A 256,484-nucleotide genomic window follows, 5' to 3' on the forward strand; every position below is an offset into this window, starting at 1 on the left:
TTTCACAACTAAGAAATTCCATGATTTTGAGGATGCATTAAAGGAGGTTAAGACTACTATTGCGGATCAAATAAATGATTTTTAATGGCTCCTGCTACTGAAAAGGAAGTGAGAGCAGCACTATTCATGATACATCCGGAAAAATCGCCAGGTCCATACGGGATGACATCTTTGTTTTTCCAAAAGGCCTGGACTACGGTTAAATTGGATCTAATGCATTTAATACTTTCGTTGCTACAAGAAGGAAGTTTTGATAAACGGTTGAATATGACGAATATTTCTCTTATCCCGAAAACGGAAAGATCAATAAGGATGACAAAATTGAGACCTATACACTACAAGAAAACACAACAACTCTTGACGGTATTTCCGACAGACAACATTCTGTCCGGAATTACTAACATCGTTACATCCGTTGGTAATATGTAACGAGAACACAACGGCATCTTGATGGCATATATATATATATATATCCGTTAGTAATATCTGTGGAAAATTTGTCAGTTTATTGTTACCGTTAACATAACTGTTTGTCTTTTTTTTTATTTAATTTTCGACAGAATACTAACGGCTTCTTGACGGAATATGTCCGTTACCTATATCTGTCGGGAAGCCGTCGATTATTTGTTACCGTTAATGTAGTAACCCTCGTTTAGGGTAAATGACCGTGCAAGGATTGATCAAAGAAAAATCAAGAAGGAATTGAGACAGAAAATGAAAACCATTAAGGATGGAAAATAAGAAGGATCAGGCGAGACAATATTAGTTTAGGTCGAGAAAAATTTGGAGTTGGTCGACGGAACCTTACCGCGATTGGGAGTGATCGACGGATCTCCATACTTTAAGGTAATCTATCGATCATCGGATGATTCAGTGAAGAATTCATCAAGCAAGCCAGAGTTTGGTCCGGACAAAATGTAATTTAATGCTGAACGGACAAAGGTTGATCAAGAAAATATTGATCCAGACGAAAGATGACTGAGAAAATCATATCCGACCGTACCGCGGTATGTAACCCGTCGGATAGACTGACCCTTGACCGAATGAGCGTCTCGTTGACCGTTGACCAAGCCGTTGACTGAGTGACTTGGAGCCGAAGTTTCTCTGGACACGTGTCATTGTCACGTCTGCATTACCGTACATGTCTGTCCGAACGGTTGACACGTGTACGTGCTAACTCGACCACCTGCAGCCTATAAATACTTGGAGTCTCGCGTCATTTTAAAGGGAGAGAGGAGGGAATCATCGAAACGCTGTCTAATCGTAGAAAAACCTATCGCAAGAAATCTGAGATTGAGAAATCCGTATGGAACAGCTTCGGTGATCGAAAAATAGTGGAGAACTGTCTGATCGAATGGATCCGAGAAATATGATCTGATGGCAAAGTCTGTTTTCTCCGAATCATTCCCATGATCTGGTTATTATCTTGAGACTATTTCTAAGGGTTGATTTTGAGTTGAGATAGAAGAATCAAGGTTGTGGTTATCAAGAGGTGTTGAATCAAGTTGAGGGAAATTGAGTTAAGTTAAGAACAAGATGGAGAAGCCGTGGAATGTCCAAGATCGCTGAAGCAAACCTTAAACCTTCAACCGAATCTCTGTGAGTCTCGAAGCATGTGATATGGCACATGATAGGTTTGGGTGTTTGGGTAGTTGTTTGTTTTGTTTGATTATTTAATTGCTAAGTCTCAGTGATGTGCTTAGGCGTATCATCGAGCAATTGCTTGATTGTGTGCGTTTAGGAGTGAGGTTGCATGTTAGATTCTCGTTTTATCCTTAGTTGATTAATTTGAATCTCTATGCAGGTTTGGTTGAATATTGTACTGAATTATGTCCGTGATCCTCGTGATCCGTACATAAAAGAGTACGGAAAGTTTATATGATATAAAAGAGTATTTTCATATAAAGTGTGTGTTTCACCTGATATTAGTCTTGTCTGGACTAACACAACTCGCGATCACGGTAAGAGTTGAAAAGCCTATATCGCGGTCGTGAGGGATGGTTCACACGGATGGTCCGACTAAGGGTCAAATGCATTTGGAACCTTTGTTGGATCGTCTATGTGAGCTGTCTATGTGACATTTCCGGATCGCATGTGGCTTGTCCGGCCATTGAGCGGTTAGAGGGCGTTACAGATAAAGTAGCCGTTTAAATTTTTTGTTTGTGACGGAATTCCGACAGATTTCCGACGGACGCTGTTAGAATTGCTTTTATAAACATGCATACCCACTCATTCTTAACAACACACTCATTCTAACACCATTCTTCCATTCTCTAAAAAAATAACGAAAAAGGGGTATGAGAGTTCATGGAATTGGCTTGCCCACAACCGGAGGCAAAAAAACCCGTAAATTGAAATGTCCATGTTCTATTTGCTGGAATGCCCATAATATTAGGATTGATTTAGTTTGGAATCACTTGTATCGTAATGGGTTTATGACGGGTTATAAGATTTCGTTTCTTCATGGAGAACGACCGGATTATGCTAGTACTAGCGAACCATATATTATAGATAGCGTAGAAGAATGTAGAACGGAAGTAGATTTTGTTGTAGGTACTGTTCAGATGGTTAATGATGCCTATAAGAAAAATATGCAGTCGACTGGTGTATATGAAGATAGAATAAAGGAACCTAACTTAGAATCCCAAAGGTTTTTTGAAATGCTAGACTCAGCTAAACAATCTCTATACAAAGGATGTAGAGATGGTCATTCGCCTTTATCATCTGCAAGTAGATTAATGACGATAAAGACAGACTAAAATTTGGTTGAGAATTGTGTGGATGCGATAATTCCTGAAGATAATATTTCACCAGCTTCATACTACGAGGTTCAGATGCTGGTAGCTGGTCTTAGTTTACCGTATCAGATTATAGGTGTGTGTGTCGATAATTGTATGTATACTGGACAGAAGACGAAAACCGGAGAAGATGTAAATGGTGTCGTAAACCACGATTTCAGGAAACATCTGGCAGAGTTCTAGTCCTTTATAAGCGAATATGGTATTTACCAATAACTGACAGGTTGAAGAGGTTATACCAATCAGAAAGTATGGTTGAGGCAATGAGATGACATGCATAGCATAGAAGAGATGGAGAGATCACGCATCCTTCAAATGCAGAAGCATAGAGACATTTTCAGTCAGTGTATCCGGATTTTGCGTACGAGCGATTTAACGTATACTTGGGATTATGTACAGACGGTTTCACCCCATTTGGGAAGCACGGAAGGCAATATTTGTTGTGGCCGGTAATCCTAACACCTTACAATCTGCCACCATCGTTGTGCATGTGCTGCGAGTTTCTATTCCTCTCAATTCTCGTTCCGGGTCCAGAGCATCCAAAGAGGTCACTTGATGTCTTCTTACAGCCATTGATCTATGAGTTACAAATGTTGTGGGAGCACGGTGTTGAAGCATATGATGTATCATATCAACAAAATTTTCAGATGCTTTCCGTACTAATGTGGACCATAAGGGATTTTTAAGCATATGGTATGTTATCTGGGTGGACAACGCATGGAAGATTATCGTGCCCGTATTGTCAAAATAACACAGATGCCTTCCAATTGAATCACGGACGGAAGACATGTTGGTTTGATTGTCATAGATATTCGAGAAGGGAAGTTTACAAGAATGAAGAGCCATGATTGTGATGTTGTTATGAAGCGACTTCTTCCATTTGCCTTTGCCCATCTTCTACCAGCAAACGTCCATGAACCAATTGCAGGTACATTTTAGTTTTAAATTGCAAATATATCATTATATATAGTAAAACCTCTATATATTAATAATATTGGGATTAAAATATTTTATTAATTTATATTGATATTAGTTTATTGAAAGTTTTGTTTTAATAGTTAAAATATTTTTATAAAATTCTGATTTAAGACATTTGATCTACATAAAATAAATATTTTGAAAGTTATATATTTTATAGTTTTAGACTTAAGAATTTAATATTTCTAAAAGAACTAATTTTTTTGACAATGAATAACAAAGATTATAGATTTCACATATACAAATGATATACATATTTTGAAATTTATAAGTAATGACATCCATTGTTTTATTTGAAAAACCTTTACGACTATTAAAACAAAATTATGCATATTCAAATCTATTATTTTATCATGTTTATTAATTTATCGAGTATTAATTTATAGAGGTTTAATTGTATCAACTATTTTAATATATATTAAATTTGCTTAAACATGCAGCAATTGGTGCTTTCTTTCGCTACTTATCAAAAAGATCACTAACTGTTGATGGTATCCAAATTTTGGAACAAAATATACCCATTCTTCTTTGCAATCTTGAGAAGATATTTCTACCGTCTTTTTTTGATGTTATGGAACATTTACCTATTCATCTACCGCGAGAAGCAGCACTAGGTGGTCTTGTCCAATATCGATGAATGTATCCTTTTGAACGGTACATGTTTCACCTCAAGAAGAAGGTTAAAAATTTAAGCAAAGTCGAGGGCTCTATTGTGGCATAAAGCATTAATGAAGAAGCCTCACACTTTGCGGAATATTACTTTCCGTCAGAAGTCGACGTCCTTCTCGTTATGACGATGGAGGCGAGCAACCATGTAAGTTATAATTAATTAATAACTCTATAATATGATATGAGAAATTCTCAAAACAAAAAGACAAATTTATAAAGAATTAGGGAATATGCACTAAATAACTTAAGACTAAAAAAAAATTAAGAAAATAATATTAACTAATCAATGTCTATTTGCTATATGGTTTTGTCGATTTTTGGCCCATATTACTCATGAGTTCTTCGTTCTCTCATTTTTCTTTCCTCTCGTCGGCGAGACGTCTCAAATCTCTCTTTTTCTCTCATTAGATTTCTCTGATTTTTGCTCGATCTCCTCTTTCCTTTTCTTTCTCTTCCTCTTGTTGGATTTCTTCACCACCATTTTTTTCTTATACTATATCACTATTTCTCTCCTTCGTCGGACATCACTCTGAGTCTCATTACTCCGACCCAACAGGCCACCACCACAACTGAATCTCACAACTATCATAATCATCATCACCATCAATACTAAATCTCACTAATTCTGACCCACCACCTTCATCAATATTTCCTGCCACCACCATCAAGCATGAACCACCATTATCAACACCAACACTACCGTTACCGCATCTTCCCTTCTTTCCCCAATTGCTCTAATTTCTCCACCTTCTTTATCTTCTCCGACATCGGGTCGAGCTTCTTCGACAATAACTCTATTTTATGTATCGCCGACAACAACTCTATTTGTTTATCTATAGAGGTGAGTATTTAGAATTTTTTTCTTCTAAGATTAATAATTGATTATAAAATTTCTTTAATTATCATATTATACAATAAGAGTAATTTCATAAATCTTTTTTAATTTTAAGGAAAAAATAATCTTTTTCTTTTCAAATTAGTAGTTTTAAATTAGAATTAGTAAATAATTTTTTAATTTCTATTTTTATTTAATATGATACATATAATTTCTTTATAATTATCTTCTTTACTTTTTAAAAATTATTTTTTATAAGATCTATATGTAGAGTTGCCTTATAATTTTTTTCTTAAATTTCTATTTTTATTAATAAGATACATTTAGTTTCCTTATATTTATCTTCTTTAGATTTTTATAATTGTTTATATAAGATATATACGTATAATTTCCTTATAATTTTTTTTCTAAAAAAATATTTTTTTTTGGATTTTACACGTTGATAAATTTGACATGTGCGTATAGTTTCCTTATTTTGTTTCTTAAATAACTAAAAAAAAATTTGTTTAACAAGTGTCAAAATCTGGCACGAACCTATAAGCTACTAACTTTAAAAACTATACTTTATATTATAAGATTATTTATACTATATATGATTTATTTAATGATAAAAGAATGGGGAGGAACAAAATTCGAAAAGACAAGAACACATGAGATTGTCTAATATATTTGGAAGACTAATTTTAAAATAAATATATTTTGATACCTTGATGGAAAATTGGCATAAACATGAAAAAAATCTGAACTTGAAATTAATCTTGAAATATATATTAACATCAAATAAATTGGAATTATTAGTATAAAATCAAATTTTTTGGAAACTAAGTCCATAAATAAATTAATTTGAGAACTGAGTTTAAAAAATAAAAATGAAACTTGCCATTCCCGACGGATATAAGATTTTCATCGGGTTTAAGGTTGGTGAACGCGGTTACACCTGGATTACGGTCCGTCGGGAATCCCTCGGCAAATTCCCAAGGGATTTGGGGTTTAGGGTATCAAATTTAGAAACTTTATAACTTAACGCATTGTAAAACACATTTTAGTACGTTTTTGATGTTACTAAGTGTTTGATGTTGTGAGTCTTCTAAACTTTTTTTTTTTATTTATGAGAATTTGTTTAAGGAAACATGTATAAAAGCTGAAAACTTAGACTAATGTTAGTGGTAAGTGAGTAACAAATAGATTTTTGAAACTATTTCTGAACTTTTTTTTAGGTTTTGTGTTAAAATCCCGTAATCCCTTGGTAATTCGTCGAGAATTTTGTTCAAAAATTCGATATCCGTCGGGAATAACCAGCGAAATTTTACCCAGGAACATTTCCCAAAATATTTTGGAAACCGCGGTTTATTTAATTTCGTTAATAACCGAGGGCTACCCAATGAGTATGTCTCTCGGGAATCCCACTATATATACAAAAACCCTCTTTTTTTGCCAACCCACTTTCTCTCACTATCTAACCCATATTTTTTTTCTCCGTTTATCTCAACTTCTCTCTTCGAATTTTCCTGATTTCATCACCATAACCACTCAACGATGTACGCTTTTCATCCATGGAGCTATCTATTTCATGTTTATATTAGATTTTTGGATTTGGAAGGTGTAGTTCTTAGGTTAGATGGTTAGATACGAGTTGAAATATAAAAATTAGAATTTGTGTTGAAATTTGTTAGATTAGTTTTTTTGTTATATTAGATTGTGTGATTGTTAGGTTAGATTAGGTGATGTTTTTGAGATTTTATCAACTTTTGAGAATTGGGTTAAACTGAAGTAAATATCGATGATGTTTTTGAGAATTTATCAATTTTTGAGAATTTGGTTAAAATTAAGCCCTAGAATCATTTATATTTGTTTATGTTTATATTGATTTGTTGAATTTCTGTATATTTTAAAGTCTTTTGATCAATCTACGTCTTTTATTTTGTTTCGGAATTTTATAGATTTTTTTGTTAAAGGATAAGATTAGGAGATTGTTGTTTAGTTTTTTTATTTTATAATTGTTAATTAGAGATTTTTGAAATTTATGATTTGTTAATTATATAAACTATTTTCATGGAACTACGGAGAATTTCAACGTCATACTAACCATTCCACCCAAAACCGAGTAGAACAAAATGATTCTTGGGCTTAGTCACAAACCCCCTCAACACATGTCTCGGAGTATCCCACATCCACTGCGCCTCCTATAATGTCCATTGAGGATTTTGTCTCTCAACCGGGACGAGAATGACTCCGCTGTCTCCATCCTCACTACATCTTATCTTTTTAAGAAAATTAAAATTAAACTTTTCTTCTAAAGACTACTAGAGATGGTGTGGCTCCGGATTAGTTAACGCTTATCGAGGACACCCACACAAACAAAAGGACCAAACAAATTCAAGACCAAGTAGTTAAGCAAGTAATCAAAGTTTGCTGGAAAAGGAAAGATGATATATCTTATCTCAACCTCTTCTCGATGATGATGGGCAACCCCCAAAAGTCCCGTTGGAATTCATGAACCAAATTTTTCTCGAGGTAATTATATATTTGATCTACATTATTACATTATTTTTATTTCTTTTAAATATTTATTTCTTACTAATTGTTCATAATTTTTAGGAAACTCCAAAGACCAAGGGTCGTATCTTTGGGTTAGGAAAACTCGGCAGAAGAACTCGTTCACATCCAACATAATCCCATATGTATAACCGTGATCCCGAACTCGAGCGAGCTCTTCAAGAGAAAGACGACAGTATCCAAGTTCTCGAGAAGTGGATGGAAGAAGAGAAACAAGCCAACAAGAAGAGAGACGAGGAGATTGCGACGAAAGACGCGAAAATGGCAAAGTTCATGAAAGACGTGTTGTCGAGGTTACCACTAAAATTCAAGTTCTTCAATCTACCCTTTTATTATCTCTCTAATTTTTAAGTTTTATGAACATGTCTTTTATTTGTTTTTATGAATATTTTGTTTTAATGTATTTTGGATTTTCAAGTTTAGAAATATTTGTTTTATTGTCTTTTGATTTTCAGGTTTAGGAAATCAAAAAGTATTAGTAAACATTTATAATTATGTTTAATTAAACAAAAAATTAAAAAAAATAAAATATTCAAATGTAAAATATTCATATTCCGTCGGGAATCCGTCAAAAATAACGAGATTTTTAATCGTTAATCTTCATCGTCAATCCGTCGGAGACCCCATCGATAATAGATCTGTCGGAAAAGCCTCAGGAATAATTCGTCAATTTCATGTCGGAATATCCGTCGGTTATTTTCCGATGACTTCGTGATGGAATTTTCCGATTGTCTACGACCCTTAGAAAGCCGTCGGAATATATCCTTTAGGAAGCCGTTAGGAAACACCGACAAATTCCTGACGGATTTGTGTTCCCGATGCTTTGGAACCGACGAACTTCACCTCTCCGTAATCCATCTTTCCGACGGTTTCCTGACAGATATGGCTGTCGGTTTACGGCTGTTTTCTTGTAGTGATAAGTCTTTGTAATGTTGGGTAAAAAGTTATTTCGAAGATACTTTGTCACAGGCTTAAGACGGTGTTACCAAATCTTATATCTGAGACACAATCGGCCTTTGTTGAAGGAAGATTGATATCAGATAATATTTTTATTGCGCAAGAGATGTTTCATGCTCTCCGAACAAATCCGTCTTGTAAAGGGAAATTCATGGCAATTAAAACAGATATGAGTAAGGCTTACGACATGAAAGAATGGGGGATTATATAGAAAATCTGTTAAGGAAAATGGGTTTTTGCAAAAAATAGATAACGTGGATGATGTCGTGTATAAAATCAGTACAATATAAGGTTTTACTTAATGGACAACCTAGAGGACTAATTTTACCTGAACGTGGTTTACGGCAAGGCGATCCACTTTCACCCTACTTATTTATTCTGTGCACAGAGGCGTTGATTGCAAATATTAGGAATGCGGGAATTTTGTGTTAAAATCCCGTAATCCCTTGGTAATTTGTCGGGAATTTCGATCAAAAATTCGATATCCGTTGGGAATCCCTCGGGAATAACCAGCAAAATTGTACCCGGGAACATTTCCCAAAATATTTTGGAAACTGCGGTTTATTTAATTCTATTAATATCCCGAGGGCTACCCGATGAGTGTGTCTGTCGGGAATCCCACTATATATACAAAACCCTCTTTTTTGCCGACTCACTTTCTCTCACTATCTAAACCCGATTTTTTTCTCCTTTTATCTCTACTTCTCTCTTCGAATTTTCCTGATTTCATCACCATAACCACTCAACGATATACGCTTTTCATCCATTGAGCTATCTATTTCATGTTTATATTATATTTTTGGATTTGGAAGGTGTAGTTCTTAGGTTAGATGGTTAGATACGAGTTGAAACATAAAAATTAGAATTTGTGTTGAAATTTGTTAGATTAGTTATTTGTTATATTAGAGTGCGTGATTGTTAGGTTCGATTAGGTGATGGTTTTGAGATCTTATCAACTTTTGAGAATTGGGTTAAACTTAAGTAAATATCGGTGATGTTTTTGAGATTTTATCAATTTTTGAGAATTGCGTTAAAAGTAAGCCCTAGAATCATTTAGATTTGTTTTTGTTTATATTGATTTGTTGAATTTCTGTTTATTTTAAAGTCTTTTGATCAATCTACGTCTTTTATTTTATTTTGGAATTTTATAGATTTTTTTGTTAAAGGATAAGATTAGGAGATTGTTGTTTAGTTTTTGATTTTATAATTGTTAATTAGAGATTTTTGGAATTTAAGATTTGTTAATTATATCAACTATTTTCAAGGAACTACGGAGAATTTCAACGTCATACTAACCATTCCACTTAAAACCGAGCAGAACAAAATGATTCTCAGAAACACCGACGAATTCGTCAGGAAATACCGACGAATTCCCAACAGATTTGTGTTCCTGACGCTCTGGAACCGACAAACTTCACCTCTCCTTAATCCATCGGAAAGACCTCTTTCCGACGGTTCCCTGACGTATATGGCCGTCGGTTTATGGGTGTTTTCTTGTAGTGATAAGTCTTTGTAATGTTGGGTACAAAGTTATTTCAAAGATACTTTGTCAGAGGCTTAAGACGGTGTTACCAAATCTTATATCTGAGACTCAATCGGCCTTTGTTGAAGGAAGATTGATCTCATATAACATTCTTATTGCGCAAGAGATGTTCCATGCTCTCCAAACAAATCCGTCTTGTAAAGGGAAATTCATGGCAATTAAAACATATATGAGTATGGCTTACGACATGATAGAATGGGATTTTATAGAAAACCTATTAAGGAAAATGGGTTTTTGCGAAAAATGGATAACGTGGATGATGTGGTGTATAAAATCAGTGCAATATAAGGTTTTACTTAATGGACAACCTAGAGGACTTATTTTACCTAAACGTAGTTTACGGCAAGGTGATCCACTTTCACCGTACTTATTTATTTTGTGCACAGAGGCGTTGATTGCAAATATTAGGAAAGTGGAGGAGATTAAGGCAACAACCGGTATCAAGGTGGCAACTCTGAGCCCTGCGGTCTCTCATTTGCCTTTTGCAGACGATCGTTTGTTCTTCTACAAGGCAAATGTACATCAATGTGGGGTGATTTTAGGAATCCTCCGACAATATGAAATGGTGTCGGGTCAATAAATTAATTTTGACAAATCATCTCTTCAGTTTGGTCATACCATTGGAGAAGATGTACAAAATGAGGTTAAAAACGTTCTATGTATTACATAACTTGGCGGTATGGGTTCATATCTTGGTCTACCGGAAAGTTTGGGTGGCTCTAAACGAAAACTTTTCTCCTTTGTAAGAGATAGGCTACAGAGTAGAATAAATGGATGGTCGTCTAAGTTTTTATCTAAGGGAGGGAGAGAGGTGATGATCAAATCGGTGGCAAAGTACTGCGTTACCGACCTATGTCATGTCCTATTTCAGACAACTTAAAACAATCACATCGAAACTAACAAGTGCAATAGCCAAGTTTTGATGGAGTTCAAATGGTCAAACAAGAGGGATGCATTGGCTCGCTTGGGACAAGATGTTTCATAGTAAAGCAAATGAAGGAATAGGATTCCGGAATGTGGATGACTATAATATAGCTTTATTAGCAAAGCAATTATGGCGTCTGATCACGGTTCCTAACTCTTTCTTTGCGAAGGTTTCTAAAGGAAGTACTATAGGAAGTCAGATCCAATAGATCCAATTAATTCATACTCTCCATCCTATGGTTGGAGAAGTATTGTCTTAGCTAGATCTCTGGTTAACAAAGGACTAATTAAAAGAGTTGGTTCTGGTGAGTCCATCTCAATATGGACTGACCCATGGATTCCAGCTCAATTCCTGAAACCAGCAAAAAGTAATGGTTCTCCTGCAGAATCCTTACTCCAAGTGAAAAGTCTTACCGATTCACGGAAAAATACCTGGATCATAGATAGTTTAAACGCTATAGTTGATCCAGAGGATGTAAAGCTAATTAATGTTATACCATTGGGAAAGCTGTCAAACCCAGATGTAATGGGATGACATTTTACAAAATCTGGTAAATATACGGCTAAGTCAGGGTATCATACAACTCACCTTGATACTCAGATGGATTCTATACAAAGTAGATGCGGGCAAATATTACACCACTTAGAGCATTCACGTGGAAGATAAAGTGTCCTCCCAAACGGCATTTTATGTGGCAGTCCCTCAACGGGTGTGTTTTGGTTACAACAAATCTTCGGAAACGTGGTATTAATTGTGATGTAGGTTGTGATAGGCGCGGGGATTCTGAAAAGACAATTAATCAAGTCCTATTTAAATGCCCGCCTGCACGCCAAACATGGGCTTTATCACAGATTCCAACGACACCCAAAGTTTTTCTTCAGGTTCACTCTATACAAATATGGATTATTTATTTTGGAGGATATCTACTCAGCCATGTTCCTTTGGATTCTTTGGTATCTATGGAAAGCTAGATATGATAAAATTTATAATAACATAGATATAAGTCCCCCAGAGACAGTGCGGATAGCAGAGAATGGGGAGCAAGCTTGGCAGTTAGCGCGGGTCGAAATCACAGATGACAATCTAGACTCGGTGGTGGCAAATAACCACTCACATTCTAGAGTTGACAGTATAGGGCAACACAAAAATGATTATCAGTATTTCGTAGATGTTTCTTGAAAAGAAAGTGATCGTTTTTCGAGAATAGGATGGTTTTGTACGAATCCAAACGATTCAAAACAAGATATGGGAGCTGCAAATCTTAGAAGAAGCTTAACCTCACTCCACGCAGAGGTCGAAGCATTAATTTGGGCGATGAGATGTATGATCGGCCAAGACATGAGAGAAGTAGCTTTCCTTACAGACTGCTCCGACCTGGTGAAGATGGTGTCTACCCCGCAAGAGTGGCCCGCGTTCGCAACATACCTAGAGACGATTCAAAGTGACAAGGAAGAGTTTGATTCTTTTTCATTATCTTTTGTTTCTCGCACTACAAATGTGAAAAGCGGATAAACTGGCACAAACTGTTCGTACTGTTCGTACAACTTATCACCTATGTAAACAACAATCTCCAACATTGGCTCATCTGAGTCAATCTAATAAAGCTGTTGACAAAAAAAAATAATGTGTTTTAAAAATTTGTATCTAATATAGCTAAAGCTCAATTAAAAAATTAACACATATATCTTATGTATTTACAATTGGACTATCATTGGAATTGAATTTACATTCAACAATTGAAAACTTCAATTATTCATAGATTTAACTAATAATTGTAAATCTTAATCAATTTATGAGTTACCCAATTTGAATTCAATAAAATTTAACAACTTTGACTAACCAAATTTGTCTTATATTTTTATCCAAATTTGGTCATAAGATTTCCAAATTATCCAAAAATGTATCTATCCTTTCTGAAATTTCCATTACCAATAAAAAAAAAAGTAGAAGATAAATCAAAACATTATACATTCTCTAATTAGCTAGATAAAAAGAAAAGGCATGGGATTGTAAAGAAAGGACACCATAAACAATTATTTCAAAGTATATCATAAATATAATTTCTAATATGTCCAAATGTAAATACACAACATACAATGAATATAAGGCCGGCAAAAAAGTTTGTGTCCCATTATAGTTAGACCAATATAGTAAAAATGATTTTGCTAAATTTTTAAAATGCACTTAACATATACATATATTTTGATAATCTGAATTGCAACAAAACATGTTAACCTATAAACTAATTTTTAGTTTACCTTTCTTTCTTTTTTCTGTTTTAGGTAGAATTCAATGTGAGTAGCCAAATATGTTTCAAAAAGAAAAATTGCTAGTGGGGTGAAATTTACATAGAACAAAATACACTTTAAAATGTCCATAAGTTGGAAATATATTGTAACCGCTACTTAAAAACTATCATAAAACCTATAAGTTGTGGTAGAACTTCTACATAGACCGATACGATTTTAGCTTAGCTAATCAAATCCTCACATTTCTTATCTTAGGTAACCTTTTAAAAGTGTTTGGCCCACATGCCTGTATAAAACGAACCGATTAGATAGTAACAACAATATATTCCAACAATTTATCGATCGCTTTTCCATTCTCCAAAATTTTATGCAGTAAAATATTTTTTTCAAACTGAATTCGATAATGTCACATCCCACCATAGAACAACTACATGCTTTCCATGCACAAGACAGAGAGATTTTCTCTAAACTAGTCCTAAAATTTTTAAGACCACCAGCTGAGTCACTTCTTGTCATGGCCACATGGCTTTGGCTTGAAGACTTTGGCTTCGGAAACATTTTCTCCATCATCACAATTTTTAGCGATCTACTAATTGTAGATCTCGCTAACGAGGCTGTCTTGTGCTTCCAGTGCCTTGAGTCCGACCAGCCCCCAAATGATGTCAATCAGATCCCTCTCACCGAGAGATTCATGAAAAAGGACATATCCCTTCAAATACTCCACAAACATCGATACACTGCCATTACAGGAATAAAAAACTTTTTAACCACTATTTGTTCTCGAATTTTCTCTGATATCCTTCAACGAGTTCTTCCGCCTTCATCATCCTCATTCATCACCAAAATCCGTCACCCTCTCATCATTCCCGGTTTCCCTCATCCGACTTTTGGGAGCATCAATGTATTGCCTGATGTCGTTGCCAGGGATAATCTTCTAAACACAAATTTATTTCTTTTTCCTCATGGTCTTTGGGGCTGGAACGCTACCTATGTCGCGACTGATAAAGAACGGACGGTATTTCTAACGTTTTCTCGTGGTTTTCCCGTGTCACAAGCTGAGGTGTATCATCTCTTCACCGAGATATATGGAGAAAATTGTGTTGAAAGCGTTTACATGCAAGAGGAAGGTGGTAGTTCCTCCAACGAAAACACCAATTGCAATGGTCAGCAACAACCACTATACGCGAAGATGGTCTTGGACTCGGTTGTTACCGTAGATCGTATACTCAACGGCGAGGAAAAAAAAAAGTATCGGATCAACGGAAAGCATATTTGGGCTCGTAAGTTCAAGAATAATAAAGACGGTCTTATTTAACTAAATAAAGCCATAAGGATTTAGTTTCCAGTCTTTCAATTTGCCGGTGTCAAATTCTCTATCTTATATTGTAGTCTAATAATAAGAAACCATATGTAATGTTTCGACGGTGGTGGGATTCTTTACTTTGACGGGATTATGTTTCACTTAAGTTTGAGGTTGGATGTCACTTTAGATATCCAATATATTTCACATTTCTTTTAAACAAGAGTTGGTACTCAATATTTTTATGCACTAGCACTGCCACATCTCTGTTGTTTTCTCAATATAAAATATAATTCACATATTTAAATAGCTTCTAACGAAATTTTGCTGATTTGGAGAAATTCCATGATAACTTAATTATGAAATTATATTCCGTCAATATCCCAAATTATATTCATGACAACCACCAACACCATGGTCGCTATTATCACCAGTGATGCTGCAACGACCACCACCGTCATTACCACCACCATGACCACAACCACAATCACCACTAATAAAGAGGTCAAATTTTTCATTACACTACCTTCCATGTTTAATTATTATATTTTTAATATTAGAATGCTAGTTTCTTAATTTATTTATCAGAAATGGTATTCTTGCACATCTTTTTCTTCTTTATAAAGAAAGATATTACAAAAAATTAGAAATTAAATTTATTGAATAAAACAAAAGATTTTCTCTCTTCTACTGTTTACATTTCATTTTAGTAGTAATTAAGACTAAATGAGCAAAAAATCCACGGATAATAAATTCAAAGATTTTCTCCCTTCTATTGTTTACCTTTCATTTTGATTTCGAAGAATAACAATTTTAAGTGATAAGTTTTTATTTTAGTTCGATAAGTATCCACTCTAATTGATATATATATATATATATATATATATATATATATATTTAATGTTTAATATTTTTTATGTTAAATGTAATTTCAAATTAGAAATAGTTTTGGAACTATATTGGTGTCTAATTCACCAATTCAATAGTTTTTGAGCTAAACTCTTGCATCAGTTCAGCAATCATGACCAAATCTTGATTTTGTAAACGTCGTAAAAATAATATCAATCCTTCAATCTATTTAATCTTAAATATGATGTCTTGTTGTCGAATTTAATGTGCTTGTATTCACGTCTCGTAATGATGTGATCGGGTCTTGGTAAAAGCTTTGTCCAAATTCAAGTAGTCAATTTCCACAACTAAATGTTATTTTTGATCATTTAGCCAATGTCACTTTGTGAGACTTCTGACGTTTCATGTTTCAGTCTGATGAATGAAAAGAAAATATAAACCATCATATCTACTAAAAACCAAGTAAGAAATTATAAACCCTGATTTCTACTAAAAATCTGGGTTTTCTATAAAATTTTTAATTTTGGAAGAAGAAAATAATTTAAACAAAAATCTATAGAACCTAGCTGGAGATTGAAAACGACGAGATTACATAGATAATCATACGGGGCAGTCTCAACAATGAGTTAGAAGTGAAATAGAAAGATATTTAAAATTAATTATGTCTCAACTCTAGAACAGCTAGCTTGAACATAGAAGACATGATGCCGTGAAAAAAAAAAGATCTAGAAGAAACAATGAGGTATTCATGTGTTTTTGTTTTTTCTTTGAATAAACTAGAAATTCATGTGTCACTATCATAAACTTTAAAATGTTGATGTGTATTATATATTTTAATTTGAATGGGTGTTTTTTAAAAATGGGGTGTCTTCTAACATAAAGTTGATGTGGCAGGTACATAACTTTTTTTTTTGGTCATCTGGTAAATATATATTGACAAAGCCATTAAAATGGCAATGAAACGTTACAACAAGTGAGGAAAGAAACAAGGAGAACAGAAAACTTCCAACCCTATAACTCCTACACTAAACCACCAACACCATAGATTGGGGTTCAATACAAAAATGCAGATTCACAAAAGAATTAGTAACCACGGACAGAAACTGCATTAACAAACAGAGGGGCAAATCCTTTCAGATTCGAAAACACTTGAAAGCCAAGCCGGAAAGCCAACAGCAACATAAGATTGTAACCGCAAGTCTTGGTTTCCAAAACCAACTTCCACTCCGGAATGGAACGCAAAAAACTCTTTATAGCTCCAGACTGAGCTTTAAAAGAAGGCCATGCCATTGGCCTAATGGCTGCCTCAACAAAACACTTCTCTTGGCAAGCAAAAACCACTGTCACCACTTTGTGATTGGCCATGCTTTCGATAGCCCAAAGCAGAACTTAGCTTAGCATCCTCATCACTTCTTATTCAAGAGAAAGCCCTGCGACTGTGAAAAAGAACCACTCTCAACTCATCTCTTAACACCCAGGCACCCCCTGCAATCTGATTTCTTTTTTACCATGAAGATCCCACATTACATTTGAACCAATTGCACGACGGTTTTTCCCAAACTTTCACCACCATTTGATAACCACTCTGTGCAGCCCTAGCCGAGGATTGGAGAAGCAAGGAACCACCATCGGGATCAACACATTGTGCCTCAAACCATTCAGTCACATCAGCTCTGATTTTTTCCACCGATTCCAAAGCTGTGAATCTCCTCCCTTCATAAATGAGACAGTTTCTGTTCTTCCAAATCCTCCAAATAATCCAAGGAAAACTTAATCTCAAAGCAATAGGCCAATCCTTGTTATTTCTATTACTTAGAAGGTGGAAAACATTGGAAAAAACAGAGCTGTTTGAGAAACCTAGCTGAGGAGACGGATAGTCAGATAAAGCCCAAACCTGTCTAGTTTGAGAGCACAAAAACAGAGAGTGGTTAATTGTATCACCAGCCTCTCCACAAATTTGACAGCTATCGTCCACTCTCATACCTCTGCAATTTAGAGCTTGAGCCACTGGTAAGGCTCCACTTAAAGCTTTCCAAAGAAAAATCTTTATTTTAGGGTCAGTTTGCAGAGACCACACTTCTTTTTTCAGGTCAAGCGTTGAAAGGAAGAACAGAAGCATCTTCAACCAGTTTAGCACTCCTTTCTTGGTCAGCAAGCCAATAAGCTGATTTAACCGAAAAATCACCGCTTTTGTTATGCTTCCAAACATAGTAATCCTCTTGAGCAAAGACAGGTTTGAGAGCCTTAATAATTGATATGTCTTGGTGAAAGAAATGCTCCTCAAGAGTAGCTGAATCCCAGAAACCACTACTTGGGATCAATTAAATCACAGACCTTTAAGCCAACATTAAAAAACTGATTCATCCTCAAAGGAGCCCGCAAATTAAATCATCATCCTCAAGCCAGAGATCAGTCCAAACAAAAATTGATGTACCATTACCCACCCTTCTGCTCAGCCCTTTTACCAAAAGCTCACGACCAAACAAAATACTTCTCCAAGCATAAGAAGGCCGTTGGCACAAAGTAGCATCAAGAAACTCAGACTCAGCAAAATACATGCTTTTCATGATTCTGGACAGGAGGCAAAAAGGCGACTGCAGCAGTCTCCAGGCTTGTTTAGCTAAAAGGGCTTGATTGAAAGTTTCAATATTTCGAAACCCCAATCCACCAAGATCTTTTGAGAGACATAATCTTTTCCAACTTTGCCAATGAATTTTCCTTGAGTACTCTTCTGCATTCCACCAAAACGAAGCCATTGCACTTTCCAAATTTTCACAAGTAGTTTTAGGGAGCTTAAAACAAGACATTGCGAAAACCGGCATAGCAAGTGCCACTGATTTTAAAAGCACTTCTTTTCCACCTTGGGAGAGGCATCGTGAGAACCAACCCGATAGCTTGGACTTTAGCCTATCCTTCAAATAATCAAGCATGTCAACTTTTGACCCCACTAAAACACTCGGGTAACCCAAGGTATGTCCCCGCGCCATCCTCAGTTGCAATTCCTAAGCACTTTTGAATACTCACTTTATCTGCAGCCCCTACCTTTGCTCCAAAAGTAATAGAAGACTTACTAAGGTTAATAGTCTGACCAGTCGCATTGCCATATGTTCTCAAAATATTCTGTAGGACCAGGCTCTGATCAAGAGAAGCTTTACAAAGGAAAAGAGAATCATCCACAAAAAGCAATTGATGGACAGCCGGCCCATCAGGGCTGAATTGAATGCCTTCTAACTTTTCTTCACTTTGAGCTTTGTTCAGTAAGTATGACAAACCTTCAGTACATAGCACAAAAAGAAAAGGTGATAAGGGATCACCTTGCCTTAATCCTCTCGGTGGAATGATCATACCAAAAGGGTTATCATTAATGAGCATTGAGTACTTCACTGTTGACACACAAGTCATAATCCAAGAAACCCATTTGATATCAAAATCTAACGCAATAAGTAACGATCTCAAATAGCACCATTCCACTCTGTCATATGCTTTTGACATGTCTGACTTAACCGCCATGAACTCAGAAGAAATCAGTGGATGAACCCTGAGACTATGAACCAATTCATGAGCCACTAAAATGTTGTCAGTGATAAGTCTTTCAGAGACGAATGCAGATTGCGTATCAGACACAATTAGAGGCAGGAAAGGCTGAACTCTCTTCACAATAATCTTGGAAATGATTTTGTAAAGGACCAAACACAAGCTAATTGGTCATAAGTTTGACATCTCAGTAGGATGATGAGTCTTTGGAATCAAACACAGATGCGTATAGTTCCATTCAGCTGGAAGCACACCTTCAACAAAAAACTTTTGGACTTCAGCAATAACTTGAGGACCAACGATACTCTAGTAATTCTGGAAAAACATTATAGACATCCCATCAGGACCTGGAGCTGTAGAAGGTTTAATAGAGAAAGTTGCCTCTTTTATTTCCTCATCACTAACTCTTTTAATAAGTTCAGCATTCATGAGATCAGAAACACGCAGTGCCATTCCAGCAAACCAATCATGAAAGCTAGCGGGAATTGAAGAAGTAAAGAGAGACTGAAAATAGGCAGCAGCCACCTCTCCTTTTGCTGCTTCAGACTCCTGCATGTTGCCATTGACATCCTTCAGTCTTTCAATTCGCTTCCTTTGTCTATTTTCTTTCACCGCAGCATGGAAGTATTTACACTACAAGAAAACAGCTGATTGCCGACTATGCATAACGACTATAGAAGTAGTCGCTTAATTTTGTGACTGTATAGCCACTATTTGGCGACTATTATACGACTATTTGTGATTAGTCGTTCATGAGTCGCCATTTAGCGACTATATAACCGAGTCGCTATCTCAATCGCCTTTTAGTCGGAAATCAGTAGCTATTTAAGTAACCTAAATCTATATACATAGATACCAAATTAAGATTTTGAAACTTATATCCTAACCCTAAATATAGACCCTAACCCTTAAATAAACCCCAATAACTAAATCAAACACTAGTTATAATTTTTTAAAACTTAATATCCCTATAATTAAAACTTATAATATATAACATTATCTATATATATACCTCCAAAAGTTAAATCACATAAACTACAAATATGAAATTTTTTATTCTGTATCTTAGAATTAATTAAGAAAGCATAAAAACTAATAATTAACCATTATATATTTTTACAAATAAAAACCATTTACTTATAAATTAAAGTTTCTAAACCATCAATACAATTATTATAAACTATAAAAATTAAACTTTATACTCTTAAAAATTAAAATTAAAATTAAAATTAAAATAGCGACTATTTGGCGACAAATTAGCGACTATAGTGAAAATTTTGGGTTTAATAAAAACCGCGAAACCAAACCCAAATTTTAAGCCCAATTCGGCATGCCCACTCGTTTTCCCTCTGAAGAAAACGCACAAAGGGAATCAGAAACCCTAATTTCATTCTCACTCTCTTCTCCTTCCTCAATCTCTTCCTCAATCTCTTCCTTAGTCTCAAATCGAATCTCTAATCAAATCCCTCATCGAAACCCTGATTTCGTTCTACAAATCGAATCTCTTCGTCAATCTCTTCCTCAAATCTCTTGCTCATTCTCAAATCGATCTAGCCATGCCTCTAGCTAACAACAAACGTCGAGGCCGCAAGAGATTATCCATTCCAAATGTGTCTCAGAGGCCAGTCGGTTCCAAACCCAACACATCGAAAAGAAAAAACCCTTTACCTCCTCAATACGAGTTCACGCCGGCGCCAGAGGAGCAGATTCCTCAGCCTGAGTCGCCCCTTGAGCAAGTCCAGCCAGTCCGCGTTTCCCCTCAACTGTCTACGTCAAGAGCTTCTCATTTCCGGGACTATCCACCGCCACAAAGGCTTTTCCAGAGCTCGGTGAATCAACCACGTGAAGACCATGGGTTGTCTGAACAAGAAGTCCAGCAGGAACAACCTCGACAGCAGGCACAGCCTCGACAGCAACCTTCTCGACAACAACCTTCTCGGGATCCTAGACAGCAACCTTCTCGACAACAGGAACCTCGACAACAACCTTCTCGGGATCCTAGACAGCAACCTCCTGAACAAGTGGATCCTCCAGGATCTCCACTTCATCACTCTCAGGCTCAGTCTCATCCATCATCTCAAGGGAATAATTTCCAGGATACTTTAGAACCAATGTTGCCGGAGCTACAGGAGGACACAATGAGGGATCTAAATGCCTTGCTTCTGGTGCCAAACCGCGAGAAGTTTACCACCGTCCTCTCTCCAACACCGCTGCCAACCCGATAGCTTGGACTTTAGCCTATCCTTCAAATAATCAAGCATGTCAACTTTTGACCCCACTAAAACACTCGGGTAACCCAAGGTATGTCCCCGCGCCATCCTCAGTTGCAATTCCTAAGCACTTTTGAATACTCACTTTATCTGCAGCCCCTACCTTTGCTCCAAAAGTAATAGAAGACTTACTAAGGTTAATAGTCTGACCAGTCGCATTGCCATATGTTCTCAAAATATTCTGTAGGACCAGGCTCTGATCAAGAGAAGCTTTACAAAGGAAAAGAGAATCATCCACAAAAAGCAATTGATGGACAGCCGGCCCATCAGGGCTGAATTGAATGCCTTCTAACTTTTCTTCACTTTGAGCTTTGTTCAGTAAGTATGACAAACCTTCAGTACATAGCACAAAAAGAAAAGGTGATAAGGGATCACCTTGCCTTAATCCTCTCGGTGGAATGATCATACCAAAAGGGTTATCATTAATGAGCATTGAGTACTTCACTGTTGACACACAAGTCATAATCCAAGAAACCCATTTGATATCAAAATCTAACGCAATAAGTAACGATCTCAAATAGCACCATTCCACTCTGTCATATGCTTTTGACATGTCTGACTTAACCGCCATGAACTCAGAAGAAATCAGTGGATGAACCCTGAGACTATGAACCAATTCATGAGCCACTAAAATGTTGTCAGTGATAAGTCTTTCAGAGACGAATGCAGATTGCGTATCAGACACAATTAGAGGCAGGAAAGGCTGAACTCTCTTCACAATAATCTTGGAAATGATTTTGTAAAGGACCAAACACAAGCTAATTGGTCATAAGTTTGACATCTCAGTAGGATGATGAGTCTTTGGAATCAAACACAGATGCGTATAGTTCCATTCAGCTGGAAGCACACCTTCAACAAAAAACTTTTGGACTTCAGCAATAACTTGAGGACCAACGATACTCTAGTAATTCTGGAAAAACATTATAGACATCCCATCAGGACCTGGAGCTGTAGAAGGTTTAATAGAGAAAGTTGCCTCTTTTATTTCCTCATCACTAACTGTTTTAATAAGTTCAGCATTCATGAGATCAGAAACACGCGGTGCCATTCCAGCAAACCAATCATGAAAGCTAGCGGGAATTGAAGAAGTAAAGAGAGACTGAAAATAGGCAGCAGCCACCTCTCCTTTTGCTGCTTCAGACTCCTGCATGTTGCCATTGACATCCTTCAGTCTTTCAATTCGCTTCCTTTGTCTATTTTCTTTCACCGCAGCATGGAAGTATTTAATTAGAGTTGCGATTTCCACTCCTTAACCATTTTTGCCTGCTTTTCTAGTTTCCAATAGGATTCCTCCTCTCTATAGGCCCTGGCCAAATCCCGTTTTAAAAGAAACAGTTTCTGGATATTAGGCCAACAATCAGATTGCTCTTTCTCTAGAGCCACCTCTAGTTGCTGAATCGTGTCCTGAGAATTCAAGGAGTTCTTTTTTTCCAAGCACTTAAAGCTTTCCTGCAAACTCTAAGTCTTTCTGCAACAGAGATATTAAAACCAGAATATCTAGGCATCCAAGCCTTTGCAATTGCATCACGCACCTCAGCCTTGTGCAAGAACCTCTTATCAAACCTAAACTACCCTTTGTAAGAGTCTTGAGAAGTCATCAGCTTGACAAGAACAGGTCTGTGGTCTGAACCTCTGATGTCCTAAAAACTTTGATTAGAAACCGGGAAGGTCTTAAACCAGTCATCCTTACCAAAAGCTTTGTCCAGTCGACATTGGATCCAATGATCACCTCTCCTGCCAGCCCAAGTGAACTTGTTTCATTACTAGGCATCTCAACCAGCCCACAAACTCTGATCATCTCAATAAAGTCTTTGGAATCATTGTCTGATCTTCTAGGTCCTCCCAGGTTTTCACCATTATGCATTAGCTCATTAAAATCACCCAAGACACATCATCTATCTCTTCTACCAACACCAATTCTGGAAAGCCTTTCCCAAACCACTGATCTCTTGCTTCTATCTGGATCTCCATATACACATGACACAAAAAAGTTGGCAGCTCCAAGTTGAACTTGAGCATCCAACAGATTTTTTATCAAAAAACTTAAAGTCTACCTTTACACTACTCTTCCAAAAGACAGCAAGACCGCCACATCTTCCAATCAGGTCCACTGTAAAAACTTGATCATACCCCAGCCATACTTGTAAATTTACCAAGACATTTCTCTTATGCATCGTTTCCATCAAGAACAATATCTCAGGGAAGTGTTTTTTACGCAACTCCTTGAGACGAGGAATTGTCAATTCATGAGACCGTTCCAATCCTTGACAATTCCAGCTTAATATGCTCATTGGGCATTAGACAAACCCCCCCCCCCTTTGGGTTCACCTCTTGAGGATTAAGCTTTGTCGATTTTACAGTGCTTGTACCCTCATCAACTGCTTTTCTTTTGTCTTTAAAACCCTTCTCAGCTCCCATACTAACATATACCCGCAGCTCTTGAAGATTTGGATCCAATGGTCTCGGCTTTCAGACATTTTTAGTAGGACGCTTCCTTTGTTTGTTCTTTGCCTTTTTCGGAACAATCCCGGAAGATCCTACCACAAAAGGGTTAGATCCATAAACCGTTGGATTGTTTTGAAAGGGCTGAGACAGAGCTAAAAAGCTACCAGATCCCTCCAAAGAAGAAGAAGACCCATGTCCCAAACTCCACAGACTATCAGCACTAGAACTGCTAGCCCCAACAACAACCAACGCATCCTTTTCCATCAAAACACCATCACAAGAGGGAGCAGAAGGAAAATCGTAACCAAAAACTAAACCTTTGCTTTTGTTGACATTTTGATGAAAAATAGGAGAAGGCTCCAGCCTCAGAATAGATTTTGCAGCCATAGGATCTTTCTCCACATCTCTAACAGAAAGTCTAACCTTGTCAGCTCTAAGCAATCTTTCTTCATCACTTGCTACTCGCATGTACTGCCTCATACCTTCAAGCACCTCCGCTAATTCTTTGTCTACCAGTAACCGGGTCAATACCAACTTGGTCTTCATTCAGAATCCCAAACAATGGATCTGATTCATTCAGCACCAGCAGCTTCTTTGGCTTTAAAACAGGAAGACCGGCCCTTCTAGCATCAGAAGAGTCTTGTCTTCTCTTAATAAGAACTGGGCAGAAATCTTTCTCATGAGTCATTCTCTGACACTCATAACATCTTTTCTGCACTCTTTCATACTCAAAAAACACGTTAGCTGTACCACCTTTAGGAGATTGACAACCTTTGATCTTTGTAGCGGCCTAGAGACATCGAAAACCACCTTAACCCTCACATAATCTTCTATTTGAGACTATGTAGTGTCAAAAGCAACTACACGCCCAATCGGTTCACCCAAAGCCGTAATCGCTTGCTCAGTGTAGTAATTTATTGGCAGGTTCCAAATCCGAATCCAAATCGGTGTAAACTGCAGATAATCATCGGGTGGATTTTCATACCATCTATCCACCACAGACCATTCATTGAAACTATGAATCCCTTTTTCTAGAACCTCTTCTAGATCGTGCTCAGAATTGAAAAAGAATTGAAATTTCTCCTTAGAGAGAGCAACTTCTCTAACCCTTCCCAACTTTTTCCATTTACGGGGAAGATTACGAACCAAATTCTTCATCGGTTGACATTCAGGATTTAGAGTCCGACCAACCAAGCTCAAAACGTTTTCTTTGCAGGAAGAAAAACTTGGCAAGTCAGGCAAATTAAATGGGACATCCTCCTCTTCTAGAGAAATCGCCATCAGAGCTTTGTCCATAGCTGAAGACATAGCTACCAAGGATAGGAAAAACCAGCAAACGAAAAACTGGGAGGTAATATAAACTTTAGGACCAACTTTTTGCCGCAAACGAGAAACATATCGAGAAAATTGAGTCGACTCGGGAAGAAAACCGTGAACCAGAGTCACAAAGACACGAGCTTTTAGAAAACAAACCCAATCATCTGTAGAACCTTCAGGGAGACCGAGAGACAAAACCAGCACCTGAGAATCTGAAAACTACACGGAGCTGCAGACCAAACAAAAGACGAAAACGAGCAACAGATCTAGAGCTTGTCTGAACAGAGCACACGACGCAACCCGCTTCTCGGGAAGAAATTGAGGACAGGAGAATCGAAGACTCAAGCTTATCGGGAAGAAACTCAACTCAAACACTAGAACCTTAAGAGAAACAAGACATAAACGGCTACACAAGAGCAAAACAGGTTGAAATCGTCGAAAGAGATAAAGTTTTAATCTGGTCAAAGCTCTTCTAACCTAATGAAAGACACTGGTTCAGAAAGAGAGTCTTAAGCCCAAAAGAGGGGAGCATTTTGTTTTTCTTCTTATAGCCAATCCCTTTCATCTATGGCAGGGTACAAAACTAATATATATTATTTATTTTAGGTTGCTTAGATTTTTTTTTAATAAGGTGTCAACTTCTAACAATAGTACAACACCAAAAAGCTGATGTGGCAGACTATAAAGATTTTGCTTTGTTTTTATTGTATTAACTAGATTTTAACCCGCGGTACACCGCGGGATGATTTAATTTTAAAGTTAGTATAAAAATATTTTATAAATTGTATATCCTTATAACATATTATTTATATTATAGTTTACAATTGTTATTAAGTAACGGTATACCACGAATCCACGAGACAATTATTAAAAAACTAAGGATTTAATCCGTATTAAAGCGGTATATAAATATTGATTCAAATTCGTCTGCCATATAAATCCTTTCCGCAATATAATCCGTTCTGTAATTTCTTAACCCGTCCCGTGATTTGTTTTTATTTTAAAATTTAATGATTATTTATTATATATAAAAGTTTACAAATCATATCACCCTCTAAGACCACGGGACATTGTACAACGGAACAATTTTTGGTTTTATACAATCTTTTCTAAATGAGACTGATTTAATATTTCTAATATTTGTGGTATTAAAAAAAAGGATTTAATCCGTATTAAAGCGGCGGATTAATGATATTTTAATCTTTTTATTATTGTTGATTCAAAAACCCGTCCCGCCAAACCCGTATGGCCAAAAAACTCATTTATTTTATTAATGTTCTTATTTATGATATGATTCTGAATCATTGTCTAAATATTTTAATCGATGTTGAACGTTGAACACATATTTCCGTCAATTAGATAATATATGTCCGTTTTTAAAATTTCGAATCACAGTATATGTAGAAAAAAAATTGATTTTTTTTTACTTTATGTATTATATGATGATTCAAAACAGTTAAAAACAAATCAAACAAAGATGATAGGAGAATCATAATTATAAATCTTAATCAGATCTTCTAAATATCTAAATTATTTAATATGGAATATCCGGTGTATGAGTTGGGTTAAATATAACCCGACCCAACAAATTTTTTGTGAAGGAATTTTAAAAACAGGTCGGGTATCCGATATACCCGAAAGCATTTTTACCCACCCGTCACCAAAGTGTTGCAAAAAATACTAGTATAGATTTAGATGATAAGTTTCATTCGGTTATGGCTATGATAAATAACAAACTGAGAAAACTGAACCATGATTTTTAGTATTCAGGTTAATTTTGGTTCTCTCAACTGAACTGATCAATAAGCTTTAATTTAGCATCAGGTACCCGATAATTTTGGTATTGTTCGGTAGACTAATCGGTTTTTCAAGTAGTTGGTTTCTTTTTAACCGGATTGTACCAAAATTAGACCGATTTTCACCAATACCCAAACCAAACGGAATAAAACAAAATTACCGAATCTAGCCAAAAATAACCGAATTAACAAGAATTTTTATTTAAAAAAATTGGTTATTTTCGATTTCCAAAAATTAACGAGAGTCTAACTGAACCAAATTTAGTTTTGGTTAATTTCGGTATTTCTCTAAAAAAAATTTCGGTTAACTGAACTAACCGATCCGAACCGACTCGAAAATCGAATTCCTAGAGTTAATTAATATTGTTGGGGGTTAACAGACTTCTCAGGTAGAACTTGAAGGCATGTTGAGTCATCACGAGCACAATGGGAGAAACTGTACCCACTAAGTATTGACCCTACGACTACCCTAACTGCACTCGAGTGTTTGATAGTAGGATTTTACTATCTCTCAATTACCCTAGAGTACTTATCATATCATTGTAGTACTTGATAGTAGGATTTTTTACTAGTTCTCAATTCCTTAAAGCATTATCATGTCATTGCAGTATTTAAGGTGTCAATCCAATCAGGTGTGAAGTTAACAATCAAGATGTGATCAAAGGTCACTAAGTCAAGCCAAGCAGAAATAGGTTTGGTTTTCTAACAGTCCTAAGAGGTCATGCAGGAAGCAAATAAACTGCTAAAAATCAAGTATGCTCGATCGCCAAGAACTAGTGCTAGTGAGGAGTGTGCGATCGAGTATTCAAGGCAGAAAAGGAGAAATATCAAAACTTAACAGCGGATATCAGAGCAGGTAAATAAGAAGATAAGTAAACAGAGAAATCAAATAGATAAGAAATTCCTAAGGATGGGGTAATCGAATAGAGTGGTCTCCTTAGCCTATTCAGATGGTTAACAAAACGCAATCAAACTATCCCTAGACAACAGGTTCAACAACAGATCAATTCACTACCGTTATAGAAATCCTTAGACAAAGCTAGTTCGAGACCGAATTCCCATTAGTAAAATCTAACTATGCATGCAATAAGATTCAACCTATTAAAGCCAATACACGCTTTAAACAACCAATCTCTTGGGATAAAGACAAATATCTCTAGAATTAGTGGATCATGCATTCCCTCAAACACTTTTTGAGTGCGGGAATGCCTGAGTTCGGAGTCCGGTTGATCAGACAGAAATAAGCAGTAAGCACAACTAATCCAAAAGGGATTCAATCAATTCTACACTTAACCATCTAAAAGACTAAGGATCCAACAAATTTTGTATTTCATCCTCAAGAATTCTAATCACTACTCAAACAATATACTAAAAGACATAAACTCGGATTTCATTGAAACTTGCATAGCTTAAAGAACAGAGAAAGCGAAACAGAAATGTAGAAGAAATCGAATGCAAAATCTCAATAACTTAGAAGAAATTTGAATTAGAAACTTGTAGAAAGAAAAAGTGTTTGCGGCTCAAACGTTGATAAAAAGCTAGATAAAAAATCGATGCCTCACGTAACACCCTTAGAGGTTTATTTATAGCAAAAACTAGGGAGCCCGAGAATCAAAAAAGGGAAAGTGATAAAAGAAGCGGTTTGTAAATCCACTCGACCGGCCCATCGAGTAAGTGGATCGAGTAGATGATGTGCCAAAATGGGCTCCACGATTCAATTTTGACTGTCGGTCATACGCAATTAATTCATAAATCATTATATAGAATTAATTATTATTAACTAAAATTTAAAAATATATATATATATATATATATATATATATAATCAAACTTTTAAATTGACTCAAATTATATGCTATTAAATAAAATATTATTAAAAATAACAAAATTTCACGGGACGGGGTTATAACAAAATTATATGTTTAATTTCACGGGACGGGGTTATATAGTGGGACGAGTTTGGATCGATATTAATACGGGACGGTATTAATATCATAGATGAAATCTTAAAATTAACAATCAAAATACAATTATACAATCTTAAACACTTGACAAAATAAACAATATTAAAAATACAATTTAAAATTTATTTTTTAGTTAAAAAATCGACCCGCAGTGTACCGCGGGATAAAATCTAGTGTTATTTATTTTCCAATGATTCCCAATTAATAGTATAGATTATTACTTTTATAATTTATAATATAATATAATATTCAACAGTTTTTATCTTATTTCTCCAATTTCTCTTATACTAGATTTTGTACCCGCGCATTGCGCGGGATTTTAATTTTTAAAATTTCTTTTACTAATAGTAAATTTGAGCATAAAATAATGTGAATATACCCAGTTTTATGAACATTATTTAGTGTAAAATACATCTATAATATCATGTTACTAGAACCGTTTGAGCAAAGCTTTTTTTACCCACTGAAGCAAGTGCATGGTGCCATAAGAGAATTCTCGACTAAGTTATCAATGTGCCTATTTTATCTAACTTCTTATGATTACACGACCAAACGGTTAATCCCAACTTTGAATCTAATAATCTGTTTAATAATGTGTGTCATGTATTTTTTAAAAAACTCATTCGTTTCACGCAATGCATGGGATCTCAAAGAATTTGACCTTATTCATGTGCATTATATTTCTAAGCTTTAGAAATTTATTTTCAAACACTTTTAACTACCAATTCTTTCGTCATCTTCTATGATGCAATTGTTGACTCTCGACATATACTTTCTTTTCACCTTCTATTGACTCATATATTATATATATTGGACTATAAATTAATTTTCAAGACAGATCATTAACTATTTTCTCCTTAATTACTATCTTTCAATACTCAAATTTTTGGGTTAAAAGCATTTGATTCAATTGATGAAATATCAATCTTGTTTTTCTTTTTGATCATGTTGTAAAGTTGTAGTTGCACTTGAGAATATGCTATACAAATTACATATCACTTTTTTAATGGCTTATATTTCATTTTCTGTATAGTTTGTGTAGAACTCATGAATAATGTGATTCATAAATTAGAGTTGAGTTTAGTAATCTTTTATTTTTCTTTAAGTAAAAATTTAATACTAAATAAAAATATGTAGTATATTTATTTAGAAACTAATGGTTCACTTTAAATTTTATTTTCTTGTTTAAAATCTTTTTTTTTTGTCATCTGTTTAAAATCTTACATATAGAATTACATAGATTTTTTTTATTCTACCATGTATTTAAAATTTACTTCTATTCTAAAACTCATTAACACATTTAAAGATTTGAAGTATGATCATTTGTAATTTTTATCTATTAAAAGTGGAAGTATATTATTACTACTAATAATATTTTTGTAGTTTTTTTTATTATTTTAACATCTCATTTATTTTACATAATTCGTTTTTTATTTATTTATTTATTTTTTATTAATTATAAGGAACATAAATATGCACTAAATGAATGTTTAAAGTGTATTTTAATGTAAAATAAACAGTATTGCTTAGGTGGATGCTTAGGTGGATAGGTTAGATGGAGAGATCTCCCATTATATATATATATATATTTTTTTTCTCTAAGTCTTATATTATTGCATCACTTTCCAAAAAGGTACAACAGTGGAAACATCCACCACATAACTTAAGAGTTGCTGAAATATTACAAACTTTGGATTATCAAACGAAAATTGATAATCTCTTAAGAAACTGCGAGAATTTAAAAGCACAAACTAAGACATTGAACTAATTCATAAGCAGAAGCTTAGAACAGCCAAAATGCTTAGTTTGTCAAAAGTTAACAGTTGTATTCTTGCACGTTAAGAGTTGTATTCTTGCGCAAAGATACTGCAAGAGCCAAAAAGCCTTTGCTTGAAACCTGCAATATATTCAAAAAGTGTGACAGAAATTGCAGAGTGTTTTAACGCTTCTTTGGAGGCATCTGATTCCCTCCTTTCTTATATTCTTGACCTTTGGAACTTTCTCCAACTTCGAATTGCTTAGAGATTGGTGAGATGGCTTCATTCACGGAGTGTGAAGAGCTGCTAGATCCATCTGATGAGTAACGCCTTGAAGGATACTGTGGAATTGGCTTGTCCAAGTGTCTCACATTTTGAAAACTTGATGATTGAAAATGTGGACAAGCAGCTTCTAATTCTTCAGTATTCAGTGATGGTCTATTAACTCTTGGTGGTGGTGTAACAGCTCTTGGATATTGAGAGATTGGAGCTGGAATTTTGTGATTGAGAGTTCATATCAGATCTATGAAACTCATCATTCAAACCATCTCTGCAATGACCAATTCTTTCTGATTCAGGAGCATTAACCCTGTTCACTGGAATTCTTGGAAGAAAAGGGCAAAACTCTCTATGGTGAGTCATTCTAAAACAGTTACTGCAAAGCCTTCTGAGTCTTTCATATTGAAATCTGATTATTGCAGTTTCTCCTGATCTAAAACTAAAACGACTAAAGAACCTAAGGCTGTCAGTGATTTCAAACCTGATCCTTACACGAATGAAAGATATCTGAGTCGATGTAGTTTCATTAAACTCTGTTTCAACAAACTCACCTAGCACTTCTGCAATAAGTCTAACGGTCATATTTGAGACATAGGGTAAAGGGATACCTCTAAACTGAACCCATAGGTCTATTGTTGTGAGAAAGTCAATATCTGGGATATCCTCCCACCTTTGCATCGCAACAAACCAGTTGTTGAACACCCATGGTTCCCTTCTTTGTATGGAGAGTAAGTCAACTTCTGATTGAAAGAGGAACTGAACATAAGTTAGTAAGAGAGAAAGGATTAAAGAAAACTAAATTATCTCATCGTAAACACTAGCCAACAAAAAGAAGTTGATTAGTTCAATGAGATAAAAGTAAAAACTTCAAGAAAAGGTAAGTCAAAGAAATAAAAAAGAAAACTTTCACCAAAGGAAATCAAATTTCCAAAAACAACTGATTAGTGGCAGCCCTCTCAGCGATAAATAATGATTCAAGCCACCTAGGATGACTACTGGCAACGTATGATTGCAATCTTGAACCTGTGAGCACACTATTAGCTATTTCAAAAGCAGGACGATTAGCAGCAGGATCTTCCATTAGAGAAAACCAATTCGGTTTGTCTTTTGTGAAACTTAATAGTTCAGCAATGTGTCCTGTAATAGCTGGCCAATCTTTGGGGTTGGTAAGAGCTTGAATGATTTCAAAAGAGGAAGCTCCAAAAGTGACATGCTGCAGGTTATGCCATGACATACTTTCTAAAGCCCAATGCCAGCTTTTAACTTTGGCTTCAAAGAGGGAATGTACCTGTGTGTATGCCCTGCGACTATGGAGCAAGACTATACCAGAGGAATCTCTCACCACCCAAGCTGCTCCAGATAAAGCTCTTTTGCGAGAAAAAGCATAACCAATGTTGCATTTTAACTCACCTGATATAGGAGGATTCCAACTATGATTTGGATTCGGTTTCTAAACTTCATCCAAATGTGATTCATTGTGATGAGCTACCCACCAATTATTTCCATCTTCAAAAGCTTTAGCCACAATTTTAGTGGTCCAATCACTTTGACCTTCAAACATTGTTTTGTTCCTGTTTTTCCATAAAATCCATAGAATCCAAGGATTGACAAATCTTATGTCTTGAGGAACAGTCTTGACTTGTGAGAACTGAACCAAATGATTGATATTGGTAAAGATTGAGTTTCCAAAACCATGCACCGGAAATGGTATATTAGACAAAGCCCAAACTTGTCTAGCCAGTGGGCATTGAAATAATATGTGGTTTACTGTTTCAGTGTCTTCATCACACATCAAGCAACCATCCTTTGCAAATATGCCTCTAGTTTTTAATCTTTCCTCTACTGCCAGAGGTCCTTTTAAAGCTTTCCAGATGAACACTTTGATTTTCGGAGCTGTTTGAATTTTCCATACTTGCATAAAGAGAGGACTTAAAGATGGCTCTGTTTCAGCTTCTTTGAAAAGATTATGATGCACTTTTCTGCTACTCAACTCATATCCTGATTTCACTGTGTATAGGCCATGTCTGGTTTTTGACCAACAAAAAGAGTCTTTCTGAGATACTGCAGGACGTTGACGAGAAATGATCTCAATCTCATCTAAAAGAAATAACTCTTTAAGTCTATCCCAATTCCAATTCCTAGTATCTGAATCTATCAGAATTTGAACTGTTAAGTTAATATTCAACAGAGAATGAAGAGCAAGAGCTCTCCTTGGCTTTTCATCAAAAATCCAGTTATCTATCCAGACATTAGTATTTGCACCATTGCCAATAACTCTTTTCAAACCTTCTTTTAGTAAACTTCGACCATGGAGAATGCTTCTCCAAGCATATGACGGTCTAGTTCCAAAAGGAGCATTTAGAAAATCTGAATTTTGAAAGTACCTGCTTTTGAAGACTTTAAAAAAACAGACTATCCTTGTCATGAAGCAATCTCCAAGCCTGCTTAGCCAATAAAGCCTGATTAAAGCTTTGTAGATCCCTGAAACCAATTCCTCCAAGCATTTTAGGCATTGCCAACTTAACCAATGGATTTTCCTTGTATCCTGAAGATTGTTCCACCAGAAATTCATCATAATACTTGTTAAGCTTTTACAGAGACTAATAGGTAGCTTGAAACATGTCATTGCGTATACAGGTAAAGCCATTGCTATTGATTTCAACAAGATTTCTTTTCCACCTTGTGATAGTGTTTTTGCAAACCAGCTTGACATTCTAGTCTGAAGCCTGTCTTTAATAAAGCCTAGAAGTTGTTGCTTGGATCCACTCAAACATTCTGGAAGGCCTAAATATTTTCATCTGCCTCCTTCAGTCTTAATACTAGATCTCATCTTGACCCAATTCTTGATTTCTGGATTAACATTGATTCCAAAAGTGATTGCTGACTTATCCAAATTTATCATTTGACCTGATAAACGTTCATATTTAGATAAGCATAGCAAGATCTCTTCACATTCTTCTTTATTAGCTTTACACATTAAGAGTGTATCATCAGCAAAGAGAATATGATTGATAGATGGACCTGCATTATTGAATTGGATTCCTTCAACTTTATTTTCTCTTTTTGCTTGCTCAAGGAGATGAATCAAAGCTTCTGTACACAACACAAAGAGAAAGGGAGATAGGGGATCTCCTTGACGAATGCCTCTTTCAGGTTTGATAAAGCCATAAGGAGTTCCATTTATCAAAACTGAGTAAGTGACTGAAGATACACAACCCATGATCCATGAAATCCACTTTGAATCAAAACCTTACGCAGTGAGAATTCCTTTAAGAAAAGTCCATTCTACTCTATCAAAAGCCTTAGACATATCTGTTTTAAAGACCATAAAATCCGTAGACATCTTCTCATTAGTTCTCAAACTATGCATTATTTCATGAGCAATCAGGATGTTATCAGAGACTAACCTCTTCTCCACGTAAGCTGATTGTGTTGATGAGACAATGAAAGGGAGTTGGGTTTTGAGTCGGCTAGAAAGGATTTTTGAGATAATTTTATATAGAATAGAACAAAGGCTTATTGGTCTAACCTCAGTCATCTTCGTAGGATTTGGAATCTTTGGAATGAGGCAAATATGAGTATGATTCCATTCTTCAGGGAGCACACCTGTTTTGAAGAAACCCTGTATTTCTGAAATAACCTGAGTCTTCACCAGAGACCAATATTTCTGAAAAAAGAGAGCTGTAAAACCGTCTGGACCAGGAGCACTTTCACTGTTTATTGAAAAAACTGCTCTGTAGATCTCTTGCTCTGTGACTTCTTTTGTCAATTCTGAATTCATTGAAATTGAAACTCTAGGCTGCAAGTCTCCTAAGTAGTCATTCACATTGCAAGGATTTGATGACTGAAAGAGCTTTTCAAAGAAACTTGAGGCTAGCTGACCTTTCTCTCTATTGAGAGAATGTTCTATTCCATTGTCATCCATTAGAACATTCAAGGCATTTCTAATTCTCTTGGATTTAACAGTTGCGTGAAAGAATTCTGTGTTTTTATCTCCATCCAGTAGCCATTTTTCTGAACTTTTTTTGTCTCCAGAAACTTTCTTCTTCATGAAAAGCAATACCTAATTGCTCCTTAAGCATCCTTATTCTCTCCCAACAAGGAAATTGAAGACTCATCTGATAGTCTAATTCTTTCCTTAATCTCTGAATTTTATTTTTAGCATTGTATTCAGAGGACTGTTTCCAATCATGAATAACTCTTCTACATTGAGCTATGCTAAAAATAGAAGAATGCTTACCTTTGGAAATTTCACTGTTCCAGGAACTGTGAATAGCATTCCAGAGCAAAGGATTATCAGCCATTCTTTTATCAAAACGAAACTGTCCTCTAAAGAGCTCTTGATCCTTAATAAATTTCACTAGAACAGGACGATGATCTGATCCAAGCTTTTCGAGAAACCATTGATGAGAATTGGGAAACATTGAAAACCAAGCTGAGTTTCCAAAACTTCTATCAAGCTTGCATTGAATCCATTGATAATTTCTTTTCCCTCCCCATGTAAAACTATTTCCAGTACTGCCTAATTCATGCATATCACAAGTATTCAACATGTCTTTAAAAGGTCTAAAAGAAGATAGCAATCTCAAAGGACCACCTAACTTATCTTTATTAGACAGCATATCATTGAAGTCTCCTATCATACACCAAGGCTCTTTTCTATTCATACCTAAAGCACTAATTCTGTCCCAAAGTAGAGAACGAAGATTCAACACTGGATTCCCATAGACACAAGATACAAGGGACGATTTGGTGAGAGTGAAAAATGGGCAAATAAATAAGGTCAGAGATAATCTGTTTGTCTACCTAGGAAGGACGATATAAATCATCAAAAATTAGGTCTGCAAATCAATCTATTTACGGAAAAACCATGAGGCGCGCGTATGCAAAAAAGTTGACTTCCGAAGCTTCAGCATTTAATGCACCGCAGGTGAAAGGACACTTATGCGGCGACAGAAGGAATGAATTGACGATGATGTGATGACTGCGCACGCATTTAATACTCATGTCGCCTGTTTGAAGTGAAGCAAACGGGCGGGAATTTAAAATTTTGAAGCCCTAACCTCGAAGCGTGGATGTTCAATAAATAGGGGAACAACGCCGGGCTATTTGGGTGTGCTACCGAGGAAAAAAAAAGCAAAAGAAAAAAAAGTGTAAGTCTCTACATCGGCAAGATAGATCAATAACAGAGATAGAGGTAGTGCTTCTTCATAAACAATTATAGAGTCAAATATTTTCCCAAGTTAGTAAGTCGGTTGTTATTGGTATATACAGGTGATTTACAAATGGAGGTGACAGACGAATCATATTCCGGTGAGGTTCGAGTTCAGCAAGGATGGTGGATGAAAGATGGAGGCGGTGTGTGGAGGTTCGTGGAGTTCTCGGACAGGCCATCCAAATACGTGCGGTTAAGGGAGGGTGCTGGCGTGGAGGCAACCAAAACGAAGGTTATGACGGATCTCAGCATTGACACGATGAAGGAGAAGATTGAGATGACGTACCAGATGCCGGAATGGATGGATGTTGATGGGATGGTGAAGCCAGTTCCGATACACATCGTCAGCGACGATGATATGGACATGTTCTTGGCGATCCGTGTGGATATCCATGATATGACACTGCTAGCAGTTCCAATGCCTCTAAACATGAGCCTCGAGATTGACGGCTTCAAAGTTGTTCCAGTTGTAACTGACCACAGCTTTGGGGAGGTGATGAGCAAGGATGAGGTAGCCAAGGAAATGGAGCGTAGAGCTGCAAAAGAGGTGATTGACGGCGTCATCTGTAGCCACCTACCACGGAATGACGGAGGAAGTAGCAGTGCACCCGGATGGATAGGGAGTACATACCTAGCACGAGGGTTCCCAACACTAACCGCAGCAGCTAGGCATTTCAGGTATACTGGAAATGAGCAAACCGTGAATAGGTCTCCAGTGAGTGTCCTACACCCATCTGAAAGTTCAGACGGTGAGGAGGCCAACCTCCGGGTGACGCGTTTGACTAGGAATCTGTTCAAAGAATTTGAAAAAGGTAAGCGAATTTAAATATAGTGCTCTATCATTCTAAGTAAATATCTATCTGTCCTAACAACCCATAAATTACCTAGAGGGCGAAGGAGACAGCTCAGAGCAGGCACATGGAAGTGAAAACACGGGTTCTACACCGGTACCTGGGACGGAGAATGTATCGCAACAGAAAGGAGGTATCGGGAACGGTTATCCCATGTAAATTTTTGTGCAGCGGATATTATTAATATGTAGAGCTATATATTTTAATGTTTTGCATAATCTATATTTGTAGGGGGTGATGCGATTTCTGAAACATCAAACCGCCAATCTGCAAGCAATCCAACTGAAGGCTTGTTCCGATATCTAAACATGCCAGATACGACCTTCGCTAGGGACGCAGCACCAGTAATCGATGATACAGACCCAGAAAGTAAGGGTTAAATAATTTTGTAGAGATCTATAAAAACATGTAGGTTACGTGCAACACAACATCTAGCAGACTAAATAGATATTTATATGGAATTTTTATGTTACATTTGCACTTAGGCGGGGATAGAACGAGGATGGTTGTGCTTGATGGGGACTACGAAGGAGATGAGCTCTTCATCGGACGGGTATTTAAGAACAGAGACGACTGCAGGGTGAAGATAGCAATCCATGCGATTAATCGAAGGTTTAGCTTCCGTAATGATAGGACCACCAATGACGTGGTCATAGTCCGGTGTGTGTCTGACGCGTGTCGCTGGAGGGTTTACGTGGTCCGCCTGGACGACACAGACTATTTCCAAATCCGAACGGCTGAACTAGAAAATACATGCCCAATTGAGGCAAGAAACATGTTTCAAAGGCAAGCCACCACTTCAGTCATATCCGAAATAATGAGATCAAGATACAGTGGTGTTGGGGTTGGTCCAAGCCCCATTGCACTCCGCCAGGCCTTGCGAGACGAGCATAGTGTGAATGTCTCGTATTGGAAGGCGTGGAGGGCGAGGGAGCTAGCAATGGATATGGCGAAGGGTTCGACAGCAGGGAGTTTCCGTCTACTTCCCACATACTTCCACATGCTAGAGCAAGCAAACACGGGGACTATAACAGAGCTACAGACAGAGGTTGATGTCAACGGGGATGAGAGGTTCAAGTATTGCTTTGTGGCGCTTGGGGCCAGTGTGAAGGGGTGGAGGTTCATGAGAAATGTACTGATAATAGATGGGGCTCATTTGCGAGGTTGTTATGCGGGCTGCCTTCTTACGGCTAGTGCGCAAGACGGTAACTTCCAAATTTTTCCCATCGCGTTCGCAATCGTGAACAGTGAAAATGACAAGGCGTGGGAATGGTTCTTAAGCTGCCTAAAAAAATTCATTCCGGACGATGAAACCCTGACTTTTGTCTCTGACCGTCACTCATCAATTCATAGCGGCATCGACAAGGTATGTCTACTTAATGAAATAACGCCCCAAAAAAATACTTATATCCTTATTTGCGTATGTACTTGACTATGTTTAATATCAGTAGTTACAATAATAAATAAAAATGTCTAATTTCAAAAACATCTACAGGTGTATCCCGCGGCCTCTCATGGTGCTTGTATCGTACATCTACAAAGAAACGTAGCGGCGAAGTTTAAGATACGCGTCCTAGCAGCCCTGATCTCAAAGGCAGCTAGAGCTTTCCGGAAAACTACATTCCACGAATACTTTGCGGAAATAGAGCGTGTATCTCCTGAATGCGCTGAGTACTTGATGTCAATTGGATTGCACCAGTGGACAAGGTCACACTGCGATGGCGATCGGTACAACATAATGACCTTCAACGTCGCGGAGTCACTCAATACCGTGCTAAAGGAGGCGAGAGAGATGCCTCTTGTGTCCATTCTCGAGTACATCAGAGGTACACTTACGTCATGGTTTACAAAGAGGCGGGATAAGGCAATGCGTCATGATAGTGCCCTAACGCCGAAAGTGGAGGAGATTGTTAACAAAAGTTACGTGAGATCAACAGCGTATGAAGTGCTACAAATCAGCAAGGATGTCTATGAAGTGAAAACTCCAACATGGTTATCTTATATTGTGGACCTCCAAAATAAATCTTGCACATGTGAAGAGTTCACTCTGCTCAAAATACCTTGCAGCCACGCTATAGCAGCTGCTGGACAGACAGACATCAAAGTTGAGGAGCTGGCTGCTCCCCACTACGGTACGTTTTTCTGGAGCTTAGCCTACAATGGCAGCATATATCCGGTGCCCGACATGAGCACTCTCCGCGACATACCAAATACAATTGCGACAAGGACAGTTCACCCTCCCCTGACCAAAAGGCCACCAGGTAGGCCAAAGCGTTCTAGATACCTATCAAGTGGAGAGTTTAAGGTAGTTAGTTGGTAGTAAGACGTATTATAGCAATGTACAAATTATGATACAGTGCTACAATTGACAGTTGTTGTGAATTAATATGCAGCTGACGAGGAAGAAGGCGAAACGGAGCTGTACCCGTTGCCGTGGGCCTGGGCATAACCGGGCGACTTGCAAGATGCCAATCTAAGGGTTCAAGAGGCCTATGTAAGGTAAACCATCCTAAGTTAACAAACATACTATTTGAATACTAATTAATCAAATAGCGAATAATAACCAAATATAAACGCTTATGCAGATATATGGAGCTGCATATTTTCAATGTGTAAAGTAGCTAGACGGATGTTTGCTTGAAGTATCGGGGTTTATGAGTCGGAAGCTTTTGTGTTTTGTTTATAAGATAGTGAAGTAGATCCCCTCCGTTTAAGTTGTATTAGTATGGGTGCGAACATGCCTTCCACCATTGTCTTCAAATTATGTTGAACTTCTCCTAACAAGGTGTAATGCGTCGATCGTTTGAGTCCGCACGCCTTGTAATGTAATATATTTATGAATTCAGTTATGATTCTCGTTTAAAAACCGACTTCATATATAACCTACCTACGGCAAACATAAATATAACTGGAGACCTTAAGTAATAGCAACGACGGCCTATATTTGATATCAGTGACAATCCACCCAATAAAATACCATTATACAAAATCGCATACAATTGTATATATATATTTGGAGGGCTATCCCAGTGGAAAGCAAACCTAATTTCGGAAATTAGGTTCGACAGACAACAACTAATCCCCACTGTGTGGGCCACATAAAGTCGAGGAGCCGCCATAAATACTAGCTACCCAACCAAGCCCCCAACCAAAAATACACAATCTAACCTAGATCTAGAAAAAATGATTAGCGAAACTTCTGGAAATTCTTCAAGCTTTACGAGAATGACACAGACCACCATGCCGCCGGACCAAGGGTTTCTCTGCGACTGCGGTAAACCAGCAACGATCCGGCAAGCGTGGACCGATGCAAACCCAGGGAGACGTTTCTACCGCTGCGGTGCCGCGTGGAGAAGCGTTTGCGACTTCTTCCAGTGGCGCGACCTCGAAAAACCACACGGCTGGCAGAAAACAGCTTTACTGGAGGCGCGGGATGTGATAAGAGGAAGAAGGAAACGATAAAGCTTCTTCAAGAAGCCGCAAAAGAGGAACCGAAAACCGAGGCAGACATTGCAAAAGAAGAGGGAGAAAGCTCGATAGAGAAGTTGGAGAAGGAAAACATAATCCTTAGGAGTGAACTTCAGGCAAGCCACCAAGCTGAACAAACGCTCCGCCACTTTGTTCTAATATCGTGGGTTGGGTTTATTTGTGTAGTGGCGACGGTCGTCCATGGATTAAGGTAAGACGAACAACAAACTCCGACATAAAGGCGGGGCAGATTGATGTACTTATGTCTATAGCTAGCGAAATTACTAAGTAGAGTTCTATTTCGCTGTATCTCCATCAAGTACAAGTATCGATGTATTTTAATCTGTAGGTAGCAAACCTATTGTGCATTGGTCTGTTTCTTCGTATCTACTTCAAGAACCATCGCTAATATAAATTAATTATCTGGCATATTTTGTAAAAAAATGTTCTAATTTTAGTGTAATGTATAAGATATCATGTGCAAATGGTTTTATAAATGCTACACATAAAGCCGAACTTGTCTATGCTGCGTAAAAAAGTAGAAGTGAAAACACATAATAGCATTTGACCAAAAAAAAAAGAAAACACATACCAGCATAAGTGCCCGAAAACAGAAAAAACCTCTAAAAGATAGTCACGCGAATAGAGGGCAACCAAAAAAATAGACAGTTATATAATCTAAAATATATGCCTACAAAAAAAATTGCATGTATACAAGCAAACATAGATGGATAATAACATACATAATGCTTTAAGATTGACAAATTAAATGGAAGCAATTATATAGTAATTAATATGTAGCTTAGGGGGTAAAGAGTACATGGATAGCATCCGCAACATTGAAAACTAATTAGCAGCAAAACCAAAAAACATCGCGAATAAGGGAAATGTCCAAAAACACACAGCGTTGATAGAGAACATAGTTGAAGATAAAAAGCAACAAAACAGACAGAAGAGTCGTCTACTTATTCAACAACGAGCTCACCGCAGCAGTGCTCATAAAGCTCAACCGCCAAGCTTTCAGCCCACGAACGGATAGCAGACTCGTTGACCTTGTACACCTTCTCCAACCCACCGAAGGCATGAGCCTCCATAAACAGAAGAGATAAGATCCCAGTATTGGAACGAACAGAAGCTTGGAAAACAGAGGTATCGCGGTGGAATGCCAACGGCTCCAATGAAAAAGATGACATCATGTCATTGAGACCAACTTTACGCACAAAGTAGGGAAACATCTCGCAGACGAAATCGAGCTGGGGTTTCAATCGGGAGCCACGGCAAGCATCAGCATTGGGATCAAAGACTGTGAGCACATGATTACGCAAGTTGACCATGACAGCAATCCATCGATTCTTATCGATATTAAACGGGAAGTACAAGAAATCAATGTCAGTGATGCACTCCCGACCATTAAACTTAGACCTGTCAATGACCGCTGCCAGAACTTCAGGGTCAAAATCAAACAATTCTTTCCGAGAAGTCTTCTTAAACTTTGCATAGAGAACAGCAAAGGAGCCAGGGAAGTTAGACCGCATAAACTCGGCTCTAGGATCAGAGGCAGGATCAACATTGTTGAAGAGAGAGTCTCTCAGGACAAGAACACAAGAATCCATGACCTACAGGTAGAGCAAATAAGTAATAAAGTATGAAAATAATAAGGGAAGGAGAAACAGACATTGGTGCAGACCTGGGGAGAGTCTGGTGGAATAATGATGGGTATGTTAAGAACATCTTTGTCTTTAAGGACTAAACCCTCGCCAACCGATAATTCCCTACACAACAAAATATATGAAATCATAACCATTAACAAATGAACATACATCCCCATATGCAGAGTTGAATGTTGAATTAGAATAATAGATACCCAAAAAAGTGAACATTTAAAACCAAGGAAAGGCATACTTACATAGTCGGAACCAGATGCGTGATTAGGAGTTTGAACTTATCAGAAGAAGGGTCAACCTCAGTAGCAGAATCGGGGAGTTGTTCAGAGAATTGCACAACAGTATCACCTCCGGATGACTACAAATATAATAGTTACAAATCTATGAAATTTGGACTAAATATAAAGAACATTATAAGGGAAAGAAAACAAACCTTCTCCCCGCTTGCAGCCGCAGAGGAGCCAGTTTCACCTTGGAAAGTTGGAGTAGTATCCTTGAAAAATAGAAAGGATTAAGAAAAGAATGACAAGGAAGCAATGGTGTAATTAAATAGCTTTAGGCAACATCCAGCTAACCTTTGGAGATGAGAGTTTAGCGGGTGCGTAAGGGTCAGAAAGCAGAGGATCAGGTTGAACCGGGTCCTGGTTTAGGTGGGAAACAGGATGGCCTCCTCCAGACCCAAGAGCGTCTACTACAGTGTTGAAAGTGTCTTTGGCAGCTAAGTATTCAGCGACAACAGAGAAAATGTTTTGTTTGAAACTTTGCTGGAGGCGCAACTCCATCTCTTTGATATCAATACAGAGGTTTGCGTAAATAGCGGATTGAGATTCTTTCAGACCAGCCCGAATTTGGGAAGATACAGCAGCAAGCAACTTAGAATTTGGGTCGACACTATCAAACTTGGCACGCTGGGACCGCATCTTCAGTTTCTTAAATGAAGAAGCCTCACCATTTGACATCTCTTTAGGCAACAACTTGGCATTACATTTGCGTTTCCCTTTCTTGACAACACGAGAAGGGGGCTGCGCAGGAGCAGCGAGACCTCTAAAACCACCTAAAAACATGTCACGCTTAAACACAACCCCTTCCTCCAACTGGTGAAGCATGAATTCAACACTGGGATCGCCAACTTCATCCGGCCAACTGCAATCCGCAAGACCCTCATCAACAACATCACCTTCCTCATTGGCAGGAATAATTGGAAGAACTTGGACCTAAGGGAAATTAGATGAAAAACAAGGTAAGATTAGATATAAATATGACTATATGGAGTGCTATAATATCAATTAAAGGTGTAAAGATATAAATAGATATGAACAGACCTCCCCTTGAGCATCTAAATCCCAGACCTTATCCAGCTTCAACGAAATAACAGGAAACACTTCTTCACCACCAGACTCAGGATCTGTCGCATCGCCAACAGCATCTAGGACATCTGGAACAGCCTCGACAAAAACAAGCTGTAGAGCATGGATAAAACCTTGGATAGCGACTGTTGCCTGCACCAATTGATTAACCGCCCTGGACTTGATGCATTGCATCGTCATGTCAAAGCTGTATCGACCCCAGGGATAGTTCAAAAAAACATCAAGGCTGCGAATCATCTCAACATGTTCTTTAGGAATTTTCATGTTAAACGACCGGCGGCATAAAAGACCATCAACGAGCAGAAGACATGCGTACTTAACCCTTAACTCACTGGTCAGCGCCCGCGGCCTCCGAAGCTTCGCCTGTAACATCTCCGCGGTGACAAACTCTTCGCCTCCAAATAGCGTGAACCAGTAAGGCGTAACACCAGGCGGACACTTGACCAGAGACTGATTAATCGGCGGAAGAGGCCTACAGTTTAGACCGGTTACAATTCCGAACTCCCTCAGGGAAAACCTAAACGGTTTCCCAGCGAAAACAACCCAGATCTCGTGCCGCTTGACCACATCCAACTGCCGCGTAAGCAGAAAATGAGTCAGTTTGCCAGAAAAGACGGGTTTAGCGTACATCTCAAGCAGTTTCCCAAAAAACGGACGGATTTGGTCAAGTTCTTCAGGCTGAAGAGCCCTCAGAACAACCCGAATGGTATTAAGCTTGAAATACTGATTGACCCTATCACCAGCAGGTTCTTCCAAATCAGCGAATATACGAGATGGTAGGCCACGGTTTTCCATATCTGACAAGCAAAAAAGATAGGGTTAGATATATGTTTGAAAACGGAAACAAATCTATATCAAAAAGATCCAGCCGTAAGTTGTTTTGTAGAGTGCGAATTGAAAAAAGGATGTCTAATAATAAATGTAGATCTGGAAGAGAAACCCAAACCAAAACCAAAACCCAAAGAGATATGCATGCGAGAATGGAAAATTTAGTGACAATAATTAACAAGAGAAAACCGAAAGAAAGAGGGCGAGTCGAAAACAAAAAATTTAGAAACAATTTCGGTAAAGAGAAGCAATTCTGATCTACCACCGACCGGACAAGACTGAGGACGGATGCGAGGACTTCCGATTAAAGCAAAGAATCCGACTAAAACTATTTTAACTGATGTGCGAAATTGAGAGCTACAGAGGATTTAGAAAAAGAAGAATGGAGAATAAAGAAGAAGGTTTATCGGTGCAATGAATAGTATTGCCCAGACAGATGACAGTAGAAATAGGGTTAGGGTGCGAGAAGGCGGGATATCGAAGGGTTGGACAGATAGACACCCAAACGTCCCGTCTCAAAAATAATAAAGTAACAAAAACATAATGCAATGTTTGAAAATAACACGCTATTCGACTGGGAATTTACGCAGCATTAATTCGTCTGACATAAATGAAGACTCATTTCCGAAGGCGCGTGGGGGTAAAGTCGGAGAGTTTGGTGGCAAAATATATATGTTGTTTGGGCCTTTAAACGATTAGCGAGAAATTTAATTTGGGCTTAGAATTCTATTTTACACCTAATTATCTCAAGATACAAACCATCTTTTTTTACCTTTGGTGATTTGCATATCAAGAAGGTTTTTGTCAGCCACCAAAAAGTTTATATCCAGTTGATCTTTCCAAAAGATTGCCAATCCTCCACTCATACCTTCTGGTTCGATCATATGAAATTTATCATAGCCTAGCCAAGAAAAAACTTTTAAAACAAAAGCGTCAGAATTTTTTGTCTCCATGAGGAATAGGATGTCTGGGAAATGATCCTTTTTATTCCCTTTAGATTACGAATTGTCCAGGGATTCCTCAACCCTTGACAATTCCAGCTTAAAATGTCTTATTGATACAACGGTGGCTCATCTGGAACCACCGTGGAGTTATCTGTCTTGAGACTTTTTGAAGCTTGAGATTCTTGTATCTGAGTTTTTCTCTTGAAGACTTTATTAAACTGCGGTTATTTTTCAGACATACTAACCTTCTTTGCTTCTGATAAGACTGATTTAGCTTGTTGAGTTTTTGAAATTGGAGCTTTCTGTTTTCGAGGATTCTTCTGTCTCAGACTTAAACCTGAGGAACCAGCATCAGAAGAACCTTCCTTTAAACCTTTGAAGAAATCAGAATCTTGAAAACCCGAAAAGGATTCATCATCATTAAGTTTTAGAAGTAGAAGTTGTTTTTGGGATGAAACTTCTTTCATGGCATCAGCTAATAACTTGGGAGAATTCTGATTTGAAATCGGATTTGCACTATCCGAAAGCAACAAACCTTTCTTCTTATCTTTGTTTTCAGGTGTAGGAGATGATACTGAAACATTATCTGACTTTAAGAACGGACACATATTCTTTTCATGTGTTAACCTTTGGCAATGAAAACAACGTTTTCGAATCCTCTCATAATCAAAACTGATTAAGACTATCTCCCATGTAGGAAGCTGCAGTTCTTTAGAGTTCCTTAGAGGATTGCGAACATCCAGAAGAACATTCACTCTCACATAATCTTGAGCTTGTGATTTTTCAAGATCAAAAAGGACTTGAATTACCTCTCCGGCACACTTTGCAATTTCTCTGATAGTTTCCTCTGTGTAATAGTTGACTGGAATGTTTTGGAGACGAATCCAGATTGACAAAAACATCAAGTAATCAGGTGGAGGTCTTTCTATCCATCTTTCCATTACTACACACCAATCATCTTGAGTCCAAACGCCTGTCTTTAAGATTTCAATTAAGTCACCTTCAGATTTGAAAATAAACTGAAACCTTTCTTGAGATAAAGCCACCCCATGAACCCTATTATTTAACCTCCAAATTCTGGGCATGTCTAAAATCCAGTTAGACATCCGTTGATTGGTAGGATTTAGAAATCGACCCATAATACTGCAGTGATTCTTCTCCGTAGAGCAGAACTTAGCTTGATTTGGGAGAATGAGAGGTTTATCATCTGAAATTGACATCTTTTGTATAGCTATGTTGAGATCCATGTCCATACTCAAGAAGAGAACACAAAGATACTTTGATTCACAGTGAACCTGAAGCCCTTTGTATAATCCTGTAAGCAATAAGAAGAGTACCAGACTTGACAGCAACTGAGCCGAAGAAAAACCAACTAGATTAGAACTGGAGTCAATTGCGAAAGGAGAGAACTTTGGAACAACACAATGGTTTGCCAATTGAAGATTAAGCCAATCTTCAAGAGAAAACCAACATCAGAATCCAGAAACTGTGATGATATATCCGAATAGAAAAGCTAGCACCAGACTGAAAACGAGGAAATCTCCGGTCTAAAGCTCCGCTCAGAAAGAGATCTTACTGAGGAAGAAGTTCTTATGCCTAAGTGGATTCGGGACGGCAAGAAAAAACAACAGCGATGAAATCGTCAAAAAACACCTAGTAAGAGAGAGAAGAGAGCTTTCCTCAACGGCTAGGAAAGAGTATTTTCAATATTTTTATTTATATCTCCCATTATATATATATAGATTTTATGAACAATTTTCATCCCAAACATGATATTTTCTCTAGTACATATTTGACCTCACTTGACCAAATTGGGCCCATGATTGAAAGTGAAGCCCATTTGTAAAAGAAATGTCAGTCATCACACAAAAACCCTAAAAATCATTTCTGTCTTCTCGAAGGTTTTTGAAATTTCTCTCTTCCATTTCCATCTGATGAATCTCTGACTGACGATGTCTTTGAGAACTCGAGCATCGTCCTGGCCTCGTCTTCTACTTCGCCGGAACCCTAGATCTTCATTTTCCCGTCAAATCTCTACTCTTGATTCCTCAACATCCACATTTCCCAGAAGAATCTCCGGTTACTCCTCCTCCTCCTTCCCCGTAAATCAAACGCCATGGATCTCATCTCAGAGGTACCGTTTCTTCTCCTCATTCACAATGTCACCATCGGAAGCTGATAGAGTAGTGAGAGATCTTATAGCGGAGGTTGAGAAAGAGAAGCAGCGTGAGAGAGAGGAGAGGCAAAGACAAGGACTTGATTACAAAGACATTGATGCCGAAGACGAAGAGGATTACTTAGGGATTGAGCCGTTTATCGAGAAGCTTAAGAAGCAGAATTTGAAAGATGATGGTGAATTAAACAGGCGTGAAGAGTCGTCTGATTCTGATAGTGAATATGATGAGATTGATTTGGATGAAGAAAGGAAGAAAGAAGATATCTTTAATAAGAAGTTTCAGAGGCATAAGGAGCTTCTTCAGACTCTTACCAAGTCAGGTATATGAACATTTTTTATGGCTTAGAAATGGTTTTTGATTGTTTGTGATTTGTTCTAAGTTGTTGTATGATTGTTTTTGGCAGAGACACTTGATGAGACGTTTAGGTGGATGAACAAATTAGACAAATTTGAGGAGAAGCATTTCAAGCTTAGACCTGAGTATAGGGTTATTGGTGAGCTGATGAATCGTTTGAAGGTAGCTGAAGGGAAAGAAAAGTTTGTTCTACAGCAGAAATTGAATAGAGCTATGAGGTTGGTTGAGTGGAAAGAGGCTTTTGATCCAAACAATCCTGCTAATTATGGAGTTATCGAACGTGATAATGTTCAAGGTGGTGGTGAGGAAAGAGAAGAGCGTCTTGTTGTTGATGGGTCTAAGGATGACAATGATGATGATGATGATGAAGAGGAGTTTGATGATATGAAAGAAAGGGACGATATTCTTTTGGAGAAGCTGAATGCAATTGACAAGAAACTTGAGCTTAAGCTTTCTGAGCTTGATCATACATTTGGAAAGAAGGGGAAACGGTTGGAAGAGGAGATTAGAGAACTGGCTGAAGACAGAAATGCTTTGACAGAGAAGAAAAGACAACCGTTATACAGAAAAGTAAGTGGATTCTCTATTTATTCACATCTCTCAGTTGTGCTGTTTTTTTGCGGTGCAAAAACTAAAAACCCCAAAACATATTAATGCAGTGAAATTAGTTGACATAAGTTTTGTCACGATCTGTGTTACATAGATTAAAAGTGTCTAGAAGTTTGAAATAAAGATGCTAGAGGTACAGTGAACAAATTTGCTTCTAACATTTTGGAACAGGAAGCAGACTCAATAGGTCAGACATGCTAAGCAATAGAGTTTGCTGGAGGCACCTTGATTTAGAAATTTTCATGAAAACCATTGTAGCTGTACTGCTGTACTGGCTCTTTCAAAGAAGTTCATAGCCAAAAAATTCATGTTTTGTGTTGCTTTAAAATGCTTTCTGTGCTAGTAACAATGCGGCATATCTATATTAAAATATGTTTGCATTTTTCCACGTTGTTACCTTAAATTTCTAATAAGTTTAACCATACATTCTATTAGATAATAACAATAATTAAGATATGGGATCAATATACTTTGATGTTGTCAGTGTCAAATACATATGAGTACTTAAGAAGGCCAGTAGTCTAATAGCTACATGCCTACATGAGTTTTAGTTTGCTTATACGTTAAGTTTTATGATACATTTTGTTTGGTATGTTCTGAAGTTTTCTTTTCTTTGACCATGGTGGATATGGCCATACATCTTTTCTCTCAATCCATTACTAAAATTATTAGCCTAGTTTTCTTATTATTCGTAATGCTGATCAGGTTATTTCTTATTTTTTGCAGGGGTATGATGTGCATGTGATAGATGTTAAAAAAGTTGCCAAGGTCACAAAGGTATAGTTGTATGACATTCTCTCTTTTGTATCTCTTAAGTCAATTGCTCGGCTATAATAAAAAGACATGTGTTTTTAGGGTGGCAGGGTTGAAAGGTACACTGCATTGATGGTTTGCGGAAATTATGAAGGTGTCATTGGGTATGCGAAAGCAAAAGCTGAGACTGGCCAATCTGCAATGCAGAAGGTAATCTCACATTACTATTTGTCATTTTGATGGAAGAAACAAGTTTGGTGGTGTCTTATAAAGATGGATACTACAGGTCTCGACACTACGTTCATTTGTGACTAATGGCAGGATCTAATTATAGCAAAGATAGGCAAATAAGTGATTCTGATAGAAAGCTAATTTGATTTGTTTGTACTGCTAAGCGTTGGGGACATGAGATGTTCTAAAAGCTTGAGTTTAGGTCAACTGAAATTTAATTTACGACTACCGTAGGTCCCCTCAAATTTCAGCTTTTATTGGCATAGAAATCTTAAAAACAGCTTTTAGTAGGTAAGGACGAGAATACATAGTATGCATCTTTTTGTAAAAATTTGATGTTCTTTTGTGCATAAAGGCTTTAATTCAACTAGATTGATGCCGTTCCCCAAATGCACCAATGAAAAGCTTCTGTTCAACTTTAGGTTGTTTGACAAGATTCTTTCCTATTGGTTTGTGCATGAATGTCTACATTTCTATATTGATTTTGATCTTTGAAATGGTCAAAGGAGACATAAAACATAGAATTTGTTGTAAACTAGCCTTGTTCTGTTATGATGCCTTTATATGCCTTTCTATAACCTTCTTTAGTTAGTTCTCATGGTCTCATTTCTAACAACCTACAAAACAGGCGTATGAGAAATGCTTTCAGAATCTTCATTACGTAGAGCGGCATGAGGAGCACACCATTGCACACGCAATACAGACTTCTTACAAGAAAACCAAGGTATCTATTTGAGTTTCCTTTTGACAGTATGATCTATTGATGCCACTTATCTGTTTAGATGTCTTTAATAAACTTGAATCTGCAACTAGTTATATCTATGGCCTGCACCAACAACGACGGGAATGAAAGCTGGGAGAGTTGTCAAAACAATCTTGCTCCTGGCAGGGTTCAAAAACATCAAATCAAAGGTGCATTATTGCTTCCTACTGATATAACATCGATTCTTGTTTTTTGTTGGAGTTAAAGTATGGTTGTGGTCCAAACTTTCAGGTGATTGGTTCAAGGAACTCATACAACACCGTTAAGGCAGTTTTGAAGGCTTTGAATGCGGTGAGTGGTCTGAGCTGATGAAAAAAAAGTCAATAAAAGGGGAATTTAGTGAAAACCTTACAATCCCTTTTTTCTTTTGTCAGGTCGAAACGCCAAAGGATGTTCAGGAGAAGTTTGGCCGGACAGTTGTTGAGAAATATCTGCTTTGAGATCTGCATTCACGCTATTGGTATGTATTTGCTGAGTTTTGGATGAAGTTTAATTTTTGACTGTAGATTAGTAGTGTATTTCTTACTCTACAGTTGAATCCATCCTTTTAAGATGTTGGGGAAAAATAAAATAGTTAAGAATACACTATCCTTTCACCAATGCTATTAGTTTTAGTTTTGGTTCTGGTTCCTCATATATGTCGGTTCTTCGTAATCTTGGTTGATCTTTTTAGGAACTCTTATTCAGTTTGGTTGTATTGGTACTCAAAATTTTAAAATCCCTTGAATCAATTGAGCTTAAATTCCGAAAGGTCTTGTAACATCGGAACAATAAGATATCCATTATTTGTTTTAGTCGGTCCTCTTTACTGTACATTCTATTGATGATCCTGTATTCTAGATCTTAATACTAGATCGTGTAGATTCAGTTAGGTTGGTTCATGTTCTATAGTTTGGTTGGTTTGTCCAAGGTAATGAGGAGACTTCGTCGATATTGTTGGGATTATTGATTTATTTGCCAGATTTTTAAGGAAGGTCTCAATTAAACCACTACACCAAATTTGTAAACTATAGACGGATTAGACGATGGATGTCATCGTCACAAGATACTTTCAGTGCATTAAACTAGCCTGTAGCGGCTGATTGGTCCCGAGATATTTTGGAACCATATAAATAATACGTGATAGTCTCGTATCCATTACTTTTTTCCATACCGAATTCGAAAATTTAAATTTCTAGCTACAAGTAAAATATCACCAAGAAATTGACAAAATAACTTTTGATCACTTTCTTTGGTAATCTTTGGGTAGGATGAAAAAAATACAAAATTAAGAAAGTAATGTAATACGAGGTAGGGCCTGGGCATCGATTCCGTTTGGGTCAAATCAGGTCTGTTCGAGCTGGTTGGGACAAATGTTACCGAATAAACCCAAAAAAAAAATTAGTTCGGATGTGCTATGGCCTCTTTGTTTCATCATTTGACATTTGCATCCAAATGATCCACATCTAATAAATGATTCATTTGGATGATGCATTTCAATGATGTTTATTTGATCAGTTGGTAGTTTATCTAAATGATGCATTTAAATGAATTTTTGTTTGTTTGATCATTTTGTAGTTCATCCACATTCTCGTCTAGACAAAAATGACAAAAATAGTCATGCTTTCATTTTAACAAATATCAACATCATTACCAAATATCAATACCAAACAAATCTCGAACATATCAATACCAAACAAATATCAAACATATCATATTTTTAATGGGAAAAATGTCGAAAAATTCGCCAACTTTTAAATTTGGGACGATTAAAGCATGAACTCTCGAAATGTCTCTTTAATCACAAAGTTTCTGTTGACCAGTCTAAAAATAACAAAGTTTGAGTTGACCTGGCCAAATTAGGCATCACGTTAAGTCTCCGTTAGAACGATTTTGACACTATTAACATGCCATCTACGGTCTCCGTTTAACCAAAACGATGACGTTTCTCTAAAACGAAAACGTCATCGTTTTACTCAGAGAATGAAAGTCAAAGGCCCCAAATCGAAAACCCCCAAATCGATTTCATTCAATCCCTAACGCTAGAAAAATTGAAAATCAAATTCTCTCTCGTGCTCTTGCCTATTGATTCCGATGGCGAAGACTCGTGGAGGTAATTGGAATCCTCGTCGGTCGCGGAGGCTGCTGGCTACGGTAGATGAAGAAGGTAGAGCAAACGATCAAGAACCCGAGACGATCGAGATCCCAGAAGAATCAGAGACAATTCCAGACCCGTCGAAGAGTGAGGCTGCGTTGATACCGTCGGAGAAGAGCACAGCTGAAGTCGCGAAGGAGACGGTTCCCCAACCTCAACAGAAACAAAAACAAAAGCGTGGAGAAAATTGGAGCCCTCGTCGGTCGCGGAGGCTGCTGGCAATGGTAGTGGAAGAAGGTAGAGCAAACGATCAAGAACCTGAGACGATCGAGATCCCAGAAGAATCAGAGACAATTCCAGACCCGTCGGAGAGTGAGGCTGCGTCTAAACCGTCGGAGAAGAGCACAGCTGAAGTCGCGAAGGAGACGGTTCCCCAACCTCAACAGAAACAAAAACAAAAGCGTGGAGAAAATTGGAGCCCTCGTCGGTCGCGGAGGCTGCTGGCAATGGTAGAGGAAGAAGGTAGAGTAAACGATCCAGAAGCTGAAAGGATTGAGATCCCAGAAGAGAGGGATATAATTCGAGACCCGTCAGAGAAGAGCCCAGTAGAAGCAGTCAATGAGACGGTTCCTCAACAGAAAGGGAAGAAAGGGAAAAAAAAAGAAGAAGCTATATTAATTTAATTATTGCTCTAAAATATATTTACAACTAAATAAATTATTATTTTAACATATAAAAACTAATTTTTACGTTTTTGGCTGGCAAACATGAATTCGTGCGTTTGGCAGGAAAAACATGATTTTGCGGTTTTGGCGGAATACATGAAATAATTAAATTTTTGGCCAAAATCAGGAATTTTATAGTTTTGGCAAGAAAATACGGTTTTGCGGTTTAGCAAAAAAAAACAAGTCCGCAATTTCCCGCCAAAACCTTGTTTTAGAATTTTGGCTGAAAAATACGATTTTACGGTTTTGGCGGAAAAACAATTCTGCAATTTCTCAGTTTTGGCGGGAAAGCATATTTCCCAATATTCTCTCCAAAATCGTGATTTTTATAGTTTTGGCAGGAAAAAATATTTTCAGAATTTTACGATTTTACAGTTTTGGTGGAATAGCGCATTTCCACAGTTTCACCGTTTTGGCAGGAAAAAAAACTCAATTCCACAATTTTACGATTTTGACATAAATAATAATCCATGATTTCATGATTTTTAGAGTTTGTTTTGGGTACGAATATGTAATTTTAAAAATATTAAATAAGAAATCTATAGAAAATTAACATTTTTAAGATATGTCTGTAAAAGCGGGTATATTTGTCATTTGTTTTTTACTGAAACCATCTCCATACAAATGGTCCAATCAAGTTCATTCAAATGAGTTTGACAATGGAGAAACAATGAGGGCCTAAATTTTGGTGCGGTTTAAGAGAAAATAATTGTTGCCGAATTTGAACCGAAATTTTAAAATTTTTAGTTTGTTCGGGTTTGGGTTCTAATTTATTTGGGGTACAAGCCCACAAAATTACAATTTTAATAAATTTGATTATCTATACTAGTATTTTTTAAGTACATTTTTAGCGGGTGGGGTAAAATGCATTTGAATACAATAGGTATCCGACCGTTTACAAATTTTGGTCATAAAAAGTTTGTTGAGTCGGGTTATATTTAACCCAACTCATACACCGGATATTCTATATTTAATATTTTAGATATTTAGAAGATTTGATTAAGATTTAGAATTATGATTCTCCTATCATCTTTGTTCAATTTGTTTTTAACTGTTTTGAATAATCATGTAATACATGAAATAAACAAAAATCATTTTTTTTTCTGCATATATTGTGATTCAAAATTTTAAAAACGGACATATATTATCTAATTGACGAAAAATATGTTCAACGTACCACATCGACTAAAATATTTAGACAATGATTCAGAATCATATCATAAACAAGATTAATAAAACAAATGAGTTTTTTAGCGGGAGGGTTTGGCGGGACAAGTTTTTGAATCAACAATAATTAAAAAATTAAAATATCATTAATCCGCCGCTTCAATACGGATTAAATCCTTAATTTTTTTTAAATACCACCAATATTAGACATATCAAATCAATCTTATTTAGAAAAGATTGTATAAAACCAAAAATTGTCTCGTGGTATAATGTTACTTAATAACAATGTAACTATAAAATATAAATGTCTTAGAGAATAATACAATTTGCAAACTTTTATATATAATAAATAATCGTTAAATTTTTAAAATTACTACTTTTATAAAACAAATCACGGGCAGAGGTTAAGAATTTACAGGACGGGTTATATTTTGGAACGGGGTTATATTGTGGACGAGTTTGAATCAATATTTATAAAAATTTTAAATATCATTAATATGCCGCTTTAATACAGATTAAATCCTGAGTTTATGAAAATATAAATCCTGAGTTCATCAAAAAAAAAAATATATAAATGTCTTAAGGAATGATACAATTTGTAAACTTTTATCTATGTTAAATAATCATTAAATTTTAAAATCACTACTTTTAGAAAACAAATCACGGGACGGGTTATGAAATTACGGGACGAGTTATATATATTTCCGAACGAGTTTATATGATGGACGGGTTTGAATAATATTTATAAAATTTTAAAATATCATTAATATGCCGCTTTAATAAGGGTTAAATCCACAGTTTATTAACAATTGTTCTGTGGACTCGTAGTATACCGTTACTTAATAACAATTGTAAACTATAAAAAATAAATCTAGTGATGCCGTCTCATGGTGGTTTCACCATAATCCGGTCCGATCATGTTTTAATCGATCTATAAACGATTAGGTAATTGAAACTAAAAATAAAGATTTGGTAATTCAATACCATAAATTATTTTTTCTTCCTTTTCGATAATTTTTTGCGATGTTTTTATCTTTCTACAGTTTAATTATTATCGTTATTGAACGATTATATATTTTCTATTGGGAAAAATGTCATTTAAATAATCGGTTTACCATTTTCGTTAGTTTAAAACATGAACTCTAGACCTAGTGATTTAAATCCTTAATTTTATGTTGATTTTTATTTTAATCATAAATTTTCGTTGACAAAGCTAATTGAAGCATTGTTAACTGGCTAAACGGATCAATAAGACGATATCATCGCATAACTTGCACCATCGCATAATTTTTCTTTTACACCAAGGTTTCTATCTTCCTCTTCAAAAACTATGCGATGACATCGTCTGATTGCTCCATTTAGCCGATTAACGATTACCTCAATTGGATTAGTTAACGAGAATTCGTGATTAAATTGAAAATCAACATAAAATTGAGGATTTAAATCACCAAATCCACATAAAATTGAAGATTTAAATCACTAGATCCATAATTTATGCTTTAAATCAACAAAAATGATAAACTGATGATTTAAATGATATTTTTCCCATTTTTTATTCAATCCACTCGATAAAACTAAAATAAGGTTAGGCCAATAATATTTCAAATTATTCTCGGCGTTATAAGATTCCATCCAATGTATTCTCGATGATGTAAGATTCCTAATGTCATCTATATTTATTATGTCATTTGATATTTTTGTTATCTAAAATCTCTATAGAAACTCCCTTATCTTTTAATGATACTAGGTGAGTACCCGTTCTACGAGCGGGCTTTCGTCTTTACTGATTTCTAATTATGTCTATAATTTAAGCAATATAAGTTTTGGTTTGAAAACGGGTTTGTCTTCACTAATTTAATTATGTATATGATTTAACTATTTAAGCAATATAAGTTTTGGTTAGAAAGCGGGCTTTCGTCTTCACTAATTTCTAATTATATCTATGATTTAAGCAATATAAGTTTTGGTTAGAAAGAAGTTTACTTCAACTCGAACTTCTTTTTTTCCTATTGGAACATGTTACATGTGGGGGAGAGAAACGAAAAGCCGACGGAAGGGTTGTCTTTTGACTTAGATCACACCAACTCCACCTTCACATGCACCTGCATCCGCATGCCCGCTCCAGCGATCCATTCAATCTCTAGCTTTCTAATGTGGTCAGGATGTAGTTTTTTGGGGTTTAAAACTAAAATATAGGACACATCAATTGAGTAGACCTAAAGTTTAGAACATACAACTGTTTAGATTTTCTATTGGCAAAACAGAAAATCTAAGTTATTTTTTTGAAAACGTATTTTATTGTCCTAAGGAAAATCGATCATGGCCAAAATTACAATTAGAGAGTTTTGATTGCCATTAGTGACGATGATCACTTAGCAAAATAGATGAAAGCTGAGAAGATTAGATGGGTTTTTATTAGACTTACAATTACACAATGGTAAAGAACTAAAAACTCAGTACACGTTAGAATCATTGCCAACTTCTGCTATTCTTTATTACGCTATGAAATTTCTCAAGTGCTAAATTACTGAAAAATCGCTTAACTATAGACTATTAGAAAGGAAAGAAACAACATTTAATCAATAAAAGAATTAATGAAAAGAAAAAGATCGGTAAAAATATATAGCATCAGATGGCGTGACTTGTACATAAACCTGCAAACAACGAATAAGGCACACCAAGACAGTGACAACCACAACTTGAACAACAATTTTAGGGTTAGAAGCTGAAAAACTGTCAAGTCTATTTCTAATCCAGTTTTAGCTTGAAAGTAGACACTGCTCAAACAATATCCTTTTTACCTTTTCAGCACTTGCCCGACAGATTCACAAAAAGGAGAACTCCACAAAAAGCTTAACAGTTACGATTTACGAAAGTAAGAGATTCCTAAGAAGGTTACCCTATGAAATGCCAAAATGTTCGATGTTATCAATGTAGGTAGAAAAGCATAAACTCTCAAAGCCATCCTCTTATGGAAGCGATCACAAAGCCTCCGGCAGTTAATAAAAGTTGTATAGCTTTCCCACCTGCCAAAAAATGTCATCATTTCAGCCAAGAAGATTACTCTTAACAATGTTTAATTGTGTTATAGAATTTACCTTCTCTCCCATGGCGTCTTGGTAACATTAGAAGAGTGTCACCAGACATTTTTGCAAATACTGTGCCGGTATTTGTATCAACTTAAAGAAATCGATAAAAATCTTACTAATTTTTGAAGATATGAACTCCTAGTTCTTGCTGTTTTTCCTTGTAACTGCTCAGACATTCATAGACGACATGAAGAACGTTAAGACATTTGTTTTTAAAAATCTTTACAAAGTTTAAAAATTTAACAGATCCAATAACTTACAGAGAAAAACAGCCACAAAAATAACTACTCCACGAGCCATTCAAACTTCTGGGCTACATGTGAGTGAGTTGAAAGAGTATTGTTAACAAGTAATCTAGGAATTGATCATTAGATTTCATCTTCCCTATTTGATACTATTTTCATACACAGATTGTTGGCTTCAAGTCCTCAAAAGCAGGTGTCACTATGAAATACAAAACCTAGCTGTAGCATAACACAAAGCAAAACTACATAAAGAATTAGAAGGAGATATTTGTTGTGCACAAATAATAACAGGAGGCGGAAATGTTTAACCCAAATTCGCTTATATACATTAGTCAAAACTTAATTATCAAACAAAACTGCTATATGTGAGCGTCCAAAAAACATTAATAGTAGCCAAAATTTTGTAAAATAACGTTGAGATGTTTGATAAATTGCTTTTGAAGCTAATATTAGGATATACAATAGCGGAAAAAAGTAGAATGAGAAGATATATATTTTTTTATAAAATCATTTGGGCGAAAACGGTTTGAACGTGGAACGAAGGTAAATGAAACAGAGAGTCGCCGAATCCGATTGAGATCGAGTACGAATGTCAAGCAAAAAAGAAAACAAATGCAGGATTAAATATAGAAGAGAAGAGACGGTACTGAAAATGCTTACGTTTCTAAACTTTGAATATGATAGAGAAGACGAAGAGGGAGGGACGCTTCTGCTTAAATTTTTTCACATGGATAATCGGGCCGTGGGTTCGTTTCGAACAACAATGTTATCATTTAACAGCCAGTATACAAATACAAGTATAGAACCATACCTCGATAATGCATGTAATAGAATCCCCTTCTTCAGAATTTCATGGATGCCGCTTCTGCAAAACAACCAAAATAATACGAACGCAATCACTAAAGAACCCAATAACACTGTTTTAAATTGAGTAACATTATTGACAAAACCAAAAGGGGACAAAAAGAGAAGAACCAGGGCAGAGCGTAGGCTTGAGGCGTCATAGTTTCACCCAATTCACCTAAACCCACTGTTAGAATCCTAAACTGAACATATTATTTGAACAATTAAAAACTGTAACAGATTAAGTATAAACATTGTCGAATTTTATTGTTTTCTACCTTATCGGCAATCAATGGCACCATATGTAACTATGGAAGTGGTGAAGACGAAGGCGGCGAACATACCTCGATTATTGATCTTCGACCTTGAGAAAGAGATTAAAGGAAGGGAGGACAATTTTTCGTTTTTTTCTTTTATTTTTTTTATCAAGAAAATTTTTAGTTTGGAAATCTAGCAAAACGCTTACACGGAAAATAAAGCGTCATCGAGCATCACCTAATAAATGAAGGATTTTTTTTTTTGACACTTGTCATTCACTCTGATGCTGACGTGTCATATAGCTCTTGTTCAAAAAATCGCTAGGCGTTAATCGCTAGGCGTTAATCGGTTAATCGGAGATTACACGGAAATTAATTGAAATTAGTTTTAGGGTTTTTATCGAGTTTTGTGGGTATATATGAATTATTTGCTGATAAAGAATATAAAGTCGGCTTGGTGTAGTGGTTTCAGCAGTCTAAATGCCTTTGTACGCCTGAGTTCGAGTCCCCAGATCTTGTTTTTTGCTCTCTTTTTAACCCTTCTTTTAATGAAGGGTAAAACAGATATTTTATCATCGTCTTCTTCACAGACCTTGACGACTTTCTAAACCTAATAATGGCGGCTGCCCGTTTTTTTATACATTTGCATCATTTTTAACTCATTTTTGTTCTTGTTTTTCTCCAAATATGATAGATCTGACATGTATCATAGAATATTTAACCATAAACTACAAAAAATTGTTGTTCTCCGATTAATTCTCCGATTTGGACAAATCCCGGCGGTTACCTACCGCCGAGCGCTTAACCGGCGCTTAGGCGGCCGCGGAGGCCGCATTTTCGAACAGGGCATATAGCTGGAGAGAGTTCAGCTACTTTTTTTTTTTTATGATTTCTTCATATTCTTATTCATATAAAGTTTTTGGTGGTTCACTAACATTCTCTTTTATGATTGATCTTCCCACCCCAAATCAAAAAACAAACTTTATGTAATTAGTTACGCACTTGTTGGGTAAATTATACATTTTTGTACCATTTTTGTATCTGACATCACATCATCTTTAGGCTTGGTAATTAGATGTAATCTCCTATGATTCTCGCACACATCTTGATTGTTTCTGGAAATGGAGATTTCAATGATATATATAGCAGAGCATCTTAGAGTCAGAGGGCACAACGTCATGGTGGTACTGATTCTCAAGGGTAGTAACCTAGATTTAAAGGTTTCAGCTTCCAAAGTTTGGGAGTAGAGTTCCTTAGTAACATGAGTAAGACAAATCAGCCAAGAAGAGAAGAAAAGAATCAGAAAAAAGTATGATGAGGTGAGAGAGGAGCATAGGAGATCACTTACGAAGCCGACTAAAGATGTGATTTTAGGTAATGCTCATTTCATTAAATGTCAAATCTGCTATCAGTTTCTTCAAGTGCCAAGCGGCAGACAAAAAGTGATTTGCGGCTCTTGCTCATGTTGGACGGATTTGACCTCAGCCAAGCCACTATGGGAACAACATCTGGATTCATCCGTCTGAGAATTTAGCAGTTCAAGACTTTTACTTTTTCCTTATTAGAATTTTCTTATGGTTTGCCCGACTCGTAATTCTTCAGCTTTATCTACTTAGTTTCTCTTGGTAGGCTTCCCGGTTGATTGAAACAGGAAAAGTCAAATTATACATTTTTTTACCCATTTTTGTATTTGACATCACATCATCTTTAGGCTTGGTAATTAGATGTAATCTCCTGTGATTCTCGCAGATCTATAAACGGAGCATAAAAATTGGTTTATTATAGTGATCGATCGGATTTTAATTTCACGAATCGAATCGGTTTAAGTCATATACATCTTGACTGCTTACGATCTCATATATTTTAATTTATATATATGATCTGTTTTTTACTGCTTACGAAAATGTTGTGGTGGCCTGTTGGTATCTTGTAATGCCATCTACCTTTTTATTTTTATTTTTCTTATAGTGATATTTCTTCATATTCTTATTCATATAAAGTTTTTGGTGGTTCGTTAACATTTTCTTTTATGTTTAATCTTCCCACCCCAAATCAAAAAACAAACTTTGTGTAATTTATATTTTTTTTTATCCATACACCTATATCTACTAAATCAATAGTCACTTTCAAATAATTGCAGCTTTCTCTATTTGCCGCATGTTATAGGTCTCAAATTCTTTACTTTTAGTTGTTTACATCAATTTACTTATTTATTTTTAAAACAAAATATTAACTTTTTTCCATGATTTTCTCTTTTTTATTTCTCATAACTAATTAAATTCACTAATAATCAAAAGTATACAAATTTTATTCATTTTTTCTTCCACTTTCCATTTACTTATTTATTTGAGATTTTTTTTTTCTCCCACAATTTTTTTTCTCTTAACTAATTAAATTCACTATTAATCAAAAGTAAAAAAAAAAAACATTTCCATTATCTGATTTGGGTCTAAAATAATGATTGTGATTTTAATCAAACAATGAATTTTTTTAAATCAATAAATCAAACAATTAAAAATTTGTTGGGCCTTAATACTAGTAATTCTAGATCTATACTTGTATTTTTGAAGTACATTTTTAGCAGGTGTGACAAAATGCATTTGGATACAATGGGTATCCGACCCGTTTACAAATTTTGTTCATAAAAAGTTTGTTGGGTCGTGTTATATTTAACTCAACTCATACACCGGATATTCCATATTTAATAATTTAGATATTTAGAATATTTGATTAAGATTTAAAATTATGATTCTCCTATCATCTTTGTTTGATTTGTTTTTAACTGGTTTGAATCATCATATAATACATACAATAAAATAAAAAAATCAATTTTTTTTGCATATACTGTGATTCGAAATTTTAAAAACGGACGTATATTATCCAATTGACAAAAAATGTGTGTTCAACATTCCACATCGACTAAAATATTTAGACAATGATTCAGAATCATATCATAAATAAAATCAACATTAATAAAATAAATGGGTTTTTTGGCCGGACGGGTTTGGCGGGACATGTTTTTGAATCAACAAGAATAAAAAAATATATCATTAATCCGCCACTTCAATACGGATTAAATCTTTTTTTTAATACCACTAATATTAGACATATCAAATCAGTCTCATTTAGAAAAGATAGTATAAAACCAAAAATTGTCTCGTGGTATAATGTTACTTAATAACAATTGTAACTATAAAATATAAATGTCTTAGAGAATAATACAATTTGCAAACTTTTATATATAATAAATAACCGTTAAATTTTTAAAAGTACTACTTTTATAAAACAAATCACGGGAGGGGTTAAGAATTTACAGGACTGATTATATTTTGGAACGGGGTTATATGGTAGACGAGTTTGAATCAATATTTATAAAATTTTAAAATATCATTAACATGCCGCTTTAATACAGATTAAATCCTGAGTTTATGAAAATATAAATATCTTAAAAAATGATACAATTTATAAACTTTTATATATGTTAAATAATCATTAAATTTTAAAATCACTACATTTAGAAAACAAATCACGGGACGGGTTATGAAATTACGGGACGAGTTATATTTCGGAACGGATTTATATAGGGATGGGTTTGAATAAATATTTATAAAATTTTAATATCATTAACATGCTGCTTTAATACGGATGAAATTTTTAGTTTATTAACAATTATCTTGTAGACTCATGGTATACTAATTGTAAACTAAAAAATATTTATTTTTAAAAAAATAAATTATTTCGTGGTGTAGGCGGGTGAAAATCTAGTTATGAAGTTAAAATAATAATGGTCGTGGGTCGTGACTCGTGACTAAAGTCAACAAATAGGAAAGTTCCATAAAGTTGCATCAGAAAAATCGGAGAAAATATGTGAAATTGCTACTCACCAGTCACCACTGGCCAGTTTCTCGTCTGGCTTTCTCTTTCTCGTCAGATTCTGAGACACAAAGTCGTTCTTCTTCTAAAATTACTTTCTTTCACTCTCTCTCAATGGTTTATACATCTTCTTCTTCTTCGAGCTCCTCTCGCAATTGGGTATATGATATCTTTCCCAGTTTCAGAGGCGAAGATGTCCGCAAAAACTTCGTCTGTCACTTTATAAAAGAGCTTGATCGGAAATTGATTACTGCATTCAAAGACAATCAAATCGAGAGAAGCCGATCGCTCGATCCTGAGCTTAAACAAGCGATTAGGGATTCACGAATAGCGGTGGTCGTGTTCTCTAAAAACTACGCTTCTTCGAGCTGGTGTCTTGACGAGTTGCTGGAGATCGTTAGATGCAAGAAAGAGTACGGTCAATTGGTGATTCCAATTTTTTACCGTTTGGATCCTTCACATGTGAGGAAACAGACCGGCGAATTTGGGAAGATCTTTGAGAAGACATGTCAACACAAAACAAAGCAAGTGCAAAATCGATGGAGCCGAGCTTTGAGTCATGTTTCCAATATCCTTGGTTATCATTCTGTGACCTGGTACGACATTTTTGAATCAGTTATTTGCGACTATTTGGAACTATTGTTTGATCTGTGAAATCATTTTTCTTGTTAGGGAAAATGAAGCAAAAATGATTGAAGAAATAACGAATGATGTTTTGGGTAAATTGAATATAACTCCATCAAAGGATTTTGATGACTTTGTTGGAATGGAAGGTCATATAGCAGAGATGAGTTCACGGTTGTGCTTAGAATCCGAGGAAGTTAGGATGGTAGGGATATGGGGTCCCTCTGGAATTGGCAAGACTACCATTGCGAGGGCTCTCTTTAATAGACTCGCTCGTCACTTCCGAGGTAGCATTTTCATAGACAGGTCTTTCTTGTGTAAGAGTACGAAAATTTATAGTAAAGCCAACCCGGATGACTATAACATGAGGTTGCATTTGCAAAGCAATTTCCTCCCTGAAATTTTAGGCCAAAAGCACATCAGAATAGATCACTTGGGTGCAGTGAGAGAGAGGCTAAAGCACCAGAAAGTTCTTATTCTTCTTGATGATTTGGATGATCAAGTAGTGTTAGATACCTTGGTTGGACAAACACAGTGGTTTGGACGTGGGAGCAGAATTATTGTGATTACGAAAAATAAGCATCTCCTTAGGGCCCACGGGATTTGTTCTTTTTACGAGGTAGGCCTACCATCCGATCAGCTAGCTCTAGAGATGTTCAGCCGGTATGCTTTCAGGCAAAACTGTCCTCTTCCTGGTTTTATTGAGTTCTCAGTTGAAGTTGCAAAACTTGTGGGCAATCTTCCTTTGGGTCTTAACATCTTGGGTTCGTACTTGCGAGGGAGGATCAAGGAAGATTGGATCCATAGACTGCATAGGCTGCGGAAAGGTCTGAACAAACAAATTGAGGAAGCACTAAGAGTTGAATACGAAGGGTTAGGTAGCAGGAAAGATAAGGCGATATTCCGTCACATCGCATGTCTATTCAATGAAGTGGAAATCAATGACATCAAACTGCTGCTCGAAGATAGTGACTTAGATGTTATTACTGGTCTTCACAACCTACTTGATAATTCCCTAATACACGAAAGACGGAAAACTGTGCAGATGCACTGTTTGGTACAAGAAATGGGGAAGGAAATGGTACGTATACAGTCAAAGAACCCTGCGAAACGGGAATTCCTCGTGGACTCAAAGGATATTTACGATGTACTTAATGGTAACGCTGTAAGTGCTCCTTTTAATCCTCTATGATGAAAGTCTTTGGTTTATAATTAACTTATAGTCGCTTGTTCAGATAAGAACTTTACATCTTCAATTTTATTTTCAGAATGCTGAAAAAGTTAAGGGTATATCATGGAATCTAGCAGATCTAGATGAGTTGCACATCCATAAGAGAGCTTTTGAAAGGATGAAAAATCTCGATTTTATAAGAATCTACGATGATTCATTGGCATTGCATATACAAGAAAAATTGCACTTCCCACAAGGGCTCGACTATTTACCCCCTAAACTAAGATTTCTTAGTTGGGACGGATACCCAATGAGATGTTTACCTTCTAACTTTCTTCCTGAACATTTGGTTGTGCTGAGAATGCGGAACAGCAAGCTAGAGAAGCTGTGGAACGGAGTTCATGTAAAATTTGATACTTATTGTTTATTAGTGGGAAAATTATGCATGCTATTATTTTAGTTTTGGGATGACAATCCTTTCACGTGATGTGTAACTTACTTTCTGTTTGTTCTGTGTTTCTTCTCTTCAGTTGCCTAGATTACTCGAGGATATGGATATGGAGGGGTCTAGTAACCTGACAGAACTCCCAGATCTATCATGGGCGCCCAATCTGACGACACTGAATCTCCGCAATTGTCCAAGTTTGGCGGAGATACCTTCATCTATCATGAATCTCCATTGCCTGAAGACATTGACTCTTGAAGATTGCACGAGTTTGGTGTCTCTTCCAGTCAACATCGACCTGATATCTCTCTATCGACTTGATCTCAGTGGATGCTCACGGTTTAGTAGATTTCCTGATATCTCGAGGAACATCTCATTTCTCATTCTAAACCAAACAGCGATCGAAGAAGTTCCTTGGTGGATCAATAAGTTTCCTAAGCTCATATGCATTGAAATGTGGGAATGCACAAAGTTAAAATATATATCCGGAAACATTTCTGAGCTGAAACTCCTTGAGAAAGCTGACTTTTCAAACTGCGAGGCACTTACCAAAGCTAGCTGGATTGGCCGTACAACTGTGGTAGCAATGGTGGCAGAAAATAATCACACTAAGTTACCAGTGCTCAATTTCATCAACTGCTTCAAGTTAGATCAAGAAACTCTCATTCAACAATCAGTTTTCAAGCACCTGATCTTGCCAGGTGAAAAAGTGCCTTCATATTTCACAAACCAAGCTACCGGAAACTCTCTAGTTATCCATTTACTTCAGAGCTCTTTCTCTCAAGAATTCTTAAGATTTAGAGTTTGTCTCGTGGTTGATGCTGACAAACCTAACCGCTCTGAGAATGGCTCTATTGCGTCTACCTGGGTAAGTTGTCACTTTACATGCAAAGATGGAAACTGTTATGGTTCGGCTGATTCTCGAATAGCCATTGACTTGCCACGTCAGATAGATAATCATTTGATTATATTCGACTGTCATTTCCCACTAAGCAAAGACAATGGTTCTCTAGTTAATCTGAATTACGATCAGGTGGATTTAGAGTTTCATTTCGCCAGTGACCCTTTGTGCAAAATAAAAGAATGTGGTATACGGCTTTCTGAGGTTTGTCCATCCCCGGAGTACCGACCGTGTAATCTAAATGTTCGTGCACATGTTTGGGAAGGCAATGAGAACAAAGCTGATAGTGATCTAGACAATGAGACTGAAAACGGTGAAGAGACAGAGAGAAGCAGGAAACGAATCAAGGTAACTAACCATTGGTAGCTGAACTTAGTAAATTCTTGGTATCTCTATTCACTTAATGTCTCAAGATTGAATCAAAACTGTTTTCCTACAATAAGATTACACTGGATTGTTCTTTTTTTGTAGATAACGTGAAGGATTAATCAAAAAAAGCCAAACTACAAGAAACGCAGGATACCACGTTTAACCTTCTGCTGCAAGTTTTGAGATTCCGTAAAGCCCTGGTGAGATTTTCGCTTCAGAATCCTCTGTCAACATTAAATGCATACTCTAGGCCATTTTAAGTTCACTTGTAAGTCAGAGCTTTTTGTCACTCTTAAGATTGGCAGTCATCTGTTAATTTATAACTGTCCTTTCGATATAAACAAAGACTATGATCACTTGGATATAGAGTTTAGTACTTGTGAGAGCTAAATAAAACGATGCGGTATATGTCCTCCCTTCTGATAACTGATGTTTGTAATCATATAATATTTGCAAATGTTTATGAAGCGGATTAAAGTAATTTCTTTGGAAGCCATACTGCCATATTGATTATAGTGACTGTCTCTCCACAGCCTGTCAAGAAGTTTTCAGGTAATCGAAAAATCTCGCAAACACATCTCATTATTTTATAATAAAACATCAATTGTGAGATTCTGCATATGAACATATGCTTAAAAGAATCTCTAAATGAAGTTTCCAGCACTATTATTAATGCAGACTGCAGTTCCAATATGGTTCTTGGCCTCCTCTCATTGTCCTCTTTTTCCTCTCTTGCTATGCTATTATCTTAATTAGGATCTTTGAGCAGATTGTTTTAAGTCTACTATATCACCAGTAGTTTTTGTTTGTTCAATTTTTACTCTATTATAATGTTCTTAAGTTATTTGTCTTCTCTTCTCTTTCTTAACCTGTTACATATTTCTGAGATTTTCACTAGAAGAAACGATCTGTTATTCTGAAAACGTTTTTGCCTTCACTATTGAACCAGTTGGACAACATACAGTCAGGTGGTTTTGTGCATTTCTCATTGCAGATGTGGGGGCTGTAGAAACTAAGCAAACACACGAGATCACTTCCAACTGATCTGTGTTAGTTAAAAATGTCCAAAAGCTTTAAATAAAGATGCTAGAGTTACAGTGAAATTCCTGAAGAAGTCTCAATATGTCAGATGATTTCCAGGCTTTCTAAGCAATAGAGTTTGCAGGAGGGACCTTGATTTATAATTTTTTTCGTAAAAGCCATTGTAGCTGTAATGCCATACCTGCTTTACTAAGAGAAGAGCAAAGACAAAAAGCTCAGGCTTGGTGTTGCTTTAAAACGCTTTTTGTGCTAGTACAATGCAGCATATTACATGAAGAGATGTTTGCATTTTCCCACGCTGTTACCTTAATTTTTTTAGTAAGTTCAACAACACATTCTATAAAGATTATAACAAAAAATAGGTGGTATATGGGTTCTTTATGCTTTGATGTTTTCAAATACATATGAATATTTAAGAAGGCCAGTAGTCTTATAGCTACATGAGTTTTATTCTGCTTATAAGTCAAGCTTCATGTTACATTTTGTTTGGAATGTTCTGAAGTTTTCTTTTCTTTTACCATGGTGGATATAGCCATACATGGTTTTCTCTCAATCTATTACTGAAATTATTAGCAAAAATTTCTTTTTATTCTTAATGCCGATTAGGTTATTTCTTACATTTTTTGCAGAGATATGATGTGCATGTGATTGATCTAAACAAAGTTGCTAAGGTCAGAAAGGTATAGTTGTCTGACATTCCTCTCTTTTGTATCTTTCAATTCAATTACTCGGCTATTAAATAAGACTTGTATTTTTAGGGTGGCATAGTAGAAAGGTACACTGCATTGATGGTATCATTAGGTATGCAAAAGCAAATGCTGTGACTGGCCAGTCTGCAATGCAGAAGGTAATCTCACATTACCATTTGACATTAGGATTTAATGAAAGAGATATATATGTGGTGTCTTCATAATATGGATACTACCGGTCTCGACACTTTGTGCACTTGTACATTTATGAAAGCATCTTGTTGTAGCAAAGATAGTCAATTAAGTGATTTTATACAATGGGGAGCTAATTTGATTTGTATAGTGCTAAGCGTTGAGGACATGAGACGTTCGAAAGCTTCAGTTTTACGTGAACTGAAAATTACTTTATGAGTACCATAGTTACACTAAAAAAATCAGCTTTCAAAACAACGTTATATTAGGTAAACACTAGAGTGCAACAGTACACATCTTCTAGTGAAGCATTTTCTGTTGTTTTTTTTGTGTATAATGTCTTGAATTCAACTACCTTGATACCAATCTCCAAATTACGATACCAATGAAAGCTTCTCTTCAAACCTTAGGTTGGTTGACAAGACTCTTTGGTATTGGTTTCTGTATGAATCTCTTTTCTTTATATCAGTTTTGATTCTTGACCTGGTCAAAGAACATGAAATTTAAAACTTGTGGTATTCCGGTCTTGTTCTGTTTCAATGCCTTCATATGTCTTTCTATATCAGGCTTTAGTTAGTTCTCATGATCTCATTTCTAACAACTGCAAAACAGGCGTACGGGAAATGTTTTCAGAATCTTCATTATGTAGAGCGTCATGAAGAGCACACTATTGCACACGCAATACAGACTTCTTACAAGAAAAAAAAAAGGTATTTGTTTGAGTTCCCTTCTGACAGTATGATCTATTGATGCCACTTATCCGACCTTAATAAACTTGAATCTGCAACTAGTTATATACATATGGCATGTACCAACAACAACGGGAAAGAAAGCTAAGAGAGTTGTCCAAACAATCTTTTGCTCCTAGCTGATTTCAAGAACATCAAATCAAAGGTGCATTTTTTTGCTTTATCCTGATAGAACATCGATTTTTGTTTTCCGTTGGAGTAAAAGTATGGTTGTGGTCCAAAATTTGCAGGCGATTGGTTCAAGGAATTCATACAAAACAGGTTAGGCAGTTTTGAAGTCCTTGAATGGGGTGAGTGGTCTGAGCTGATGACGAAAAGTCAATAAAAAGAGGACTATAGTTAAAACCTTATGATCTGAACCAATCTCATTCCCTCTTTGTCAGGTCGAAACCCCAACGGCTGGTCAATAGAAGTCAAGAAATATCTGCTGTGAAAGCTGCTGCGTTCATGCCTTATGGTATGTAGTGTTGAGTTTTGGATGAAAATCCAATGTTTGGTTTTAGATTAGTAGTGTGTTTCTTACATCACAATTCACAACCGAATTCATCCTTTACGGTCTTGGTGAAAAATAAAGTAGTTAAGAATACACTATGGCTTCACCAATTACACTTAGTTTTGGGTTATGGTTCTCGTGCTCTTTTTTTTTTTTGGTGTGAAGTTCTCGTGCTCTTGTTAGAAACGTTATTTGATCTGATTGTTTTTTTATTCCCTCCATTGATCTGATTGTATTGGCACTCAAAAGTTCTAAATTTCCTTGCATCCAATGAGATCCTAAAATTCCAAAACTTCTATCTTTGATGGTCAATTGTAGATCTCGATACTAGATTGTGTCGATTCTTTTTTTTTTTTGCCAATATTGTGTCGATTCTTTAGTGCCTTGTAATGTTACTGTTTGAAACGAAACTTTAGGAGTGTCAAACAGATCCAACCTAACCAGAAATAAACCAGGTGGATTAAAATATATATATATATAATGCTTTATTACAAGACCATTTGACGAATTCTTACAAGAATGTGTTATTTATTTTGTATTTTGTCGGTGATGATGTCGCAGTGAATACACGTACACACCATCCTTGTCGACTTCGAGATCTTTCCAAAATATCTTCCAGAAATTTCCAATTTAACTCCGTACGACCCAAAAAAAAGGAAACTGAACAAAGACAATGAGCAGCAGCGATGATCATGCCGGAGAATCTCGCCATCGCCGTAACCCGATCCGGTGGCTACTCGGCTTTGGTTTCTTCGTACAAGGAATTAGAGGATTCCCATGGCTCGGAGCCAATTTCTTCCTCACAGAACAGCTCCGTGTAAATCCTTCAGTGCTTCAGCTTCTTCAAAACTCAGCCAATCTTCCAATGGTCGCTAAACCAATCTACGGCGTTGTTTCAGACTCTGTCTACTTCTTTGGCCAACATCGAATCCCTTACATCGCTATTGGAGGTATCAGACCTATTCTTGATATTCTCTACATTGTTCCTTGTTTTCTCGAAATTGAGAAAATTTGTTTCTATGAAAATGGTTTATTCTTGTGGCTGTGGAATTGTGTGAATCAGAGTTGATTGAGAGATGATTTGTAAACTAATTAAGTCTTGTTCGTCTTAATCTTTGATTATCGTCTTGTGAAATTGTGAGTTAGTGCTTCTTATGGCAATGGAATTATGTGATTCTGAGTTTTTCTTACTACTTTATTTAGTCGTCTCATAGTGGATTTGATATTTTATGTTTCTTGGATCAATGAATTCTCGTTTAGTGTTAATCTTTGGTGTTTTTTTGAGTATTATTTAGAAAGATTCTTCTAACTTTTAGATTTTTTTTTTTGTTGCAGCCTTGTTACAAGCAATCTCATGGCTAGCAATAGCTTTCTTGTCAAGATCCAATGTATCAATCTTAGCTTTGTCGATATATCTTCTTCTTAGTAATCTCGGTGCTTCTTTAGTAGAAGTAGCGAATGATGCTATTGTTGCTGAGGCCGGAAAGCAAAAAACCTCAGAGACGCAATCCGGTGAGCTACCTTCGTTTGTTTGGATGGCTTCTTCTCTTGGTGGAATCTTGGGAAACCTTTTAGGTGGTATTGCTATTAAGACGTTTTCTGCTCAGTCAACGTTCCTCGTTTTTGGGATTTTGGCTCTTCTTCAGTTCTTGGTAACTATAAACATCCGAGAAAAGTCTCTTAATCTTCCGGAAAATCCATCACCAGCTGGTATTAGAAAACATCTCTCTGACCTTTCGCACGTGTTGAGGAAGCCCGAGATTTCTTTTTCCATAGCCTGGATCGCGTTATCAACCGCTGTAGTTCCTGTTCTGACTGGGACAATGTTCTTTTACCAAACAAAGTTTCTGAAAATCGATGCATCACTTCTAGGGATCTCCAAGGTGTTTGGTCAAATTGCAATGCTTTTATGGGGTTTTGCATACAATCGTTGGCTAAAATCTGTACAGCCGAGGAAATTGATGACAGCTATTCAGGTAACAATAGCTGTCTTTGTGATATCCGATCTCTTATTTGTGAGAGGCGTTTACCGGGATTTGGGAGTGTCAGACTCTGTATACGTACTCTTCTTTTCTGGATTCTTGGAAACTCTCTTTTACTTCAAGATTCTGCCGTTCACCGTCTTGATGGCCCGTCTCTGTCCTCCTGGATGTGAAGGGTCTCTCATGGCATTTGTCATGTCAGCCATTGCACTTGCATTCATAGTTAGCGGATATCTTGGAATCATTCTCGCATCATTTGTCGGTGTAACAGTGGATGATTTCTCGGGGTTTACTCGTGGACTCGCTATAGAAGCGTTCTGCGTTGGGATTCCGCTGATCTTAACTTCGTGGATATATGATGAAGCGGAAACAAAGGAGAAAAGTAAAAAGATAGAATGAGTTCATTCGGGTTAAAGTGTACTTTGTATATCTTTGTGACATTCTTGTGGTTTTAAGGTTTCGTAGTCTCTCATTGTCTCATGGCCGAACTGTCGACTGTATGGCTTTTTCTTTGATTTTGCTTCACATCGGCTAAAATCTTTCCATGGTAGAAAGTATGCTTTGTATATCTCTCATACTTTGTTTGGTGTAATTAGTGATTACTTGTTTATGTTCATTTCATACATTTCTTAACTGTTTTTTTTTTTTTTTTGCCGTCTAATAAACTTTATTGAAATCAAAAGGATAGTTCAACAAACCAAAGACAACAGAGCATGTAACCACAAACCAAAACAGAGCATCCCAAAAACAGAGTATTAAAATTATGAAAGATGCTCTAATAAATTCATCTTCTCTTTTCCTCTTCGATACGGGAATGGAGCCACAGCGGTCCACCTCGAGCTAAATAGGATCGTGTGCGACCCTCCCTTATGACACTCACGGCAATATCTCTGGCGACCGAATTCGCTTTGGTAGATGAAACTTTAAACACTATATGACCAAAGGAGGAGATTAACCTGTGTACCTTGTCCAGATAAGAATGATACCTTGGCCAGTTGGATGGATCAATAATGGCTTCAATAGCAGCACTGCAGTCTGACCACATTTCAATGTTATCCAAATGTAAATCTAAAAGACTCCTTAAAACCCAAAGCATCCCTCGTAATTCCGCTGCAATACGATTTGAAGCAGGAAGAAACATTTCTCTCGCATGAAAGACTGCATCTCCCTGATGATTTCTAACTATCCATGCTCCACCACACATATGTGAATCATTTAACCAAGACATATGGAGGTTACACTTAAGAAAATCAATCGGGGGTTTGACCCAATGACCTTCTCTTCGAAAGACCGGGACATTACTCATAGAAGTTTGCGGTTGTAACTCCTTAATCTTGTTCCACTCTTCCGCTTCTTCTATTGCGTGACTAACCAGAGCATTCAACTCACCCTGTTTCCCAGCATATAAAATTTCATTTCGGTGCTTCCAAATTCCCCACAAGATCCATGGAATCGCCATTCTAATCCTGAGAGACACACTCTCCTGTTTCATAACTTTTAACAAGAATGATATATTGTCATGGATAGAATCTGTGAAACCATGAGGAGGAAAAATGATGTTGACGATCTCCCAGACTTCACGAGCCGGCCAACAATTGAATAAAACATGACTGATTGATTCAATAGCGTCCTGACACATAGCACATTGAGGATCAGAGTTCATGCCATGGGCTTGTAGACACACCGATACAGCTAGTGCACCGGACAAAGCTCGCCATAAGAACATTTTGATTTTAGGAATAGTTTTGACCTCCCAAATCTTCGCTTTGAGTGCACGAGACTCTTGTTCATGATCAGAAATTAGAGCAGGCACATGTTTCAAGTGAGATATCAACCAGTTACCACTCTTCACCGTGTAGCAACCAGACCGATTATAAGACCATACGTAACTGTCCGATGAAGCTAAATTAGGAGGATACGACATTATTCTGACAACATCCGGTGGAAAGAACAGCTCCGATAATAAATGATGGTTCCAAGAGCCTTGGGGGGTTATAAGGTTTGAAACGCGTAAGTCTAAATCGAAAAGAGACTGTTTATTGAAGGGACGTCGCGGAGTATTATCAAAAATCCATTTGTCTATCCATACTCTCGTTGTTTGACCATTACCTATGTTCTTGATGAGACCTTTTGCAAGCAAATCACGACCGTGAATAATGCTACGCCAAGCATAAGACGGTCTGGCACCGATAGCAGCATCCATAAAATCATTCCGGTGATAATATCTTGCTTTATAAACTCGAGCCAATAAGGAATTTGGCTTTGTAAGAAGTCGCCAAGCCTGTTTTGCAAGTAAAGCTTGATTAAAATCACCAACATCTCGAAAGCCTAAACCACCTTCTTTCCTTGTTTTACACATCTTCTCCCAAGAGACCCAATGCATCTTCTTCTTTTCTTCACATGAATTCCACCAGAAGCTTGTCATTGCACTTGTAATTTGTTGACATTGATATTTTGTAAGTCTAAAGCAAGACATGGCGTACACTGGTAAAGCCATAGCAACTGATTTAAGGAGGACTTCCTTTCCTCCCAAAGATAAAGTCTTTGCATACCATCCAGTCAACCGGGTTTTAAGCTTTTTAGTAATGTAAGCCAGCAAATCACACTTAGAACCGCTAAAACACTCCGGAAGACCAAGATACATACCATCGCCACCCTCTTTAAAAATTCCAGCAAATGTCTCATAATCGGCTCCATCTTGTGACCAAAGATAATCGATGATTTTTGAAGATTAATCTCCTGTCCGGAAGCATCACCATAAAGTTTCAAACAATGAAGAATTTCAGCTCCTTCTTTGAAATTAGCCCGGCATAGAAAAAGACTATCGTCAGCAAATAGTCTTAGCGTTAGTCAAATTTAACTAAGTGCTAAGTTTTATCAATGTTGGATCTAATTCCCCCAAATCAAATTCAGCCAAAACTATTAATCTACGGATTTTTATATTTCTTTTTTTACTACACTTGTTTTATAGTGTTCAAGTAATAAAAAAATAGGTTAGTTAAAACCTTATATTTATATTTATAACTTTTTTATAACTTTAGTATACCTTTTGTAGATTTAACCTTGCCCATGACATATGACAAACATAATACACAAATTCTTTGTTAAGGTCGACTAATTTTAAGATTAAGTCAGTCAAATCAATGCAAAATTGAAGATTTACTTAGTCAACAATTAAATTAAAGATTTTTTTTTTTTCACTGAAAGATTATATATAATCAAAGAGTTTTACACATAAGCCGGCAAGAAACATAATTCTTCAAGAGACAAAGAGCCGGCGAGTTTAACTAAAACCCCTAGAAACAAGAGCCGACGAGTTTAACTAAAACCCCCAGAAACAAGAGCCGGCGAGTTTAACTAAAACCCCCAGAGACAAGAGCCGGCGAGTTTGACTAAAACCCCCAGAAACAGAGCCCCACAAAAGGGAAAACAAACAGAGGATTTAAAACAAAATCCAGCATACAGGAAAGCAACTGAAGATTCCATAGAAGCAACACTGAAACCTCTTGCACACAAATGACCGATAAGCATTTCCATAGAACCAGATGATGCCAAAGAAGAGCTACAAACAGGAGCCTTGAGCAGAACCCATCATTAGATTGCCTCCAAAACTGAAAGCCCGAGAAGGGAACAAAAGCAAGCCCACACAGCCATAACTATGGCAGAAACGAAACAGGTGCAGCAAGGAGAAGAGAAAACAGAACCAATCAAAACACCAACACCAAGGAACCAGAGGAAACGAACACGCAAAGGGTCCAAGGAAAACCTTGAAATCCGAATGGGGAAAACACCAAAGAGGAACCCTACTCCTTAACACGGACCTTCGTCGACCTAGACAGAAGCCATGATCTACAGACCAAAGACTAGTAACGCCACGCAAAGAAAAGGAGTAGAGAACGAACCCACCACATCGTCTTGAAACTAAACCCAAGTCACAAAAACTCAGGAAGAGATAGTAGATGCCTTTGTAGAGAGATACCTTCCGAAAGATGAACCCACAAAGCGAAACCTTAGCCAAACGACAACCTTCAGAAACTCTAGACGGAGTAAAAGAAAGGTAGAACCAGGAAACAAAATTGCAACCCAACAACATAGAGTAAAGCTAAAATCCTCAAAAGACCACACTATTCTAACCACATATCAAACTCAACCCCAAACTAAGCACATAAAACCTTAAAACAAAACCTGGACAAAACAAAGACCAAACGGCAGAAGCTGCTGCAACTCTTCAGAAGAAACAAACAACAATAATCTTCCAATGGCAAAAAGGCGAAACTCGGAGGAGAGAAAAAGGAGATCTGAGAATCGATTAAAAACTGAAGGCCATTGAAGTCGGATGGACCGTAACTCTTACCACACAGCAAACAGATCCAATCATTTCAGATCCGTCGGGACACGCTCTGCTCTCCACGCGCCGACACGAGCCTTCAAACCACGCTACCACAAACTTCCAACCCACACTGCCACAGATCTCACACCAAAAGGAAAGAAGAAACTATCCAGGCAAAACAAAAAGGAAGACACTACTCAAAGCTAAACAGACCCTTCACGGCAAAGACGGCAAGCCGCCGGTCACCGGAAGGGTTTCACAAATTCACCCTTTTTTCTCTCTCGAAAGCTTTTTTTTTTTTTTTCCCACTCCCACTTTGGTAAAAAAAAAAAAAAAAAGACTAGTCGAGGTGTTCTAAAATTTATTCCAAAAAGGCAAAAACCATTGGTTCAGTTTAAGGCTAAAGTCTTTAGAGCAACTTTAATGGAGGTTTCTTAGGGCATATGCAAATGTGCATCTTTGAAGTTTGATCTTAAGAGAGAAAAAATATTAAAATATGGTAAGAGCTTTAATTAAGATCTTTTGTAAAGTAAGTGATTATTGGTAGAACATGTTTAGATCATAGGAATTGATTTGAAATTGAAATAATGTAAGATCATTAATTTACAATTTTAAAAACTTTAAGAAATAACTTTTAAATTGCAAACTTAAAAAACTTATACTAAAATAGATTTGAAAATAAGAAGAAACACAAAATATAATATCAAATTTTTATGAAACAAAAAAGAACATTAAATATATAAATAAATAAAAACAAACAAACAAACATATTATTTAATTAAACCCTAGCATAGATTTCGGATCGAAGGATAAATGAAATGTTTTTTTCCTTTGCAAAAATTCGTAGTCAATGATGAAGCGCCACGTCACGCTAAAACTGGGCCAAGAACAGTTCTACAACAAGAACAGATCTACAACAGATCTACAACTATTCACAATATTTTCTATTTTTAAAAGCCTAAGAACACCCTAAGTGTTCTCCCTTTAAATATGGTCTTACAAGATACCTTAACATTAAAATATTTTTAAAAAATTGAAAAAGAGGAGAGAGAACAAGAGACATACCTTATATAAGGAATGTTTCTAAACATTTTAGAAACATTTTGTACATTTGTCTTTTTTTTAGTGGTCTATTTATTTTTATATTAAAATATTAATATTTAAAATATAAGAAACTCAAAACTTATTTCTAACCATTGTGGTTGCTCTTATCCCCTAAGAGAGATCTTCAGCTTATAAATAAATATTATAAAGAAAAAATCACAACATTCAGTAACATACGCAATCGATGATGTCACAGAAACCCGTGATGGCTGTTGTTTAGTAACGTAAAGCTAAAATAAGCTAAAATAAAAAAAGAAATTTTCACGTTTAACATGAAAAAAAGATTTGATCTCACCCTTTGGCAAAGTGAGATTCAATTCTCATGTTTTGACAGTTATTCCATTTTATGACGAAAATGCCCCTGACGAAAAACCAAATGGCACAGTTACGTTACGGTTTAGTTTCATATCGCGGTTTAGTTACTTTTTGTTTTGAATAAAAAAAAAAAAAAAATTCAAGAAAACGAAGAAGAACATTCATCATCTTCGTTCGACATCTCCGAGAGATTCGAGAGAGAAGTAGAAATCAGTTCGGAATTCATTCATCCATCTTCGTTTTCGACATCTCCGTTCGAATTGTCTGCTACTTGATTTGAGGCATTGCATTGAACTCAAAAAACCGGTGAAGAGAAAGTTCCAGTTTTTCCGGCGAAGGCGACCTGAGAAACATCTGGCGAGATACCAACCTTCGAGATGGCTGGGAATAAACCAAACGACGTAGTCTCTAGGAAGAAGCATACGCAGGAAGGCCCCGAGAAGGACAAGGTGGAACTCAGAGTATCCCCGAGGAGGAAACTCCCTCCGAGAAATCCGCCGGAGGAATTGGGTAAGTTCCGATATTATTCCGTTTGTAGTTTCTTTGGGTGTATCGGAATCTTAAAGCTTGTTTGATTAAAGGGATAGAAGTTGCCGGATTTTGCTATATCTGTAGTTTGAAAATTTGAGAAGTTGAATTGGAAATCTCTGTTTCCGCCAAAATTCAGATGTTGAGTATATAATGATGATAATTACTGTGTACGTACACGAATTCATACATCCGTACTTAATTGTATATCACTTGTAATTGCAGGCAGTACAAGCGTGGCTCCGACTGAAGATCTTATAGTTGAAGAGTTACCACCTAGACTCTTTGCCCTAGACCGGTACCCTGTCAAGACGAAGATGAACGCGTACTCCAAACCGGAGTACCTTTCTGACATAGCACAAGTTCTTAAGGGAAAAGAGGAGATGAAGTTTCTTCTCGAGTCTCCATTTGGGGACCTTTTTAGGATACCTGCTAACAAGTCTTCTTTCTCAGGTAAACTTGTTCTTGGACTAATATGTCGTCAGTTAGTGACGAGTAAAGTGAATGAGATGTGGATGGTCTTCGGCGGTCATCCAATAAAATTCGGATTAAGAGAATTTAGTCTGGTAACTGGTCTAGAATGTGGGACATATCCCAACAAGAAAGACGTGACGGATGTGCTAAAGGTTAAAGCTGGTAGTCAAAGTGTCTGGAAAACTCTGTTTGAGGAGAAGTTTGGGGAGAAGCCGAATCCAACAGTGCATGATTTGGTGGTCTGGCTGAAGGAGGAGGAAACCATGGATGGGTGGAAGCAGCTGGCCTTATCTCTTATAATCTTGGTAGATGGTGTGATAGGGTGCCATAATAACCCCATAAGGCCTTCTGAGTTCACTGTTGAGATGACGAAGGACGTGCAATTCTTCTGCAAATACCCTTGGGGAAGGGTGTCTTTTACCCGTACTTTGGAGAGGATAGCAAAATTCCAAACCCCTTCAGATGCTCAAAAACTGATAAGGTGTGTAAAGGATGGGTCTTATGCACTACATGGATTCCCATTAGCACTCCAGCTGTTTGCGTTCGAAACAATCCCATCCCTTGCTAAGCTAGTACCTGATGATGAACCTAACAGGACATTTACTCAGAGGTCTATCCATCATCTTGCCTCACTGCGGGCAATCAGGACATCCAGCATCTTGGAGTGTGAGGCTGCTGAAGAGGTATGTACAATTGTTTATGTACGTACATTATTTAAAAAGTAAGTGTACATTCTCTAAGTGGTTAACAAACTTATTGGTGTAGGTTGAGGTAACCTATCTTGTGAAACCAAAGGACAATATTTGTCCTCCATCCCTGTCATGGGATGATGAAGTTGAGGATCCAAGAGTTGCTTACATTGAGCGACTGTTGTTAGCTGGTCATGAGTGGAAGGAGGAAGAATGGGTTGGAGGTAATGCTGCATTTCCAAAGCAGGAGCGCCCACCACAACTTGGAGAGATACGTGAGTGTAAATGTTGTTTTTATACTTTCTGATTATTGTCCCTTGAAGACCAATCAATGATTAAACTGGTCTATCGTAGGTGTGAAGAAGAGGAAAAGAAATGTACCAGCCCCGAATGCACCTGCTTTGAAAAAACAGAAATCTGTTGTGGAAGAAGAAAATGAGGACACTGCTGAGGATTGTTCTGAAGATCCCCAGTTTGAGAAGTTTGTAGTTGAACTTAGGAGGTGTTTCAAGAGGCAGGAAGCACAAAATAAATAAATGCAAGAAGAGTTGAAGAAATTTGTCCGTAAGGAGATTCGTGCTGCCTTAGATCCAAAGGTCAAAAAGACAGAACCAACCAAAACTTCCCATGCTTCACAGGGCCCAAATAAATCGGTGGTTAAGGCACCGATGAGTGTGATGAAGGCATCTAAAAAGATGTCTACAAAGAAAGTCTTCAAGTCTGGAACAAGAAAGTCTTCAAGGCTGAAGAATATAATGACATCAGTTGCTGAGATTACTCAGCTTTCTGATGGTAACTCTTCCTCTGAGGAAGATGACCAGGTATGGCATGTACGTACATTTATATATAGTATTTTAAATGTACGTACATGAAGATTAATAACTGTAACTTGTCTGCTATGGTACAGGATGAAGCCAACAATGAAGGTGGTTTTTCTGTAAATGATGGAGGAGATTTTTCGAACAGAGACGAAGGTATGGTTGACACTGGAGTAGCTAACATTTCAGTTGGTGGACCTACACCTTCCCATCAGGTATGTCGTGTACAAATATTTTTTTCAATTATTTCCAGTTGTGTACGTACACATAGGCTTCATAAGTGTATGGTATACTATGTTTCAGGATGAAGGAGCACGTGATGGTGGTGAGTCTGTCCTTGTTGGTACACAGTCAGGGACCGAGGAAAAAGCTAGTGCTGACACAGAGATGGAAGAAATTCCATCTCCTGTACCTTCAACCTCTGTACAGGTATGTCTTGTGCTAATAGTCACATACTGTTTTCCATAAGTGTACCATTATCAATTATTTTCAGTTCTCCACGTACATATAGCTTAAAAAGTGTATGGTATACTATGTTTTAGGATAAAGGACCAATTGATGGTGGTGAGCCTGTCGTAGTTGGTACACAGCGAGGGACAGATGAAAAACCAACTGCTGACACAGAGATGGTAGAAAATCCATCATGTTTACCTGCAACATCTGGACAGGTATATGGTCTGCTAATAGTCAAATGTAGTTTTCCATATGTGTACTCACATAAAGCTTAAGACGTGTATGGTATATTTGTTTCAGGGAGAAGAACATGGTGCCGGTCTTGAGAGTGAAGCAAATGTTGGGGAGCAACCAGAAATTTCTGAGGATAATGATAGAGATACATCTTCTCAGGCTGAACACACCGAGGAACCCGGTGTAAGTGTACGTACATTTGTCTTTCTTATTTCCCGTGTACGTATAAGTAATGATTGTTTCAGACATCACAAAATAGAGTATATAGCCGATGAAGTTGATAACTACTGCCACAGGTTGATGCGGGAGATGTACCCAATGTAGTTGCAGAGAGTAAAGTGGATGACTCAGTACTTGAGGACACCCTAAGGGATCCCCCTTCACCATTTGCAGTAGTTAAGAATGTAAGCTAACTATATTTTTAAATAAAATAGTGTAGGCTTGTTTAAATTTATAATCTTCTATTATGAAGGTGTTACAGGAGTTGGCAACGAAAGCCTCCATGGATGTGGATGCAGCTAATGTAAAGGAGGTAAAAATCTCGTGTTTGGTTTAAAATTATACATAGTTATTAACATACGTACATAGGATTGTATGCGTACATTTAAATAATTCTGCACGTTAATTTGAAAAGGGAGTGTTGGAGCAGCAGGGGATTGTCGACGGGGTGGAAGAACAAGAGGATTCAAACCCAGGGTTAGATGAAGCAGACACGACAGTTGGTACACTAGAAAATATTGTGAGTATCTTCCCAGTAAATATTATCATTACATTTTGAAATTGTTTAATCATGCTGTTTACAATAATACTTCTTTACAGGATGAACCAAACAACGATGCTGCAGTCAAAGCAATAGCAGTTAAAATTCCTACGCCGGTTGTACCCAAAAAAGTGAAGAAGCAAATAATTGTTGAGATGGATGAAGCCCTTCCGGAAGGTTTTAAGGAAACAACAGTCCTCGTGGAGGATGTTCCTGGACGAGCTGAAGATTCAGAGGTGGTTATAGCGGCTGGAAATGTCCCTTACAACCCCTTGGAGAAGGTTGATGCTTCCAAATTAGAGCTCTTAACCAATGTCCTCCACGGTCCGAATGTGTAAGTATCGTGCATTATCAAAATTATCCCTTAATTGATACATTGGTTTTCTATAACAACCAGTCATACTATAATATTGGATATACAGGAAGCACACTCTTTTCGGGTATCGCAAAGTGGACAACGAGTTTTTCTCCATGCTTATAGCACAAGGACAGTGGGTGGATAATATGGTAAGTTGAAATAGTACATTTGTGTACATTTTTTAAATATGCCTGAATTGTACGTACACTGACTGCCTATGCTATTATCATTTCAGGTCTTGGAAATGCTCGCAATCTTGATGTGGCACAAGAACGGTCAACAAATGATAGCAAACCGATGCGTTGTTTTGGACTCCTTCCTGCTTTATAAGCTTACTAAGCGTGCTGTCAGCTTCAGGAATTGTATAAATAAGCTTGGGTTCAAATGGGGCGACCGGCTATACGACATGGCCAATGGAATACACATACACCGTGAACCTAGTCTTAGGTGGTTCAAGGATGTCGACGTGGTATATGCTCCGATGAACTGGAAAGGTGATCATTGGGTTGGGTTGGCAATCCACCTCAGAGCCCGGAATATAGTTGTCTATGACGCTCTCATAGAACACACGCGGGAGTCTGTTGCATGGTCAAAGATGCAGCCTGTCTGCGAGATGATGCCGTACCTAGTGAGAGCGATGTGCGCGGATGTATTGCCTGAGAAGTACTCAGTTGAACCTTTTGCCTATGAGAGAAATGTTATGGTCGCTCAAAACCCAAGTACAGGAGATTGCGGGCCTTACGCAATGAAGTTCTTGGAGTTGCTGGCGTTTGGTAACCCAATGTCAGACTTGGTGAATATTCAAGAAGCAGATATGGCCACCTACCGTCAGGTGTACGCAACAGAAATCTACGAGCACGGCAAGCGCGAGTGTGGTAATCGGCGTTTATTGTAATCATCCCTGGATGTTGAATTATTTTTATTTCCTAGTACTTATTTCCTTATTTCAACAACCTAATTAGAACAACGTAATTAATTATGGAGATCCTCAAAATATTTATGTAATCGTTATAACTATCTTCTCTAAACAATCTGCACATCGTACACTTATTCAAAAACCAACATGTGTACGTACATCTTATATAACGTACGTCTTTTACACAAAGTCGATTTTTCTCATAATAAGATATCTATTTCTTTACTTACATTGATTTGACAACCCTCCCTCACTGCATCATCACTTACGTAAGATTGCATTAACTACAACCATAACTTAACCAACTAACTTCATTGTTCTTTATTTAAGAGTAGGAATTGCATTGTTTTGAAACACCAAATTCCAAGAAATGTCTACACCAAATCTACCTGAAGATTTGCTAGCCAAGATAGCCAAAAAAATGGCTGACAAATGTTGGTGGTACCTCGGACCTCTGTTAAGATCAGGGCGTGGTGGAAGAAACATTGTCTACAGGCCGGATGTCTTGAAAGATGCTAATATTTATAGCATGTGCAGTGATCCCGATGACTTCCATGCGGCAGGCCATGATCCGAATGACATCAACGCTGAAGGTCGATATAGACCCTTTTTCAAAAGGTGTCTAGAGGCTGGTAACCCGATTGCTATTTACCATGAAGGACTGCGTCTAGTTACCCATGAGTCTGACATTAAGGGCGCCATTGTACTTTTACAGCGGAATGTACCAAGGCACGCCGATGCAACCCTGGCCTGCGCTATTCTGTGCATATGCGACGGGAATGCTCACATGGGTGGTGTGTACCTACGCCTGTTCGCAAACAACCATTACGCTTTGGAATCAGAAGAAACACGTGACATGTGTGAGGAACTCCTAGAAGAAATAAAAAATTATGGAATTAGGTTAAACAACACATACGGCGCAACCTTTTCGTACCCTGAGGAACGTGGTATTCAAACGCCTCCTTGCGCGATGCTGTGTTACATCAGATCTGGACCCTTCAAGAATGTGTGCAACGTATGTTACCTCTAGTGGTGTGCGAGAAGAATTAGTCAAATTCTCTAGGGATTTCTTACGTAATATTATCTGAATTTCTAAGTTTTTATGTTATAATATGTGGCCTTTGCAATTGTACTTTGCTTATCAGTAATGAATATCTTTTTATCTACATCCTTGCTTGTTTCTCATATACTACTCAATCTTATGAATGGTTACAAATAATTGTAATATTTTATATTAAATTGAGAAACAAGTTTCTTAATGTTAGATAATGGTGCCTTGTCTACACAGGCTAACGAATTATCAGTAAATACATACTGACCTGATTTAGCCATTGATAATGACCTCTATCTTTTCAAAAAAAAAAAAAGAAACGCAAATTAATGTACATATATACGTACACATCCCTGTAATTAATGTACACTGTCTTTTGTCAGATAAAACAAAATTGCAAAAGAAAGAGATTTGGTTTTTAATGCGTTTCCCCCAGATTTAGCCATATACATGAACTCAATCTTTTCCCCTAATTCGGCGACAGACATCAACTCAAACTTTTAGTCAGAGAACGTTATAATGGTAGACATACGTACACGGGTATACGTTACTGTGTACACGTATTTTAGTTGGTTTGAAACTAGAAATATGAGAAGCGACTTTCGAGATGGTAGTAAATGATGATGCAATGCTGATTGATTTTACCTGTAATAACCCATATCTACAAGTTTTGGAGTGGTTATTTAATGCATACTGTCAAGCTCTATTCATAGAATGACCTCTATCTTTTCGCATAAATCTCCTTACTTTACGTACACGGTTTGCAATTAATGTACACTTGCATTTGTCAGATAAGAGGAACTTTAAAATAATGACACTTTATTAATGCGTTCCCCCCCAAATGTAGCCATATACATGAACTCAATATTTAGGCCCTATATAAACGATATCACACACACTAATTTATTTGCTCACATTATTCTAAAACCTCCTTCTTTCATCAACTGCAAGATTATTTCTAAACCTCCTTTGTTAACAACATGGCTTTCCCCGCAACCCCTCCAACCGAGATGTACCTTGCAATACAATTGCCAAACCCGATTTCCGTCCTCATCAACTACATGCCCGTATCCCAGACTCCCATCGAGACCCTCCGCCACTTGGTCGAAGCAAGTGACGTAAACGCAATAGTGATGGACGACTTCATCACATGGCCTCACTTCGTGCAGCCGGAGTCTCCCTTCAGGGCCTACTTCAGTCTCTTGCTGGAAAGGGGTGCGATCCCGGCTATATACCTCGAAGGTGTCCGCCAGGCAAGGAGCTTCCTAACGGTGGCCCACGGCATTACACTACTCAACTCCGTCGCTCCATCTAACCCTCTCGCCTGCTTCGCGACCGGCTTATTCCTAACTTGTACTGGCAACCATGTCGACTTTCTTCCAGTCAGCGATATGTTCTGGGTGATGACACCCACATTAACGGCAGCTCACGCAGTGGGGGAGATGGTGATGTATCACATAAGCCAGCTTCACACCGAAGGTCCTCGGCTCTGGCAACGTTCATGGATGTATGTGCACACACCGGCATGTGTTGGCCTTTGCACGTACAGTTCCGGCTGCAGAGGGTGTTTCTTTTACTGGTACGCGAGGGAGATGTGTGTCTTCTATTAGATATGACTTTGATAATGACGGATGAGGCATACAATTTTCCGGCTCATGTGTATGCTTCGGGCTCTACTTTTTAGTTTATTGCTTCCGCATCTAATATATAGTTTGTCTTTCTTGAATGTATGTCCTTCTTCGGGCACTTAATTATGAATGAATGAAGTTTTTGTTGTTTGAGGACAACAATTATGATATATGTATGTTTTCGTGTACGAACACGGGTTTCGTACAATTTGCTGATTGAAGAACCAAAAAGCTAGTAAAACGTACACTGGCAAATTAATTGTAATTGTAGACACTGTACGTATAAAATGTACGTACAATTACCCAATAGTTTATTATACAAATTCAAGTAATTAGAAAACGACAACAAGTTTATGTAGTTTTACAATACTTAATATAAATCTTGTCTTTAATAATAAGAAGACTGGGGAAAACAAATCCCCCTATCTAAAAAACGACCTGCTTGATCTCTTCCACTTCCGGTGTGTCCGGATCGGCAAAGACCTTTGACACAGGACCATGACTCACAACCTTAGGATTAGCTCTGTCGGTTAAACGCCAGAAGACGAGTGCGACAACAACATTGCGCTGACCTAGACTCCGAAAGAAGGTTTGGAATTCCAACGCCTGTTCATTGTGTGCTTCGCATTCCAAAACTTCGTTGCTACATTAGATTAAAAGAAGAATCAAGTCAGCGTTTAGATTAAAAAGTGTAAGTGAATCAAATGTGAAAAGAACATTTACTATCTATCTTTGATCTTAAAAGGAAGCTTGAGACCGTAGAAGTCTCCGGTCAAGTGGCCAACCTCCAACAACGCTCCAATGACATCTACATCAAGGGCCAAAAAATAGAAATAAACTTCTAATTTCAAAAATGTGTAAATAAAACGTAACTTAAAAAACATCTCACCGACTAAAACTTTCTTATCAACTGTTTTCTCCAAAATGTAGTCGAATTGAGTGAAATCGTAAAACGATATTGGGTCCCTTCGTAAGGCGTTAGTAACGACGGTCCGATCCATAAACCATATGCCGTAGTCATGAGATGTTGCTCTCACTGGGTCAGCGACGTTACGGACCAAGAAAGTGGTCACAATTTTCCACTCATTTTCTTTGATTCGGTCTATGTAAAAAGGAGCAAGGCGACGATCAATGGTGGCCTCGATACGGGAACGGGATCCCTACAGAATATGATATATAACAGATTTATATAGAATTGAACCTAACGTATGATAAAAAAACACAAACACGGCACAGGGAAACTACCGAATTATCTGCCAAGATAAGGCCGAGTTCGAAGATGTTGGGCGCAACAAACTTCTTAAACACTCTCACGACAAATACACAAATTGTCCACCCAGTGATCTGAGGACACAATTCGGAGATGGTGTGATATCCGTCCATCACACGGTTAGCAAGAACAATCGAAAGACTTTGTGTTTGATTGATGTAACTGCCGAATGTGAAAGGGTTTTCGTTTGAAGGAACGTGGATAAAATTAAGGAGGAGATGTGGCTTAAATAAGGAAATTCCGTAACGGACGCGGTGGGTAGTGCGAAAGTGTTCCAACGGTTGAGATACAAATGTGTGTAACCGTTTGTAACCGTTTATTGCATGAAGATTATACGTACACAGACACAACAAACACGTACACTAACAAAAACGTACACTCAGAAAACGTACATAGTTATACGATGGCAAACATTAAACGTACGTACACCGTCACAACACTTTGGTACACACTGTCCACACATAAACGTACACTGTCTTCGCGGAGACATAAAGCTTATGAGGAGAACTAAATAGGATTTTTGCAAGTCTTCTTGTTATGACCTGCTTGTCTACATCGTGTGCACTGATTCGGAATAAGTCTTTCTGTCTCTTTTTCTGAAATGACAACAACAATAAGTTAATAATCAACGTATCTTATACTCAAAACATAATGTTTGAAAAATCTGTACACGTTTGAATGATAGCACTTACCCGGTTTTCACCTCTAGATGGAATCCTTTTGGTTGTTGGTCTTCCTGGTGGTCGTCTACAGTATGGAGGAATTAGTATCAAATCCGATATATGTTGTGGGATGACAACATCCTTCGGATCCGCGATAGGTAGAATCGGTTCTTGAAAAGAATCGGAAAACGTTTGAAGGTCATACCACCATCCTACAACAACCTTCGGATCTATTCCAAACTCGATTGCAGCTGCTAGACCGTGTTCACATGGGATTCTCAACTTTGTGTACCTAAGACACGTACACGTACACTCGTCCAGAACGACATGAAAATGCTCACCTGACTTGCTTGTAACTTGATAACTCCACGGTCCAGACATCTTCACCGCGAATTTCCCTGACGCAGGCAAATCTTGGAGAAAACGCTCATCAACCTCAGGCGTCACTAAAGACTTACACCTAGCCACTTTTTGCCTCCTCGCTGCGAACCATCGCATTAGGACCTCTCGAATGAACTCTATCATGTACACAATCGGATATGATTTGGCTCTTGTTAAGACATTATTCATAGACTCCGAATTGTTGCTAGACATGATATTGTAGCGTTCCCCTTTACAGTAAGCTCTTGTCCAATGCTCAAATCCAATTTCCTCTAAGTAATTTGCGCATGCAGCACTCTTAGCCCTTAACTGTTCGAAGTATTTTTCAAAATCTCTCACTCTGTAAGCTTTAGCAGCGCTGAAGAATAATCCAGATACACCATACTTACCATAATGGGTGGAGATATTTCGCTCAAGGTGTACTGCACATGCACCATGATGAGCTTTCGGATAAACCACACTGAGGCCTTTATATATTGAAGAATGTCTGTCCGATACAATCATTAAATCTTCACTATCTGGAACAATGTCAGCTAATTTATCAAAGAACCACACCCATGAAGCGTCAGTCTCACCATCCACAACACCAAACGCTATTGGAAATATTTGGAAGTTCCCGTCTTGGGCACATGCAATGAGGAGACATCCCTTGTAACGTCCTACTAGCTGCGTTCCATCTACGACAATTACCTTCCTCATATACTTCAGACCTTTTATAGAAGCCCCGAGAGATACAAAAACATACTTAAAGCGCTGCGTACCATCAGCTTCAGGTGTAGAGTGTAGGTGAGTTATCGTACCCGGATTAGCTAATTTAAGAAGATACAAATAGGTAGGCAAAAACCTGTAACTTTTTATATCATCCCCCCTTAGATTTTCCACTGCAACCTCTTTAGCTCTCCAAGCGGTAGAATATGAAATCCGAACATTGAGATCAATTAGGAGCAACTGTGGTAAATCGACAGCTCTCGGACCCCCTTGCGTAGAACTGTATCTGCTCTTCACTACCTCTCCGAGAAGCTTATAACTAGCATGTTTATTATAATTCTTACGAGTGTCGATGTCACACGTATGGGTGGTATCATACGATGTGATTTTGAAACATTCTGAATTCTTGACAACTTGAGCTGTCAAATGCCATGGACAAGTATCATCAACGCAGACCATCTCCAATCTTGTAGGACATGACCTACGTTGCTTGTAGCAAAAGCATTGTTTGATTGCGAGATAAGACATTGTTTGTTGTATGACTTTTCTGTTCTTAAAAACACTCCCGACATACAAAGTCTCACCTGTCGTACTCAGTTCGACTTGTGTCTCATCATCTCGTAAATTGGCTAAATCATCGAATACCGGAGCAGCATCATTATCGAGAATCTCCAACTCGCCACCATGTAATGTAGAAAAGTCATTATACACTTTGTAAGCCTCAGCTGCGGTAACTAACCGATTATCATTCAGTGTCCCACTTGCGGAAGCTCCAATACCACGGTCGATAGTGACTTCGTATATACCATTAATATTGGTATCCGTGTTACCTTCGCAGCCTGTATCTTGTACACACTCTGTAGTGTACGTACATTGGTACAAACCATGTTGACACGTACGTCTTGGAGTCACCGTTGGTGTACGGTCACCCGAATGAGAAATGTTATCTCCGCCAGGTGCAGTAACTAGCCGATTATCATTCAGTGTCCCACTTGGGGAATCTCCAATACCACGGTCGATAACATCATCCCCAGAGACATCGTCTATACCATTAATATTGGTATCGGTGTTACCTTCGCAGCCTGTATCTTGTACACATTCTGTTGTGTACGTACATTGGTACAAACCATGTTGACACGTACGTCTTGGAGTCACCGTTGGTGTACGGTCAACCGAGTTATCTCCCCCACGTACACGATGACTTGTGTACGTACACTCTGCCAATAGACGACTGAATTCCCCTGGATGTTGAACCGTTTGTTGAGTGAGAATGACGTCCTCCTCAACATTCCCTATTCCATATTCTTCAATAATTAAATCGTTCCACTTGTTGTAATCGTAATCTTCGCCACTGCCTTCACTACCGTCTATAGTAGGATCGAGGGTACTTCCCCCCATAGATCCATCATCACCCTGATAATCATCATACCCAGCACCATCTTCGTTGTCCTCCTCCTCTTCTTCATCCTCATCTGTTTTATCGTCTTCAACGTCGTCTTGCTCATCTACGGCCTCATTATTTCCATCTACATTTGAAGCCGCTACGATGGGATTTGGTGTCGTTGCACTCCCACACACACGGTAACTCTCACCATCGGTCCTAGGGACAGTATTCCCGAGTGCCTTGACGGTTGTAATGAAAGAGACAAACAAGGTGACACTAGGATCCCCACCACGAATCAAAAAGAATGTATCCAGGCTCATTTGATTGTCAATGTATACAGGAGGGCGTTTACTTTCTATCATCACTGACATCTTTCCCGGCATCCAGTAACTAATTATTGGATTGCATTCGGTGCACTTCAAACTGAAAACCTCACATAATGTACGTACAAATGCCGTGTACGTCATGTTTTGCCTAACATGTACACAACGACCAAACCAGCCTTCCCATGGTTCAAATTTCCATTCTTCTTCTTTGCATTTCCACTCACCCACCATAGTAAATACGGGAATATCCATTACCAACCTGCATCATAAATTCAGCAGAACCCCATTAAATGCAAATGAAAGCATGATTATATCTACAAAAAACAAAAAGAATTCCCAACTACACACTTATAAACATAAATCTATCCTCATTTAGCAATTTCAACTAAAAAAAGTGGAAATAAAAATATTCTGGGTTTTTATATAAAAACAATGTTGATCTTAGCACACAATCAAGACCCTAGTGTGTTAAAACAAAAAACTTCTTAACCAATTTCATTACTTACACGTTCAATGCTTGTCTTGGCTCCAAACTTTGTAAATCAAGAAGATCAAACCGATGCAGAATCACATTCGTTCAGAAAAATTTGTTTGTTTGATGGATCATGTTTGTCTCTTACAACTATTCACACATATAAACTAATATTAGAAAAAGTAATGATGACTTTTGCATTAATTGTGACATGAGTCATGTCTAAACTTTTTGGGCATTAAATACTGATGTCTCCTTGTGTTTTAATGTTATTAATCCCAACTTGTCACTGTACTCCCGCACAAATCAATTAAGAACGAAATATATTGCTTAACCGGAACAGTGTACGTAACTGAACCACTTAACTGAACCGTACAGTGAACAGTACATCGGTCCGTTGGTAGGGGTAAAATGGTCAGATTTTGGCTAAATTGTCAAAACTTGAAAGCCCATTCTCACTTTGCCAAAACATGAAATTAAAACTTGGTCAACTGCCCTTCCATGCAATTTGCCCAAATAAAAACTTATGACTTTACTTTTTATTGATAAAAAAAAACTTATGACCTTACTTTACTTACGACAATACCGTCTCTATCCTTAGTCTTTGCAATATCTCCGACTCGTGAATACCACAAACACCGCACAAAATTTTCTACCTGATTTTTCCAAAATTTGAAATATATTTTATTCCAGAAAATTTGACCATATTAGAAAAATAATTTATGCTTGAATGGCACGCTTTAAATTTTTCTTTTTACGGTACATAGCTTCACAATGTTACCAAAAGAGTTTGGCCACACGTCTAGATATAAGTACCAATAGAAAGTAAAGTAAAAAGACGCAGAATAGAACCAAAGAATGGAGATATGGTTATTCATCTTGGCCTCTCTCTCCGTATCTCTCCTTCTCCATCTCCTCCTCCGCCGCCGTAACTCCTCCTCCCCTCCGCTACCTCCTGACCCCAACTTCTTACCTTTCCTCGGAACCCTCCAGTGGCTCCGGGAAGGCTTAGGTGGCCTCGAATCTTATCTCCGCTCCGTCCACCACCGTCTAGGACCCATCGTTACCCTCCGCATCACTTCACGCCCCGCCATATTTGTTGCCGACCGTTCCCTTACTCACGAGGCTCTCGTCCTGAACGGCGCCGTCTATGCAGACCGTCCACCACCAGCTGTAGTCAGCAAGATAGTTGACAAACACAACATCAGCTCAGGGTCATACGGAGCAACGTGGCGGCTTCTCCGTCGAAACATCACCTCTGAGATTCTTCACCCCTCGCGTGTGCGATCTTACTCCAACGCCCGTCACTGGGTTCTTGAGATCCTCTTTGACCGGTTCCGTAACCACGGAAGTGAAGAACCGATCGTCCTCATCCACCATCTCCACTATGCAATGTTTGCGCTTCTTGTCCTCATGTGTTTCGGAGACAAGCTCGATGAGAAGCAAATCAAACAAGTGGAATTCATTCAGAGACTACAGCTCCTAAGCTTGTCCAGATTTAACATCTTCAACATTTGGCCTAAGTTCACCAAATTGATTCTACGAAAGAGATGGCAAGAATTTCTCCAGATTCGGAGACAGCAGCGGGACGTTTTGCTTCCGCTGATTCGTGCCCGGATGAAGATCGTGGAAGAGAGGCAGAGATCGGAGGAAGAAGACAACAAAGACTATGTGCAATCATATGTTGATACTCTTCTCGATCTAGAGCTTCCAGAAGAGAAGAGGAAGCTCAACGAGGACGACATCATGAACTTGTGCTCAGAGTTTCTCACTGCCGGGACTGACACAACGGCCACCGCGCTGCAATGGATCATGGCCAACCTCGTGAAATATCCAGAAATACAGGAGAGACTACACGAGGATATCAGAAGCGTAGTGGGGGAAGAAGCAAAGGAGGTGGAGGAAGAAGATGTGGAGAACATGCCGTATCTAAAGGCTGTGGTGTTGGAGGGACTACGGCGACACCCTCCCGGACACTTTTTGCTCCCGCATAGTGTCACGGAGGATACTGTATTGGGAGGGTACAAGGTACCGAAGAATGGGACGATCAACTTCATGGTTGCAGAAATAGGGAGGGATCCAGCGGAGTGGGAAGAACCAATGGCGTTTAAGCCAGAGAGGTTTATGGGAGAAGACGAAGCGGTGGACCTAACGGGAAGCAGAGGGATAAAGATGATGCCGTTTGGAGCAGGAAGGAGGATATGTCCGGGTATAGGGCTAGCTCTGTTGCATCTCGAGTACTATGTCGCCAATATGGTCAGCGAGTTCCAATGGAAAGAGGTCGAAGGTTACGAAGTTGACTTGACGGAGAAGCTTGAGTTTACCGTCGTCATGAAGCATCCGCTTAAGGCTTTTGCTGTTCCTAGGAGAAGTCAGGACTAGTCGTCCTCTGTTTCTTTTCTTCGGGTTAATATTCAAAATGTGTGAACTCTGTTTGGTGGAGACAACTATGGAACTAGATTTTTAGTATAGTATGTTGGAATAAATCATGCTGACCGTTTGTATTCAAGTTTATGTTGGCCACCTTAAAGTAAAACTAAAAAAAAAAAGTAAAACAGATATTTCTATTCTAAAATGCAACTTGCTAATGATGTTACGTGCTCTAGCCATAAAATCACATATTTGGTTTAATCTATATAGTAATAACCTAAGCTCCATGGAATCGGAAGCGGGTACGCGGAAGCGGAAGCGTTTGGAAGCGTAGAAGCGAGTTTTTAAAAATATTTAGGAATCGGGTACGTGTTGGAAGCGTATACATATATGTATTAATATATATATATCATAAAATACCAAACATAAAATCATTTAGAATAAATTAGATTATAATCATGATAATAATCATATAAGAATAAATTAGTTAAAAACGAAATTTCAAAACCTAAAAAAATAGGCGTTAAAGCAAAGAAGAAATTCTTTGAGTTTTTATAAACTTAGCATTATATATATATATATATATATATATATATATATATGTCAAATTTAATTGTATAGTGAATAATTCAAAATTTCATAGCTGAAATTATTCATAATAAAATATAGATAAAGAGATACGTAAATACCAACATCTAAACTCAACTAAAATTTGTAATTATTTTTAAATTCTTAGCATTTATTAAAAAAAATTTAGAAACATATATACACCAAAATTGAATTGTAGACCAAATTAGAGATACACTGTATATTCCCATCATTATGTAGATCGTAGAGTATGGCATATACAGTATCTCATTATTAAATATCGATTAAACACTATATTTTTAAAAATTAAAAGCCATGTGTAAATTTAGAAAACCTAATTGATCTTCTTCTTCGTTACTTTCCCTTGCACCGCCGTACAGTAGAGTTGCCTCTATGTTTTTCAGATTCAACCTCAAAACGCATAGATTTCCATGGAATATACTCAGATCTAAACTATCTACACAGATTCATGTGAAAAAAATTCAGACGCTTCCAGTTCAACTATTTGTGTGCTCCCAAACCTGAACCGTACGCTTCTCCTACGCTTCCAAATCCTGTTTTCTGGGAACCGCGATTCCGTTGCGCTTCCGAGCGATTTCGGGCGCTTTCGATTCCGTTTCCGGTTCCGAAGCGGGAATCGGAGCTCCGGTGAAGCTTCCGTGCAACGTAGGTAATAACAATCCTATGATTCGAACGAATGCATAATTTTTCGTTTAGTACTTTTTATAATTTACAAAAATATGTTTTAAAAAAATGCTTTTAGTATATCATAACTAGGATTCAGACCTCCACGATGTTGCGGGGGAAAATATTTCAAAAATCTTTAAAGAGAAACATACCAAACGAAAAATTGAATTGAGATAACTTAAAAAAAAAACAAAAATTTAACAAAAAATCAAGATATATTTTACAAAAAAATATGATAAAGAGACGAAACCCTCATAAGCAATTATTAAGATTTATATTATTATTGAAAAATATTATGGTGAAACGATGCAATCATAAACAAAAAAATATTAAACAAAGAGTTATAATGAGTAGACGTACTTTTTCAATTTTTTAAACAATTCTAAACATAATTATATAAATATATATTCAACAAAACATTATGATAAAATACGCAATACTTTAAATTGTGTTATGTTAAAGAGAGACAATCCTCGGAAAAAATTAACTAAATAAACACAATTGATAGTTATTTAAAAAATATATATATATATAACAAAATATATACATATGAATGCTAGATAGCAAAAAAATACAAATTTATATGAAAAAGTATCAAACAAAAAATAATAATAAATATATACAACTTTCTAAAAAATATATATATATATTGAATTAAAAAGACATGAAAGTTTAAATAGAAAAACTGTTCGTAAAAGACATAATTATTGGAACTAAAAATTTGTGATGAGAAAACACGAATAAAACATAGTGACATAATACAAGTCCAAATGAACAGATTTAACTTTAATTAATGCTCTCAAAAATCTTTTATAAAGGAAAAATGTTGCAAATGTTCATCAAATATTCCTAAAATTGTAATAATTTATCAAATAAACTAAATGTTGATTAGAAAAAAAAATTATTATGATTACTCAAAATATTTTGGCTTAGAAAATTGTTGGCATCTTCATTAAAATTTTATATTTAAGGTTGATTAAAGTTTCTATATTCTTATAATCATTCCAAAAAATTTTAGTTCGATCAAGAATTAGAGGAATTTCTCTAAATTTCAAATGATGTATGTTTAGAAATAGTTTGAAGAGTAAAGAATTTTGAGTGGTTTTGCAGATCAAATTATTTGGATTCATCATGAAACAAATAATTTGAGTAAAATAACAATAATTTTTGACAAATATTTCTATTTCTAAAGAGGACCAAATATATAGAGTTTAAAAGTCATGAATATTTAATAAATACTATATTGGAACGAAAAATTATGACAAATAAATGATGCAATATAATGAAGAGACATAACTTTAAATGAATAGATGCAACTATAAAGATACAACCGTAAAATAAAAGGTTTATTTGATGAACCGTTGTAACTTTTGAATAGATGCAACTTTCTAAAAACAAACCATAAAGTTTATATTATATAATTGAAAATTGAACAGATGCAACTTAAGAAAAAAACAACCATAAATTATATTTTATAGTTATTAAAAGATAAACCGTTGCAACTTTTGAACAAATGCAACTTTTGAACAAATGTAACTTTCTAAAAAAAAGAAAACCATAAAATTTATATTGTATAGTTAAAAATTGATCATATGCAATTTTTCACAACCGTAAAATGAAAAAGTTTATTTGACGAACCGTATCAACCTTTGAACATATGCAACTTTCTAAAAAAAAACCATAAATTTATATTTCATAGCTAAAAATTGAATAGATGCAGCTTTGTTTTAAAAAAACACAACCATAAATTGTATTTTATAGTTATTAAAAAAGACACTTAACTAAAAGTTGCGACGAAAAGACACAACTGTTCAAAAAATTTATAGTTAAAAACTGAATACAAGCAAATTTTATGAAAACACAACCACAAATTATATTTTGTAGCTATTAAGAAAATTAACGAAAAGTTGCGACGAAAAGACACAACTGTTCAGATTTTTTATAGTTAAAAACTGAACAGATACAATTTTTTTTTAAAATACAATCATAAATTATATTTTATAGTTATTAAAAAAATTAACGAAAAGTTGCGACAAAAATACACAACTGTTCAGATTTTGAAAAAGCATTTCTTGAGATTGTTATTATTATTAGATTTTAGTTTTGAGATTTTGTACTAGGGATTGGTACATAGGACCTTCAAAACTCTTGAGACTTATAGGAACCCTCTAATCCTTTTACAATATTTTGTGTTCCATACTTTTTTTGAAGATTCGCTATCCTAACACAATGATATATTTCTTAATTAGTTATTCATTGATAAAATTCTACAAATGACTAATCGAGTAGCTTTAGATGTCGAATAAATTTAACAAATACTAAATACAGTCAAATCGGGATATCATACCATAAGGTTAGAAAATTTGGAGACCAATTTATCTTTGATAGGCCAAGACATCAAACCGTTAAAAGCACATTCTTGGCAAGTGCAATATCCACCTAAGATACGTCATTTCTTGTGGCAAATCTTAAAGGGTTGTGTACCAGTTACGGAAAATTTGCGGAGAAGGGGAATTGATTGTGACACAGGTTGTGCCAGATGTGGCGAACCAGTGGAAACAATCAATCATACACTCTTTCAGTACCACCCGGCACGACAGGTTTGGGCACTTTCCCAGATTCCTACGGCAATGAGAATTTTTCCAACAGAATCTATTTTTGCGAATTTGGACCACTTATTTTGGAGAATACCTTCGGAATTTGATTCTTCAGCCTTTCCATGGATTATCTGGTATATTTGGAAAGCAAGGAATGAAAAAATCTCTGAAAATAATGATAAAGATCCGTTAGAGGTATTACGATTAGCGGAAAAAGAAGCACAATTGTGGCAGTCAGCCCAAATCGAGCTTCATCATGGAACTAATGGTACTGTGGAATTGGTAACTCGTTCTCGAGTGGGGGATGCTTCACTTGATTCGAATTATTCTGGATGACGTTGCTTTGTGGATGGATCGTGGAAAGAAAGTGATAAGTTCTCCGGTATAAGATGGTTCTGTACATCATCAAACAGAGAGCCGCCAACCATGGGAGCTGCCAACCTCCGTAGAAGTCTATCTCCATTGCATACAGAATTCGAGGCTCTTCTCTGGGCGATGAAGTGTATGATTGGTGCAGATAATCAAGAGGTAGCTTTCATTACAGACTGTTCTGATCTGGTGAAGAAGGTGTCTTCTCCAACCGAATGGCCGGCGTTTTCAGTGTACTTGGAGGAATTCCAGAGCGATAAGGAAGAATTCTCACCCTTCTCTTTATCTTTAATTTCTCATAATGCTAATGTAAAAGCGGATAATCTGGCATGAAAAATTCGTACAGAACCGCTTCATATCACATATGTAAACAACATTCCCCAGGAATGGCTCTTTTGAGCTCTAATTAATTTCGGATGACAAAAAAATAAAATAAGGGTTTTCATACATTTTAGAGAATCACCAAATTTTACGTGTCAATTATACATTTCTGCCAGGTTGTGCCATCCCCCCATATACATGAACCTAAAAGAGGAAGGATCTTGACTTAAAAATATTTTAATCGTCAATTGTGAAAATATATAGAACCATTTATAAATAAATTGTGGAATTTTCTTTAAAATATTTTCTTTTTTATTTGGTTAAAAGAAAACTAAAATTGTCAAGCAGAGTTAAGCTCAAAAAATTTAACTGGCAGCATATAAAATTTCCACTTTCTTTTTCTGTGTAATTTCAAGGAGAGTACAGCTCCTTACTTTCTTTTCTTATGGAAAATTTTCCAATGTTAAAAGGTGTAAAGGAAAACATATTGCTAAAGAGATGATGAATTGAAAAGAAAAAAAAAATTGAACAAAGCCATCATTACCAACTGCTTCGTGGTCTAGCCTATTATTGCCTTATGTGAAACAGCAGCTACGTACTTCTTTGCAAGTGTAGTATTTCATTCAAGATTTGTATCGCTGACTAGATTCTCCAATGTGTCAACAAATTTATCGGTATAACCGGTCAATAATCCATCACTAACAAAAACCTCCTTCAATTTGGAGTGGTTCCTCCTCACCAGATTCCCGATCTCGCTACCTTGGTCCATCACAGATGTGATCGCAACACTCAAGCTCTCCTTCGAGAACCATCCTGTTTCTTCTCTTTGCACTTCAACCGAAACCTCGAGTTCTTCGGTCATCAATCTTGTGTTGAGAACTTGATCAGCCAAAAATGGAAGCAAGACTATTTGGCAATCACCCATTAGAGATTCCCACATTGACCCGAATCCGCAATGGCTCACAAAACAGCCTACTGATGGATGAGCCAATATTAATGGTTGTTGCACCCATTCTCCCCAAACCACTCCACGATCTTTTACCCTCTCCTCGAACCCTTCTGGTAACGCTTCTTGAATCGTCTTTGCGCCTTTTGGTGGAGTTACCGCTACAAGAAACGGTAAACCTGTAAGTTCTATTCCTAAACAAAGTTCTTGGAATTGGTCTTTCTCTAGAGAGATTTGACTTCCCAATGCACAGAACACTACGTAGCCTTGTCCAAACCCGTTCAGCCAATGACTCCATCGATCTTCAAGTGGTTTACTTTTTTCTAGCACAGGAAGCATTGGACCTGTCAAGAAAACCTTTTTATGGTATTGACGCTCAATATACTCGCAGAATTTACCCTCGATTTCTTTACATGTCCGGATTGAAATGAAATCACAATTCATAAGACCTGTGATGAGCCTCTGAGAAAACCTCTTGTAGTAGACGGAGAAGGACAACAAGGCGTGAGCATCGTGTCTGCGGTACAACAACTTTGATGATGGATAACCAGGTGGAGGAACTCCTAGTTCACCGCCTGGGACAAAGTCATGAGCTATAGATGTAGCTGATATGATGTTGTACAACATACTCTTGACTCTATACTCTTTAGCCATTTCTGGAACCCATGAAGCAAGATCGAACAATATCAGGTCCGGTCTCAAGGCATGAACCGCGGCTTCTACCTGATCGCGTGTGAGATCTATAGCTGGGGGCAAGAACTTCCACAACGGCATAGGGATATCCGAGAAAGTCTCGGCTCCAGCCGGGAGACCATCAACATGAGGCATAGTAAGAGGGTGAAAGACGATGCTGTCTGGAAACAGATTGAGATGTTCAAGCTGCTTCTGAGCTTTCTTGGGGAGCAAGAAAGTGACTCTGTGACCTTTCTCAGCTAACTTGTTGGCTAAATGCAAGTATGGAGTCATATGACCAAAAGCGAACCATGGGAACATAAAGGCGTGAAACTTTTGGCCCATCTTTCGTTCCCAAAATATTCGAAACAAGATCAACACAAAAATATAAAGTGCCAAAAGAGGAAATTTCTGTTCTATTTCTAATCATGAGCAGTTTTGCTTAGAAGTAATTTTACTATGCTCTTCCCCTCCAATGGACATCCCTATATTTAGCTTGTGAAACTGTCTGAAGCGTACGCTTCGTGGATTAATTACTAATAGTGGATTAGTATTTTAAGTTAATATTAGCTGTGATATGTGGGTTACGTTAATTATTCGTGGTGATGGGGAAACTGCTGCGTTGCATGTGCCATGTTTGTTTAATTTACACATTAATGTAATGTTATGTCTTGACTTGACAAAATACATTACATTAAGCATCTTTGTTTTTCTCAAAGCATAAAGAACACAAAAATTTAAGCTTCTTGAGCAATAAGTGCACAACAATAAGAATAAAACTTTTGTTGTGTTTAAACTTTTAAGCATCTATGACTTTCTTCTTTTTGTTACTAGAAGTGTGTGAAGGGTGCTTTAGGTTATATATTAATTAGTGAGGGATTAGTATTTTGAGTGAATTATAAGTGGTTGATTGGTGCTTCAAGTTAATATAGTTTAAGTTAATGATTGCATGTGCCATGTGACTTGCGCAAAGTTATCTTTTGTCCTTTATAAGAGAGTCTTGTTTTACAATAATACAATTAATGTAAATTAAAGTAATGTCTTGAGAAGATACAATGGTACATATCATTGACTTATTCGAAACACAGCCGTAACGTAATCCTTTGTACGTAAGATATTTCATTCAAGATTTGTCTCGTTGACTAGATTCGCCAAAGTGTCAACAAACTTATCGGTGTAACCGGTTAATAATCCAGGACTACCCAAAGTTTCCTTCAATTTGGAATGGTTCCTTCTCACTTGGTTCCCTATCTCGCTATCTTTGTCCATCAAAGACATGATTGCACCACTCAAGTTTTCTTTTGAGAACCATCCTGTTTCTTCTCTTTGTACCTCAACGGAGACCTCGAGTTCTTCAGTCAATAATCTAGTGGTGAGAACTTGATCATTCAAAACTGGAATAAAGACTATTTGACAATCACTCATTAGAGATTCCCACATTGACCCGAATCCGCAGTGGCTCACAAAGCAGCCTACTGATGGATGAGCCAATATCAATGGTTGCCAGTATGGTTGTTGCACCCATTCTCCCCAAACCATTCCACGACCGGTCACCCTTTCCTCGAACCCTTCTGGTAACGCTTCTTGAATTGTCTTTGTGCCTTTTGGTGGCTTTACCGCGACAAGAAACGGTAAACCTGTAAGCTCTATTCCTAAACAGAGTTCTTGGAATTGGTTTTTCTCTAGAGTGGTTTGGCTTCCCAATGCACAGAACAGTACAGAGCCTTGTCTAAACCCACTCAGCCAGTGACTCCATTGATCTTCAAGTGGTTTACTCTTGTCTGGCTCAGGAAGCATTGGACCGGTTAAGAGAACCTTCTTCTCGTATTGACGCTCGATATAGTCACAGAATTTACCTTCGATTTCTTTGCATGTCCTAATCGAAATGAAATCGCAATTCATAAGACCTGTGGTGAGCCGATGATAAAACCTCTTGTAGAAGCCGGAGAAGGTCAGCAATGCGTGAGCATCGTGTTTGTGGTACAACGCCTTTGATGAAGGATAACCAGGTGGAGGAACTCCTAGTTCACCTCCTGGGACAAGGTCGTGAGCAATGGAGGTAGCTGACATCACGTTGTACAACATACTCTTGACTTTATGAGCTTTAGCCATTTCTGGAATCCATTGAGCTAAATCGAACAAGATCAGGTCTGGTCTCAAGGCAAGAATCGCGGCTTCAACCTGATCGCGTGTAAGATCCATGGCTATAGACAAAAACTTCACCAAAGAGATGGGGATATCCGAGGCTGTCTCGGCACCAGCAGGGAGGCCATCAACATGAGGTATAGTAAGAGGATGAAAGACAATACCATGTGGGAACAGATTCTGATGTCCCAATTGTTTCTGAGCTTTCTTAGGTAGCAAGAAAGTAACCCTATGACCTTTCTGTTGTGTATCGACGTTGTATCTCCGGGACGTAACGAACGTGAACTTGGATAGAGATTGAATCGCGCACGAGAGCACTTTCCTTAAAGAGTATTTCGACCCTTCTCGAGCCTTGGGTTACACGAAATCCCTTCTAGGATAAGACAATCAAAGTTCTCTCTTGTTCTAGGCTAAGACACAAGAGAAACAAATAGAGCTTTTTGTGTTTTGTTTTTGTGTTTTGCACTAAAGATTAAGACAATCTTTAGTCTCGTGAATCTCTCTTTTCTCCTCTTCTTCTCTTTCTTTGACACAAGAGAAACAAAGTTTATATATGGTTCAAAAGTTGTGACGTACGTTTGCAACCGTACGTTTAAATAATAACCATAAATTGAATAGTTGCAATGGTTAATTTAATAACCGTCGGTTTACACTTAAATTTATAACATTCCTCCCCCATTTAAGTGTAATCTTTGATTCACAAAATTAACAACACATAAACCAAACTCATGCATAAATGTAAATATCGTAACGATTGAATTTACATCTTAGTAATATTACACATTCCAAATGCTCGAGAATCAAGATGTCCTACGGATTGAATCCTTCAACTCATTTTGAGCACATGAAGATAATACACACACGAATTCACTCACTACTCTAAGTGTTTATCCTTGACACTATTATAAGCCATGTGTCCTTATCCTTTCATGAGTGTGTACAAAGCCAAGTCCGAGCTTCTTGAAGCGGCTACACTTCACACCCATATAGGTAGATCTTTTAATCTTGCACCTGCAAAATGCAATTTTTCAAAAGATCTATTAAGAAGAAAACTTCAACCTAACCTTTTCTTGCAGATCTAAGCACTTACTTTGGGATGATTTAAACTAGTGCTTCAATCTCTAAGTGTGGGCTTTCCGCATTGAATTCAGCCTCTAACGTTGTATTAGAGGGGAATTGGGTATCCCACCATTAGAGATTTCAAATGGACTTTAATCCCATCCCTTTAGCCGACTTGATCACCAAGTCTCTAGCTAGTCCTTTTGTCAAGTGATCCGCTAGATTTTGCTCAGACCGAATAAATCCTATAGTAATCACCCCATGAGTGATCAGCTCACGTATCCCGCTATGTCTCAAGCCTAGGTGTCGCGACTTACCGTTATACACTTGGCTATAAGCTTTAGCCAAAGTAGCTTTACTATCGCAATGGATAGAAATGGGTGACACCGGTTTCGGCCACAATGGAATCTCGGAGACTAAGTTTCTTAACCATTCCGCCTCTCTCCCTGCAGCCGCTAACGCTACAAATTCCGATTCCATAGTAGAATTTGTAATACAAGTTTGTTTCTTTGATGCCCATGAAATGGCACCTCCCCCAAGTAGGAACACCCAACCACTTGTAGAAGAATGATTTTCCTCGTTGGTGTTCCAACTTGCATCCGAATATCCTTCTAAGACCGAAGGAAATCCAAAATATGACAAACCATAATTTATGGTTCCTTTCAAGTACTTGAGCACCCGCCTTACAGCTTGCCAATGATGAGTACTAGGATTACTAGTATATCTACTCAACTTTCCTACCGCATAAGCTATATCCGGTCTAGTGCTAGTCATGGCATACATTAAGCAACCAATTACTCGTGAATACTCGAGTTGTGATACCGCTTGTCCCGTATTAGGCATAAGCTTCACGCTCGCATCCATGGGAGTGCTCACGGGAGAACAATTTTCATAATTGAACTTTTTAAGCACTTTCTCAATGTAATGTGATTGAGTTAAAGATATTCCTTTGTTCTCACGCTTGATTCGAATTCCAAGAATCACCTCCGCCTCCCCCATGTCTTTCATGGCAAAATTTGATGATAAGAACTCCTTTGTAAGTTCTACTTGTCTAAGGTTGGTACCAAAGATCAACATGTCATCAACATATAAACAAATGATCACTCCATTACCGGAATCATCAAATTTGCTATACAAACACTTGTCCGACTGATTTAATTTAAACCCATTTGACAAGACAGCCTCATCAAACCTTTGATGCCACTGTTTAGGTGCTTGCTTTAGACCATATAATGACTTTACCAACTTACACACCTTATGTTCATTACCAAGCATAACAAACCCTTCGGGTTGTTTCATATACACCTCTTCTTCCAAGACGCCATTTAAGAATGCCGTCTTGACATCCATTTGGTGGATCACAAGGTTATGAATGGATGCCAAACCAATTAATAACCTTATATAGGAGATCCTAACAACCGGAGCATATGTATCAAAATAATCAATGCCTTCCTTTTGTCTAAAACCTTGAACAACCAACCGAGCCTTAAATTTGTCGATCGTTCCATCGACTTTCATCTTCTTCTTGAAGATCCATTTGCATCCTAAAGGCTTGCAACCGGGTGGAAGATCCGTTAAGAACCACGTATTATTTCCCATGATGGAATCCATTTCATCATTTACGGCTTCTTTCCAAAAAATAACGTCATTAGACGTCATAGCCTCACTAAAAGTTCTAGGTTCATCATCAATATGATAACAATATGAGTATTGAAAACCAATCTCATCTCTTGACCCTTCAACTAAGTAAAGTTGAAAATCGGGACCGAAAGATTTTTCGATTCTCCCTCGTTTACTCTTACGAAGCGTAGGTGACTCGTTAGGAGGAACGAACATGTCGTCTCTTTTCTTTGTTCCACTTGAACTAGGAACTAAATCCTTTGGTCTAGGTATCGATGAAAAACGATTCTCATCAAATATTGCATCTCTTGACTCAATTACGGTGTGAACCGCTATAGAATCATTAGGTTCTATGACATAAAACCTATATGCCTTGGAATGCAAGGCATAACCAATGAAGATGCAATCAATACCTCTTTCTCCCAAAGTCTTAATCTTTGGTTGGGGTAATCTAACGATCGCCCTACAGCCCCAAACTCGCAGATAGTTCAAGTTTGGTTTCTTTTTATACCAAAGTTCATATGGAGTAACTTTGTTCCTTTTGTTGGGAACTCTATTTAATAAATAACAAGCCGTTAACATGGCTTCACCCCAAAATCCGTCACTTAATCCCGAGTAAGATAACATGGAATTAACCATTTCTTTTAGAACTCTATTTTTCCTCTCGGATATACCATTTTGTTGTGGCGTATACGGAGCCGTAGTCTCATGTATTATGCCCACAGACTGAAAATACGTAGGATCATAATACTCCCCACCTTTATCCGTGCGTAACTTCTTAACCAAGTCACTATGTTGTAATTCAACCTCGGTTTTATAAACCTTGAATTTATCTAAGGCCTCATCTTTAGCATGTAATAAATATACATAACAAAAACGAGAATAATCATCTATGAACGTGATGAAATATTTCTTGTTTCCTAAAGATGGTGTAGCATGTAAGTCACATAAGTCACTATGAATAAGTTCAAGCACCTTTGAATTTCTTTCAATGCTTTTAAAAGGTTGTCTAATTATCTTAGTCAACATGCATGTTCTACACTTCTCTATATTCACGTCAAAAGTAGGAATTAACCCTTCTTTAGACATATCAATCATTCTTTTATAATGCACGTGGCCTAATCTTGCATGCCATAAAGAAGTATCATTTTTGCTAGAACATGCCATGTAAATAGAATTGACAACTTTATTAATATTAAGCATAAACATGCCATTACAAAAGTATCCAAATCCAACAAAGATACCACACTTAGATAAGACATACTTATCTGACTCATACACTTGTTTAAATCCACACTTATTTAAAACACTACCGGAGACTAAGTTTTTCCTAATTCCGGGTACATGAATTACATCATTAAGATCAAGAGTTTTCCCGGAACTAAACTTTAACACCACTTTTCCACGACCTAGGATAGGAGCGGTTGACTCGTTGCCCATATAAAGTACAGATCCATCTTGAACCGGCTCGTACGTCTTGAACCAGCCACGATCCTTGCAAACATGTATTGTTGCACCCGAGTCAATCCACCATGCCACCTCATCATCCTGCACATAGAATGCCTCAGCTATTTTTGATACATAATACACTTTTGAGTATGAATCAAAAACAAAATTCTGACCTTGATGAGAGGATGGGCCTTGATCCTTAGACCCTTGCCCAAAACGGTTTTGTTGCGTTTTATTCTTATCCTTTGCTGCCCGACAATCACGTTTGAAGTGACCCGGCTTGTTACAAATCCAACAAACGCTCTTGAATTGTTTGTTAGATCCATCATTGGTGTTGTTAGTAAAGGGGCGCTTCTTCCCCTTGTTCTTTATTTTAGAACTCCCACTCTCCTCCATCATATTGATTGAAGAAGTTTCAGCCTCCTTATCTTTGGGTTTTCCACCCTCTTGCACCCTTAGAGATTCCTCTATGCGCAAATGGCTACCAAGTTGTACAAGAGACAACTCTTCCTTTTTGTGTTTTAACATGCGCCTAAAATCTTTCCACGAAGGCGGCAACTTGTCGATGATACACGACACCGAGATGGATTCATCCATCTTCATGTTGTGTTGAGCGAATTGGCCTAGGATGCGAAGTAATTCATTGTATTGCTCCATTACCGGCCTTGAATCGGACATCTTGTAATTATTAAAATCACTCACAAGGAACTTCTTACTAGAAGCATCCTCGGCCATGTACTTCGATTCCAACGCATCCCATAGTTCCTTTGCGGATTCGACATTTTGATAGACATCAAAGAGAGAATCAGACATACCGTTGAGAATGTGGCCACGACATATGTAGTCATCGTTTTCCCACTTAAGTTGCTTCCTTGTCTCCTCCACGGACTCGTTCTCACCATTCTCCGACACGGTGGGCATTGGCACACTTAGAACGTGAACCACATTGAGCGTTGTGAGGAGAAAGTGCATCTTCTTTTGCCATCTTCTAAAATCAACTCCTTCAAACTTATCCAATTTGCCAAACTTTGACGTCATCTCACGCACAGAAACATTAGCCATTGTTCACCGTAAATACTCTTTAAGATTGTTGTGTATCGACGTTGTATCTCCGGGACGTAACGAACGTGAACTTGGATAGAGATTGAATCGCGCACGAGAGCACTTTCCTTAAAGAGTATTTCGACCCTTCTCGAGCCTTGGGTTACACGAAATCCCTTCTAGGATAAGACAATCAAAGTTCTCTCTTGTTCTAGGCTAAGACACAAGAGAAACAAATAGAGCTTTTTGTGTTTTGTTTTTGTGTTTTGCACTAAAGATTAAGACAATCTTTAGTCTCGTGAATCTCTCTTTTCTCCTCTTCTTCTCTTTCTTTGACACAAGAGAAACAAAGTTTATATATGGTTCAAAAGTTGTGACGTACGTTTGCAACCGTACGTTTAAATAATAACCATAAATTGAATAGTTGCAATGGTTAATTTAATAACCGTCGGTTTACACTTAAATTTATAACACTTTCTCTGCTAACCTGTTGGCTAGATGCAAGTACGGAGTCATATGACCAAAAGCAAACCACGGGAACATAAAAGCGTGAATCTTTTGGCCCATTTTTTTCTTCAGTTTTCGAAACAAGCAGAATACAAAAAGAAAAGTAATCAAAGAGAGCCAAAAGAAGTAATTGTTGTTGTTTTTCAAATCATAATCATTTTTGCTTTATTCTTTACTTGTGTAGCGATTGAGATGCTCTTCTACTCCAAGGACATCCGTATATGAATAGACAAATATAACTTGGAGAATGTGCTTGTGAAAGTGTGTGAAGGCGTTTTAGGTTAATTATTAGTGAGGGATTAGTATATTTGACTTGAGTTTACTATTAGCGGTTGATTGGTTCTTTCGATTGGTTAGTGAGCAAGTCGTGGATTTGCATGTGCCATGTACCATGCATCATCTTTTTTTGTCCTTTTATAAAAGTTGTTTGATTTTACACATTAATGTAATGCACAAATACAATGGTGCGTGACAAAAGGTCGGAAGAAATCGATTTTATATTTACTAGGTTTGAGTTTATATTCACTCGGTTTTTGTTTGATTCGAATCAATTTTAATTTGTTCGTTTCTCACTCTCTCTTGTAAGCGGAAGGACCCTCTCGAATCCGAACATTCAAAGTGTTGAGCTGAATTACCAGACCAGTCAGGCCATAATACTGCCCAATCATCAAATTAAGATTCACAAAAAAAAAAAATCATAAAATTAATTTGTGCTTGAATAACACGTTAGCTCTGATAATAAATTGTTACACGAATTTAGCCACACACGTACTAGTATAAAAAGGAGGAAGAAGCAAAGAAAAACCAGTAAAGAGAACAAAAAGAAAATGGAGATATGGTTACTTATCTTGGGCTCTCTCTTCCTCTCTCTCCTTCTCAATCTCCTCCTCTTTCGCCGCCGTGACTCCTCCTCTCTTCCGTTACCACCTGACCCTAACTTCTTCCCTTTCCTTGGATCCCTTCAATGGCTCCGGAAAGGTTTAGATGGTTTCAACAACTATGTCCGCTCCGTCCATCAACGTCTCGGTCCTATCATCACCCTCCGCATCACTTCCCGCCCCGCCATCTTCGTCGCCGATGGTTCCCTTGCTCACCAGGCTCTCGTCTTGAACGGTGCCGTTTTCGCCGATCGTCCACCGGCGGCTCCAATAAGCAAGATTGTTTCGAGTAACCAACATACCATCAGCTCTTGTTTATATGGAGCTACGTGGCGGCTTCTTCGCCGGAATCTCACTTCTGAGATTCTTCACCCTTCGCGGGTGAGATCTTATTCTCACGCGCGGCGTTGGGTTCTTGAGATCCTTTTTGATCGATTTCGTAAGAACGGAAGTGAAGAACCGACCCTTGTTCTTGATCATCTCTACTATGCGATGTTTGCGCTTCTTGTTCTCATGTGTTTTGGAGATAAGCTTGATGAGAAGCAAATCAAAGAGGTGAAATATGTTCAGACACTACAGCGTCTTGGCTTTACGAGATTTAACATCCTCAATCTCTGGCCTAAGTTCACCAAATTGATTTTGCGAAAGAGATGGGAAGAGTTTTTCCAGATGCGGAGAGAGCTGCAGGACGTTTTGCTTCCGCTGATTCGTTCTCGGAGAAAGATCGTGGAAGAGAGGAAAAAGAGATCATTAGAGGAAGAAGACAACAAAGAGTATGTACAATCATATGTTGATACTCTGCTCGATGTGGAACTTCCAGATGAGAATAGGAAGCTGAACGAGGATGAAATTGTGAGTTTGTGCTCTGAGTTTCTAACTGGTGGGACTGATACAACGGCCACCGCGTTGCAATGGATCATGGCGAACCTTGTGAAGAATCAAGAACTCCAGGAGAGATTATACGAGGAGATCACAAGTGTAGTCGGGGAAGAAGCAAAGGAAGTGGAGGAAGAAGACGCGCAGAAGATGCCGTATCTAAAGGCAGTAGTGTTGGAGGGTCTCCGACGACACCCTCCGGGAAACACTGTGCTCCCGCACAGTGTCACGGAGGACACTGTCTTGGGAGGGTATAAAGTACCGAAGAAGGGGACGATTAACTTCTTGGTAGCAGAGATAGGGAGGGATCCAAAGGTGTGGGAGGAACCAATGGCGTTTAAGCCGGAGAGGTTTATGGGAGAAGAAGCGGTGGACCTAACCGGAAGTAGAGGGATAAAGATGATGCCGTTTGGAGCAGGAAGGAGGATATGTCCGGGGATAGGTCTAGCAATATTGCACCTTGAGTACTACGTCGCCAACATGGTCAGAGAGTTCCAATGGAAAGAGGTTGAAGGTCATGAAGTTGACTTGACGGAGAAGCTAGAGTTTACCGTAGTAATGAAGCATCCGCTTAGGGTTGTTGTTGTTCCTAGGCGAAGTCACTAGTGAAGCTGCATGTCTATTTACCGTAGTAATGAAGCATCCGACTTTTCTCCACCGATTTCGTATATTTCACTACTTCTTTTCTTCGGTTTATTATTCAAAATGTGTGCAATTGGTCAACTATTGAACTATACGTCGGAATAAATCGTACAAAACTTGTTAACCAGATGTATTAAACTGTCTGTTGGCCACCTTAATATACAAAAGTGTTCAAACCCATTGGGTTAAAAGATTGCTTTTTTTTTTGTAATGATTTTGTAATAGAGATTGTTACATAGGAACTTCTAAACTCTTAAGACTTAGGAACCCTCTAATCCTTTTTCTAATAATTTGGTGTTCCGTACATTTTCGAAGATTCGCTATCCTAACACAATGGTATATTTCTTAATCAGTACTTCATTGATAAAATTCTTCATATGACTAATCCAATAAATTTGGATTTCGAATAAATTTAACAAATACTAAATTCAATAAATTAGGATTTTTATACATTTTAGAGAATCACCGATGTTCATTTTTTGCCATAGTGTGCCATCCCATATACATGAAACAAAAAAAAAAAAGATGTTGACATGAACTATTTTAAGCACCAATAATGAAAATATAATAAACTGTTTTACGTTTATACGAATTTTAGTATTGATGCAATAGAGAACAAAAAACAGAAGTAATTTGTGAATTTTTTAAAAAAACTTTTTCTTCTTTTGATATAAAAAAGACAAAAAAAAGTACCAAGCATTTAAGCTCAAAATGTAATTCGCAGCTTATAAAATTTTCACTTTTTTTTTCTGATGAGAGCCAAAAGAAGAAATTGTTGTTGTGTTTCAAAGTATAATCATCTTTGCTTTTTGTTTCCTAATTTAAAAAAAGAGAAACAAATCGAGATGATCATCTCCTGCCAAGGACATCCATACATGTATAAATAAATATAACTTGGAGAATGTACTTGTGATAGTGTGTGAAGGTGTTTTAGGTTAATTATTAGTGAGGAATTAATTAGTATTATAAGTTAATTATTAGCGGTTGATCGGTTCTTTAGATTGGTTAGTGAGCAAGTAGTGGATTTGCATGTCCCACGTGTCATGAATTGTTTTTTTTTTGTTCTTATTAGAAAAGTTAATTATGATTTGACAACTTCAGAAGACATCGAGTTTTTATATAGTAGGTATGAGTTTATATTCACCCGGTTTTTATTTGATTCAAATCAATTTTAATTTGTTTGTTTCTCCCTCTCTTTTGTAAACGAAACGACCCTCTCGAATCCCAATATTCAAAGTGTTGATCTGAATTACCAGGCCAGTTTGGCCATATATAGTTGGTTTAAGCCCGAGCATCTTTAAAAATGTCAATGAAACATGACATGAGGAAAAGCATCGACGCAAATTAATTAGTTTGTACGTGTATAGTCAAGTTTCGTGAATGGTAATCATAGACTCATAGCTCCTATTTTCTTTATTATTCAAGATTTGTAGAGAAATCTTATTTAAGGTTAAACTTGATGTTGGATCCTGAATTTGATCTTGTAGTATTGTTCCCGTGCATTTGGAAATTGTGAGAAAATGTAACACATCAAAATTTATACCAAACCTCCAAATAGTTTGAATATAGTTTAAGAAAATTTAACACATCAATATGTATACTTTTGATATAAAATTTTCCAAATACTTTGTACATATTGTAGTTTCTGAAATTTTAAGCTGACAGTCTCTAATGTGTTTGTGTTAACGTGAGTAGCAGTGTTCGATTTTTTCTTCTTGTGTATACTTAAGGTTTTAATAAAAATGAGGTAGCATACGAGTTCAATCGGGAAACCTTGTTAATGAATTTAATGTCAAAGGGATAAAGAGAAAAAAAGAATGTTGTGTCTTATTCATATCAAAGAAAGAATATATATACATGTTACAAGAAATCCTAAACATACTTAAAGATATTAACATAAACTCTGGAAATTATACTATATTTACATATAACTCCTTAATACTCCCCCTCAAGTTGGAGCATGAAGATTATACATGCCCAACTTGCGCCGTAAATAAGCAAATTGTTGAGAACCCAAAGCCTTAGTAAAGATATCCGCTGGTTGTTCTGTAGTGGTCAGATGTGTAGTAACCAGTGAACCATCCTGAATTTTATCTCGGATAAAGTGACAATCCCTCTCAATATGCTTCGTCCGCTCATGAAAAACTGGATTGGCAGCAATATGTAAGGCTGTCTTATTGTCACAAAACAAACGCATCGCTTGCGGATGAGACACACCAAAACATCCTAAAAGCTCACGATCCATTTCAACTCTCGAGTAGTAAAACTCATCGCACGATATTCAGCCTCTGCTGAAGAAAACGACACCACATCTTGTTTCTTTATCTTCCAAACAACCGGAGAATCACTCAACATAACAACAAAGCCTATAACCGATCTCCCAGATAAGAAACATGTAGAAAAATCTGAATCACAATAAGCTGTCAATTGTAAATCAGAATCAACACTCAACACAATACCTTGACCCGGAAAACCTTTAAAATATCTGACAACCCGTATAACTGCAGCCCAATGTTTGGCACGAGGTTGTTGCATAAATTGAGCCAACATATGCACATTATATAAAAATTCTGGTCGGGTGAAAGTAAGATATACCAAACGCCCAACAAGCCTCCTATACCTCTCGATATCCTCATGAAACTCTCCTTCATCATCGGACAACTTATGGTTCTGCTCAAGCGGAGTAGACACTGGTTGACATCCCAACAACCCACATTCAGTTACAATATCCAAAAGCATACTTCCTTTGTGACAAGTAAAAGCTATCAGGAGACAGAGATACTTCAATGCCCAAAATATATTTCATAGTCCCCAAGTCCTTCATATGGAAGCATTCACTAAGGTATCCCTTAAACTCCTGAATACCTTTAACATCATTTCCCCCAATCAACAAATCATCAACATATACCAACAAAAAGACTTACATAGAACCACGCACCAAGGTAAACAGAAAGTAATCCGCTACTTGCTGTTCAAATCTATAGCCTTTGAGTGCTTTCGTAAGCTTAGCAAACCAACATCGTGGGGCTTGACGCATGCCATATAGAGATTTCTTCAGCGGACAAACTTTTGATTTATCTTGAGAAACGAATCCTGCAGGTAATCTCATATAAACCTCCTCCTCAAGATCCCCATGTAGAAACGCATTATGAACATCCATCTGATGCCTCCCATCCTTTGACAGCTGTAATTTTAAGAAATTCTCGGATAGTTGTAGTCTTCACGACCGGAGCAAATGTCTCATCAAAATCTAAACCTTCAACTTGTTTCTTACCCATGGCCACCAGACGAGCCTTGTAACGCTCAATTTCCCCATTCGACTTACTTGATAGTAAATATCCAATGACTGCCAATAGCTTTCTTTCCTGGTGGAAGATCAGTAATATCCCAAGTATCATTTGCTTCCAAAGCATTCACCTATCCAGACATCGCATTGCACCATTTCTTATCTTTAACGGCTTCCGAATATGACTTAGGAACCGAAATAGCAGTAATATCCGCAAGAAAAGCTTTTTGTGAAACAGAAAATCGGTCACAACTCACATAATTAGCAATTGGATAGAGAACCGTACTTGGAGAAGAGGACGCTGATTGAGTGGGTGCCGGTGAGAGTGTGGGTTGTTCAACGGAGCAACGTGTAGTATGTAGTACATAATCACTTAGATGAGCCGGAGGTTTTCTTTTCCGTTCGCTTTGTCTAACTTTAATCCCTCTACCAGTCAAATTATCTTCCCCTAATTGACTCTCCCTTTCCTCCAAAGCAGTATCTGAAGTCTTTTAATTACCTTTGGACCCCGTAATATGAACACCGGACGAGCTAGATGCTGGATCGATCGATCCCGGTGCCGGGATCGACCGTTAGTGGCTGATGTCTCTATAATTTTCTCCGGATCAATCGATCTGGGCTTGAGATCGATCGATCGCTCCTTCACTGGTTGCAGCTCGTCACATGTCAGTAGCCTGGGATCGATCGATCCACCTGCCGGATTAAGCATATATATATGAAAAGAGAAAACTAAAGAGTATGTGAAGGATACTCGAGGAGGCTGGATTGTAATGGACCGACGGGTTCATATACAAGTCATTAACCGCTGACGAGCAATAAGGGGAAGGATCGAGCTACAGACTGTGGTCTTCCATAAGTAGGCTTGAGTAGACATGATTTAAAAGAGGCTCGAGTATCCACAAGTTAAAGCTACTTAAAACTAAAAATGAAAGTAAAATATCTGAGCAAGACGAACGTATGTTTGTTTGATTGATAGACCTTCTGAATCTATGCTAAGTAATGGTTGTTGTTTATGTTTGGAACGTGAATACTGTATGTCCAGTGGACAGAGTTGATCTTTTTCGAGGTTAGTAAGTTTCATGAGTTGCGGTTGAAGTTTGTTCTTTGGTAAATTTTAGAGAAAAAAAAACGTTTTGGCATAACCGGATGAATAACATACCGTCCCATCCTTTGTGGCGGGACGGATGTCACATTTTTTTCCTAGGGTTCCGATTTGGGTTTCTTTATTTTATAACCCATGTGATTTTGTTGGTCCATTAGCCAAAGAATTCGTTCTGTGATTGAATATTATGAGAAAAAAAAAATTAAATAAAAAAAATTAACAATACTAACATGTAGAGTGTGTTCTAGGCTTCTACCTAGACGCATATTATTATTTTATTTTTAAATGACATTATTGATTTAAATATGAAAAGTCAAAACGATATTTATATAATTAACGTTACCAACGAACAGTTACCAAAGTTTCTCAATTGCGATAGCCCAACGAACAGTTACCAAAGTTTCTCAATCGGATTTTTGCCTTTCCGGCGGCTCCGCCGGATCTTCTTGTTTCCTTTGTCAATTTCTTTCCACATTAACTAAATTTTCCCTCGATGTCTCCTTTGCCATCAATTTCGTTTTTAGTGAAAAATTCCATAGATGTTTCCTTCCGTCAATCAGCCGCTTCTCTCATAATTATCAGATCCTGTCACTGGTGATTTCATTAAGTTTCACCGAACAATTGGGTAGAAAGATAAAGAGGTTATTTCGGCTTGTTCACGGTGTCTTCTCTCTTACGGAGTAAATTTTTCCAGCAAAAGCACGTCGATATTGGCGTCGTCATGTTGTTGGTGTCTGTCCGGTGCAGTCCATGCCCGGTGTTTGTCTTCCATCGGTAAATTCCAGCGGTGGTTGTGTTTTGCTATTTTCTCGTCGGGAAAAATGTCGATTTAAACCGAATTGGCCATGGAATAGGGGTCTGATAGTGATGCTATCTTTTTTTCTCCTATGAAAGTGCCATACGGTTCGTAAACACACAATGGTGGCTCATGTTGTCTAATAAAGAAAAAAATGCAAGAATAAGATTGAAGTGGAATTCCTATGGAGAAACAAATGCAATCAAAGGTCCATATTTTGAGGTATCCTCTATTTTTTTGAGGTATCCTCTGTATTTTTCTCTGTGGATGAAAGAAGGTGGCCATATCTTTATTGGAATGTTCGGAAGGAGAATTGGAAATGCTGATTTTGTGGGGAAGAGGAAGATAGTGTTGATTGTTTATATTGAAGTCAGGTTAAGGTTTATGATATTTTTAAAGACACTGATGCGGACTAATTGGCATCAGATAGTCGTACTTCCAAGACTAGTATCAAGTGTAATGGGTTTTACTTATACGATTCAGAATCTGCCTCAAGAAAAAGAAAGGCAAACGAATCGTACAAGAGCAAAAGGGTCGAATAAATATTACGAATATGTGTTTTCGTTAGCGAGTAAGGCGTTTTCGACCAGAACGCATCGTGAATCTTATTTTTTGTACTTTTTCCAGAAGATGGCGCACATAGTTGTTTGTGTAATAACTTAGGTTATGTAGTCTTGTATGACTCTAACATCATAACTTCGATATAATGGAATGAATTTAGTTGGAAAAAAAAAATAGAGGTGTTTAATTTCATTTAGGTTTAGTTCTGATTCTATAGTGCTTTCACTATTAATTAATTTGGAATTAAGTCGTGTTACATGCTTGACAAAAGTCATTGAAAACCCTATCTTTTAAAGGCCAAATACCCTTAAGGCCTAAATACCCTATCTATCTAAAATTTTAAGAAGCACTTAAAGCTCTGGCAAAACAATCAACGACGTAAAATCCAAAGAAAAAAAATAAATATTAATTTAAAATATACTATATGGTAGTAGATCACTGTTTTTTATTTTCCACTATTTTGCACTTTCATGTGTGTCCATTGTAGTGCCTATATAATTTTTTAAAGCTTGGAAAATATTTTGGTAAAATCTGTTAGTCATTACTATTTTTTATTTGTTGCTGATAAAATTAGGCATTTATTAAGTAATGGACGAAAACTTAAGAAGTGAACCCCTTCTTCAACAACGCATTACACCGGACTCTCGGAGGATATGATCCGGAGCTTGTAATCATGCAGGCACAATCGCATTGACTATACTCTTCATTCGGTAATGATTTCAAGCCATGGATACCATATTTGGTGTGAAGGAATGGTCGTAGACTCTTATTTCCATGTCGTTGCATTCAAAGAAGCCTAGAAAGAGAGCTTTATTTCAAGAAAACTAAGTCATGAATACCTCAAGAATTTTTTATATATAGCACAAAACATAGTGGTTGTTTTTCAAAATGACAGTTTAACCGAGTGTCAATAGCTTAATTGGAATAATATCCAAGAAAAAAACATATTAAATACTCTTGTTTCTGGTCTGAGTGGATGTACGGACCTACGTCCAGAACCTTTGTCATTAAAAAAAAAAGTATTAAAAATGACAATTTTAAAAAAACTTGATTAACTGGTTATAAACGAACAAAAAAAATTAAAGACCACAATACCATATTTGGTGTGAAAGGAATGGTCGTACACATCAACTGGATCATTACTCTTATTTCCATCTCATCCATATCATTGATAAGCCGATTCATGCAAGTATGATCTTGACTTAGAGCTCGGCCTCGGAGGCCTGTTACAACACTTGACTAATTTTAATCATAGAAATCATCTTAATGAATCTAATATCAATTTCCAACAAACTATAAATCTAGTTATACACATACCAAACTATAATACTTTCCAAATATCAATTATTACCAAACTATAATATTTTCAGTGCGTTTACCTGGCCTCTTTAAAGAAGGTACAGTAGTTTAGTCATATCATCATCCTCTTCAAGCTGAGTAGGTTTTACCCAAAACCAAATACCAAATGATGAAGCGGAAGCTTCTAGGGATAGAACTAGATCCGTTGATTCTGAGAATACCCAGAAACTAGGGTTTGAGAATCCTCCTCTCAGGGCTTTCGTACTCTCTTCCATGTTTTGGAAACAAGAGAAATGCCTGCTTGTGCTAAGGCTTATGTTGTGGTCATAACTTCTTCCAAGATTTTTAATAAGCTCGACTATTATATTCGTTTGTTAATATTTCGAAATCTATGCTATATGGGTTTATTAATATTGCATAGATTAAGTAAAGTTTGGGTTTAATTTTAATTTTAGTTACAAAGATTCCATATGTTTTTTTTAAGATTACATTTCTTTTATTTCGATATATCTTGTTTTCTTTTTTCTTTATTATAATATTTTAATATAGAAAGTAATTATGTATATTTACATTTTTCTTGTGATTATATATATATCATATTTCTTGCTACCCATGAGAATAAATCTGCCATTGCTTTTGGTAAAGGGCTGGGATCTACAGAAAAACACCGAATTACTCAGATTCTGGGAATTCATAAGACAGAAGGTTTTTGGAAGATATTTAGGCTTGCCTGAATTTGTGGGAAGGAATAAAACTTATGCTTTCTCATATCTTGCTCAAAGGATTGATCTGAAAGTGGATAGTTGGTATAACAAATTTCTATCACCTGCAGGGAAGGAAGTGCTACTCAAGTCAATCCTTACAGCCATTCCTACGTACAGTATGTCATGTTTCTTGCTACCCATGAGAATAATTAATCAAATTACAAGTGCGATAAGAAGATTTTGGTGGTCAAGTTCCAAAGACAAACATAAGATTCCATGGGTTGCTTGGAGGAAACTAAATGACCCTAAGAAATTAGGAGGTCTGGCCATAAGGGATTTAAAAGATTTCAACGTGGCTCTATTAGCAAAGTAGAGCTGGAGAATGCTAAATCCGCCTCATTCACTAATGGCTAGGGTTTTCAAGTCCAAGTACTATCCTATGCATACGCTTTTTGAGGCAAGAGTTAAGAAACAATCTAGCTACGCCTGGAAAAGTATCACACAAGGTACTAAACTTCTCTCATATGGATTTAGATATATGGTTGGGAATGGTAAAAATATTAATGTCTGGCATGATCATTGGTTATCTTTAGACCCACCTAGACCAGCTTCTGGTCCTGGAATGTGTATCTATCTTCATATGAGAGTTAGTGATTGGTTAATCTAGGGTAATTGGAATGTTAGTCTTCTTGAGCAACTTATTGACCCTCAAGATATTTCTCATATAAAGCATCTCAGACCTTCTATTACAAGGGCAAAAGACACTATCAATTGGCTGCATACCAAAGATGGAATGTACTCTATCAAATCAGAGTACAATTTACTGCGTAAGTTATCTCAAAGTTCTCTAAATTTTCCATCTATTAATTCAGCCACCCCTCAGCATATCTTTGCAAGTATACGGAAGCAAAATGTCCCAACAAAAATTAAACATTTCTGGTGGAGATCAGCTCACAATGGAAACAATGGCTAGAAAGCCACTATGTGAGAAAATAAAACCTAGAATGCCACCTATCTAATTTTAATTTCGTGAAAAAATTAATTTAAATCAAATAAATATGAAAAGACAAAAAACCCTTACCCTAATCTAATTATTACGTATACTTACCCTTACTTTTATCAATCCAATAACATAACTACTCTTCTTCTTCTTCTTCTTTCACGCCTCCTCTTATTTTTCTTCTCCTTCTTTACTTTTTCTGGGTTTTTTAGATCTTTCATTCTCTTTTTCTCCATCATCATCATCAATAAAACTCTAGATCTTTTCTTCTTCATGGATCTCTCTTCGCACTTCTTTATAGATCGGATCTCTCTTCATGCTTCTTCTCCATGGATTTCTGAGATTTAAAAATCATGGATCTCTCTTCAAGATTCTTCTCCATGGATTTCTCTTCGTGCTTTCGTCATTTGTAGTGCACAATCGTTTGGTGAGAGAAGACGGTCCACAAACTTCGACGAGGAAGGGTGATGGTGATAATCGGCGACAACGATAGTGAACAAAGCAAGAAGAGACAAATTATTGAGTGTGACGGCGCTAGAGTTTAGAATTAGGGTTTAGAATTACAAATTGCTTTGTTTCAGTAGAACCATTTGTACCAGTTGTCCATAACTATTTGTACCAGTTGTACCGATTTATAGTTATACCATTTGTACCAATTATACTATTATCTTTCATTTGTACCATTTGTACCAGTTCTCCTATTATCTCTCAGTTATACTATCTGTACCAGTTGTACTATTATCTCTTAGTTGTACTATCATCTCTTAGTTGTACCAATCGTCTGATATTTCATTAAGGGTAATTTGGGAATATCACATTTACAGTGGCATTCAGATTACAAAATGGCATGCCGGATTCATTTTCTCCATTGAGTGGCATACTAGCCTGGGACTCCTCACAATGCCTTGCCAACTGCAGAAAAATTTGAAGAAGAAAAGACTCCTTAATTAGTGATGATACATGTCAAAGATGTGGGGAGCATCCTGAAACATTGAATCACCTTCTTTTCCAATGTAGAATCAGTAAGGAGATTTGGGAGCATGCTCCAATTCCATTATACTCAGGTGCATTTCTTATTACAAACTCTTTTACTCAGAACATGGGTGTGTTAAATAGCCTAAATAAAAACTAACAAAAGGATGTGAGTTTATTCCCTTTTATTGGTTGGCGTATCTGGAAAATGAGAAATGAGTTGGTATTTAACAGTAAGAAATGGTCTATTCCAGATACCATAAATAAGGCTATCTTAGACCAACAACAATGAAAAGAAAGCTTAAAGCTAAAAGTGGAGAAGCCACGAGTAGATTCAGTTCATAGCCATCACATTGTTAAAGAAAGTTTAAAGCCATGCTCTGTTTTTAGAAATGTCATCAACATGGCTTGTGATTATTGTTGCTTCGTGGATGGTTCATGGATCTCTCTGGCTAACCGTACAGGTATTGGATGGGTACTCTACAACAAAAATGCAAAATTTGTTCTTAGAGGTATGGCATCTATTAGCCCGTTGGGTACTCCTATTGAAGTTGAAGCTGAAGCGTTAAGAATGGCCATGGTACATCTGAAGAGGTTAGGGTATCATCGTGTTACGTTCTGTGGCGATAATTCAGTCCTTTTCCAAAACATTAACGTCCTATCAGATACTCAACAACAACAGTGCTGGGAGTACTCCTCTATTTCGACACATCTCCAAGATATCCAGTACTTAGCACAATCTTATAATCAAGTTAGTTTCTTTAAAGTTCCTCGTGTTGTAAACAATGTTGCAGATCGGTTAGCTAAGTTTGCTAGGTTAAACAATTTGGGCCTTGTAATATCATGGAACGATGTATCTTAAGTTTGTTATAATGAAAAGTTGAAAATATATATATATATATATATATATATATATATATATATATGTATATGTGTATATATATATATATATCATTTTTAACTAATTAAAAATTAAATACAAGATCGAAAATCAAGAAACTAGTGGCTAAGTTTAGGGTTCAACAACATAGTAGTTAAGATACTAGCCATCGAAGATATTTACAACACTTGCTGATCACGCAACTTACGCACAGTGAGGGGATGAAATTCTGAACACGCAGCATTTAGGGAAATGACCCATGTGGATCCTGGCCATTTCCCTGATGAAGGCTTTGGGAAAATCAGCTATTTTTGCAACTTGGAGGTTATTGATAACAACAACAGTCTCCAGTCAATCCCAATCCAAAAGTTGGACAGAAGAACAACCAATCCTCAGTGCTACCACTTACAACATCAAGGATGTGAATATAGAAGATTGGAAGACCTATTTCTTCTAGTACTGGTGACCATGGTTTAGGCTCACTCGTTGAGAAGCGGTTCCCATGGCACTTGGCTTACCTTCTCTCTTTTTTATTTGTAGCTTTTTGTATTATCATTTATTTACTGTATAAATTTTTGTTGTAAAAAGATGGTTTATGATGAATGAATGGCTTTTACATAATCAATTATAGTATCTCATTAGTTTGCAATCGACAAATCCGATTTGTTAAATAGTTACTAAGAATAAAAACAATCTATTAAACCCAAAACCAATCACAATCACCTATTTTTATAAGGTAAAAGTAACATGTTTATTGTCCTGACACTATCTAGAGGGAAACAGTCTATCAAACATCCACTAGAAACAATTTGGACCAATTAATTAATCCACCAACGTTTCTTGATTAATTAATAACTTAATTTTCCAAACATCCATTCATTCCTAACTTAACATAACTTGTTTGTTTGGCTTATTAATGCCATTTTTAATTAGATTATTGAACCGGAACAACAAAATGGCGAACTAAAATTAAGTAATCGTAAACATAAATTTTCTTCTTGATATATACACACACTTAAATATATATATATATATATATATATATATATATATATATATATATATATATATATATATATATATATATATATAGTGTGTGTTTTTTCTTATATATGCCACACATATATATGTTATTTCTTATATTTGCTTATATTTTGCTTTTAATTTACTTATATTTTGCCTATTTATCATTACATTGTTTTCTTTTTTCTTTTCTTCAAGTTTTAATGACTATAACATATTAATAGACTTGTATTCAAAAATAATTTATCATTAAATGACTTTTAAAACTATTAGGGCGGTAAATGATAAACTATAATTTGAGGAATACTTGTAGAATGGGTAGAATTTTGGTGTAATAGAAATGATGTTACATCATTTGAACATGAGGAATTGGTGGAATAATAATTTAAGAATTGCTGGAATAGTAATTTTAGGAATTCGTTGCATTTTAAAATGTACTAGATCATAACCCGTGCTATAGTACGGATGTGAAATTTTTTTTATAAAATTAAAATATAAATTTTGTATTAAAAAGCAAATAACAGAATAAAGTCAAATTTATAAAATTTATTTCATAGCATGATTAATTTTATTTCTAAATAGTATTAAATGTTGTATTATATTACTTAGTTGGGAAAAATGTTTTCATAATATAAGAGGAGATAATATTTTAGTGTATATAGAAATGTTGAGAGTCTAAATAAAATTGTATGGTTTGTTTGTATGTTTAAATAATTTACTTAGAAAATTTAATAATTAACTTATGCAACATTTATTTATTTTTATTGTATTATTAGTTTGTGAGAGTTTATTTTTTGGGCCAATTTGGGTTGAATTTTAACAATAGGCCCAATCTTTAATTAAGTTGCTTTGGTTTGATTTTTAATAATAGCATAAATAATTTAAAGGAAACAGAAAATAATGTCTAAAAAAAACAATCTGTCGACGATGTCTTAAAAAAAACCATAATCAAGAATATGCTTCTGCTTCGATTTCGATTGCTGACAATGGAGGAGAAATCGGAATTATTATAATAAACATCACCCGACGATTTCTCTGTCAATTCTTCTTACTTCAGATGAAAGAATGATAAATCATGCAATTTCATTAGTCTCAAACAATTTCGGAATTGAAGAAGGAATTCAATTAGTTCATCGATTGTGTTCCGGAGCAGTGGAATTGGAAATTCGACTTAAAGGTACACCAAATTCTCAAATTTAATCGGATATCTTATACAAATCGATGAATTTAGTTCTTCAATTGATTAGTGATTGAATCGTTATGTTGTAAGAAATTCAACAAATTATACAGACAATTTTGAAATCGTCCAATGAAATAATGAATGGCTCTGCCAAATCTTTGTTTGATCTAATCTTATGACTGTATATTTGCATTGTTTTAGATATAGATTATAAACTATATGATTTGCAATCTTAAACTTTTATCAGATTCCGAAACTGATATCAAATTAGGATCAAGCTTTATAAAGTACATCTATAATCTGAATATAAAATGATCTGCAGGTTTTTGGTACAGACATGTATATGGAGTAAGAGTAAATCAATCTAATGAAGACAATCTAACCAAGAATTATCAGACGGCATGCAATTACCTCTGTTGAAACATGACTATAAAGGTTAGTACCCGATACATAACTCATTAAGCTTTTCAAAACATAACTCATTAAGCTTTTCAAAACATGTTGATTTGATGCATTTGATTAATAATAAAATAAATGTTCAATGAATTTAAAAATTAAGCAGATTTATAGAAAAGTTTATATAATATAAAAGTTTCTATCGAACTCTAAAGAATTAAACAAATTTGCAATGAGTTTGTTTCCAACTCTTATTCATGAAACTATTAATGACTTTTCTTCTGTGTTATCGTTTAAGCACTGCTATGATGTTCAAAACCTGCATATGATAGAAATAATAAAATTTAATTCCTAAATGCATAATTAGTTAGTTTTGAACTGCACAAAATCATTAGAATATCTAAAATACAAAAAGAAGTTATAATTAGTGGTGAAAGTTACCTGAATGAAAAGCTATCAAATCTTCTCTTTTCCAGTACTGGCCTACTATAGTAAATGTCGAGTTTAGAGTATTATCTTTATGTTAATAAATGAAATTCAATCCGTACTGTAGTACCAAATTCAATTAGATTTTGTAATAAATGAAATTCAATCCGTACTGTAATACCAAATTCAATTAGAGATTTGTTTGAGCTAATTACGGAATTTACCAATTATTCACATAATCAAATATGTTATGAACATATATTTGGTATATAATAATACCAAATTCAATCTGTGTGTGGAGTCTATATTTTCATTTTACAATCTCTATGAAAATATTGCGGCACAATCTATTATTTATTATTTTCAAAATGCTTGCAGAATCAAATTTTTAAATATTTAGAAGTGTCAAACCTTATTTAACTCATCTCATCATAAATCTTAAAATGCTGTCTGTTATAAGGATCATAACTTTCTACCATATAATACATTACATTTAACCCGCCGCCTACTATAAATATTTTAAACATATCTTTTTAGAAAATCAAATTATTGTATTTATAATTTTTTTTTATCTTTTTAATCTATTAAATATTTATGATATTCCTTAATATATTAAATTAAACTTTTTTAAAATATTCCAAATTAAAATCTTTAAAACCATTTTATCGTAGTATGTAAAATTATGAATTTTAAAAAAAATGATATGAAATTAAATATAAATATTCAAATAGTTATAAGGATCATAACTCATTTCAGCATATAATATATTATATTCAACCCGCCGCCTATTATAAATATTTGTTTCAAAAAATCAAATTAGAGTATTTATACTTCATAAATTTTTGATCTATTAAGTTTGATGATATTAAAAAAAAAAGAATATATTACTCAAATATGAATTTTTGACCCGTTAAATTTTGTTCTTTCATACATTGAATAATTTATATTCGTTTTTAAAAATTCAAATCTTGGTATATGCGGAAAAAAATTTACTTTTTGTTTATTATATAGATGATATACTGATTTATTTATTTATAGAAATAAAATCATTTAAAGATGAGATGTGGAGTATAATGATTAATAACAAATTAATATGGTAAGTTAGATATCAAATCTTATATGTTCATTTCGATTGGTCATTTTTTAAAAGAAATTAATAATAGATTTTCGTTTTTATAATTAAATTAAATTAATTAAATTGTATAAAATAGTATTTGACTTTTTTATCCTTAATGAGTTGAATTAATTTACTCTATAAAATTTTATTACTAATGGCATTCTTAAGTAATTTTTTACAAAAGAGAAGGTTAGTTAAGGGTATCTTATAAAGTGTACTCCCCAAATAATAGTATAGGATTCATTTGAGTGCTTGTTTTTTCTTATACAGGCAAGTTATAAATTATGTCAAAGGAAAACATGTAAACTCTTAATTGGGCTTCAATTGGAAAATATTGATTATGATTCAATATTGAGAGAGTGATGTTCAGATCTCATTATTGGGATACTTGTTGCTTGATGGAATAGAGTTTTCAGTGTAAATGGCCTTAACACAGACATTTTTGGTTGTTAACATTAACATATGTTGTAAAAGCATTCAATTAGCTGGAAGTGTCTTCGGTGTTTTTGTGAAAGTTATAAAAGCCATAAAGTTTGTCATGTTTTTTTTTTCTGTAAAATCATGATAATTTTGAGAGTTTGTTTCTCATTTTCAAAAAGTCTACTAGCGAATTATGGCTTATCAATTTCGGTACTTATGGATTAGGACTTTGAGATTACACGTGAGCGTGTGTTAAAAAATTGGCGGGATAGTTTCAACATGTATATGTGACTGTACTTATATTTCGGGTATATTCAAGTACTTGTTCGGATTTAGCTTCGGGTCATGTTGAGTTTGAATTTTTGGGGTTTAAAGTTTATGACCCGTGATAACATGGGATTTTCGCCCATATTTGTTATTGTTTATTTGTTTTGTTTTCTTATGTTTTAGGAAGTGTTTGGTGTGATTTCAAGGCTAAATAGGAGATCAAGTGTTTATGAAGTCAAGAAGGTTTTAGGAGTTTACAAGCAAAACGGACCAAAAGACAAGCAAAACCCGTTTCAGGACAGGTTCGAAGATCCAGAAGTTAGGCGTCCGTTGGAGACCTTCCCATGAAAAAAAATTGGAGATCTTAGACTCTATGGAAAGCTGGAAGAGTCAAGATTACAATGGAGGAAGAATCAACTCAATCCCAGCTGCAAAACAGAAGGTACAACCGATTGAAGTCAGCCTGTTAGAGACCAGTCGCAAAGCGTGCGATCGGTGGTGGAACCCTTGTTGCCACCGGTCACAATACCACGTGACCGGGCTGAGGCCTCTTGTGGAGCACGGTTATGGATCCTCGTGATCGGGCTAAGCCTCCTCGTCCCTGCACTTATCGAAACTAGGTAGTTTTGCCGATAAAACACTAAACCGACTTGTTACTTCCCGAGGCCTATAAATACAAGTTATTAACCCTAATTAGGGTGTGTCTTCGACCCTATCACCAGAAGCCTCCTAGAGAAACGACCAGAGAAGCCGTCGAAGCTCCCTCACCACCATTTGCCTCCATTGCCGCCGTTGATGCCGCCGATCATCACCAACCTTTCTCTTCATCTCTTTTCTCTGTTCTCTACTTGTTCAAGGAAGAAGAATCCTAAACTGGATTTCCAGAGAAGCTTTCTAAACCCTTTTTCTATACTCATACTCTTTTATACAATTTCTTATTCATATGATGTTGTGTTCTTTGAGTATGTGTGAGTAGTTTACTTGTTGGGTATAAGGGTTTCAAAGGGGATTCATGGATCTGTTTTCTAGGGTTTCTTAGATATATATTTAGGTCATCTTTGTTCTTCGTTCTAGGTTTGTTCTTAATGCATATTGCTTGAATAGCTAACTTGCAATTGATCTTAGGTACACTACAAGAAAAATGAGCATCGGTAACACACGAAAACTGCTACTAAAAGGATTTCGTAGCGAAACTACAAACGCTGTATAATGAGGAGCTACGGTAGACCCCCCCTACCGTAGCAGTTTTTACGCGCTATTGTAAATTGACCTATTATAGCGCTATTACTCAGCTATTTAATATTCTTAACTAGCGCTTTATTTTTGCTATTATGTTATTTTTAATAACAAATATTTCGTGCTGTGTAACTTGTAATGATAACACACTATATGTGCTGGTGGATATTATTAACTAGCGCTTCACTCGTGCTATTATGTTTGTTTTTATAGCAAACATTTTGTGATGTCTAACTTGTAATGATAACACATTATATGTGCCGGTGGATATTGTTTCGTGACATTTTGTTAATGCTTGTTAATGCTGCTGTAATGTATATTATTATGTGCTATATTTCAATTATTTGAAACCTATATTGCACAAAACATAGATTGCAAATTGATTCATAAATAAAATTAATATTATATAAAACATACATTTTACAAAGAATCATTCTATCAAATACCCAAAAGATACAAAGAAGGCTTGAATCACCAACCAAGTCATAAAGAAAAAAACACAAGTACATTTCTTCACCAAACCAAGTCATAAAGAAACCGAGGCAGCTCTAGTAGATCTCCAACTCATACCATTTAACAGCCAACGCCATTCCTTGTCTTCTTTTACAGTTGCTTCAAGCTATAATTAGTCAACTTAAAAAGTTGAGTGCATAACTTGCAGATTAAACAGTGCGATCATTCTAGACTAAGTGCATAACTTGCAGATTAAAATATAGAGTGTGCACATACCACAAAGATCGTTGATCTTCTTGGCGAGCTCTTTGATTTCTTTCTTCACTTTCTTTTACAGGTGCAGTAAGGCCCTTGAACACCGTGCAATGTATGATATGATCCATTAACAAGCTTTTTTCTCACTGTGATAAAATACATGGGATGCACTATAATAACCTGAGAATAAGGAAGCTGCAAAATATACAAACCTAAGAGATATCAAATAAGACAACTTTAAACTCCAATACCCACTCAGAGCTATCACTGTAGGGAATCAACCATTACCTCTTCATAATCAACAAGTTCAACACACACATCATAGATGTCTTTCCTGTTTGAAAATTTTCAAATAAGATAAGCTAAGCAATGTGGTCACGCAATCAAATCATACAATAGAAAACAACAGAAAAGGATTACTAGTTATGTAGTTCTGAAGTTTGTCAAGGATCAAAATGAGTTTAAATTCTCATTGAATCATAGACAAAAAACCAGATTGATGTAAATGCTTAATATATCTGAACAACAATCCTAAAATATCTTCCATATGCTCTGTTTTAAAACAGCTTCAAGACAATAAACCCATTGAGGCATTTAATCGAACAGGTGGTGGGCGATTGACTATAACATGAAACTCAATTAGTGACATAATTACTAGAGGAATAGCAAACACAAAACAAATAAAAAATACTCGAAGAAGCAAAACATTACCAGAATAAAGTTTACTCACAAAATTTAACTCTTAACACAAGCAGATCCGTTTCATGCTCTTAGAAGCTAAAACTTGTGATTCAAATTTCAATGTAAACCCTAAAAATCCAGAATTAACTCACCTGAGAACCAACATCAAAAGAGGCTCGCCAAGGTGGTGGTGAAACGTCTTCGATGTATCGCTGGTGGAGAAGAAGAAGTCGACTAGGTAATGAGAGAAAACCATTGCGTTGACAAATTGAGAGACTAATGTTAAACTCAGAAGAAACGAAACTTACAGTGGAGTGAGAAGCTAAAGCAGAGAGATTCTCGTAAATCGTAATGGAGGAGAGGAAAAAAGAATTGAGAATTGAGAATATGTGATGAAAACAAGAAGAAGAGAAGAAGTATGTGCTGAAAGGTGATGACCTAATCTGAATTAATTTTTTCCTGAGATCAGCCAAGAGAAGACCTAATCTGAATTAATTTTGTTCTGAATTTTGTTCTCAGTCGAGGCGATGAAAAGATGAAAGGATGAAGAGAGCAGACGCCAAAGCCTTTGTTGGGCGATGAACGGATGAGATTTCATTAAACAACAGCCGCCAAAGCCTTATGAAAGGATGAGATTTCGCCACGTCATGTATCCGAGTATTACTTATTGATTGGTTTAGGTAAATTGATCATGTATTAGATCCGATGAATGGCTGAGATCTCGCCACATCAGCAATCTGAGTGAAACATGATGATTGGCTAATTTTGTTTATAGACATAAAAATGTGTTTTAACTATTTATATAATTTTTTAAAAATTATATATTGAAGAATTAATATGTTTATGAGTTATTTACATGATTATATAATTTTTTCACAATTAAAAAAAATATATTTTGCAACGTTTTTAGAAATTTGAAGGTAACACATATGATTGCCTTAGAATACATGTACACTAATCTTCTTATTGTGTAAATCATATTGTTGAAACACATTAATGATGTTATAATTAATAAAATGAAAGAATTCATTTATGTTATAATAGTATACTTTATATCATTAATATTAGCTACTATTTAAAACCCTAAAACTAAACCCTAAACCCTAAATCCTAAACCCTAAACCCTAAACTATTTTTAAAAATGAATTTTATTTATGTTATTATTTGTTATAATTAAATATTATTACTATTTCAAACAAATATAATCCAAAAACCTAAACCATACATTTCATACCCTAAACCTTATACCCTAAACCCTAAACCCTATACCCTAAACGCTTTGAAATTATAATTTTGTTATTATTTATATAATTATTAATATTATAATTAAATATTTATGTTTTTTTGAGATATTTGGTTATATTTGTTTATATTTCATTTTTTTATAACTTTTTTTTTCCAAAATTCGAAAATCATTTAAAAAATCTTAAAAATCTTAAAAATCATTTAACTTGAAACCTAAAGTACATGCCTTAAAATAATTAATTCAATTTTTTCCAATTAAAATGTTTTAAGTATGTGTTTTTGTGTTTAATATATTTTTGCCAAGAGATAACATATAATTATTAACATGAGAAAACAAAGTCAAGTGCACGTAATAAAAGAAAACACAAAGTGTTCATTTATAAATCCGTATTTTTTTTATAAATACGTTATTTTTTATAAATACAGTATATTTTTATAAATAAAATAAACTCTAAATCGAAAATAAAAATCTATAATGAAAATAGAAATTATTTTAATTACCAACAAAATAGTCTTACACATGAAAATAAACAAAAAAATTGTCTTAAAGTTTCTAAACATAATAAACCTAATTGTGATACATAGGTCTCTGGTGGTGTCTTTGCCTTTGTCTGTGCATGTGATGATTTTGAAACGATTTTGGAACTAGCTGTCAAAGAATCATCAATCACTGTCCTCTGTCAACTACAACCACAAAAATAAATCATCAAGATCAGAGAACAGATCAGTGTTTTGAAATCATGACCAATATGTGATTTAAGAACTATAGTACAGTACCTAAGAGAAGATGTTCAATTAAATATGGACAGTACTGTCATGTATAATGTGAGATGACCCTAATCAAATTAGATTTAGCAACTCTTACTGGCCACTGTATACAAGGCAAGAAAAGTAAAACTCAAGTCGATAAGCAACAAGTTCAATGTGGAACCATGAGTATCAGTCTTTATAGCATACTTAAGGCTGCTAAAAAGTCCACTCCTTTCAATTGTTTTTAGAAGCTATTAGCACCAATGTTACATCGACTAGAGCTATGGACTGGTAACTTACGGGGACATGAGAGTCACAGGCGTTTCTCTTGGCGTCAGTTGCTGAGAAGACTGTGTATACAAGGACGAATGTGCCAATGATCTCAGCTCCAAGACCACTTCACTTGTTGCTTTATCTTCTTTATCTCTCTTGAATCATATACAAATGGAATGAGTTCACGCAAAGAAGCTAAAACTAATCTCAATTTTGTCAAAGATTATATAGCTTTATGGTCTCATCTCTCCACCTGATTGCAGTAAAAAAGGCATATACATATGTACTCTTATCATTTGCATATGTGATTTGTCAGACCGTTCTGCATAATAACCAAAATGAGATGAAACAAGGATGAAACTAGACTAAATGAGACAAGGATGAAACTAGACTAAATGAGATGTAAATACATGGTAAAAACTAGTGAAATATAGACATATCAATACTCAATGAGATTCTTATCTTGGAAGCCTAACACATGCTTTGTCAATATTACACCAATACGACCATAGCTCCACACCACCAATTATACAATTTGTGATAATAAGTTCAAAGGATCACACTCAAATAACTCACATGCATCAACACACTAGAAAGAAAGTAAAGAAACAAAGAGTAGTAACAACAAGAGAGGTATCAATTAATTGGCCATTGGTCAAAGTTGTTTATAAGAGAGATGTCATATTACTTATTTACTTACATCTGAGCACAAGAAAAGCTTCACAAAGTTCTGTGCAAGTTGCCAGAGAGTTTCTCCTTCTTGTGGTCTTAAAACAGCAAAAAAAAGGTTAGACTAGTTTAGCTTCCAGCTATTATCACCAACACAAATCCTATCCTGGAAAATGTTAATAAGTAGAGCATTCTTAGGCAAGAATCACTTGCAAGGACCTGTTCTCATTTGTATCGAATACTCACATCAGACACAAAATGTATAACAAAAAGTAAAGAAATAATATCTTACACAAGTAAAAGAACAAGGTAGGAACGGACAAGAAGTTAAGGAATCAAGATTCTGCAAACAAAAGAACGACATGGATTATCAGAATCATTACAACATAACTCATCTTTAATTGAACAGCTACAAAGCCGTAAATACCTTGTAGTTCTTGTACTGAACAGCTACAGAGCGGCAACTACAGATCCACAAATCCAACTACACATCAGAAAAAGAAACATGAGACATCAATAATCATGAGAGCAGTGGCAGCGACCGGTAAGGACTAGAGACAAGAGCTAGGAAACCAAATTAGCATATACGAGAGCAATAAACTTTTTCACACTAAGCATTATCTCAAGATACAGAAAAAATAGAGTCTAAACTCAGACAAAAAAATCAATCGAAAACACTGATTGAAAGTCAAACACCCAAGCTCACATAAGAAAGAAACACGATTCAAATCAACAAACAAAAATCCAAAACCCAATTACTTCAACGGAGTCGAAGAGAGATAGAGACGGAGAGAGACGGCAGCGGCGGAGAGATATGGCGACGGAGGAGAGAGACGGTGGCGGATCTGAGAAACAACAGCAGAGAAAGAAGGAGAAAGACAGAGACGGATAGTGGAGAATCGATGGAGATTGTGGTGTTGATAATCGAGACTTCTTCAATAGGAATCGAGAGTTCATGCAATGGGTATTCAGATTTCACAATGGAATCAAACACTTTGAGATTGAATTGAAATTTTGGAGAAAGCTTTTTTTTTTTTTGGAGCTAAGTGTAAAAGATAAGACTTTTACACTTGAGAAATCGAGACTTTTTTGGTTTGGAGTGGGGAACCCAATTGTTTTGCCTCCAAAATTATACATTTCCCCGCTATAATACTGAGTTAAGTTCCCGTTTAATGAAAACTATATCCTAGCATTAATATAGTGCTGCGAAATACTTGTCATCCGATTTTGGAACTTTTAGTAGCAGTTCGTAAATTAGCGCTACAAAGGACTGCTACGGAAGCTCATATTTCTTGTAGTGGTAGGTTTATGCATCACAAGTGTATAGATCCGCGTTCACTAGCCTAAATGTGAGTATAGTGTTAGCACACACCACTTAGTTATAGGGCCTTACGAACTAAAATCGAACTCGTTAATCATGCTGGCTAAATCTCGTCGTTGCATGCGTTAGTTTAGTAACGGAGTTGTTAGACTTAGATAGTCGTTTGATCATAAGCCAAACGGTTTTACATAAGTGTTTCGTAGTTCATGAACCGTTTAATAAGCATAGGTTTACTTTTGTTTAAAACCCTAGAATAACCCGATCCGTGATACCTTGAAACCCAACTTCTCGTTTATTGACATCTTTCATCGTTTAATTAGCTTTTATTTTCTGTTTAGTTCCGTGACAACCACCCGTAAACCAAACCCCTCTCTTTTGTTTGTCTTAGACATATTCTTTTCCATGAATTTGTACCGTACTTATAAGTCTCTGTGGGATCGATCCTTAAATACTACATCTGATTAACTGTGCACTTGCAGTATTTCGTGTAGTCTCTAAGGGAAAACTTTGAGACAAAATAAAACACGCTTCAACCCGTTCGGGTATTTTAAAATTCTGGGTTCGGGTTCGGGTCGGAGTTTTTGAGTCGGGTTCGGGTCGGTTCCTCCGGTTTGGATATTATGCCCATACCTAATTTTTGCTAAGGCTTGTGTTGTGGTCATAACCTCTTCCAAGTTTTGGAAACCAGAGAAATAAAAACTTATGCTATTGGAATATACAAAAATAATTGATCTAGTTTCATGAAATATGTTAATATTCCATCTCAATAGTAATAGCCATCTCATTAACTTATTTTTAAATTTTATTAATTTATGATAAAAATTTAGACTAAAAAATTTGTTGAAATATAAAAAATAATTCATATTAGTGTCAATTAATTTGTTCATTGATAAAGCCATAAAGGTCCCAATCAAAGCATAAATTGATAAATAAGAACATACAAACCAACACAAACCTTTTCTTTGGCATTTAAAAAAAAACATGTGGACGAGAAAATATCAAACTGAAAATAATTTTTGAGAACTTGAAAGATATTTAGATCAACTAATTTACAATTTTTAAATAGACATAATGATATGTAAATTTGAGTCGAAAGTGTTAACAAATATTCATGTGAAAAAACTACTTTGCAGAATCTCGAAACCGTCTTGTCGAAGTAAAATGTAGAATATTTAATTGATATCACATATTTATTTACTTATGGGATTATTATTGAATTGGGCATTTATTGGGTCAAAAATTTCAGATATAGGATTATTTGCCTGGACTTCAGTTTTAGGTATTTTTGAGATGCACGAAATTATGCATTTACCCTTGTCTTCTACATCTCTTCTTCCTCCTCTCCCCAAGCACAACCCACGTTTCTTTCCCCAAACCACAACCTTTTTTTCTGACGACAACCATCATCTCTTTCCCCAACCATAACCCTCTTTTCAATTAATCAAGTGTTGAATAAAGAAAATTAAACCCTAGATAGTATAGACTAAACCCAAGGGTTCTAATCTTAGATATTGATTATATCAAGTAAAAACTTCAATTTTCCTTCAAACGAATTAGCTCAAATTTTTGATGCTTTCAAATCGAATAAATCTTCAGTTCATCTCCAATTATTTTCCTAGTCAAAGGAAAATTGAAAACGACGACGACGGCAAAGAACGGCCAAGTAGGTAGATGATCGATTTGTCTCCTTCTTCTCCAACTACGCTATTTTTTTCAAGAACGTAAAAAAAAAATTAATAATGCCAGGAAAAATCAAAACCAGAGGAAAAAAAACAAAAAAATTAGAAAAAAGCATTTGTTTAGAGGAAAAGTGGAGAGATAGAGATTGGCACCTGCAAAGCTTGGGCAATCGTCTTTCTGAACCAGAGCTCGAAGATCTCTCCGGTCTTTAGAATCATGCTTATGAAGCACCCCTCGTAACCGTCGGGTAGAGGTTTTCATGGCCGGAAATGCTATTTCTCCATTCATCTTCAATTCTAGCAATTCATCTTCATCTCCATCTTCTATATTCTTTGGAGATCATTCTCTTTTGCCTAATTGAGTTGAAATTGATTTAATTTATAGTTTAGATTTTTGTTTTTTTGAGTTAGGTTGCTGCAGTTTTGAAGGGTAAAATCGTCCTTCCATGATAAAAGTAATGCCTAAAACGTGAGTCCCGACGATCTGTCCCAAATCTATAATTTCTGCTGGAATAAAGCCCAATCCGGTAATTGACTCTTTAATTATACATAATAATTAGAGGTGTCAAAATTGTTAACCCAACTCAACTTAACTCATTATCCAATGAGTTTAGAGTTAAATGGGTTCATGGGTTGAGTTGAGTCAACCCATGAACTCATTTTATTTGATGGGTTAGAAGGTTAAATGGGTTGACCCATTAACCTAATAATGTAATAAATAAATTAATAATTAAAATATAATAATAATAATAATCATCAACAATACTATTATTTGGCAGAAAAATCACGGATTTACGTTTTTGGCGGGAAAATTACAGATTTACGTTTTTGGCGGAAGATTTTTACATTCTCATTTTTGGTTAAAAATTATAAAAGAATTTGGCGGAAAATCACGGATTTACGTTTTTGGCGGGAAAATCACGGATTTACGTTTTTGGCGGGAAAATCACGAATTTATATATTGATGGAAAAATTGTGTATTCACATATTTGGCGGGAAAATTAAGGACTATATTCAATCGGTTTAGACGTTTTGGTTAGACTCAAATTGAAATCGGTTTAGAGATTTGAATTGGTTTGATTCAATTTAACAAAAATTGATGGGTTAAATGAGTAAACCATTGAAACCATTGACCCATTACAACCCAACTCATTTGATCCAGCAACCCATTTGACTCAATAACTCATTAGATCCATCAACTCATTTGAGTTAAAATTTTCAACTCATTAGAGTCCATGGATTGATTTGGATTGACCCATGAATCTTGACCCATTTTGACACTCCTAGTGATAATAATAAAACTTATAAGAAATTTTCAATAATAGTTTAATAAAGAAAACTATCAAAGATCTTTTTGGGATGAAGTATGTTTGAATTGAAAAAAGGGTGAACAAAATATTAAACCATAGAAGATTAGATATTACAAGATTTGGGAACGGAAACAACATAATTAATTATCTCTCTCTTCTGACACACAGAATTTTGACGAAAACGCCCCTACAACTGACACAATCTCTGTCGCAAGATAACATGTTTAAACGACAAGAGTTCAGAGCATTAAATGCTCGAAAATCTCTGTGGCAAGATCAGGAAAGATTGCGCCGGCGTTATGGGGAAGAGAAAGATTTTGAGAAAAGAAAATGATTACGGAGATACTTCTCGGTTTGTGGAAGTAGCAAGCATATGGGTTCATGTATTTATTACCGAACTAGCGCCGTTGCCAAGACCAGAACACAAAAGCACCATAAAAGTTCAGATAACAAGTTAATGTAACGAAGAACAGAGGAGAGATTGGAAGATTCCGGGAAGCATTAAATAGCATCATTAAATACGATAAGGTATAAAACTGTCGTCTACTAACAAATCTCATTCCTCATCGTAATTGTTAATGTGGTAAAAATCATGATACTCGGTGCTAACAAGGTTATTACTCCTTTTCCGTAGGTAAGTTATGGCTATGGTGGTGCGGTTGGTTAGAGGAGAATGGAGAAAAGACGATGAAGGCTGTTACGAACATGTATCCGCTTTGGAAGGTTTTACGATGGCGGTTTGGCTGAGGGAGACATATGGGTATAATAAAGTTGTTAATGCGGTAAAGGAAATATTGGCGCTTCGCGATACAGACGAAATCGAGCTAAGTTATCATTGGCCGCAGTGGATGATGGGTCCCGACTGGAAACGAGCAGACCTGATACACATCCTTAATGATGAAGATATGATGCAGTTCATGGCGATAAGGGCTGATCTTGAAGAGGTGCATCTGCGAGTTAAGGTGATAAGGGGAGGGCTGGAGACGAATGTTAATTCTTTCAAAAGCCATTTAGATCTGGGAGGATTGACATCAGAGGAGATATCTGATAAGTACTGGAATTCCGCGGAAACTAGGTCAGTTTGGGATAGTGCGTTGACCCGGTTGTTAACGCGACATGCAGGCGTGGACAAGCGTAGTACCAGCGAACTCCAGCAACAAGGAAACGAAACGATTGAAGGACCAAGAAGAATAAACCCGACTAGGGGGTAAGGATACAGGAGCCGTTAAACGCAACACCTATAAGAACAGCAGTACCCAGGCAGGCCGATAGCAGAGAGAAACGAAAAGCAACAGCAAGCGAGAAAGGCAAAGGACATGTTACCGATGCAGCAGAGTTACAAAAAACTCACGCTAATGGATTAGCATGTAAAGAAATGTTTGAGGCAGCTCAAACCTCTACAGAAACGGATTTTGAGGCTTTTAGAAGAAACTATGTCCCAGAAATGTGGCGGGATGTGTGTGCTACAGAGATGACTCTAGGAGGACAGCAAGGTGGGACAGTTATGGCCAACGAGGTAACCAAGACAGCGAGAGAATTGAATTTCGGGGTAACATTGTCACAACAAACCCCTGCTGAAGAAGAAAGCCTACGACTCACCCTTTCTGGCGCATCCATGGCAACAAACCAACGAACAATCTTAATGTTGTCGTCATCAGACTCGTCATTCGGCACACCGACTTCCCCTTCAACCAGTATTTCGTTCTCAACCGAGGAGCCAATGGATGCAGAGATAGGAAACGTATCTCCTACCGGCGTAATAGGTTAGTTATCTGAAAACTAGTATTGAATATGGATAAGATTCAAATGAAGAGATGGTGATTATATGCTATCATTTGCCAGGTCCACCAGCAATGGAGGACTATTACACAGAACCGGATGGACCATTGTGTTTGACTCCAAGAGTTCCCATAGCTGGGGGGATAACAGTAGGTACGCCGGTAATGGAAAAGGGATCTGGTTCAACTCAAGGGAAAGAGGTTCCGTAGGGAGACAGACAAATGGTGGTAAGAGAGACGCCAGTCCCGAAAGTGTTGTATGATCGGGATGCACCTCCGTATTTTGATGACCCGGGAGAAGAAGGTAAACAAGCGATAATAATATTGTTATTGGGCTAATATTTATATATCGTGATAAGTTTTTTTATAACACGCTAATGATGGTGTGTGGATAACATTGACAGATTACCTTCAACGAGCGCTTAAAGATGCTGATTATGAAGGGGATGACATTTTCATGGGAAGGTTGTTCAAAAACAAGGATGACTGCTGCACAAAACTAGCTATTCATGCAATCCGACAAAAGTTCCACTTTATACATGCTAAATCTTGTCCAACAATGGTGATAGCTGTTTGCGTCGGGACCACATACCCGTGGCGGGTTTATGCGACAAAATTAGAAGACAGTGAGCGGTTTGAAGTGAGGACGGCAATACTGCAGCACACCTGCAGCGTGGACGCCAGAGGCGACTTCCACAAGCAAGCATCAACAGCAGTTATAGGGAAGCTGATGAGGACACGGTACGTTGGGGTTGGAAGAGGACCTAGGCCTAATGAGTTGCGGAGAATGTTGAGGCAAGAATTCAGTCTCAATGTTTCTTACTGGAAAGCGTGGAGAGCAAGAGGGATTGCAATGGACAATGCTCTGGGCTCGGCTATGGGGAGTTTTGCATTAATCCAACCATACTTCAAACTTCTGATGGCAACAAATCCAAACTCTATTACTGCGCTAGAAACCGAGACAAATAACTTGGGAGTTACCAGGTTTAAGTATCTATTCTTTGCTCTACACGCATCAATCAAGGGGTATGCTTACATGAGAAAAGTTATTGTCATCGATGGAACTCACTTGAGAGGCAGGTATGGAGGTTATCTAGTAGCTTCAAGCGCCCAAGATGCGAATTTCCAAGTTTTTCCACTCGCATTTGGAATTGTTAATAGTGAAAACGACGAGGCGTGGACCTGGTTCATGACGAAGCTAACTGAAGTTGTCCCAGACGAACCAGACCTAGTGTTCGTCTCAGACAGGCACGCTTCCATCTATGCAAGTATTAGGAAGGTAAACATTGGTAGATAACATATTATTTACCACAATATCAGTCTCTTTAACGTATAAGAACTTTGTTTATATTTAATGAATAATTGTGAAAATGAAATGTTGAAACAAATACAGTAAAGGAAATATAAATGGATATGGGTTATCTGATAATAACATTTTTATTTAATATATGGGGGGTTACCAAATAAGAGAAAATAAAAAAATAAGAGATAACTAAATACATAAGTTTTTAATGCAAACTAGAAATGAGATATGCTAATGTTATCATGGCCCGTTAAATATGTTGCAGGTGTATCCAATGGCATCCCACGCGGCTTCTGTGGTTCATTTGAAAAGAAATATAATCGCAATCTTCAAAAACGAAGCCCTAGGAAGTATAGTGTCGAGCGCAGCCAGGGCCTACCGCCTATGTGATTTCAACAAAATCTTTGCGGAGATTCGAGCAATGAACGGGCCATGTGCTGACTACCTCACCGGAATAGGGTTTAAGCATTGGACCCGATCTCATTTTGTTGGGGAAAAATATAACGTGATGACAAGCAACATCGCAGTATCGTTAAACAATGTGTTGACAATGGCAAGAGACTATCCGGTGATCTCAATCCTCGAATCTTGGAGAACAACTTTGGTTACGTGGTTTGCTCTACGGAGGGAAGCAGCTCGTATGGAAGAAAACATATTGCCTCCAAAGGTAAATGATATGGTCATAGAGAACTTTGAAAAGGGGGCAGGATTTGGAGTGTTGAAAATAGGGGATGGGCTATATGAGGTGAGAGATATTGTGGACTGCGGGTACACCGTAAATCTTTGGGATCGAACATGCACCTGCAGACAGTTTCAGCTTCTTACTATACCATGTTCCCATGCAATAGCTGCCGCAATCAGAGAAGGGATAAGAGTTGACACCATGGTTGGAGTCCACCACACAATTCCACAACTACGGTCAGCATACAAAGAAATGATTATGCATGTCCCAGATATGGCAACACTAGCACCATCACCAAATGATATCGGAGGAGGGAAGCTAGCACCACCATATGTTAGACGGCCACCAGGGCGGCCAAGAAAAAGGAGACTCTTTTCTCGGGGAGAATTCAAGGTAACTTAATATTTATTTGCTATTTAAATAATGGTAAATATTTTGTTATCGGGATATCTAATATTTTCCTGATGAGTTATGTTTCAGAGGACGTCGGGTAAGCGCTGCACACGCTGCCGTTCACTGGGCCACAATCGAGCAACGTGCAGGGGACCAATGACGGTAACAAATTTAAATTATATTTTTAAACTAAAAAAACATAAGAAAACCTTGTTACCGAAAATTGTGATAACACACATGAGCCGTAGAAAGCAGGGGAAGCTAGTTTTTTGGGAAAGAAGAACGGATGGAAGACGTTGGGCAAACTAAAATAGCTCGACGGAATGTTAAATAAATAAAGCTGATGATGCCAGTAGAATGATTTTGATGTATATAATGCGGATTCTAGTGGCCTAATATGTATAATTATTGAAGAAAATACCAATCCGTCGGTTACTGTTTAATTATTTAATGAAGGCCAGTTAATGTTTAATTATCTAATAAATCTGTTGGCATTGTATGGGAAGTTGGGACTACGCGTAAGAAGAATGTTATCGAGCTATCATTGATAAAATGATAACATATTCATTACGAATTTGGTATAAAGAAAAATATATGGGAATCTAAAAAAACAACTTACATACGAAACAGATTAATGCGATAAGAGTTTGTTTAGACCATAGCCAACTGATTTAGAGGATAGGAAACAAATTAATGCAAGATCTATGGATTTTTGAGGGAATAGGTGGGTACAGATTCTCACCATCAATCAAGATAACACATTGGTTATATAACTTTGTGAGATACCCTTATATGAAGTCTAAAACAAATGATATTGTTAATATTACTGAGTTAACAAAATGTATAAACAGATAGACTACTAATAATAAATAATACAAATAATCTTTTAAAATAATGAACAAAGTAAGTTAGTTGTTAAGAAAGAAGTTATGTAGTAAACATATAACTAATTTGGATGTTTCTTTAGAGGTACAGAAATCGAATTTAACCTCTCTTGTTGAAACCGAGGGTTCCATTTCACCTCTCGTTATTAAAATCGATTTGGGGAAACTAACAAAATTAGGGTTACCTACCTCTCTCCAAGGACACTTCACAGTCTCTTCTTTTCTCACTATTGTTCAGCTTCCTCTCCGGTTCTTCTTCACTCGCTTCTGCTTCGTTTTGTTTCTCTCTGAAACAATCAAGTTATGAGTCAATTTTCTACTTCTGGTTCATCTCAACTCACTTCGAGAACTACTCGCAGAGGTGTTCCGAGTAGATGCTGGTGTGGTGACGAGATAACTACCTTCACTTCGAAGACAGATGAAAACCCGTATCAAAGATTCTACAGATGCGTTAGGGGCGTTCTGGTAATGAATTGGTTTTTTAAATTTATGAAAAAAAATTTTGCTCAGTAATTTAAGCTTTCGATTTGGGGCTTTTTTTAAGATAAAAAGGAAAAACACCTATTCATTTGGGTTGATGATGCTCTTCTAGAGGAGATTAGAATGGTTGAAAGCAAGCACAACCAACTCTTAGAAGACGTCAATGATTTAAAGAAGATGATCATGGAGAATGTAGAGCTTCAAAGTAAGATGGTGAAGGAGATGGAAATAGAGATGAACAAGATGAAGAATGAGATAATTGAGCAAAAGCTGAAGGTACCAAAGGAGAGTACGGAGAAGGCGAGCATGAAATCAGTTTGTGTACTCGTGGTTGTGGTAGTTTCAATGGCGTGGCTTTGTCGAAAGGTTCTGTGATCTGTTTTGTATGTGGATGTGTCTTGTTAAGTTAAGATTTAGACGCTAAAAGAATGAACAATCTAAAGTTATCGGTTAATCAGGAAGTTACTTGGATGTGCCTTGTTAAGATTTAGAACTTTTAAAGAATGAACAAATATAAAGTTAGTGTCTAAGCAAGAAGTTACGTGGGGAACATATTACATATTTAGATGTTTCTTTAGAAGTACAAGAATCGAATGAAACACAGATAAGAATGTTTTAAAGCAATCTGACTAACATGTTAGTTAACTATCATTAGTAATTTTATAGAACCTATAATTTGTTCTGTAATTAAACTAACATATATACGTAATTAATTAGGTATTTCAAAACTTCTTAAATAACAGAACGAATCACTTGTTCTGACTTCATCTCTTATTCATATAAATATAAGTAACAAATGGTTTACTCCGATAAAACATTCCTTTCTGTTAAATGTTATTTTTCGGAATAAACAAACACATATATGTAATTAATAGGTTATGTCTGTAACTAATACATTAACTATATTAGTTTATCGTTGTTGATAACAAAAAGGGCAAATTTAATAGAATTAAAGGGATAATAATAATGATCCGAAACGAAGTAAGTTCAATATAAAGGACAATAGAGAGTACTAACAAATATGGAATAGAACATGGGAAATATTATATGAAAAGAACATAGTACATACTAAAACAAAACAAGGGGAGAACTACGGGACACCAGCGAGAATGATAGCAGAGACAAGTTTTTTGGTTTCAGCTTCGATGAATTCGGGAAGAAATTCAGCACAATCATCCATACCACCGGCAGCATGCGCATGAATGAGAAAGATAGTCATCAAGCCGGCATCAACATGAGAGGTAACCTGCGGGATGCAAAGAGACCTTTCAACTGAAAATGGAGTAGGTAAGAGCTGGCTCATTATTGGATTAGATGCCGCCTGTCTGAAGAGAATAGGAAGCATTTTGGAGAGAGGCTCGATATCCGCCTTGATGCTAGCATCCGTACGCAAATGAACATTAGAATCGAGAACAGTAATCTTGGCGCAATTAAGATCAACAAATAAGGCAACCCAATGTTTTTTGTCAAAGTTGAATGGCAGATAAAGGTAGTCAACTTCAGTAAACAGCTCAGCACGGTCCAGCTCCCCAACACCAGAAACAGCATCAACCAAGGCTGTAGGAAACTAGAAATCTTGAGGAACAGGGGCTTTGGTGAACTTCGGATATAGGCGGCACAATTGAGAGATAAACTTGGTATCAAGCACATCAACACAAAGTTTTCCGCAATCCACCTCGTGTGTACGGAGAATGTGCTTGCTGAATTTTAACAGGGCGTCCATGACCTACAATAAAGGAATCCATTAAAATGATTATCGGATAACTACTCAAGTTAACCCGTAACTCAAGGACATCCTTGCTGCTAATAGAAACATCGGGGCCTAAAGAAATAGAGCTACAAAATCGGTACCAAATTATTAACAAATAAAGAAATTATCTATCTAACATAACAAATGCCAGTAAGAAAAAAAAAGATAAGAAAAACCTTATCGCTTTTAGTTTTTTCAAGGAACCGTTAAAACGCTCTTCAGGATCTAAACATCCACTAGTATTGGCGATGGGAGAAGGGTGTCCTACCAAAAGCTTCGTTTTCTTATCAAACTGAAACCGACCATCTAACTTGGTAGATCTCGTTCTAAGCCTTTTACTCCTTCCTCCATTGTTACCAACAACACTAGTCTGAGATGGAACATCTCCCTGCATAAGATAACAAAATGAAACTGCCATTTTGAAAATAATGCATGATTGGAAATGCAATAAAAGGAACAAACCTTCTCTGGGACCAAAACTTTGTTTGACTCACAAACAGAAATTGGGGCAACCACAAGAACAGGGGGATCCTGAAAAGCAAAAAGGAATCAAAATGCTAATGATGTAACCCTACTAAAGATAATGACTAAGAAATAGAAAATGAGGAAGAGATTTTTCAAACCTGAAGAGGGTCAATTGCCATCTCTGGAGCAGTTTCATTTCGGATACCCTATTAACCGATAACTGATAGATTAGAAAAAAATGACTTTTAAAAATGGGGTATATATGTCATTAGGAAAAAAGGGGACATTTAACCTGAGTAGGTTCACAATCCTTGGGTGCAATATATTTACTCCCTCCCACCTGCAGCAGATAACAAAAATATTAGTTAAATAATATTCACAAACTCCAGGACAGGATATAGTTGAATATTTAGACAGACCTCATAATGACATCCTATTAACCGATAAATAATTGATTAGTAAACTAAAAATATGTTTATGTAATAGATAATTATATAACAAGGTAAGAATAGTTAGAGGATTTTTAACAGACCTCTTCATCTCCTTCATTATCGCCTTCAGTTTGAGAATCCTATTAACAGATAATTAATTGATTAGTTTCCTAATAAAAGGTTAACTGGGTAAGATATGAGAGTCGAAAATGAGAGAGACATTATACCTCAATAGATTCCCTGTCTTTTAGAAGAGCATCTCCACTTGATTGTTTCTATACCCGATAAGAATAAAGTTATGAAATAAGTAATTATGTAACAATAGAAAATACTTACAGAGATTTTCAACAAACCTCTTCATCCCCTTTAGCTTCGGTTTGCGAGTCCCATTGACAGATAACTAATTGATTCGTTAACTAATCTAATGATTAATGGGTAAGATGTGAGAGTCGAAAAATAGTCATTATACCTGAATAAGTTCCCTGTCTTTTGGGAAGCATCTAAACATTGTAATTCCTATAACCGATAACAATAAGGTTATGTGCTAAATAATAATATAGCATGGTCAAATAGTAAGAGATTTTTATTACAGACCTCCTCCCCTTTATCTTCAATTAGGGAATCCTATTGATAGATAACTAGTTGGTTAGAAAACTAATAAAAGGTTTACTAGATAAGGTATGATATTTCATTTCTTAATAAAAGGATATTGTACCTGAATAGGTTTCCCGTGTTTTGGGGAAGCATCTCGACTTGATAATTCCTGTAACAGATAACATCAAAGTTATGTGCAAAATAATTTTATAACATGGTAAAATAGTTATGGATATTTATTACAGACCTCGTCACCTATAGCTTCAATTTGGGAATCCTATTGACAGATAACTAGTTGATTAGTAAATTAACTAAAGGATTGAGGGATAAGATATGATATGTCGTTTTAAAAAAGCAGGGATATTGTACCTGAATAAGTTCACTATCCTTGGGGGCAATATCTTCAATTGCTAACTCCTGTCCAGATAACAATAAAGTTATGGTTTTTGTAATCATATTACCTCCGAAAGAAGATTGGGGAATATTTTTAAAGACCTCTTCATCATCTCCTTCAGTGTGTGCTGCTTCCTTATCGGCAACATCTCCCATTTCCGTGTCCTGTAACAGGTAATTATTAGGTTATGAAAATATTATTAAAGTTACCTAGTAAACTTACTAGAGTGGAAAATTCGAAAACATCTTCATCGACTCTAGAAGAGTCGGAATTGACGCTAACACCGGACTAACAATGAAACCCAGCAACAATAAAAGTAAGAGAACTAAGCAATAATGATTAAAAAAAATTGAAAATTCTTCAAACCTCAGAAGAAACAACAGTGGCAGACTGACTGTCGACCTCCTGGATTGCCTGAAAGAAATATATAAATTAACTCGAATGACCTCACAACGTTAACAATAACATCTCAATGTTAACGGCTAACCTGTTGGTTTCCGACTGATGCGGTAATCTCTTCCAGTGCCTAAACCAAAGGAAAAAAATATAACGAAATTATGGTCACAATTTGAGTACTAACAACTAATAAATTGCCAAAAAATTTAAAACAAAAACAAAAAATAATATATAAAAAAAAAAATTTAAACGTTAACGTCTAACCCGCACATTATCCACCGGATCTCCGATCTCATGATCACCCTGCAACAGATAGGTATATGTTATAAAACATTATATCTAATATATATTGGCATTATATCCAGAAAAAATATAAATTACATACGGTAACAATAATATTAGAGACGTGAAGATGGCTATATTAAAAGACACTAACCTCCAAGTTATCATCATTGTTGTTTACCGCGGTATTACCATTGTTACCATCTTTGGTGGACACTTTGCTACCTTCCTTTAATGACTGCAGGGAGAATAATTTCGATAATAGTTAGGGGATAACATAGAAATTAACATTTTCGAATGATATAGGAAAACTACTAACCGGATTAGAAAATAAAATGTAAAGTCAGATCATATATAGGCAACATGGTAGGACAAATACGTTATTAGAGATACGAGGCAAAACAGATAACAATTAATTTAGCTACTAACCTGACAATTAACCAAACCGTTTTCTTCAACATCAACATGACTCGCTAGACCATCCGCTGACCTTGACCCACTGCAATCGCCAGATAAAAAGCGGTTATAATAAGAAGCTATCCCTTCAACAGAATTGTTGAGTCCCAATCCCTCGTCGGGCACTTGGGGGACGCGATGGGCAGCTTTGCCAATGCGAGAAGAACGACGACTCGGCGGATGGAAGGGAAAGAGAGTGTCAAAATCATCGTCTCCATCGGAAATGTGGAGAGGATTAGACTGGGGAACAGGAACCTTTTTTCCTTTCCTCTTCTCCACAGAAACTTCTTTACCATTCTCAGCAGGAACATCTTCCCCATTCTCCGCAGAAATCAAAGTATTTGCAATAAACCAATCAGAAACACCTTTAATGATCTTTTTGTACTGCGCATTCAATTTAGCATCTAACATCCGAGATAACGCGTTCATATCAACCAAACCAACAAATTCTTCCTCATTATGCACAGATTGTTGAGTCCTTCGAATCCCGGTTGGATTTTTTTGGATTCTGCCCTGCTTTGAAGATTTCCTGACACGACCACCTTTCAAACTTGCAGTTCTTTTTTGTTTTTTGGGGGCTACAACAACTTCAGATGGGATGCACCCACCAGGAAACATATCATTATTGAACTTGAATCCTTCCTCCACCAACTTTACCAAAGTGTCTACCTGCGGATCTACTTCGTCATCTGACCACGAAACATCTTCTGCAGGATCAAGAAGAACTCCGGGATGGATGATAGGATCAACGTGAGTCTGAAAAGTAAACAAAATCCTTAAACAATTATGAAGGGAAAACCGCAGTTAACAGATAAAACGATAAAATTATTTGAGTATCAGGTAAGAAAGAATTTATCAGGTATTAAAACGATTATCACCTGGCACTTCGTGTCTAAAACTTGGCGTCCCACGGGACTACCTGGCGAGGAGTCAGTTCAATAGTATCTTTATCAGACTCAGACCCGACTGTCTCCTCTGACATAGGACCTTCTTGAATAGCAGGAGCGGCTTGAAGAACAACAAGATGTAGGGCGTATAATAGGCCTTGCACAGCGACAGAAGTAGTTGCAAGCTTTTCAAGTTCTCTTTCTTTAATCGAATTCATCATCATCTCAAAAGTCAATCGACCCCACAGATAAGTGAGAAAAGAAGTCAGGTTTTCCGACATCTCAGCGTGCTCTTTAATAATTTTGGGATGATGGGATGTTGGCAGGAGATATCCATCAACAAGCGCAAGAACAGCATAACGAATACACAATGACGGATCATCAGTAACACGTTCCACAGTAACATCGGACTCCAGCCCAAATAATGTGCTATAAAACGGAATCTCTTTGCCAGCAGTCCCCTTCCTTTTTTTCTTCGGAACATCAGGATATCGCCCACAAGCAAGTCCGGTTACTAGATGAAACTCACGAAGAGAAAATCGAACTGGGGTACCAGCATAAACAACCCAGATCTCGTTGGTAATGGCTATGTCCAACTGGCGACCAAGCAGATAAAGACCGAAACTGGCCGACCAAGCTGGTTTGTTTGGGAAATCCAACAACCCGCCGAGTGGAGAATCTCGGATGAGATTGATTTCAGTAGCATCAAGCGAGTCGATAATACCATTAAGAATTTTCATCTTATTATACACATTAACCCTCTCCCCAAGCGGTTCTTCACCAGCGGCGATTAGACGGTGCGGGAGGTCAAGGTCCTCCATCTACAAAACCCAGAAAATTTTAGAATTTGATAAGAAAAAAATATGGAAGGGTCCATAAGAAATGAACAAAATCTCATTTTAATGAGATACTTACTTGGACGAATTAATCGAAAATGAAGCGCTTCAATCGGAAAATCGATTTGACTATCGGAGAGAAAAAAAAGTAAACCGCATAGAGAACAGAGGGAACGAACACTAAGAATACTAAGAGGCAAAAAAATGCAGTAGAAATAGACACACACAAACGCAACTCTTCGAACAATTTGAACCGTTCTCATGATTATTAATGCAACTGTTCCCAAAAGAAATCTCGGAAATCACATTTTTTCAAGAGATATGATATCTCTCTATTCTGACACACGCCTACTCGTTCCTCATGTCTCTCTCTTACAATCTGATAGGCGGGTAGGGGTTAACAGGTCATTATTTTGCTACAGAACCTTCCCAAACAGTGTAAAATTGTGTCAGTTAAATACGGAGTCGTCTATGGTCATCGATTGTAGATTCCCTTGAAAAAAAAAAACAAAAGTAATTATTAGTGGATATTTAAACTCCAAAAAAAAAAAAACAATAGTCCACCAAATCTTTTAAAATTTCTTGAGAGGAGTCACTATTACCATGTTGAGGAGATATAGGTTTTAGAACACCAAGAAAAATGTCCTCGAACATTAAGATGTCCGTTTGATATCGTGGAAGTCCTTGAACCCTACGACTAGTCTATGATGAATTTGTTTGTAGGGAGATACGCTTTTGACTCAACTCGAGTCCAATTGTGATAGAAAGAGTTCAACCCCTCTTAATTTGAAGATGAAAAATTTAGTATGAGTTATGAAAAATATTCTTTCGAGAAGGATATATTATCATGTATTATCATGTTTTTGAAACATATTGTGCAAAATCAGTTTTTATGCTGAATTTTTCTAGAAAATGGCTTGTTTTCTCTAATCTTTATTGAGCTCTGCTCCAAATTTTCTTTCCTAATTTATCGCTTTGTAGTATTTTTCGTTTTTCGTGTGAAAGTCATAAGATCTTTTCTATGAAATTTCATTTGTAAACATATGAAAATGGTTGTTTAGTAATATTCGGATAAAAATCATGTAAATTTTTAGAGAAAAGTACTTATCCACTAAGTAGTCGACATCTATCCAAATTTTAGACAATTTCTCAATTTCAAAATTTCCACAAAAACAATGGTTCAGTTTTGGGTCAACGTCTTCATGTTTCTTTCAAGGAAAGATCTTGAACTCATCAAAAGAAAATACAAAACAAAATTAATAATGATGAAAAGAATCCTAAATATCAGTAACATACGTAATTGATGATGTCACAAAAATCTATGGTAGCTGTTGTTCACTTGTTTGTACTCTAGTAATCTAAAGCTTAAAAGAAGCTAAAAGATCTTATGACTTTCACACGTAGAGCCCAAAACCCGTCCGAGCTAAGTAATGTCGTGACGTGTGAGATGCAACAAACATCGCACAAAATTGTTTTACCTGATTTTCACGAATTTCAAAATAGAGTTTTTTTTTTTTTTTTTTTTTTTTTTTTGACAGCCAAAATAGAGTTTTATTCCAAAAATTTAAAATAGATATGGACTGATTAAATCCTCTAATCATAGGGATATCCAGATTCAAATCTGGAATTGGAGCTGTAAAAGGCAAAAAATAATAATATATTAGAAACAAAATCAAATATTATGGTAAAATCAAATTTTATTATAATATTCTTAAATGAAAATCTGATATACTATCTTAATAATATTTAAAATTAAATTTCATATATCTTTCCTATGTATCACATGTTATTTAAAAAATTTATGGACAAATTACATATTTTATAAAAAATCAGAATAGATTTCGGATTGGATCCCCCAAATAATAATTCTACCTCTAGAAAATAATAATACTGCCTAATTATAAAATTAATTTATGCTTGACTAACACTCTCTGATAATAAATTGTTACACATAGGTTGACTAACAAAATCCTGTTACACGAATTTAGCCACACACGTGTATATAATAAACACGAATAAACGGAAGAAGAAGCAATGAAAACAGAACAAAAAAAAAAATGGAGATATGGTTACTTATCTTGGGCTCTCTCTTCCTCTCTCTCCTTCTCAATCTCCTCCTCTTTCGCCGCCGTGACTCCTCCTCTCTTCCCTTACCACCTGACCCTAACTTCTTCCCTTTCCTTGGAACTCTCCAATGGCTCCGGCAAGGTTTAGGTGGTCTCAACAACTATCTCCGCACCGTCCACCACCGTCTCGGTCCCATCATCACCCTCCGTATCACTTCCCGCCCCGCAATCTTCGTGGCCGATCGTTCCCTTGCTTATCAGGCTCTAGTCTTGAACGGCGCTGTTTTCGCCGATCGTCCACCCGCGGCTCCGATCAGCAAGATTGTTTCAAGTAACCAACATAACATCAGCTCTTCATCATATGGAGCCACGTGGCGGCTTCTTCGCCGGAATCTCACTTCTGAGATTCTTCACCCTTCGCGCGTGAGATCTTATTCTCACGCGCGGGGTTGGGTTCTTGGGATACTCTTTGATCGTTTTCGTAAGAACGGAGGTGAAGAACCGATCGTTGTGGTTGATCATCTTCACTATGCAATGTTTGCGCTTCTTGTTCTCATGTGTTTTGGAGATAAGCTTGATGAGAAGCAAATCAAACAGGTGGAATATGTTCAGAGACGACAGCTTCTTGGCTTCTCGAGATTTAACATCCTCAATCTTTGGCCTAAGTTAACCAAATTTATTTTTCGAAAGAGATGGGAAGAGTTTTTCCAGATGCGGAGAGAGCAGCATGATGTTTTGCTTCCGCTGATTCGTGCTCGGAGAAAGATTGTCGAAGAGAGGAAGAATAGATCATCGAAGGAGGCAGAAGACAACAAAGAGTATGTACAATCATATGTTGATACTTTGCTCGATCTGGAGCTTCCAGATGAGAAGAGGAAGTTGAATGAAGATGAGATTGTGAGTTTATGCTCTGAGTTTCTCAACGGCGGGACTGATACAACGGCCACCGCGTTGCAATGGATCATGGCGAACCTTGTGAAAAACCCGGAGATCCAGAGGAGGTTATACGAGGAGATCAAAAGCGTAGTTGGGGAAGAAGCAAAGGAAGTGGAGGAAGAAGACGCGCAGAAGATGCCGTATCTAAAGGCAGTGGTGATGGAGGGTCTTCGGAGGCATCCTCCGGGACACTTTGTGCTCCCGCATAGTGTCACGGAGGACACTGTCTTGGGAGGGTACAAAGTACCGAAGAAGGGGACGATTAACTTCATGGTGGCAGAGATAGGGAGGGATCCAAAGGTGTGGGAGGAACCAATGGCGTTTAAGCCAGAGAGGTTTATGGGAGAAGAAGAACCGGTGGACATTACCGGAAGTAGGGGGATAACGATGATGCCGTTTGGAGCGGGAAGAAGGATATGTCCGGGGATTGGGCTAGCGATGCTGCATCTCGAGTACTATGTGGCGAATATGGTGAGGGAGTTTGAGTGGAAGGAGGTCGAAGGTCATGAAGTTGACTTGACAGAGAAGCTCGAGTTCACCACCGTCATGAAACATCCGCTTAAGGCTCTTGCTGTTCCTAGGAGAAGTCACTAGTCTTCTACTTCTTTTCTTCGGTTTAGTATTCACCAAATACTAGGTTGTGTTTGAAGTTATGTGCATTTTGTTTGGTGAAGTCAACTATGGAACCAGAATTTTAGTAAGGGTAAATTGCATGTTATGGCAGTTGACCAAGTTTTAATTTCAAGTTTTGGCAAAGTGAGAATGGGCTTTCAAGTTTTGACATTTTGGCCAAAATCTGACCATTTTACCCCTACCGATGTACTGTTCACTGTACGGTTCAGTTAAGCGTACGGTTCAGTTAAGCGTACGGTTCAGTTAAGCGGTTCACTGTACGGTTCAGTTAAGCGGTTCAGTTACGTACACTGTTCCGGTTACGCAATATATTTCGTTCTTAATTGATTTGTGCGGGAGTACAGTGACAAGTTGGGATTAATAACATTAAAACACAATGAGACATCAGTATTTAATGCCCAAAAAGTTTAGACATGACTCATGTCACAATTAATGCAAAAGTCATCATTACTTTTTCTAATATTAGTTTATATGTGTGAATAGTTGTAAGAGACAAACATGATCCATCAAACAAACAAATTTTTCTGAACGAATGTGATTCTGCATCGGTTTGATCTTCTTGATTTACAAAGTTTGGAGCCAAGACAAGCATTGAACGTGTAAGTAATGAAATTGGTTAAGAAGTTTTTTGTTTTAACACACTAGGGTCTTGATTGTGTGCTAAGATCAACATTGTTTTTATATAAAACCCCAGAATATTTTTATTTCCACTTTTTTTAGTTGAAATTGCTAAATGAGGATAGATTTATGTTTATAAGTGTGTAGTTGGGAATTCTTTTTGTTTTTTGTAGATATAATCATGCTTTCATTTGCATTTAATGGGGTTCTGCTGAATTTATGATGCAGGTTGGTAATGGATATTCCCGTATTTACTATGGTGGGTGAGTGGAAATGCAAAGAAGAAGAATGGAAATTTGAACCATGGGAAGGCTGGTTTGGTCGTTGTGTACGTGTTAGGCAAAACATGACGTACACGGCATTTGTACGTACATTATGCGAGGTTTTCAGTTTGAAGTGCACCGAATGCAATCTAATAATTAGTTACTGGATGCCGGGAAAGATGTCAGTGATGATAGAAAGTAAACGCCCTCCTGTATACATTGACAATCAAATGAACCTGGATACATTCTTTTTGATTCGTGGTGGGGATCCTAGTGTCACCTTGTTTGTCTCTTTCATTACAACCGTCAAGGCACTCGGGAATACTGTCCCTAGGACCGATGGTGAGAGTTACCGTGTTTGTGGGAGTGCAACGACACCAAATCCCATCGTAGCGGCTTCATAATGAGGCCGTAGATGAGCAAGACGACGTTGAAGACGATAAAACAGATGAGGATGAAGAAGAGGAGGAGGACAACGAAGATGGTGCTGGGTATGATGATTATCAGGGTGATGATGGATCTATGGGGGGAAGTACCCTCGATCCTACTATAGACGGTAGTGAAGGCAGTTGCGAAGATTACGATTACAACAAGTGGAACGATTTAATTATTGAAGAATATGGAATAGGGAATGTTGAGGAGGACGTCATTCTCACTCAACAAACGGTTCAACATCCAGGGGAATTCAGTCGTCTATTGGCAGAGTGTACGTACACAAGTCATCGTGTACGTGGGGGAGATAACTCGGTTGACCGTACACCAACGGTGACTCCAAGACGTACGTGTCAACATGGTTTGTACCAATGTACGTACACAACAGAATGTGTACAAGATACAAGCTGCGAAGGTAACACCGATCCCAATATTAATGGTATAGACGATGTCTCTGGGGATGATGTTATCGACCGTGGTATTGGAGATTCCCCAAGTGGGACACTGAATGATAATCGGCTAGTTACTGTACCTGGCGGAGATAACATTTCTCATTCGGGTGACCGTACACCAACGGTGACTCCAAGACGTACGTGTCAACATGGTTTGTACCAATGTACGTACACAACAGAATGTGTACAAGATACAGGCTGCGAAGGTAACACCGATACCAATATTAATGGTATAGACGATGTCTCTGGGGATGATGTTATCGACCGTGGTATTGGAGATTCCCCAAGTGGGACACTGAATGATAATCGGCTAGTTACTGCACCTGGCGGAGATAACATTTCTCATTCGGGTGACCGTACACCAACGGTGACTCCAAGACGTACGTGTCAACATGGTTTGTACCAATTTACGTACACTACAGAGTGTGTACAAGATACAGGCTGCGAAGGTAACACGGATACCAATATTAATGGTATATACGAAGTCACTATCGACCGTGGTATTGGAGCTTCCGCAAATGGGACACTGAATGATAATCGGTTAGTTACCGCAGCTGAGGCTTACAAAGTGTATAATGACTTTTCTACATTACATGGTGGCGAGTTGGAGATTCTCGATAATGATGCTGCTCCGGTATTCGATGATTTAGCCAATTTACGAGATGATGAGACACAAGTCGAACTGAGTACGACAGGTGAGACTTTGTATGTCGGGAGTGTTTTTAAGAACAGAAAAGTCATACAACAAACAATGTCTTATCTCGCAATCAAACAATGCTTTTGCTACAAGCAACGTAGGTCATGTCCTACAAGATTGGAGATGGTCTGCGTTGATGATACTTGTCCATGGCATTTGACAGCTCAAGTTGTCAAGAATTCAGAATGTTTCAAAATCACATCGTATGATACCACCCATACGTGTGACATCGACACTCGTAAGAATTATAATAAACATGCTAGTTATAAGCTTCTCGGAGAGGTAGTGAAGAGCAGATACAGTTCTACGCAAGGGGGTCCGAGAGCTGTCGATTTACCACAGTTGCTCCTAAATGATCTCAATGTTCGGATTTCATATTCTACCGCTTGGAGAGCTAAAGAGGTTGCAGTGGAAAATGTAAGGGGGGATGATATAAAAAGTTACAGGTTTTTGCCTACCTATTTGTATCTTCTTAAATTAGCTAATCCGGGTACGATAACTCACCTACACTCTACACCTGAAGTTGATGGTACGCAGCGCTTTAAGTATGTTTTTGTATCTCTCGGGGCTTCTATAAAAGGTCTGAAGTATATGAGGAAGGTAATTGTCGTAGATGGAACGCAGCTAGTAGGACGTTACAAGGGATGTCTCCTCATTGCATGTGCCCAAGACGGGAACTTCCAAATATTTCCAATAGCGTTTGGTGTTGTGGATGGTGAGACTGACGCTTCATGGGTGTGGTTCTTTGATAAATTAGCTGACATTGTTCCATACAGTGAAGATTTAATGATTGTATCGGACAGACATTCTTCAATATATAAAGGCCTCAGTGTGGTTTATCCGAAAGCTCATCATGGTGCATGTGCAGTACACCTTGAGCGAAATATCTCCACCCATTATGGTAAGTATGGTGTATCTGGATTATTCTTCAGCGCTGCTAAAGCTTACAGAGTGAGAGATTTTGAAAAATACTTCGAACAGTTAAGGGCTAAGAGTGCTGCATGCGCAAATTACTTAGAGGAAATTGGATTTGAGCATTGGACAAGAGCTCACTGTAAAGGGGAACGCTACAATATCATGTCTAGCAACAATTCGGAGTCTATGAATAATGTCTTAACAAGAGCCAAATCATATCCGATTGTGTACATGATAGAGTTCATTCGAGAGGTCCTAATGCGATGGTTCGCAGCGAGGAGGCAAAAAGTGGCTAGGTGTAAGTCTTTAGTGACGCCTGAGGTTGATGAGCGTTTTCTCCAAGATTTGCCTGCGTTAGGGAAATTCGCGGTTAAGATGTCTGGACCGTGGAGTTATCAAGTTACAAGCAAGTCAGGTGAGCATTTTCATGTCGTTCTGGACGAGTGTACATGTACGTGTCTTAGGTACACAAAGTTGAGAATCCCATGTGAACACGGTCTAGCAGCTGCAATCGAGTTTGGAATAGATCCGAAGGTTGTTGTAGGATGGTGGTATGGACTTCAAACGTTTTCCGATTCTTTTCAAGAACCGATTCTACCTATCGCGGATCCGAAGGATGTTGTCATCCCACAACATATATCGGATTTGATACTAATTCCTCCATACTGTAGACGACCACCAGGAAGACCAACAACCAAAAGGATTCCATCTAGAGGTGAAAACCGGGTAAGTGCTATCATTCAAACGTGTACAGATTTTTCAAACATTATGTTTTGAGTATAAGATACGTAGATTATTAACTTATTGTTGTTGTCATTTCAGAAAAAGAGACAGAAAAGACTTATTCCGAATCAGTGCACACGATGTAGACAAGCAGGTCATAACAAGAAGACTTGCAAAAATCCTATTTAGTTCTCCTCATAAGCTTTATGTCTCCGCGAAGACAGTGTACGTTTATGTGTGGACAGTGTGTACCAAAGTGTTGTGACGGTGTACGTACGTTTAATGTTTGCCATCGTATAACTATGTACGTTTTCTGAGTGTACGTTTTTGTTAGTGTACGTGTTTGTTGTGTATGTGTACGTATAATCTTCATGCAATAAACGGTTACAAACGGTTACACACATTTGTATCTCAACCGTTGGAACACTTTCGCACTACCCACCGCGTCCGTTACGGAATTTCCTTATTTAAGCCACATCTCCTCCTCAATTTTATCCACGTTCCTTCAAACGAAAACCCTTTCACATTCGGCAGTTACATCAATCAAACACAAAGTCTTTCGATTGTTCTTGCTAACCGTGTGATGGACGGGTATCACACCATCTCCGAATTGTGTCCTCAGATCACTGGGTGGACAATTTGTGTATTTGTCGTGAGAGTGTTTAAGAAGTTTGTTGCGCCCAACATCTTCGAACTCGGCCTTATCTTGGCAGATAATTCGGTAGTTTCCCTGTGCCGTGTTTGTGTTTTTTTATCATACGTTAGGTTCAATTCTATATAAATCTGTTATATATCATATTCTGTAGGGATCCCGTTCCCGTATCGAGGCCACCATTGATCGTCGCCTTGCTCCTTTTTACATAGACCGAATCAAAGAAAATGAGTGGAAAATTGTGACCACTTTCTTGGTCCGTAACGTCGCTGACCCAGTGAGAGCAACATCTCATGACTACGGCATATGGTTTATGGATCGGACCGTCGTTACTAACGCCTTACGAAGGGACCCAATATCGTTTTACGATTTCACTCAATTCGACTACATTTTGGAGAAAACAGTTGATAAGAAAGTTTTAGTCGGTGAGATGTTTTTTAAGTTATGTTTTATTTACACATTTTTGAAATTAGAAGTTTGTTTCTATTTTTTGGCCCTTGATGTAGATGTCATTGGAGCGTTGTTGGAGGTTGGCCACTTGACCGGAGACTTCTACGGTCTCAAGCTTCCTTTCAAGATCAAAGATAGATAGTAAATGTTCTTTTCACATTTGATTCACTTACACTTTTTTAATCTAAACGCTGACTTGATTCTTATTTTAATCTAATGTAGCAACGAAGTTTTGGAATGCGAAGCACACAATGAACAGGCGTTGGAATTCCAAACCTTCTTTCGGAGTCTAGGTCAGCGCAATGTTGTTGTCGCACTCGTCTTCTGGCGTTTAACCGACAGAGCTAATCCTAAGGTTGTGAGTCATGGTCCTGTGTCAAAGGTCTTTGCCGATCCGGACACACCGGAAGTGGAAGAGATCAAGCAGGTCGTTTTTTAGATAGGGGGATTTGTTTTCCCCAGTCTTCTTATTATTAAAGACCAGATTTATATTAAGTATTGTAAAACTACATAAACTTGTTGTCGTTTTCTAATTACTTGAATTTGTATAATAAACTATTGGGTAATTGTACGTACATTTTATACGTACAATGTCTACAATTACAATTAATGTGCCAGTGTACGTTTTACTAGCTTATTGGTTCTTCAATCAGCAAATTGTACGAAACCCGTGTTCGTACACGAAAACATACATATATCATAATTGTTGTCCTCAAACAACAAAAACTTCATTCATTCATAATTAAGTGCCCGAAGAAGGACATACATTCAAGAAAGACAAACTATATATTAGATGCGGAAGCAATAAACTAAAAAGTAGAGCCCAAAGCATACACATGAGCCGGAAAATTGTATGCCTCATCCGTCATAATCAAAGTCATATCTAATAGAAGACACACATCTCCCTCGCGTACCAGTAAAAGAAACACCCTCCGCAGCCGGAACTGTACGTGCAAAGGCCAACACATGCCGGTGTGTGCACATACCTCCATGAACGTTGCCAGAGCCGAGGACCTTCGGTGTGAAGCTGGCTTATGTGATACATCACCATCTCCCCCACTGCGTGAGCTGCCGCTAATGTGGGTGTCATCGCCCAGAACATATCGCTGACTGGAAGAAAGTCGACATGGTTGCCAGTACAAGTTAGGAATAAGCCGGTCGCGAAGCAGGCGAGAGGGTTGGATGGAGCGACGGAGTTGAGTAGTGTAATGCCGTGGGCCACCGTTAGGAAGCTGCTTGCCTGGCGGACACCTTCGAGGTATATAGCCGGGATCGCACCCCTTTCCAGCAAGAGGCTGAAGTAGGCCCTGAAGGGAGACTCCGGCTGCACGAAGTGAGGCCATGTGATGAAGTCGTCCATCACTATTGCGTTTACGTCACTTGCTTCGACCAATTGGCGGAGGGTCTCGATGGGAGTCTGGGATACGGGCAGGTAGTTGATGAGGACGGAAATCGGGTTTGGCAATTGTATTGCAAGGTACATCTCGGTTGGAGGGGTTGCGGGGAAAGCCATGTTGTTAACAAAGGAGGTTTAGAAATAATCTTGCAGTTGATGAATGAAGGAGGTTTTAGAATAATGTGAGCAAATAAATTAGTGTGTGTGATATCGTTTATATAGGGACTAAATATTGAGTTCATGTATATGGCTACATTTGGGGGGGAACGCATTAATAAAGTGTCATTATTTTTAAAGTTCCTCTTATCTGACAAATGCAAGTGTACATTAATTGCAAACCGTGTACGTAAAGTAAGGAGATTTATGCGAAAAGATAGAGGTCATTCTATGAATAGAGCTTGACAGTATGCATTAAATAACTACTCCAAAACTTGTAGATATGGGTTATTACAGGTCAAATCAATCAGCATTGCATCATCATTTACTACCATCTCGAAAGTCGCTTCTCATATTTCTAGTTTTAAACCAACTAAAATACGTGTACACAGTAACGTATACCCGTGTACGTATGTCTACCCTTATTACGTTCTCTGACTAAAAGTTTGAGTTGATGTCTGTCGCCGAATTAGGGGAAAAGATTGAGTTCATGTATATGGCTAAATCTGGGGGAAACGCATTAAAAACCAAATCTCTTTCTTTTGCAATTTCGTTTTATCTGACAAAAGACAGTGTACATTAATTACATGGATGTGTACGTATATATGTACATAAATTTGCGTTTTTTTTTTTTTTTTTGAAAAGATAGAGGTCATTATCAATGGCTAAATCAGGTCAGTATGTATTTACTGATAATTTGTAAGCCTCTGTAGACAAGGCACCATTATCTAACATTAAGAAACTTGTTTCTCAATTTAATATAAAATATTACAATTATTTGTAACCATTCATAAGATTGAGTAGTATATGAGAAACAAGCAAGAATGTAGATAAAAAGATATTCATTACTGATAAGCAAAGTACAATTGCAAAGGCCACATATTATAACATAAAAACTTAGAAATTCAGATAATATTACGTAAGAAATCCCTAGAGAATTTGACTAATTCTTCTCGCACACCACCAGAGGTAACATACGTTGCACACATTCTTGAAGGGTCCAGATCTGATGTAACACAGCATCGCGCAAGGAGGCGTTTGAATACCACGTTCCTCAGGGTACGAAAATGTTGCGCCGTATGTGTTGTTTAACCTAATTCCATAATTTTTTATTTCTTCTAGGAGTTCCTCACACATGTCACGTGTTTCTTCTGATTCCAAAGGGTAATGGTTGTTTGCGAACAGGCGTAGGTACACACCACCCATGTGAGCATTCCCGTCGCATATGCACAGAATAGCGCAGGCCAGGGTTGCATCGGCGTGCCTTGGTACATTCCGCTGTAAAAGTACAATGGCGCCCTTAATGTCAGACTCATGGGTAACTCGACGCAGTCCTTCATGGTAAATAGCAATCGGGTTACCAGCCTCTAGACACCTTTTGAAAAAGGGTCTATATCGACCTTCAGCGTTGATGTCATTCGGATCATGGCCTGCCGCATGGAAGTCATCGGGATCACTGCACATGCTATAAATATTAGCATCTTTCAAGACATCCGGCCTGTAGACAATGTTTCTTCCACCACGCCCTGATCTTAACAGAGGTCCGAGGTACCACCAACATTTGTCAGCCATTTTTTTGGCTATCTTGGCTAGCAAATCTTCAGGTAGATTTGGTGTAGACATTTCTTGGAATTTGGTGTTTCAAAACAATGCAATTCCTACTCTTAAATAAAGAACAATGAAGTTAGTTGGTTAAGTTATGGTTGTAGTTAATGCAATCTTACGTAAGTGATGATGCAGTGAGGGAGGGTTGTCAAATCAATGTAAGTAAAGAAATATATATCTTATTATGAGAAAAATCGACTTTGTGTAAAAGACGTACGTTATATAAGATGTACGTACACATGTTGGTTTCTGAATAAGTGTACGATGTGCAGATTGTTTAAAGAAGATAGTTATAACGATTACATAAATATTTTGAGGATCTCCATAATTAATTACGTTGTTCTAATTAGGTTGTTGAAATAAGGAAATATGTATTAGGAAATAAAAATAATTCAACATCCAGGGATGATTACAATAAACGCCGATTACCACACTCGCGCTTGCCGTGCTCGTAGATTTCTGTTGCGTACACCTGACGGTAGTCGGCCATATCTGCTTCTTGAATATTCACCAAGTCTGACATTGGGTTACCAAACGCCAGCAACTCCAAGAACTTCATTGCGTAAGGTCCGCAATCTCCTGTACTTGGGTTTTGAGCAACCATAACATTTCTCTCATAGGCAAAAGGTTCAACTGAGTACTTCTCAGGCAATACATCCGCGCACATCGCTCTCACTAGGTACGGCATCATCTCGCAGATAGGCTGCATCTTTGACCATGCAACAGACTCCCGCGTGTGTTCTATGAGAGCGTCATAGACAACTATATTCCGGGCTCTGAGGTGGATTGCCAACCCAACCCAATGATCACCTTTCCAGTTCATCGGAGCATATACCACGTCGACATCCTTGAACCACCTAAGACTAGGTTCACGGTGTATGTGTATTCCATTGGCCATGTCGTATAGCCGGTCGCCCCATTTGAACCCAAGCTTATTTATACAATTCCTGAAGCTGACAGCACGCTTAGTAAGCTCATAAAGCAGGAAGGAGTCCAAAACAACGCATCGGTTTGCTATCATTTGTTGACCGTTCTTGTGCCACATCAAGATTGCGAGCATTTCCAAGACCTGAAATGATAATAGCATAGGCAGTCAGTGTACGTACAATTCAGGAATATTTAAAAAATGTACACAAATGTACTATTTCAACTTACCATATTATCCACCCACTGTCCTTGTGCTATAAGCATGGAGAAAAACTCGTTGTCCACTTTGCGATACCCGAAAAGAGTGTGCTTCCTGTATATCCAATATTATAGTATGACTGGTTGTTATAGAAAACCAATGTATCAATTAAGGGATAATTTTGATAATGCACGATACTTACACATTCGGACCGCGGAGGACATTGGTTAAGAGCTCTAATTTGGAAGCATCAACCTTCTCCAAGGGGTTGTTAGGGACATTTCCAGCCGCTATAACCACCTCTGAATCTTCAGCTCGTCCAGGAACATCCTCCACGAGGACTGTTGTTTCCTTAAAACCTTCCGGAAGGGCTTCATCCATCTCAACAATTATTTGCTTCTTCACTTTTTTGGGTACAACCGGCGTAGGAATTTTAAATGCTATTGCTTCGACTGCAGCATCGTTGTTTGGTTGATCCTGTAAAGAAGTATTATTGTAAACAGCATGATTAAACAATTTCAAAATGTAATGATAATATTTACTGAGAAGATACTCACAATATTTTCTAGTGTACCAACTGTCGTGTCTGCTTCATCTAACCCTGGGTTTGAATCCTCTTGTTCTTCCACCCCGTCGACAATCCCCTGCTGCTCCAACACTCCCTTTTCAAATTAACGTGCAGAATTATTTAAATGTACGCATACAATCCTATGTACGTATGTTAATAACTGTGTATAATTTTAAACCAAACACGAGATTTTTACCTCCTTTACATTAGCTGCATCCACATCCATGGAGGCTTTCGTTGCCAACTCCTGTAACACCTGCATAATAGAAGATTATAAATTTAAACAAGCCTACACTATTTTATTTAAAAATATAGTTAGCTTACTTTCTTAACTACTGCAAATGGTGAAGGGGGATCCCCTAGGGTGCCCTCAAGTACTGAGTCATCCACTTTACTCTCTACAACTACATTGGGTACATCTCCCGCATCAACCTGTGGCAGTAGTTATCAACTTCATCGGCTATATACTCTATTTTGTGATGTCTGAAACAATCATTACTTATACGTACACGGGAAATAAGAAAGACAAATGTACGTACACTTACACCGGGTTCCTCGGTGTGTTCAGCCTGAGAAGATGTATCTCTATCATTATCCTCAGAAAATTTCTGGTTGCTCCCCAACATTTGCTTCACTCTCAAGACCGGCACCATGTTCTTCTCCCTGAAACAAATATACCATACACGTCTTAAGCTTTATGTGAGTACACATATGGAAAACTACATTTGACTATTAGCAGACCATATACCTGTCCAGATGTTGCAGGTAAACCTGATGGATTTTCTTCCATCTCTGTGTCAGCAGTTGTCCCTCGCTGTGTACCAACTACGACAGGCTCACCACCATCAATTGGTCCTTTATCCTAAAACATAGTATACCATACACTTCTTAAGCTATATGTACGTGGAGAACTGAAAATAATTGATACGCGTACACTTATGGAAAACAGTATGTGACTATTAGCACAAGACATACCTGTACAGAGGTTGAAGGTATAGGAGATGGAAGAAATTCCATCTCTGTGTCAGCACTAGCTTTTTCCTCGGTCCCTGACTGTGTACCAACAAGGAGAGACTCACCACCATCACGTGCTCCTTCATCCTGAAACATAGTATACCATACACTTCTGAAGCCTATGTGTACGTACACAACTGGAAATAATTGAAAAAAATATTTGTACACGACATACCTGATGGGAAGGTGTAGGTCCACCAACTAAAATGTTAGCTACTCCAGTGTCAACCATATCTTCATCTCTGTTCGAAAAATCTCCTCCATCATTTGTAGTAAAACCAACTTCATTGTTGGCTTCATCCTGTACCATAGCAGACAAGTTACAGTTATTAATCTTAATGTACGTACATTTAAAATACTATATATAAATGTACGTACATGCCATACCTGGTCATCTTCCTGAGAGGAAGAGTTACCATCAGAAAGCTGAGGAATCTCCGCAACTGACGTCATTATATTCTTCAGCCTTGAAGACTTTCTTGTTCCAGACTTGAATACTTTCTTTGTAGACATCCTTTTAGATGCCTTCTTCACACTCATCGGTGCCTTAACCACCGATTTATTTGGGCCCTGTGAAGCATGGGAAGTTTTGGTTGGTTCTGTCTTTTTGACCTTTGGATCTAAGGCAGCACGTATCTCCTTACGGACAAATTTCTTCAAGTCTTCTTGCATTTATTTATTTTGTGCTTCCTGCCTCTTGAAACACCTCCTAAGTTCAACTACAAACTTCTCAAACTGGGGATCTTCAGAACAATCGTCAGCAGTGTCCTCATTTTCTTCTTCCACAACAGATTTCTGTTTTTTCAAAGCAGGTGCATTCGGGGCTGGTACATTTCTTTTCCTCTTCTTCACACCTACGATAGACCAGTTTAATCATTGATTGGTCTTCAAGGGACAATAATCAGAAAGTATAAAAACAACATTTACACTCACGTATCTCTCCAAGTTGTGGTGGGCGCTCCTGCTTTGGAAATGCAGCATTACCTCCAACCCATTCTTCCTCCTTCCACTCATGACCAGCTAACAACAGTCGCTCAATGTAAGCAACTCTTGGATCCTCAACTTCATCATCCCATGACAGGGATGGAGGACAAATATTGTCCTCTGGTTTCACAAGATAGGTTACCTCAACCTACACCAATAAGTTTGTTAACCACTTAGAGAATGTACACTTACTTTTTAAATAATGTACGTACATAAACAATTGTACATACCTCTTCAGCAGCCTCACACTCCAAGATGTTGGATGTCCTGATTGCCCGCAGTGAGGCAAGATGATGGATAGACCTCTGAGTAAATGTCCTGTTAGCTTCATCATCAGGTACTAGCTTAGCAAGGGACGGGATTGTTTCGAACGCAAACAGCTGGAGTGCTAATGGGAATCCATGTAGTGCATAAGACCCATCCTTTACACACCTTATCAGTTTTTGAGCATCTGAAGGGGTTTGGAATTTTGCTATCCTCTCCAAAGTACGGGTAAAAGATACCCTTCCCCAAGGGTATTTGCAGAAGAATTGCACGTCCTTCGTCATCTCAACAGTGAACTCAGAAGGCCTTATGGGGTTATTATGGCACCCTATCACACCATCTACCAAGATTATAAGAGATAAGGCCAGCTGCTTCCACCCATCCATGGTTTCCTCCTCCTTCAGCCAGACCACCAAATCATGCACTGTTGGATTCGGCTTCTCCCCAAACTTCTCCTCAAACAGAGTTTTCCAGACACTTTGACTCCCAGCTTTGACCTTTAGCACATCCGTCACGTCTTTCTTGTTGGGATATGTCCCACATTCTAGACCAGTTACCAGACTAAATTCTCTTAATCCGAATTTTATTGGATGACCGCCGAAGACCATCCACATCTCATTCACTTTACTCGTCACTAACTGACGACATATTAGTCCAAGAACAAGTTTACCTGAGAAGGAAGACTTGTTAGCAGGTATCCTAAAAAGGTCCCCAAATGGAGACTCGAGAAGAAACTTCATCTCCTCTTTTCCCTTAAGAACTTGTGCTATGTCAGAAAGGTATTCCGGTTTGGAGTACGCGTTCATCTTCGTCTTGACAGGGTACCGGTCTAGGGCAAAGAGTCTAGGTGGTAACTCTTCAACTATAAGATCTTCAGTCGGAGCCACGCTTGTACTGCCTGCAATTACAAGTGATATACAATTAAGTACGGATGTATGAATTCGTGTACGTACACAGTAATTATCATCATTATATACTCAACATCTGAATTTTGGCGGAAACAGAGATTTCCAATTCAACTTCTCAAATTTTCAAACTACAGATATAGCAAAATCCGGCAACTTCTATCCCTTTAATCAAACAAGCTTTAAGATTCCGATACACCCAAAGAAACTACAAACGGAATAATATCGGAACTTAGCCAATTCCTCCGGCGGATTTCTCGGAGGGAGTTTCCTCCTCGGGGATACTCTGAGTTCCACCTTGTCCTTCTCGGGGCCTTCCTGCGTATGCTTCTTCCTAGAGACTACGTCGTTTGGTTTATTCCCAGCCATCTCGAAGGTTGGTATCTCGCCGGATGTTTCTCAGGTCGCCTTCGCCGGAAAAACTGGAACTTTCTCTTCGCCGGTTTTTCGAGTTCAATGCAATGCCTCAAATCAAGTAGCAGACAATTCGAACGGAGATGTCGAAAACGAAGATGGATGATTGAATTCCGAACTGATTTCTACTTCTCTCTCGATTCTCTCGGAGATGTCGAACGAAGATGATGAATGTTCTTCTTCGTTTTCTTGAAATTTTTTTTTTTTTTTTCAAAACAAAAAGTAACTAAACCGCTAGAAACTAAACCGTAACGTAACTGTGCCGTTTGGTTTTTCGTCAAGGGCATTTTCGTCATAAAACGGAATAATTGCCAAAACATGAGAAATGAATCTCACTTTGCCAAAAGGTGAGATCAAATCTTTTTTTTATGTCAAACGTGAAAATTTCTTTTTTAGTAAAGTACATTTTGTACCATGGAATAAATGATAGAAACAACAATGCTTTTATATTCCTCTTTATATTAAAAGGAATCTTTTTATGCCGACTGTTTTTGTAAGGTGGATCTAGAAAAGTGGGATTTCTAGTGTATAGTGTGACTAGATGGTCAGTATGTGACTAGGTAGTCAGTATGTGATTTTTTCTTTTTCTTTTTGATGATGGGCGTACATTTGTTGAGAGAAATTGAAAGAGTAAAAGCATTTGTGATACAACATAAAGCAATCATCAACAAAACAAGATTAATCGAATGCATGCTCTAAAGCAAGGAATGGACATTGGAACCATAGTTTAAGAAGATTAGAGAGCCCGAGATTAGCTGGCCGAAATGAAGAAGCTTTGTTACAGAATTGCCGGTCTACATAACGGAGAATGACTTGAAATAGAGTGGAGGACTGATTGTGAAATAATGTTCCTTTCCTTCCATACCTCATAGAGTAATTTCACCAATCATTTGTATAACCAAAAGAGAAATGGTCTCATATAGCCCTAAATGAAGTTTTTGTGACAAAAATAGTATCTCCAAGTTTATTTGACAAAAATAGCACTTTTTAACCTTATTTTTGATTTTTAAGAATTAATTAAATTAATTAAGATAAGAAACATAAAATAGCACTGAAATTAAACACACCGACGGAGAGTTTACAATTGTGATTTCTGGTGAAGCTTCCGATCTCGGATTTTCAATTCCGGTGAAGATTATGATCATCTCCGATATTCAACCCCAATGAAGCTTCCGATCTCATAGCTTCAATCATGTCCTAAATCGATTACCATTTCTCTAATTTCTTCTTCTTCTTCTTCACAAATCGTGTTGAATGTGGAATCTGAATGTACCTCTAGGAATCGTGATGGACTATGTGGTTTGTGAGTGTAGCTCTAGATTCGTGAGTGTAGCTCTCGATTTTGTTGGTGTGGATATAGTTTGGTCCTCGATTTGATTAGCTTCTCTAAGATTTCAATTAAAGAAGAAGAGATTAAGCTTTCACGTGATGTAGCAGACGAGAATATTGGAGTTTGAGGTCCGGTGAAGAGACGGAGACCTAGAGAATGGATGGTTCCATCAACACCTACGGCAAGAGCTTATGGGTAAAACAATCACTCGTTACTTATTAGGTTAGATAGAATCTATGAAGCATTGATATGTTGCTTAATTGGGTTAGATAGATTCTTTTGTTGAAACAATTTTAACAAGTTGAATTTTGTGAAGTGTGAAGGTTTTTCAATTTTAGGAGCTGCTCTTGCTTGGAGAGCTGTTAAAGAATCTACCTATAGGATGGTAAATGAGACACCAATGACACAAGACAATCAACCTGCATTATCATCTTTCATGTCTAAAGAAAATGTAGAAAGATTAGCTCTTGGATTGTGTGAAATGCGTGGAACTGCTCTTAAAGTTGTGAAAATGTTGAGTATACATGATGAGAGTTGTTCCTGCTCTGATAAATATCAAATCCAAACCATTATCGTTTTGTGGAAGCTGAAGCTATGTGGAAATAGTTTTGAGATCAAAGAGATTGGTGAGAAGATATTTGTTAAGAGTAAGAGAAGTTCGTCTTCGTCATAGATTTCAATCGTCGGTTTCTTCGGCTTGTAGTTTGCAGGTTTTCTACAGGTAGAATCTGCAGCTAATGCTTTGTCAAAAGTTTGCTACAATTTTCCATCGTCATGCAACTTACAAATCCAAAGTTGGCTACATAGATGCTGATTTCAGAAATTTAGTTAGACCTTCCTAAACTTCAAGAACGTCTTCCTAAACATTATGAAATCTTTCCTAAATTTTTTAAAATGTGTTGTTGAGTCTCTTTATTTATGTGTTGTAATGTATCAAAGATTACTCCATCAGTGAGGGGTAATGTACATACAACTTACAAATCCGAAGTTGGCCACATAGAGGTTGTTTTCAGAAATTTAGGTAGACCTTCATAAACTTTAATGACGGCTTCCTAAACATTATGAAATCCTTCCTAAATTATTAAAAATGTGTTTTTGAACTTTTTATTTATGTTTTGTCAAAATGTATCACATATTACTCCATTAGTGATGGGTCATGTATCACAAACTCATCAATGTCCCAAGTTTAGGAAGGCCTACCGAAATCTCAAAGAGTTCTTCCTAAATTATTTCATGTTCATATACATTTATTTCTATGCTATCTTCAAATGAATAGCTTGGCTTATCGGTTACCTGCTCTAGTACAAAACCCAATGTCTTGGGTTCAATTCCATGTTAGGGTGTGTGTATACTTTTTCTGATGAAGGCCTTCCTGAAATTCGAGAAATCCTTCCTAAATATCTAGAGAAAGTATTTGATAAGCGTTTATATTTTTTTCTCTATCTTTGATAGGCGTTTATTCAGGAAGACCATCATGAATTACTATAATTCCTTCCCGAATTAGTCTAAATAAGTTTTTAGGGAAGTCTTCATGAATTTCCAATAGTTATATCACCAATATCATATTTAGGAAGACCTTCCCGAATTACTATAAGTCCTTCCCGAATCAGGAAGACCTTCCCAAATTACTAAATCCTTCCCAAATTACTATAAATCCTTAGTGAGCAATGAAACCAATATCACATTGTGAGAATCAATGAAACAAATCAATACAAAACACCAAAGTCAAAACCATAAAACTAAAAAGAAATCAACAAAGACGTATATCTCCATTCTAGAATGCAAACTAAAACAACTCTATCAAGCAAAGAGAACAGAAAATGACAACACAGAAACAAGTAAAAAATGTTTATTCATATCTTCATATCACAAACTTACATATATAGCAAACACAAATCCAACAAAAGCATGCCTAAACAACTTCGTTAAGCAAATAAAATGATATACAAAGCCAGCCACTTTAAGAACATGAAAGGGATTCATCTTTAAAAGCTAACAACTTTCAAAAACCCGATTGAATGAGACTAGTGATTTGCAATATGCATCATAATGTTCCGGTTTTGGATGAGACTAATGATTTGTTCCGCAGGTTTATGCAGAAGAAACGAGATGCGTTGTTCGATAGCAAGAAGATTGAGATCTATGAGGAGTTTGACACGGTTGCATATTGGAAACAGAAGGCGTTGAATCTGGAGAAAATGCTTGAGGCAAGTACTGAGAGAGAAAGGAGACTAATCGAGAATAGCTGAGTGAGGGTTGAGGAAGGGGAAACGTGATTGTGTTGAGTCGACGAGATTAGGTCGACTGGGTTGAGTCGAGGAATCATGGAGGCAGTGGTTCGAGATACCGGAGGAGATCGAATTTTCCGACGATCGGAGGCAGCTATGGAGAATCGGAGGCAAACGAGAATCGTCGGGTGAAAGAGATGAGAATTAGGTTTTTTGTATTTTCTATTTTTCAATTAATGGTTATTAAAAAGTATTGGGTGCTATTTCTGGAAATTATGAAATATGAAGCTATTTTTGGAAGAGAAAACTTTTCTGGGGGCATTTGTATAAATTGCCCTAACCAAAATATACCGAGGTTTATTAACTGCGAAAATACGACGACGTCTTGTCTGTCACAAGTAGCAGCAAGGCCCAGCAATAGTAAGAGCCTCTTTAGGTTTACCAAATTCAAACAATTTCATTCTCCCTCTTTACCGTTCCAAACTAACTTGAAATCAAATCCTCAAAATTGACACTGAGAATCTGAAATTTCAAAAAAAAAAAAAAAAATGGAGAAAAGGCTCCGGTCATCTCTCAAGACATCCGCCGAAGAATTCCTCTCCTCCGCCGTCAAATTAACCCTAAAATCCTCTAAACCCTCACTAAAAACCATCATCTACGCCGTCAAACCCTCCTCAGACCTCTCATCTTCTCTCCCACTCGCTCTTCTCAATTCCATCCTCCAAAACACAGAGTCCTTCCAAAAACTCGTCGAAGAAGATGATAACAATCCCTATGTCCCTTCTCCCTCCAATTCGCCTCCAACGAAACGCCACCGCGGTACCGGAACTTTACCCGATTCGGATTTGGATCAGCGTAAGCTTCAGATCCTTGCTTCTCTTCAGATTCTCTCTCATGTTGTTCATTTATGTCTTTTAAGTCCGAAGAAAGCGTTTTCTACTTCCGATTTACTTCCCGCTGCTCAAGTTTTGCATAATCATCTTAGACTTTTCGAGTCGGATTCGGTTTTGTGTCTTGAGATCGCTGGGATTTGTGAGTGTTGGTGGAAGGAAGGTTTAGTGGAAAGAGAATCTTTGATTTCTCAGTCGTTACCGTTTTTGCTTTCGAGGTCATTGACATTGAAGAAGAAAGTAGATGTTCATAGAGTTTATATGTTGAGAGAAGCTTTTACATTGTTTGATTTTGAGGATGAGAGTATTGAAGATTTGAGGATGTTGTTGATGCGATGTGTGGTTTCCCCGTTGTATGTGAAGACCGAAGATGGTCAGAGATTTGTTTCTTTCGCTTTCGGGCTTAGTCGACAGTTGATGAAAGCTGGCCTTGCTGTTGTTAAGGCTCAGATTCCTTTGGGGAGGAAATCTGTGCTTGAAGGCTTTGGTGGGATTTTGTTTAGAGCTTGGAAAGAAGTGGAGCAAGATTTGAAAGGTGAGATTGAAGATGGGTTTTTGCAGGGGATTATCGATAGTGCTATTCACGCCAGTTCGTGCGCCTTTGCTGCCTCGTTAAGGAGGGTTTTGGGAGGTTTTATCAGCCAGCGGACCACTCAAGGAGTTGAGAAGCTTCTCTTTAGCCTTGCTGAGCCTATGATATTTCGCTCATTGCAGGTTTGTTTCTTTACTGCTTTGCCTTCTTCTCAAAGATGAAACATAGGGATGATAAGCTAAGCCATTACCTACACATCTTTAGTTTTCTATCTGAAACTGTTTGCTTGGCTATTTTAGTCGACATTATTTGGACATTTGGTAGGAAGTAATTTCCCTGCTCTTATTTTCTTTCAGGTTGCAAATTCAAATGTTCGTTTAAATGCTTTACATTTGCTTCTGGATCTTTTCCCCATGGAGGATCCCGATGCAACAAAAGAAGCAAAAGATACCCTGCTTGACAAACAGTTCTACTTGTTGGAAAAATTGATGAGTGATGAATGCCCAGATGTGAGGTCTGTTGCTGTGGAAGGTCTCTGTCGAGTTTTCTATCTTTTCTGGGAAGTGATCCCATCAACAACAATTACCAAGGTCCTCACAAAAATTTTCGATGATATGTCACATGAATCGTGCAGTGAGGTTAGACTTTCAACGGTTAATGGTATAACTTATCTCCTCGCGAACCCACAATCCCATGGAATTCTTAAAGTGGTTCTGCCAAGACTGGGGCATTTGATGCTAGATAGTGTTACTTCAATACGTGTTGCAATGGTAGATCTACTGCTTCTTTTACGAGATGTTCGCGCTTTCCAGTTCAACACGGTAGGAGGAGTAGGCCTTCCATTTCCGGTTCTGATCCTCGATATTGTGTATTCACTTTTGTTGAGTTACTGGTTAAATAGTTTCCTTGTTATACGCAGGTAGTGAGCTTGGATGTGTTATTATCTGTGCTTGCCTCTGATCAGACTCATGTTGCTAAGGGAATCGCTCGACTGCTAATACCATCATACTTTCCATCAAGAAAGAGAGCTGAGGAGGCATGCCAGCGATGTAGAACACTCATAAACAGAAACCCAATGGCTGGTGCAAGGTTTTCCGAATTTTTGGTATCTTTAGGAGCAACCGTTCAATCTGTACTGCACCTCGTTGGGTTCTTCTTGAATTCAGTCTTGTCAGGTGATAAGCTAGACGAGAATCAGACTGAAGGCTTGCTTCGTGCTGCGTACCATCTCTGTAAAGATTTGGTTGCTGATTCTGGGTGTATGGCCTCCCTGAAAGAGTTGTTACCTGGAGAAAAAATGAAAAGCTTGCTTGCTTTTGCACCCACTGCACAGGCTGTGTCAGCTGTCTTTGATATTATTGCTATGGTCTCCCCTGATATTGTCTCTGAAGTCCTAGAAGATTGCATGAATTTAGCTGTAAATTGTGGTGGTTTACCTGGGGATGCAGGACGACAGACCGAGTTGAGATCTGTACACAAGTTACTCCTGTCTTCTAATGCCTTTTGTGACCTCATTGGAACTTTTACCAGTATCATGCGGAAGACTGCGTACCGTTGTCAAATCAATTTTGGCTACGAAGTAGAAAGAAAGAATGTGCATTCCATGAAGAGGAAAAAATCAAAGTCCTCTGGAAAATCTTCCGCAAGGTGGAAACATGTTAGCGGAAAAAATGCAATCAGTTTCGAGGAAGATTATTCGGTTTCTGTAGGAATAGCATGGCAGATAAAGGATTTACTCACTATCGAAGCTGCACGTAAAGCTATACTGGAGTCTGACATTGAAGAGCTACTCCTTGCCTTAAAAGTCGTCTCCCAGACTAGCATTCTGCAAGCCACTTGTTGCGAATACATGGACGTGTACCCAGTATTGGCATATACTTCTCTTGCTTTGCACATGGCCCTTCAGAATCTTAATACGGATACTCAGAAGAATGAAATGAGAATCGCTGAGGCAAGGACTTTTTGTTTTCCCTTTTGACTCCTTCTTTCTTCACACAGTCAGATTACTAATTATCAGGTTTCTCCATTTTCTAGCAGGATATCATGGACCGAACAATGGATCACATCCTAGGCTGTACAGATGAACTATTTCAGACAGGAGACAGTGGAACGTCAGGCATCACATCTCCAGAGGCTAACCTTAGCCAAAAACCCACTACAAGTAACGGCAGCCAACCAAAAAGAAGACATTCCATTGCTGGTGATGATGGTGAGTGGAGAGGCTGATCTCATTACACATGTCACCAACATAATGAAGTCTTCATACGTAGCTCTGCTTGTGGTATGTAACTTCCTGATATTCAAGTTTTCTGACATCGTTTTCATGCTTCATGCAGCTTCTGAGGGATCAAAGGAAGGAGGTGTGCTGAACAATGTCAAAATGCTAACTGTGATTCTCAAGTTTTTTGTTGAGTCTACAGATATGGGTCTAGCTTCCCACTTCCAAGCAAGGATGTTGAAGTTCACATCTGCATATCTAAAGTATGCCATCTCGATTTTCAATGACCATTCAACCGGTAAGTTACAATTTGAGGATGCAGATATGAAGGACATGATTCTGTGTACAAAAAGCTCCACCAGTTATGCTGGAAAATTCATAAACCTCGTGCTGAGACATGCAACCGAAGCTTCTCATCCTTTGTTTGAAGCTTTTGACCTTGCAAATGACCTGCTTGATCTCTTCACCATGGTTGAGATATCTCTAGGCTCAGCTTATGCATCAAGACTTGTGACCGCTTTAAACCCCTGGATACCAGATTTGGTTCTTGCACTAGGACCCTGTTTCATCAACAACGACAACTTGGACGAAGAAAGTTCATACACCAGCTCATTCAACCACATCAAACTCTGCGTTCCATCATGGCTTCTTACATGTGCGAAGATCGAACTACATGAAATTAACAAAGAAGATGAGACTGAGACCCCGGATTTCCCGGCATTAAAAAGACTGAGAAACACCATATTTACGTTGGTGAAAGGTAACACCAAGGTGATAGATGGAATTGGTTATGTTCTTTTGATGTGTTTGGCAGTGTGTATAGAGAAGAGGGATTACAGTACGGCTCTCGGGTTGCTACACTTTGTATGTGTGAAGTTGGTAGGTAGTGAAGATAGAGAGTGGAAAGAGCTGGACACAATGTTGGTCTCACTTCCAAGAATATACCCGATAATAGAGCAAGAGATTGGTGAAGAAAGAGATGAAGATGAAGTGAAGAAGCTGGAGGCTGCAAGAGAATTGCTTCAACCTGTGTGGATGTACCATGTCTACGAAACCGGAAGGTTCCACATGATGGATGAAGAAGAAGAATAGATAAGAAAGTAAACCGGAAGGCTTAATGCGTTGTAACATTATTCGAGAGCAGTACCGTATGAGTTACGTCTAAAAGATGTAAATATGAGCTAAATTTGTATGAATTATTGGTGGATTAGTGGCATAATAATCCGTGACAATCACTTTTGAGAATTTACCAGATAATATGAGCTAATTCATGGTATTTATTGTTTTAAGAAACTACCTTAGACAAGAGTGAAATTATACTTATCTAAAACAAATAACGAAGCATAGGCGTAACATTGACGTTTTTAAGGAATCTCATGCATTTACATGAGACTCTTATTCAATCTCCGAGTATAGCTTAAGACTTAGAGGGGCTTCTGGCAAGTGATGATGCCAAACTTAATGACACCTTTCTTGTAACCTTCGATCATCAATGGCATTGTCAACGCTCCTTTTATACTCTTCATACCACTACGAAGCAGAGACACAAGACCATTCCATGTTAATGCAGTCCGTATAACGGCAGGCCAGAAAGGAGCTACGTTCTCTGACCAGTCTGCACACTTAATATCCTACAAACACATATTTCAGACACTAGTTAAGTAAAAAACTCTAATTAAATTGTGTTTTTGGCTGTAAAGGGTAGGAAATATAGTAACCTGGAGAGAATGGGATTGCAGCAATTTGACATAATCATCGGTGGAGCACCACGCCGGGAGATAAAATGTCTTACAGATTTTGTCCAAGATGTTTTGCTCCCATGGCTGCAAAGCTTTCTCCCCGGTGGATAGGTTTCTGTGGCACCATGTCACTATTATTATCCTTCCTCCTGGAGCCCCCACACGCACCAACTCTTTCACGAACTTGGCCTTGTCAGGCATATGCTCACCACTCTCCATCGACCACACCAGATCGAATTTTCCATCTTCGAATGGCTGATCCAACGCATCCGCAACTTGAAAAGATACCTATAGGTCCAATGTTGATGAGTTAGACAAAAAAAAACGGTTGATTTTATCCCAAGCTAGAAGAAATTACCTTATGAGAGAGTGATTGAGCAGCCGCGAGGTCAGTGGCTCTCTTGGCCTGAACAGGGCTTAGAGTAATGCCAATGCATTCGGCTCCAAATTTAGAAGCAAGATACCTTGAGCTTCCTCCAATCCCACACCCAACATCCACTACTTTCTTTATCTTTTTCTCCTCTTCTTCATCTTTTTCAATCAAAATCATTTAAATGGTATCAACTCAACTTCATATGTATAATAAAAAGGTAATAATAACACAGCAGAAATAAAAAAGTATATATTTCTAAACTATATACTTTTGAGTTTAGAAATATGTATTCATTAAGCTTACAATCATCTCTTGATTCAAATGTAAAAAAATTATGGTTCATAAAAATAAAATTAATGTTAGAGATGGCTTGCTGCTTCTGGATGGAACGTGGCTAATAAACCACCTTTCATGGGGTAACAGATTATCATCATTTCTGTAGACAATAAATATAAGATTATTTGTGGTTTAAAATTTGTTGTATTATTTATTCGTTAACCATTATATAATTATAACAAACAGAGTATCTAACTCAATAATTCGGATCAGAGCAAAAGATTGAAGAAACGAACCAGTAACACCGGCGAAACGGAGAGACTCTTCAATCATTCGGATCTGAGCCTCCCGGTGACCAGAATCAGAGAGTTGCACAGAAGAATCAGGATCGTAAAAGCCATGATGCATATGATCTCCCCAAATATCTTCCCACAAACCCGAAGTTTCATTGTAGAATTCCGCTATTCCTTTTCTTAGCGCCTCGGTGGATGTCGCAGCAGCGGCCACAGCCACGTTCCCTCGCGCCGTTGTTGTTGTCATAGAGACTGAAGATAATGGAGACCGAAAGAGAAGCGACGGTGAACCGAAAGAAGCGTTGGTTCGAAAAGGGAGGCTTGTGAGAGAAGAGGGTGAGGCTAGAGTCGCTTCCATTTATGGACGTTTGGAGAAACAAAGAAACGTGACTAAGTCAGAAATTATTGATTCTTGGTACTGTCTGAGTTCAGATCTTTGATATATACATTGGACCATTTTTCTTAGTTTTAGAGCCACAAAACTTTCTGGTGCCACAGGTCTTGGGGAGAGGCCCAATCGTGTACATACGCTTTGTGGAAGTCGAAACTAACACAATCAAGATTTATCTAGGGTTTTATTTTAGGGATACGATAATCGTGAATTCTCAAAGAACAACAGAAACGATTGATACCAAAGATGGTGTTCTTGATATTATTAATGAAAAGATGATTTTGATCGTACAAGAGTTTGATCGTAAAAGAAAAAGGTGTTTGTGCTGTGAGAGCTTTGCGTAGTGTAAATTCTAGAGCGATATTGCTTCCCCTTTCGTTTGAGCCTTGAGTCTCTTTATATAGGGATGATAAACCGCCTCCAGCGATATTCTTGGAAGATTTCCATTTATCTTGAAGTCGGCCAGAATATCGCGGATTAGGACAATTTCCTTATTCTTCGGAGTTTTCGGAAGATTTCCTGATTTAAGTTGATCCTTCGTGATTCTCCTTTATCATTTCCGGGTTTATCGGAAATGACCCTTCGGAAATGATGCCTTGTTTGGAAATGATACTTTGAAGATGAATATTTATCAAGTCTTTGCCTCGGGTGATGATGAAGACTTCGCCTCGGGTCACTCTGAAGACTTTGCCTCGGGTGACACTAAAGACTTCGCCTCGGGTGACTTTGCAGACTTCGCCTCGGGAACAATACACATTTCACCTCGGGTAGCACTGAGACTTTGCCTCGGGAACAATACACATTTCACCTCGGGTAGCACTGAGACTTTGCCTCGGGTAGCACTGAGCCTCGGGTAGCACTGAGACTTTGCCTCGGGGTAACTGCAGTATAAGGCTCGGCAGTGTACCCCGAGCTGACTGTGTACCCCAAGCTGACTGGCAGACTGACTGGCAAGGTACCCGAGCTGACTGGCAGACTGACTGGCAGACTGACTGGCAGGGTACCCGAGCTGACTGGCAGACTGACTGGCAGGGTACCCGAGCTGACTGGCAGACTGACTGGCAGGGTACCCGAGCTGACTGGCAGACTGACTGGCAGGGTACCCGAGCTGACTGGCAGACTGACTGGCAGGGTACCCGAGCTGACTGGCAGACTGTCTGGCAGGGTACCCGAGCTGACTGGCAGACTGACTGGCAGGGTACCCGAGCTGACTGGCAGACTGACTGGCAGGGTACCCGAGCTGACTGGCAGACTGACTGGCAGGGTACCCGAGCTGACTGGCAGACTGACTGGCAGGATACCCGAGCTGACTGGCAGACTGACTGGCAGGGTACCCGAGCTGACTAGCAGGATAACCCGAGGTGTTGAAGTTTGGCTCGGTCTCAAAGGATGGGTGAAATCCGACCCCAACAGTTAGCCCCCCAGCTCGTTGACTTGGGAGCAAGTGTGACGAGCTTCATGAATGAGTCGACCGAGCTGTTAACTTCTGCTTCGAGTCGCCAGTGAACCTGAGGCGGCACTCTTAGAACCGTCCTTTTTCTTCCTTTTTGGTTGTAGTGTAAGATTGTGCATGGATGACTTTGTCGTTGTATTTTTGCAAAGTAAATACAAACGCTATTTTCAAAGATCCTTGTCTTCGAAGAGAATACAATGATTTTGAATAGTTTCCGTATCAAAACATCTTTTTGTCCTAAGTAAAAAAGAATTTATGTAGCCGGAGCGAAAGATAGATACCAGTGTTAAGATAAACTGGGTTTTAGTAGCCGGAGCGAAAGATAGGTACCAGTGTTAAGATAAACTGGGTTTTAGCAGCCGGAGCGAAAGATGGGTACCAGTGTTGAGATAAACTGGGTTTTAGCAGAAAGATTTGAACGTTCACGGTCGCGACCCGATTCGATTCAATCGATAACCAGTGCTTAGAAGCGAACTGGGGCACCAGTGTTAAGATTTTACTGGGGTTTCTGAAGACAATTTCATCTTTGGTCGGATATCTTCGACCAGATTGTCTCGAATGCTTATATAGCGCGCTGTAACCGTGGAGGTGTAGATGAATTTAGTTCGCGGGCGTGGCCATCGCCCAAACGAACAGAACGGAGTTTAGACCGTGTTGATTTCCCGAGGCGAGTTTCGGGGTAAAGACCGAGGTAGGTTTAGTAAAACCCGAAGTGTATACTTAGAAATATAGTTTGATAAAATTTGAATAGGAGTATAGGAAACATATAATTGATAAAGTTTGAGTGGGAGTATGGATATACGGACCCCACTCTCCCCCCCCCTTTTTGATAAGGGGAGGTAGCTGAACTCGTCCGAGGACGAGCTGCCTACGTACCCTTTTCGGGGATCAAGCCACCCCGTAGTTCAAGCTTATGCGTACCTTAAGTTTTTAGCGGTAGTATTTCCTGAGGTGTTTCCACAACTGGGATAGTCTCGGCCTCCTCGGAACCAATTGTGACGGCAATGGGGTTAGGATTCGTCATCTCCACCTCAGGCTCATCGGTCGCTTTGGCTCGTCTCTGATAGGCTTTGATCGCGGCTACGGTGTCGGGGCAAAACGCTGATCCTCCCATTATCATGTAGATTCTTTGTCGTGTTCCGTCACGCTCCTCGTCGGGTGTTCCCCGGACTCTCTTCGGAGCCTCTGGCTCCCTTGGCTCGGGGACCCCTTGCTGTGTCCACCTGTTCGGGCTGAACTTGTTCTGGCTGTAGGTCTTTGAGGGTTATGTTCGTCCCAAGCTCTCCGGCTAGAAATTTGGCCGCTAATATTGCTCCGAGGCTCCTGCATCTGGAAGTGTGATGCCCGATGGTCTTGTGATGCTCGCAGTATTCTTTTTCGTCACCTGGGGGTTGACATCTTTTCCAAGTGAATGAATCTCTTCCTTGCCCACGGCCTACGTCGACTTGATAGTTGTGGGCTCCTGAGAAATCGTGCCCCTCGTGGTGCGTGTACGTTTCACTCTGATCCGGCTTCTTCTGGCTCTGCAGTCCTGTTTGGGCTTTCTCGGTTCGGGATGCTTGCTTTGTCGGCTCGTGTCTCTTCGCTAGTAGCTCCATTTCTTCTTCGTAGGCGACGAAATCTGAGGCTCGGTGCAGCGCGTCGCGAATTGTAGTAGGTTTGGATAGGTTCAGCTCTTTTCTGAATTCTGACTTGTACCAGAGAGCTTTCTTCAAAGCCGAAAGAGCGGCTACATCTGTAATTCCTTCGACCTTGGCTAGCGTCGATTTGAAGGTTGTGAGGAAATCTCTCAACGGTTCGGTGGGCTGTTGAGATAGGGACCACAGATCCGCGTCGGAGGTTCCGGGGTCGATGAGGACGGAGTATTGTTTGAGGAATAGTGTCGACAGCTCGTCGAAACTGTCAATCGAGTTTCGTTCCAATTTAGAAAACCACTCTAATGCGGGTCCTTTGAGGTGTTCCACGAACAGCAAGCATAGACCTGCATCCTTCTCCCCGGGCTTGAACCTGGCTCGGGCTACGGATATCACGAAAGATTTAATGTGACACTTCGGGTCGGTTGATCCGTTGTAGGAATCGATTTTGAACTTCCCCAGATTGGACATCGTCGTTTCGGAAATTCTTTTGGTGAAGGGCGTATTCCGAGATTCTTCTAAAATTCGGTCGATGTTTGGTGCAGAGGATGAAACGCTATGTATCTGGGTTTTGACGAGCTTCATATCAGCTTCCGCCTTGGCTAGGGAGGCTCGGATCTTGCTGAGCTCGTCCTCCCTTTCGGATTCTTCGGCCCATCTTACGTTCTCCTCAGTTTCTTCATCGTCAGTGAGATCTGTTCGCTCGGCGGAGTTAGCTCCGGCTCGGGTACGCTCATCTTGCAGATCATCTGGCTCGTCCGTCAAGTCCACTGCGTCTGGCTCGGTGGGATCATCTTGGTTCTCGCATCTGGCAGGGTCGGCTCGGGTTGCGACTCCGGTGTTGCCGGTTGGTGTCGCGAACGTGAGTCTCGTTGGGTTGATGCCAAGCAAGTCCCTCCGAGCTCATGGCGGCCGAGTCTGGAAACGCGTGGTTTTTTGTTGCCCACGTGTTGCGATTTCGTCGACTCGCTGCGCCAAGGTTTTGTTAGCTTTCTCTTGATCGTCAGCTTTCTTCTGGAATTTAACCATCATATCCTTCAGTTCGGCTAGGGCTGCTAAGATTGTCGGATCGGCTTGAGGATTCTGAGGGTTCAGAGCATTAGGGTTCCCTCCTCCGGCTGGCGGTATCTGACGATCGTCTTCGTTTACCATCCTCTCTGGTATTCGAGTCTCGCGTTCTTAGGGTAAGAGAATTCTAAAGTAATCCCCACAGACGGCGCCAAACTGTGGAAGTCGAAACTAACACAATCAAGATTTGTCTAGGGTTTTATTTTAGGGATACGATAATCGTGAATTCTCAAAGAACAACAGAAACGATTGATACCAAAGATGGTGTTCTTGATATTATTAATGAAAAGATGATTTTGATCGTACAAGAGTTTGATCGTAAAAGAAAAAGGTGTTTGTGCTGTGAGAGCTTTGCGTAGTGTAAATTCTAGAGCGATATTGCTTCCCCTTTCGTTTGAGCCTTGAGTCTCTTTATATAGGGATGATAAACCGCCTCCAGCGATATTCTTGGAAGATTTCCATTTATCTTGAAGTCGGCCAGAATATCGCGGATTAGGACAATTTCCTTATTCTTCGGAGTTTTCGGAAGATTTCCTGATTTAAGTTGATCCTTCGTGATTCTCCTTTATCATTTCCGGGTTTATCGGAAATGACCCTTCGGAAATGATGCCTTGTTTGGAAATGATACTTTGAAGATGAATATTTATCAAGTCTTTGCCTCGGGTGATGATGAAGACTTCGCCTCGGGTCACTCTGAAGACTTTGCCTCGGGTGACACTAAAGACTTCGCCTCGGGTGACTTTGCAGACTTCGCCTCGGGAACAATACACATTTCACCTCGGGTAGCACTGAGACTTTGCCTCGGGAACAATACACATTTCACCTCGGGTAGCACTGAGACTTTGCCTCGGGTAGCACTGAGCCTCGGGTAGCACTGAGACTTTGCCTCGGGGTAACTGCAGTATAAGGCTCGGCAGTGTACCCCGAGCTGACTGTGTACCCCGAGCTGACTGGCAGACTGACTGGCAAGGTACCCGAGCTGACTGGCAGACTGACTGGCAGACTGACTGGCAGGGTACCCGAGCTGACTGGCAGACTGACTGGCAGGGTACCCGAGCTGACTGGCAGACTGACTGGCAGGGTACCCGAGCTGACTGGCAGACTGACTGGCAGGGTACCCGAGCTGACTGGCAGACTGACTGGCAGGGTACCCGAGCTGACTGGCAGACTGTCTGGCAGGGTACCCGAGCTGACTGGCAGACTGACTGGCAGGGTACCCGAGCTGACTGGCAGACTGACTGGCAGGGTACCCGAGCTGACTGGCAGACTGACTGGCAGGGTACCCGAGCTGACTGGCAGACTGACTGGCAGGGTACCCGAGCTGACTGGCAGACTGACTGGCAAGGTACCCGAGCTGACTGGCAGACTGACTGGCAGGGTACCCGAGCTGACTGGCAGACTGACTGGCAGGGTACCCTAGCTGACTGGCAGACTGACTGGCAGGGTACCCGAGCTGACTGGCAGACTGACTGGCAGGGTACCCGAGCTGACTGGCAGACTGACTGGCAGGGTACCCGAGCTGACTGGCAGACTGACTGGCAGGATACCCGAGCTGACTGGCAGACTGACTGGCAGGGTACCCGAGCTGACTAGCAGGATAACCCGAGGTGTTGAAGTTTGGCTCGGTCTCAAAGGATGGGTGAAATCCGACCCCAACACGCTTATCATTTTGATTTTCTTTTCGTTTTTTTTTTTTTGGTAAGCGATTTTCTTTTCGTTTTTATTTAACTTTCTTTATGCTTCCCTAATTTTACTTTTGTAATTTAGTGAAAAGTCAGTAGCAAACAAATATTGTTAGAAGGGTTGGAGTAAGCAAAGAGAGCTTAAAAAGGTAACTGTGACAACTATCACATGCTTGTAGGACTATGAGCCTCGTGGACACCGTTATATTAGGGAACTAGATAACAACCCGCACGATGTGCGGGATAAAGTGATTCAAGTAAAATTATTATGATTAAAATTATTATCCGGGATCCAAGGTCCGTTTGTGTAAAACGAAACATGTTACAATTTTTTTTTTGTTTTATTCAAATTTGGGACTATTTCATATAAGAATAGGTTTTACCCGTAAAATATTTGAACCTTAAATAAAGCTTCAACATGATAAAAAAATATTGACGAAATGTTACCATTTATGGCAATATGTCTTAAGATTTTTTTTTTTTTTAATGTGTAAGAAATCCAAAATTTAGCAAAGATGAGATTTGATATTTTCCAAGCTAAGATTTTGTAGTGTTCCAAATCTAAGATTCTTAGATTATGAATGGATTATTTACGAAATAGTTATAATGTGGCCAAATTTTGGTTTATATACAAATGTGGTTATAATGTTTTTCTTCGAAATGTTAGAACTCTTCCAAAAAATAGGATTTTAAGTATTCGTAACATATATAGAAAGGAGATTATCTTATTTATTTAAGTAAAAAATTTATGAAAGATGTAAAGATTTTGTAGTTTTGAATTCGAAATTCTTGAACCAAATGTATATATTTTATTATTTAAATATAAACATAAATATAAATATAAATAAAAAGATTGTTTATCCATCCGCTAAAGAAAATTTATATAAATGTATATAAAGAAAAATATAAATATAAAAATATAGTAATATAAGATAAACAAAAAGTGTATGTTTTTAATTATTAATGGGATATATGGATGTATAAGACTAATGGCAAATTCTGTAAATAGTCTAATAAATCTTGGGTAATTATCTAAATATAAGCCAAATCATTGTGAAAGCAACACATCAGCGTGACAATCTTGTTAATAACACATGATGGTAAGATTTTTTTTTTTTAAATGTTTCTCTATTAATATATAGGGGATGAGTTAGGTCTCACCATTGAGTAGATTAGAGGAAGATTAAAAAAGTAAGTACAAAAATTACTCTGACTACCCTACTCTTTGTCCGGTCAAAAATGGAAAAGTCAGAAAAAAAGAAAGTTTTTTTCTGGAAACAATGTTTTATTTTTGGTTTTCATTAATATGGAGATATTTTTCTCTTCTTCTAACCATGCTCACCAATTAAATCCAACAAAATGAAGAAAATATTTTCTTTCATTATTAACTTTTCTTCCCCTTTTTTCATTCTACGTTACTTAAAACCAGTCGAACTTTTAAAGTCATAATTCTTGAAAGAAAAAAAAGGATATTGTGGACTAGCATTTTACACACATCGATGTCAAATGGTGGAATCCATTTAGGGAAAAGACTACTTTTATAAAAATTATAAGTTTTAAGAAAATAAAGATAAAACATATATTACCAACGTTGTGTTGGCCCAATGGTAAATCTTCTAGGTTGAGGTACTGGATTCGACGACTGTTGGGAGGGATCTCTTTCTTTTCTCCAAAAAGATAAATTTAATTTGGTGTGGGTCCCGCTTCTGAGAAATGTAGGCTTTTGGGTTTGAACTTCTAGATATTTAAAAAAAAAAAAGATAACGATGAAAGAAGAACATGAGATATAGCAATGATGTAGATGATTTTTTATTTCACTTGTAGTTGTGCATTACAAACAAACAAAAGAGGATTCGACAACATTTACTATGAGTTAATTAATATGATGCATAGTCATGGTGGGTGTGAATATAAAAGTCTGTAACAATGTATTTTTTTAATCAGAACGGGTAACAATTTGGGGTTAAGATCTTCGCCGGATGGAGAGTAACAAATCAAAATGAGAAAAGAAGATGTCAAAATGAATAATGTCAAAAGAACATGTCAAAAAGAACATGTCAAAAAGAACAAGTGAAAGGTAAAGTATTTTGAGTGTTTATAAGTGTTTTTTCTCTTTCTATAGAGTGATGTGGTGGTGGATTCAAACGAGATTTGTAACAAGAGTCCCGATGAATGATGCTCCGATATGTACATATAAGAAAGTACCTTACATGGTTTCGAATACTAGATACTAAAAAAATATGTGGTGGTGGTTTACATGTCAACTTCTTGTAGGAGCAACGTTGGAGTAGGATCAATATGCTAGACTTTCATTAGACACCACCACATTTGGGTGCTACTTTTGCCAACTGTATACACGCAAGATGTGCGTTTGTTGAGTTGCACGTTTCTCCCAATGAACTAATGCGGGAGAGACCATCTTTTAACGCTGATGCAGAAAACATTTTCTTCAGGTGCTCTCTAGTGTAACTCGCTTGCCATGTGTCCGCTTTTTGGGATAAAGGAGTTGATGGTTGCAGAAATTGTTAGCATAGTATGCTTGTGAATGTGTTTGTACTGTAGTATGATGTGTTTGAAATTGCAATCCTGCAAAGAGAGCTTGAAAGTTTTCTCCCTATGAGAAGAAGTCTTGAACCACACCTGGTGGTAACGAGAACGGGATCCTCTATAAAGTGAGAGGGAACCGTTGACCAATAGTCACACTAAGAAGTGTACATTTAAAGGACGGACTTGATAGATAGAAATTTAGAAATTTTATCCCTAACATGTTTTGTTAAATACTGATTTAAAAATTTAAATAATTTCCTAAAGTTAGAACTATTTTTCTTCTTAATCCGCCCTCTTTGATTAATTAGAAAATGAGGATGCCTCAGACAGATTATAACGTGGCAAATATATGTAAAGTGGGGGATGGGCATTAATGACTAGCAATGAGTCCGTTTGATTAGCTTGTTCATCCGTAAGTACATGTACAAGACGCATTACATTGGTAGTTACACGTCCACGAAGGTGAGTCTACCTCGATCCCCCGGAAGGTTCCTAGCTAATGATCATCTTCATCCATCTATTATATATATATATATATGTTGAGCTAGTGCTCATTATAGATCAATTAAAAAGAAGTGCTACATAAAGTCACATATCAAATAAGTTGCTTAATTTGAGAGCAATTATACAAATAAAATACCATTAAAAGGTACAAACACAACAAACAAACGAATAGGGTTATTATACCATATGACCTTAATATTGGTATTAGTGTTGCAAATGATTTAACGAATTCAATGAAATCAAACTTCATAGCCCTCCACAAGACTAATGTTCCGTGGCTCTACAAAGCCAAAACTATATGTAATCCATGTAACGAAATCTTTAGGGAAGTGCACTACTCGTGTTGGTAAGTAACAACATACCTCTTCTTCTTCTTCTTACTTCTTTCTTTCTACTTCTTCGCATTATCGGCTTCTTTCTTGCTCTCTTTGTTGTACTCTTCCATCTCATTAAGCCAGAGATCCGCAAACTCGCAATCCTTCCAAGCATCAAACCAAGGCCCTCCTCGAGTATAATGCACCGCTTTAGGCTGCGTGGTGGGATCCTTCTCAACAACCCTATTGTGCCCTTCAAGAAAGTTCCAAACAAAGGGAATAGACCCAATCTCTTCGTCCTCAAGCCACTGGAACCTATGGAGAAACGCACCAGTCTGAGTATTAACAATCTCAGGGCTCAAGGTCTTGTTCTTAGGATGTCCACAATTGTAAAGCACCATAGAAGACCAGTTCTTCCTCGGGTACACGGTTTGAACCGCACCATCCATCTTAGTAGTCTCCTTAGGAGTATAATCATGTTGAACACACATGATCGCGTACTTATCATCGATCAAATCAGTAAGTTCCTTGATATCAGCAAGGTAGAGGAAATCGCAGTCGACGAACATAGCCCAACCTTGGTAATCGGACAAATGAGGAGTCAAGAAACGAGAGAAAGAGAACTCAGTGCTCTCTAACTGACCTCTTTCTCTCCAATACAGACCTTTCTTTCGAAGATCTGATTGAACAATCGGTATGATCTCTACAGGGATTGAAGATCTTTTGGTGACTGAATGACGACAGACTTGGTAAGCAAGATCTTCGCGTGGATCGTAACCAACAAAGATCCTGAAAGGTTTCTTCTCAGAAGAACCATTGTTGCAGGTATCAGATTTGACATCTCCGTTGCTAATTGTCATTGTTGTTGCAGAATTCGGATCTGCCATTAATTTCATTGCAAAAGTTAAGATCTCATTTCGCTAAGCATTTTCTTAACAATCACAGAATCGTTACGAAGCAAAACCAAATCAAAAGGCGAATCTTCAGATGAATGAAGAAGCCATGGATTTCAAACTAAAACAGAGAAATTCGAGAACGAAATTGTTATGAGAAAGTATTTAGATCTATATCATCCCATTACGCTAAGCAATTTTGCAGAATCGTGATAAAGCGAAACCATGAAAAATGCGAATCTAGTAAGATAACAACGGGAATTGAGGCATTGATTAGAGTAAAAACAGAGAAATCGAGAACGAATCGGCAGGGAATGAGGAAGAACAGAGCGTACCTGGAGAAAATGATGAGAGCTTGGATCTTGACAAAAAGCTTGGAGCACCGACAGAAATGGAGATTTGTGGACTAAAATGTGGAAAAAAGGAGAAAGAGATTTGGAGCGAGAAAGGAGGAGAGGAGACTGACGACTCTCTTAATTTTAGAAATTAACTATTTTTATTAGAGGCTCGAGTTGACTCACGTGTTGACTCAGCGTCGGCGTGAGTTTTATGCGTTGCTTCTTTCCCTGCCCATGTGCTCGGGCCTCCTCTTCACGCTCTGTTTTTGCTTTTATTCGTTTTATTTTTCTTCGTTAAAATAGTATTCTTTTTACAAAATTCTTTCAGGTTTCAGTGAAATCACACAACAAAAAATTATTACCCCATCTTTTTAATAGTATTTTTGTGATTCTGTTTCTCTGTACAAAGCTTAAAAGAAGTATTTTAGAGGTAAAAAAAAACGAATACTCTAATTATTCTAAAAATATATGAGTTATTCTAGTTACTAATCTTTATTTTTAGATTATGATAATATTTATGTTATAAGAAAAATTAATTAATATTTTTCCCTATTATATGGTTTTATAGACCCTGTTCTAAAAATCGGCCGCCTAGCCGCCTAGGCGGCCGCCTAGGCGGCCGCCTAGGCGCTGATCGGAGGAGCACCGCGGCGATTTTGTCCAAATCGGTGAGAAAAATCGGAGATCCGATTTTTTGTCCGCCTAGACCGCCTAGGCGGCCGCCTAGCCCGCCTAGACGGCGCCTAGCCCAATTTTTTTTTTTTTACTTTTTTTTCATCTAAAATTCAAAACGTCCTACTTATGTTCGTAATTTGTATAAAAATCATAAATTTGAAATTAAAATCTTGTTTTCATGTGTTTAATACAATTTTAAAAACAATATTATATAAATTTCTTAATTATAATAGATTAATATGTTTTTAAAATATTAAATAGCCCTAAAACTAATCCCCGATTAATCCCCGTGTAATCCCCGATTTTCTTGCTAGGCGCTAGGCGCACCCTCACCGCCCGACTAGCGCCTAGCGATTTTTTGAACATGGCTTATAGATATGGACCCGTGCGTTGCACGGGTTACCAGTCGAAATTATCATTCTTAATTTTTTTTATTTTTTTTTTGTAAGGTTAACTAAAATTGTATAAACATATATGTTTAAATTTTATAAAATACAGCATTTTAATTATTTTTAAATATAAATCCCATATTTCTTCGTCTAACAGAGTCAAAGATGAGAAAAAATGGAGATGCTATTCACACGAAAGCTTGACAAGAAATTTGAAATGTATTAAGAATTAATTCTTTAGTATGATTCAAATTATGCTTGGGTAACATAAGTAATTTTAACATAAATAATCTAAGGTTCTTGAAGTAGATGTATAATAGTCGCTCAAAAAATATTTACATATCAGAATATAAAAAAATCTAACACTTGTAAGAAGTTAAACATAACTACAAACATAAAATAAAACAAAAAAATACAAAAATTGACGATGCGATATATTTCTTCTGTAAAAGTAAATATAAAGTTATTTATCAATGTATGAATATATAAAATAATAAAATAAAAACAACTAAAATATGAGCAAAAGTAAAATACAAAATCTGAAAAAACATTTAAATTTCTACAATAAATACTTATATTAAAACAAAATTAATTTACAAAAACTACTTGCGGCTTAAACCATTTGTTAAATTCACCTTCTGCATGTTGTTCTCTAAAACTTACTTGATGTCAAACAACTACTTCAAAATAATTTTTTTTTGTAAAACCCCGTAGCGTAGCGCGGATTTCGATCTAGTTAGAAATAAAAGAATTAATTCTTAATACATTTCTAATTTGATGGACGTAGATACTCTTTGGTGCCACTGGCGACGAGATGATTTGAGAAAGGAAAGATCTGGAATTTATGAGCCAAGATCTGGAATTTCTGAGCATAGATCCGACTTAGGGCTTGACTGATTCAAATGCAGCAGTTGTGGAAGTTTGCGGAAGCATACGATTGCGGTATCAAGTATTGTTTAGCGTTTTGACCGACTAGTTTATCCGTTGAAAACATGTGCGTTTGCGGAAGATTTACGACTGATTGATCAGCGGGTACGATAGCGGTTAAACCCAAATTTACCAAAATAAAAACACCAAAAACTATATTTCTGAAAAAGTATAAATTTTAAACATAATTAATAATGAAAAACCATAAATAATTACTAACTAATTATTCAAATATTAAAAAAAATAAAGTTTATAGTGAAACACAAATAATTAATAATATTGGAACATTAAAGTTAGATAATGATTTGAAAATATAATAAAGAGAAATTGTTAAAAAATGCCCTTTTTTCAATACCTCTTTTCAAAAATGCCCCTTTTGAGAGTTCATTTTTAAGTTTGTCCTATTTTAATTTTTAATGACCATTTTACCCTTATTTGAAACAAAATTAGGTCTACAAAATAAAAAAAAATTTTTGGCGGGAAAAGTGATCCCGCAATTTTCCCGCCAAAACACTTATAAAAACCTTTAAAATACCTTGTAAAATTTTCTCGTAAAATTTTTTCCCGCCAAAAATATTTTTTTGCGGGAAAAGTGATTCCGCAATTGTTTTGGCCGGAAAAATTTACAAGGTATTTTAAAGGTTTTACGGAGTATTTACAAGTGTTTTGTAAGGTTTTACAATGTATTTTAAAAGGTTTTACAAGGTACTTATAAGGTTTTATAAAGTATTTATAACTTGTAAAACCTTATAAAAAACTTGAAAAACCTTATAACTTGTAAAACCTTATAACTTGTAAAACCTTATAAAATAGCTTGTAAAATCTTATAATATCTTATAAATAAGTTATAAATACGTTGTAAAACCTTTTAAAATACATTGTAAAACCTTATAAATACCCTGTAAAAAACCTTTAAAATACCTTGTAAATTTTTCCCGCCAAAAATTTTCCCGCCAAAAGTTTAACGCCAAAAAAATTGCGGAATCACTTTTCCCGCAAAAAAAAATTTTTCGCGGGAAAATTTTTTGGGGGGAAAAAATTTTACAAGGTATTTTAAAGGATTTACAAGTTTTTACAAGTGTTTTGGCGGGAAAAATTGCGGGATCACCTTTTCCGCCAAAAAATATTTTGTATTTTGTAGACCTAATTTTGTTATATTTCCTTATATATTTGTGATATCTTTTATTAAAATAAGGGTAATTTAGTCATTTGTACATAAAAGGGGTATTTTTAAAAATTGACAGCCAAAGAGGGCATTTTTGAAAAAGAGTATTGAAAAAGGGGCATTTTTGTGAGTCTCCAATTTTACTTTGCTGATTTTCTTTTTTAGTTTCTTTTTTTTTAAAAACCAACCGCAACTGTAAACATTTGCGGAAATGTGCTTTTGAAATCCAGCTATTTTGAGTGGTCTGAAGCGCTATGGAACAATTTTTACGATTGGTACCAACCGCAACCGACCATTAACAACTGCTAGGCGGGTGATAACGGGAGAGGGAGAACCAGTCAATAGTTTTTTGGTTTTAAGTTTTTTAGTTTTTAATTTTTGGTGTAGTATTTAGTTTATGCAAAATCTTGAATTGGTTAACTGGTTTAATTTTTGGTTTTTATTTAAAATTTTTGTATAAAAGTTTTTTTTAAAAAAATTTTAGTTATCGCTTTGTTTTTAAAATTTATTAAAAAATTATAATTTATAATACAAAAAATTTAAAAAAATTAAAAAAATTTCAAAAGCTCGAAATAAGTGTCTCATATTTTTTTTTGGAGAAACCCAGAAAATTTGGTTTTTGGATTATGTGTACAAAATATGTTAAAAAAAAAGATTATGTGTACATATTGCAAAAAATCTATTAAAATTCAGATTCCTTATTTGTTAGGAAAACCATTTGTATCATAATCGTATATGGGCATAAATTAGTTTTTGTAAAATCAAAATCTCAAAACCACTTCAGAATCTGCAGCCATTCAAGGTCATAGAGTTCAAATGAAAAATTATTTTTTGATTAGTTTTGTTTCGGAACTTATAAACTTGTCAGACAAAAGAAAAACTTACGAGACTAATGGTATTACTTATCTTTGTAATAAAAAACCAAATTTACAAGAAAAATACATAAAAAGATTGACAATAGAATCAATCCATCTTTTATTTCTCTAAGTCACACATTTTGTTTATTTTTGTGTATACATCTATCGTGTATCCGACGAAGTACACTTGTCGTGTATCCGCCATAATAATGTATTTATGGGATACTACGAAGTATATCTGGCATAATACTGTACTCCATGAGATACATAATGGTGTACTTCAATGTAATAATATATTCTATAGAGTACACGATGGTGTATTTGGCATAATACTATACTCCTTGAGATACACAATGGTGTACTTCGATGCAACAATATATTCTACAGAATACACGATGATGTATTTCGATGTAACATTGTACTTTGCAGAGTACATAATGGTATACCCCAACTTAACATTGAACTCCGTGGAGTACACGTTGGTGTACCCCGACATAAGTATATGTTCGTGTACCCCGACATAAGTATATGATGGTGTACCCTAACTATTACATGATAGTGTATCCGACGTAACCCAAAAGCTACAACCGGGCCACATCAACATTTTTGTTTAATCTTGTAAACAGATTGTATATATCCATATAAATATGTGGTTAAAATTTAACACCGTTAAATGATTTCGTAACGTCTGTTAACGGTTGTTAAGCAACGAATTCGAATCAATCAATAACTCAAAAATAGGTATTGTTTGACCAACCAAAATTATTTAAGACATTTTTACCCCATATACCCTCATATATGTATCATCTCATGTACCTTTTCCTCTGTACCTTATTTATGAACCATTTCATGTATCCCATATATGTACCATTTCATGTATTCTTTCCTCTATATCCCGTATATGAACCATTTCATGTACTTCTTCATCCGTACCCCAGGTATATACCATCTTATGTATCATATATATGTACCTAGGCCTGGGCAAAAAATCCGGATCCGATACCCGAACCGATACCTGGACCGAAAAATCGGGTTGGAGCGGGTTAGGGTATTAGAAAATTACCTCATTGGGTAGAGTATTAGATTACCCATGGGTATCGGGTCGGGTCGGGGATTACCCGTTACCCATTTAGGGTACCCACAAACCCGAAAAAATACACATGTTTATATATATATATATAGATAATTAGATATATAGTCTTATATAGTTATATACTTATATGCATGTCCTAGGTTTTAGGTTTTGTGACTTTTGACATTTGAGTTTATATATGTATGTAGATAATTAGATATATAGTCTTATATAGTTATATACTTCTATATATACTTATATATATGCAATACACATATGTTTATATATGTATATAGATAATTAGAATCTACTCTTAACACTTAAGAGTGAAATAGTCATCTTTGTTATTTTGGATTGGATTTAGTATTTAAATGTCATGTTTGATGTTCTATTCTCTTTATTTGATCATTTGAGTATGTAAAGTGATTTTAAACTTCGGGTATTACCCAAACCGACCCAAACCCGACAATACCAGAACCGGACCGGAACCGAAACCATATGAATACCCGAATGGACCATAAATTCATTACCCATTCAACCCGAACCCGAACGGGTTTTACCCGAACCCGAACGGGTTACCCATATGCCCAGGCCTATATGTACCATTTCATGTACCCCTTCCTCTGTAACCCCATATTATTACCATCTGATGTACACCTTCCTCTGTACTCCCAGATATGTATCATCTTATGTACTTGGTTCACGTACCTCCACTACCCTATACGTTATACACCATACATCATCTCATGTATCTATGGTTCATGTACCCCAACTACTGTGTACGCTATACACCATCGTCTATACCCTAATGAATGTATTCCAATGATTGTACCCCATCTATTATCCATGAACACTCATGCCCAACATAACGAACACATAAATGACATAACTAGTCACTAAATATGCATTTATTTCATATTTATATTGTTGTTTTATGTTTTATTAGATGGACTCTTTGCATCATCCATCTATGATGTATCTACTTCAAAAAAAAACTAAAAACTACCAACCAAATAAAATACCAACATGCTGTTAAAAGAATATATATATATATATATATATATACAAAAATACCAACCATTTATATAGTTTCTAGTATATCACTAATGCATTGTCAACCTTAAGTTTATTAAGTATATATTATGCATTTAAATTTGATTAGTCAAATATATCGGACCAAAAATTCATACCAACATTCTCATTAACATTCATAGTTTCATGGCGAACCAAGAGCAATAATTTAGATATTAATCCTTATTTATAGGTTATTATTTCTAGGTTATGATAATATTTTATGTCATCTTTTATATTTTCTCTTCTCTTAAAAAGATTTAACTATATAAAATTTTACATTTACCATAAATTCGTAGGGTTTTCTTACCATCAAAAATTTAATACAGATGAAAAATTATACTCCCTCTGTCCCAATATATAAGATGTTTTATACCTTTTCATTTGTTCCATTATATAAGATTTTCTCTAATTTCAATGCATGATTTATATTAGTTTAATACTTTTTAATTATTTTAATTATACAGTATCTTCTTCTATTGGTTGAATTTTCATAAATGAGAATACATTTATTGTTTCTTAATCTATGTGCTTTTAGTCCAAACATCTAATAAAATGGGACAGAGGGAGTTCTTAATAAATCTAAAAAATTAATGTAGACAAAATCTTTAACTTTTATTGTCTCTTATTAATATTAAATGTACTATAAAAATAATTCTGATTTATATCATGATAGTAGTTGTGTTTACAAAATAATCAATATTGCCTCAAATTGTAATTTTATTTGATAATAATATCAAACACTAAATATTTCAAAAAAAAAAATGCAGAAGTCAACCTTTCACATTTCAAAGAATTTTAAAAATGGTTGTTTAATTTGATGTTGTGGACACCTTAAGAAAAGAGTAAACTCTCTCATTAACTAGGTGATCACCCGCGCTACGCCGCAAGTTTTTTCCGGTTTGCTTTATTTAATGTTATGTTTTGATAAAAATAATTTTTAATTATTTAATCATTCACTTATCTAATCAACAACCACTCTTAGCATTCTCAACAATGCATCACTCACACAATCCTTAAACAATTTTCGTGCTAAACTAATTTTATGAATGGTAATATTGAGATTATAGAAATCTAAAAACTTTGATATTCATCCTCTGTGATACATTATATAGTAAAAAATAAGAGAATAACCGACTCAAGCAATTAGCTAAGCCACTATACCTTTTTTTTTTCAACAATCCACTATACTATTATTTACTTATAGATTGAGTCAAATTATAAAAATTAGCAAAAAACTCAAAAAAACCCCAGAGTATGGGAAAACCAATAAAATAATAAAATTAGTATTGATATAATTAAATATGAAAAATTTAATAATATGTACAATTAAATAATAAATGTACCATTAATCATTTACGTACATGAATTATTTAGTGAACATATGAAAAATGCTAAAAAAGATGATGTGTCACTCATATGGAGAGAGTTGACCAACTTTCATATATATCATTCTTTTTTTACAAAATTCGTTCAGGTTTCAGTGAAATCATAGAACAAAAAATTATTGCAGATAAGCTACTTTTTCATTCTATTCAAAAGAGATGAGAAAGTAGCTTATGTAGACCTTTGAATAGAATGAATAGAATGAAAAAGTAGCTTATATCTCTTTTGAATAGAATGAAAAAGTAGCTTATGTAGACCTTTTCGTAAACATGAACTTAATCTGGTTGTCTTCTTTAGAATAAGAACTTAGTGTCTTTGTGATTCTCTTGTTATATTTTCGGATATAGTTACTTTTTCAAATCGGATCATTGGTACCATCATTTGTTTTCTCTCAATGTTTTTTTTCTCAATCCAAGGTTTGTTTTAAACTTGGAGAAACAAGAATCACGTTCAAGCTAATAAAAGATAAGTAATATTGTCACAGCTAGCTCATGGAATAAACCTATTGCAGATTAAGGAAGCTTATCTATAGGTTGATGAACAAAAGAAGCGCTAGAGGAAAGCTGCAATGGAGCAGTATTTTTATTGTAATAATAATTAAGAAAGCTGACTGCATTCTCGTTTTTTTAGGAAGCTACATGATCCTGTTAGCCTAAGCAGCCCATATATATTTAAACGAGTGGAGAGATGTAAAGCTGTAAAGCACACAAGCTTGAAACTTGTTATCTATTTATGATACTAAGACTTTCAACCTAATAGACATCAAATCCATTAAGGTAGTAGATTGGTGGTGGGTGAAGAAGGTTCGTTAATACTAGTTCCATTTACTCTTGGTTCCATTTGGTCTGTATTCTTTTGTATTTGGGGAGTCTGCATATTCTTAACCTTGCATGATCTATGAAGAAACCAGACGAATATGTTATAGAGAAGACTGCCCTGCTTGAACTTATTAGAGGTAATATACTTTTGCTTCTCGATTTCTTTTTTTTTGTGTCTAGTCATGCTTTATTTATTGATCAACTATATTATTTGATTATCTTCTTTTGTAGATATAAAATCAAGTACAGCAAAAAAGTAATACCCCGGTTTCAAGAATATGGTGGTGCATGTGGAGAGGTTTAAAAGAATTAATTTGGCCACCTATGTCAGCAAAGTGCATTTATCTTTTCGGTCAACTGTCCTGAGAGAACTCCAGGGTTGAACGTGCTTGAGCTGGAAAAGTTTCAGGATGGGTGACCTTCCGGAAAGTGATTGACGGAACTGTGTGAGTGAGGACAAAACATTTGATAATGATATACAAGAATTGAAAATGTGTAAATAAATAGATTATTAAATACCTAATTTTCTTTAAAGCTTCTTATTAGTTATCACTATAAAATAAATATATTATGTTTTTGTTTCACGTGTCATGATCTCAATGTTACTTATTTTGGAAAAGCATTGCCATGAATTTTGAAACTATTTCGAGTTATGAATAAAACAAAATAGCTCAAGAATTTGGTTTTCTATTTCTCTTCGCTTTCCATTCATTTTACTTTTTGGAAAAAAAAAAACCTTTGTGACTAATCAAAGTGAATCACTTAAACATCAATGTTGTAATCTGGCTATTCAAATTCTTTATGCATATCTTAGGAAACAATTTTTTTTATAAAATAATACATGTGTTAAGATCAAATTTTACTATTGAAAATGTTTTTAAATAAATGGATTTTGTTAGAAGCTGTACAAATTCTCACCGATTTGAATCTCCACATTAAAAAAGCTTACATTACTTCTGATGGCAGATTGAACCACTGGCGGAGCTAGAAAATTTTGTTACAGGGGTCAAAATTTTTAATATAAATTATATAAAATTTATTATTAATTTTACCCATAAAGAATCTACATTTAAGAAAAAAATATCTGAAAATCAACCAAATTAATATTTACAATTTTTTGTTATGGTCCACAAACATTAACAAAGGCAAAAAAATTGTGGGATTTTCTTATAAATAAAGGAGACTCACAAAAATGCCCCCTTTTCAATACCCCTTTTCAAAAATGCCCCATTTGGCTGTCCATTTTTAAAAATACCCGTTTTTATGTATAAAATGACTAAATTACCTTTCTTTTAATAAAAGATATCACAAATATATAATGAAAACATGAGAATGTGCACACATCAAAATTACAAATTTGATTTTGTAAAAACTTGTAAAACAAAAATACCTTGTAAAATTTTCCCGTCAAAATTTTTTCCGCCAAAAATTTTTTTTGCGGGAAAAGTGATTCCGCAATTTTTTTGGCGGGAAAAATTTACAAGGTATTTTAAAGGTTTTTACAGGGTATTTATAAGGTTTTACAATTTATTTTAAAAGGTTTTACAACGTATTTATAAGGTATTTATAAGATATTATAAGATTTTACAAGCTATTTTATAAGGTTTTACAAGTTATAAGGTTTTACAAGTTTTTTATAAGGTTTTACAAGTTATAAATACCTTATAAAACCTTATAAGTACCTTGTAAAACCTTTTAAAATACATTGTAAAACCTTACAGAACACTTGTAAATACTCTGTAAAACCTTTAAAATACCTTGTAAATTTTTCCCTCCAAAAATTTTCCCGCCAAAAAAATTTCGCCAAAAAATTGCGGAATCACTTTTCCCGAAAAAAACAATTTTGGCGGTAAAATTGCGGGATCACGTTTCCCGCCAAAAATTTGCGGGATCATTTTTCCCGCCAAAAAATATTTTGTATTTTGTGGACCTAATTTTGTTTCAAATAAGGGTAAAATGGTCATTAAAAATTAAAAGAGGGCAAACTTAAAAATGGACTCTTAAAGGGGGCATTTTGAAAAGGGGTATTGAAAAAGGGGCAATTTTTCGACAAAAAAAAAAAGAAAAAAAAAAGAAAAAGGGGCATTTTTAACAATTTCTCTATAAATAATTATAATATTAGATCATTAGTTGAACATTTTTTAAATAAGTCAAGAATTTTTTATTTTATTACATTAAAATTTGGTTCAAAAATTCTAATGAAACCAACTTATTTGGCTTTTTTTTTTTGTTTTAATGACAATTTTTTATCTCATATAGTTGAATTACTTTTATATGGGGGTCAAAAACTATAATGCATTGGGGTCCCTATAATTACTCTTAATAAAATGTAGTAAAATTTTGAAAATTTATAGGGGTCAACTGACCCCCCTAATATCACACTGCCTCCGCCCATGGATTGAACATGGATGGTAATCATACATATAAAAGTAAGGTTTCACTCTCCCTTTATTGGTCCACTTGGCATTTCTCTTTAAAAAACATTAAAAATAATAATATTTACATCCAGTTATATTAAAAATACAACATATTCAATCATATACATTAATATACTTTTAAATACTAAATTGTAACTGAAATGATTTAAATTATGTATTAAATATTTTTCTACACTCAATGATTCAAATTATGTATTAAATTACAACAACACTATTAATTGTAATTGTAACCTCCTAATTTAATTATTTTCTAAATGTAACTTCCATCATCTCTAATCCTATAAATAATCATTCTCTCATCCTCATCTACCATATCTTAAATCATAAATATTTTTCTTCTTTCTTTCTTTTTCTTTCTTATGTTGTTGCATTGGTTGAAAAATCAATTGAGACATCATTATAAGAGTTTGCTTCTAAATTTTATGTCTAGATATGGTATGTATCTTATATTTTTTCTTATTTTGTTGTAATTCTAATGCGTTACTAGAATATTCTTTAATTTTCATATTTTTAATTCAAAATTATTATATAAAATTTTTTATAACAAAAAATTCATATTTATCGATGGAGATTCAAAAAGAGCAATTCAATCAATAGCACAACAAAGTGGTCAAGTAGAAAAAATCTATCTCCAAGATCTACATTAGACATTGAGTTTTTTTTTTACATATTCATGTGTCTTTAGACTGAAATAAATTATTGTAATATATTTATCAAAGAAATTGTACCTACTTTTTTGTTATTTTTATCTCAATAAATGTTTTGTAATATTTTCAATATACTCATCATCATTATGTTTAATTTTTATTTATCCAATAGACAATTATATAAAGAGAAATTGTTAAAAATGCCCCTTTTTCAATACCCCTTTTCAAAAATGCCCCCTTTGAGAATCTATTTTTAAGTTAGCCCTCTTTTAATTTTTAATGACCATTTTACCCTTATTTAAAACAAAATTTGGTCCACAAAATACAAAATATTTTTTGGCGGGAAAAGTGATCCCGCAATTTTCCCGCCAAAATACTCTGTAAAACCTTTAAAATACCTTGTAAAATTTTCCCGCCAAAAATTTTTTTTTGCGGGAAAAGTGATTCCGCAATTTTTTTAGCGAAATTTTTTTGGCGGAAAAATTTACAAGGTATTTTAAAGGTTTTACAGAGTATTTACAAGTGTTTTGTAAGGTTTTACAATGTATTTTAAAAGGTTTTACAAGGTACTTATAGGTTTTTATAAGGTATTTATAACTTGTAAAACCTTATTAAAAACTTGTAAAACCTTATAACTTGTAAAACCTTATAAAATAGCTTGTAAAATCTTATTAATACCTTATAAATACGTTGTAAAACCTTTTAAAATACATTGTAAAACCTTATAAATACCTTGTAAAAAACCTTTAAAATACCTTGTAAATTTTTCCCGCCAAAAAAATTTTTTTTGCGGGAAAAGTAAACAAGGTATTTTAAAGGTTTTACAAGTTTTTACAAGTGTTTTGGCGGGAAAAATTGCGGGATCACTTTTCCCGCCAAAAAATATTTTGTATTTCGTGGACCTAATTTTGTTATATTTCCTTATATATTTGTGATATCTTTTATTAAAAGAAGAGTAATTTAGTCATTTTGTAAATAAAAGGGGTATTTTTAAAAATGGACAGCCAAAGGGGGCATTTTTGAAAAGGGGTATTGAAAAATGGGCATTTTTGTGAGTCTCCCTTATATAAAATATCATTATAATATTTATTTTATTCAATTTTTGTGTGCTTTAATTTCTTTACTTCTTTAATTACTTTTTCGTATCTCAAAATTGTTTTGGCAGTATTTTTAATATACTATCATTACATTTAGTTTTTGTGATCCAATAGATATAATACTTATGTAGTTTTTGTGGTTTAAAGTTTTTTTTCTTCTACAACTACTCATTCTTATCTCAAATATATTTTTACAATATTTTTAATATACTCACCATTACATTTTTTTTTTATCCAATAGATAATTATACAAAGATCATTATGCTTATTTTATTCAAGTTCCGTGGTTTTAAGTTTTTTTTTCTAAAACAAATCAAGTAATTAAACTAATTTGATAATCACACTTATCAATGTAAATCCTAAAAAAATGTAATCATTATAATGAAACCTAGCATTATAATTTAAATTGAGTGAAATATAAAAAAGATTTTTTTAAATGGGAGTATCCTTGGGTTTAATCCAAAATAATGTAAAATTTTATTATCGTTAATATAATATTTTTTGCGTTTCTTTTTTCTTTCTCTTTTACAATACAACAATATATGAAAGAAATTTTTTTTATAAAATTAGAAAAATAATTAATTAAATATTCAAGATATTAGTTAATTATATGAAAGATATGTATGTTCATATTTAATAAAATTATATATATATCTTAATATTGTATAATTTGGATATATTAAAGTGTAAGAATTTTTTTGTATATCTACAAAATATATTATTTTCTCACTTTCAATCTCTTCTTCTTAATATTTTCTAAAAATACTATACTATAATATTTATCTATAATTAACTTATATTTAAATTCATGTGTGGCTCTTATATTAAATTTAAAATCAATGTTAATAACTCATACTAAATAAATATAAGACATCACTCAACCCCACTAAAATACATTTAGTATTTGATTAAACTCACATTGACAATAATTATAATTTGAATGGTTTTCCTACTAATTCTACAAATAGTATAACTCTTTAAATGCATTTATTTTCTAAATGTAACTTCCACCATTCATCATTGTATAAATAAATATTTTTTTATTTTTCTCCACCATATCTAAAAATATTAATATATACATAATAATTTTACATGTTAAAGAATAAAAATATGCAACATGCGTGGCTACTTACATTTAGTAAAATATTAAATCGAAAGTTTAGATGATCCATGCTAGCGTGGCTACTTACATGTAAAATATTAAATGGAAAGTTTAGATAATCCATGCGTTTAAACATTGGTTTGGTTTACTTGAATATTGGTTTGGTTTAATTGAAGATTGGTTTGGTTTAATTGACACTCTCCAAACGGTCATAAATCGTGGACGTCAAACCGTTTCAGCTTTCAGCTTTCAGCTTTCAATTACGACGATCTTTCGACCGTTTGGTCTCTAAAACCGAGAAGAACTCAGCACCGACTTAGAGAGAAAATCCTCAATAATAAGAAGTCGCTTCTCTGCCTTAAGACTCAACGGTCCAATTTCGTTTCTCTAAATTCAAACAAAAAAATTTCTGATTTTTGTGTTTCTCTCTACAGCGATAGATCGTGGATGAAGCAAAAGACGGAGGATGAAGAACTCGAAACGCCTTAAGGTGGAGTCAAATCGTGAAGGAATTGAAGGCTATCATGTTCGTAAGTTGAAATTCAAACAAGACTGTTTCTGATTATTATGCTTTTCTTCTGGAACTAATCATGTAGACGATGACGAACTCTTCGTCGATGGAAGGATTTCATGTTCGTAAGTGTTACTTAGGGTCTTTGTGATTCTTTATTTTGTTATATTTCTGGGAGATTGTTACTGCTTATATCGGACTACATCTTTGGTTGATCATTGGTAAAATCGTTTCTTTGTTTGTCAAGGTTTTCTGATTAAATTCAAAGTTTGATGAAGAAATTCGTGAAGAATTTCAAACCTAACATGTGTTGTTTTTACATGTGAAATATTTGTATGGGTGAATAGAATTACTGCCAAGGGAGAGGTACTTGATAAGGTTCTCTATGTTTACTTCATGTATTCTCTGATTTTGGCTCATCTTTGTTTTTGGGGCTACTTCAGCTCTTCTCTTCTTAGTTCTTAGGTTCTTATTTCAGCTCTTGCGCAAATTTCTTTGTATAATTTGTGAGTTCACGATGTTGACTCCGCTGCAAAAGAACTTGTGTTTCGATGAATTCAGTGATGTATATCCAGTTCCGGTATTTCTTTCTATATTCCGATTAGGACTCTTTCATTTACATTGGTGAGTTCATGATTGTTTTCTATTCGGTTCAGTCTTCCCTTCTAATTTCAATTAGTTGTGTGGATAACTTGGTCGGTTTATCTTCAAGGCATTTGTGTCGGTTCCGTATATGCATCCAGGAGATATAAATGAAATGGAACTATATTGAGCTATGTCACTTTGAGCTATGTCAGTCACTAACAACAACACATGTTTCTTGCAGATAAGAAAGAGATGACAAAGACAAAGAAGAAGAACCAAACCCAAAAAGCCTTTTTTCTCCATTCTTTCTATTCTGGTCTTAAATCTTTTCTAAATCTGTTTTGTATTCAATTTTATAGGGAAAACGCAAGAAAGATTTGTCGAGAAGAGCATCCCGAGATCAACATCTCAACTCTTACCAACGACATTTCATTGAAATGGAAAGTAAATAAACACTATTTTATTCATTGTTACTTGTGAAATTGAATTCCTGGTTTTGAGAAAAATCTTATGGATTTGGTTGTTTTGGGAACAATCTAATTGTAGGAACTGGGTGAGAAGTGAGCCCAATTTATATTGGAAGGGCTGCAAGTTAGTGAAACAATAAGCCAAGACAGAACAGAGAAGATTTTGGGACGATTCAGGTACACTAATACACTCCCTTCTATTTATTTTTATTTATCATAGATGGGCTAACTGTAGCAATGTAGCGTAGACGTCTATAGAAACACCAATTTCTTTACTAAATCCAATGATGCATGTGAGGCAGTGAAGGACAATACATGTGACAGTTCTCTTGCCTCAAACCTTAAACATCTAACAGAGAGAGCATGCCCTCCCTGAAGATGATGGAAATAAATATACCCAAACAGTTATTAGAAGCAAATAAAAAGCAGGAGTATATGATCCTTAGGGCATTTGAGTGAAAGCAACCTCTCTTCTAAGAAAGTTAAGACCTCTCTTCTAAGCCTTAAGTTATATATCAAGTCCGATTTCTTTGTGAAATTAAAAGAAGCCTTTTTTTCAATTTTGTGTTGGAATGGATCTTCTTCTTCTATGTAGAACGATCTGGAACTCTTTGTTGAGGAGCAACACACTTAATGTGGAGAATATGAAGATCAAGAGAGAATACATGATTTATTGAGCTTGGAGGAACTCGAAAAGCTTAAGGTGGAGCAAAAAATACTGCTAATGAGGAAGGAATTCCAGCCTAACATCGTACAATTTCTAGAATTTGCCCTGGTTCTCCACTTATTTAAGGCTTATTGAAATCTAGTTAATCATATGCGTTATGGTCTTATGGAGTTTGTTGGCTTGCTTTGAACTAATAAGCGTCGGCTTAGCTTTCTGCACATTTCATGCTGCCAAGGTTCAAGGTTCTCACCAAGAATGAAGACTGAGTAAGTTTATTTACAATGTATGGGAATTCTCAACGTAAGTTTGTTAACTCTAGGAACTATGATCCATAAGCTAACGTAAGCACTAACATAGGGTTTACACTTGTTACCAGATCCCCAACATGAGTGCTCAAATTTACATCTTTACGACAAAGAGGAGGAACTTGAGATGCTTAAGGTGGAGCACAAAAAACTACAATAAATGGAGTAATTCAAGCCGAACATGGTATAGTTTCTAAATCTATCTCTGGTTCTCCACTTAATTTACAGTATATGTTATGTGGAAATGATTCATAATTATTTTTAGAATTTGGCTAGTCATATGTGACTAAGATTTAGGGAGCTTGTTGATGGTAGGCTCGCTTTAAACTAATTGTTTGATGGAAGTTTCTGCTTAGATTTGAGACTAGCTCCATCCACTCTTGGTCGTTTTCTTTCTACTATGTGTTTTATCTTTCGCGAAGTCATTAGGAACATCAATTGGTGCGGACAGAAACGATGATTCTGACTTTGGTACCTTTTTCCTAAAATCATCATGCTAGGCTTGTGACTATAGCAGGTATGAGGTTGCGAAGATGGCAATGGAGTGAACCAATGAAAAGTTCAACAATATTTTCTAACTTGTGTGCAGATTCTTGAACTTTTTAATAGGGGGAAAATAGGAACAAGAGATCTACATGAAATGGAATGATGAAAATAACAAATCAAATACAAAGAATACACGTTTTGAGCTAAGTCAGTCACTAACAATAACACATGTTTCTTGCAGATAAGAAAGAGACGATAAAGACAAAGAAGAAGGACGAGAATCTTGACCGTAACAAACCCGAAAAGCTTTGTTTCTTCATTCATTATATTCTGGTACTTCAATATTTGAATACTCAAATATTTTCTAACTATCTGTTTTGTATACAGTTTGATTGCAAAAAGTTGAACAAAGAGTTTGTCGAGAAGAGCATCAAGGGATCAAAAAGTCAACTCTTACCGCCCATATCTCATTGGAATGAAAAGTAATAAAATAAAATTTTATTCATTGTTACTTGTGGAATTGATTTGTCGGTTTTGAAGAAATTCTTGTTGTAGGAATTGCGAGTTAATGGAAGCGTGCATGAAAGAAGTGGAAGCTTTATTAAATTGTAGCTGACTACATTTCAGTGAACAACTAATATGATCTGAATTCATTCTCGTTTGATAGTAATAGTAACTATCTCTCTTGTGTACAAATCTCTTGTGTAAACATTCTTATCTCGTCCATTCCTCTGGCTAGGGTATGGCCAAAGCCAATGATTTTCTTACAGTTCAATTTTCATGTAATTGCAGAGGATTCAACTTCCTTCAAGGACAGACCATACAAAATGGAGGGCTTCAGCACCAAACTATAGAATATTTCCTAAGTTTATATGCTCTTCTGAATTGTTTGCTTCTGGTTATTGATGGATCTTGTACTTGCAGGGTTGATGATGCTAGACTGCCTATAAACCGTGTGGTTCAAATCACATCCTCTCTCATGACACCTTATCATTTTGTGAGTCTTCTTTCATTAATGTACACCTCGTCGAGTGAAAGATGCATATACCCTGTGTTTGACCTCAGTTATTTGTGAGACCTGGTTTGTCTTTTCTTTGTTTCAAAAATGGAGACTTTTCTTGGCCGGTTTGGTTTATGGTTTTGGTAAGTTTATCCTCACGTCCATATTTTGATAATCAATCACTTGTTATCATAGAAAGCCTTTCATTTCTACCTCCGGATTGGTAATTGGTAGATTAACAAGAAGGCTGACATAAAATATATATCCTTAGATTTAGTGGGAGTGGGTTTGAGAATAAGAACTTGTATAGTGTTTTATTTATTTGCATATGGTTTTTAATTTATTGTAGATATGATGGTGAACCATCACAGCTAGCTCTCTCGTGGATGTGTTTGTTATACGGCGGACCCAATGAATGAGCCTTCTTTTGTAACAGTAAATACGGTTTTCTCAATTCTTGTTCTGGACTAGCCAAGTGGATAAAGCTACGTGTTATGTTTCATATAAAGTTACAGTAACAAGGTTTTTTCCTAAATCTTATGATTGCTGACATTGAATTTAATCTCAGGTTCACCGGACTCTTGTCAGTTGTGTTCCTTGGACATTTATGTGAAGACAACGATCCTCTTGATGTTCTTATCCTTATGCAGGTAATTGTGTTTTCACAACCATCAAAAATCACCGGAATTGGTTATCTAATACCACATTGTTTTAACATGACTTGGAGAAAACATCTAGGCAGAAGCCCGACTTATCTTCTGAATCGTGTAGTAAATAGTGCTTTCCGGATGTTTTCTCCGTGTTAGAGCCATTGGATTAATGCTTGCTCAGGTTTCTTCTCTCAATTTCCATAAATCTTTTTTTATTTTTTCACAAAATATTAGGGAGCTAAATGTGAAAGTCTTAGAACCTGATATTGCATAACTTTGATTAAGGTGCGTGTTCTGTTTCTGTGATGATTCTTCAACTATGCAAACTTTTTAATCCTTTTGTGAAATGGCTAAGTTTGCTAGGAAATGGCTAAAGCACACAAAATACCAGACTACGGTTGGACAATGCAGAATGTTAATCAATGGCCTAGTAACAACTCTAAAGACCATCTTGAAATGATTCAGGTACACTGATACACTCTTATCTGTTTCTTTTAACTTAGCATAGAGGTCAAGGTAATTTTTTAGAGGTACTCTCAGTTTAACTTTCGATTTTCTAACGTTCCCTTTTGTCATTGGCTTGGAAGCGTTTTTTGTTTTGTTGTATAAGATCAGTGGCTTCGTACTATTCCGTAATGCGAGTACATTTATAGGTAATTGGCTTAGTCGATAAATAGCAACTATGATTTCTTAAGATCTGACTTTTATTTCTCCTGATCAAGCGTTTATTACACTTACAGCTATTCTTATCAATGGAGAATATCTTTTGAACGTAGATTGTGATCATCACTTCAAAAAAATAGGCGATTCAAAAAGGGATTTGTTTCATGATGGACCATGCTATTTGTAAGAAGTGATGATATGTGCATTTCCCACAACGTTTCGATATAAACCAACAAGAATATTGTCTTCTTTGATGTGAGTTTAATTAACTCAATATATTCCACCAGTGTCTTTAATTTCCCGTCTCGGTCATGTCTTGTCCACTTAAGCTGACTCATGTGTATTCTGTTGTGCAAATTTTGGTGGTTGTTTTAACAGGTAATGGGTATGATGCAAGAAAGAGTTTGTCATCTATTTGATTCTTACCGCTCACATTTCATATGGCAAAGAAAGAATATTTTATTCTTTGGTTAATTGTGAGATTAATATTTTGGTTTATAGGAAAGACCCTATTGTAGGAATTGGGTGAAGAAGAGAAGCAAAATTATAGTGGAGGGGCTAGGAGTAATGGAAGCGTATGGTAAAGAAGGTGAAGCCATAAAACTTCTGGAATATGTTCGAAAGCGTAAAATTGTAATGGAATTGATTGATTAATATATCAATCTAAAGCTCATGACTACATTTCAATCACATTATATTAATAAGAGTATTGTCTGCATTCACGTTTTGTAGGAAGCTAAAGGATCTTCTCAAACTCAAACAACTCAACCATGCCTAATCTATGCAAAGGTTTGTTTTTTTGAGTAAAGTTAACAAGGGGCTACTTCAGCCCTTCTTAGTTCTTAGTTCAGTTTTGTCACTTCACTTGAGCAAATTTATTTGTATAATTTGTGAGTTCATGACTGTTTTCTATTGATTTCAGTACTTGTACGTGTAGATCAATCGTTGACTCCGCTGCAAAAGAACATGTGTTTCGATGAATTCAGTGATGTATATATACAGTTCCGGTATTTCTTTATATATACCGATTAGGACTCTTTCAATTACATTGGTGAGTTCATGATTGTTTTCTATTCGGTTCAGTCTTCTCTTCTAATTTCAATAAGTTGTGTGGATAACTTGGTGGGTTTATCTTGAAGGCATTTGTCTGTTCTGTAAAATCTGGTTTCTTGATGCTCTAAAATCTCTATTTGCTTCTCTGACTTTTTGGTTACTTGTACGAATGAATGGTGTTCATGCCATAACAGAGAACTTCAGCGAGCATGTCTAGTCATCTTGATCAGAATGTCGAACAGTAAGTACTCTGCTCTATTCTTCAATATCTTTCAAACTATCCTACTTGAGTTCTATCTGCGTTTTCTTATTGCAGGTTGTTGTTACATGTGAAATATTTGTATGGATGATGATTTTTGGAGGTGGATAGAATTACTGCCAAGGGAGAGATACTTGATACGGGTCTCTGATTTTGGCTTATCTTTGTTTTTGGAGTAAAGTTAACAAGGAGCTACTTTAGCTCTTCTTAGTTCTTAGTTCAGTTTTGTCACTTCACTTGAGCAAATTTCTTTGTATAATTTGTGAGTTCATGACTGTTTTCTATTGATTTCAGTACTTGTACGTGTAGATTGTTTTCTATTGAGTTGACGATGTTGACTCCGCTGCAAAAGAACTTGTGTTTCGATGAATTCAGTGATGTATATCCAGTTCCGGTATTTCTTTCTATATTCCGATTAGGACTCTTTCATTTACATTGGTGAGTTCATGATTCTTTTCTATTCGGTTCAGTCTTCCCTTCTAATTTCAATAAGTTGTGTGGATAACTTGGTCGGTTTATCTTCAAGGCATTTGTCTGTTCTGTAAAATCTGGTTTCTTGAAATTATTATCAGGAATTTGGCTTGATGGATTCTCAAAGGGCATCCCGTATATGCATCCAGGTGATATAAATGAAATGGAACTATGTTGAGCTATGTCACTTTGAGCTATGTCAGTCACTAACAACAACACATGTTTCTTGCAGATAAGGAAGAGATGACAAAGACAAAGAAGAAGAACCAAACCCAAAAAGCCTTTTTTCTCCATTCTTTCTATTCTGGTCTTAAATCATTTCTAAATCTGTTTTGTATTCAATTTTATAGGGAAAACGCAAGAAAGATTTGTCGAGAAGAGCATCCCGAGATCAACATCTCAACTCTTACCAACGACATTTCATTGAAATAGAAAGTAAAGAAACACTAGTTTTGAGTTTTATTCATTGTTACTTGTGAAATTGAATTCCTAGTTTTGAGAAAAATCTTATGGATTTGTTGGTTTTGGGAACAATCTAATTGTAGGAACTGGGTGAGAAGTGAGCCAAATTTATTATATTGGAAGGGCTGCAAGTTAGTGGTACAATAAGCCAGGACAGAACAGAGAAGATTTTGGGACGATTCAGGTACACTAATACACTCCCTTCTATTTATTTTTACTTATCACAGATGGGCTAACTATAGCAACGTAGCGTAGATGTCTATAGAGATACCAACTTCTTTACTAAATCCAATGATGCATGTGAGGCAGTGAAGGACAACACATGTGACAGTTCTTTTACCTCATCCCTGAAGATGAGGGATGGAAATAAATTTACCCAAACAGTTATTAGAAGCAAATAAAAAGCATGAGTATATGATCCTTAGTGCATTTGAGTGAAAGCAACCTCTCTTCCAAGAAAGTTAAGACCTCTCTTCTAAGCCTTAAGTTATATATCAAGTCCGATTTCTTTATGAAATTAAAAGAAGCCTTTTTTTTTTTCAATTTTGTGATTGGAATGGATCTTCTTCTTCTATGTAGAACGACCTAGAACTCTTTGTTGAGGAGCAACACACTTAATGTGGAGAAGATGAAGCTAAGGCGATAATACATGATTTATTGAGCTTGGAGGAATTTCAGCCTAACATCGTACAATTTCTAGAATTAGCCCTGGTTCTCCACTTATTTCCCACTTCAGGTTTGGCGAAACTTATTTAAGATTTATTTAAATCTAGTTAATCATATGGGTTATGGTCTTATGGAGTTTGTTGATGGTTGGCTTGCTTTGAACTAATAAGCTTCGGCTTAGTTTTCTGCACATTTCATGCTGCCAAGGTTCAAGGTTCTCACCAAGAATGAAAACTGAGTAAGTTTATTTACAACGTACGGGAATTCTCAAAGTAAGTTAAAATGAATGCTCACATTTACATCTTTACGACAAAGAGGAGGAACCCGAGATGCTTAAGGTGGAGCACAAAAGCCTACAATAAATGGAGTAATTCAAGCCGAACATGGTATATTTTCTAAATCTAGCTCTGGTTTTCCACTTAATTTACAGTACATGTTATGTGGAAATGATTCATAATTTTTTTTGGAATTTGGCTAGTCATATAATGTGACTATGATTTATGGAGCTTGTTAAGATATTCCTTTAATCTGCTTTTACTCCAATATAAGATTTTGATTAAACCAACGGATTTTCAAAAAGAATGTTTGTTTCTCCTCAACTATTGGGCAGAGGCGCAAAGCCAATGAGGAGTACAAGTCTCAAAAACAACATGATAAATAGGGAAGGAAATAGCTATCTCTCTTGAGTACAAATCTCTTGTGTAAATATTCTTATCTTGTCCATTTCTCCTTGCTGGGATATATAGCCAAAGCCAAGATTTTCGATACAGTCCAATTTTCATGTGATTTCAGAGGCTTCAACTTCAAGGACATACCATAGGAGAGGGAGGCTTCATCACCAAACTATTGAATATTTCCTAAGGTTACATGATCTTCTGAATTGTTTGCTTCTGGTTATTGATGGATCTTGTACTTACAGACTTTATGATGCTAGATTACCTGTTAACAAGGAGACTTTTCTTGACAGGTTTGGTTTTTGGTCTTTGTAAGTTTATCCTCTTGTCCATATTTTTCTACAATAGATGTCTTTCCACGTACCTTTTGATAATCAATTACGTGTTATTATGGGAAGCCTTTCATGTCTACGTCCGAATGTGTATTAGTAGATTAACAAGAAGGCTGAAATGAAATATATTTCCTTTGATTTTTAGTGGGAGTGGGTATGAGAATAAGAACTTGTATAGTGTTTTGTTTATTTGCATTTCATTTTTCGTAGATATGATGGTGAACCGTCGCAGCTAGCTCTCTCGTGGATGTGTTTGTTATACGGCGGACCCAATGAAAGAGCGTCCTTTTGGAACGGTAAATACGGTTTTCTGAATTCTTGTTCTGGACTAGCCCAGTGGATACAGTTACGTGTTATGTTTCATATAATGTTACGATTTCCTAAATCTTATGATTGCTGACATTGAATTTAATCTCAGGTTCACCGGACTCTCGTCATTTGTATTCCTTAAGACATTTATGTCAAGACAATGATCCTCCTTATGTTCTTATCCTTATGCAGGTAATTGTGTTTTCACAACCACATTGTTATCTAATACCACATTGTTTTAACATGACTTGGAGAAAACATATAGGTAGCAGCCCGACAGGGTCCTGTGTTAGAGCCATTGGATTAATGCCCATGACTGATCAGGTTTCTCCTCTAAATTTCCATACATCTTTCTTATTTTTCACAAAATATTAGGGAGCTAAATGTGAAAGTCTTAGAACCTGATATTGCATAACTTTGATTACGGTGCGTGTTCTGTTTCCGTGATGATTCTTCAACTATGCAAACTGTTTAATCCTTTTGTGAAATGGCTGAGTTTAAAGGAAATGGCTACCTTTTTATAAGAAATTCAAGAGTAAACCTTAGGTTCTTTTTAGAAGATAGATTACTTGAAAGACTAGAGATCCAGCTTACCGCTCATCTCAGGATCAACTATTTGATTCTTACCGCTTACATTTCATTTGGCTAAGAAAGAATATTATTTTATTCTTTTGTTAATTGTGAGATTAATATTTTGATTTATAGGAAATACCCTTTTGTAGGGGAATTGGGTGAAGAAGAGAAGTAAATTTATAGTGGAGGAGGTAGGAGTAATGGAAGCGTATCGTAAAGAAGTGAAGCCATAAAACTTCTTGAATATGTTCGAAAGCATAAAACTGTAATGGAATTGCTTTTTTAATATATCAATCTAAAGCTCATGACTACATTTCAATCACATTATATTAATAAGAGTGCTGTCTGCATTCACCTTTTGTAGGGAAGCTAAAGGATCTTTTCAAACTAGAACAACTCAACCATGCCTAATCTATGCAAAGGTTAGTTTTCGATCTTTACTTAAGAAATTAAATCAGTTTTAGAAATTAAAAAAGTAATTTAAAGGTTAAGAAACAATTAAGAAAATATTTAACCTTATAAAAAAACTATTAACTAAATATAAAAGTTACGCTATGTATTCGACAATGCCAATCCGACCTATCAATTTTAACGAGTTGAAGATTTTTGCTACAATTGATTAATGATAGGTCAAATATATAATGGTTGTCAATATATATTATTTTATAAAATACACAAAACCAAAATGTTGTTTTTATATTCATCACCATCATTAACGACTAATCATCAACTCATCATCCTCCTCATCATCATCATACTATCATCACTAGACGTAACAATTTATCATCATCAGCATACTATCATCGTCAATCCATCATCGTCTTCATATCATCATCAGTTATGCTTCTTAATTATGACCACACCATGTTTGTTTCTACCAATGCTTAGATTTTGGTGGCTTATAAGCATTGCTCCTCTACCAATGCTCCTCCTTAATAGGTATTGGTGTGTAAATACGAATCCCATTCCATATATCAAATATTGTTTTTAAAACAACATTATCTAATTTATTTTAGATTATATAAACCATTAGAAAATCATTTTCATAAGCCTCGGGGCCATGAAGACTCACGAGCGATAAACAAACTTATTAAAGTTTTCCCTTGTGTGGGCTTAGGATCCTCGGTCTCATCTAGAGGTTTTCATAGACGGTGAGGGAGGCGTGTTTACCGGGGATTTCCTTTTCCGCCGGCGAGGGTTTTGGTTCTTTTCCTTTTTTGTTGAAATTCTGTCTCAAACTTTCCAAAATTCTTTGAGCTTTAACCTAGATTTAAGGCTGAGAGGAGGAGCCGCCGCACTAAGGATTCAAGTGCGTTGCTTCCAATTGCTAGTTTCTTTGATTCAATCTCTGTTTTGCTCGATGGCGTTTACTCTTGACAAAGCTTTGCAAGCGATGACGATTGAGGAGAACAAACCAGTGAAGTTGAAGAATCTACCGAAATTCAGCTCGTGTGAAAGAAACGCTTGTAGAGTCTTATGGGAAGGCTACTGTGTCATGAAAATCAAAAGATGTCACGATTCATCCATGACATGCCTAGGCTTTGGCATGTTAGCAACAAAGCTCGTGGTATAGCTCTGTCGGAGGAGACTTTTCAGTTTATATTTGATAGTGAACATGATTTAGAGACTGTTCTCCATGGTGGAGCTTGGACTTATGAAGATTGGAGTATGGTACTGGAACGATGGGTGGAGAAGCCACCGGAAGATTATCTTAGGATTCTGCCTTTGTGGATTCGATTGAGAAACATACCTGTGAACTTCTACACGGTAGAAACCTTTGAAGAAATAGCGGAGAGTATTGGACAAGTCTTAACTGTTGCTTTTGATCCGCTTAAACCACAAAGTAAGGGTTTTGTTCGAGTTCAAATTCTGTTTGATGTTAATAAGCCTTTATGGAACTCAAAGGAGGTGGAGCTTCCTACTGGAGAGATGGTATCCATTGGGGTAGAGTATGAACGGGTGCGAAAGAGGTGCTTTCAGTGTCAGAGGCTTACTCATGATAGGTCTCGTTGTCCATTTAACCCTCAGAATCGGCATTCTAGTGCTACGGGTGGGGTTAAAACTGCTGCTACTGGTTCAGTTACCAAAATTACACAACTGGGACCTGATGATCCATTGTTTGGTGTTTTAACTAACGAAGATGTGGGTCTTGATGCTGCGACAGGAAGACCAAAAATTTCAAAAGAGGTTCTGGATGAGATGCGCAGCTACTTGTCAGTGACTGATCCTACGGAGAAACATGCCCCTATTGATAGAGTTCGGAGATCGGTGTGGAACTTAGAAGGTGACCCGCAAGGACAGAAGACTTTGCTAAGATTGGAACCGGCAACTGAAGTCACAACTAATGTCAACAAAGGGAAGGGTCTGGTTTTTGACTTTGACACTAAAAAGACCAATTCTCAAAATGTTGCAGGTGAAAAATTAATGGCTTCTACGATCAAAGCTAGTACTGCTATAACAAGATTCAGTCACGTGGAGGCTTCTTATACTGATTCAAGGTCTTTAAATCCTCTTCTTAATCCTTGTTCTACGGTGTTTCAAACTGGTGGCAACGCTAGTTCTTCCGGGACAAGTGATACGATTAAAAAATATCGTAGGAGACCAAGTCAGCATAAGAGAAAAGCGTAGGCTGTTAAGGAGACTAAGGAGTATCGAAAACCAGAGTTGGTGTACAGAGAAAAAGTCAAACAAGATGGAGCGGATGGTCTGACTTTGAAGAGGGAAAGCTGAGGAGGTTGGGTTGTCATCACCAAAGATTGCTAGGCGGTCTGAAAATGATTTAGCGGTGGTTCCGTATAAGGAACCGCGGAAGCAAGTATGAGCATACTCAGCTGGAATTGTCAGGGATTGAGGAGCTCGCTGACAATTCCTACCTTAAAGGAAATGAGACGTATTTTGTTTCTCCTGGAGACGAAAAACTCCAGTAATCACGTGTTGAATGTTAAGCAATGGTTAGGTTATGATTCTGCTCATATTGTTGATCCTGAAGGGTTGAGTGGAGGCTTGGCACTGTTTTGGAAAGCTTCATATGACGTTGAGATACTTCACTCGGATAGAAGAATTATAGACACAAAAATCAAGATTGGGTCCTTGTGGTTTTTTGCTTCTTTCATTTATGGAGATCCAGCTTGTAATTTAAGACAAGATGTTTGGGATAATTTAATAAGTATTGGTTTAACAAGAAATGATCCATGGTTTGTCGTTGGTTATTTAAATGAGATATGGGATAATTCTGGAAAATTTGGTGGTCTTGCTCGTCAAGAAGCTTCATTTATACCATTTCGCAATATGGTTCGGGACTGTCGACTACGTGACATACCATACACGGGTAATAAATTTTCTTGGGCAGGTAAACGTAATGATATGTGGATCCAGATTCGATTGGACAGAGCTCTTGGTAATGCTGAATGGTTCCATCTATTCCCGAGAGTTCAATCAAAATATTTAGAGCGGATTGGTTCGGATCACAGGCCGGTTTTGACGCGTTTTGTCAATGAAAATCAATCTTTTCGGGGTCGTTTTATGTTTAATAAACGTTGGACTGCTAAACCAGAAACTATGGAGATTATTAGACAAGGATGGAACAGTCAAGGATTGCATGGTAACACAAGTCTTTTTCATAGAATTGCAGCATGTCGCAAATTTTTATCTCAATGGAAACGCAATTCTCAATCAAATTCTAAGACAAGAATCAAGCAACTACGAGAGCAATTGGAGGAAGAAGGTTGCAAACAATTCCCACGTTTTTTCCTTCTTCAACAATGGAGAGGTGAGTTAGCTGAGGCATATCGAGAGGAAGAGATTTATTGGAAACAAAAGAGTCATGACAATTGGTTGAATGATGGAGATCGTAATACTAAATACTTCCATGGGAGTGTCCAAGGGAGAAGAGCTCAAAATAAAAAATTTTCCTTAATTGATGACACTGGATTGGAACAGTTTGTAGATGGATCTAAAGGTAATATAGCTGTGGATTATTTTCAAAAGCTATTTACCTCCTCTCAACCAAGTGATGCTTCCGTTTTACTTGATGGTATGTCCCCTCGTGTTACTCCTCTCATGAATGTTGCCTTGACTAAACCGGTCACCAATGAGGAAATTCGACAAGCGGTTTTTGCTATTGGAAGTAGTAGTGCTCCTGGAGCGGATGGCATGACAGGTTTATTTTTTCAATCCTATTGGAATGTAGTTGGTCATCAAGTTTGTGATGAAGTGAGAAAATTTTTTGATTCTGGATCATTTCCGGTTGAATGGAACTTTACTCAAGTATGTTTGTTGCCCAAGAAACCAAATCCCAACAGGATGACTGATCTACGTCCGATTAGTTTGTGTTCTGTTTCATATAATATCATCTCTAAGATTTTATGCTCACGTTTGAAGGTATGGCTGCCAGAAATTGTCTCCAATGCGCAAGGCGCCTTTGTGTTAGGCCGTTTAATATCAGACAATGTTCTCTTGGCTCATGAAATGGTACACGCTTTACGCACTAATCCGGACTGCAATGAAGATTTTATGGCTATCAAAACTGATATGTCTAAGGCGTATGATCGAGTTGAATAGAATTTTTTGGAGGAGCTTTTTATTCGACTTGGTTTTGCTAGACGATTTGTCGATTGGTTAATGGTTTTTGTGAGAAGTGTCACTTACTCGGTCTTGTTGAATGGGAATTCCTATGGATTTATCAAACCGGAGCGTGGAATTAGACAAGGTGATCCGTTATCGCCTTTTATCTTTATTTTGTGTGCTGAGGCTCTTGTTCACACTATGCAAAAGGCTGAAGTTGAAGGTCGCATCAATGGTATTTGGCTAACAAGGAACTGTCCCTCCATTCAACATTTATTATTTGCTGACGATAGCCTCTTTCTTTGTCGGGCTAACTTTAAAGAAGGTGCTGAAATTCTTCATTGTTTGAAACTTTATGGGGATGCTTCCGATCATGAAATTAATCTTCAAAAATCATCAATTATATATGGGACCAAGATGGAGCCGATTATGAGACATTTGCTGGGATTATTTCTTGGAATTGTCAAGGAAGGAGGTGATGGTATGTATCTCGGTCTACCGGAATGCTTTAGTGGTTCTAAGTGTGATTTGTTAGCTTACATAACAAAGAAGCTCAAAAAACGGTTGACTGGATGGTTTGCGAAGACGTTGTCATTAGGAGGGAAGGAAGTTCTCCTTAAATTAGTGGCTATGGCCTTGCCAGTTTACGCTATGTCCTGTTTTAAACTGACAAAACATCTATGTCAACAGATCACTAGTGCGATGACAAGCTTCTGGTTGAAATCATGTGAGGAAAAAAAGAAGATGCATTGGGTGTCTTGGGAAAGATGTGTAAAACAAGGAAAGAAGGTGGGTTAGGCTTCCGTGCAGTTGGTGATTTTAATCAAGCTTGGAGACTTCTCACAAAACCAAATTCTCTATTGGCCCGGGTATATAGAGCACGATATTATCACCGTAAGGGTTTTATGGATGATGTGGTCGGTTCTAGACCTTCTTATGCGTGGCGCAGCATCATTCATGGTCGAGAATTGCTTGGAAAAGGTCTCATATAGAACATAGGTAATGGTCAAACGACGAGTGTATGGGCCGATAAATGGATATTCGATAATGCTCTGCGTCGTCCTTTTAACAAACAGTCTCTGTATGATTTAGATTTACGAGTTTCAAACCATATTACCCCCCAATAACGGAACTGTTTTTCCCACCGGATATTTTTAGAATTATGTCGTATCCTCCAAATATAGCCGTGGCTGACAGTTACATTTGGGCTTATAATTGGTCTGGGTGTTACACGGTTAAGAGTGGCAATTGGTTGTTGTCCAATGTGCAAACTGTGTCTACACCATTATCCGCTCAGGAACAAGAGTCTAGAGTTCTTAAAGAGAAGATTTGGGCTGTTAAAACTGTACCTAAGATCAAAATGTTTTTATGGATGGCTTTATCTGGTGCACTAGCAGTCTCGGTGTGTTTACAAGCTCATGGTATTAACTCTGATCTCCAATGCTCTCTTTGTCAGAATGATATAGAATCCATCAGTCATGTACTGTTTAATTGTTGGCCGGCTCGTGAAGTTTGGGAGATCGTCAACATTCCCCTACCTGCTCAAGGGTTTTCGGATTCTATTAATGATAACATAGCATTTTTGTTGAAAGTCATAGGCAATGATAGTGTTCCTCTTCCTATAAGAATGACGATCTCTTGGATATTATGGGGAATATGGAAGCACCGTAATGAGGTCTTATATGCTGGAAAACAAGGAGACTTGAATGCATTGGTTATTCATGCTATGGAAGAAGCTGAAACATGGAATAAGCTAAAGGAGATACAACTGCAGGTTTTATTTGGTTCTGCCTCATCTCTTCACCGTGAAACAAGATGGATTAAACCCCCACTTGACGTTCTCAAGTGTAATTTACATGTTTCTTGGTTAAATGAGTCTCATATATGTAGTGGAGCATGGAGAGTAAGGAGTCACCAAGGAGATGCAGTGTTCCATGCGAGAGACATGTTTCTGCCCGCAATTAATCGTATTGCTGTGGAGTTAAGAGGTATTCTATGGGTTTTGGATGGTCTTTCAGCGTTGCATTTGGACAACATTGAGATCTGTTCCGACTGTAATGCTGCTATTTCAGCCATTCATGATCCTTCAAACTGGCCAAGATATCTTTCCTATCTTGATAAGATTCACTGGGTGATATCAAATTTTGGTAAAATAGTGTTCAAGGTGTCTTCTCCAAAAGCTAATTCAGTCGCAAAAGATATAGCTATGAGTGTCACAAGAGATGGTCGTGTGCGATCATATGTAGCTCGTGGTGGTCCGGCGTGGTTACTTTCACGGCTTGAAGCGGAAAAGAGAAGATGATTTAGATGGAAGGATTTTCATACTATGACTGCTCTATTTTGTGGGGCTCTGTTTTTTTATTTTGGATGTTTTGTTTTGTTTGATTTTTGATTACCTTACATTAATAAAGATCTTTAGACCGAAAAAAAAAAATAATTTTCATAAGCAAGTAAAAAAAGTATAGAAAACACTGTTTTTTAAAATGAACTCAAAAATATCTAAGACAAAAGACATCTATATAGGTTAAAATAGGAAAAAATAAGACAAAATGTGTCAAGTTTGGGAATTGAACTTGAGTTTGGGGTGTCAATGACATGAGAATTACCAACTGAGTTGTTGGTATTTATTAGATATTACGTACAAAAAAGCATTTAATTATTTAACCTGGGTCAGGTGACCCACCTTCTCTCTGAGTGGGTCCGCGCCCCTGCATATACCATAAAGAAAATTTCCATGTCAAGCATCTTTTGCCTCTCTTACATTTATTTTTAATGGCATTTTTAAAAGGATTTTAAGGGTTAAAAAAATATGAGTTATTCTAGTTATTAATCATTATTTCTAGTTCATTATAGTTATTTCATGAACTCTTCAACGCATCTATCGACTTGTGAAGTGTCGTCTTTTTCTCTCAAAACGGTTCTAAAACCGACAACGGTGCAGCTGCCTTTTCCTCGAACCCAACCTTCTTGGATTTCTTGCCAGCCCTGAGCTCGGGTACAGAACCGTCAGGACCAGTCTTCGGGTTCACATGACCCGTACTAGAGGATTCTAGCCTAGCCCCGTCCCTGGAAACAAATAGCTCTTTTTCCAGCCGGGGAATAATGGATGCCTCGATCTCTAAGGAGGCCGCGAGTATCTGGTCGACCTTCTCGACAACCCCAAAACCAGTCACCGCCTCTTCCTGAACAGAAATGACTGCAAGCTGATTGTCGCCACCCTATGGTCCTTGCTTTTGCACCCGACGCATCCCTGACCGTCCTGGCTAGCCCTCTGAGTCTTGTCCCACTTACGCTTATGTCCCTGCACCGGCTTACCGTTCTTGTTGGAACTGAACTGCTGCTGAGGCTTCTTTGCCTGAAGCGTTGGGCTAGTCACCACCGCCTCATCCTTCAGACCCTCCTCCAACAACGCAGCTGTCTCGACCAACTCCACCACCATACCGAAAAGTCTCACAAGACAACAGTTCTTCAACTCAGCCCGAAGACCTCTAAAAACTCTCTGCACTAGTGTCTGGTGACCCTCCATAGCTCGACCAGCATACAAACTGAGACGGTTAAACTCTGTCTCATACTCAAGAACCGTCCGCCTCCCCTGAGACAACTCCAAAAACTACCCTTCTAATCAGTCTAACGCCTCAGGAGGAAAATACTTGGCGTTAAACTCCGCCACAAAGTCTGCCCAAGTCATCCTTTCTCGAGCCCTCCTAGCCGCCACATCCCTCCACCCGAGATTGTGGATGTAGGATTCACACTCGATTATCTTTAAGTATTTTTGTGGAGAAAAACTCTTGTAAAATCAGGAAATGAATACGGGAATTCGAAATCGAAAACAACCAAGAAAAGGAGTAAATAAATTTATTGAAAGATGAAGTGCAAAATGCCTTGCGAAAAATAGTAAAGAGAGAAAAATGTATTGTATTGCTTAGAAGTAATGAATAATCAGATTCGTTCCTTAAACACATGCGTTTGAGGTTGTTTTTATAGAGAAAACATGATCAATGCGGTCATTTACTGCTCATAATCGTATTGATCCGCATTAATCACGTAAGTTACATTTTGACCGAAACGGCTTGAATTTGAACTATCTTGGGCTTCGCGTGAATCTTCCGAACTCGTTCTTGTTGACTCCGTACTCCTGCGTCTTGACGCTGCTGCGAGCCTCGAACAATATTCTCCTCGCGTCGGCCTTTCTCTATGCGAACTGTATATTGAAATAAGAGCGAACTCCGTACTGGTAAAGATCGAACTCTTTTAATAAATCGAACCGAACTCCCGACTGGTTAAACTCGATTCTCACAATAAAATATCTTTAATTCCAAGAGGATTATTATGTAACAATGACTTGGACAGATCCAAGTGGATCCTACCAAAAATGTGTGGGATCCGACCCCAACATTTAGCCCCCCAAGTCTTGCGAGCTGAGTGCTCGGCTTGGAAGACTTAAGTAAACAGTAATTAATAACCCGAGATCTTTAACATTCCGGAATTATTCCATGTTTTACGCTATTACGCCGATCTCGGATAATCAAATGATTTGATATCCCTGACAACAGTCATCATTAATTTTCTAATTTTATATTAATACTGCGGGGAAAACCGTCCCACTTCCCAATATTCTAGAGGCGGTCTTTCATCATACTTTAGGGTTCTAAGAGGTAATATTACTTTTCCATCTTATCTTCTTTACCTAGAGAACTTTCATTATTTTACAGAAATCATTGTTTTCTTTTTGGTAAAAAATCCCTTTCGTAAAATGTCGAACCTTTCTTCCGAATTTCGCGAATACGAGGCTGACGATCTCGAAGCTCTCATGGGTGAAGGATCCGGACCTCAAATTCAAACCGGAGATGGGTTTGATCTTCACCCCAGAGTGAATCAACTATCGATTCTCTCAACGATCTTCGTAGATTATGTCTCATCCCCCCTGAGGTAGAGATGGTAGTTCCGGAGCCCTTTGAGTCTCCGGAGTCAGGGCGAGAAGGTTACTGCTGTGCCTATGAAATTTATTTCAAAGGGTGCGGCTTATTCTTTCCCCTTCCTGAGGTACTTCTCATCTACCTCAACCATCTGAGAATTGCTTTCTCTTAGATGTCGCTCAACATGCTCCGGTATCTTTTGTGTACCCTCACTGTTGCGGCGGAGGCGGGCTACTCATTAAGACTTTGCGAACTCCTGGAACTTTTCCAAGCTCGCGAATCCCGAACTTCTGGGTATTATGCCCTTTATCCGAACGCGGATCGGAATCTTATTGACGGTCTGCCTTTAAAAGACAACGCCTAGAGGAAGTTTTGTTTCTTCTTCCGCATAAATAATTTTTCTATCCAGAGTTCTTCCGAACTCCTTCGAACTCACTGGTCATCGAATTTGGGTAGAAATTAGGATTTAACTGAATAAATTCCCTTTGTTATTTCAAACTGCGTTTCAACATTTCCTTGTTTTCTCGCAGGTCCTCAGATTCGACTAGTTCCATCCGTCGACTTTCTCAACTTCTACAAGGCCGTCTTGGAGAGGCCAGTTAATTGGAATTTTTTTACTCTGGAAAGAATTCACGGTGCCGGGTTTTCTGTAAGAATGACCCTTACTCACCCCGTCGACCCTCCTCCTGTTGAGATTGATCTCTCGAATCTGAATGCCCGAGACAGGAGAAAGATCAAAGAGGCAAACAAAAAGGTTAAAGATCAGATTTCCCTAATCGGGAAAAATAAGAAAAACGCAACTTCCACCGGGGATGACAAAGTCTAACGGAAAACTCTCCTTGTTGACGATGGATCTCTTGAAGGTTCAAAGTCAATGGCGGTCGCTGTGAACAACGCTCCCTCCCCCATCCCAGCAGCAGACAACGTGGTCGCTGCCACCGCTGAGGAAGAAGGCCTTACAGGTGATTCTTCTCTCATAAAAAAGAGGAAGGCCGAGGAACTTGAACCCCTGCTCCAGGGGCGTCCCAAAAACACAAAGAAGGGCAGAAACGTATCTTCGAATCTGCCTATTCCTGAATCTGCTGAAACTCAGGATGTAAATCCTGATTCAGGAATCGTTTAAAAGGAGCCGCTGGGTTCGGGGATGTTACCCCCTAGACGTCCCCGAGGCAATACTTCTAGGGTTCGATCGTCTCCGAGATCGGGACTTGTTGCCAGAGCTTCATCCCAATCAGGTAACCTTTAATTATCATACTGTTACTTGAGATCAATCGACTTCTCAAGAAGCTCAATCCTCAAATAACTATCTTTATTCTAGATAAAGCGAAGATTGGGAACATGTTTAGGTGCTTCCACACCCGCTTTGGGAAGAAACTCCCGCCCTTTGAGTGGTGGAAGCCTGATATCAAGAAGATGTATGTCAACCATTCATTCCACTCCTCCCAGGTTTGACTATTTACACCCTTCAACAACCGATTTCGAAATTATTTTTTTTAAAACGCATCTTCTTTCATTAGGCAACTTTGGACGTGAATGGCATCATCAACTATTACGAAGAGGAGCTTGCCAAAGTTTCCAAGAAAGCTGCTGTTGCTGAAGGAGCGAACCTCCTCAAGATGCTAGCTCGCTTAATCCTGAGGTGGTTCCCACAACTCAGAACGCTGACGTCGGGAGTACTCTTGTCTCAAATCAAGCAGGAGATGAAGGCGGTTCGCCTATGATTGAATGATGGTGATTGCATTCACCTTTTATGGGGATTGTCCCTTTTAATTTTAAGACACGAAATTCGCTTTGTTGGCCATGGGGCTGTTTATTTCTTTTTGGAGTTTTCTGCCCAAGGGGGCTTTTATTACTGTTATGAATAACTTACCCAAGGGGGTTTTTAATTAAAATTTCTTTAGGAAGAAATATTTAATTTTGGTGGAAACCATCGATTTTACCTGGAGGGTTTGCAAAATCCTCCTAATCGAAGTGTTTTAGGATTATAGGAGAGATAGGCTGATCAGACCTACTTGCCTTTTTTAAAGAAAAAACATTGGAATTTTTCCTCGGTCTCTCGTTTGCGAGGTTAGAGCTCGGCTTATAAGAACACTTTGTGATACTTCAAATGTGTTCGATTAGGGAAATCTCTAGTGAGAACTGTTTGCTTTCCCTAAGAGATAAAAAGGTGTGATACCATTTATTGAATGTCTTCGAATTTTAAGTTCGAAATTAAGTTCGCCTACTAGGTGTTTAAGTGATACTTGAATAACCTATATTTCGTAGGTCTTGTTTGTGCATGTACACAAAAATCGAGAGGTCATAACAGTGTCAAGCGGGCCGATAGCCCGCGGGCTTTGTCCAAGTAGCCCACGGCGGGGCGGGCTTGGACATCATTTTTCATGGCCATAAAATAGCGGGCCTCGCGGACAAGCCCAGACGGATTGCGGGTTTTGGCGGGTTTTGTCCGCGGATTTGCGGGCCGGCCCGCGGACTACAAATATTTAATAAAACTAAATAATTAATATAAATAAATAAATATTTTTACATAATTCTGAAAATATATATATGAAATATATGAACATATAACAAAATTTAATGTATGAAATATATGAAATTCAAATTTTAAAAATTATTTTTATTTTTTTAATTATTTTTAAAATATTTAAAACTAAGCCCGCGGACCGGCCCGCTAACCCGTCGGGCTTAGCGGGGCGATCCTGGACATATCTTTTTTGCATGCGGTTCTAGCGGGCCCGCCTGCTGCGGTCTCATAAACGTAAATGCCCACCGCGGGTCGGCCCAGATGGACACGGGCCGGCCCGTCTGACACCTCTAAGTCAGATGAATAGATTGACGTTTATTTTCTTTTTCAATAAATACTCGAGTGAGTGCCCTTACATATTTTTTCTATATAAGGAGAGTTGGATTTTGGAAATTTTCCAACATATATTTTTTTTAAAAGAACTTTGCAGTTCTCAATTTATAGACCTAAGATGACATCTCCCCAATGCGAACCTTCTGGTCCTAATTCACCACGACTCCCTTCAGGCAAATCTCTTTTCCCGACGGGGGATGGATTCACTCCACAAGGGGTGGTTATTCCTTGTTTTCTTCCTTCCATGTCCAGGGAGGAACAGATCGAGTGCTATGAATTCATGGAGCAGGTTTGAACATAGTACCAATAGTTTCAAGGTTTTACTTAATAGGTTCGTAATGTATCTGTTTTTTACAGATCACAGAAAGATACGTTTTTCTCTGCTCCGAAAGGCAACGCCTCGGAATGAAACGCCGTATCCTCGAGGATCGGATTGCTAGAACGGAAAGGAAGATCCGACGTTTGGAGTCGGACGTTCACAACTGGGAGAGGAGGGGATTTGATTCTATCGCCCGCATTCCCGGCTGTCTTCGAGAACACATTAGGTTCCTAAAGAAGCATTGGGATATCTACCAAAGGAGCCTCGAACCTGATGAACGCGAAGACGGTTCGCCATCAGACGAAGTTCCTTCTGCGAACCCCCCCTCCTTCTTAGTTTTTTTTTTTAATATTATGTAAAATACTATTGGGCTAGAGGCCCAGAAATATTAATTACATTCCCCTTTTGCTTTAGATTTGCCGATTTACTCAAATCTTATTTAATGCGTTATATCTAGAGAATATAATTAGTAATTAACTCGATTACATTTTCCATAAAAGTAGTAATTTCAGATTTGGGAAATCGTCAATTAACCTTCTTAAATGTGGTCGAGTATATTTTGAATATAAAGCAGATGTAGATCGTTATTGAATTTAATCAACAATAATTCTACAAAAATGTTTGAGGAACGTAATTTCTCAGAGAATCCCTCCGACTCGTTTAAAGTGATGAGTGATGATCTTCCGGAAACGTCAGACATCGTTCTTGTAAAAAACGGAAGCCAACGGCGAACCAGAAGAGTTACGCCCATTGGGGTGGGGAACCAGCATTCAGGTTCCAAATGTGTTAATTGAGAGATTATCAGCTCAAGATCGTCTCAAGCCCGAGGAGTTTATTACCAAGGTATTGTTAAACCTAGTGATTTAACTCTTTTTATTATTGCTAAATGAAGCGTTTCATTTTCTTCAGCTTATCATACGGCACGACGAGCTCGAAAATGAGAAACAAGAGATTAGGCAAAGGATCATAGAACTAGAGAAGCGTCGCCTCGACATTGCTCGCGAGCTTCATCGCCTCGAATCCCATCCTTCCGATTGGATCGAACTAGGACTTCAGGAGTACGGAAACATGCCAGGTTGTATTATGAGCATCGTTGACCTCGCAGGTCAAGGAGCAAAGTTATTCCGTAACTCAAGACCCTTCGAGATCTGGTTCTAGCTTATCTAGAAATATTTATACATTGTTCGCAATGTATTTCTATATTCATGCTCGAATATTGAATTTATAAAAACAAGACTCCATGATTGGAATAATATTTTTATTTTTATGTTATAGCTGGACTCGTGTTTAGCGAGCTGCCTACGTACCCAAAATAGGATCAAGCCAAATCGTAGTTCGATTGTATTTGCTTTAGCAATAGAACTTTTTCAAGTTGATGATGTTCCAAGGCCTTTGAACGGGATTTCCGTCAAGGTATTGTAAATGGTAAACACTATTTCGGATTTTTTCTGTGATTTGATAAGGACCTTCCCAGTTGTTGGTGTCGGATCCCGCACCAGAAGTCCGAGATCAACCAAAGATTGCCACGTAGTCAAGATAATGGCCCATAAAGGATAAAGCCCATTGAACCCATGAGCCGAAGGAACGGTCGAAGTGGTTGTCACCACTTCGAGAATCCGAAGTGACTGCACTGTGACACGAGTTCGGTGTAGAAGACACGGGTAAGTCGGTTCAAGGACACTTGGGCCAAAAAGGCGAGGCCCATGAAGATCAGAGTCAACTCAAATTCAAACGTTGAGCATTAAAGTCGAAGAATCAAAACGGACACATTTAAGAAGGAATAATTGTACTTAATTATTCATTTTAATGTCGTTTCTCTATGTATAAATATAAAGGCCAATGGCCATGTAAAGGGGATTCTCGGAAGAAAGAAATAATATAGCAATTTTCGTAGCAATTTATAAGTTCTTACATATTCATTTTTGTCCCTCAAGAGTAATCTTTCCTACTTAATAAAAATACTTGAGTGTGTGAATCCGACATCCACATTTTGGCGCCGTCTGTGGGGAGATAGGATTCTTGAGTGGTCAGATTTTTTCTTTACTACATTTCCGAGATAAGCAACAATGTCCGGAGGAGACGCCGTTGAGACATCATTGGCCGAAACCCTCAAAGCTATGCAGCAAACCATGTCGGACATATCACAAAAGTTCTCGGATGTGGAAAAGGCCGTCGATACGTTGCAAACATCCCAGGTATCTCTTAGTCAAAACGTCAATACTATACAAACTCGTGTTCGCTCTTTAAGTGCAGGAAACCTTGTGGGAATCCGAAGAGGGATATTCAACTCGCCAAGTTCCGCTGCACGAAATGAAACCAGCGGACAAACAACTCCTGGTGCTACTAATAATGTAGCTCAGACGTTGGAAGAAGAGACACAGCTCGGGGATGAAGAACAACTTGCAGCTCAGTACGAGCAGGAGAACCTCGACCAGTTCGAGACCATGAGGAAGGTTAGCCAGGAATTAAAAGAAATGAAATCAAAATTTCATCAAGCTACAAGTTCGGAGCCAGACATCAATCGAGTCATTGAAGAAGCTAGGCGAACACCTTTCATCCCGCGAATTGCAAGTTTGAGGATCAAAGATTCCCGGAAACTCAAGTTGGACCCTTACAGCGGATTGGAGGATCCAAAAAGCTATCTCGCAGCTTTTCTGATCGCTGCTGGAAGAGTCGAATTGGATGAAGCTGATGAGGACGCAAGCTACTGCAAGCTTTTTTCGGAGAATCTATGTGGCCAAGCTCTAATGTGGTTCACCCAATTAGAGCCGGGTTCGATCAGCAATTTCGACGAACTATCAGCCGTATTCTTAAAGCAATACTCCATCCTTATGGAAAAAAGCGTTTCGGATGCCGATCTTTGGAACTTATCGCAAGGATCTAATGAGTCACTTCGAGTTTTCATCACCAAATTCAAAGGAGTGCTGTCAAAGCTCCCAAGAATCTCGCAGCAATCAGCTTTATCTGCCCTACGAAAAGGATTGCGACATGATTCAAGGTTTAAAGAAGACTTAATACTTCATAAACCAGACACGATTCAGGATGCACTCTTCCGCGCGAACAACTGGATGGAGGTAGAGGACGAAAAAGAAAGTTTTGCCAAAAGAAATAAGCAAGAAAAGCCGGCAATCACCGTCCCTACCAAGAAGTTCGAGCCCAGGGAGAGCAAAGGACCAAGGAAATTTGGGTCGCAACCCTTCAACAGTACCGTCGGAAAGCAATTCCAAGGGAAAGGAAGATCAAACACTTGGGTCCGTGATGAAAGTCTATATTGCGACATTCATAAAGTAACCGGACATTTAACCAAGGATTGCAGCGTTCTTAAAAGGCACTTCGCAGAGCTTTGGGCCAGTGGAGATCTTTCCAAATTCGATATAAAAGATTTTGTGAAGGAATACCACGAAGCAAAGGAAAACTCCAAAGATCAAGATTCCAAAAGACCAAGGTTATCCAACGAGGAAGAACCAAGGAGTTCGAAGGGTAAGATCAATGTGATTCTAGGAGGCTCAAAATTTTGTCGAGATTCGATAAGTTCCATCAAAAAACATAGACGAAATGTCTTACTCAAAGCAAGCTTGAGCGAAGAAGTCGATTTTCAAGGTGCCTCAATATCATTTAACGAAGAAGAAACGCGGCATCTCGAAAGACCGCATGATGATGCTCTAGTCATTACTCTTGATGTTGCTAACTTCGAAGTATCAAGGATCCTTATCGATACAGGCAGTTCGGTCGACTTGATCTTTTTAAGTACTCTAGAAAGAATGGGAATCAGCCGAGGAGACATAGTAGGACCCCCATCTCCGTTAGTTGCGTTCACAAGCGAGTCAGCCATGTCTCTCGGAACAATCAAGCTACCGGTCCTTGCCAAGAAGGTATCGAAGATCGTGGACTTCGTTGTCTTCGATAAGCCCGCAGCTTACAACATCATCCTCGGGACTCCCTGGATTTATCGAATGAAAGCAGTCCCCTCTACTTACCATCAATGTATCAAATTTCCAACATCAAATGGGGTGGAAACAATTCGGGGAGATCAAGAAGCTTCACGGACGTATTACCTAGCTAGCCACCGTATGAAGATTCAATAGCAATTAACGAAGCCCGCAAAAGAGGGACTAAGAACAAAATTTCCTAGCGGGCAGAAGAAAGATGATGTAGTAATCGAAGTGGTGTTGGAAAAAGACAAGCCGGACCGGAAAATTCGAATTGGAGCAACTCTGACTGGCCAAATAAAAGAAGCTTTGGTCGAACTTTTAAAGAGAAACAAAACATCGTTTGCATGGTCAGCAGCAGACATGCCTGGTATAGATCCAAGTATAATTTGTCACGAGCTAACGTAGATCTGAGCTTCAAGCTGGTGAAACAGAAAAGAAGAAAGCTCGGAGTGGAGCGAGCCAAAATAGTAAATGACGAAGTGGATAAACTTTTGAAGATAGGGTCCATAAGAGAAGTGCAATACCCGGAATGGGTAGCAAACACTGTCGTTGTCAAAAAGAAGAATGGAAAAGATAGGGTTTGCATCGATTTCACAGACCTAAATAAAGCATGTCCCAAAGATAGTTTCCCGCTCCCACATATAGATCGAATTGTAGAGTCCACCGCTGGGAACGAGCTGTTAACATTCATGGACGCCTTCTCGGGTTATAATCAAATAATGATGAACCCCGAAGATCAAGAAAAGACGTCATTTATCACAGATAGAGGTATCTATTGTTATAAGGTGATGCCTTTTGGTTTGAAAAATGCAGGAGCAACTTATCAACGGTTGGTTAACAAGATGTTCCATAATCATCTCGGGAAAACAATGGAAGTCTACATAGATGATATGTTGGTTAAGTCGTTAAAGAAAGAGGATCACGTTAAGCATTTATAGGAATGTTTTGATATTTTCAATAAATATCAAATGAAGCTGAACCCGGCGAATTGCACATTTGGAGTCCCATCCGGAGAATTTCTTGGTTATATCGTGACAGAAAGAGGAATCGAAGCCAATCCAAATCAAATTAACGCCTTTCTAAACATGCCCTCTCCAAGAAACTTCAAAAAAGTACAACGGTTGACTGGGCGGATTGCGGCTCTGAATCGTTTTATCTCGAGATCAACAGATAAGTCGTTGCCTTTCTACCAAATTCTAAAAGGGAACAAAGGATTCCTTTGGGATGAGAAGTGTGAAGAAGCTTTTGGGCAGCTTAAGGCATACTTAACCACTCCACCTATATTGTCCAAACCGGAAATGGATGAAAAACTTTATTTATACGTGTCGGTTTCAAACCACGCGGTTAGTGGAGTCTTGGTTCGGGAAGACCGTGGGGAGCAGAAACCAATTTACTATGTGAGCAAGTCAATGACGGATCCGGAAACCAGATATACAATGATGGAAAAACTCGCACTCGCGGTGGTGATATCGGCTCGGAAGCTGCGCCCGTACTTTCAATCCCATCCGATTGAGGTATTAACCAACCAGCCACTCCGAACAATACTTCATAGTCCAAACCAGTCCGGACGATTGGCGAAATGGGCGGTGGAATTAAGCGAGTACGACATAGAGTTCAAAAGCCGGATCAGTATGAAGGCTCAGGTCTTAGCAGATTTCCTGACCGAACTTCCAATACCTGGAACGATAGAACAACCGGAGAACCAAACTTGGAAATTACACGTAGATGGGTCTTCAACAAAACAAGGATCCGGAGTGGGAATCAAGTTGGAGTCTCCAACATCAGAAATTCTAGAACAGTCATTCCGGTTGTTATTCAATGCCTCCAACAACGAGGCAGAATACGAAGCCCTGATTGCCGGACTTCGATTGGCACAAGGAATTGGAGCTAAGGAAATATTGGCTTATTGTGATTCGCAATTAGTAGTTAACCAGTTTAACGGAGACTATGAAGCCAAAGATTCGAGAATGGAAGCGTACCTCGAAGTGGTGAGGGATCTATCTAAAAATTTCTCGAAGTTTTTATTAATCCGCATACCTCGGGGAGAGAATACAACTGCGGATGCACTTGCCGCATTAGCGTCAACATCAGATCCTGAGTTAAAGAGAGTTATTCCAGTGGAATGCATTTCGGAGCGAAGCATTCAAGACAGCAAAGAAACTCTCGTCGTTACAAGATCTCGAGCAGCGGCACGCGACCGTGGCGAACCAGATATCGAACCACCACCCAACAAACGAAGGAAGTCAAAGGGATCGAATACATCTAACAAGGAACCCGTTGTCTTAGCTGAAGAAGTGATTCCAGAAACGATGTTAGAAACCGAGCCATTAATCGAGGAGGATGTTCTTGAACCATACGAGCATCCCGAGCCAGAGCCACGAGTATTTCACAAGGTTGACCAAATTCCGGCTAAAGACTGGGGGGCTTACTGGAGGGACCAATAAAGCACTACATCATGACAGGTGAGCTCCCAAAGAATAAATGGCAGGCCAGAAAAATGAAAATCGTTAGCGCGAAATTTTGTCTGTCAAAGGATGCGTTATATAAACGAGGTGTCAGTGACCCTTACCTATTATGCATTTTTGGGCCCGAAGTCGAAATCGTCATGAGCGAAGTGCATGAAGGATTATGTGGGAGTCATTCATCAGGAAGAGCTATGGCTTTTAAAGTTAAAAGAATGGGATATTATTGGCCCACTATGATCACAGATTGTGTTAAGTTCGCCCAAAGATGCAAGCGCTGCCAACTCCATGCACCATTGATCCATCAACCGTCGGAATTATTCTCTTCCATTTCCGCCCCATACCCGTTTATGAGGTGGTCAATGGACATCATTGGACCATTGCACAAATCAACTCGAGGTGTACAGTACCTTTTAGTCCTTACGGACTACTTTTCAAAATGGATCGAAGCTGAGGCGTATGTTGGTATCAAGGATTCGGCGGTGAAGACCTTTATTTGGAAAAACATTATATGTCGACATGGAGTTCCATACGAAATAGTTACTGATAATGGACCGCAATTCATTTCACACGAGTTTGATGCCTTTTTGTGCGGACTGGGAATCAAAGTTAGTTATTCTACTCCACGATATCCGCAAGGAAACGGTCAAGCTGAAGCCGCGAACAAGACAATATTAAGCAATCTCAAGAAACGCTTAAGTCATCTAAAGGGAGGATGGTATGAAGAACTCCAACCCGTCCTGTGGGCCTATCGTACAACCCCTAGGCGACCTACAGGAGAAACTCCATTCTCTTTGGTTTACGGCATGGAGGCTGTAGTACCAGCTGAACTCAATGTGCCCGGACTTCGCCGAACAGAAGCACCGTTAAATGAGGAAGAAAATTCAGCAATTCTTAATGATTCACTAGATACCATAAATGAAAGGCGTGATCAAGCTCTAATTCGGATCCAGAATTACCAGCAGGCAGCAGCCCGGTATTACAATTCTAAGGTTAAAAGTAGGCCTTTCTTCGTGGGAGATTATATATTAAGGCGCGTCTTTGACAACAAAAAAGAAGAAGGTGCCGGTAAACTCGGTATTAATTGGGAAGGACCTTACATTATTACCGAAGTGGTTCGGAACGGTGTTTATAGGTTGAAAGACTTAGAAGGCAATCCGGTCAAGCGACCTTGGAATGTGATCAACCTAAAGAAGTTTTATGTTTAAAGCTACATGCATTGTTTATGTACATGAACTACGATGTGGCTTGATCCCGAAATGGGTACGTAGGCAGCTCGGAAACGAGTTCAGCTATTAATAAAAATTTGTTTTATTTCTTTATTAAAGGAAAGAGGTTCGACTGTGCGAACAAGTGAAGCAAACAAAGGTTCGGCTATACGAACATACAAGAGATTGGAAATAGAGCGTTTATTCAAAGAAGGGATGTCGCTCATCGTACACTTCGGACTATGAAAACCTTGTTGACGAGCAGAACACCTCAACTCCTTGACCAGCAAGATCGAGGATTGGCATCATGCAGTCCGGAATTCGAGCAAAGTCAGAGATTCCAAGCTCAATCCACTCTCCGGGGTGAGATTCAAGGATGTGAAGATCTCTCGACACCGTAGTAAGCCTGCGTTGCATCCGGTTAATCCTCTTCTGGAGTCTCCTTTTTTCCAACATAAGCTTCCGGTGTTGAAGCTCGAGTGCCTCTATGAACGCCGTCGCTGTTCCTTGGTCTCTGATTTGGAGATCCCTGATCAAAGCACATGGGGCTCGGATCTGAGATCTTAAGAAGCCGCGAAGTGGAGGAGGCTGCCTGCTTGGCTCATTTGGAACATCTTCGTTTATCATTCCGATTCTGGAGAAGTCGGGCATAGATTCTGAACAGCGAAGATTGAACTCCATACCTACTAAAATGAAAAGAATGGTGAGGAGTAAAGGGAAATTGAGACTATAATTTATAGGAATGTCATATCCCTAGCAAGCTGCGGATTCTATCCAAGGAATGGAGTGATTCGCGAAGAGATTTATGCCCTCGAACAGATCCTGCATTAAAAGGCGCATCTCCGAGAATATTTGAAAAGAAAGGAAAGTTGCAAATGTTTCCATAAATAAAAAGGGGCCGAAGCCCATTACGAGTTTAAAATAAGTGAAGAAGTTAGAGAACATTTATGGAAGAGGCTCAGGAACAGGCTCCTTCATCGCCGGTTTAGTCTTCGAAGTGGACGCCTTGTTCTTGGCATCCACTTCGGGATGATCCCGAACGCGTTTCCGACAGGTGCTGGCCTCCTCTTCGTCTTCTTCTTCGCTGTCAGGTGGAACGGCATAGACCGGGGCGTTCACGGGACCCGGGACTCCTTTAGCGCGAAGATACATCTGAAGCATCTTCGGGATCTCGGCGACAGAGTCAAAATTCTGCTATTCCCATTGAAAGGGATCACTTTCCAAGGCCCGTATCTTCCTCTCCACCCGAGCGATGCGAGCCTCGAGCGTTTGCCTTTTGAGTCCCAGCCGCTGCCTCTCTTCACACAAGCGACGGTGTTTGTCGGCAACCTAGCATAAAGATGAATGAATAAGATGAAACAAAAAGTTTCTAATCAAAAAAGACAGATATTAACCTTGTCAATAAAGTCGCAAGCCTCCTTCTTCTCTTTCGAAGGAAAGTGAAAGACGGCGTGAGGGAAAAGAACGCCGGCCGGTTCAAAGCCGTCGCCGGACAAGAAGAGTGGGCTGCCGGGATCAATGGGGGCTACTTTTTCGTTTTCCATTCTTGAAATATTTCTCAAGTAAGATTCTAAAATCGTGTTTAAATAAAGCTTAGAAGTAGGTAAGCCTTTATTTATAATGATTTAGGGTTTGTCTTGGAACCATAAATCCAATAATGGTAGAGTGCCCGAGTGGTTTAAGCCATTTTTGGAAAATCGAGAAAAGGCAGTTATTGCATTAGAGACGAGCCGTTTTCCTTACTTATAAGAAGGGAAAGAGCAACCGTCGCATTAACTACAAAAGTTTCTAAGGCCCAAGCCCAATAAATTTATCGAGTTGACTAAACCCGAAGTGGGGAACTCGCTTTAAGCCGAGCTCAGCTCTCGCATTCTAAAGAGAAAGGCCTGATCAGCCTAAAAATCTCGAAAGCATAACCATAAGGCCACAAAAGGTTAAAAGCGGACTTTGCAAACCCGCATATAATTTTAACCAAACCCCCTTGGGTCGTAACCTAGAAAGGTTTAAAATCCTCCTCAGGCAAAAATCTTGTTAAAAAAAAATGATAAAGCCTCCTTAGGCCAAAAAATAAGTTTGAAGTTAAGTTTAAACTAAGTGGGATCCAGTTTAAGTGGGCGCAGCCACTACGGATCGACCTCCATCTCGGACTCCGGCTCGGCTGTCAAAGTTTCACTTGCTTCCTTAATTGGCGCTTGATCAGATGAAGCTCCCTGACCACCCTCCGCGGTGCAGCCATCCTCTGGAGTGACCTCCGGCACCGCAGGAACTTCGGGTGGAACAACGTCTTCCGTTTTACTTGAGCCTAGAAAAATAATCCCAGTCAATCAAAGGTACAAGGTAAGAAAAGGTAATGAGTATCAAGAGCAAAAAGTTACCCGCCCAGTCTAGACCCAATTCACTTATAGGAGGAGATTCTGTGAAGAATTCCTCAAAGTCCTGCGGGTTGAAAGTCGAAGCGGGAAGAGCTGCCAAACGACTCCGCTTTTCAGAAAGATTGGTCAACAGTTCAGCCCTCTCTTGCACCTCGGAGAAATCTGCATCATGGATTTGGTCCAACAGAATCAAATTGCTCTCGTGCTCCTTGACGTCTGATTCCAGATCTGACCTAGCCTTCTCGGTTTGAATGAAGCGGATGGCCCCCTGGATCAACTCCATCCCTCGTCCCTTAACATCTTTTTTGGCTTTCGATGCTGACCTTGCCAACTCGGAATCACGCAACTTGGCTAACGCCTTGTACTTCGCGTAAGCTCGATAAGTTGGTTGTTTAGGGTATCGGCGGTTGATTCGGATTCATGGAGTCTACCCTGAACACCAGAAAGCTCATCCTGGAGTTTGTAATTCCGGTCATACTGGTCTTGCAGCTCCCCCTTTATCTGCGCAAGCTCAGATGTTAAACTGTCGACCTTGTCCTCCAGATCGTGCTTGGAGCCGGCAGAAGAATTAAGTTCAGCCTCAAGAGCTGAGAATTTCTTCTTCCACATGTCAATCTCCTTCTCCCGTCCAATGACCAACCCTTCGTAATGTTCGATCATATCGTTAAGTTCGCTGTGAGCCTGGCATTATAAACCCGGGATGGCGAGTCAGTTTGAAGAATGGCAATACATAAAAGAAAAAAACAAAAAAAAACGGAATTAACCCGAGATGAATGATGAGCGTGAAGCAAATAGCGTTCACGAATCGCAGGACACCATTTGTTGAAGTCTGGCAAGATCGAACCCGACTGGGTCTTGAAGCATCGGAAGACGCTGCCTTCTTTCTCCATAGCTGCGAAGAAGGAAGAGTTGTAAATATTGGAATTTTAATAGAGACAAAAAAGTTTAAGTATGTGTAAGTCACCAAACCTGAAAGCGATTTGACTTGAGGGACAAGGGCAGGCTTTAACCTCGAGAAAGCATCTCGAGATTCAGAATCTCCCTTTTTGGGGGATGCACTCCGAACAGTCTTTTCACTCTCGGGCTGGGCAGAAGAAGACATGTCAGCAGGTCGGGGAGGACCCATTGGTTCAGTGGGAGGGGATGATCGAGGTGAACGGTCAGTCCGGGCCCTTGATTTCTCCCTTCGCGGAGACGAGTCACTACGGGATGACTTGTCCCTCTTCCTGCGAACCAAATTCTTAAGTGGTTCGCTGCTGAAATCGTCTCGGGGAAGACGAGGAGAATCACGACGAGGAGACCGCTCTCTCCGAGGAGAACGTGAGTCACGACGATCGCGACGAGGAGTTAATCTGAAAGAAGCGACAGATCTGGCTCCTTCGGTGCTGCCATCATCAACCAGCAGGGTCCTACTGTAGTCCTTCTTGTCTATAGAAGTCGCGAGAAACTTTTTCTTCTCCTCGCAAGCTTCAGCCATCGGCTTGGAAAGCACCTTACGCTTGGCCGCAAGGGCCCGAGATGACATCCCCTGAGTTGAGGGAGGAGGCGGAAGTTGGTGAAGTTGACCCAGTGGACTCATCCTGAGTCTGTGGTTAGCTTCTAGGAATCGTTCAAGAGTAAAAGAATTCCAAAGGGTTTCCCCTTCGAGAATTATTTTGAAGAATTCGATGAACTCTTCAGACGGGAGAGTGGAAGCGACGAAAGCTGCGAAATGAAACAACGGCTTTAGTCAATAAAGATAAGAAAACAATCGGAAAAGATATATGCGACCTAATCTCTACCAGGCTTTGCAGACCACTTCGATGGGAGTAAATCTGCAAGATTTCCAATCGAAGCGGGAGTTTTCTTAATCAGAAACCAAGGATGGTGCCAATTTTCATCCTTGTTCAGAAGGTGCGAGATGATGTTTCTATTAGCGTTTGGATACGCTGAGAAATATCCCGTCTTCTTCGATGAACTTCTTACGCTTAGAAGCTCATTTAATTCAGTAACTCCGATAACATATCCGGCCTCCGCCGTGATTGTTATAATTCCGAGAATAGTTCGAAGAAGATTGGGAGTTAGTTGAGGAAGCGCGATTTCAAGAGCCGCTAGGTATCGAACTAGGGCTTCGGGAAGAGGAAAGGTCAGCCCGCAACCTTTAAAATAGATCTCATATACACAGAAATAGCCGTCGCGGTGGCTTTCTGGGGACTCTGTGGGATCGGCTATCTGCGCCTCCGCCATAATTCCTGGTGGAATTCGGCAGAGCTCCCTCAAACGTTCGAGAGATTGAAGGGTGCAGGTGGTTCTGTAGTGCGGACCAGCAATATCATTAGGGCGGGTGCACTCGTCATTACTAGAACGCCTTTCATCGAAAGACGGAGACTCGGGTCTATCAGAATCAGAAGTCATTGGGGGGAATGAAAAATTCAAGTTTCGGCAAAGAGAAAATCGGAGAAGAAAGAGAAGAGAGGAGTTTCGATTAAAGCGTAAAAGAAGAAAGTAATGGTGAAAAGAAGTTACCTCACACAAGCTAATGATGAAACCGCCTCGGAAGTTGTGTGGGAAGTGGGAAGGTTTTTTCCCGTTTTAATAGTAATTAATTAATATACGGTCATAATGATGACAGATGTCACTCGGGTAAAAATGGCTAGTGCCGAAATTAGAGGAATGATGAGATTTCCGGCGGGAAATCAGAAAGATTTTCGAGCGCAATCTTTGGTCACTTGAGCATTTAAAGTCCTCCGAATTGGAACAGCACTTCGAAGAACTTGGGGGGCTAATTGTTGGTGTCGGATCCCGCACCAGAAGTCCGAGATCAACCAAAGATTGCCACGTAGTCAAGATAATGGCCCATAAAGGATAAAGCCCATTGAACCCATGAGCCGAAGGAACGGTCGAAGTGGTTGTCACCACTTCGAGAATCCGAAGTGACTGCACTGTGACACGAGTTCGGTGTAGAAGACACGGGTAAGTCGGTTCAAGGACACTTGGGCCAAAAAGGCGAGGCCCATGAAGATCAGAGTCAACTCAAATTCAAACGTTAAGCATTAAAGTCGAAGAATCAAAACGGACACATTTAAGAAGGAATAATTGTACTTAATTATTCATTTTAATGTCGTTTCTCTATGTATAAAGGCCAATGGCCATGTAAAGGGGATTCTCGGAAGAAAGAAATAATATAGCAATTTTCGTAGCAATTTATAAGTTCTTACATATTCATTTTTGTCCCTCAAGAGTAATCTTTCCTACTTAATAAAAATACTTGAGTGTGTGAATCCGACATCCACACCAGTTAATACCGAGTTTTCTAGCTCCTTCTTCTTTTGTGTTATCGAACACTCGCCTTAAAACAAAGTCTCCTACATTTAAAGGTCTGTTTTTCAACTTTGAGTTATAGTAACGAGCGGTCAATTGCTGATAGTTTTGAAGTCGAATAAGGGATTGATCTCACCTTTCATCGATTGTATCAAGAACGTTTTCGATTGTATCAAGAACGTTTTCTAATAATTTAGTTCAGTTCGGCTGGGACTACAGCTTCCATCCCATATACTAATGAGAATGGAGTTTCTCCCGTTGCTCGTCTCGGGGTTGTTCGATATGCCCACAACACAGGTTGCAGCTCGTCATACCAACCACCTTTCCGAGTATTCAAACGCTTTTTAAGATTGCCGAGAATGGTTTTATTGGAAGCTTCCGCTTGCCCATTTCCTTGAGGATACCTCGGCGTTGAATAGCTAAGTTTTATTCCCCAAGCGGAACAAAAATCTTCAAATTCATTTGAAATGAATTGAGGACCGTTGTCCGTTACTATTTCGTAAGGAATTCCATGGCGACAAATAATGTGTTTCCACAAGAATGTTTTTACCACAGAATCTTGTATATTTACGTAGGCTTCTGCTTCGATCCATTTGGAAAAATAGTCCGTTAGGACTAATAAGTATTGGACGCCTCGCGTTGAGCGATGCATAGGACCAACTATATCCATTGACCACCTCATGAAAGGGTATGGAGTAGATATAGATGATAAAATTTCAGATGGCTGGTGAATAAGAGGAGCGTGCATCTGACACTTTTTACACCGTTTGGCGTAATGAATGCAGTCAGAAATCATAGTTAGCCAGAAATATCCTAGTCGTTTGATTTTGAAAGCCATTGCTCGTCCCGAAGAATGACTACCACAAAGCCCTTCGTGGAACTCGCTTGTCACTATTTCAACTTCGGGTCCGAAAATACATAAAAGATAGGGATCACTGACGCCTCGCTTGCACAACGACTCTTTAATTATACAATACTTAGCGCTGATGATTTTTAGTTTGCGAGCTTGCCATTTGTTCGATGGTAGTTCTCCATTAAGAATGAAATTTTTGATGGGTACTCTCCAGTCAGCCCCCCAATCATTAGCGGAAGTATTATCCTTGAGTATAAACTTCCTTGGTTCGGGCTCGGAAGGAATATCAAGATCTTCGATTGTTTCCTGAACTTCTTCATCACCCTGAGGTGTTTGTTCAGTTCGAGATAGTTCTTTAGCGGGAACCTCTATATATTCAACTTTCTTCTTGGCTTTCTTTTAGGAAGTTCCAGTGGTGAAGTAAGTTCATCATCCTGAGATTTTACTCGTGATCTGGTGACAACAAACGAACTATTCTCATTTGCGGAACTTAATTTTGGAGTTTCGATATGCTCGGCCTCCAAAATGTTATCGTTTTCTGTTTCTTCAACTGAAATACTTCGCGTAGAAATACATTCAACAGGGATAACTCGTTTAAGCTTGGGATCTGAGGTAGATGCTAGGGCAGCTAAAGCGTCTGCCGAAGTGTTTTCTCCTCGAGGTATTCGAACTAAGTCGAACTCTTTGAATTTTCCGGCAAATTTTTTGACAGCCGAAAGATAGGCTTCCATTCGAGGAGCCTTAGCTTCGTAATCCCCACTGAACTGGTTTACAACTAGCTGGAAATCACAATAAGCTATTATTCTTTCTGCTCCAATTGCAAGAGCAAGCCGAAGTCCTGCTAGGAGAGCTTCGTATTCTGCTTCATTGTTCGAAGCCGGAAACATTAATCGAAGCGACTGTTCGATTATTTCCTTTGTCGGAGTTTCGAGCCTAATACCGATTCCGGATCCTTGTTTAGAAGAAGAGCCATCTACATGTAATTTCCATGTAGAGTTTTTTCAATAAGGATTCCATCATCAAGTGGCAGTTCGATCAAAAAATCAGCCAGAACTTGTGCTTTTGCGCTAGTTCGACTTTTATATTCTATATCGTACTCACTGAGTTCGATTGTCCATTTCGCCAATCTACCGGACTGACTTGGTCCGTTAAGAATCGAGCGAAGTGGATGAGAAGTTAGAATTTCTATCGGATAAGATTGGAAATAAGGTCTGAGCTTTCTAGCAGATATCACTACTGCTAAAGCTAACTTTTCCATCATGGTATATCTCTTTTCTGGACTGGTAAGAGATTTACTTATGTAGAAAATCGGCTTCTGATCACCTTGATCCTCTCGAACTAAAACCCCACTTACAGAATGATTAGAAACCGAGACATAAAGATAAAGTTTCTCATCTGATTCGGGTTTTAAGAGAACCGGTGGTGTCGTCAAATAAGTTTTTAATTGGTCGAACGCTGCTTCGCATTGATCATCCCACCGAAATTTTTTGTTCCATTTTAAAATCTGGTAAAAGGGGAGACATTTATCGATAGATTTCGAGATGAAACGATTCAACGCAGCAATTCTTCCCGTCAATCGCTGGACCTCTTTAATGTTTTTTGGTGAAGGCATCGTGAGGAAAGCGTTAATCTGATTAGGATTTGCTTCTATTCCTCTTTCCGTGACTATGTAACCTAGGAATTCTCCGGAAGGCACACCAAAAGAACATTTAGCAGGATTTAATTTCATCCCGAATTCATTCAGAATTTTGAAACACTGCTCAAGATGTGTGATGTGCTCGGATTTCTTAAGAGATTTTACGAGCATATCATCGATATAAACTTCCATCGTTTTGCCCAATGTTTTGAAAACATTTTGTTGACTAAACGTTGATATGTTGCCCCGGCATTTTTTAGACCGAATGGCATTACTTTATAACAGTAGATTCCTCTATCTGTTATGAAAGATGTTTTCTCTTCATCTTCGGGATTCATCATGATCTGATTATACCCAGAAAATGCATCCATGAAAGTCAAGAGTTTGTTTCCGGCTGTTGATTCTACGAGCCGATCGATATGAGGGAGAGGAAAGCTGTCTTTTGGACATGCTTTGTTAATGTCAGTGAAATTGACACATACTCTCCACTTTCCATTTTTCTTTTTGACTACCACGGGGTTTGCTAACCAGTCCGGGTATTTTACATCTCTAATCGAACCAATTTTCAAAAGCTTATCAACTTCGTCATTGACCGCTTGTGCTCGTTCAGGACCCAGTTTTCTTCTTTTTTGCTTTATTGGTATAAAACTGGGATCGACATTTAAGTCATGGGTAATGATACTTTTGTCGATGCCAGGCATATCCTTGGCCGACCAGGCAAAAGTATTTTCTTTTAGAAATGTTACCAATTGATCTTTGATTTCTGAATCCAAAGTAGTTCCGATTTTTACTTTCCGATCTGGAAATTCGGGATCAATTTCAATTTCTGTGGTAATTCACTCGAACTGAGACCACTTGGGTAACGCGAGGTGCTTTCTTGCTTAGCATTTATCATTAATTGCTATTTGAGCTTTAAACGATGTCCCATGAGGTAGCAAGATCGCGACGTTTCCTGATCTCCTCGAATGGTTCTAATTCCACCAGGAGTCGGAAATTTCACACATTGGTGATAAGTTGAAGGTATAACCTTCATTTCGTATATCCACGGAGTTCCGAGAATTATGTTGTAAGCGGCCAGACGGTCGAAAACAATAAATTATACAATTTTTGGAACCCCTGCGGCGAGCACTGGTAGTTTTATGTTTCCTAAGGACATAGATGTGTCACTCGTGAAAGCTACTAACGGTGCCGGTGGACCGAAAATATCGGCTTTACTGATTCCCATTCTTTGCAAAGTGCTTAGAAATATGAGATCTACCGAGCTTCCAGTATCAATTAGACACCTTGTCACTTCAATGTTCGCAACATCTAAAGTTATTACAAGAGCATCATCATGAGGTCCTGTTAATCCTTGAGTGGCCGAATTATCAAAGGAGATAGAAGGTATTTGTTCATTTGACTGAAAACCTACAGCGGTTTGAATTGCTGCTGATTTCTTATGCCTTTTGATTGATCTGATCGAATCTCGGCATAATTTGGATCCTCCCATTATAACATCGATCCTTTTCTTAGGAGTGCTCGGAGTTCCTGGCCCATTGGGCTTATGTTTCTTTTCAGGAGGATTAGAAGCTTCGGAATCTTCTTTTTCTTTGTGGTATGATTCCACAAATTCCTCGATATTGAAATTAGCGAGCTTTCCAGCTGCCCACAGTTCGGTGAGGTGCCTTACGCTGCAATCTTTGGTGGAGTGCCCGTTTACTTTATGAATATCGCAATAGGCACTTTCATCTCTAACCCAAGTATTAGGAGGATTGTATCTGTAACGCCCGCGATCCTCAATAGGATCGTCGGATGAGACTTGGTCCGAGAAAAGGAGGAGAAACTCGGACAAGTCTAGATTGGAGCTGCCCATCAGCTCGGATAAGGAGAATAATGAACGTTAAGTAGCCAAACCAGCTCCCGTATAGCTCAACTAAGCTCGAAGTACTTCCGGGTAGTTCAGCTAAGCTCGGGTAACTGTCGAGTAGCTCAGCTAGCTCGACCAGCTGCCGGGTAAGCTCAGCTCAGCTCGGGTAACTGTCTGACGGTTGGATGGTTGGGCGGTTACGGAAGGACGGTTGGGCGGTTACGAGGGGCGGTTACCAATGAGCGGTTATGGCCGAATGGGCGCCTTCTAGAGAAACGGTTGGGAAACGGTTTTCTAAACGAAACTCTATAAATACAAGGCATTTGGGGCGATTTCAGGGGCGGGGAAAAACGGAGGGAAAATACAGAAACTCTCGGAGAACATCTTGAGAGAAAACACTTTAAGAGAGAGTTACGATCGGTGCGATCGAAGGTGAGACGGTTCTAGACTTTATGTCCGAACCTAAGGAGATATGATACGTACGATCTAGCCTAGGGATTGTTCCGATGACTTAGAAGAAGTCCGGAACGATTAGGGTGATATTGTAGTATCGGGGAATCATTCATATCATGCATAAACTTGGTTCGAATGGCGGATCGGTTGAAATGGGGATGCGGCTCGGCGGAGGATCGGCGGATCTGTGAAGATCTACCGTGAATCGGCCGAACTGATGCGCATACTTCCACTCTCCGATCTGTTCTTCGTTCCGGGTGGTTAAAAGGCTTAGAGAGCATTGCATGGATTTGCATATAATAAGTAAAACGGATACTTATGCCTCTTTGACTTTCAGGAAAGGGTGGTGATCGTGGGAAGGACTTGGCTTAGGCGTGAGAGACTCAAGCCCGGGAAGATGAGTGGTGATGAATCGGGTAGAATAGGATCGATTATATGACTTGTAATAGCTTATATGCAAACTCATAAGTTGTATCGAATCCTTTCAAGTATCTAATAAAGTATCCGATTCTTTGTTTACTCTATTATCGCATATTGACTCTAAGTAATGAATCTCAGAATATCGTAAATCGGATTGTCTTAAGGAAATGGCCCTAAAATTTGACTAAGGATCAGATCACTTAATGATTTGGTCGGAGAGAACCTCTCCGGACTTAGGCAGTCCGGATCGGGGTCTTTCAAGTTGGTATCAGAGCATGCTTGGTTCTAGGACCATTACTGCGGGTTTTGGGAATCACCACTCATCGGCTTATGAGTCCTCACGGTAGTTGTTTCTTACCCTCTTGCGATTTACTATGACTTACCGTAACTAATTTGAAGTTTTTCGCAGATGGATAAGAGCAACAAAACGGGAAAGAGTAAGAAGGATAAGGATAAGGGTAAGGACGTCGTAGAGGAGACGTTGGTTGCCGAGGAGACACAAGTTACCAAGGAAACAAGTGTCGAAGCAACGCTTGATGGGACAATTCCGGCCGGACCTGTGGCTGGACAAAAGTCTCCGGTTCATCAAACTCCGGAGAACAGTTGTGCAACGGATGCGAAGGAGAATCCGAACGCACTTCCATCTGCCCAAGAACAATGGGAAACGATGAAGGCTATGATGGTACAAATGGCCGCATTGACTAAGGCACTTGTACCGGATCCTGTGGTGCAAGTGAAGGAGAACAAAACGGACGTAGATGCGGATGTAGATGTGGGGATTGTCGAAGTCAATCCGCCTACGAACTCTTCAAGGAAGAGGGGAGACTACTTGAGTTTACTCCAGCACGTCTCGAAGTTGGGAACAAGTCACTTCACGGGGAGTTCCGACCCGATCGTGGCGGATGAGTGGAGGACTCGGCTCAAAAGAAACTTTAACTCCACTCGGTGCCCGGAGGATTACCGGAAGGACATTGCGATTCACTTCTTGGAAGGAGACGCGCATAACTGGTGGCTGACCGTGGAGAAACGTAAGGGTGATCAAATCCAAACCTTTTCGGACTTTGAGGAGGAGTTTAACAAGAAGTTTTTCCCTCCAGAGGCATGGGATCGGCTTGAGTGTGCCTACTTGGATTTGATACAAGGCAACCGAACGGTGCGAGAATACGATGAAGAGTTCAATCGCCTTAGGCGATACGTGGGAAGAGAGCTCGAGGATGAGCAGTCTCAAGTGCGCCGTTTCATCCGCGGGTTAAGGGTGGAGATCCGTAACCATTGCTTAATCCGTACCTTTAATTCGGTCTCCGAATTGGTGGAAAGGGTGGCTATGATCGAAATCGGAATTGAGGAAGAAAAACTCATGAATCGTGAGAAGTTTCCGAATCGTTCTAGCCAACCAAGCAAGTCCGCGGATAAGAAGAGGAAATGGGACAAGGTGGATGACACTAAGTCGGGAGCTAAGCGCGGAGAATGCTTGACTTGTGGAAAGAATCATGGTGGGATTTGCTGGAAGGCCATTGGTGCATGTGGCCGGTGTGGAAGTAAGGACCACGGGATTCAAAACTGTCCAAGGATGGATTCGGTGCAACCAAAAGATCTCGCTGAAGAACCAAGGACTTGTTACCATTGTGGGAAAGCGGGACACTTTAAGAGGGAGTGTCCGAAGCTGGAAGTGGAAAAGCAAGCCGCACAAAAGGCAAACCGGAGCGGAAACGGATTACCGCCTCCGCCTAAGAGGCAGGCCATAGCACCGCGAGTTTACGAACTGTCGGAAGATGCTAACAATGCCAGAAACTTCAGGGCGATCACTAGTAAGTCCTTGTGATCTTTATGTTAATTCGTAAATTGCATCGCATCATGCATAAACGGATTGGGGTACTCAGCATTCTAGGGGAATGTGTAGGGACCTTGTGTATAGGTGATGTAGAAACACACACCTTATTTGATTCCGGAGCTACACATTGTTTTGTGAGTTCCGAGATGGTTGAAAAAGGTGGGTTCAAGAAAGAACCAAACACCGAATATGAAATGGTTCGAGCAGCCGGCGGACAAGTAATGTATCCGTCCGGTGTTGTTCGGGAAATCTCGGTTGTAGTCAACGGTGTAAATATGCCAACGGACCTAATCATCGTCCAACTCAAGAAACACGATGTTATTTTGGGTATGGACTGGTTGGGAAAGTATAAGGCACACATAGATTGTCACCGGGGACGGATTCAATTTGAGAGGGAGGAAGGAATGTTGAAATTCCAAGGAATAAGGACAACTTCGGGAAGTTTAGTAATCTCGGCAATCCAAGCGGAAAGGATGCTGGAGAAAGGGTGTGAGGCATACCTAGCCACGATCATAACCCACGAAGTTGGAGCAAGTGCGGAGTTGAAAGATATTCCGATCGCAAAAGAGTTCTCGGATGTGTTTGAGGCCGTGAGTGGCTTGCCACCAGACCGGTCCGATCCATTCACCATTGAACTCGAAGCGGGAACAACTCCTATATCTAAAGCTCCATACCGGATGGCACCGGCAGAAATGGCGGAGCTAAAGAAACAATTGGAGGAGTTGTTGGATAAAGGATTTATTAGACCAAGTAGTTCACCATGGGGTGCACCGGTCTTGTTTGTAAAGAAAAAGGATGGTAGCTTTAGGCTATGCATTGACTATCGGGGATTGAATAAAGTTACGATAAAGAACAAATATCCATTACCCCGGATAGATGAGTTGTTAGACCAACTCGGAGGCGCTAGGTGGTTCTCAAAGATAGACTTGGCGTCGGGATATCATCAAATTCCGATAGAACCATCTGATATTCGGAAGACGGCCTTCCGGACGAGATATGGCCACTATGAGTTCGTAGTGATGCCATTCGGACTAACCAATGCACCGGCAGCCTTTATGAAGATGATGAATAGTGTTTTCCGAGAATTCTTAGATGAGTTTGTGATCATCTTCATCGATGACATACTTGTCTATTCCACGGATTGGAAAACTCATCAAAATCATCTAAGGGCGGTGCTAGAACGGTTAAGGGAACAGAAGTTATTTGCAAAGTTAAGCAAATACTCATTTTGGCAAAGGAGTATCGGATTCCTCGGACACATAATATCGGAACAAGGAGTGTCCGTAGATCCGGAGAAAATCAAATCCATCAAGGATTGGCCACGACCAAGGAATGCCACGGAGATTAGGAGTTTTCTCGGGTTGGCGGGATATTACCGAAGATTCGTAAAAGGCTTTGCGAGTATGTCCTAACCGATGACTCGACTAACCGGGAAAGATACTAAGTTTCAATGGTCGGAGGAATGCGAGAAGAGTTTCTCCGAGTTGAAGGCTATGCTAACAAGCGCTCCGGTATTGGTATTGCCGGAAGAAGGTGAACCTTACATGGTCTATACGGATGCATCGATCACGGGACTAGGATGCGTATTGATGCAAAAGGGTAGTGTAATCGCTTATGCTTCAAGGCAATTGCGTAAACACGAAGGGAATTACCCTACGCATGACTTGGAGATGGCCGCGGTGGTGTTTGCCTTGAAGATTTGGCGATCATATCTTTATGGAGCCAAAGTCCAAATGTTCACGGACCACAAGAGTCTTAAGTACATATTCACTCAGCCGGAGTTGAATCTAAGGCAAAGAAGGTGGATGGAATTTGTGGCGGATTATGACTTAGATATTGCCTATCATCCGGGAAAGGCAAATCAAGTCGCCGATGCCTTAAGTAGGAGACGTTTCGACGTAGAAGCGGAGAAAAACCAAGTGGACTTGGTTAACATGATGGGGACATTGCATGTGAATGCGTTATCCAAGGATCTTGAACCATTGGGTTTAGGTGCGGCTGATCAAGCCGATCTACTTAGTAGAATTCGTTTGGCCCAAGAGAAGGACGCGGAGTTGAAAACTTGGGCAAAGAACAATAAAACGGAGTACCAAACATCGAACAATGGTACCATAGTGGTGAACGGTCGTGTATGTGTGCCGAATGACAAAGGTTTGAAGGGGGAAATCCTTAAAGAAGCGCACCAATCAAAGTTCTCGATTCACCCCGGGTCCAATAAGATGTACCGAGACCTAAAAAGGTATTACCATTGGGTGGGAATGAAGAAGGATGTAGCCGAATGGGTTGCCAAGTGTTCGACGTGCCAACTTGTCAAGGCGGAACATCAAGTACCAAGTGGGTTAGTACAAAACTTACCCATGCCCGAATGGAAATGGGACCATGTAACGATGGACTTTGTTACCGGGTTGCCTACGGGGATAAAGTCTAAGCACAATGCGGTTTGGGTGGTGGTGGACAGATTGACTAAGTCCGCACACTTCATAGCAATTTCCAAAACGGATGGAGCCGAAGATATAGCCGCAAGGTATATCGAGGAGATAGTACGATTACACGGAGTGCCGGTAAGCATTGTGTCGGATCGTGATACACGGTTCACATCGCATTTCTGGAAGGCTTTTCAAAAAGCCTTAGGAACGAGGGTGAACTTAAGTACGGCTTACCACCCGCAAACGGATGGGCAATCTGAACGTACGATTCAAACCCTTGAGGACATGTTGCGTGCATGTGTCTTGGATTGGGGTGGGAATTGGGAGAAGTACTTAAGGTTGGTGGAGTTTGCCTATAACAATAGCTATCAAGCTAGTATTGGCATGTCACCTTACGAGGCGTTGTACGGACGAGCATGTCGGACACCGCTATGTTGGACACCAGTGGGCGAACGCATGTTGTTCGGTCCGAAGATTATGGATGAAACCACCGAAAAGATGAAGTTCCTAAAGATCAAACTAAAGGAAGCACAAGACCGACAGAAAAGCTATGCGGATAAGCGTCGTAAGGAGTTGGAATTCCAAGCAGGAGACTTGGTGTATCTTAAGGCCGTAACGTATAAGGGCAAAGGACGATTTTCAACAAGGAAAAAGTTGAGTCCAAGGTACGTTGGCCCGTACAAGGTGATCGAACGAGTAGGGGCTGTGGCATACAAACTCAAACTTCCGCCAAAGTTAGATGCGTTTCACAAGGTTTTCCACGTTTCACAACTAAGGAAATGCCTAAGTGAACACGAGGAGCGAGTTGAAGATGTTCCTTCGGAGTTAAAAGAAAACTTAACGGTGGAAGCAAATCCAATTCGGATCATTGATCGAATGGAAAAGGGGACAAGGCGGAAAAAGATAAGCATGATAAAAGTGTTATGGGATTGTGGAGGCCGCGAAGAAACTACTTGGGAAACCGAAAATAAAATGATGGCTGATTTTCCTAAGTGGTTTAGAGAGATGGGTAAAGATCAACTTGGGTCGGATTCGGGGACGAATCCCATTCAAGGGGGGGAGACTTGTAACGCCCGCGATCCTCAATAGGATCGTCGGATGAGACTTGGTCCGAGAAAAGGAGGAGAAACTCGGACAAGTCTAGATTGGAGCTGCCCATCAGCTCGGATAAGGAGAATAATGAACGTTAAGTAGCCAAACCAGCTCCCGTATAGCTCAACTAAGCTCGAAGTACTTCCGGGTAGTTCAGCTAAGCTCGGGTAACTGTCGAGTAGCTCAGCTAGCTCGACCAGCTGCCGGGTAAGCTCAGCTCAGCTCGGGTAACTGTCTGACAGTTGGATGGTTGGGCGGTTACGGAAGGACGGTTGGGCGGTTACCAATGAGCGGTTATGGCCGAATGGGCGCCTTCTAGAGAAACGGTTGGGAAACGGTTTTCTAAACGAAACTCTATAAATACAAGGCATTTGGGGCGATTTCAGGGGCGGGGAAAAACGGAGGGAAAATACAGAAACTCTCGGAGAACATCTTGAGAGAAAACACTTTAAGAGAGAGTTACGATCGGTGCGATCGAAGGTGAGACGGTTCTAGACTTTATGTCCGAACCTAAGGAGATATGATACGTACGATCTAGCCTAGGGATTGTTCCGATGACTTAGAAGAAGTCCGGAACGATTAGGGTGATATTGTAGTATCGGGGAATCATTCATATCATGCATAAACTTGGTTCGAATGGCGGATCGGTTGAAATGGGGATGCGGCTCGGCGGAGGATCGGCGGATCTGTGAAGATCTACCGTGAATCGGCCGAACTGATGCGCATACTTCCACTCTCCGATCCGTTCCGGGTGGTTAAAAGGCTTAGAGAGCATTGCATGGATTTGCATATAATAAGTAAAACGGATACTTATGCCTCTTTGACTTTCAGGAAAGGGTGGTGATCGTGGGAAGGACTTGGCTTAGGCGTGAGAGACTCAAGCCCGGGAAGATGAGTGGTGATGAATCGGGTAGAATAGGATCGATTATATGACTTGTAATAGCTTATATGCAAACTCATAAGTTGTATCGAATCCTTTCAAGTATCTAATAAAGTATCTGATTCTTTGTTTACTCTATTATCGCATATTGACTCTAAGTAATGAATCTCAGAATATCGTAAATCGGATTGTCTTAAGGAAATGGCCCTAAAATTTGACTAAGGATCGGATCACTTAATGATTTGGTCGGAGAGAACCTCTCCGAACTTAGGCAGTCCGGATCGGGGTCTTTCAGTATCTTCCTCTTCTTGGGGAGGGTTTTCCTATAGCATTAGTAGCAGGATTAACTCCGAACCGTTTTTGATCTTTTTGTTCGAACTTTTTAGTTGGATTCGCAACGGATAATATAGCTGGCCGATGCTTTTTAGCGAGGCTAAGCTTTTTTTCTTCTGCCTCCATCCAATTAGTAGCTCTGAATAAAACATCTTGGATGGTACTTGGACGATTGACGATGATTTCCTCTAGAAACCGGGATTCATGCCAAAGTCCGTTCCTTAAAGCAGAAAGGGCAGCAGCGTGCTATACCCCAGGAATTTTGGCTATCACTTCTTTGAATTTAGCGATATATTTGCGAAGTGGTTCATTCTGACCTTGGGTTAAATTCCAAAGATCCGCATCAGAAGTTGCCTTTTCCATGAACATGGAATATTGTTTTAGGAATGCAGAGGACAATTCCTTAAAACTATCAATAGTTTCTGGTTCTAACTGGGTGAACCATAACAGAGCCGGTTCGGAAAGATTTTCAGAAAATAGTTTGCAAAATCCAGCATCTTCCTCGCCTGGTTCTAGATCAATTCTGCCTGCGGCGATCTGAAAAGCAGCGAGGTGATTTTTAGGATCTCCTTTACCGTCATAAGTTGGTAACTTAACTTTTCGAGAATCTTTGATCTGAAGGTTCGAGATTCTCGAGGTACAGGGTGTTCGACGAGTTTTTTCGATTACTCGATCGATCTCAGGCGCCGAACTGGTCGCCTGATGAAATTTCGACTTCATTTCCTTAAGCTCTTGACGAACTTTAATGAAATCGTCTGATTGGGTGACATCAAGGTCTTCCATAAGGAATCCGTCGTCAATAGGAAGATTTTCCTGACCCTGGGGAATTTGTTCCCCGGTTTGGTTGGTCGCATCCCCTACGGCTGCCTGGTTACTAGTATTAGCAGGCTGGCCTCCTGAAGGAGAGTCGCGAATAACCTGCGCTAAAGCGTAGTTGTTCGCGCTGAGGACAAATTATCTAAACGGGTCGAAACAGCGTTCTGTGCGTTTGACAAATTTGTCTGGGTGGTTTGAACACTCGTTAAGGTTTGCTCGATTGAGCTTAACCTTTCACCAAAAACGGTGTTGGCAGTAACAAGTGTACCCATCTGATTGGTCAGATCGGTGGTTGTCGGAGTAAACAAGGCAATTGCATCGCTCAATGCTTGCTGATCAGCCATAGTTTCTTGGTTGGAAAGAAGGATTTTGAGATTAAAGAGTTTTGCGGTAACTCCCCACAGGCGGCGCCAAAATGTGGATGTAGGATTCACACTCGATTATCTTTAAGTATTTTTGTGGAGAAAAACTCTTGTAAAATCAAGAAATGAATACGAGAATTCGAAATGGAAAACAACCAAGAAAAGGAGTAAAGAAATTTATCGAAAGATGAAGTGCAAAATGCCTTGCGAAAAATAGTAAAGAGAGAAAAATGTATTGTATTTCTTAGAAGTAATGAATAATCAGATTCGTCCCCCAAACACATGCGTTTGAGGTTGTTTTTATAGAAAAAACATGATGAATGCGGTCATTTACTGCTCATAATCGTATTGATCCGCATTAATCACGTAAGTTACATTTTGACTGAAACGGCTTGAATTTGAACAATCTTGGGCTTCGCGTGGATCTTCCGAACTCTTTCTTGTTGACTCCGAACTCCTACGTCTTGACGCTGCCGCGAGCCTCGAACAATATTCTCCCCGCTTCGGCCTTTCTCTATGCGAATTGTATGTTGAAATAAGAGCGAACTCCGTACTGGTAAAGATCGAACTCTTTTAATAAATCGAACCGAGCTCCCGACTGGTTAAACTCGATTCTCACAATAAAATATCTTTAATTCCAAGAGGATTATTATGTAACAATGACTTGGACAGATCCAAGTGGATCCTACAAAATATGTGTGGGATCCGACCCCAACACCGTTGGCTTCCGTTTTTACAAGAACGATGTCTGACGTTTCCGGAAGATCATCACTCATCACTTTAAACGAGTCGGAGGGATTCTCTGAGAAATTACCTTCCTCAAACATTTTTGTAGAATTATTGTTGATTAAATTCAATAACGATCTACATCTGCTTTATATTCAAAATATACTCGACCACATTTAAGAGGGTTAATTGACGATTTCCCAAATCTGAAATTACTACTTTTATGGAAAATGTAATCGAGTTAATTACTAATTATATTCTCTAGATATAACGCATTAAATAAGATTTGAGTAAATCGGCAAATCTAAAGCAAAAGGGGAATGTAATTAATATTGCTGAGCCTCTAGCCCAATAGCATTTTACATAATATTAAAAGAAAAAACTAAGTAGGAGGGGGGGTTCGCAGAAGGAACTTTGTCTGATGGCGAACCGTCTTCGCATTCATCAGGTTCGAGGCTCCTTTGGTAGATATCCCAATGCTTCTTCAGGAACCCAATGTGTTCTCGAAGACAGCCGGGAATGCGGGCGATAAAATCAAATCCCCTCCTCTCCTAGTTGTGAACGTCCGACTCCAAACGTCAGATCTTCCTTTCCGTTCTAGCAATCCGATCCTCGAGGATACGGCGTTTCATTCCGAGGCGTTGCCTTTCGGAGCAGAAAAAAACGTATCTTTCTGTGATCTGTAAAAAACAGATACATTACGAATCTATTAAGTAAAACCTTGAAACTATTGGTACTAGGTTCAAACCTGCTCCATGAATTCATGGCACTCGATCTGTTCGTCCCTGGACATGGAAGGAAGAAAACAAGGAATAGCCACCCCTTGTGGAGTGAATCCATCCCCCGTCGGGAAAAGAGATTCGCCTGAAGGGAGTCGTGGTGAATTAGGTCCAGAAGGTTTGCCTTGGGGAGATGTCATCTTAGGTCTAAAAAATGAGAACTGCAAAGTTCTTTTAAAAATATATATATATCTGTTGGAAATTTTCCAAAATCCAACTCTCCTTATATAAAAAAAATATGTAAGGGCACTTACTCGAGTATTTATTGAAAAAGAAAATAAACGTCAATCTATTGATCTGACTGTTATGACCTATCGATTTTCGTGTACATGCACAAACAAGACCTACCAAATATAGGTTATTCAAGTATCACTTAAACACCTAGTAGGCGAACTTAATTTCGAACTCGGAATTCGAAGACAATCAATAAATGGTATCACACCTTTTTATCTCTTAGGGAAAGCAAACAGTTCTCACTAGAGATTTCCCTAATCAAACACATTTGAAGTATCACAAAGTATTCTTGTAAGCCGAGCTCTAACCTCGCAAACGAGAGACCGAGAAAAAATTCCAATGTTTTTTCTTTAAAAAAGGCAAGTAGGTCTGATCAACCTATCTCTCCTATAATCCTAAACCACTTCAATTAGGAGGACTTTGCAAACCTTCCATATAAAATCGATGGTTTCCACCAAAATTAAATATTTCTTCCTAAAGAAATTTTAATTAAAAACCCCCTTGGGTAACTTATTCATAACAGTAATAAAAGCCCCCTTGGGTAGAAAACTCCAAAAAGAAATAAACAGCCCCATGGCCAACAAAGCGAATTTCGTGTCTTAAAATTAAAAGGGACAATCCCCATAAAAGGTGATTGCAATCACCATCATTCAATCATAGGCGAACCGCCTTCATCTCCTGCTTGATTTGGGACAAGAGTACTCCCGACGTCAGCGTTCTGAGTTGTGGGAACCACCTCAGGATTAAGCGAGCTAGCATCTGGAGGAGGTTCGCTCTTCGATTCAAGGCCATCTCCCATAATCGAGGAGATGGCAGGATCACGACCAGAGAACCCTTGAGCTCGTCCCGAGGAGATTCTGTCAACATTTGTTCCGAACTCATTAAAATGAGCGCGAGGAGAACCTGTTAACATCATCTCGTCCAGAGACAAACCAATATTTGGCTCAGTCAATGGAGGGGAATCAGCGAACTCAGAAACAAAATGTTGCAAATTCAAATATGTCCGAGGAGCAGTAGCTTCAGTCTCAGCGAGCTCAGCGCCAACTGTTTCCTTTTCCTCAGCCAAGTTGACCTTTCCGTCCTCTATCTCCTTGATCAGATCGAGATTGCTCTTCATCTCATCACGCTCGGAGTTAAGATTGTTCCAAGCTTTATCTGCAGTAATAAATTCCTGCACAGCAAGAAGAAACTTTTGCCCAGCTCCTATAACCTCTTTCCGAGCATCATGAGATATTTTGCGAACATCTCGATCTTTGAGTTTGGAAAGAGATTCATTTTTGCGCGCGAGCTCCTCAGCAGCTGTTTTGGAAACTTTGGCAAGCTCCTCAGCAGCTGTTTTGGAAACTTTGGCAAGCTCCTCTTCGTAATAGTTGATGATGCCATTCACGTCCAAAGTTGCCTAGTGAAAGAAGATGCGTTTTAAAAAAAAAAAATTCGAAATCGGTTGTTGAAGGGTGTAAATAGTCAAATACGGGAGGAGTGGAATGAATGGCTGACATACATCTTCTTGATATCAGGCTTCCACCACTCAAAGGACGGGAGTTTCTTCCCAAAGCGGGTGTGGAAGCACCTAAACATATTCCCAATCTTTGCTTTATCTAGAATAAAGATAGTTATTTGAGGATTGAGCTTCTTGAGAAGTCGACTGATCTCAAGTAACAGTATGATAATTAAAGGTTACCTGATTGGGATGAAGCTCTGGCAACAAGTCCCGAGCTCGGAGACGATCAAACCCTAGAAGTATTGCCTCGGGGACGTCTAGGGGGTAACATCCCCGAACCCAGCGGCTCCTTTAAAACGATTCCTGAATTAGGATTTACATCCTGAGTTTCAGCAGATTCAGGAATAGGCAGATTCGAAGATACGTTTCTGCCCTTCTTTGTGTTTTTGGGACGCCCCTGGAGCAGGGGTTCAAGTTCCTCGGCCTTCCTCTTTTTCATGAGAGTAGAATCACCTGTAAGGCCTTCTTCCTCAGCGGTGGCAGCGACCACGTTGTCTGTTGCTGGGATGCGGGAGGGAGCGTTGTTCACAGCGACCGCCATTGACTTTGAATCTTCAAGAGATCCATCGTCAACAAGGAGAGTTTTCCGGTAGACTTTGTCGTCCCCGGTGGAAGTTGCGTTTTTCTTATTTTTCCCGATTAGGGAAATCTGATCTTTAACCTTTTTGTTTGCCTCTTTGATCTTTCTCCTGTCTCGGGCATTCAGACTCGAGAGATCAATCTCAGCAGGAGGAGGGTCGACGGGGTGGGTAAGGGTCATTCTGACAGAAAACCCGGCACCGTGAATTCTTTCCAGAGTAAAAGAATTCCAATTAACTGGCCTCTCCAAGACGGCCTTGTAGAAGTTGAGAAAGTCGACGGATGGAACTGGTCGAATCTGAGGACCTGCGAGAAAACAAGGAAATGTTGAAACGCAGTTTGAAATAACAAAGGGAGTTTATTCAGTTAAATCCTAATTTCTACCCAAATTCGATGACCAGTGAGTTCGAAGGAGTTCAGAAGAACTCTGAATAGAAAAAATATTTATGCGGAAGAAGAACCAAAACTTCCTCCAGGCGTTGTCTTTTAAAGGCAGGCCGTCAATAAGATTCCGATCCGCGTTCGGATAAAGGGCATAATACCCAGAAGTTCGGGATTCGCGAGCTTGGAAAAGTTCCAGGAGTTCGCAAAGTCCCAATGAGTAGCCCGCCTCCGCCGCAACAGTGAGGGTACACAAAAGATACCGGAGCATGTTGGGCGACATCTGAAAGAAAGGAATTCTCAGATGGTTGAGGTAGACGAGAAGTATCTCAGGAAGGGAAAGAATAAGCCGCACCCTTTGAAATAAATTTCATAGGCACAGCAGTAACCTTCTCGCTGTTGGGGTCGGATCCCACACATCTTCGGTAGGATCCACTTGGATCTGTCCACATCATTATTACATAATAATCCTCTTGGATTTCTAGATGTTTCATTGCGAGAATCGAGCTCGACCTGTCGGAAGTTCGATTCAGTTTATTAAAGAGCTCGATCTTTACCAGTACGGAGTTCGCTCTTATTCAACATACAGTTCGCATAAAAGAAGGCCGAAGCGAGGAGAATATTGTTCGAGGTTCGCGGCAGCGTCAAGACGCAGGAGTTCGGAGTCAACAAGAAAGAGTTCGGAAGATCCACGCGAAGCCCAAGATAGTTCAAATTCAAGCCGTTTCGGTCAAATTGTAACCTACATGATTAATGCGGATTAATGCAATTATGAGCAGTAAATGACCGTATTGATCATGTTTTCTCTATAAAAACAATCTCAAACGCATGTGTATGAGGAGGGGAACAACTTTTTACCTCTTACGATCAAGCAATACAACATACTCTTTCTTTTACAATTTCGCAAGGCTTTTTACTATTTTATTCTTGCCAAGCTCTTTCGCTTTATTTAGTTTCTTGGTTACTTACCTTTTCAAATCCTTATTTTCATTTGTTGATTTTAGAGTTTTTCTCCACAAAAATACTTAAAGACAATCGAGTGTGGATCCTACATCCACATTTTGGCGCCGCCTGTGGGGAGTTACCGCAAAACTCTTTAATCTCAAAATCTCTCTTTTTCAAACCAAGAAACTATGGCTGATCAGCAAGCTTTGAGCAATGCAATTGCCTCGCTTACTCAGTTAACCACCTATCTGACCAATCAGATGGGTACACTCGCTAGTGCCAACGCCACTTTTGGTGAAAGGTTAAACTCAATCGAGCAAACTTTAACAAGTGTTCAAAATACTCAAACAAATTTGTCAAATGCGCAGAACATTGTTTCAAGCCGTTTAGATAATTTATCCTCAACACAAACGACAGCGTATCAGCGCAGGCTATTCCAAACTCCCACACAAAACAGATCCAGGAGCACTCAAACTCCTCCTACAGGCCGTCCTGCTAGTACTAGCAATCAGACAACCGTAGGAGATGGGTCCAATCCAACCGGGGATGAAAATCCCCAAAATCAGGGCAATCCTGCTATTGACGAAGGACTCCTTATGGAAGAACCTGATGTCATCCTTTCTGATGATTTCGTCAAAGTTCGTCAAGAGCTTGATGAGATGAAGTTGAAGTTTCATCAGGCGACCAGTTCGGCACCTGAGATCGATCGAGTAATCGAAGAAACTCTACGAACACCCTTCACTTCGAGAATCTTGAACCTTCGGATCAAAGATTCTCGAAAGGTCAAATTACCAACTTACGATGGTAAAGGTGATCTTAAAAATCACCTCGCTGCTTTTCAGATCGCTGCTGGCAGAATTGATCTAGAACCAGACGAGGAAGATGCCGGATATTGCAAACTATTCTCTGAGAATCTATCCGGATCGGCTTTATTATGGTTCACTCAGTTGGAGCCTGAATCTATTGATAGTTTTAAGGAATTGTCCTCCGCATTCCTAAAATAGTATTCCATGTTCATGGAAAAGGCAACCTATGATGCAGATCTATGGAATTTAACCCAAGGTCAGAACGAACCACTTCGCAAATATATCACTAAATTCAAAGAAGTGATAGCCAAAATTCCTGGGGTGTTGCACGCTGCTGCCCTTTCTGCTTTAAGGAACGGACTTTGGCATGAATCCCGATTTTGGGAAGAAATCATCGTCAATCGTCCGAGCACTATCCAAGATGCTTTATTCATAGCTACTAATTGGATGGAGGCAGAAGAAGAAAAGCTTAGCCTCGCTAAAAAGCATCGGCCAGCAAAATTGGTCGTTGGAAATCCAACTAAAAAATTCGAACCAAAAGATCAAAAACGGTTCAGAGTTAATCCTGCTACTAATGCCGTAAGAAAACCCGCCCCAAACAAAGGAAGGTACAATTCTTCTAATACCTGGGTTAGAGATGAGAGTGCCTATTGCGATATTCATAGAGTAAATGGGCATTCCACCAAAGATTGCAGCGTACTCAAAAAGCACCTCACCGAACTGTGGGCGGCTGGAGAGCTCGCTAACTTTAATATCGAGGAGTTTGTGGAATCTTGTCATAAAGAAAAACAAGATTCCGAAGCGTCCAATCCTCCTGAAAAGAAACATAAGCCCAATGGTCCCGGAACTCCGAACACTCCTAAGAAAAGGATCGATGTTATAATGGGAGGATCCAAATTGTGCCGAGATTCGATCAGATCAATCAAAAGGCACAAGAAATCAGCAGCAATTCAAACTGCTGTGGGTTTCCAGTCAAATGAACAAACACCTTCTATCTCTTTCGATAATTCGGACACTCAAGGATTAAGAGGACCTCATGAAGATGCTCTTGTGATAACTTTAGATGTTGCGAACTTTGAAGTAACTAGGTGTCTAATTGATACTGGAAGCTCGGTAGATCTCATATTTCTAAGCACTTTGCAAAGAATGGGAATCAGTAAGGCTGACATTATCGGTCCACCAGCACCATTAGTAGCTTTCACGAGTGACAATTCTATGTCCTTGAGGAACATAAAACTACCAGTGCTCGCCGCAGGGGTTCCTAAAATTGTAGAATTTATTGTTTTTGACCGTCCGGCCGCTTACAACATAATTCTCGGAACTCCGTGGATTTACCAAATGAGGGCTATACCTTCAACTTATCACCAGTGTGTGAAATTTCCGACTCCTGCAGGAATCGGAACCATTCGAGGAGATCAGGAAAAGTCGTGATCTTGCTACCTCATGGGACATTGTTTAAAGCTTAAATAGCAATTAATGATAAACTCTAAGAAAGAAATCACTTCGCGTTACCCAAGTGGTCTCAGTACGAGTGAAGTTACCACAGAAATTGAAATTGATTCCGAATTTCCAGATCGAAAAGTAAAAATCGGTACTACTTTAGATTCAGAAATCAAAGATCAGTTGGTAACATTTCTAAAAGAAAATAAACATACTTTTGCCTGGTCGGCGAAAGATATGCCTGGAATCGACAAAAGTATTATTACCCATGATTTAAACGTCGATCCCAGTTTTAAACCAATAAAGCAAAAAGAAGAAAACTTGGTCCAGACCGAGCTCAAGCGGTCAATGAAGAAGTTGATAAGCTTTTGAAAATTGGTTCCATCAGAGAAGTGAAATATCCGGACTGGTTAGCAAACCCCGTGGTAGTCAAAAAGAAAAACGGAAAGTGGAGAGTATGTGTCGATTTCACCGACATTAACAAAGCTTGCCCAAAAGATAGCTTTCCTCTCCCACATATCGATCGGCTCGTTGAGTCAATAGCCGGTAACGAACTCTTAACATTTATGGATGCATTCTCTGGATATAATCAGATCATGATGAATCCCGAAGATGAAGAGAAAACATCCTTCATAACAGATAGAGGAATCTAGTGTTACAAAGTTATGCCATTTGGTCTAAAAAATACGGTGAAACATACCAACGTTTAGTTAACAAAATGTTTTCAGAACATTTGGGCAAAACGATGGAAGTGTATATTGATGATATGCTCGTGAAATCTCTTAAGAAATCTGAGCACATCACACATCTCGAGCAATGTTTCAAAATTTTAAACGAGTTCGGAATGAAATTAAATCCAGCTAAATGTTCCTTTGGCGTGCCTTCCGGAGAATTCCTGGGGTACATAGTCACGGAAAGAGGAATAGAAGCAAATCCTAATCAGATTAACGCTTTCCTTACTATGCCTTCGCCAAGAAACATAAAGGAGGTCCAATGATTGACAGGCAGAATTGCTGCATTAAATCGTTTCATATCGAAGTCTACCGATAAATGTCTCCCCTTTTATCAAATTTTGAAAGGGAACAAAAAATTTCGGTGGGACGATCAATGCGAAGCAGCATTTGGTCAACTCAAAACTTATCTGACAACACCGCCGATTCTCTCAAAACCTGAATTAGATGAGAAACTTTATCTCTACATTTCAGTTTCTTACCATTCCGTAAGTGGGGTTTTAGTTCGAGAGGACCGAGGTGAGCAAAAGCCAATTTTCTACATAAGTAAATCTCTTAGTAGTCCAGAAACGAGATATACCATGATGGAGAAATTAGCTTTAGCAGTGGTCATATCTGCTAAAAAACTCAGACCTTATTTCCAATCTCATCCTATAGAAGTACTAACTTCCCATCCGCTTCGCTCAATTCTTCACGGGCCAAGTCAGTCTGGTAGGTTAGCAAAATGGGCAATCGAACTCAGTGAGTATGATATAGAATACAAAAGTCGAACTAGCGCAAAAGCACAAGTTCTAGCTGATTTTCTAACCGAACTGCCATTAGATGATGGAATCTTTGTTGAATCGGACTCTACATAGAAATTACATGTAGATGGATCTTCTTCTAAACAAGGATCCGGAATCGGCATTAGGCTCGAAAATCCGACAAAGGAAATAATTGAGCAATCATTTCGGTTAATATTTCCAGCTTCGAACAATGAAGCAGTATGCGAAGCTCTTTTAGCAGGACTTCGGCTTGCTCTTGCGATTGGAGCAGAAAAAATAATAGCTTATTGCGATTCTCAGCTAGTTGTAAACCAGTTCGCTGGAGATTACGAAGCTAAGGCTCCTCGAATGGAAGCTTATCTTTCGGCTGTCAAAAAATTAGCCGGAAAATTCAAAGAATTTGAATTAGTTCGAATACCTAGAGGAGAAAACACTTCGGCAGACGCTTTAGCTGCCCTAGCTTCTACCTCAGATCCTGAACTCAAACGAGTTATCCTAGTTGAATGTATTTCTTCGCGAAGTATTTCGGTTGAAGAAACAGAAAATGATAACATTTCGGAGGCCGAATACATTGAAACTCCAAAACAAAGTTCCAGAAATAGTTCACTTGTCATCACCAGATCACGGATAAAGTCTCAAGATGACGAACTTACTCCACCATTGGAACTTCCTAAAAGAAAGTCAAAAAGAAAGTTAAAGGATCAAGAGTTTCCCATTAAAGAACCATCTCGAACCGAACAATCACTTCCAGGTGATCTAGAGGTTCAGGAGACAATCGAAGATCCTGATATTCCTTCCGAACCCGAACCAAGGAAGTTTATACTCAAGGATAATACTTCCGCTAATGATTGGGGGGCT

General features: G+C 37.9%; 22 protein-coding genes, 5 long non-coding RNA genes and 1 pseudogene across 54 annotated transcripts; 16 read left to right on the forward strand and 12 right to left on the reverse strand.

The window, feature by feature from the left end:
- The first annotated feature begins 13,869 nt into the window (after nt 1–13,869).
- On the forward strand, nt 13,870–14,976 carry LOC9322840. Its single transcript, XM_002886728.2, has one exon. It carries the CDS (start codon nt 13,914–13,916, stop codon nt 14,823–14,825), a length of 912 nt encoding a protein of 303 aa, XP_002886774.1. The 5' UTR covers nt 13,870–13,913; the 3' UTR covers nt 14,826–14,976.
- A 5,399-nt stretch (nt 14,977–20,375) lies between these two features.
- On the forward strand, nt 20,376–21,418 carry LOC110230906 (activating signal cointegrator 1 complex subunit 2 homolog). The gene has a single exon (XM_021035150.1). It carries the CDS (start codon nt 20,750–20,752, stop codon nt 21,416–21,418), a length of 669 nt encoding a protein of 222 aa, XP_020890809.1. The 5' UTR covers nt 20,376–20,749.
- Nucleotides 21,419–30,867: 9,449 nt separating this feature from the next.
- On the reverse strand, nt 30,868–32,255 carry LOC110230907 (annotated as a pseudogene).
- A 14,974-nt stretch (nt 32,256–47,229) lies between these two features.
- Nucleotides 47,230–50,991, forward strand: LOC9324357. The gene is made up of 8 exons (XM_021035248.1): nt 47,230–47,854; nt 47,939–48,459; nt 49,225–49,275; nt 49,354–49,461; nt 50,111–50,206; nt 50,296–50,394; nt 50,477–50,536; nt 50,620–50,991. The coding sequence occupies exons 1-8, from the start codon at nt 47,311–47,313 to the stop codon at nt 50,683–50,685; spliced, it is 1,545 nt and encodes a 514-aa protein (XP_020890907.1). The 5' UTR covers nt 47,230–47,310; the 3' UTR covers nt 50,686–50,991.
- A 5,607-nt stretch (nt 50,992–56,598) lies between these two features.
- LOC110230949 lies at nt 56,599–58,931 on the reverse strand. Of its 9 annotated transcripts, none has more exons than XR_002334008.1 (6): nt 58,667–58,929; nt 58,521–58,591; nt 57,561–58,410; nt 57,310–57,464; nt 57,111–57,237; nt 56,599–56,865 (listed from the first exon to the last, which is right to left on the reverse strand). It is a non-coding gene; the product is annotated as an uncharacterized LOC110230949 (long non-coding RNA). The 9 variants fall into 9 exon arrangements; XR_002334007.1 differs by having other exon boundaries at nt 56,619–57,237; nt 57,561–57,764; nt 58,206–58,410; nt 58,667–58,931; XR_002334010.1 differs by having other exon boundaries at nt 56,619–57,237; nt 57,561–57,764; nt 58,357–58,410; nt 58,667–58,930.
- A 3,592-nt stretch (nt 58,932–62,523) lies between these two features.
- Nucleotides 62,524–69,484, forward strand: LOC9322843 (disease resistance protein RPS6). 10 transcript variants are annotated; one of them, XM_021035228.1, is made up of 11 exons: nt 62,525–63,114; nt 63,191–64,307; nt 64,411–64,716; nt 64,844–66,007; nt 66,131–67,387; nt 67,699–67,749; nt 67,828–67,916; nt 68,563–68,660; nt 68,742–68,844; nt 68,930–68,989; nt 69,083–69,484. In XM_021035228.1, the coding sequence occupies exons 1-5, from the start codon at nt 62,633–62,635 to the stop codon at nt 66,137–66,139; spliced, it is 3,078 nt and encodes a 1,025-aa protein (XP_020890887.1). In that variant the 5' UTR covers nt 62,525–62,632; the 3' UTR covers nt 66,140–67,387; nt 67,699–67,749; nt 67,828–67,916; nt 68,563–68,660; nt 68,742–68,844; nt 68,930–68,989; nt 69,083–69,484. The 10 variants fall into 10 exon arrangements, with proteins under 10 accessions (XP_020890896.1, XP_020890887.1, XP_020890889.1 ...); XM_021035230.1 differs by having other exon boundaries at nt 66,131–66,580; nt 66,978–67,749; XM_021035233.1 differs by having other exon boundaries at nt 66,131–66,580.
- A 269-nt stretch (nt 69,485–69,753) lies between these two features.
- Nucleotides 69,754–71,790, forward strand: LOC9322844 (probable folate-biopterin transporter 7). The gene is made up of 2 exons (XM_021035260.1): nt 69,754–70,142; nt 70,528–71,790. Exons 1-2 carry the CDS (start codon nt 69,866–69,868, stop codon nt 71,571–71,573), a joined length of 1,323 nt encoding a protein of 440 aa, XP_020890919.1. The 5' UTR covers nt 69,754–69,865; the 3' UTR covers nt 71,574–71,790.
- A 7,380-nt stretch (nt 71,791–79,170) lies between these two features.
- On the forward strand, nt 79,171–80,473 carry LOC110230945. 2 transcript variants are annotated; one of them, XR_002334000.1, is made up of 5 exons: nt 79,171–79,435; nt 79,522–79,647; nt 79,736–79,861; nt 79,975–80,308; nt 80,416–80,473. XR_002334000.1 is itself a non-coding variant. In XM_021035302.1 (4 exons), exons 1-4 carry the CDS (start codon nt 79,283–79,285, stop codon nt 80,158–80,160), a joined length of 591 nt encoding a protein of 196 aa, XP_020890961.1. In that variant the 5' UTR covers nt 79,171–79,282; the 3' UTR covers nt 80,161–80,405. The 2 variants fall into 2 exon arrangements, 1 of the variants encoding a protein (XP_020890961.1); XM_021035302.1 differs by lacking the exon at nt 80,416–80,473 and having other exon boundaries at nt 79,975–80,405.
- On the forward strand, nt 80,468–80,899 carry LOC110230958. The gene is made up of 3 exons (XR_002334051.1): nt 80,468–80,523; nt 80,592–80,651; nt 80,754–80,899. It is a non-coding gene; the product is annotated as an uncharacterized LOC110230958 (long non-coding RNA).
- Nucleotides 80,900–80,974: 75 nt separating this feature from the next.
- Nucleotides 80,975–82,299, forward strand: LOC110230944. Its single transcript, XM_021035298.1, has 2 exons — nt 80,975–81,386; nt 81,473–82,299. Exons 1-2 carry the CDS (start codon nt 81,351–81,353, stop codon nt 82,130–82,132), a joined length of 696 nt encoding a protein of 231 aa, XP_020890957.1. The 5' UTR covers nt 80,975–81,350; the 3' UTR covers nt 82,133–82,299.
- Nucleotides 82,300–90,752: 8,453 nt separating this feature from the next.
- LOC9322845 (cytochrome P450 89A2) lies at nt 90,753–92,610 on the forward strand. Its single transcript, XM_002886733.2, has one exon. It carries the CDS (start codon nt 90,894–90,896, stop codon nt 92,415–92,417), a length of 1,524 nt encoding a protein of 507 aa, XP_002886779.1. The 5' UTR covers nt 90,753–90,893; the 3' UTR covers nt 92,418–92,610.
- A 4,463-nt stretch (nt 92,611–97,073) lies between these two features.
- LOC9322846 (UDP-glycosyltransferase 79B10) lies at nt 97,074–99,302 on the reverse strand. The gene has a single exon (XM_021035259.1). It carries the CDS (start codon nt 98,928–98,930, stop codon nt 97,587–97,589), a length of 1,344 nt encoding a protein of 447 aa, XP_020890918.1. The 5' UTR covers nt 98,931–99,302; the 3' UTR covers nt 97,074–97,586.
- Nucleotides 99,303–99,446: 144 nt separating this feature from the next.
- Nucleotides 99,447–101,716, reverse strand: LOC9324358 (UDP-glycosyltransferase 79B11). Its single transcript, XM_021035151.1, has 2 exons — nt 101,672–101,716; nt 99,447–101,081 (listed from the first exon to the last, which is right to left on the reverse strand). The coding sequence occupies exons 1-2, from the start codon at nt 101,714–101,716 to the stop codon at nt 99,705–99,707; spliced, it is 1,422 nt and encodes a 473-aa protein (XP_020890810.1). The 3' UTR covers nt 99,447–99,704.
- Nucleotides 101,717–106,868: 5,152 nt separating this feature from the next.
- On the forward strand, nt 106,869–108,817 carry LOC110230932 (cytochrome P450 89A2-like). The gene has a single exon (XM_021035250.1). The coding sequence runs from the start codon at nt 107,234–107,236 to the stop codon at nt 108,764–108,766; it is 1,533 nt and encodes a 510-aa protein (XP_020890909.1). The 5' UTR covers nt 106,869–107,233; the 3' UTR covers nt 108,767–108,817.
- Nucleotides 108,818–125,837: 17,020 nt separating this feature from the next.
- On the reverse strand, nt 125,838–127,607 carry LOC110230952. 5 transcript variants are annotated; one of them, XR_002334039.1, is made up of 4 exons: nt 127,165–127,605; nt 127,009–127,068; nt 126,197–126,796; nt 125,838–126,086 (listed from the first exon to the last, which is right to left on the reverse strand). It is a non-coding gene; the product is annotated as an uncharacterized LOC110230952 (long non-coding RNA). The 5 variants fall into 5 exon arrangements; XR_002334040.1 differs by having other exon boundaries at nt 126,197–126,509; nt 127,165–127,600; XR_002334038.1 differs by having other exon boundaries at nt 126,197–127,068; nt 127,165–127,607.
- A 967-nt stretch (nt 127,608–128,574) lies between these two features.
- LOC110230950 lies at nt 128,575–130,972 on the reverse strand. Of its 3 annotated transcripts, XR_002334013.1 has the most exons (6): nt 130,221–130,953; nt 130,086–130,136; nt 129,825–129,891; nt 129,378–129,446; nt 129,152–129,279; nt 128,575–128,785 (listed from the first exon to the last, which is right to left on the reverse strand). It is a non-coding gene; the product is annotated as an uncharacterized LOC110230950 (long non-coding RNA). The 3 variants fall into 3 exon arrangements; XR_002334012.1 differs by having other exon boundaries at nt 129,825–130,136; nt 130,221–130,972; XR_002334014.1 differs by lacking the exon at nt 130,086–130,136 and having other exon boundaries at nt 130,221–130,948.
- A 1,348-nt stretch (nt 130,973–132,320) lies between these two features.
- On the reverse strand, nt 132,321–133,136 carry LOC110230966. Its single transcript, XR_002334060.1, has 2 exons — nt 132,947–133,136; nt 132,321–132,818 (listed from the first exon to the last, which is right to left on the reverse strand). It is a non-coding gene; the product is annotated as an uncharacterized LOC110230966 (long non-coding RNA).
- A 6,310-nt stretch (nt 133,137–139,446) lies between these two features.
- LOC110230908 (uncharacterized protein At4g04775-like) lies at nt 139,447–139,998 on the forward strand. The gene is made up of 2 exons (XM_021035154.1): nt 139,447–139,608; nt 139,696–139,998. The coding sequence occupies exons 1-2, from the start codon at nt 139,447–139,449 to the stop codon at nt 139,996–139,998; spliced, it is 465 nt and encodes a 154-aa protein (XP_020890813.1).
- Nucleotides 139,999–141,540: 1,542 nt separating this feature from the next.
- LOC110230941 lies at nt 141,541–145,225 on the reverse strand. 3 transcript variants are annotated; one of them, XR_002333997.1, is made up of 11 exons: nt 143,624–143,703; nt 143,359–143,421; nt 143,233–143,280; nt 143,111–143,140; nt 142,985–143,032; nt 142,497–142,893; nt 142,371–142,409; nt 142,131–142,178; nt 141,997–142,044; nt 141,836–141,904; nt 141,541–141,761 (listed from the first exon to the last, which is right to left on the reverse strand). XR_002333997.1 is itself a non-coding variant. In XM_021035293.1 (8 exons), the coding sequence occupies exons 1-4, from the start codon at nt 145,007–145,009 to the stop codon at nt 143,733–143,735; spliced, it is 819 nt and encodes a 272-aa protein (XP_020890952.1). In that variant the 5' UTR covers nt 145,010–145,225; the 3' UTR covers nt 142,905–143,032; nt 143,111–143,140; nt 143,233–143,280; nt 143,359–143,421; nt 143,624–143,732. The 3 variants fall into 3 exon arrangements, 1 of the variants encoding a protein (XP_020890952.1); XR_002333998.1 differs by having other exon boundaries at nt 141,712–141,743; XM_021035293.1 differs by lacking the exons at nt 141,541–141,761; nt 141,836–141,904; nt 141,997–142,044; ... (1 more) ...; nt 142,371–142,409; nt 142,497–142,893 and adding exons at nt 143,918–143,956; nt 144,090–144,173; nt 144,365–145,225 and having other exon boundaries at nt 142,905–143,032; nt 143,624–143,783.
- A 2,908-nt stretch (nt 145,226–148,133) lies between these two features.
- On the forward strand, nt 148,134–163,868 carry LOC9324359 (cytochrome P450 89A2). Its single transcript, XM_021035249.1, has 2 exons — nt 148,134–149,819; nt 163,785–163,868. Exon 1 carries the CDS (start codon nt 148,172–148,174, stop codon nt 149,708–149,710), a length of 1,539 nt encoding a protein of 512 aa, XP_020890908.1. The 5' UTR covers nt 148,134–148,171; the 3' UTR covers nt 149,711–149,819; nt 163,785–163,868.
- LOC110230930 lies at nt 152,088–154,166 on the forward strand. Its single transcript, XM_021035244.1, has 2 exons — nt 152,088–153,852; nt 153,949–154,166. Exons 1-2 carry the CDS (start codon nt 152,266–152,268, stop codon nt 154,036–154,038), a joined length of 1,677 nt encoding a protein of 558 aa, XP_020890903.1. The 5' UTR covers nt 152,088–152,265; the 3' UTR covers nt 154,039–154,166.
- On the forward strand, nt 154,188–155,507 carry LOC110230936. The gene is made up of 4 exons (XM_021035275.1): nt 154,188–154,570; nt 154,656–154,926; nt 155,008–155,092; nt 155,174–155,507. The coding sequence occupies exons 1-4, from the start codon at nt 154,202–154,204 to the stop codon at nt 155,388–155,390; spliced, it is 942 nt and encodes a 313-aa protein (XP_020890934.1). The 5' UTR covers nt 154,188–154,201; the 3' UTR covers nt 155,391–155,507.
- Nucleotides 158,507–159,692, reverse strand: LOC110230937. Its single transcript, XM_021035276.1, has 3 exons — nt 159,437–159,692; nt 159,264–159,348; nt 158,507–159,177 (listed from the first exon to the last, which is right to left on the reverse strand). The coding sequence occupies exons 1-3, from the start codon at nt 159,613–159,615 to the stop codon at nt 158,518–158,520; spliced, it is 924 nt and encodes a 307-aa protein (XP_020890935.1). The 5' UTR covers nt 159,616–159,692; the 3' UTR covers nt 158,507–158,517.
- Nucleotides 163,869–164,623: 755 nt separating the features above from the next.
- Nucleotides 164,624–165,519, forward strand: LOC9322847 (protein ABC transporter 1, mitochondrial). The gene is made up of 2 exons (XM_002886735.2): nt 164,624–164,908; nt 165,030–165,519. Exons 1-2 carry the CDS (start codon nt 164,870–164,872, stop codon nt 165,384–165,386), a joined length of 396 nt encoding a protein of 131 aa, XP_002886781.1. The 5' UTR covers nt 164,624–164,869; the 3' UTR covers nt 165,387–165,519.
- Nucleotides 165,520–167,384: 1,865 nt separating this feature from the next.
- LOC9322849 lies at nt 167,385–171,833 on the forward strand. Of its 2 annotated transcripts, none has more exons than XM_021035219.1 (5): nt 167,385–168,545; nt 168,720–169,184; nt 169,283–170,314; nt 170,398–170,572; nt 170,700–171,833. In XM_021035219.1, exons 1-5 carry the CDS (start codon nt 167,490–167,492, stop codon nt 171,671–171,673), a joined length of 3,702 nt encoding a protein of 1,233 aa, XP_020890878.1. In that variant the 5' UTR covers nt 167,385–167,489; the 3' UTR covers nt 171,674–171,833. The 2 variants fall into 2 exon arrangements, with proteins under 2 accessions (XP_020890878.1, XP_020890879.1); XM_021035220.1 differs by having other exon boundaries at nt 167,387–168,545; nt 170,401–170,572.
- Nucleotides 171,827–173,749, reverse strand: LOC9322850 (tocopherol O-methyltransferase, chloroplastic). Its single transcript, XM_021035268.1, has 4 exons — nt 173,266–173,749; nt 172,679–172,851; nt 172,300–172,608; nt 171,827–172,212 (listed from the first exon to the last, which is right to left on the reverse strand). Exons 1-4 carry the CDS (start codon nt 173,618–173,620, stop codon nt 172,006–172,008), a joined length of 1,044 nt encoding a protein of 347 aa, XP_020890927.1. The 5' UTR covers nt 173,621–173,749; the 3' UTR covers nt 171,827–172,005.
- Nucleotides 173,750–182,596: 8,847 nt separating this feature from the next.
- LOC9324360 (protein CDI) lies at nt 182,597–184,245 on the reverse strand. Its single transcript, XM_021035296.1, has 2 exons — nt 184,084–184,245; nt 182,597–183,735 (listed from the first exon to the last, which is right to left on the reverse strand). The coding sequence occupies exon 2, from the start codon at nt 183,713–183,715 to the stop codon at nt 182,933–182,935; it is 783 nt and encodes a 260-aa protein (XP_020890955.1). The 5' UTR covers nt 183,716–183,735; nt 184,084–184,245; the 3' UTR covers nt 182,597–182,932.
- Nucleotides 184,246–230,243: 45,998 nt separating this feature from the next.
- On the reverse strand, nt 230,244–232,886 carry LOC110230929 (meiosis-specific protein ASY2-like). Its single transcript, XM_021035240.1, is given in 6 exon segments — nt 230,244–230,422; nt 230,496–230,864; nt 230,867–231,173; nt 231,257–231,413; nt 231,458–232,196; nt 232,274–232,886. Coding segments are annotated over 6 exon segments (2,364 nt in total).
- Nucleotides 232,887–256,484: the final 23,598 nt, after the last annotated feature.

This window comes from Arabidopsis lyrata (assembly GCF_000004255.2).
Source record: "Arabidopsis lyrata subsp. lyrata unplaced genomic scaffold ARALYscaffold_2, whole genome shotgun sequence".
Taxonomy (NCBI): domain Eukaryota; kingdom Viridiplantae; phylum Streptophyta; class Magnoliopsida; order Brassicales; family Brassicaceae; genus Arabidopsis; species Arabidopsis lyrata.

Coding starts and splice junctions, on each gene's coding strand:
- LOC9322840 (XM_002886728.2), top strand. CDS start 13,914: ATGTCACATCCCACCATAGAACAACTACATGCTTTCCATGCACAAGAC.
- LOC110230906 (XM_021035150.1), top strand. CDS start 20,750: ATGCCTCTAGCTAACAACAAACGTCGAGGCCGCAAGAGATTATCCATT.
- LOC9324357 (XM_021035248.1), top strand. CDS start 47,311: ATGTCTTTGAGAACTCGAGCATCGTCCTGGCCTCGTCTTCTACTTCGC. Junction 47,855..47,938: donor TCAGACTCTTACCAAGTCAG/GTATATGAACAT, acceptor TGTTTTTGGCAG/AGACACTTGATGAGACGTTT. Junction 50,395..50,476: donor TCAAAAACATCAAATCAAAG/GTGCATTATTGC, acceptor CCAAACTTTCAG/GTGATTGGTTCAAGGAACTC.
- LOC9322843 (XM_021035232.1), top strand. CDS start 62,633: ATGGTTTATACATCTTCTTCTTCTTCGAGCTCCTCTCGCAATTGGGTA. Junction 63,115..63,190: donor GGTTATCATTCTGTGACCTG/GTACGACATTTT, acceptor TTTTCTTGTTAG/GGAAAATGAAGCAAAAATGA. Junction 64,308..64,410: donor ATGTACTTAATGGTAACGCT/GTAAGTGCTCCT, acceptor TTTTATTTTCAG/AATGCTGAAAAAGTTAAGGG.
- LOC9322844 (XM_021035260.1), top strand. CDS start 69,866: ATGAGCAGCAGCGATGATCATGCCGGAGAATCTCGCCATCGCCGTAAC. Junction 70,143..70,527: donor CCCTTACATCGCTATTGGAG/GTATCAGACCTA, acceptor TTTTTGTTGCAG/CCTTGTTACAAGCAATCTCA.
- LOC110230945 (XM_021035302.1), top strand. CDS start 79,283: ATGAGTGTGATGAAGGCATCTAAAAAGATGTCTACAAAGAAAGTCTTC. Junction 79,648..79,735: donor GACCTACACCTTCCCATCAG/GTATGTCGTGTA, acceptor ACTATGTTTCAG/GATGAAGGAGCACGTGATGG. Junction 79,862..79,974: donor TACCTTCAACCTCTGTACAG/GTATGTCTTGTG, acceptor ACTATGTTTTAG/GATAAAGGACCAATTGATGG.
- LOC110230944 (XM_021035298.1), top strand. CDS start 81,351: ATGCTTATAGCACAAGGACAGTGGGTGGATAATATG. Junction 81,387..81,472: donor GACAGTGGGTGGATAATATG/GTAAGTTGAAAT, acceptor TTATCATTTCAG/GTCTTGGAAATGCTCGCAAT.
- LOC9322845 (XM_002886733.2), top strand. CDS start 90,894: ATGGAGATATGGTTATTCATCTTGGCCTCTCTCTCCGTATCTCTCCTT.
- LOC9322846 (XM_021035259.1), bottom strand. CDS start 98,930: ATGGGCCAAAAGTTTCACGCCTTTATGTTCCCATGGTTCGCTTTTGGT.
- LOC9324358 (XM_021035151.1), bottom strand. CDS start 101,716: ATGGGTGTGAAGTGTAGCCGCTTCAAGAAGCTCGGACTTGGCTTT. Junction 101,082..101,671: donor AGAAGCTCGGACTTGGCTTT/GTACACACTCAT, acceptor GTGTAACCCAAG/GCTCGAGAAGGGTCGAAATA.
- LOC110230932 (XM_021035250.1), top strand. CDS start 107,234: ATGGAGATATGGTTACTTATCTTGGGCTCTCTCTTCCTCTCTCTCCTT.
- LOC110230908 (XM_021035154.1), top strand. CDS start 139,447: ATGAGTCAATTTTCTACTTCTGGTTCATCTCAACTCACTTCGAGAACT. Junction 139,609..139,695: donor GATGCGTTAGGGGCGTTCTG/GTAATGAATTGG, acceptor TAAGATAAAAAG/GAAAAACACCTATTCATTTG.
- LOC110230941 (XM_021035293.1), bottom strand. CDS start 145,009: ATGTTTCCTGGTGGGTGCATCCCATCTGAAGTTGTTGTAGCCCCCAAA. Junction 144,174..144,364: donor ACGGTTTGGTTAATTGTCAG/GTTAGTAGCTAA, acceptor TTCTCCCTGCAG/TCATTAAAGGAAGGTAGCAA. Junction 143,784..143,917: donor ATCCGGTGGATAATGTGCGG/GTTAGACGTTAA, acceptor CCTTTGGTTTAG/GCACTGGAAGAGATTACCGC.
- LOC9324359 (XM_021035249.1), top strand. CDS start 148,172: ATGGAGATATGGTTACTTATCTTGGGCTCTCTCTTCCTCTCTCTCCTT.
- LOC110230930 (XM_021035244.1), top strand. CDS start 152,266: ATGTCTTATCTCGCAATCAAACAATGCTTTTGCTACAAGCAACGTAGG. Junction 153,853..153,948: donor CATCTAGAGGTGAAAACCGG/GTAAGTGCTATC, acceptor TTGTCATTTCAG/AAAAAGAGACAGAAAAGACT.
- LOC110230936 (XM_021035275.1), top strand. CDS start 154,202: ATGTGTACGTATAATCTTCATGCAATAAACGGTTACAAACGGTTACAC. Junction 154,571..154,655: donor TTATCTTGGCAGATAATTCG/GTAGTTTCCCTG, acceptor CATATTCTGTAG/GGATCCCGTTCCCGTATCGA. Junction 155,093..155,173: donor TTCAAGATCAAAGATAGATA/GTAAATGTTCTT, acceptor AATCTAATGTAG/CAACGAAGTTTTGGAATGCG.
- LOC110230937 (XM_021035276.1), bottom strand. CDS start 159,615: ATGGATGAAGCCCTTCCGGAAGGTTTTAAGGAAACAACAGTCCTCGTG. Junction 159,349..159,436: donor GTCCTCCGCGGTCCGAATGT/GTAAGTATCGTG, acceptor TTGGATATACAG/GAAGCACACTCTTTTCGGGT. Junction 159,178..159,263: donor GACAGTGGGTGGATAATATG/GTAAGTTGAAAT, acceptor TTATCATTTCAG/GTCTTGGAAATGCTCGCAAT.
- LOC9322847 (XM_002886735.2), top strand. CDS start 164,870: ATGGATGGTTCCATCAACACCTACGGCAAGAGCTTATGG. Junction 164,909..165,029: donor CCTACGGCAAGAGCTTATGG/GTAAAACAATCA, acceptor AATTTTGTGAAG/TGTGAAGGTTTTTCAATTTT.
- LOC9322849 (XM_021035219.1), top strand. CDS start 167,490: ATGGAGAAAAGGCTCCGGTCATCTCTCAAGACATCCGCCGAAGAATTC. Junction 169,185..169,282: donor GCGCTTTCCAGTTCAACACG/GTAGGAGGAGTA, acceptor TGTTATACGCAG/GTAGTGAGCTTGGATGTGTT. Junction 170,315..170,397: donor ATGAAATGAGAATCGCTGAG/GCAAGGACTTTT, acceptor TCCATTTTCTAG/CAGGATATCATGGACCGAAC.
- LOC9322850 (XM_021035268.1), bottom strand. CDS start 173,620: ATGGAAGCGACTCTAGCCTCACCCTCTTCTCTCACAAGCCTCCCTTTT. Junction 172,852..173,265: donor CCGTTTCGCCGGTGTTACTG/GTTCGTTTCTTC, acceptor TGATTGAAAAAG/ATGAAGAAGAGGAGAAAAAG. Junction 172,609..172,678: donor CTCAATCACTCTCTCATAAG/GTAATTTCTTCT, acceptor TTGGACCTATAG/GTATCTTTTCAAGTTGCGGA.
- LOC9324360 (XM_021035296.1), bottom strand. CDS start 183,715: ATGACAATTAGCAACGGAGATGTCAAATCTGATACCTGCAACAATGGT.